We start from the raw sequence: 277,101 nt of genomic DNA, 5'->3' as shown, positions 1-277,101 counted from the left end.
TATTAGCTTTGAGATTTAAAAAAAAAAAAAATTCTAACAATATTTAAATTTGTAGAATTACCAGCTGGCTTCTTCCAGTTTTTTTCTGTCCTCGTGGAAGCACTAACTTGGCTGACCTTCAGCTTTCAGCTTAACTGACCATTTCTCGGGGTACACACCATCCCACCTAAAGAAGCCTCCTGGTAGAACTTAACTCCTCTTTGTCTTTTTGCCTGTCTCCTGCCACTGCAGTCAGCACCATGAAACAGGGACCTTTTTTCTTTCCTTCCAGTGTGTATCCCTAAGAGCTGGAAGACAGACTGACCTGCGAAAGGAGCAAAACTGATGAATCATCTGACCAAAGATGGCTTGCTACCTGACATTCCTTGCTGAACCAGGAAGCAGACAGGTAAGGCCCACGTTTCCCTGGACACACTCGATAGAACCCGTTTGACGATTCTGAGTGGCTGTATTATGGAAAAGAGCTTTCAACACTGCGGGCGCGCAGGTGTTTGCTGTAGCAGAGGGCTCTCCCAGCATTGCCTGCAGCTGAAACATGACCCAGTTTTGTCCAGTGGAACTTTAGAGAAAGTCTGCTGTGGGCATCTGAGAAAGGTTGGAACGTTTTTGGCTAAATAAAGCTCTCCATGAAACCATCCACCCCGGCTCAGGGTGGCTTAGCTCCCCCGGCGCACAGTAAACGTTGAGGCACAGATTCCATGTAAGCGTTTGCTAGGATTGCCTAACAAGGTACCATATACCGTAAACAACAGAAATACATTGTTTCACAGCTCTAGGAGCTCAAAGTCCAAAATCAAGGTGTTGGCAGGGTTGATTCCTCCTGAAGGCTGTGAGGGAAAGATCTGTTCTGGGCCTCTCTCCCTGGCTTGTGACGGCCATCTTCATGTCTTGGGATGGTCCTCTCTGTACATCTATCTCTGCAAAAGGCCCCTTTTCCAAAGACAGTCATCATGTTGGGCTAGGGTCCGTCCTCATTAACTCATTTTAACTTGCATTACCTCTGTAAGAACCTATCTCCTACAGGTTTGCATTCTGAGGAATGGGACTTCAACATATGATTGGGAAGGGGAGAATACAGTTCCAGACACGGCATTGTGTAAACAGGGGAGTCTGTGGGTTTCAGAGGCCCATTCTTCTGTGTTAGAGTGGGGCCCCCTGGTGTGGGGCAGCCAACAGGAGCATATACAGGCCAGAATCAGGAGAAGGTTGGCCTGAGTGTCTACCTCAATCCGCAAAGGACTGACAGTCGGTCAGTTCACTCAGTCGTGTCCTACTCTTTGCAACCCCATGAATCGTAGCACGCTAGGCCTCCCTGTCCATCACCAACTCCTGGAATTTACTCATACCCATGTCCATAGAGTCGGTGGTGCCATCCAGCCATCTCATCCTCTGTCGTCCCCTTCTCCTCCTGCCCTCAATCCCTCCCAGCATCAGGATCTTTTCCAGTGAGTCAACTCTTCACATGAGGTGGCCAAAGTATTGGAGTTTCAGCTTCAGCATCAGTCCTTCCAGTGAACACCCAGGACTGATCTCCTTTAGGATGAACTGGTTGGATCTCCTTGCAGTCCAAGGGACTAACAGTGGAACCTCACAAATCTAGCCTGAAAGTACAATCACTCTATTGTGCAATAATGGAGTTAAGTGTCATGAGGGGACAAGATCTCCTGTTAATGGAATTTTTCAGACTTCAATGGAATTCTGATGGTGGAATATTTGCATGAAGTCTGATGAAGCTTTAAAGGCCAAATTCCCCAGGTCCAACCTTTGCTTAAAGACAGAGACCAGCCATCAAAGAATGCAGCCTCAGCTGATGGACTATAGACCAAGTCCGTGGTCTGGAAATGAAATGGCTCTTTCTGTGTACATTCTAACTTCCTAGACTTTCATTTATTTGATAAGTATTTTTTTTTTGGATACTGGTAAGTGCCATCAGGCACTCTGTTCACAGAACTGGGTTGTCCAGTTCCAGTTCTGGGAAAAAAAAAAAAGTCTGTTAATCTCTATTCAAAATCCCTGGAGTAAGGCCTGTGGCAGGGAGCATAGTAAGCAAAGAGGAAAAGAGGTTGCAAGGTGGGCAGTCACAGAAGGTAGTACCTTGAAGCCATGATGAAGAGGCAGATTGTATTCCAAGAGCAAATGAAAGTTACTGGAGGGTTTTAAGGAAAGAGTGGCATGATCTGATTCATGTTGCTAAGAAGTCTAGCTGTTAAGGTGCAAGAGTAGAAGCAGGACGACTATTAATAGCCTACCACCGTGGGTCAGGCCCCTAAGAAACAGTCCAGGATGGAGAGAGGCCTGTGAAGGATGCATTGAGGAACCCTTCGAGGGGCGTGAAGGCAACAGGACTGGACGGGGAGAAAAGCTAATTTGCCCTGGGTCTGGGATGGCCCTACAGGGTTTTCCCATATTGAGGCAAGGGGACTGGTGGGCCTTTGTATCTCGTTATCTTTATGTTTTCTACCCACACATCCAAATCTGTATTCATTTGTTATCTCCATTACATACTAAGTTCATCTTTTTGTCTTCCAGTGTTACTGACATATGATTTACATACAGCACTGTGTAAGTGTAAGGTGTACAGCATAAGAATATGACTTACATCACAAAATGATTGTCACAATACATTATCACAGTGTCTTATCGTCACAAGTTTAGTGAACATTCAATCATCTCCTATAGATATAAATTGTAAAACTAGAGAATAGTTTTTCTCTTGCGATGAGAACACTTAGGGTTTACTCTCTTAAGAACTTTCATATATAATCTATGGCTGTGTTAATGATATTTATCATGTTGTACATTACATTACTAGTAATTATATGTCATAACTGGAAGCTTTATCTTTTGACCACCTTCATCTAATTCCCCTCCTCTCACCCTCTGCCTCTGGTAATCACAAATCTGATCTCTTTTTCTATGAGTTTGCTTGTTTGTTTTTCAAGTGTAATTGACCTGCAACACTATGGGTGCATATGCTCAGTCGTGTCTGACTCTTTGCTACCCCATGGGCTATAGCCCAGCAGACTCCTCTGTCCATGGAATTCTCCAGGCAAGAATACTAGAGCAGTTTGCTGTTTCCTACTCCAGGGGATGTTCCTGACCCAGGGATTGAAACTGAGTCTCTTGCATCTCCTGTATTGGCAGGTGGATTCTTTACCACTGCAGCACTTGTGAAGCTCCATCTACCAATATGGCACTGGTTTAAACAGATACAGTGTATCCATGGGAAGGACTATTACACAGCTGTTTTAGAAGAGTGAGGGAGAACATGCTGACCTCACTGTTTATTATCTGTATACCACATTGTTCTGATTACTGTAGCTTTCTTTGTAGTATAATTTGAAATCAGAGTGTGATACCTCCAGCTTTGCTCTTCTTTCTTAAAATTGTTTTGATGATTCAGGATCTTTTATGTGTCTGTACAAATTTTAGAATTATTTGTTCTAGTTCTATGAAAAATGCCATTGATATTTATAGGGATTGCATTGAATCTATAGGTTTCCTTGGGGAGTATAGTCAGCTTAACAACATTAATTTTTCCAACCCGTGAGCACAGTATATTTTTCCATGTGTTCGTGTCATCTTCAGTTTCTTTCATCAGTATTTTATAGTTTTTTGTTTACAAACCTTTTACCTCCTTAGGTAGGTTTATTCCTAGGTATCTTATTGTTTATGATGGGACGTTAACTGAAATTGTTTTCTTAACTTTTCTTTCTGATAATTAGTCGCTAGTATATACAAATGCAACAGATTTCTGTATATTAATTTTATATCCTGCAACTTTACCAAATTTGTTGATAAGTTCTAGTAGTTTTTTGATGGTGTCTTTAAGATTTTCGCTGTATGGTATTAATATCATGTCATCTGCAAACAGTGACAGTTTTACTTCTTCCTTTCCAATTTGGATTCCTTTTGTTTCTTTTTCTTCTCTGATTGCCATGGCTAGGACTTTTAATACTGTGTTGAATAAAAGTGGTGACAGTGGGCCATCCTTGGTTTGTTCCTGATCTTAGAAGAAATGTTTCAGCTTTTTACCATAGAGTATGATGTTAGCAGGACAGGGAGGCCTGGCATGCTGCAGTCCATGGGGTCACAAAAAGTCAGACATGGCTGGGCGACTGAACAACAAGAGCAACAAATGATGTTAGCAATGGGCTTGCCATATATGGCCCTTGTCATGTTGAGGTATGCTCCATCTATACCCACTTTCTGGGGGAGTTTTAATCATAAATGGATAATGAATTTTGTCAGAAGCTTTTTCTGTACCTATTGAGATGATACAGTTTTATTCTTCAAATTGTTAGTATGGTGTGTCACATTGATTGATTTACAGATATTGAACTATGCTTGCATCCTTGAGATAAATTCCAATTGATCATGGTGTGTAATCTTCTGAATGTATTGTTGATTTTGGTTTGCTAATACTTTGTCGAGGATTTTTCCATCTCTTCACCTGTATTGGCCTGTGATTTCTTTTGTGTGTGTGTAACATCATTCTCTGGTTTTGGCATCAGGATGATACTGGTCTTATAAGCATGGCCAGCTTCTTATTTGTCCCTGGTCTTCACTATTTCCTTCCTGTAGTCCCACTCTGGCCCTTTAGGTGAGAAAGAACAGTGAAGGGAGAAGTAGAAGGACAAGGAGTCTCTATAAATTGTCTGTCCTGTCAAAAACTAACTCTGCATTCTTTGCATTAAGCCTGATCTGGCTCTTTCTGTTATGACTGTTTTTCTTGGGATTTCAAAAATCTTGCAGTTTTGGTGTCCTTCTCACTGTATTTTGTGCCATCCCTAAACAAGCTTCTTCCCCTGACTTTATTCCTGGGAATCTAGCTTTTCATACATTTACTTTCTGCTGAGGTTTTACAGCTGCCATCCCACCTCCTCCAACCCCTACTATATTTTTCACCCACAGCCAAAATTTGACCCATGGGAAGCACTCATACATTATCTGCTCAACTAACGCTGCAGGTCAGTCCTGTCACAGCTGAAGCTTTCCTCAACTGTACTCTGCATGTCTCTCATCCCCCAGGCTCACCCACTGTCTCCTCCCCCACTCACAACTGCACAGTATGAAGGACACATATTAAGCTCTTTAAGTAGTCTTCTTAAAGTCCCTCTTCTTCCTTCCTTCTAAACTGAGGTTGAGGGGCACGTGAACAGAAAAGAGATGGCCAGCACAGCTCTCTCCAAAAAGCTCTTCCCTGGAAATCCACTCATTTCCCTTCTATAACTTCAATATGGGTGAGGCAGGAAATTGACTTTCCAGTTATAACCTCTACAATTTTACGTCTCAGCCTAGTGCCGTACTCTGGAATAAATTATCTATTGTATCTTGAATCCTAATGTCTTGAATGAGTGAAACAATTTTAACATATTATTTCTTAGGTGTATGTAGAAATCGTGGATGATGTACAGAACAAATCAGTACTATACGTTTCCTCAGAAAGTGGATGGATGGGGAGGAAATATGAATGCTTTTGTTTCTATACCTTCTTATCTGTTGGTGTGTTGCAATGAGCCTGTGTTCCTACAGTAAGTGATGAGGACTGTGTAAGAAACAGCAGTCATAGAAAGCACAAGTAAATTTAAGTTCTTTATACAGATTATTCAAATTTAGGCTGTATACCAATGGTCATTTCGTATGCATCAAACAAATTGATTTTTATTCTAAGGTAATAAAAGTGTAGCATTGCCTTAAACATTTGAAAACACAAAAGTGTTTCCTCTGATCTTTATCTCGCATTTACGCGTTGTGCAATTGATTGGCCTGTAATGAGTGAGAAGATAAAATAAGAGAAGTCTCTAATTGAATGGGAGGAGGGGGGACTAGGGCTAGTATGTTGTATGCTTCATTTCCATATAAGTGAAAAATAAAAAATAAACCCAGAGAGGTGCATTCTCTTATCAGTTTGAGCCACACCTATAATAATGATAAAAACTTGTCTGTAGGATTAATTAAACCTAAATTTCTAATCAAATATGTGCATTGTGCACATCACCCAAACCCACAAAAATGACAGTGAGGAAAGAGAATGGGAGGGAAGATGAAATGGGTGAAACATACCAACAGAACGTGGGTAATAGAAAACAGAAGGGTTGAAATGGCTTAACCGAAAGGAGAAAGCTGAAACCTAAAAGCTTGAAGGGATCAAAGCCAATAAAAATAAAACATTTGCAGAAAAATGGACCCTGGAAAAACTCAGAACTTGGAGGCATCTCTGAAGGTGCAGAGTGGACTGAAAACAGGAAGACAGCTTGAAAACCTTGTTCAAGGAGTAGCTGGACATATAAATTTTTCCCCCAGTCTAAAGGTTTATCACTCAGAGCACCAGAAACAGCTGAAAACACTGTACGGAAATCATGGAACTAAGGAAATATGGGCTCCTGATTACACACACACACACACTCACACACACACACACACTATGGGAATCATGGAACTAAGGAAATATGGGCTCCCGACCACACACACACACACCCTTCCCTGCTGTCTCTTGGCCCCCTTCCTCACACTGGCAACCCAATGTCTATTTTCAGGCAGGCCTGACACTGACCAGCATGGACGCAGAGATCAACAGGAGCTGTCTCTTGAGAGTTCTTCCAATCAAATAGACAAGTGTTGCAAGAGGGAACATGTGTGGGTAGCAGGGGGCAGGAATGGTGCCAACGGAATCATACCCTCTACTTCCAAAGTGAGAAGTCAACAATAATTCCTAAAAAGGAAAACCAAGCCATAGTAGTTTAAGGATGTCATTTAGAAATTTAGAAATATTGAGCAATACCAAAGATGAGTAAGAGTCTTGCCCATCTCTGTGATTTTTATGGAAAACAAAGGATTCAATCAATTTCTCAAGAAGAACCAGGGCCAGCCACCTTGTGGAAAGCTTGTGCTCCATCATCCATCACACAGACTTAGAGACACCCAGACCGGATGAACTCAGACATCAGAAGAGGCGAGGCTTCTGTCACAGGTAACTAGTGCTGTAATACTGCTGCATAACCCAGCACCCCACTCAGTAGTACACATGAATTCATACTTGCACGCACAGACCTGTAGGTCAGGTGCAGTTTCTTGCAGTTTGGCTCATCTAGATGAGGTTGGAGTAAGTACTCTGGTTCAGGCTGTGCTTCCAGGCTTGGTTCCAGGCTGTGAAACCTGTTCCACATCTCATTCTAGAGCTCAGGCAGAGGACCAGTGGCTACGTATGGCATGTACTTGTCATTGTGAGTCACTTTTCATGAACGTTCCAACTGACATCCCATGCATTGTGTCAACTGACATCCCATGGATCCAGAAAATCACATGGTCAAGCCCAAAGCCAGAGGTTGGAGAGCTGTTATTTGCCCACTATGAATTCATGGCCAGGGTGTAGATAATCTGACACCACTTCAGCAGAGTGAAGAAATCACTAGAACTGATAATCCAGTCTACCAGCATGCCTTCTTCAATGTATCATTCAACAAGTGTGTTTTGATATTGGTCTTCATTCCCATTACATCATCAGGGTAGTTCTGTCACCTTATCATATTCTCTGTCCTCTAGCAGGCAAATCTAGGATTGTATACAAATAATTTAAACACATTGTAATCATGTGTTTAAAAAAAAATATCTAGGATGAATAGCCTAGAGAAGTGTTCTGATTTGCCCTTTTATTTTTATGCAGTCATTTTGAGTCTTTAAAAATCTTTTTCTAAATTACTTTGTTCAAAGTCTCTCTTTTTGTTTTAAACTCTCTCTTTTATCTAAATAAGAATACAGAATACCATAAAAAATATACCCCATTTTATGTCAGGTTGCACTTGGTCCCTGTTCCGGATTTTTAAAAAGTAGAAACTCAGAGCAAAATACACTGGAATGCAGGGAAAGTTATTTGATATAGAAAATGTGTAGTCTAGCCAAGAAGTGATTACTCCAGAAATCCTCATGGAGAATAAAGGATTTAATGTGAGACTTGATATTTTGGAAAAACAAACTGAGGATTAATAATATCCGGGTGATGTCTCCCAAAAACACCAAAGGAAACAGTGAAGACGTCTTAAAAGAATGGCTTCCAGATGCCTAGTAAATCATGTGTCTCTACCAAATGAGAACATGGCTAAAGGGGGATATTACTTATTTTGAGAAAAGAAGCATTCTTTGAGTGACTAGTCGTCTTTTGCCCGTCAACTCTGTAATACTATTAAAGATCTAAAAGCCAAGAGTATTATCCTTTTCAAATAATGAAATGATGAATACATTATTTGCAATGAAAATTAGTTTAACTGCACAGTGTGATTTATTTGTAAGAAAATAAGTTAGGGTTTTATGGTGAGATGAATTGTCTCCTTTGGTGACTGGAATACATCTCGGAGTTTTGTGAGGTGGAGGAAGGATGATTGTAAAAAGAGAGGATGGGAAAACCAGGATGGAGCTTAGTGCTTCAGAATATATTTAGGTACATTTCAGAAACAATTTGTAATCTGGAAACTGATTTCCTATAAAGTATCTAGACCCACAGACCCTTTGGCAAGAGTTCATGTGTTCCTAGTTTGGAAGCCACTCCCTTGGTTCATTGATGGAGCGTCTCAGGCCCCATGTTCCTCTGCCTTTTGCGGTCCTAAGTCACACCCTCCAATAGGCTCCAGTATGGATCTGCACCAGTCACATTGTGCCAGAACCCATTAGCTTTCAGAGTTGGGGTCCTGAAGAGCAGTTATTGAAGTCACTGGCATTGGTTTTCCATATTGAAATCTTCCTTTGACTTTCTCAGTGATTCATAGTCTTATCCCTGTAATATTACCTGGCAAGTATTTGGGCTCGAAGCAGTTCTTCTCTGGGTTTTGTCACTGGATTAAAAAACAACAGCAACAGCGGCAGGAATGAAACTAGTCTCTAGGGATGACAAACAGATTGTAATCCAATATCATAGAACAGAAATTAGAATGCGTACATTCTCTCTGAGGGGTATTGCATTTACTCAATTGCATGTCCTATAGAGGATTTTAAACTCAAATGGGCCATTTTGTAATTTCCATGGATATTAAGTTCTTAAGGTAGAGAAAGGGGGGGAAAAGGAAGTCTAAATGAACTAAATTAATCTTCTGTTTCCTTCCTAACTGACAAATCAGCTGAAAGAGGCAGAAGCATGATTAATAAACCATATGCAACACATTGCCAGTTGTCATTTGAGGAAACTGTCTTTTCTCCTGTCTTATTGATTACCTAAGTGTTATAATAACATTACAGGAGCTTTTTGGGATTAGGAAAGCCATGGTGATTTTTCCCCCTCCTCTGCAAAAGTGTCTACTTCCTTAGCTTCTGTAAGCTCACTCCGTATTAGTTAAGATTAGGTTCTGGTGTGAGAAACAGAGACTCCAAAAACTGGCTTACAGAGGACAGAAGTTTGTTACAACAGTAGTCTGCAGCAGCAGTCAACTCTGCAAAGCCCTGGGGGCTTCCGGCTCCTCCTCTGCTGGGCAGGACTCACATGTCCACGGTCTCCCTGCTCTCCAGCATCAGGACCACTTTCCAGCCAACAGGAGGAAGGAAAGCATCAAGAGGGGCAAAGGTCATGCACTGGCTTTCTTTTAAGGAAATTGCCATACCACAGTTCTACTTATATCTCAGTGGCCAAAATTAATCACATGAAACATTTTGGCTTTTTACATTCTGAAGCTATCTTAATAGACACACAGAAATTTGAATGAACCAAATTAAATGTTTGTTTGTTTTTTGGCTGCACTGCACAGAGCAGCATGCGGGATCTTAGTCCCCTAACCAGGGAATGAACCTGCACCCCCTGCTTTTCAAAGCACAGAGTCTTAACCACTGGACTGCCGGGGAAGTTTCCTGTTGTCTTTTCTAAAGATCTGACCCTTTTATCATTAAAAAGTTACCCTGTTTTTCTCCAGTAATGATTTTTGCCTGGAAGTATATTTTATCTGATTTTAATAGAGGTACATCAACTTTCTGTTTGGTGTTTTCCTGGTGTATCTTTTTCTCTCCTTTTACTTTGAATTTTTCTGGAAACTTACATTTTAGATATGTTCATTGTAACAGAATACAGCTGATTTCTTTAAAAATACAGTCTGACAGTGTTTAGAACTGACATGTACATGTTGCTATATTTTAAATGGATAATTAACAAGGACTTATTGTATAGCAAAGGGAATCCTGCTCAGTACTCCATAATAATCTAAATGGGAAAAGAATTTGGAAAAGAATAGATACATGTTTGTATATGACTGACTCCCTTTGTGGCACACCTGAAACTAACACAACATTGTTAATCAATTCTACTTCAATATAAAATAAAAATGTTTTAAATAAAGTAAAAAAACTATAGATATAGTCTGACAACCTTTGTGTTTGATGAAGGCATTTAAGATAGTTACATTATGTGAAATCTTATTTTATGTTTCCATTTGTCCCATCTTTGCTATGATTCTTCTTCTCTCCTCTGTTGCCTTTTGCTTGAATTGATTAATTTTTTCCTAATTTTGTTTTATCTACTACTGTTTGGATGTTGTGCACTCTGATACTGTTCTTTTTGTGGTTACCCCAAAAATAATAGACATAATTAACTTATCAAAGTCTCAGATTAGTGTCTTTGCCCAACTGCTGAGCCCTCATCCATGTTGGAGTTGTGTCCCTTTTGGTACAATATGCTACTGCTGCTTTATGCAGTCATCATTTCATATTGTTTGTTTCTGTGTATATATTTACCAATTTTTCTGCTTTCCTTTTCTTTGGAAAAAAAGAATTATCGAGGTATGACTGGTGTTCAATAAACTACACATGTTAAAAGTGTACAGTTTGGTAAGTCTCAACATATATGAAACAGTCACTACATCCAGGAGAATGAACATGCTGTCACCTCTAAGAGGCTTGTCATGCCCTGTTTCACTACTTCATCCAGCCTCTTTATTCTGTTGGTGGTGGTGGTGCTTCAGGCAGGAGCCTAAATCCAGATCCTGTTACTTTGTCATGGTCATTAGTGGACATTTCTCTCCAATTGTATCTCAGACTTTGAATATGATATCACCTTCCTTCTCTCTCTCTTTTACACTCGTTAGATTTTCCCTTAGTAGAGGTCTGCTGGAGAAGAAAATGGCAACCCATTCCAGTATTCTTGCCTGAGAAATCCCAGGGACAGAGGAGTCTGGAGGGCTACAGTCCATGGGGTCAGTAAGACATGATTTAGCAAGTAAACCACCACCCAAAGATCTGCTAATGGCAAATTCCCCTCAGTTTTTGATGACCTGATAATGTCATCAGCTTCAGGTCAGTTCAGCTCAGTCTCTCAGTCATGTCTGACTCTTTGTGACCCCATGGACTTCGGCATGCCATGCCTCCCTGTCCATCACCAACTCCCGGAGCTTGCTCAAACTCATGTCCATTGAGTCAGTGGTGCCATCCAACCATCTCATCCTCTGTCATCCCCTTCTCCTCCTGCCTTCTATCTTTCTCAGCATCAGGTTCTTTTCCAAAGAGTTGGTTCTTTGCATCAGCTTGGCTTCATGCAGAAAAGATTTTTCCCCCCCTAAGAATAGAGGTCTTGGTTAAAAATAGTTTTCTCTTTGTACATTGTATATATCACTTCACAATCTCCTGACTTCCTTTTTTGCCATCAAGAAATCAGCTGTCGATTTGTTACTCCTCTAAAGGTTGTACATCTCCTTTTAAGATCTCTTTTCATTCTTTCTTTTTGAATAATAAGCATTCATAAAAGGCATAGGGCATAGACATAGAGAAAAAGCTAGTGACTACCAGTAGGGAGAGAAATAGTGAAGGGGCAAGGTAGGAGTAGTGAATTAAGAAGTACAAACGATTATTTGTACAATAAATAAACTATTAATACAAAATGTATTGCACAACATAAGACATATAGCCAATATTTTAAAATAACTGAATGGCGTATAGCCTTTAAAAATTGTGAATCATAATATGCTGTGTAACTGTAACTTACATAATATTGTGCATCAACTATATCTCAAATAAATGTTCAAAATAGCTGAGAATAACAGTAGCATAATAATAACTAAGAGCAAAAAAAAGCATAAGATGTATAAAGATCAAATACAGCTTGCTTCTTTTATAGAATTGAGGATCTCTTTTTCTCTGATGCTCTACAGCTTCACCATGACTTTTCTAGTTGTGAGTTTTCTTCATATTTATCCTGCCTGATTTTTGCTCTGCCCTTGAGTCTGACCAAAGATCCTTTTCAACAACTCTGGAAAATTCTCAGCCATTTTATTCTCACACATTAACTCTGTTCCCTCTCTCTTTTCTTTCTGAAGCTCTGTTCATCCTAAGTTGCTTCAGTCATGTCCAACTCTTTGTAGCCTGCTATGGATTGTAGCCTGCCAGGCTCCTCTGTCCACAGGATTATCCCAGCAAGAATACTAGAATGGGTTGTCATGCCCTTCTCCAGGGGATCTTTCTGAGCCAGGAAGCAAAACCATGTCTCTTATGTCTTCTACTTTGGCAGTAGTGCCAAAGTAGTGCCCCCTGGGAAGCTCCAGTTAGGCACATATCTCCTGTCCACCCATTTTCTTTAATCTATTTTCCCATGTATTGCATGTGATTTCTGTGCCACCTTCTGGATAACGTCCTCATGATTATTTGTCCTTGAGATCACTAATTCTGTCTTCAGCTGTGTCTAAAGTGAAGTCACTCAGTCGTGTCTGACTCTTTGCAACCCCATGGACTGTAGCCTACCAGGCTTCTCTGTCCATGGGATTTTCCACCAAGAGTACCAGAGTAGGTTGCAATTTCCTTCTCCAGGGGATCTTCCTAACCCAGGGATTGAATCCAGGTCTCCTGCACTGCAAGCAGACGCTTTACCCTCTGAGCCACCAGGGAAGCCGTCAGCTGTGTCTAGTCTACTGTGAAACCTATCCATTGAGGGTTTATTTTGTTCATTTCAATAATTACATTTTTCATTTCCAGGTACTCTACTTGCTTCTTGCTCAAATTATGGTCATTTTATATAGTCTATTGTTCTCTGTACAGATTTTCAAACTTTTTCTTTATATATGCTAAGCATAATTATTTTATAACCTGATAATAACAGTATCTAAAGTCTTGTGGTTTTATTTCTAATATCTTTATTCTTGCTGCTTCTTACTCATGGTACCTTGTTTCCCTGTGTGTTGAATGGTATTTTGCTGTGAGCTGCTCATTTTCCTTGAAATTTTTTTTTCAATGAATTCTTTGAGAACTGGGGGAAAAAGTTTCCTGTAGAAAAGATTGGCCTTTGCTTCTGCCAGATTTCTGTATATCTAAGACTGCTTTGAATTCTGGTATCATTTTATATATTTGGTTTGTAATTTTTCATTTAACAATATATCATGAAATGTGTGTTACTCTAGATAAATTCACCTCATTATTTTTAATGTTGCATGGCATTCTATAACAATGTTATAATTTATTTAATCCTTTGACTGTGTGGAACACAACAGACTGTGGAATATTCTTATATGGGAATACCAGACCACATTACCTGCCTCCTGAGAAACCTGTATGCAGGACAAGAAGCAACAGTTAGAACTGGACTTGGAACAATGGACTGGCTCAGAATTGGGAAAGGAGTATCTCAAGGCTGTATTTTGTCACCCTGCTTATTTAACTTATATGCAGAGTTCATCATATGAAATGCTGGCCTGGATGACTCACAAGCTGGAATCAAGATTGCTGGGAGAAATATCAACAATCTCAAATACGCAGATGATGCCACTTTAATGGCAGAAAGTGAAGAGGAACTAAAGAGCCTCTTAATGAAGGTGAAAGAGGAGAGTGAAAAAGCTGCCTTAAAACTCAGCATTCAAAAAATGAAGATCATGGCATCTGGCCCTATCACTTTATGGCAAATAGGGGAAAAAGTGGAAACAGTGTCATTTCATTTCCTTGGTCTCCAGAATCAATAAGGATGGTGACTACAGCTAACAAAATTAAAAGATGCTTGCTCCTTGGAAGAATAGCTGTGGCATACCTAGACAGTGTATTTTAAAAAGCAGAGTTATCACTTTGCCAACAAAGGGTCCGTAAAGTCAAAACTATGGTTTTTCCAGTAGTTATGTATGGTTGTGAGAGTTGAACCATAAAGAAGGCTGAGCTCAAAACAATTGATGTTTTCAGACTGGTGCTGGAGAAGACTCTCGAGAGTCCCTTGGACAGCATAGAGATCAAACCAGTCAATCCTGAAGATAATCAACCCAGAATATTCACTGAATATTTGAAAGGACTGTTGCTGCAGCTGAAGCTTTAATACTTTGGCCACCTGATGCGAAGAACCGACATATTGGAAAAGACCCTGATCCTGGGAAAGATTTAGGGCAAGAGAAGAAGGGGGCCACAGAGGATGAGATGGTTGGATAGCATCACTGACTCGATGGACATGAGTTTGAGAAACTCAGGTAGATGGTGAAGGACAGGGAAGCCTAGTGTGCTGTAGTTAATGGGGTCACAAGGAGCCAGACACGACTTAGCAACTGAACAGACCAACAATTTATCCTTCAACTGTTTACTTTTTAGGAGATATCACTAAAAACTTGTATCTTTATATACATAACTTTACATGCTTGCATAATCATCTCTAATTTTTATATACATATAAAATATATGTACCCTCTAATCATATACATTCATTATTCAATAACATATATTGAATGTATTCATTTACACATTCAAATATATGTAATACATACATTATGATATATACATATATACATCCAGAAAGTTGGACTGCTATGGCCACAGAAAATGTGTACTTCAAAAATGTTTAAAACATGCTACACATGACCTTCTAGAAAGATTCTGTCAATTTGCAGCCCACCAGTGTATACCCATGCCCTTGACAATGGTAGATATTATCAGTCTTTGAATTTTGCTGATCTGCTGAGAATATTATTATTTTAATCTGCTGATATCTCACTACTAATGAGGCTGAACATATTTGCTTACATATTTGACTGCTTTTCTCTTCTATATGATTGCTGTTTATTTTGCCCTATTTATGGTTTTTTCTGAATCAATTCTTATAGATAGTCCTTGAACCTTACAAATTTTAACATCTTTCTTTTAAACATTTGATCCAGAAATAGCTTTTACAATGTAAATATGAACTAGTATGAATTAGGATTGAAATGCTTTCATAATAGATACTGTTCTTGGGACAAAGCTGTGCAGTGAATAATTGTAAATGGTGTATATGGTGATAGTCTGCTCCATCAGCTCTTTGGTAGTCTCCGGTTTTACACCATGAATATTATAGTGCTCTTTGTGACTACTTTTAGAATCTGTATTTTCTCATTTCCTGTTTCTGATCATTACCTAAAGTTGAGTGCTTTACTTGAATAAATGGATATTTGAATTGAGGCAAAAGAACCTACCAGTAGTGATTGTGTATTTTATTGTTGAGAAAATTAAGCCTAATTGTTTCCTGAATCTTTGAAAAAGGTATTAGGCATTCATGTACTAATAGTCATACTTAGAGAGCTATTTCTGGTCAGATTTCTGATGGTTTACTAGAGATAAACTTATTTTCAGACACCTTAATTTTTTTTTAATTTCAAGTGTTTTAACATGTAGCCAGTTTTCACCAGATGTTTCCATCATCATTATTTATCTAAAGCAGTAATATTTATATTTAACAACTATTGTTGGAGGGTGATTAGAGCATTATTGTAATTTGAAGTTTTATTAATGCATATTTTACTGTTTTGGAAAATGTCTAGTATTTCTAATGACTGTTCAAATCTGCATTTCTTATGAAATTCTTGCTTGGTTTCTATAGTGAATTCTTTTGAGCTATGAATTTTTTGTAAAGTTATTGGAAAAGCCATTTTCTGACAATTATAAGGCATTGGCTGTAGCCATTGATGATTTTTATAAGTGTTTCTAGTGTGAGAGAAATTTGACTTTGCATAGTGAAATAAACTGAAAATTATGGAAAGTTTCTTAATTTTTCCATAGGAGTGCATTCCTTAGTCATAGAATCATACAAAATGATATAATGCCAAAGATTTTTTTAAATTTCTTTGATTTCATAGCTTATATAGTTCCTATAACTAGGAGCATTTAGGACATCTTCAACTCAAATTGGATAAGGAATGTGTAAATTGTCTTAAAAATAAAATCTATATTTTAAGAAGTAAAATTGGTTAAGAATCATCAGGGCTTAGAAATTATATTTTTCAGAATTTTCCCAAGAAACTTACAAATAAGCATGCTAAACATACAAACTCATCTGATTCGAGACTGATCCAAAATTTAAAAAGATTACAAAGTCTTAGCAAATTTTGTATTTCACTGAATATCTGATTAAAACAGTTTAAACATTTTTGGCATTTAAATAAAGTCAGATATTCTTTCTTATTTATTATTTTCAGAACATATAATTTAAGGTTATGAAAGTTTAAATTATGTTTTTTTTAAATGTCAGATCCATTTGACCATTTAAAATTATTAAAAGCAGACAGGATAGAAGGCTGATACTGAATTCATGATTCAGTATGAATTTGGCCTGAGATAATGAATGACTACACATAACTGGCTTTCTCAAAAGAAGCTACTGAGAGATAAGAACTATAAACCTTGCACTTCATCAGTTAAGTGAAAGCATTTTTATCTGCTATGTTGTAAGAGATGCTGGTCCTTATAAACACGATAATCAGATTATGTGGAACCTGATGCAGCCAAGTAAAAGTTACCTTGCCAAGTTATCAAGCAACTTCTGAAATTCTCTGGATTTAGGTATCAGCCAGGGCCAAAAGAGATCAAGACCGAAAGGGAGCCAACATAGCAAACAGAAGAAGAATTCAGAAATACTGGGGAAATGAAATCAAGTCAAAAGTAAGAACTTGAGCCTCTAGAGATACACCAGTACAACCAAGTTTACAGAGAAGGTGGGTAGGTAGAACTCAGTGGGTTACAGTTTTAACCCCAGTGTTAAAACCCAGTGGGGTTATACCCCCGCCCACTATCAGAGAGACACTATCACAGAAAAAAAAAAAAGAGTAAAGAAAGACTTACCTTGTAATCTTCCCCAAGGTAAAAACTTAAGCTACCCTAAGGAGTCTTCAAATATGTTCTAGTCTTAGTAAATCTGGAAAGTTAGCTTGTATAACTGACCCTAAACTTTGTAACAATAAATGTGTAAGTCACATTAAGTATTGTGTGTGTCATATGTAACTATTTACTATTATTTCAACAATCAGATAATTTTCTTTTTAAAATCTTTTCATCATCTATGCTAAATATTTATTAGTAGCAACTTCTATGACTATTTACAAACTAAATATTTAACATAATTCGTGTATTACTTGGCAATGTGTAAGCAAAGAATCTAGTCAAAGTTGTATTTTGCTTTGCAGAAGGGTTTAATTAACTTACCTCTGTACTTATATCAGTACATACAAAGTTCAACAAGGCATGAAAATCAGTAAGTAAAACTACATGTGGGGAAAATACTTCCCTGGGGAGAAAATGTTGTAGTCTTCATTTTCAAGCTGGCAGACACCATCGACTTAATTAACTTTCAGCTGTCTATTAAAATTAATTCAATCTCATCAAGAACCAAAATACTAACAAAATGTTTATGTTTGTGAAAGTTTAAGTAGTAGGTGTTTCACTCAATATCATTTTCTATATTTAGAACCAGAAAGTGACATCAACAGCCCTCAACAACTTATTTATTGTCTTATTTTTGGTCTCCAAACACGTCCATACACCATGTGCTCTGAACTTTGAGTCCCAAAAAGAGAATCCCAAACATTCACTATATACATGTGTCTGTGATTACTTCTGACCACAACAAAACTTTCAAATGAGAGTGGAAAATAAGAATGTAGGAGTATATTTCTCCATCTTGCAACTTTGTTATAAGTACACACAAACACATTAATATTAACTTCACCAAGCAGGATACAAAAATTATATGTAAATGATGATTATAACTATGTAAAAACTGTAAATGAAAAAAAGATGGGAATCCACTAAAATTGTAACAGTGGTTATATTAGGGTTACAGAGCCAGGGGTCTCTTGCTTGCCTTTTTGTTGACTTTCCAGATGCCCTGCAGTGTGGGGATACTGCTGTAATGAAGAGTCTGCTGCTCTCTTGTCTTCCTTACTGAACACCCCCAAAAGACTACTCGAAAAATACATAGTGATCAACATACAGTTTATTGGCAATTTGGTAGGAGAGGATTTGCATCAGAATTTGCAAGTCCCTGCACAGGCTGTTGTCCAGCATCCCTTTTGTGCTTTAGTATCAGGAAAGCTCTTTTTCCTTCCCGTTGCCGCCTTCTTGCAGCACCACCTTCTTGCAGCCTTACTGCTCTCGTCTTTAGCCTCCAAAAATGCCATGTGTCTCCCATCAACTTTCTTCCTCTTAAAATTATCTAGGATGGTTTAACTATGCCTTACATTCTTCCTCTAAATTTGCTTATCAAACCCATCCCATAAGGACACAAATGGATTTTGGAGTCACCAGTAGCCACCCTCATTATGTTTCTGAGTGTAAACTGGCCTGATATCCCGAGAAGAAAATACATCAGTCTCTCTCAGAATTTAAAATATACATACATTTTGGCCTAAAATCCCACAGTTAGAAATTCATTCTATGGAATTAGATCACCAAAGATCACCAAAGGAAAATGTACATGGATATTTATTGCAACAGCATTTGTCATAGCAAAAATTGGAAATGTATGAAGTATCCAGCAGTATGTGTGCACGTGGTCAGTCGTGTCAGACTCTTTGCAACCCCATGGACTGTAGCCCACCAGGCTCCTCTGTCCATGGGATGCTCCAGGCAAGAATACTGGACTGGGTTGCCATTCCCTTCTCCAGGGGATGTTCCTGACCCAGGGATCAAACCCGAGTCTCTGCATCTCCTGTATTGACAGGTGGATTCTTTACCATTGCACCACTTGAGAAGCTTCATCCACCAATATAGCACTGGTTTAAACAGTGTATCAGTGGGAAGGACTATTACACAGCTGCTTGAAAAGAGTGAATGAGAACATGCTAATCCAGAATGCGCTTGAGATATGTATATCTATGTATATATAATAAATAAATATCCATGTGTGTATATATATATATTAAAGTCAAGATATTAAACAATCTTTAAGGATTTTTTAGAGGGTGAAATGCAAACTAAACCAGAGGTCCCCAACCTCTGGGATCTAATGCCTGACAATCCAAGGTGGAGCTGATGAAATAATAATCAAAATAAAGTGTACAATAAACATAATACACTTGAATCATCCCCAAACCATCCCCCACCCCACCCCCAGGTCCGTGGAAAAATTGTCTTCCACGAAACCAGTCCCTAGTGCCTAAAAGTGTGGGGACCTCTGCATTAAACCAGACCCTAAAAAGAAAAAGCAAGTCTGTGGAGGAGTACAGTGGGTCCTGCCATGAAGTCGCTGGGCCTTTATCAGCTGCAGACTGCAGTCGGGGAAGTGAGGCTAACCTTTCCCGCCCAACTACTGGGCTGGCCATGTGATCTTTGGGGAGATGCCTTAGCAGTGCAAGTAGCTGATGTGGCCAACACAGCAGGTAGTCACAAAAGATAGGAGATCATTTCTGCACAGCTGCCCTCAGGTGGCCCTATTGTGACCCCCACGGGGCAGCACCGTGGCCAGGACGGGGGCAGGCTGAGACTTGCCACACGGAGAGGGTCTGGTGAGTTCTCCCACGCTGTGCACTTTTCATTGTTTTGGCCTTGTATGTTCCTGTTTCTTGGCGAGAAGCCAGATGGACCTGATTTCTCTGGTGAGTTACCGTCACACATGACCTGTGTTCTTTAGTTTCTTTCATTATATCGCTTTGAGATGCTGAAACATCACCCCTGCCCTTTAACAAATAGCACCTGGATGGTCTCATCTTGTTTCTTTGTGAAGCAATCGCAAAACACTTTAGTAAAAAAAAGATTTATGACAGCTCTTCTATTTTTTTCCATTTTATATGTCTGCTAAATTCCATTTTTTAAAAACATTATAGAGAAAGCCACTGGTGGAATTGCAATGTCTAGAAACGTTAATGTCTCCGTAAAAATAAGGCCACTCGAATCTTGTTAAACTGATATTGTATTCGTTGTGCTTCTTAATGCCCACGTTCATTCCAAAGGACTTATAAAGTGAAATCATCAAAAAGTTCCCAGCTGCACAAGTCTTTTGAAACTTTTCTGTTGTAACAGAGTCTGCGTTACCCATTACAAAAACATGCAAGGGAGCTTAAAGATAGTTTAACAAAAAGACTAGAAACGGAGAATATCCAGGTGGCTTTTTAAGTGTGGAACATAATAAAACAGTGTTTGGAAAGTACGATGCCAAGATATAATCACTAGAAAACAAAAAAGCCCATTTATAAGCTGAAGTGTAACTTTCAATCATAAATAGAAGAAATGTCGAACATGCAAGGAGGGGAAATAACATGAGCACTTAATAAATATGTAACTAAAAGCCTTCAGATGTAGAAGAGCAATAAGACAGTATGTGCTGGGCCCATCCTTCTGAAGCTCTGATCTAAGGCTTTGAGTTACACACTCTATCAGTCAGGGCCTCCTCAAGGAAGAGAAGTCACTTGAATATTTAAAACAGAGGGCCTGATGCAGAAAACTGGTCACCCAGGGGAAAGCAGAGCTGAAATGCCCAATAGCAAGACAGGGAGGCAATCCAGAGGTTAACACACCATCCCTGGGCCAGACTGAAGATGCAAAAGGTGAAGGTAATCTCAGAGGAACCAGAAGTGTCCCACTGTTGATAGGATGTTCCCAGGGACAGAAAGGGAGCAGGAGAAATAGCCTGGCTTCTCCCTCCTTCCTCCCCCTATCTCCTGCTAGTATCTGCCTGGCCACTCCCAGCTTGGGAACTGGTTCGCCGGGCTCACTGCTGCCACAGTACAGAGGAATACATCCCAGGACAGATGGATCCAGGACCAGCACAAATATTGCTGCATTAGCGGATGCACGCCCTTCCCCCAGTATGTTCAGGGGAGAACTTCCCTTGAAGGGACATGTACCACACCAGGATGACCAGGGACTCTGTCCTGCCCATGATACTCCACTCAAAGCAAGTAGATTCACTCTTGACTGCTCCCTGTGTCTTGACAGAGTTGCTTTGCTGCATTACTTAAAGTAATATTTCAGTTTGGTCATACACATTTCTAAAGGGCTCATTTGGCTTGTGGTCTGGATGTCCTGCTGTAATTCATCCACTGGCCTTTGGGTAGAGCACACTTCGTAGCACCAGGGTCAGGTTAAGTGGAAACCCAGCTGGACAGTTATCCATGACACCAACCAACGAGAAATGCTAAGACATCAATGGGACGTTAAAACATCTCTGGAAATGTCACTAGCTGGGGAGAAAAAACAAACAAATCCTTGCATTCCCCCAAATTCCTCCAAAGGAGATAGAACTTACTTTATCTGGTTAAATGTTGGAACCCACTTTCAGACACTGCCTCATCCACACCTTCAGCCTCAAACTGCTCTTGAGAACAATCAGGAAGCCAAATTTAAACAGTAAAGGAAATCTGTTGGCTCATATAATTTTTCAAAAGATGAGTCAAGGTGACCTTCAGGCAAGTCCTGATCTGCAGCCCAATGATATCCCCAGGCCCATGCCTTCCTCATCATTAGCTCATGGTTGTAGGAGGACTCACAGTGGCCTGTCCACGAGGTGAGAAAAGCCCTCTTCTTTCAACACGAGATCTTCAGGGTCACCAACAATTATTTGGCCAGGCTTGGGCTTCTTGGGAAATACAGTTTCCTTAAAAATTAGTGTTTCCTCCTCATTCGTCTGGTCTCTAATGCATAACTTAAGGTGTTTGAAATGAAAACAGGGAGTGAGAGGACTCAGGACTAAGCTTACTCACATTTATGAGAAATTCCCACCTTCCTGCTTTCTCTGGCACCTACCTCAGCTTGTGAAGGAGAATTAGCTTTTCCAGCCTTGAGAGGCTTCAGATGTCTGGGCCCCCAGACACCATGGATGGCCGGTTCGCTTAAGTATCTCTTAGCAAAATCAAACAGTAGAAACCTCTTAAACATAGTGGTAAGGACTGCTTATAGCTCAATTTAAATTCAAAAGGAAACATAAAGAATAAAAATAGATTATAAACCTTTTATTTTCACTCATCCATTCATCAGTGTTTTGGCATGAGGCCAAGGCCTCTTCTTCAAATGTGAGTCTTTTCTCACATTAAACCTTAGATGTAATGCATTGAGGCATAAGATATAGTTTCTTCTATTCTTGTTTTCTTTTAATGTGTAGTGAGAATTTAAAGGAACATGTGATGTGAAGAGAGAGAAATCCTTTTAAATTTTTACAATTTCCCCCATTTTTTATAGTTTGAGAGCAATTTTTAAGCTCTTGACTTTTATCAAGTCTTTCCAAGCATTTAATCTAGCTTTCCTAGGGCGAAAAAAAAAAAAAATTCCCTCTCTTGTCATACTCATGGCTCATTGGTTTCTGTAATTCTTTATTTCTTACTAACTTATAAAATTAAAATAAACATAACTGGCATAAATAAGTTTGGGAGAAGACACAAATAAATTGGGAGCTGTAAAACTCAGTGGTGGAAACAAGTGTGCTTCGTGGGGTAAGGGCAACACCTAAACCCATGAGCATTTGGAGGACTGTGGGCTTATGTTAAGATGTTTTACAGAAGAACAGAACATATTAAATGGCCAAGTATTCAGTTCAGCAGACATTGGTTGAGACAGCAACTACTGCATTATGTTCCCTTTCTGCTTTCAGAAAGACCACCTGCCCCCTAAATTTGTATCACTCACATAAGACCTACCTCAAGGTCACAATACATATTTAAAATCTCCAAAATCCTGATTTTTTATACCAAATGTCAGTGCCACTGCCTTGTTAGAAATGTACTCCGAATCTGAAAACACAATAGGAAATATTTTAACCCACTCTTTGCTGCAATATACAAAGGTGTCCACTTGCCTGTTTGAGATCTGTGGGATCATCCTGTTAGCCTCCAGCCCACCTTGTCAGCTCACACAGTTCCCTGTTTTTTAATCTATTCTTTGTAACACCTCATTCTATGGTAACAAATTCTGCATGAGTTGTGAAAATAATAGAAAACATTTACACTGGCTTAATCAACAAAGGAAATATATTGGCTCATTTAAAAACTTCAGAGGAAGAGCAGGTTTCAGGCAAGGTTCAGAGATCCAGTGTATAGTTGCACAGTCTATGCACTGCTCAAAGGTGCCTGGGCAAGGAAGCAAGTGGGAGCTGGATCCAGCTCACAGTCCACATGCCCGGGCATGGAGCTGGGTCTGCCTGGAGGAAGGGGTGCTGTTTTATTCACACAAACGAGCCTCTGTTAGCAAAGCCTTGCTCCTACTGACGGAGCTTTTCCAATTCATCCACCCAGAAGTCCTTTAAGTCCAAACAGTGGGAACCCTACAAACACAGCAATATCAGCCAAAGGTCCATTTCTTTTCCCCTGTCTTTTCTACATTTTCCTTATGTTAGCAACATCAATAGGTTGATTCTACCCGTGCTCACCAGGTAAAGACCAGCATTAACTCAGTCATCCTTTTTCTTTCCCAGTGGGAGACTGATTCCCTGATTACTGACTAGGCTAACTTTATATTGGGTCAACCTGGGTCCTGTATCCATTGCTAAACCAATCACTGCGGCAGGTGACTGAAATATACTAGTTGGCTAAGGTAGGATTTACGTCTGCCATTTTGCTATTTTTCTTTCATAAGTCTTTTCATTTCTCTGTTTCTCTAGCAGTACCTTCTCTTGTGTTAAACAAACATTCGCTAGTATATCATTTTAATTTCCTTCTTCTTTCTTTGAAAGTATTTTGTTTTTGTCTTTTTAGGGTATTTCTTTTAGTGGAATTATTTGTTTATTCATTCACCTACTGAAAAATATCTGTTGCTTTAATTTCCATTCCCCTAATGACGTATGGTGTTGAGCATCCTTTCATATAATTATTTGCCATCTGTAATCTTCTCTGGTGAGGTGTCCAGGTCTTTTGCCTATTTTTCAATGAGTTGATTCATCCTCTTACTAATTTTAAAGAGTTCTTTACATGTGTTGGATAACAGTCCATTACCAGATGTCTTTTATAAATATTTTCTCTTAGGCTATGGTTTGTATTTTAATTCTCTTGACATTATCTTTTGCAGAGGAGAATTTTTTTAATGAATTCTTCCTAATGAATTGTCTTTTTCATAGATTGTGCCTTTGGTGTTAAAGGTTGGTTTTTTACTGTAGGAGTTTGAAAATTCTTTATATATTCAAGACTACTCTTTTGTCATATATGTGGTTTGCAAATATCTTCTCCCACTTTGTAACTTAAAAAAATCTTAATATGGTCTTATGTAGAGCAAAGACTTTACAAATTTTGATGGAGCTCAGTTTGTCCATTTTTTCTTTCAGAGATCAAGGTTTGGTTTCAAATTTAAGAACTCTTCAGAGATGCAAACGGTCATCTTTTTTTCTAAAAGTATTTGTAGTTCCATATTTTACATTAGAGACTATTTTAGTGATCTATTTTGAATCAGTTTTTGTTTTAGGTGTAAGACTTAGATTGAGATTTTTTTTTTTCTCCTGATCTCTGGATGTCCTATTGCTCAAATAGCAGCTGTTGAAATGCTATCTCTCCTCAATGGAATTGCTTTTGCAACTTCTCCAAAAATCATTTGAGCATATCTTTTTTCTCTTTTTGGAAAGGACAATTCATTTTTTATAAGCTTTGATTTATAGCATTATCTAAGTTTCATGTGTATGATATTATATTTCTACTTCTGTATGCCCTACAATTGGAGAAGGAAATGGCAACCCACTCCAGTACTCTTGCCTGGGAAATCCCATGGATGGAGGAGCCTGGTAGGCTACAATCCATGGGGTCGCAAAGAGTCGGACATGACCGAGCGACTTCACTTCACTCACTTTGTAATTTATCACTGGAGAAGGAAATGGCAACCCACTCCAGTATTCTTGCCTGGAGAATCCCACGGACAGGGCAGCCTGGCGGGCCGTGGTCCGTGGGGTCGCAGAGAGTCGGACATGACTGAAGTGACTGAGCAAGAGAGAGATACCCTACAATACAACATGCTCACCACCAAAAATTTAGTTTCCATCTATATGGAAACTGACCACACAGTTGATCCCCTTTATCTATTTTACTCACCTCTTCATCTACACTGTTCTCTCTATCTACTGTATCTATGTCAAATTTCTTTTAATACATTAAACCCAACTGGTGCCATTGGCAGTATCAAGGGAGCATTTAAAATAATTATTTTGAAATTGCTCAGTTTAGATTGGAATCAGTTGAATCTGATGATAATATGTCATCCAAGAAGAAATGACCTATGTGCAACTGGAATAATGGAATTAGGGCTCATTTGTGAAGTTGAATATCAAGCTTACTAATCTTACCACTTTTTAAAAGAGAATTTGCTTGCTTTCTTTTTGCTCATAGTGTTTTACCTAGATTGAGTGTAGTTTTATTATGGTGAAACAGAAATCAAAATTAATACCTGGCTTACTCCTCTCTAGGTTGTGTGTACAATCATACATAGAAAGGAAAATTAATTTTCTCTGTACAGTTCAGAAAGTCCTTTTTATCCTGCTGTTACTTACTTAGGCTATGAATACAAGGATGGGTTTCAGAGAGAAGCCAAAGCTGAAATACTTTGCTTTTTCATTGAGGTATAGTTGATTTACAATGTTGTGTTGGTTTCAGGTGTCCAGCAGAATGATATACATGTTATTTTTCAGATTCATTTCCATATTACATTAGGTATAATTCCCTGTGCAATACAGTTGGGACTTGCTATTTATCTGTGTTGTATTTAATATCTTATATCTCTTAATCTCATATAGTAAGTCCCCTCCATACAGATGAGTCCATTCTGAGAGTGCGTTCATAAGTCCAATTTATTTCTAAGTCTGACAAAGTTAACCTAGGTACCCAACTAACACAATCAGCTATATGGTAGTATACTGTAATATGTCTATAATATGTTTCACTCGAGTAACACATTAAAAAATATATAACATTTAAAATCTTACAGTACCTTGACAAATACAATGAAAAGTACAATAGTACAGGACAACAGCTGGCATCCAAGGGCTGATATTGAGTGAACAGGCAAGAAGAGTTACTGATCAGAGGAGGGAGAGGAAGTGGGAGATGGTAGAGCTGAAGTATCGAAAGTGGTAGATGGAGGGCGAGCAGCAATTTTGCCCACACCTGATGTTGGTGTCACAGGTTCTGGTTCCTTGCAGCATTCAACTACAGCTGCCCTCTTGAAAAAATGCTCCAGTGATGTCTGGGTTAAGTAGCTTTCTTTTTCTTACCATAGGTGACATGGTAGCCCTGGATTGTATTCCGAACAGCTGCTACAACCTTTTGTACCACTTTACATTTGGGTTCTGTGCCTCAAAATTGAGCAGTGCCTCCTCAAATAAAGACAATCCCTTCGCCATTTCCTGCTCATAGATCTGTTCGGTTCTTTGGTTACTACTTCTTCCTCTTGTCTTTCTCCATCCTTTCTCCGAGTCTCCAGTTCCTTCAGGTCCTCATTAGTAAGTCCTCATGTTGCCCAGCAAGGAGTTCAGTGAAGTTGTCCTCTAGCAGAGCTAGTCCCAGCTTCTTGCTGAGGGTCACTCAGTTGCTGAAGACCTCTTCGGACCCCTCATCCCCCTTCTCAAGTCCACGAAAATTGTGAATGAGCTGCGGGCAAAGATTATTCCAAGCCCCATTTCGTGGTGATGGCGATAACTTCACACCAAGCAAACTCAGTGTTTTTATGGACTTGTAGGTGTTAGAGTCCTTCCAAAATTGTTCCTGATTCATCAGTTGCCTTCACTGCCTGACGAAAAGTGTGACATATATAATATATCTTGAAAGTCTCTGCAGTATAACTCCCTGGTCCATAGGTTGGATGAGCAACATAGTACTTGATGGCAGATGGACTACTTTGACATTGGGATGAAAGTCGTCCCTGAATGGGGGTGGCCTGGATCATTGTCAAGCAGCAAAAGAATGTTAAATAGGATGTTCTACTCCAAGCAATATTTCTCTACCTGCGAGATTAAGTGGTGGAAAAACCAGTCCTGGAAAATGGCCTGTGTCACCCGGGGTGTGGGGTTACTCTTCCACACAACAGGAAGAGAGCCCGTGGCTATATTTTTAAGAGCTCTTGGATTCTCTGAATGATGAACTAAGAGAGGCTTCAACTTCATTTCGCTGGAAGCATTGCCACCAAACAAGAGACTTTGCCTGTCCTTTGCCACTTTATAACCTGGCATCAACTTGTCCTCCTTCCTGATGTACCCTTGGTCTGGCATCCTATTCCAGTACAGTCCTGTCTCATCCACCTTAAAAACCTGCTTGGTTAAATATGCACCTTCATCAGTAATTTCTCAAAGCTTTTCAGGAAATTCTCGGGCAGCTACCACATCTGCACTCACTGGCTCGCCGCTTACTTTTACGTCATGAAGGTTGGCTCCTGCCTTGAACCATCTAAAACCAGCCATGGTTGGGCATTAGAAGATGAGCCCTCTGATTCTTTGCTGTGTTTCATCTTCAAGTCTTCATAAAGGCTTTTAGTTTCCTCTTGAATCAGCATTAAGCTGAGCAGGACTCGACATTGATGGTGATTCTGCCTCTGCACCCTGAGAAGTTTCTCCATCTCCTCCATCACTGTTCCACACTTCTTCAATATAATTGTTGACATCATCAGCATAGCAGACTTCACGTGTTCCATGATCTCGCCCTTGATCGTTAGAATCGTGCTGATGGTTGAACGATCCATATTTTAAAAATGCGTGACTCCTCCCATCTTTTCACCTTGCTCCACTCTCTCATTTTCACTTTTGTTTCCATTGTTACTGCTTTGCTTCAGGATGTGCTGGGCTTGGAAAAAAAGATACTGTACTATTGTACTTTATACGGTCTGTACAATAAAGTACACAAAAGTATAACCACTGTAGAGGACGCACTCACATGACGATGTATGTCAGACACATGAACTGATTTACGTGATTGGACATGGGAACACGCATTCGCATCTTTGAAAGTTTACAACATAAAGATTCAGATGTAGGGGACCACTGTGTTCCTAATGTATCCTTTCCTCCACTTTTCCCTTGGAAAACCATAAGTTTATTTTCCATGTGAGTCTATTTCTGTTTTGTAAATAAGTTCATTAATATCATTGTTTTAGATTCCACATATAAGTGATATTATGTGATATTTGTTTTTCTTTGACTTTACTTAGTGTGATTAGGTCCATCCATGTTGCTGTAAATGACAGTATTTCATTCTTTTTAATGAAAGCAGTATTCCATTGTGCATGTGTATGTGTATATGTATTATGTGTGCATATTTTATGTGCTGTGCTTAGTCGCTGAGTCGTGTCGGGCTTGGACTGTAGCCCGCCACCCCGTGGACTGTAGCCTGCCATGCTTCTCTGTCCATGGGGATTCTCCAGGCAAGAGCACTGGAGTGGGTAACCTATCCCTTTTCAAGGGGCTCTTCCCGACCCAGGAATCGGACCAGGGTCTCCTGCATTGCAGGTGGATTCTTTACCAGCTGAGCTACCAGAGAAGCCCCATATGTGTATGTATGTGTGTATATAGAGAGATATACATGCATAATCTTCTCTATTTATCTGTCACTGTACACTTACACTGTTTCCTTGTCTTGGCCATTGTAAATAGTGCTACTGTGAACTTTGGAGTGCATATCTATTTTTGAATTACAGTTTTTGTATTTTCCAGATATATGCCCAGGAGTTGGATTGCTGGATCATATAATAACACTCTGTAGTTTTTTAAGGAAACTCCATACTGTTCTCCAGAGTGACTGCAACAATTTATGTTCCCACCAACAGTGTAGGAGGATTCCCCTTTCTCCACACCCTCTCTGGCATTTATTATTTGTAGATTTTTTGATGACCATTCTGAGTTGTGTGAGATGATACTTGAGTATAGTTTTGATTTGCATTTCTCTAATAATTAGCAATGTTGAGCATCTTTTCATGTACCTGTTGGCTACCTGTATGTCTTCTTTGGAGAAATGTCTATTTGAGTGTTCTGCCCATTTCTTGATTGAATATTTTGTTTTTCTGACATTGAGTTGTATGAGCTATTTGTATATTTTGGAAATTAAGCCCTTGTCAGTCTCATCATTTGTAAATATTTTCTCCCATTCTGTATGTTGTCTTTTTTTTTGTTTTTGGTTTCCTTGGCTGTGCAAAAGCTTATAAGTTTGATTAGGTCCCATTTGTTTATTTTTGCTTATATTTCTTTTGCCTTGGGAGATTGACCTAAAAAAACATTGCTACAGTTTCCCAGTCAGGGAATATTTTGCCTATGTTCTCATCTAGGAGTTTTATGGTGTCATGTCTTACACATGAGTCTTTAAGCCATTTTGAGTTTATTTTTGTATATAGTGTGAGGGAGTTTTCTGACTTCATTAATTTACATACAGCTGTCCAACTTACCCAGCACCACTTGCTGAAGGGCCTGTCTTTTCTCCATTGTATATTCTTGCCTCCTTTGTTGACTGTAAGTGTGTGGATTTATTTTGGGGCTTTTTGTTCTGTTCCATTGATCCATATGTCTGTTTTTTTTTGTGTCAGTAGCATGACATTTTGATTATTGTAGCTTCATAGTATTTTCTGAAGTCTGGGAAGAGTTATGCCTAAAGCTTTGTTCTTTGCCCCTCAGAATTGCTTCGTCAACTCTGGGTCTTTTGTGGTTCCATATACATTTTAGGAGTATTTCTTTTATTAATAGTTCTGTGAAAAATGTCTTGGATAATTTGATAGGGATCACACTAAATATTTAGACTGCCTTTGGGTAGTATAACCATTTTTAACAATATCAATCCTTCTAAAACAGTGGTATGAGATATCTTTCCATTTCTTTGCATCATCTTCAGTTTCTTTTATCAATATTTTATAGTTCTCAGTGTATTAAGTCTTTTAGCTTCTTGGTCAGGTTTATTTCTTGATATATATATGTTTTTATTTTCAATGCCCTTTTAAAGGGGATTTTTTTTTAACTTTCTCTTTCTGATACTTCATTGTTAGTGTAAAGAAATGCAACTGATTTCTGTATGTTAATCTTGTATCCTGCTACCTTGCTGAGTTTGTTTATCACTTCTAATAGTTTTTGTATGAAGTCTTTCAGGTTTTCTATATATAGTTTCATGTCATCTGCATATAATGAAAATTTTACCTCTTCCCTTCCAATTTGAATACTTTTTATTTTTTTCTTCTCTGATTGCTATGGCTAGGACTTCCAATATTATGTTGGATAGAAGTGGTGAGCATGGGCATCCTTATCTTTTTCCAGATTTTAGGGGAAAAGCTTTCAGCTTTTCACTGTTGAGTATTGTTGACTGTGGGTTTGTCATAAATAGCTTTTATTGTGCTGAGTTATGTTCCCTCTACACTCATTTGGTGAGGTTTTTATCATGAATGAGTGATGAGTGTTGAATTTTATCAAATGATTTTTCTACATCTATTGAGATGATCATGTGGTTTTTTAGTTTTCTTTTGTTGATGTGGTATATCACATTGGTTGATTTGTGTATGTTGAACCATCTTTGTGACCCTGGGGTAAAACCAACTTGATCCTCTTTATGCCTTGTTGGATTTGGTTTACTAATGTTTTATTGAGGGTTTTTGCATCTATATCCATCAAAGATACTGGCCTGTAACTTTTCTCTTTTTTTGGTAGTATATTTGTCTGGTTTTAGTATCAGGGTGATGGTGGCTTCATAGAATGATTTTGGGATCGTTCCTTCCTCTTCAGTCTTTTGGAAGAGTTGAAAAGGATCAGTACAAGTTCTTTGATGTTTGTTTGAATTCCTCCCTGAAGACATCTGGTCCTGGGCTATTGTTTACAAGGTGTTTTTGTTTGTTTGTTTGTTTAGTTACAGAGTCTGTTTCACTTCTAGTGATCAGTCTGTTCAAATTCTATATTTCTTCTCGATTCAGTTTTGGTGGGCTATGTTTCTAGAATCATGTATGTATTCTGTATGCTTCTAGAATCAGTTGTTATTTCTCCTGTTTTATTTCTTCTTTTTTCTTCTTGGTGAGTCTGGCCAGAGGCTTGTTGATTTTATCCTTTTAAAACACGAGCTCTTGGTTTTACTGATTTTTTCCCCCTAATCTCTATTTTACTTATTTCCTTCTTGATCTTTATTATTTCCTTCTTTCTACTGACTTTGGGTTTATAATTCTTTTGGATGGTAGGTTAAGTTGTTTGTTTGAGTTTTTTTCTTGTTTTTTTGAGGAAAGTCTATACTGGTGTGAACTTCCCTTTTAGGACTGCTTTTCTCCATCTCATAGATTTTATATGGTTTTGTCTTCATTGTCGTTTGTCTCAAGGTATTTTTAAATTTCCTCTCTGACTTCATCACTGACCCACTGGTTTTTTTAGTAGCATGTTGTTTAGTCTCCATATAATCTTTTTTTCCCTCTTGTTTCTGTTTGTGTGGCTGATCAGTTAAGCATGTTTTTTGTGAGTCTGTTTCTGAGTTCTTCATTCTGTACCATGGATCTGTGTGTCAACTCTCCATCAGTACTACACAATCGTGATTACTATAGCAATAAAGTAAGTTTTGAAATCAAGTAGAATAATTCCTCGTTCTTCTTTTTAAAAAAAAATAGTCATTTAATTTCCTTGACCTTCAATATAAGTTTTGCAATAATTTTGTCTATACCTAAAAAGTCTTGCTGGGATTTTGAAAGGAATTGCATTAAACCTACATATCAATTTGTGGATAACTGATGTCTTTACTGGGTTGAGTCTTGTAGTCAATGAACACAGTATGTTTCTCCATTTATTGAGGTCATCTTTGATTTCTTTCATCAGTATTGTGCAGTTTTTGGCATACAAGTACTGCACTTGTTTTGACAGATTTACACCTAGTATTTTAAGTGATTGTAACAGCATTAGATTTTAATTTTAGTGTTCATATGTTTATTGCTAGTCTACAGAAATTATATTTAATCTTTCTCTTATAATCTGTGACTTTCTTGAATTTCCTTAATTGTTCTAGTTCTTTTGTAGAATCCTTGCAATTTTCTATGTAGACAATCATTTCATCTGCACATAGGGACAGCTGTATGTCTTCATTTTCTATCTCTATGTCTTTTATTTCCTTTTCTTGCCTTATTGCTCTGAATAGAACTGCCAGCACTATGAGAGTTGTCAGAACAGACATCCTTACCTTGTTCCAGGTCTTAAAAGGAAAGCATATCATTTATCATTAACTAGGTCTTTTATCATTAACTAGGATGTTAACTGTAGTTTTTAATACATATTCTTTATCAAGTTGTGGAAATTTCCCGCTCTTCCTTTTTGTCTGAGAGATATTTTTTTTAATCATGAATAGTTGTGGAATTTTATCAAATACTGTTTCTCTATTAGTTGATATGATCATTTGATTTTTCTACATTAGCCTATTAAAATGCTGGTCCATTGATTGATTTTTGAAGATTCTACCAACCTTGTATCCCTGAAGTAAATCCCACTTGATTTTGTGTATATTCTTTTTAGGTTCCTAATATTTTGTTAAAGGCTTTTGTAACTATGTTTATTTTGTAACTATGTTTAACATACTTTTTGTAACTATGTTTATGTTGTAACTATGAAAGCTGTAGCTTCCAGTAGTCATGTATGGATGTGAGAGTTGGACCATAAAGAAAGCTGAGCACCGAAGAACTGATGCTTTTGAACTGTGGTGTTGGAGAAGACTCTTGAGAGTCCCTTGGACTGCAAGGAGATCCAACCAGTCCATCCTAAAGGAAATCACTCCTGAATATTCATTGGAAGGACTGATGCTGAAGCTGAAACTCCAATACTTTGGCCACCTGATGCGAAGAACTGACACACTGGAAAAGACCCTGATGCTGGGAAAAATTGAAGGTGAGAGAAGAAGGGGGCGAGAGGGGATGAGATGGTTGGATGGTGTCACCGACTCAATGGACATGAGTTTGAGCAAGCTCCAGGAGTTGGTGATGGACAGGGAAGCCTGGAGTGCTGCAGTCCATGGGGTCACAAAGAGTCGGACATGATTGAATGACTGAACTGACAAGAGATATTGGTCTGAAGTTTTTAAAATTGCATTTCTCTGGTTTTGGTGTCAAGGTAATAATAGCTTAATAAAATGAATTGACAGGTACTCTTCTCTCTTCTGTTTTTTGAATGAAATTGTGTAGAACTGGTGTCAGTGTTTTACAGCTTTTTCCAGTGAAATGATCTGAATCTGGAGATTTCTTCTTGCTTGTTTTAAATTTTTGAATTCCATTCTCTGTTATAGGAGGTGTACCAAAAAAGATCTTGCTGTGATTTATGTGAGAGAGTGTTCTGCCTGTGTTTTCCTCTGAGAGTTTTATAATACCTGGTCTTACATGTAAGTCTTTAATCCATCTTTTTGAGTTTTGGTGTTAGAGAATGTTCTAATTTCATTCTTTCACATGTAGCTGTCCAGTTTGAGACTTCTGTTTAATAGATGGTTTATTAGGAAGTATGTTATTTAATTTCAAGTTTTTAAAGATGTTCTTTTTTTAAACATTTTGTTACTGATTTCTAGTTTGATTCTATTGTGGTTAGGGAGCATATTCTTATGATTTCCAATCTTTTAAAATTTGTTGAGGTTTCTTTGATAGCTCAGGATGGCATATGTTGCATGGATGCTTAAGAAGAGTATGTGTTCTAACACTGTTGGGTAGGCAGATCTGTAGATATGGGTTATATCTTGTTGGTTGATAGAGTTTTCAGTTCTAGTCATTCTGTCAGTTTCTGAGGTAGGGATTTTGAAGTCTCCAGCTGTAACAACAGAGTTATCTACTTGTACTTTCAGTTGTCTGTTTTAGTTTCACATAACTGGAATCCTGTTTTTTGGTTCAGGCACATTTTGGATTGCTAGATCTTGGTGGATCAATCCTTTTATCATTATATAATGCCCTCCTTTGTCTCTGGTAATTTTCTTTGCCCTGAGATCTATTTTATCTGTTATTAATTAAGCCATCCTGCTGGTATTTAATTAATATTTACATATCTTTTTTCATGCTTTCAGTTTTACTCTGTCTATATCATTATATTTGCTTCTTGAGCCACAGTCCTTGAAAGCTATGATCCAGTCATGTGATGCTTCTCCCATATTCCTACCCCTGCACCTTCAGCAGCCACCCCTCTGCTCTGGATAACTCTGTTGACTGTCTTCAAGTGTTGGCTAGGATGCCTTCTTCTAAGAACACTTCCCAACTCCACATGTCTAGATTATGTACCTATGTCATGTGCCATATTATTATGCAGGAGTATACCTAGTGAGAAATTGATCTCAGCCCACTCATGGAAGGCACTCTGACCATCATGGACTGGAGGGCTGGCTTATAGTCATTCATCCTCCACTGGTGATAACCCCACTTAAAGATGACCTTAACTTCACTTATATTTGAAGATTAGAAATTAACACTTGTTATTAAGATGGAAGAAAATCTATTTAAATATGAGTAAGAAACCTGGAATTTAAATTTTTATTAATTCACCTGAGGGGTGTGTGTGTGTGTGTGTGTGTGTGTGTGTGTGTGTGTGTGTGTGTGTAGGGGAGGGAGCTTGAAAATACACACAAATAAGACATTAGCTTCTGATATCTTATTTGTCTGTATTCCCCCAATCAGTACATTTTACTTTATACTGTTAAATTAACTTGATGAAAATGTAAGTTTCGGTCAAATTGAGAGAGGGTTTTATTTGCTTTATTTTTTGCCTGCCCTGGGTCTTCATTGTAATGTGAAGGCTTTCTCTATTTGTGGTATGCAAGGGCTTCTCTGTCGTGGTGCATGGGCTTAGTTGCCCTGTGGCATGTGGGATCTTAGTTCCCTGAATAGGGATCAAACCTGCATCCCCTGCATTGGAAGTCGGATTTTTAACCACTGGACCACCAGGAAAGTCCCAAGAGTAGAGGGTATTATTTATAGGAGTGTCAAAATTCTCTATCTAGACAGACTTTTTTTATTTGACTTAAGAGCAGAAATTCACACATCGGGAGTATAACGAAAAAAAAAAAATTTTTTTTCATTGTGCTCCTGGCAACAGCCTGGAATAATTCTGCAAAAACTCCAGCTGTAAAGACAGTCACTCTGACTACGTCACGTCATCTGAGCCCCTGCCACTGCTTTGTGCTTGGGCGTTTTTCACCCACCTGGTTCTGATTGCCTGAGCAGGGCGTCCATTCTATGTTGGAGAAGTGAGGCTTCCCTAGCCTCATTTTACAGGACACACCAGATGTATGGTAGATACAGGCTCTGGAGGGTAGAGAATGGGTGTAGCAAGCCCTTCCTCTTCTTGGGTAACTATAGACCACCGTCCTATATGCAGATCAGTGGTTCTCTCGGTGTGGTCCCTGGACTGGCAGCATCAGCCTCACCCAGGCACGAGTGAGAAATGCAAATTCCCAGGCTCCCCCCCAGACCTCCTGAATCAGACATTCCAGTGCAGGGCCCAGAAATCCATGTTTTAACAGACTCTCTAGGTAATTCTGCTGCTACTACCATGGAGAATGGGGAGCCCCCCTCCTTCCTTAATCCCAGGCACCCCAGATCAGGAGTGGAACACAGGTCCTGTGCTTGCCTAGTTAAAGTAAATGTCAAGACTTCATCCAAGGCTCCCAGAAGACTCCTGTTCTTCCAACTGCCTTGGACTCAGTTCCTTGTACAGCTGGTTTGTAATCCCAAATGGAGAACCTGTCTGAGAATGAAGCCAGTGAGTGGAAGAAAGCCTCGTGAGTTGGGCCAAGCCCTGCGCCTTGGGCAGAGAGAACTAGCTCCTGATAATGCTGCTGGAGCCCGACATCCAGTACACTCAAGCCAGCTCTGCCGTGGGCTATCCAGATAGAAACACAGATTACCTTTTTACTGAAGCCAGTTTGGCCTGCATATCTTGACACTTAAGACTGAAGGAATTCTAAGGAATACAACATGCAAACACTATGCTAAACCAGTCAGTGAAGATAAGTGTTTTTTAAAAAAAAAAAAAACCACTAATGAGAACTCACTCATAGCAGAGAACCTTCTCTCCTGATTTATGGATAAAATTAAGGACACTTGGACACTCTTATCAAATTGGCCCTTTTCCCTTTTCTTCCTCCTTTCCCAGATACGGTGATAACTCCTGGGGAGGGCTTCCTCACCCCCGTACCTATGACCCTCTGCCTTCCTATGCCTCCCAGGGCCTTGCTTCTTAGGTCACTCTTCTCCCTGTTGTGTGCCCACCTCTCCATCTCTGAAGCCTCCTTGCCATAAATATACTCAAAATTCCCCTTCTTGAAGTATGGTCCAGCTTAACCACCACTTCTCACTCAAACCTTACAAGTAAAGTAGCTTCAGTTTACTATTTTCATTGTCTCACTTCCTAATGTACTTTAGTTTGACTTCTCTCACCACCACTTACTTGAAAATGTTTCCATTAGGATTACCAGTGGAATCCTAACTAGTGGATTACCAGTGCCCAACCCATGCTGGATCTAGTGGATAATTTCTTAAGTTCTTGCTTGTGTTTGACATCATTGGTCATTCCTTTCTTGATATCTTCTAATTCTTTGACTTCTATGATACCACTCTTCTAATTCTCTCCACAGTTTTGGCTTTTCCATCACTGCCTCCCTTATTACTCCCTCTTCCATGTACCTGGCGATAGTTTGCATTATCTAGGATTCTGTTTTTAGCACATTATTCCTTTCCTCTTACATGTTCTCCATGGATGCTTTTATCCATTCTTTTCTCTCGACTAGTAATGTGTTCCATGGATTCTAGAATCTGGATACCTATCCCAGACTTCCCCCTAAGCTTCCACCTCTGACAGCTAACTGTCCACTTTTCTCACATTCAACAGGTCCAAAATGGACCCAGTAATACTCCCCCAGCCCCATCAGATCTTCCTTCTATTACACATTTTCTAGTTCAGTTGGCAACACACTACTACCCAGTCACTCAGGTTAGAAACCTGGACCCTCCCTCTTCTTGACCTCGCACTTCTAATCCAGCATGCTTCCTACAGATTTTGCCTACCAAAGACTTCCAGAATGTTACTTACCTCCATCTTCACCACTTCTCCAACTTCACCGTTTCTCCACATCCAAGTCATAGTTTGGATTATTGTCATTTTCCCCATGGAGTAGGTCTTTCTTTTTCTGTTCAAATTAAGCATCTTACAAGCCTCCAGAATGCCTAGTTTGGAAACATACCCAAGCAAAGCTCCACTTCCTCCTAGCCTGTGCAGTTTTCTTCATTGCCTCCTCATTGCCTACGGTGTTTCTCAGATTGTCAACCAGATAGTATCCTCATCAAGCTGACCTGAGCTGCTTGTGACAGTGCTGACTCCTGAACCTTAGAACAGTCCTGCCAAATCATACTTTCCAGCGGCTGCCTAGAAATTTTGAGTTTCCCCACATGTACCTTAGTGATACACACACTATAATGTTGGAACCTTTGGCCCAATGATACACAGGACCCTCCTGATCCTGGCTCTTGCTTCTCCCATCTACTTCTTTCTCACTGTTCACTGACTTTAGCTCCACGTTTTTATGGTCCTAAATGCCCATATTTTGCTACACTGTGTCGCATTTGATGATTTTGTTCATGCCTCTACTGAAACACCCAGATCCTGCCCCTCACTCCACACCCCCCTTGCTTGGTTGTCTCGTATTTAGTCACTGAGATTTTTAGCTCATGTCTCCTTTCTTGCAGCAAGCCTTAATGTCTTATCCTCCCAATCTTCTTCTCTCCCTCAGCTTTTCCCCTTCTGTTCAGCAGGCCAGATCTTTTAAGCTTCCCTGTGTATATCTCCATTATTGCTCTTATGATGGTTCTCAAAATGCCTGATTTGTGTGCCCCTTTCACCCTCTACAATGTGAGCACCTTAAAGACAGGGGCTGTGTGCCATTCAACTCACTAGTCCTCATCCCAAGCACAGGCTGGTAGGCAGCAGGCACTCAAATGTTTCTTCCGTAAACAAAGTGTGCATACTTGTTCTCCCTATCCTTGCTAGCTGTTTCTCTGCTACAGAAATGGGAAATCTGTTAATAGTATAGACAGACAGAGGGGCAGATGGTAAGAGAGCAACGAGGAGGTGGAAGGTGGGAGTAATAGTTACAGTGTTAAGAATGAACCAAAAGGGAAGATGCTCATGGAAAAAGGGACCATTAAGGCCATTGTAATAGTGAAGAAAGGAGATCATGAGCTTCTGAACACAGAAGGTAGCAGAGAAGGTAGAGGTAATTTTCCTCTTTTCCTAGTTTATTGAGAATTTTTGTTATGAAAGGGTGTTGAATTTTATCAGGTACTTTATTTGCATTTATTGATATGTCCATGTGATTTTTATCCTTCATTCTGTACTGTGGTATATCACATTAATTTTCCTATGTTAAACCATCCTTGTATTCCATTGATAAATCCCATGTGATTATGGTGTATGAGCTTCTTCATCTGCTGCTGAATTCATTTTGCTAACATCCTGTTGAGGCTTTTTATATCTATATTCATTAGGGATATTGGTCTGTAATTTTCTTGTAGCATCCTTGTCTGACATTGATATTGGAGTAATTCTGTTCTTATAAAATGAGTTTGGAAGTGTTTCCTCCTCTTCAGTTTTCTGGGAAGAGTTTGAGAAGGATTGGCATTAATTCTGCTCTAAATGTTTGGTGGAATTCACCAAGTGAAACCATCTGGTCTTGGGCTTTTCTCTGTTGGAAGACTTTTGATTATTGATTCAGTCACCTTGCTAGTTATACATCTGTTCACACTTTCTCTTCTTTGGGATTCTGTCTTGGTAGGTTGCATGTTTCTAGGAATATTTGCATTTCTTATAGGTTATGTAGTTTGTTGGTATATGTAAAGGCCATATAAGAGAAATCCATTGCTAATCTAATCAGTGATTAAAAAGGGAAAGTTTTTCCATTAAGATTAGAAACAGGATAAGGATGCCCACTCTCACCACTTATATTAAACCTAGCACTGGAAGTCCTAGCTGGAATATTTAGGCAACAAACAAACAAAAGCAGAAATATAAAGGTGTTAGCCTATTTCAGGCTGCTCTAACAAACTAGCACAGACTGGGGTGATTTATAAACAGCAGAAATGTTTTGCTCATAATTCTAGGGCTGTAAGTCCAAGATCAGGGTGACAGCATGATCAGCTAAGGGCCCTCTCTGGTGCTGTGGACTTCTCATTATTATTCCCACATGATGGAAGAGGCTAGGAAACTGTGGGATTTCTTTTGAAGAGCCCTAATACCACTCATGATTTTCCATCCATACTTAGGACCTAATCACCTCCCAAAGGGCCCACTTTGCGGGTTAGGATTTCATGTGAATTTTGAGGAGACCCAGACATTCAGACCATAGCAAAAAGGCATCCAAATTGAAATAAGTAAAACTGGCCCTGTATGTGGTGACATGATCTTACATATAGAAACCTAAAGACTCCACACAGAAAAACTGGGAGAACTAGTAAATGAATTCAGTTAAGTTTCAGGATATAATATCAATCTACAAAAATCAGCTGAATTTCTGAACACTAATAGCAAACTGAAATGGAAATTAGGAAAACAATTTCATTTACAGTAACATCAAAAAGAATTAAATAGTTAGAAATAAACTTAAGACATTGAAAGACTTGTACGCTGTAAACTATAAAGCACTGATGGAAGAATTAATGACACAAACAAATGGAAAGAGATCTTGTGTTCATGGGCTGAAAGACAATATTGTTAAAATGTTCATACTACACAAAGAAATCTATAGATGAAATGCAATTGCTATTAAAATCCCAATAGTATTTTTTTACATAAAAAATACTAAAATTCACATAGAACTGAAAAAGACCCAAATAGGCAAAATGGTCTTAAAAGAGAAGAACAAAGCTAGAGACATCACAACTCCTGATTTCAAAATGTATTACAAAATTTTAGTAATTAAAACAGCATAAATACTATATATATGTATATATATATACATACACACACACACACATATATATATATCAGTGGAACAGAATAGAGGGCCCAGAAATAAATCCACACACATATCTTGTTAACTGATCTTTAATACATGTGCCCAAAATACACAAAAGGTTAGTCGCTAAGTCATGTCTGACTCTTGCAACCCCACGGACTGTAGCCTTCCAGAGTCCTCTGTCCATGGGATTCTCCAGGCAAGAATACTGGTATGCGTTGCCATTTCCTTCTCCAAAAAATACACAATAGAGAAAGAATAATCCTTTCAACAAATGGTGTTGGGAAAACTGGATATCCACATGTAAAATAGTGATATTGAACCTTTATCTGACACCATAAATAAAAATCAACTCAAAATGGATTAAAGATTTAAGTGTAAAACCTGAAACGATAAAACTCCTAAAACAAAACATAGGGGGAAAGCTTCATGACATTGGTCTTTACAGTGATTTCTTAGATGACACCAAAAGCACAGATAAGTGGAACCACATCAAACTTCAAAGCAGAACAAAGGAAATCCAACAGAGTGAAAAGGCCACCAGTGTAATGGGAGAAAATATTTGCAAATCATATATCTGATAAGGGATTAGGTTCCAAAATATGTAAGGAACTCTTACAATTCAATCTTGATTAAAAAATGGTCTCAGGACTTGCACAGACATTTCACCAAAGATTTACAAATAACCAAAAGTATATGAAAAGATATTCAGTGTCACTAATTATCAGGGAAGTGCGAATCAAAACAAAAGAGATAAGAATTGTGGAGAATCAACTCTTATACTCTGTTGCTGGGAATGCAAATGGTGCAACCACTATGGAAAACAGTATAGAGATTCCTCAAAAAATTAAATATGGAACTACTATGTGACTCAGCAATCCACTTCTAGCTACTTATCCAAAAGAATTGAAATCAGGATCTCAAAGAGATATCTTAATTTCCATGTTCATAGCAGCACTATTCATAATAGCTAAGATGAGAAACAAATGTCCACTGATGGAAGAATGGATTTTTTAAAATGTGATGTATACATAAAAGGCTTCCCTGATGGCTCAGATGGTAAAGAATCTGGCTGCAATGAAGGAGACCTGGGTTCAATCCCTGGGTTGGGAAGATCCCCTGGAGAAGGGAATGGCAACCCACTCCAGTATTCTTGCCTGGAGAAGTCCATGGACAGAAGAGCCAGGTGGGCTACAATCCACGGGGTTGCATAAAACAGCATGTTATTCAGCCTTGAAAAGAAAGAAATCCTGCAATATAAGATAACAAGGATGAACTTTAAGGAAGCTATGCTAAGTTAAATAAGCTAGTCACAGAAGGATATATATTGCATGATTCCAATCCTTTGAGGTATCTAACATAATCAATCTCCTAGAAGCAAAGAATAGAACAGTGGTTGTCAGGGGTTGGGGAGAGGTGGAAATGGGGGATTACTAATCAAAAAGTATATTTTAGTTTTACAAGATGAGTATTAATAATATTGGAGATCTGTTTATAACATTGTGCCTATAGATGACAATAGTGTATTGTAAACTTTAAAATTTGTTCAGTTTAGTTGCAGTTGTGCCTGACTCTTTGCGACTCCATGGACTCCAGGCCTCCCAGTCCATCACCAACTCCTGGAGCTTGCTCAAACTCATGTCCATCGAGTTGGTGATGCCATCCAACCATCTCATCCTCTGTCATCCCTTTCTCCTCCTGCCTTCAATCATTCCAGCATCAGGGTGTTTTCCAATAAGTCAGTTCTTCGCGTCAGATGGCCAAAATATTGAAGCTTCAGCTTTAGCGTCAGTCGGTAGGTTTTAAGTGTTCTTACCACAATAAAATAAGAGAAAAAGAGAGAGAATGTAGGATGGAGTTAAGAGATTGCTGATAGGATTCAATGGCCGAACATCCTAGTTTTCTATTCCTCAGGAACACTACAAACTTAGTAGTTTAAAACAATACTCATTTTGAGCTCACAATTCTGTAGGTCAGAAGTCAACGCAGAGTCGCACAAGTCTAAACTCAAGGCTTCAGCAGGATTCACTACTCATCTCCTTGGAGCTTAGGGTTCATTTCAAGCTCAGTGGGTTGCAGGCAGCATTCAATTCTTAGTTTGAAGCCTGAGGTCCTAGCTTTCTTGCTGTCAGCCAGGGGCTGTTCTCAGGTCTTAGAGACTAATTGCATTTACTGTCTTGTGATTCTTTCCATTGTCAAAACCACTAACAGGGAATCTCCTCAAATCAAATCCTTCTCACACTTCAAATCTTTCTTTGTTGTTCACTAAGAGCCGAGTGAACTTTTTAAGGGCATACTTGATTAGACCAGGGTAAATCCCACCCCCCCTACTTTTTATTCAAAGGCAACTGATTTGAAACCTTAATTGCATCTGCCACATGCCTTTCTAGGAGCGCCTAAATTAGGGTTTGGTTGGACAACTGAAAGTGTAAGTACACCAAAGGGTGGGGGTGCTGGGGGTCAGCTCCACATTTTGCCTAACACAGTGGAGAGGTGAGGGTAACTGGGAGAGTTCTGGCTGGAGACACTGGGGGGAGCCTACCCTAAAAGAAATGTTAAAGGTTCTAATGAACTCTCATAGTTTTTGCTTATCTGAGTTTGTTTTTTTTTTTTTTAAATCTCTCCTATTCTAAATGATTATCTTGTTCAGTAGATAATACTAGGTTGCAGATTTTTCCCTTTCAGCATTTTATGTCTGGCCACTCCCTTTTGGCCTGCAGTTTCTACAGAAAAAGCTAATAGTCTTATGGGGAGTCCCTTGTATGTAACTCATTTTCTCTTGGTAATTTCAGAATCTCTCTGTAACTTTTGCCATTTTAATTATGTCTTGGTGTGAATGAACTTGCATTCACCTTGTTTGGGACCCTCTGTGCTTCCTGTACCTGGATATCTGTTTCCTTCTTCAGTGACGTTTTCAACCTAATTTCATCAAATACATTTTTTACCCCTTTCTCTCCTTCTGGAATCCCTATAATGTGAATGTTGGCATACCTGATAGTGTCCCAGAGGTCCCTTAAATTCTTTTTTTTAATTTGCTTTTCTTTTTGTTCTTCTGACTGGATAGTTTCCAGTCTTCCAGATCACTTACACATTCTTCACTGTCACCTTTTTGTTGCTGTTCAGTTGCTCAGTCCGACTCTTTGCAACCCCATGGACTATAGCATGCCAGGTTTCCACGTCCTTCACCATCTCCTGGAGCTTGCTCAAACTCATGTCTATTGAGTCGGTGATGCCATCCAACCATCCCGTCCTTTATCGTCCCCTTCTCCTCCTGCTTTCAGTCTTTCCCAGCATCAGGGTCTTTTCACCTAGTCTACTGTCTATCAGGATCTCTATCACTTAGTCTATGATTAATTCCTCCTATTGTATTCTTCCTGTATGACTGGTCCTTTTTTCCATTTTCTAGTTCCTTGCTAAAGTTTTCACCGTGTTCATCTATTCTTTTCCTTAATTGAGTTAGCCACCTTATTGCTGATGCTTTGAACTCTGTATCTGGTAAATTATGTATTTGTTTCATTAGGTTTTCCTTACTGTTTCAATTGAAACAAATCCTTCTGTCTTCTCATTTTGCTCATCTTTCTCTGTATGAATTGAAGTGAGATAGTTACCTCTTCCAGCCTTGAAGGGATGTGCCCATAGGGGAGTGTCCCCGTACAGTCCGCACGTGCCCTGTAGCTTTGGTGGGTGAGCTGGAAGAGGTGAGTACCATTCACGCTTCCTCCTGGGTGTGCTGGCACCTGTTACCTTGGTAAGAGGTGGGACTTGACATGGATGGGCCAGAGCCATACTAGCCAGGCATTTGTGCCAGGGCTTCTCCTCTGGTCAGTGACCAACCTTGCCCACTGTGGAGTTGCTTAGGTCCTAAGTTGTTAGAATGGAAGTCCTGAGGGTCTGGTGAGAGATGACTCTGTTCCATCCAAGTGCATATCCTCCTGCCTCCTAGCATCAGCACCTTTGCCCCAGAGGAGTAGTGCTGGAGCAAGCAGGGGCTGGAGTGAGCACTTGGTGTATGGACAGTGCCGGTCCTGGCCCCAGAGTCCTGGGCCTCTCTCTGAACACCAGTAATGGCTGTCCCCACCCCATTCAGATGCAATTCCAGGTGCAAGCCAACTCCATCTGTCCCTTCCCTGAGCACCCCCTCGGCCATGCCAGCCCTCATGCTAGTGTGGAGCCGTGCCTCAGGGCAAATGGGGCCTGAATGGGCGCTTGGCTCAGGCTGGGGCATGCTGCGGGGTGGTTGGGGGAAACTGGCTAGAGTCCTGTGCAGTTGTGGTCTTTCTCCACTTTGTTTCAGGAGTAGGCAAGTCTCTTCACAGGTGGCCTCTCTTCACAGGTGGACTCCAGGTTTCTTACAGCCCTCCTGTTAGTCCCACTGATTTTCAAGCCAGCTGAGGCGATTCATCTTTCCAGTGTCAGACCTCAGGGCTGAGGTGCAGAATATGTGGCTTGAAGCCCTCATTTCAGGGAGACTCTCCACCCACGTAACCCCCATCTTCTGTGTCCCCTCCCAGGAACACAAAGTCTCAAACTGATCACTTCCCTTCCTACCTAATTCCGTGTGGATTTTCTCACAGCCTCGGTTGTACAGGGGTGTTTCTGCCAGTCTCCAGTTAGTTTTCAGTGAGAAATGCTCCACATGTACATGTACTTTGGGGGTGTTCATGGGGGGAGGTGAGTCTGTCCTCCCACTCTACCACCTTGATCTCCTTCTTTTTGGATTTACCTGCCATGTCTCAAGATTTTTCTAAATTTTCATCCTTATGCTGTTAAAATCAGAGAAGGCAATGGCACCCCACTCCAGTACTCTTGCCTGGAAAATCCCGTGGACGGAGGAGCCTGGTAGGCTGCAGTCCATGGGGTCGCTGAGAGTCAGACACGACTGAGAGACTTCACTTTCACTTTTCACTTTTTTGCATTGGAGAAGGAAACGGCACCCCACTCCAGTGCTCTTGCCTGGAAAATCCCATGGACAGAGGAGCCAGGTAGGCTGCAGTCCATGGGGTCGCTAGGAGTCAGACACAACTGAGCGACTTCACTTTCACTTTTCACTTTTTTGCATTGGAGAAGGAAATGGCAACCCACTCCAAGTGTTCTTGCATGGAGAATCCCAGGGATGGGGTCGCATAGAGTCGGACACGACTGAGGCAACTTAACAGTATCAGCAGCAGCTGTTAAAACTGTGTTCTGGGAGAGTCTATGATCTTTTAGTATTTAGGTATGCAATAATGTCTCTTCTCTTAGTTAATTCCATTACCTAGTTTTGGAAAATATTTTAAACTGTAAAGCTATTTTCTTCTGCAGGAGCCTATTCGTAGCAGCAGTATACTCAAGGATACTACTTGATGCTCAAAGTATGTGCGTGTATTTGTCCGTGCGCACTCAGTTGTGTCCGACTGTTTGAGACCCATGGACCATAGCCCTCCGCTATCCATGGGATTCTTCAGGCAAGAGTACTGGAGTGGGTTGCCATTTCCTCCTCCAGGGGATCTTCCTGACCCAGGAGAACCCACGTCTCCCGAGTCTTCTGCACTGCAGGCAGAGTCTTTACCACTGAGCCACCAGGGAAGCCAAGTGCAAATAATAGATACCTTCTAATACTGTAGCCAAATTTCAATGTAGCTTGATGCTCAGTCACATATTAATCATATCAAAACATAATATTTTTAAAACAGCATGAGCTATAAAGCTCAAAGTGTGCAACATAAATGGGATCTATGTGGTCACCTGTCTGAAGCAGCAGTAATCACTCCCTGTCATACTTAGTGTTCCTTGTCTATAAGAGATTTTGTCCCAGGAACTTCCCTGGTAATCCAGTGGTTAAGAATCTCTGCTTCCACTGCAGGGGGCACGGGTTCAACCCCTGGTCAGGGAACTAAGACCCCACATGGCACATGGCACAGTAAAATAAAATAATACAATGGAACCCCATTATAATAAAAGGGAGAAGGAAAAGGAAAGCAATGGAGAATAAAGTAGTTCATACTATGAGATATAAATGCTCAAACAGCAGTCCTCTAAAGACAGCAGTGATCCATGCATAGGGTAGGTTCACACACTGGGTGTGTCCAGACATGCCGTGCAGGAGACTCTGACACCACAAGTGCTATTGCCATTAGTGACATGATGTTCCAAAATAGTGAAGAAAACTTGGTGAAGTTCTGGAAAACTGAAGTACGGTCTTCCTTTGATTTACATGGTAGCGCATTCCTGGAAAAGTCAGTGTATATTATAACCTAGCCAAAATACCACTCATGTTATTCTTTCCTGAGTTGCTTGAGCCAGTGTTTATTTTTTTCCCCTTGAAAAGCTTTTAAGGCAACAAGTTTTCCTGAGCTCATTTTTCAGTCCTAGTCCATAGATTCTGATAGTTATGTTGTTATTCTCTGAATAATCTACAATTTTATTTTTAATTCCTCCATCCTCCAATCATCAGGATATTTTGTTTTCTTGTTTGAGTTTTTCTGAGAGGTCTGTTTTGGTGTCTACTGGTTATTTGCTTTTAGTTCTATTGGACTGTGGTCATTAGATGTGATCTGAAGTACTTAAATATTTTGAAATTTAATGAGGCTTTTCTTGTGGCTTGCTTTAGGATTGGGTTTTGTAAATTCTCAGTGTGGCTCTTGAACCAAAGGTGTAATCTGTTTGCAGGAAACAGCATTCTTTCCGTGGCTATGAGATCAGCTGAGGAGTTGTGATACATGGAATTTTTGCAGGGGACTGCACTGGGTCTTCTTTGTGGCATGTGGGCCTAGTTGCCCTGTAGCATGCGGTATCTTAGTTCCCCAACAGGGATCAAACCCACATCCCCTGCATTGGAAGGTGGATTCTTAACCACTAGGCCACCAGGGAAGTCACTATATGCACCTTCTATAACCACTTCTTTTCGAGGTCTAAGAGAAGTATTTTAAAGATGATCAAATAATGTGGTCTTATTGACTGCACTCCTCAAGGTTGTACTCTATGTCTTTAACGCTCTCCCTTTTTTGGCTTATACCACTGATTACTAAAGAGTGACTTCTGGCCCCAGCTAATAAGCACTGACCTCAATTTTGATATTATTATCATGTCTTCTGCTCTCCTTTTGTTTCCATCTGTCTTGTATTTGCATATTTTTGCCAATCCTCTTACTTTCAATCTTTCTCTTCTTAAAGAATATGGTTGATGTCCATTTTTGATGTAGTTGAAAAATGGTCTCTTACTACATGAGTTTATGCCATTTAAATCTGTAGTAAGAGACCCGTTTGACCTTTTTTTGTCTTCTCATTTAATAGAGTCTCTGATTCCTCTTTGCATTTACTTTCAGTTCCACAAATAATTGCCTTCAAATACCTAAAATATTTTAACTAATATTTAAGCATGTTTGTTTTTGTCCTTCTTTCTTCCATCCTTAGCTGTTTTGGTATCATCTAGGTTCCTAAGAGCAATATATTTTACTCAGTTATTATTTTATGCTATATAGCTTTCATTAGCATGTACAGTAATTATATTGTTTTGTAGCCATTATTATTTAAACATATTTCTATTTTAGGTCTTTTATCTGTTTAAGTGGAGCTGATGATCACAAACAGGTCACCTACTACTAACAAGCAGAGTGCCTGGCACAGGGCAGGGGCATGACAAATGGAACTTTCAGGTATTACTAGTGCCCAGGTCAAATTTAAAAGTCACAGAGATATCCCTTTACCAAAATTGTAGACTCACAACTATGATCAATTTGTTGTTGGCAGAAGCCAACACAACATTATAAAGAAATTATCCTTCAATTAAAAATACATTTTAAAAAAAGAACATTGTTTAGAGAAAGAGGATTTTTCCAACAGCTCAGTGACGTTATGGATTTAGGATCTTTTCTTTTTTCTACTCACTCATCTAAGATTGGCCTTTATCATCCATTGATTTAGGGTTAGGACTCTGGCTGTCATCTTGTTAAGCACCACAATGTAATAGAAGCATCTCAAACAGGAGGAATGGGGGTAGGAGCATAGAGGATTTTCATCTCATGCAGGTGTCTGTTTAAACCAGGGAAACAACTCAACTCACAGCTCTTCTGACAGACATTACCTGGAATCGAGTGGCTGGACCAACTCAGATCAATCCTGGCAGAGATGAGATTATCACAACTGATTAGACAAATCATGCTCCATCATTAAGGACTAGGACTCAGACAAAACAGAAAAATTGCATATTATGCTAACTTTTTTGTATGCTTTTAATAATCGTCATTGTTTGAAGTTCAGTTCAGTTGCCCAGTCATGTCTGACTCTTTGTGACCCCATGAACCGCAGCACACCAGGCTGTTTGAAGATTAGCCCACAAGAGAGGCATAGAGCAATCAAGAGCTATCTGACTAAAGCAACAGTGTTCTGAGAAAACTCTTTGTAAATTGCCTATGCATAAAAAGGATGAATCATCACTCCTAATGACCAAATCTCACCTATTTCCAGAATTGGCTCAAGTTATAGCAACACTAGCAAGCACAGTGCAGTGAAAACATCCTGGTGTTGGAGGAGCTTGACCACAATTGAACTCTGATCCTTACTCATCACCCGTTACCTTGGGCAAGGCACATAAGCCCACACTTCTATATAAGGTACTATATTTCCATATAAGGTACTACTTCCATACAACATAGTTATGAGGATTAAATGAATCTGTATACAAATCCTGCAGATGTCTGATGATTAATACGGCTATTTTATCTGGCAGTGTGTAGCCCATGTAGGTATATGTGAATAAGAGCTGTTACAAAAGTACAATATTCCTTGCCCTCCAGATAACTAAGTGCAAGTGAGCAAGCATCTGGAAAGGAGGTGTGGCAGCCTAGGAAAGGGCATGAATACAGCTAAGGGACACTTCTTTCAGTTGATATCAGTTATATTCCCTATCAGTGGCTGAACATAAAACTTGGTTCACTTTCCTGTTGAGGACCACCTAATTAATTTTGGGTTTATCATTTGAAAGTAATGGAATTAAAAAAACAAGAAAACTGGTCATAGAAATTATTTAGGAAGCTCCCTGTGAATTTACTAATATGAGGAACTATTTGTGGGGTAATTAAGAATATTTACACAGCTACTTTTAATTTGTGTGATATGAGGCTGATCACTGTGTAAACAAGCTCATGATCAGTTAAGTACTCATAGCCCAGGCTTGTTCCAGCACATGGCATGGATCCGTTTGTTCATTTTATGCCCTTAACAGTCCTGTGTCAGTTCAGTCACTCGGTCGTGTCTGATTCTTTGTGACCCCATGGACTGCAGCATCCCAGGGTCAACAGCATTCAACAGGTCTATGAGGTAAGCACTATTATTACCGCTATGATTTTTTGATCAGAAAATGAGTGACTGGTAAGATTAAATGAGACCATAAAACTAATAATAGGCAAAGCCAAACTTAAATCGCTCCAGATCCCATGGTCCTAACAGGTGATGTTCTCAGTGGAAGCAGGGCTGGGCTAATGGGCTCAACCACTGAAGCAAGGCCAAAGTTAATTAATTTGTCTGTAAGAGGTGGCAGTTTGTCTTCAATAGGCTCAGATGATGGTTAAAAAAAAAAAAAAAGTCTGCCTCCAATGTAGGAGACAACCGGCTCAACCCCTGGGTCAGGAAGATCCCTTGCAGGAGGAAATGGCAACCCATTCCAGTATTCTTGCCTGGAGAATCCCATGGACAGAGAAGCCTGGCAGGCTACAGTCCATGGGGTCACAAAAGTTGGACATGACTGAGTGACTAACACTTTCACTTCAACCTCCAACTCAGGCAGAGGACATGGGTAATGAATGCTCCATGGGGTGTTTCCACCGTGGACAGGCTGAGATCAACCATCCCATTTTTTCCTCCACAACTTTGAATGGCTGGACTGGGTAAGATTGAGGCTAGTGGATTTCATCTCTCCAACAACTTTGATGAAGCCAATTAAGGTCTGAAACAAATATGAAATTTTGTTTTTGACAGAGGCAGTTCAAATCACATGGTGTCAGTAAGAAAACTTGTTCTACCATCAGAAACAGTGAAGTATATACCAAGTGCAAGAGCAATCTTCAAGAAAGTATACATATAATTTGAAGATACTTTATTATGCTCAAAAGTTTTCCATTCCTTTTATTTATAAACTCTTACTAGTCAAAAAGAAAATAAATAATAAAAATCTGTATCTTCAGGAAACGTTTAACAACATAGTTTTTCTTTATATGCTTGTCAATTTTAAATTATTACAATTTAGATACATTCAGTCATTACATGATACCAGGAAGGTCAGCCTTAAAGATATCAATAATGTCTATACTGGTAAGTAAAATAATGGTAAAAATGGTATTTCAATTTCACCTAAAAAAAAAAAAAACAAACAGATTCCAGTTTGTTATTGATGGGAATACAGACTTATCTTCTTAATCTTGGATATTAAATATTTGGACTTAAAAAAATAAATATTCCTGTTCTCTCAAATAGTGGCTGACATTGTCGGGAGCAGGCTGCCTAAAGAACCAGTCTCTCCTCCCTCAAGAGGGAGCCAGGGGTACACCAATACAGGATCAAGGGCCCTTTGCAACATTTATCCCCAAGCCCATGGAGCTACTAGCCTTACTAAATTAGAGGGAACTGAATCTCTTTCTAAGCATCAAGGTGGCTATGTGGACGTCACTAGCAAGACCACATATGTGTACTATTGAGGAAAGATTGTTTAAAATTGCTGAATTGCCCCTTTTCCATTATTTTAAAAAATACTGTTCAGCTCTAGTGTAAAAACGGAGAGAGATTGGACAGTTATACTTTTATAACACCTCCATCACCATCCCCACCACCAAAAGGGACTCCATTTTTATCACATGATCTCTACCTCCACAGTAAAGAATTGAGGCAAAAAACAAAAACAAACCATGTTCTATTTCTGAACAAAGAATTCGGCCTACCTAAATTATAATTCATTTCCTAGAAAGTCAACTTACTGGAAATTTCAATCGGTGTTCAAAAAGAATATTACCCAAACCATCCAAGGAAGACTTGTACTTTTCTTAGACCAGCCACACAACCATGACGTATGGCTTCAGTATTAGACTTGGCAACCCCAAACCTCTTTTTAAGCTGAATTGGTTGCTGTTTACTTAATTAACTTAGAATTTGCTGTTTGGATTAGGCTGTCAGGTAACACTGGTTATCTAACTGTTTAGCTGCGAGTGTGTATCAGGCATGAAATCTCACATGTATGAAGAAAGCTGGTGAGCCATGCTATCAGCTGTGCACAGAGCACACATGTGGATCTGAGTACAAACAAAGGTCAAAATATTTACATGGAATGTTGACCCCAATTTAAAAAACTATTTTAAATTAATGACATCTTTACATACAATTTGTTTTATGAATAGCCTCATTTGATAATTAAAAAAATATGCCTTTCAAATATTTCATAAATATATAAAATTTCACTACACTATTTTTCTTTAAACAGGACATCTAAACTCTCTTTAGAAATCAACAAAAATATTTTTTTTTTTTCTGTTTAAAAGTCACAGATACAATGATGCTCTGATGGGCAGGGTCTTACTGCAGGCAAGAATGGGACACATATTCTCTTACACAACTATGCACATTTCTAGTATTTTGAGCTGTATAATTTACTCACTGAAGATCAGTAGTATCAAAGAAAGATGAGAGATCCCATCTATATATTTACAATATGAGAGTCTTTCTTAAACTTCTTTAAAAACAGCAAGATTAGGATGGTATCTGGCCAATGTAAAGAAATATTTTGGTGACAAAGAAATAAGTTAACATTACATGAACAGTTTTCTAAAATACAATTTATAGTGAAATTTAAATATAGTGATCAACTGCACATATTTGAGAAAATGGTCACATTTTCTTTAACTATATCAGTAACATGTAAAACCTACATTTAGAATAGGATTCATTCTTGTAATCTACTGGGAAAATGCAAAGTCAGAAAACTGGCTCCAGAATTTCTGGTGACTCCAGAAAGAAATGTCTGAGAATTTATAAATAAAGTTGTCCTCTGTAATCAGTGCTTTTGGATATGTAATCACCATTCTAACAAGGAAAGGTTTTTAGTTTTATATGTAATAATTTTCAAAGCCTACCTTCCCTTATTAAACATTCATTGAGTCACTGGTATGTACTCACAAAGCCTTCTCAAACTAGAACATGAAGGCCACTGGTTGAGACAGATTTTCAGTAATTCCTCTAAAGAGAGATTCTTGAGAGCGCACACTGTGACTACATGTGTCTATGTAAGAGAAAATGTTGCCTTAAGGCTGTTAACTTAGCATCTTCAATGGCTAACATGCAAATGGCAAAGGCAGTGACCACGTCTGAGACCAGCAGAAGCACTGGACGCCCATGTATATACTCTAGCTAAGACTTTCTATAAAAAGTTCAACCTCCTCTTGGAGGTAGAGCTTTGTATTCAGCCAGACAGCTCAAAGCTCTGCTCAGAATACAGTACTGTGCACATTTTAATTCTGGATCTTATACTCAAACATGTGTTTGAAATAAGACTATAAAAAGATACAAAACCAACATTCAATTTTAACCAAGATTGCACATCTCTAACAGTGATATAGATTAAAAAAAAAAACCCTACCACCAAAATGGTAACTGATTTAATCATGCACTCTACAAAAAAAAGATAAAAACTTCCCATAGTTATGAATGTAACCAGCTCACTGGAACCCAATGAGTATCTGTCTCTAATTTGTCAAAAGTTGTTTTCAGCTCATTGAAGGCCACAGCAAGATCATCATTTACTATAGTTTTGTCAAAAAGATGACCATACTGACTCTCCATTATCTGGGCAGATTTAATCATTTCTTGAAAGTCGTCTTCCTACAAAAGTATTAAACAGAACTGGTTAACCAGGCAGTTTCATCACATCAGTGCAGTTATTACACAATTGGTTTATCTAATGCTGTTCTGTGTTCACTATTTCACCTCAGCCATGAAAGAAAATTACCCTCTTTAATTGTAAATTCTTCAGAAGCCATAATTTCTAATACTCTCTATTTGCTTGTAACTAAAACTGCTCTGACAAGAGTCAAAACTCCCACCTTTCAGGATAGTTAGTCACTTATCATTACAGGGATGTTCCAGTATTAAAGTAGAAGCGTTTATCCTGCTTTGCCTGCATTGTCCACATTTATTCATAGCAAGGAATGTATAAGAAAAACTACTTTTTCAGAGTTGGATACATTTATGAAAGGACAGGTATACCATGTCTTTCTATGTTTCAGTGCAAGTGGATGAGTGTCCTTTATACATTTTTGAAACCAGGAAGAATTTTAGTTGGTTATATAGCAAGACCACATACATATATGTGAATTAAATCTTTGGACGATGTTATCGTTTATTATCTTCATTGAGAAACCTTTACATTGTAAAAGACTGTAATAAATAATACAGTAATTCTTTATACTGTGACATCCTGAAGTCATTTCAGAGTCGATATCTCAAAGTCACAGAAGATTCTCACAACAGAGATTTTAATTTTAGTGTTAATCCAGAGCCCTGAGTAATTAACATCATGTGAACAGTATCTACTTAGTATGGTTGTATACTGTCAGTAGTTTAGAAAAAAAAAGATATTTAAAAAATAAAAAACATCATATGTATTTGATACCCAAAATTAATAGTTTACAGATTAATATGGACTAAGGTTAAAGATGAGTTACTTAAAAGAGGGAGGGAAAAAATGCTTCTGCCATTCTCTTGATCCTAAAGTATAATACACTGTCTTAAGGTTAAAAACAAAACAGAGACCCTGCCAGTCATAATCATTAAACCACCACAGCTGTGATTTCTTTTTTAAACCTTTTATTTTGGAGTATAGCCCATCAACAATGTTGTGCAAGTTTCCGGTGCCATTTCTAACAACAGTCAAAAGGAAATACAGATTGAACAATACGAGTCTATTTGTCCTATACCCCAAATGATGCTTTTTCTTTTATTATGCTATATATGATGTTGGTACAAAAGGCAAATTATTAAATCTTCATCTAGACTATTAATGAGTAATAGTAATCAACCAGTATTTTCCCCTTTAAAAATAAGGCTAGTTGAAAACTCTGTGGTTTTTTTACATGTGCCTTCAGAAATTTTATAAGTATGCATAAAATGCACAAAATAGTCTTTGAGTCAATGTAATATGTGTAAAATGCACAAAATAGTCTTTGAGTCAATGTAATATGAAGATTCATTCACAACATATATGACTTTAATTCCTGCTTATGTATTTTCAGTGAGGCATCCTCATACTCACCGTAAAAGGCTTTGCAGCACCTTGGTCGTCTCTGCTTGAGATAATCTTTGCATTTTTTCTTGTTTCTCTCAAACGCTCTATTGATGGAGGCTTTATAAATATCACAAACGGCTTAAATTCTAGTGTCCTTAAGTGCTTCACTGTCTGCAAGGAAGGAAATACATTTTCTTTCATTTCTTCATTATATCAGGAGTAAGTTTTTTAGTAAAACTGAATTTTCTAAGGAGGAAATTCCTTAAAATTATTTCCTAATTAAGGTTAGCAGGCCTTTCACTATATTATTGTTCAATCATTTGTTGACAATTAAATGTTACTAGATAGATACCTCTGGACAAATGGAGAATGTAACCTGTCTTTAAAATGCTTTGAAATATGCCATCATTAAATCTTGAGGAGAAGCAGCTAAAAATACCAGAAAGCTAGTTCTTAGATCTAATACCCCAAAGACGCTATCAGTTAATTTTCTTTACATGCAAGTCTTCCAGCCGTGCCATCTAAGCCTTTTCCAGCTCTCAGAATGAGGTGTCCCTTCTCTTTCATCCTGCCTTCAAAGTCCCCTTCAAGGGCAAGTCTCCTGCTTTTAAGTCAGCACTGCTCCCGGGTAGTGAGGAGCATGGGGTGGGGGCCGGTGATGGAGGTGGTCTGTGGTGAGACAGGAAAGTAAGCTGCTTCACCCACCGTCTCTCAATCCACCTGTACCGAATCCCCAGGGTGCCAGGTGAGCTCTGCCCGGCAGCCGTACAACTCCTGTGAGCCGCCCATGGCTCTTGCCAGGATTTTACATTTCTAGGCTAATTATAGATCCAAAATCCATGAAAGAGGACCGAGAATCAAAATGTCCATTGCCAACAATTATGAACACTTATAATGCATACAAGAGAATACACTTTACATACAATGTAATATATTTTTATTTATAAAATACATAGAATAAGTAAGTCATTATACTTGGCAAACACTGAATCTAACAGTTACAAACACACATCTCCAGGCTTTTCTTCTAACAACATTGGCTTTTTTTTTTTTTTTTTTCAGCAGAGCCTTCTCAAATTACATTTAAATGCTTTTGTCACCTTAGGAAAGGCACCTAAATGCCAAAAGTGAGTAGATTTCAGATTTACCCCATAATGAAATGCTCAGATGGGCTAGAAGTGTGTTGACTAGGTCACTTCACTTACATGAGGCTGAACATCCAACAAACAAACTTTGTTTTTAGCCAGGACAGACCGAACTGAGTCTATACTTGTGCCATAATAGTTGTTTTTATATTCACCATATTCAATAAACCTGTAGAAATTAGAATCATTTGTGAATTACATGTATATATACACATATATATAGCAGACATAATTCATATATATAAAAGATGTTTTGCTGAACATGTAATTTTCAAACTGTTTTTAATAAAATAACTAGGTCCAAGTACTTCAGAATGTCAGTTTCTAAAACAAATCTTCTATTTTACTTTTTCAAATCAGTAACACTTGCTTGTATTACACTTAAGCAGAAAGAAGTACTTTAGTCCAGCAGTACTCTAATGTTTTCCATCACCTCTTTTTCAGAGCTAATGCAATGCAATAAAACAGTGAATAAACCAAACAATAGAAACTACTGAAATTTCACTACACACGAAAGAATAACCAAGCTCAGCTTTAGCATAAGAGGAGGGACTGGCTGGTGGCTAATGGAACCAGGGCGGCTGATCACGTGCTATAAAAACTCAAAATCACTGTGTTGAACATGAAAAAAGCATTTTGATGTTTCAATAAAATCCCACAATCTTGCATTAATACACACACTGCTCTCTGATAGCCTAAAATATTATCCTTAAGCAAATGGAAAACCTGAGGGTAGGAGACTTAGGGCTTGCTAGAAGATATGGTATAAGCAAGATGATTAACATTATTTTTTATTTAACTTTTGAAAAGCCAGTGAGAGAGGTATGTGGCAAATGCTGGAACTGAGGCAGGAGGTAGATGGGCCCTACCCACACTCCCCATCCCCCCCCCTCCCCCACCATCAGCATAAAGAGATTGGGAGATTCATTCCCTATTGACTGTAACTCCAGGAGGAAAATAGCAGGGCAATTAAGGGAGGAGTCTGGGCCCTGCCCAGATGGCATATTTCTCAAAGTCAGGAGACCTGCCTGACCATACACGTGCAAAAAAGGCTCCTTGGAGGCCAAAGGGGAGTTACGTTAAAGGATGTTCTCTACCCATATGCCTTTGTGTAGGATCCATCTTGGCTAAGACATGCATGTGCACACATGGAAGGATCCTGAGATATACCAAATATGGACTGTGAACCAGGCAAATCTAAATGACTGGTCAAAGGAAACCCAGAAGAAAACCCCATAAAAGTAATTCAGACTGCCACGAGGGTGCAGCTCAGCGACTCACTCTCTCAGGCCACTCGTGTCTGTCCACACATCATACTGTACTCTTTTTCCTCTTAATAAATACTTCAGTTGCTTCACTACTTTCTGTCTTTGTGGAAATTCTTTTCCTCAAAGTCGAAGGGCCAGGGCTCTTGTCACTTGACCATTGGTCTAGTGGCTATAGATCGTATCTAGGGATCTATTACACAGTTACTAGTTTTTAAAATAAAGTTCTATCCAAATTCTACGTTAAGATTCAGTGAGTGGGGTGGGAAGACATGACAGGAATACACTAACAACGTTCCCTTACTCTTCAAAATAATCCCTAGACATTCAACTTAACCAGATACACAACAGCTCTAGGTTATTGAAAAGTTAAAGGCAAAGATTAGTAATAACCACTAATTGAATTATATTTTATCAGTTTCAAATATTATTATAAAAGTGAAAATTCACTTCAAATGGAATTGCTTATAACTGCATATATAGCCACATGCTTAAAAACAGTAGTTTCATGAAAATTCTTAAAAAAACTTCCACATACTTGTTATTTTGTACGTCTGTCTCAAACAAATGCTTGGAAATGAAAATATATTCAACACCATCACTCTCCTGGCTTCTTCTTGGTCTGGTGGTATCTGTGATTTAATTAAAAAGAGTTCAGAAAGTTCTACATCAGCCACCCTAAGAGAAATACTAAAAAAGAAATTATGTATTTGATTAAAGGATTTTTCTTAAATATGATTTAAAACTTAAAAAAGCACATTAGCTAATAAAATATAGGAATCCCATTAATTCCGTTTTTCCACTGATACTAAAGTTATATTGACTTGAAGGTGGATTAAAAATTGAATTGCATTGTGTTTATGCCATTAATCATTCTGAAGGGGCATTAATATGTTAATTAAATAAAATGGTATTTAAACTCAAGGAAAAATTCCCTTTTTGCAAGTAATACACTTATTATCATCTTTTATTGATTCTTTATTCATTGAAGCAAGTTTACTGCTCACTAGGTTGAAAGGTAAACTCTGAAATTATTTTATTTTACACATGATACATGGGGAATGCCATTAATGTTTGCTTTACTAATCAAAGAACTCTATTCATTTCTCCTTTGCAAAATTCTAAACATCTTCTTGAAATACAAGTGAACTTCTAAACTTTTTAGTGATTTTGCCTAATTATTTGCTACTGAATTATAATGGAGCAGAAAATACAGTATTAACTTTAAAAAACAAAAAGTAAAACCCTCAGGAATTGCAGTGCTGAGGTGGCAAGTATAAAACTGACTGCAGTCCATCCCTCCTGATTACAGCTAAAAACTCTGAACCCAAAACATCTACTTTTGTTTCGAACACTTTGAAAACAAATAAAGCAGGCAGACTGTGGAAGAGAGTCAGCCTCAGTAAGGGAGAGTTTAACTTTTATTTCCCTTTAGCTTTGCCCTATGGGGGACTTCCCTGGTGGCTCAGATGGTAAAGCATCTGCACGCAATGAGGGAGACCCGGGTTCGATCCCTGGGTTGGGAAGATCCCCTGGAGAAGGAAATGGCAACCCACTCCACTACTCTTCCCTGGAAAATTCCGTGGACGGAGGACCCTGGCAGGCTACAGTCCACGGGGTTGCAAAGAGTTGGACACGACTGAGCGACTTCACTTTCTTTCCCTTTGCCCTGTGGGTGGGCTCGTCCACAGAGTAGTATGGAGGAATGTGTGTCTGAATTCCAACAGAAGCCCTGACTTTCTGGTGAAAAGAACCGGGAAGAAAACTCCCCTGTGCATTGAAGAGTGTGCAGGGAATCCAGGAAGGGAGAAAGCTAGAGAAGGAAATACTCCAATTTTGTGAAGAAATCAACACTAATCTAAGAATAACCCCTAAGCGGTGCACATGAAGCCCAGACTCCAACCAGCCAAGTTTTAAGACGTGAACTAAGATTAGAATGGCTTCCCAGGGGACTTGGTGATACTGAATCTGCCCACCAACCAGGAGACCCAGGTTCGATCCCTGGTCAGGAAGATCCCCTGGAGGAGGAAATAGCAACTCATTCCAGCATTCTTGCCTGGGAAATCCCATAGACAGAGGGGCCTGGTGGGCTACCGTCCATGCAGTTGCAAAAGTCTGACACGACTTAACAACAAACAACAACAAAGATTAGAATACACAAGCTTCAGCCTAGCCCACAAGTAGTAGAAGCACAGAACATGCCCAAACCAATGTACAGAAGGCATAGAGAGTGGAGCTGAGACCTGCACTATTCACACAAGTTGCAGACTGATCCCTTAGCTGCACAAGACAGGGCAGACTCAAACCAACATAGCAAAGCTTAGAGAACTGAAGTGAGATTTAAACCATAATTTATAGAAAATGAGATAAAACTTATGGTCTAAACATAAACTAGTTGGTTACTTCCTTAATAGAAACATTACCACTTTTCAGAATATTATTGACCTGGAGTCAATACAACATAGCATTCATAATATCCAGAATGCAGTTTTCTATTATTCAACATTCAAGAACTGAAAAAATATGGGCATTTATTTCTCAGAGGGAAAGATAATAGAAGGCAGCCCTAAATGACTGAGAAGTTAGAACTGTCAAAGACTTTAAAGCAACTATTGCAATTATGCTTCATAAGGTAAAGGAAAACACACCTGAAATGAATGAAAACATGAATTCTTAGCAAAGAAATAGAAACTATAAAGAAGAAAACAATGGAAATTTTAGAACTGAAATATATCTTATAAAAACTAACCACTAGATAGGCTCAATAGCAGAATGGAGATGACAGGGAAAATAGCCAGTGAACTTGAAGACAGATCAATAGGAATTATAAAATCTGGGCAATCAAGAGAAAGAAAATTGAAAAAAAAAAATAAATGGAGCCCTAGAGACCTGTATGAAAATGTTGACTGAAATGTCTAACAGATGTGTAGTGGAGATGCCAGAAAGACTGAAAAAGACTGAGGCTTAAAAAAGTATTTGAAGAAATAACAGTCCCAAACTGCTAAAATCTGATTAAAGACATACATTTTACAAATTTCAGAAATCAACAAATCCCAAACAGGAAAAATTCAATGACAATAATGCTTGGACATAGCACATCCAAACCAGTCAAAGTGAAAGAAAAGTAAAGACAAAATCTTGAAAGCATCTAGAAAACAACAACAAAAACAAAATCACAGTACATACACGGGAAATAGATATGTGAGTTCAATGACTACAGATTTCTTATCATATGCATAAAACATCAATGAAATCATATCTTTATGATACTAAAAGAAAAAAACCTTTGGCCAAAATACCTTTCAGGATTAAAGGCAAAACAAAGACTTTCTTGAATGAAGGAAAACTAGTAGAATTCATCAGTAGATCTGTGCTAAAGGAAATATTCAAGGAAGTTTTTCAGACTGAAAGGAAACATTAAGAAGGAAGCATATCTTCAGAAATGAAGAAAGAACAGGAAGAATACATAGTTGAGTAAATACAGAAGTCTACTTTTTTCTGCTTAAGTTCTTTAAAATACATAAAACAGATTTAAAGTGAAAGTTATCTGTTGGAGTTTTCAATGTATGCAAATATAATAGATTTGACAACTACACAAAAAGAAGTGGAGGCATAGGGACTTACATAATTGCAAGGTTTCTGTATTTTACGTGAAATGTCACAAAGTTACTTAAACTGTGAATGGTCAGATATATGCATATTGTAATCCCTAGAGCAACCAGTAAAAAAGCAATGCAAAGAGATATAAGCAGAGAGCCACTAGGTAAATTAAAATGGAAAACTAAAGAACATTCAAATACCACCCTCACAAAGTAGACAAGGAATAAAGAAACAAAAGGAATAAACAGAAAACAATAAAAGTGTGGCTTAAATCATTTCGTCAATTCAAAAAATGTTAATTGTCCATATATTTCTCTTAAAAGGCAGAGAGCCATAGAATGGGTGAAAAAGCAAGATCCCAGTACATACTGTCTACAAGTCTACAGGGAAGACACATTAAATATAAAGACACGGATATGTTGAGAATAAACAGAAGATGATACACCATGTAAACAGTAAGCATAAGAAGGCTGACGTGGCTACTCAGATAAGATACCTCAAGGGAAAAAAGAATATTTTAAAATGATAAAAGATAAATGTATAACAGTTGTAAGTTTGTACATACATAGTAACAAAGCAAAATTGGACTGAGTTAAATGGAGAAGTGGACAATCTCACAATCAGAGTAAGAGATTTCAATGCCCCTCTTGCAACAGTTGATAGGACTAGACAAAATGTCAGCAAGACACAGGTGATCTGAACACCACTACCAACTTCCTGGGTCTGGTTAATGTCTACGTAGCATCACGTTCCCTAACAGCAGAATACACATTCTTTTCACATGTAAAATAGTAAAGAACAGAAATTAACAAAATATTTTTAGAAAACAATAAAGGAAAACAAAATTTAAAAGCTGAGTCACACTGAGGGGAAAAAAAGAGAAAATCACCAATATTAAGGATGAAAAAGGGGTTGTGGGAATGGAGATTATGGAGTTAAAGATCAAACAGAACACTGGTAGTATAATCAAAGCAATTTTTCTCCAAATAATCATAACTCTGCCGAATGAAGTCTTCTATGTGCTGCATGCTAAGTCGCTTCAGTTGTGTCCGACTCTCTGAGACCCCATGGACTGTAGCCCGCAAGGCTCCTTTGTCCATGGGATTCTCCAGGCAAGAATACTGGAGTGGGTTGCCATTTCCTCCTCCAGGGGAGCTTCCCAACCATCAGCTGGCAGATTGTTTAAGTGCCACCAAGAGAGCCCAAACCTATCTAAAATTCTAAAACTGCTCTTAAAAATACCTTAATTAATTAAATCATCCACACTTGATACAATGGCTGTATTTCCCACACATGTCTAATACAGTGAATCACCTGGGATGCTGGCTGTGAACACAGATTTTCAGGAATTCTGTCAGATCTCCAGAACAAGAATCTCTCTGGAACCTCAAGGGATTCTTATTATCAGGCAAGTATGGAAAACATTGTTCTGGGGATCTTTTGACATTAGACCTGTTTAAGAAGGATAATTACTCCTTTAGGGATTTCTTTGGGGAGTCTCATCCCTAGAACATTTCTGGATGACGTTCATTTTTGTAGCAACTTTAGATGTAGATAATAATTTAATAGGTGGATACACTGAGTCCAAGGTGCTGTGACCCAATGAACTGTAGCCCACCAGGCTCCTCTGGCCATGGAATACTGCAGGCAAGAATACTGGAGTGGGTTGCCATTGCCTTCTCCAGGGAATCTTCCCTACCCAGGGATTGAACCTGGGTGTCCTGCATTGCAGGCAGATTATTTACCATCTGAACCACCGGGAAAGTCCAAGGTGTCTTGAATAATACCAAAACTACTGGGGAGGGTTACATTTGACAGACACTCATTATTAAGATTTATCCTCTTCAAAATAAGTTAGTTTTTACTCCAGGTGGTGCTAGTGGTAAAGAACCCACCTGCCGATGCAGGAGACATAAGAAACGTGGGTTCAATCCCCGGGTCAGGAAGATCCCCTGGAGGAGGGCATGGCAACCCATTCTAGTGTTCTTGCCTGGAGAAGCCCATGGACAGAGGAGCTTGGGGGGCTACAGTTCACAGGGTGGCAAACAGTTGGACATGACTGAAGTGACTTAGCACACACACACTCATTGGGCTACAGTAAAGAGGATCTGGAGCTGGAAAGGCTTGTGCAGTGTTATGTGGGAGGAAGAACATGAAACCTGGTTTCAAATCAAGTGCAACTATTGCCTACAGAACTTCTGGGTAAGTCAAAAGTATCCTTTTTATCTGTTTCCTCCTCTGTGAAATGGGGATATTGACCATCTTATACCACTGTTGGGAGGACAAAATAAGACAAAGGCAATGAAGAAACTAGTAAATTATTAAATTTGTTTTTTCCTTTGTAATCTGTTTTCCTCTAGGATTTATCTGTACTCACTCACCTGTAAGCTTATTAATTGCTTTTCAAGATTTTCTAATGACTTGCATATTACAATTCAGCTTTTGTGAGAGTAGTGCATAATTAAAGGGAAAAAAAAAAAAGAAACTGTTTAATTCCATATTTCCATTTTTCCTTTACTTTCATCTCTGTTGGTAGAAATCAGCAACCCTATAACTTATGGCTGAAAATGATTATAAACAATAACTTGGAAAAATGTAGTAATGAGGTAACAGAAAACTATAAAGTCAAACTCGTCCAAAACTGGAGAACACTGCTAAGGGCAATATACAAACAACTTTCTTTTTTAACATTACTAAAAGCCAACATTTCAGTCTAGTCTTTTAGATGGCTCCCTAATATCAACAAATTATTAAGTAATTAAATGACATTTATTCTGAATATCAAAATGCTTCCAGGATCATGTTTCATTTGTAGGCATGCCTTGTGAAAACCAGGTTTATAAAAACAGACCTTATTCTCTATACTGAAAAGAAGCCTACCACATTCAGATTATATGGCCATGAAAAGCTCATTTTACTATTTGTCAATGACTACAATATGAAAAGTAATTAAGAAACACTTATTTACAAGAAGCCTCCTTTAGCTCTCTGTAGTTTGGTCCTTCTGGTGTTAAAGCTTGTTGAAAACTCTGGAAATTAAAGAAGTAGAATATACTTCTATTTAGAAGAAAACTTGTAAGTAAGAATTTAATGTCATACATGTACTAAAATTCACCATAAAAACTCAGTAGGGAAGCGGAAATCAACAAATACCTTGCCTGTGTACTCTGGGGCTTTCCCCTGAACTTTCAGGCCTCAGTTTCCTCCTCTGTAAAATGGGGATAAGGTCACTCTGTCCCCCCCAGGGCTGGGGTGGAGACCAGCTGTGAACACTGGCAGCCAGCCCGCAGCACGCATGCTGTCTGAGTGCTGGGCCAGCACGCGTAGCAGCAAACAGAACAGAACTTACGGGGCACTGTGACGCCATAGTGCTGCGTGTCACTGATCAGCAGCTTTCGTTTCAGTTCATTCAAACCTACTCCAACAGGACCTGAAAGACAGGATAACAGAAATTCATCCCTCAACAAAACACCAGAGAAACATTCCTACAACGGACCTGAATCCATGAGATGGACTGAAAATGTGTATCCAACTTCATATGCATCCCAAGTAGAGAGATTATCTCTAGTCAAGTCGTACATAAGAAAAACCTAGGGAGTTACCTGTACATAAGAAAAAGCTAGGAGTTATCTGGTGGTTTTTTCTACTTTTTATTTTTTAATTATTATTTTTTTGTATTTTGCCTTTCTACTTTTCAAATTTAAATTCCCACCTTGCCATTTAAAAAGATCAGAAATCTTTGTTTTCAGTGAAAAATACTCAAGAGTGTTTGAGTACATTAACAGGTAACAGGATCCAGAAGAGCTTAAAAATAGGTTCACCTTTTGAAAAGTGGAATTACACAGTCTGGATAGGGATCCCTTCAATCCTAAACATTTTTTGATCTTAATAAAAGAAAATCTCTGAACCTTGATTTTAGGTGCAAACCTAGTTATCCATTTTAAATTTGCACCACTCTCAGCACTATGTCAAGACCCCCTGCAACCCTGTATATTCTCAGTTGGTCCTTAAGTCTTTGAAAACTTGCTTAGCCCTTGTGCTGTGTGCTGAGTCGCTCAGTGGTGTCTGACTCTGTGACCCCGTGGACTGTAGCCCACCAAGTGGAGTGGGTTGCCATGCCCTCCTCCAGGGGATCTTCCCAACCCAGGGATCGTACCCAGGTCTCCCGCATTGCGGGTGGATTCTTTACCCTCTGAGCCACCGGGGAAGCATAGACCTTACATGTTCAAATCAGTGAGCACATACTGAACCACCTGCAATGAACAAGGCATATGTAAAAGCTGTGAAGAAGAAGAGATGACGCGTGAAGTCTGCCTTCAAAGGAAAATAACTAGGTTGGGAGAGTGACACGGAATGATTAGGAGACAGCAGCCAGAAAACAAAAAGCAGTTTCAAACACAAGTCTGAAATTGGAAGTCAGAAGGACACAAGCCCTGGACAGGGCTGCCATCCGGGTCTGTTTAGTGATGGTGTCACCCTTGAGCGGTGACACCTGCCTCCACTCTTCCCTTCAGCTGAAGCCCCAGGTGGCTTCCCCAGTGTCTCCGCGGGTGAAGAACTGGCCTGCAATGCAGAAGCCCCAGGTGGTTCTGATGCGTCCTTCAGAGCTCTGCTCAAACAACCCTTTCTCAGGTCCTGCCCCCGTGTCTCATCCTTGAGTCATCAGAGTATCCTGACATCTCCCTCATAATACTGAAAAATCATAACAAACAACTAGAGGATGCCTTGCTTAATGGCCCATCTCTACCACCAAACAGAGGCACCGTGAGAGCAGGAGTCATATTCTGTTGTTTCCCTTCCCCATGAGGTCAGCCCTCCAGATTGTCACTGAATGAACCTAACTTCTAGGGCTCCCATCACCACCTCAGGCTCAGGAGACCTCAGCAACACGGGGAACAGAGATGCCCACACATGCATTCCTCAGAGTCCTCTCCGCAAACACGCACATCTAGATCTGGCCACACACCGCCCCCCCAACAGCCTTCTCTCCAGGCGCATGACCGACGCCTTCTCTTAAGAACATCTCTTCTTGTGTCTTTACTGCTGTTGCTTTCTGTTTCAAGCTCCTTCCCAACAGTACTCAAAAAGCTAATATTATCACATACCTTAGAACAATAAGAATGACCAGGAAAACTCAAAAACACCTCCCCCTAAGCTTGTATTTCCCTCCAAGTCACTGCACACTCCTGTCCCAGCATCTCTAGGCTTTAGTCACTTCCCACCAGCATCACCCATTCCTCCTCCACCGGGAAGAGAGTCAAATGCGAACCCTTTGACAGGTCTGCACAGATCGCATGTTGGAAGCCACGTGTTTCTCCATAACCTTCATTCTCGCCTCTCTCCGCACACTCCAGCTGCATAAGACCCCCCACGTCCTGGAATGTGGCGAATTCTCCTTTGTGCTGCTGGGTCCTCATCACATGCCTCTCACTTTTGCAGAAACAGTCCTGTCCTTCCCTGGCCTGCTAAGTCACACCTGTTGTTCGGGATTCAGCTTAGCTGCGGGGCTTTTCCCTAACACTTTAAATGTGGGTCGAACACCATGTTCTTGTGCACATCAATAGATCACACTCTGTCGCATCTGTCTACTTGTCTTTATCCTCTAACAGACTCAGCGATGTCATCTGTTTGTTCACCAATTGCTTCCTTTGGCAAAATGTAGGCACTCATTGGTTTGCTTTATTTATTTCAGTTACATTCAGTAATTACTGAGCACCTAATGGCTCAGATGGTCAAGAATTTGCCTATTACATAATAGGCATATACAAGGGGTTTTACGATGCTTTGAGGATGATGCAAACTTGATTGTATATGCTCCAAAATAACCTGGGAGACCCAGGTTCGATCCCTGGGTCAGGAAGATCCCCTGGAGAAGGGGGTGACAACCCACTCCAGTATTCTTGCCTGGAGAATTCCATGGACAGTGGAACCTGGTGGGCTGCAGTCCATGGGGTTGCAAAGAGTTGCAAAGAGTTGCAAAGACTGAGCAATTAACCCTTCACTTTAGTCATTATGCTGTGACAGAAGTAAAACTATTTGCCAGATGAACCCAAGGCGTGGGAGTTAAAGGAAGAAGTGTTTGCACCTAGAATGTCTGGATGTGCTGGTTAGATAACGTGCTCAAAGTCTTAACAGAGGTTGGTGGAGCTCACATTTGAGCATGGCTCCTGAATCTTAAGCAGAAGGGAGCGTGATGGATTTGCCTCTGCAACAGTGAGTTTGAGGGACAGAAATCCGTCCCCCTAAGTTCAGGAAAGGAGTACAGTGTGATAGGAGGTGCAGGGTGGGGGTCTCCCTGTGAGGGAAGCAGAAGGGAGAAAAAATGATGAGCACTGATCGATTGTCTCCAAAACCCAGGCACCATGCAGGAGCTGATGCATTTTATCTCCTCTGAAGGGACCAACAACATTTTGAGTAAATGCTCAAACTTCCTCCTTTAAATCAAAACAGAAAACAAACAAGAAAAGCAAGGGGTTTTATGATGCTTTGAAGGTGATGCAAACCTGATTGTATATGCTCCAAAAAAAATAAAAAAGCAGCAAAGAAAACACTAAAACTTAACTAGTGGGTGGGCCCTGGCCTGCCTGCTGCCCACCAAGGCACCAAGAACTAAAGGAGGACATGAATTCACTGCTCCTTCAGCAGGTCTAAGTTCTGGAGTACTTCCCAGAGTGTGAGCTAATTTGCTGAGTGAAAGTCTAGCATTTTTTTCTTTCTTCTACCCATGCCAAAAAACCACAGTGATTTATTTTAACTCTGGAGGAAAAAACTAGGTATGTTTGAATTAGTGGGGGGAAAGTATGCTGCTTTTTAACGTGATACCCTTAAATTTGGACTACTTTCAATTCCAGCCCTTATAACCTAACTCTTACTAGGGACTTTGCTTTATTGCATACCCACAGACCATGCCAAGAATGTGCAGTGGCAAATAATTTAAAAAATTTCCCCTAGATTAGGTTATTTGAAGACATTATCTTCATGGTGGGATACTGTGTGGAATACTCTCACAAAATAACTAAAATAGGGACATAATTTAAATCATTCTTACTACAAAATTGCCTGGCAGACCAATAAACAGCATTCTCCCTGCCATGTCCTTGAATCAATTCTGTTATCCATACTGGTGAAGTTCTAGATGTTTTCCTCCTTTAGACCCTGACCTTAAGATCACATCTTACATCTACACTCTTGTCCTGTTCTTCTGTTGTAGGGCATGTGCTCAGTCACATCCAACTCTTTGTAACCCTTGGACTGCAGCCCACTGGGCTCCTCTGTCCATGGGATGCTCCAGGCAGGAATACTGGAGTGGGCTGTCATTTCCTTCTCCAGGGATCGAAGGGCATACACTCACATTTTTAGCTGACTGGTTTGTATTTAGACTACTTACACCACAGCTGGCTTAGGGATGCACACAGAGTTAGGTTCATTCATACGCCTGTAACGAGACACATTCATCTGCTTTTCCGTGTACAAACTTTTTATCACAATTGGTGAAATGCACTGACACATGTACACAAATAAGTTACTCTATAGAGTTTGTGTCCAGCTGTGGTTGTTCAGGGCTTCTCTTGTGGCTCAGCTGGTAAAGAATCCGCCTGCAATGTGGGAGACCTGGGTTTGATCCCTGGGTTGGGAAGATCTCCTGGAGAAGGGAATGGCTACCCACTCCAGTATTCTGGCCTGGAGAATTTCACAGACTGTATAGCCCATGGGGTTGCAAAGAGTCAGACACGACTGAGCAAGTAGGTGTTCACGCTAAAGAGAAGCAGAGAAGACAGTCTAAATAGTGCATGTTTAAGTCACAGACAGCAGGCTTTGGAAAGGCAAAGATGAGACGATACAGTGTCAGGCTTGTGTCACGTGGTTCACATACACCATGACTAATCTTCAAAACATCCCTGCAAGAAAGGTATTACCCTTGCTTTACAGATGAGAAAACGGAGATGATGAAAGGGCAAGTAATTTTCCCAAGATCGCACATCTGGAGTGTGGCTTAGCTGGTATTCAGAAGCCTGTGTGTCTGCTTGAGAGCTCACATTCTTTCCACTCAATCCATCATCTTATCGAAAGAATGCTGACAGGACACAGGCTCAGGTAACGAGGTGCTCAGCTGTTTGTAGCTGTGACCCATAACTTCACAGAGTCTTTCACCCCATTCCAAGTTGCCTCGCACTTTAAACAGTGATGAAAAGTTATACTTGTGGAATACAAGACTCAGGCTACAAAAAATGGCAGAAGTCAAATCCAGTGAACTCAAAACTTACCCTGTGCAGAACTTCTGAAAATTCTAAACTAAGCTTAATGAAGATGACAAGCATACCGGGTCTGGACAACATACACAGGGCATGTCTATTCAGATTCTTGATTCAGGACTAAGGAAAATCAAACGGACTGATAATATCAAAGGAGAAGCCAAAAAAGCACATTAAAAAATAATTTTGGAGTTCACTAACTTGGAATGCATACGGTAAATGTTATTCATACAGTGGATGGGCTTGCTAGCTTTAAAAACAAAGGAATGACTCTATTCAAAGCAGAAACGTAAATAAGTATCTGGTTTGTTTTTAATCTCATAAGAATTTAGAAAATCATTTTGCATGAAAATTCTAGAAAGAATAAAGCCATGAGTCATCTGTATTAGTTGAAATTCTTGTAAAAAATACATCAAATGGAGAAGTAAGATAATTAGAAAGGTATATAACTTTTTCTTTTTTGGTTGTAGATTATGATTATGTATTTTCACCCAGAATACCACAGCAGTGATAATATGTCTTGTGTTCTTCAGAAAGGCATATTACTTTCAATACTTGAATGCATTTAATTAGTAACTCCTTTCTGAGAGTAGGCGAATGTGTTGTGTGTGGTTTTACATAAAGGCTCATTCATTTCAGCCACAGAAATACAGCCCATTTGGGGGTTAATAAAATCATGCTAGTAAAATTTCTATTTAAAGCTTTACATTTAGGAAAATATGCCCATTTACTAATGTAAAAATGCCTTTATTTTTATCTTATAAAGAAAGATTTTGGAGGGTGGGGTCAAGATGATGGAGTAGGAGGACTGAGCTCACCTCCCACCATGAGCACACCAACATTAACAAATATCTACAGAGCAACTATCAATGAGAACAACCTGAAGATGGGCAGAAAAGATCTCACACAGCTAAAGATATAACAAGTCCACAACAACATGGCTAGGAGCGGTGGAGACAAGGTATAGTCAAGACCCACCCCCAGGTAGGTGACCCACTAACAGGAGGAAATTTACAATTGCAGAGGTTCTCCCCAAAGAGCAATGTATCCGGGTCCCACCATCCAGCTCCCTAGCCTGGGGGTCCTACATAAGTCCCCAGAACTTCTGGCTTTAAAGGCCAGAGAGGCTTACTTTCAGGAGAGCCAGAGAGCTGTGGGGGAATAGAGACTCCACTCTTAAAAGACAACTACAGAACCCTACACACTCTGAATCCCAGCATGGGGCAGAAATTTGAAAGGAAATCTAACGTCTTTCCCATTCTATTGTTTTCCTCTATTTCTTCGCACTGTTCATTTAAGAAGGCCTTCTTTATTGTGTATATTCAGTTGTGTATATCTTTCCCTTTCTCCTTTGCTTTTTGCTTCTCTTCTTTCCTCATCTATTTGTAAAGCCTCCTCAGACAACCACTTTAACTTCTTGCATTTCTTTTTCTCGGGGATAGTTTTGGTCACTGTCTCCTGTACAATGTTACAGATATTTATCCATAGTTCTTCAGGTAGTTTGTCTACCAGATCTAATCCCCTGAATGTATTTGTCACTTCCACTGTTTAAAATCGTAAGGGATTTGATTTAGGTCCTAGCTGAATGGCCTAGTGATTTTCCCCTACTTTCTTCAATTTAAGCCTGAATTTTGCAGGAAGGAGCTGATGATCTGAGCCACAGTCAGCTCCAGGTCTTGTTTTTGCTGACTATATAGAGCTTCTCCATCTTGGGCTGTAAAGAATATAATCAATCTGATTTCAGTGTTGACTATCTGCTAATGTCCATGTGTAGAGTAGTCTCTCGTGTTGTTGGATGAGGGTATTTTTACACTTTATGTAAAAGGCTATGTTCTTACATCAAAAAAATAAAAAAAGCCACGCTGACAGTGTACTTTGAAACTTCAACCATCTACTTATTTATGTTATAGCACAAAGCCTGAGTCACTGAACAGTGAATTATTATTTACTAGAACAATAATGTATTACTATTGTGAAAATCATGTTTACAGAGACCAATGAAACATGGTATTTTTTTTCAAATGACACTCGTGTAGTCCTACAAAGAGTTAGCATAAAGTAATTTCTAATTTGTAAACATCCAGCACAGATTTTAGTTGTAGTTTTTCTTAAGGCTGATGAATTTAATAATGTACATTGGGATGGGTGGTACCTTACACATAAAAGGTCAATATGCTAAAAATCATAGCATTAATCTGTTAGGAAATAAACTTCTCAGAAAGAGATTCAGGTGGGTAGAGATGAGCCCAATTAGTCTTAACATACTGTACACTCATCTAAAAGCCAAATGTATGAAGAAGATAATTTTTATTTACGTCTAACAGTAAATTGCATATTGGAAAGAAATCTGTTGCTCTGACCAAGTACTGTTCACGTCTGTTACTGATCTCTGAACAGGCTGGCACAACATGAAGACGGTATATTATGTGGGAAGCAGCTGACACAGTGCAGCTTTTTCTGTGTGTTTACCTCCAGTGTACCTGTACTGCTCAACATGACAGTCCTTCTGCATTTTCTCCCAGCCGTGTTATGGTATTGGCCAGACTTGTCACTCTTACTGTCTAGTGAAACACCAGAATTACTGAAGACTGCAATAAATATCCAAACTGTTTTTTGTGACCTAAAAAAAGCCACACTTACTCATTTGATTTATTGCAAAACAAATCAAATGAAATCTCTAGGTATCCCTTGGATCAGATCCATGTTATCAAAAGTCTACTTATCATATTGTAGCACTACTATATTCGCTGCTTAAGGCATAAAATGAAAACAATCAAGCTGTTTGACTCACAATCTTACAATGATCACATTAGTGGGTGGCTGGATTTTTGTGTTGGGGAGTGACAGATCTGTTTATAAAACTCAATTTAAAGTTCCCTGGGAATCAAACTATATAGAAAACATAGCAACTTGGCAGTTCATAACGAGCCTTGAGAGAAATTGATTTTCTTTCCTCTGTTGCTTTCATAGTGAGAGAAAAATGCAATTAATGAAGCATCAATTTTTACGTTGCTGTCAGGAGGAGGAGGAGAAGAAAAAGAGAAGGAGAACAAAAAGAAAAAGGAAGTAGGAAGCTTGTTGAAACAGCATTATTTTTTCCAAAGCAGCTATTACACCAGACTTAGATAAGAATGACTTTTAAGTATATTTGTCTCACCCTTGACTCAGGGTTATGATAAGAGTGCAATAAAACTAAAAGGCAAGATAAAACCATCCTTGAGTCTGCCTTAGCTGAGTAGAACAGAGCATGGATAATTTCTTTACTCAACAGTTTGTTTGAAAAATGCAACTTTTTCAATGAGGCTACCATGATCTTTATTTAAAACGGCCAATGTGCAAGTCCCCTGATTCTACTCTGCTTTTATGTTCTACATCATTTATCACCCTCTAAGTACAATATGATTGACTTTATTATTTATTAATAATTTATTATGAATATGTTTTCTGTCTATATGTCCTTCCCAGGGAAACAATGTTTGTGCTCTTCAGTGATGGACTCACACATCTAGAACAGTGCCAGGCACCGTCTGTTCCTACCCACACAAATCCACTGAACGAACATCAGTGTGATTTATGCCCAGAAAGGCTGCCAGAGTATAAACATGTAAGACAGACCAATAGCATAAAAAGCCAACTGTTCTAATAAAGATCATATTTACCTCTTATATACAAGGATTATAATTTTAAATCCATCACCCACTCATAGACTTCAATTATAACTTTGGCGTTTACAGTTGTCCATATAAAACCCTGCAGAGCAGACTCTTAATTCCCACTAACATTCAATCAACCTTCAACAAAAGTTATAGGAATGCTGATAAACATATTAACATTTATAGTTAGTCTTAACTGCTTACTTTCCTCTCTGCTTTATGTGGAAGACTTTTTGTTTTGCCAGTTTTATGGGAAAATGGTGACAGTCCTATAAAGGTCGATTTATTCAAACTACTTCCCCAAGGCAGACTTTAGGCGACATACAAGACTCCGCAGAATGGAGAAGGAATAGTACTTCATGCTCAAGCTAGAAACGTGAAATATAAAGAAAGATTTATCATCAGTTTCCTCCTATGTCTCATAACCAGACAGAACAAGTCACAAATTGTCTGACTATCCGCAAGATGAATTTGTGCTCTTTACTGCCTTAAGCTGTGAAATGTTTTAGTAGCTTTTTAACACCAAAGCTTTCTCCCTGATCCCTTCTCCCTGCAAACACACACTTAGTATTTGGCTTTTTTACTTTACTCTTTAAAAAGTCAGGTTTTGCTAAAGATAACACATATAGAAAATGCACTAAATTTAGTATACTTAGTTTTAACATACTTTTGGAAAATACTTTTAAATGCAGAGGGGAATATAACAGAAACTGTCACAGAGATGTTTTAGTGGCTAAAATGTGGCTTGGAATAGCATCTTTTCAAAATGAAGAGAAAATTAAATACTTCTGATCAAGGTTCAAAGTCCCCTGTCATATTTTTGCCATGTGAACAACTTAGATAATTTTAACTTCCTGAACATTAAGTCCAAGAATTAAAATCACACAATAATATGGTAAAAAAAAAAAAACAATGTAGAGATTCTGAACAGCCTTTTAATGATACTTATCTAACAGTTTCAGGGCAAACACCATTATTCCCAGTGGCTCTGCGAATACTGGGAGAAAACAAATGAGGCTGGAGGAATATGCTTATATTCTTTCCATCTCTGTACATTATGGGCTCCCCAGGTGGCACCAGTGGTAAAGAACCCGCCTGCCAATGCAAGAGACATAAGAGATGTGGGATCGATCACTGGGTCAGGAAGATCCCCTGGAAGAGGGCATGGCAACCCACTCCAGTATTCTTGTCTGGAGAATCCCATGGACAGAGGAACCTGGCTGGCTAGAGTCCATGGAGTCACAAAGAGTTGGACATAACTGAAAACTTAGCACACACACATTACAGCATCCGAGAACTATTTTTTAAATATAATTTTTACAATTAGGAAAGGCAAACAGTTAATGCAGGAATGAGAATTTCCAAAATTTTAATCCACTGCTGGACACTCTTTTAGATGATGATAAATGGCTAAATAATCTAATTTATTAAGTATTTTGAACACTGAGCTTTCAAATTAGCAGAGGCCTATTCATATTTGAACATTTCAATAGTATTTATAGCTAAGATACAAGAACTCCATTTTATTGAAACATTAGTAGGGCCAGGTATTGGTCTAAACCCGTTGTAAATATTTCCTTTAGCTCTCAAACAACCTTAGGAAGCAGGTGATCTTGCTATTTTCATTTTTTAGATGAAGAAACTGCAGCCAGAGGAACTGTGAAATGTGCAGGTGTTGTGTCCCCATATACTGAATTACAGAACTGAACAGGGAACTGTCCTGCTTGTCACCATCCACACTGTCCTGCACTATACCATCATGGGACCTAACAGATGGAGATTTCTCGAGACAATAAATGGATACCTTCAACAGTACCATATGGGACAAGCTGGAAGATTTTCTGAGTGGTGAGCACATAGAAGAAAGTGAACAATGGGAAATTCTTAGAAGCGCAGTCTATAGAGACCACAGCTCAGGAGAAGACAAAAGACACAGCTGAACCACTTCAACACCCCCACCTGTGCAAGCATTCCTGATTTTAAAAGGTTTCCAAACAAACCCTTCCTTTAGTAGAAACAAGAGAAGTAGTCTGTGTGAATTTAGTATTTTAATGTGATTTTCTTTCTCTATTTCACATAGAGATACAGGATATTCTATTTGCCTGGGTATAATATGTACTTTAACATCACAAAAAAATAAGACCAGTATTCTCCATTAAGTCTGTTCTGCTATAATATGGACTTTAAAAGTTCTGCATTATTAAAACTATTTTTTAACCAGCCCTTGTTCCCAAATAGAGAAATGAAGTGTAAGGAGCTAGAGTTTCATATAAACTTATTTTTCCAATAAAAATTTCAGAAGACTAAAAACAATAATAAACCAGTTGCTTTAAATAGATAAATATCACTGAGCAAATTCAGAATATATTAAGACAATAGACTGTCTATTAAGACAAAATCAGTAGTTTTAAAACCATCATTATAAGATATGCATGACAAAGAACAAAATGGAAGTGTGATGCTAAGAAAAGTAGAAAATCAAAATACTGGGTTGGCCAAAAGGTTCGTTTAGGTCTTCTCATAAGATGTTATAGAAAAACGCAAATGAACTTTCTGGTCAACTCAATAAATTGCAGCCTGTTGGCAACAATCAACAAAGAACGCAATGGCAACTGAACCCAACCAAACAGAGCAAGGGGCTTCCCTAGGCTGTACGGGCCAAGCACTTCAGTGTCACAAGGAGCAACAGGTAAAAAGCAAAATGCAGAATCTCTGGCCTCGCCTGGGACTCCCAGATCAGAATTTTAACAAGATTCACAAGTGACTCAAATGCCTTTTGAAGTTTGAGAAGCACTGGAGTCCAGGCTGGCTGAGTCAGGGTTGGTGGCCTCGGGGATAGTGGGGGTCTCTGTCTACACCATCATGACAGGACCAGGGGACTGAAGGCTGTAGACAAAGCAGATGGTAAAAGCAAGCCCAGGAATCCTCCCTGGTGGCCGAGAGGGCGGCGGGGTGGGGGGCTGCCGAATGTGTGAACAGATTGGAGGAGAGAGCAGGCAAACCTGCTAGGATGCTTTAGCGAACTGCTGGCAAACTCAAGGATCAGGAAAGTGGACCAGTCATGCTGTGTGCAATATGGTGCCCCATGTGGCCAGCGCGGGGAAGGCAGACCTGACCAGACCCTGGCCCACCCTGCCTCCAGAGAAAATGTGACAGGCTGGGGATCTGGTGCACAGAGAGGCTCTCAAGAGACTCGGAACTGACCTATCACAGAACGTTAAGGCGTTTTCTGTTAGGAAAATGAATGGAGGGCCCCAAACCAAAGGAAAAAAGAGAAAAGTAGGGTATTCAGGACTGGCACACAGTGTCAACACAGCCCTGATTTTGCAGATCAGAAGCAGTACTCCACAGGGAGATGAGGAACAGGCTCTGGTCTTGAACTGTCTGGGACCGAATGGGCTCCACAGCTTAGAAGCTTGATCCAGGGCCAGTGACCGACTTCTCTCATCTGTGTGCTTGAGTTTCTTCTGTAAAACGGGGACATGAAAAGTATTTACCTAATAGTCACAGTGAGGGCTGATGAAATAATAACAGCATAGCCCTGAGCACAGTGCCTGGACTCAATACAGATCAGCCCCTGCTATGACACAGGGCTCAGGAAGGGCAGGACCTGCCTAAGAAACAAGTTAAAACTGAAAAAACAGTTGGGACAGTTTGAAAGCAGTTGGGAGCAGCAGAGAGTAAGAAAACATTACAGTTAGATCTCAGTTTGTAATAGAGAAACCTAAGTCACAAAAAGGAGTGTTTTAGTTGATGATGAAGAAATGCAAAGAATTATTTACTCAAGGCCTGGAAAACTCCAAAGAGGAAGGACTCGTTTGTGGGGAGAAATGCATAGCAAAGGAAATAAGACTCTTCACTGACTACACCACTTTGAAGCATCAACACTGAACATCCCCAGTGTGGGAGTATCTTGGAGTTAATACCCCTTTGGGGAGATGAAAGGAAAATTTCCCCTGAGAAATCAGGTCTCAGAAACCTAAGGAATTCCAAGAAGGGGACAGTTAAGAGCAGTCACTGCAGGCTGAGTGACGTCAGAGGCTGAACAACTAAAATTAAAGTGAAGAAAGCCCTAGGATCTTGCCTAGAGTATAAACATACAGTGACAAGAGCACACAGTATGTGGTTAGAAACTAAGGCACCTGGCTTACTAGACAGATCCACATTCAACTTAGAGGTCAGGTGCCAGGAAACCAAAGATCAAGGGACAAAGGGGATTTAGGGCAAGATAAGTGCCCACAATTAAATTAGCCTCAGGACTCCCCTCCAACGTGGGGGTTGCAGGTTTGATCCCTGGTCGGGGAACTAAGATCCCACATGCCGCGGAGTAACTACTACTGAGCTCACGTGCTGCACCTAAGACTCAACATAGCCAAATAAATTTTAAAAATAAAATTAACTTCTTCATTAAAGATTTTATCTAGATATATTTTAGTTCAATGGCCGTGGATCTAGACAATCAGTGCTCATGTAAAGCAGCATCCAAACACTGCAGACCACTGTGATTTGGAGCTGATAATGGAATGCTGTGATACAGATTTCTGGGAGCATTAATTTACCTGAAAAGGTAGTTGGGGTGATGCTGTGTTTTTATTCTGTCCCAACGCCCTTTGAAACTGGGTAGGGGAGATGTCAGTGAGGGCTGTGTTGTCCATTTCTGAGAAGGCTGATTGGGAATGCCTGTCTCCACAGAGGCAAGCTGTGTATGATGGGAGTTCCAGCTTCACGCTGGTGGGGGAAGCCTAACACAGTCTGTCTGACCCACTGATTACAATTGAAACCTCTGGACAGCACACAAAAAGCAATGATCTGGGGGTTCTGGAGAAGCAAACAAAAGCAGGCAGAGTGTAAAAGGAAGTCAGGTCCAGACAGAGAGGTGAGCCCCAAGGAGGTGTGGTGGTGGTTTAATCGCAAAGTCGTGTCCAACTCTTGCAACCCCATGGACTGTAGCCTGCCAGGCTCCTCTGTCCATGGAATTCTCCAGGCAAGAATACTGAAGTGGGTTGCCATTTCCTTCTCCAGGGGGATCTTCCCGACCCAGGGATTAAACCCGGGTCTCCTGCATTGCAGGCAAATTCTTAACCAACTAAGCTATGAAAGGAAGCCTCCAAGGGGTGAAGTTTCCCATTTTATTTTTCTTCTCTTTGTTGGCTTTGCCCAGAGGATGAGGCTCTGTCTCAGAGCTGCACCCTGGAGCAGCAGGCTGTGCAGCTGAGATCCCACAAAAGTTGTGATGACTGAGATGAACCCGAAGAAGCACAACAGAGGCTCTGAGAAACAAACTAAGATGTAAACCAATGTCTAAGTCTCTGTTGCCCCAAGGGTCATATGCATGGCACAGACCAAAAGCAGTGAAGAGCCTGGCCTAACCTGGGAGCCTAGCCAGGTTAATAGCCTGCTAAAAACAGCATAATCCAGAGGAATTTAGTAAGACCCAAATTCTATATGAAATAATGTTCAGAACATCCAAGATATGAAACAAATGATTTGACAAACAGAACAAGGTAAAGGTGAACAATTCTCAAGGAGAAATACAATCAACAGATGCCAACCCTAAGATAACCCTGATGCTGGAATCATCTAAGATGAGAGAGTGACTAAGCTTCAGGAGGTAAAAATAAACACACCTGAAATGACTGGAAACATACAGTTCTTACAAAATAAGCAAAAACTATGAAAAAGAACTAGTAATCTCCCAAATGAAGAAAATACCAGAAAGAAAAAAAATTGCTCAGTGGGCTAAACAGCAAAACAGGTAATGAGGAAAAGAGTCAGAGATCTTGAGGAAAAAACAACAACAACAACAACAAGAAATCATCAAATTTGAACAACAGAGAAGCTCTGGGAAAAAAGTTGTAAGAACTTGTGAGACCACCTTAAAGGGTCTAACATATGTGCTACTGGAGTCTCAGTAGAGGGGAAAGAGGTTGGGTCAAAAAAAAAAAAAACTTGGAAAAAAAAAAATGGCCAAAAGTTTGATGAATGTCATAAATTTTCAGATTTTAGAAGTCTGGGAAATGCAGTCAGGTTAAATTCAAAAGACACACAGTAATCAGTGCTAAAAATCAAAGATAAGGAAAAAACTTGAAAACAACTAGAGAATAATTACACATAGAGATAAAGCCAAAAAGTCATCAATATATTAGTATCAAATAAGAAAAAAAATAGTCACATAACCCAAAAGAAGGCAGGAAAGGGGAACAAAGAAAAATTTTGAAAAGTACAAGAAGTCAAACAGAAAACAAGTCATAAAATATCAATAGTAGGCTTAAATCCAACCATATCAATAGTTAAATATAAATTTAATATGAACATATATGTGTGTGCTTAGTCGCTCAGTTGTGTCAGACTCTTTGCGACCCCATGGAATGTAGCCCGCCAGGCTCCTCTGTCCATGGGGATTCTCTAGACAAGAATTCTGGAGTGGATTGCCATGCCCTCATCTAGGGGATCTTCCCAACCTAGGGATCAAACCCAGGTCTCCTACATTGCAGGTGGAGTCTTTACTGTCTGAGCCACCACAGAAGCCCTATATTAAACTTTAAACATATCAGTAAAAGACACTGATTATTAAATTGGATAACTAAAACAAAACCCAATACTATCCTGTCTAAAAGACACAGATGGGTTAAAGTAAAAGAAAGTGATGTACCAGGCAAATAATAAGCAAAAGAAAGCTTGAGTGGCTATGTTATATATCACATAAAGTGACTTCAGGATAATGAATATTACCAGGGATAAAAAAAGAACATTACACAATAAAAGCGACTTCACTAAGAAAACATAATACTCCTAAATGTGTATCCATCCAGCAACAGAGCTTCTAAATCTATTAAGTAAAGGTGGACTAATGTGAAAAGAGAAATAGACATATCTACAGTTAGAGAATTTAACAGTCTTCTCCCGACAATTAACAGAGCAAGTGGACAAATAATTAATAAAAATACAGAAGACCTGAATAATAATATCAACCTACTTGACTTACATAATATGTATAAAATACTCTATTCAACAACAACAGAACACATTCTTTTTAAGTACACACAGAAAATTCAACAACACAGTCTGTATTCTGGGCTAAAAAAAAAAACAAGTTCTGACAAACTTAAAAACATAATTGAAATAATACAAAGCATATTCTCTGACTATAATGGAATTAGACAAGAAATCAATAGCCAAAAGATACCTGGATAATCCCTAAGTATCTGAAAATTAAATAGCACATATGTAAACAACTCACTGATCAAAGAAGTTACAACAGAAATTAGAAAATATTCTGACCTTAATGATATGTTATAAAAACACAATAAATCAAAAGTTGTAGGATGCAGTGCTTAGAGGCAAATTTAAATTTATGCCCAGTTAATACTTAAACATTTTTAAAGGGGTTTTGGTTGTGTGATCAAAAATTCAACTTGATAAAAATGGAAAAAGAAAAAGAAATCCAAAGAAGGCAGAGAAAGGGGCTTCCCAAGTGGCGCTAGTGGTAAAGAACCCACTTGCTGATGCAGGAGACACAAGAGACACAGGTTTGATTGCTGGGTCAGAAAGATTCCCTAGAGGAAGGCATGGCAACCCACTGCAGTATTCTTGCTTGGAGAATCCCATGGACAGAGGAGCCTGGCAGGCTACAGTCCATGGGGTCACAGAGAGTCAGACACGACTGAATTAATTAGTACTAAGTAATTAGTACGTGCACACTGCTACAGAGAGAAGGTCCAGTAAAATGCCAATCCCATGACACAGGTATCTTGAAAGTCTCAATGTCGTAAGTACAAAAAGACTACAAAGATTTCATTTTAGAGGACAAAACGTGTTTGAGATTTTTTTTTTTTCACGTGAAAACTTCCAGCATTGTGCCCTCTGAAGTTAAAGTCTCACTGTCTCACTTCCTCAGCATCACACACACCCATCACTTACCAACCAAGACGACGAGTCTGTACTTCTCGTTCGTCTGCCGTCGGTAGGGTGTGACTTCCTCATACGTGGGCACATCGGCTGTGTCGTACTGGTCACTCCTCTTGCACTCATACATGGATTTATTTGTTTTCTTATCTTTTCTACTAAGACGGAAACTTCTTCTAAAACCAGCTGCAAATACAAAAAAACTATTTTTAGCAGTTAGAACTAAAAAAAGACACCCCCTCTAAAAAAAAAAATTAAGAAAAAAAAGCCCTCAAAGTTGGGCTGGATTTTATTTACCATAATATCATTACCAGTGCACTGAGTAATAAAAGGGAAATAGATCCTCCAAGATTTCATTAAAACAACTGATAAAAGAATCATCTAACATTTAATGATATAGTTATAATATTTTAAGTTTTATTTGCTTCCCAATCATAGAGTTCTTTTCAAAAATCAGGAAACAAAATAAAGAGGTCAGATATCATAAAGAACATTTTTTCACAGACTGATGAACACAACTGTAAGAAAAAGTTAAAAGCACTGCAAAAACCTTTTAAATATAAATGATGAATTCTCCCATTCATAAATACTAGAATCTTTAACACTGTGTTCTAAGCACAGCATAACAACATCCCTGAGGCACAGACAGCATCTATTGTTAAACAGAAAGAAAACTAAAGTTAGGGAGAGCAGTGTCCAAAAGGCCTCTGCATGGGATCAGACAGACAGAACCAGACTATCACTGACATCAAGTTACTTCACTGCTCTGAGACCCCAGTGGGTGGAGTAAATGACCAAGCCTCAGGTTCTTTTCTCCTATAGAAATTCTATGCTAATATTGAAGTGAATAGCCATTCCCTTCTCTGGGGCATCCTCCTAACTCAGGGATCAAACCTGGGCCTCCTGCATTGCAGGCAGATTCCTTACTATCTGAGTCATTAGGGAAGCCCTTTATAATGTGAAGCTGACTGAAATTGGAAAATAAGTTTCCGAGTCACGATTGTATCCTCTTATTAATACTGTGTCATCTTTTACTAAAACACCTTTTCAAGTATGTAAGTAAGTTTCCTGTCTGCTTAAACAGCTCCCTCCAGCACACTGCTGTCATTTGAAATGTTGGCTTAGAAAAGCGAAGGCAAAAGTTCCTTGTCTCAGGCAAACCCTATTTCATTCTGCTTGTTCTTCACATAGTTATATCATTCTGGTTTAATATCTTTTCCTGAAGAGTGGTATTTACCATACACATCATTTAAGGATTCTTGGCCTAACGAACACTCTCAAAATCCAGACTTTAAAGGGAGGCAACAGTCTGCTTATTACAATATGGTAAATATTCTATTATCAGTTCCATAACATAAAACAAATGCAAGCATATTTTTAAATGTATAAAAACAGATTCTCTTTAAAAAGAATACTAATCAAATCTGGTAAACAGGAAAAAATCTTTAATAAAGGTATTTTATAATAAAATGCAATAATGTGAATTTTAGAGAACACAAAGAAAAATAAATATTACTATTGGATTTAAAAATTAATATTCAAAATAAAGGCAATATTAAATAATTAATGAATGTCCATGGAGTTCTATCACTCACCTTATAGAGTCACAGTTTAATAAAAATCAAAATATTAAAAATGGAGTGATAAATGATAATACATTCTGATAATATGTTCCTGGAACCCACTAAGAGTCGGTCTGATCTTGAGATACTTGGTCTTTGAGGGAGAAGATTTACAAAGAATTTGAAACAAGGAAGACAGCTGCTCTAATAATCCTTATTAAAGACAAAAGGAAAAAGCAAACAGAATAAATGATGAAACATATCATCTTACAAAGAAAGGTGAGATTTCAGGGACAAAGAAGAGGAAATGTACCAAACCTGGTCCTAGAATGAAGAAAAGATGGGTGAATTCTAAGAATCTCAGCTGCACAGAGAAGTCAAACTTCTATGGTGAGGGTCAGAGGACAAACTGTAATTATGTTTTGTATTTTTGGGGGAAAGACTCATGAGATGTCCTGTAGGATTAGCAGGTAGAACTAAAAATTCCTTCACAATTATTTCTCATATGGAGGGAGGGGTTTCCTCAAGTCACTACAAACATCTGGCACAGAAATGGATCGAAGACATACACCATGAATCCAAAAATGAAAACTGGAAAAATTCCTAATCGACGAATCCCAGCTAAATCCTGAATTTCAGTGAAAATGCTTACCTAATGGAGTCTTTATGATTAACTGAAGTTTTCACCTTTGTCATAAACAATAAGAAGATAGTGGGGGAAAGAGAAAAGGTAACCAGATTTCTAATGTGAGATCTCCATGGACATGCAGAGTGAGGAGCTGGGGGTGACTTGGGGATGTGAGCTGTAACAGCACTTGGTACAGAAAAGGTACTTAATTAAAGGTAAATCTCTGGTGACTCAGTGGTAAAGAATCTGCCTGCCAACGCAGGAGATGTGGGTTCATTTCCTGGATCAGAAAGATCCCTTGGAGAAGGAAATGGCAACCCACTCCAGTACTCTTGCCTTGGAAATCCCATGGACAGAGGAGCCTGGCAGGCTATATATATAGTCCATGGGGTCGCAAAAGATTCGGACATGACCTAACAACTAAAACCACAACAACAGATTTTCTAAACAGGATTTTAAAAAGGCAACCCCTCAAATTCTACTATCGTTTCCATTTCATTTCCTTAATGTCAATTTCGACAAAGAAAGCCGGACACATTTGGGATTTTCACAAAGATACCCATACAAAGCCGACAAAAAGGACAAAGCACCGCGTCCATGAAGGCTCAAGGCTGGAGCAGCCCCAGAGAGGAGAGCGTCAGGTTGCTGGGACCCCGCCCGGCCAGCGCATCAGGGACACTCCTGCCCTGGCCCACGCACCACGACACGGCCCTGACCTCGCTCACATGTTTTCCATGACCACGCATGCAGAATTCCCACAGGTTCTGAGGCCTGAGTGTCTTGGCCCAGGGCCTCGTTTAGAAAACAAAAGGGAAAAAGTCAGCCAGGTCCACTGGGATCCCATGGGTGCAGGGGCTCCTCGCTGAGTGTTAAAGGCTCAGACCTGGGTCACTGGCTTCCTTACCAACTTCGGTGACTCGCCAGTGTTTTAAAAACTTTCTGAAGCCTCGTTTCTCAGCTTTAAAATGAGGATAATGCTATTGACCTCTCACAGGATATTAAGGATTAAACAATTTATGTGAAGCATTTGCCCAGGACCTGGCGTATGATAAACGCCTTACACAGTTGACAGATAGATACTAGCACTGGTGGGACTGGGTCCCACCTAACCTGAAAGTGTCTCAAAGGCAGGAACACACTGTGTTCCCTGTTATTCACATAGCACACGTCTAGCAGGACCGGGAAAAGCAAATGAAGGGGCTTCGTGTTTGAGTGATGTCATAAAAGACACAAAATATTAAATCCAGATTTAAATATGTTAACTTTTAAAAGTAGCAAGGCATTTTTAAAGAGATAAAGATTCAGTGTATGTTACCTATCCTTTCATTTTTTCTAAGATACTCTTTGTAGGACTGTGCTATCTCTGTTATTACAGTTACATTTAGAGAGCATCTCTCTTTTTTTTTGGTCCTTACTTATGGTCCCTCATTCCCTCAACACACACATGTATACATGTCACATATTTACACCACACAATAAATATATACACTCACATACCCATACATATGGACACACATATACATACATACAAATATATGTTGTTTTGCCGTTTATGTCACTCATTCGTGTCTGACTGTTTGTGACCCCCGCCCATGGACTGTAGCCCTCCAGGCTCTTCTGCCCATGAAATTCTCCAGAGAAGAATACTGGAGTGAGCTGCCATTTCCTCCTCCAGGGGATCTTTCCAATCCAGGGAGCAAACCCACATCTCCTGTGTCTCCCACATTGTAGGCGATTCTTTCCCCACTGAGCCATCGGGAAAGCCACACATGCATAGGCACAAGCACGCGCGCGCGCACACACACACACGCATACACAAAAACAGAGTCAGAAAACAAGAAAAACCCCCAACCCAGAACAACTAATACAACAGCCAAAACAGAGGATATAAAAAAAGGTATGAAATCCAGAGTAGTTACTTGTTTCTCAGATAAGAACAAAGCCAAACCAGGTAACACAGAAGCCTGCCACTCAAGGCAGCACAGAGACCATCATTTTCAAATTCCAGTGACACAGTGCGGGCACGTCAGCACAGCTTGGTTAAGTCTAAGCTTAAAGGAGAGTGAGCTCTACGTCAGGAAAAGGGGTTAATCATTTCTGGCCTTCGGGTCTTAGGTGGTTCTCGTATTAAAAGGAAGCTCAAGAATGTGTACTTAAATTGAAAGCAAGCAGAAGGTTCTTTCCAGCAAATGGGAATAAATCACCTAGAACGTATTTCATTCTAGTTCGTTTTCGGTGCACACGTCTTAGCAAGAGCTGGCTTTTAGACACCAGGAGCGGCAAAGCAGCACTAACAAGGAATTTGGAGTAAGGGAACGGTTTCATGCAAAATATATTTTTCCTTATATTTCACATTTTTGTAATTTATAATTGGCTCAACATTTTTATGGACAAGCTTTTTCCATGGCTCTTACCCACAGCTGCTAGAGATTTGTGTTTTTTTAAGAGAACAGCACGTCAGCTTTATTACAATAGGAAAGTGGCTTCACAGAGAAACCGCAGGTGCGGGTCAGCCCTTCATCACTCGGAGACACTTCTTATCTAATATTTTCCAGCAGGAATAATTTACGATAACTCGCTAACTTACTTAGTTGCGTGGTTCTGCTTAAAGTAAATTTTATTTTTTTATTATAAAAGATGACACAAGTTGCAATAAACATTCCTGTACATTCCTGTTACTCTCTGTCACTGATGACTTCATTAGGGCAAATTACAAGAAGCTTGATGGACTGTCCAAATGCTTCTCAGATGGGTTAATAACAACATACATCTCCACTGGCAGCAAGCATAACTGCCTGTTTTACCATTCTCTCATCAAAGGACTTCTAATCATTTAAAAATCTTTAGTGATCTTACAAGTGAAAAATTATATAACATTTCATTTTAACTGTTAAGTTGAACCTGTTTTTCACATTTTTAACTCATTTGCATTTATTTCTTCTGTGAATTGTTGGTTAATACTTGTTGATCACTTTTTTGGGGGTTTACATAAATAGCATACACATACATGTATCTTTTAAGGTCATAACCCTTGGCCCTATTTATTGCAAAGACGTTAAGATTTTCAGTTTTCCTTTTCAAAGAAATTTTAAAGGTTTATTTATTTGAATCTGTGAATTTCTTTACTTTGTAATTTCTTCCACTATTTTTAGGACTTTCCTACCCGTAAGTCTGATAAACACCCAGATTTTCTTAAATTAAAAAAATAGGTTACATAGCTTTACACTTAATTTTTTAAATCTATCTGGAATTACTCAGGTATGATTATGAGATCAAGTTTGTGAGAGGAGGCTGTAACTTTATAGTTTTCTAAGTAATTAGCCAATGTCCCCAGAAATCCTTACTGAACAACCCTTTTCCAACTTTATGTTAATACACACATTGTACTGAAACACCAGATAGTGGGTTATGATGTTTTGACCAAAAGAAAAAAAAAGGTGATTCTTGGTCTGAGTTTAGATCAGTCCCTTATTATTAATTTCAATATCAAAACAACAGAAGCAGTGGGGGTGGTGGTAGTGGGTGTTTGTTGAGAACTTACAGATGACAGACACCATCTGAAGCACTTATATGGGTCGGTTCATTTAATTCTCACAACAACAAATGGGGCAGGCATAACATTATAACAGGTTTAAGTAACTCTTCTCTTAGTGCCATAAAAAGAAAACAATCCTTGGTTCAAATATTAAACGATGAAAGTCCAGAAGAAAGCTTGAAATGTTATTCTACACACACAGACGCTTAAGAGAAAAACTGGTAAGCCTGCAGTGACTTTTATTACTAAACTTTTTATTTTGTACCTGAGTATGCCTATTAACAATGTTGTGATAGTTTCAGATGGGCAGCAGAGGGACTCAACCATACATATACATGTATCCATTCTCCCCCAAACTCCCCTCCCATCCAGACTGCCACATAACATTGAGCAGAGTTACCTATGATGTACAGTAGGGCCATCAGTAGTTTTGTGAAATAACTTACTAGGAAAAGTTTATCAAAGAGAAGCAGCAGTTTAATTTAGGGAGTAAAAATCATAAGCTCTTTTTCTGTTAGAAGATATTTTCAAATATAATTAAATATATATATATATATTTGATATTCCTCTGTATTTAAGATGATGTGTAAAATAGAAAAATATATGCAACAGTGTCATTGCCCTCAAAGTACTCCTGATCTGCTAGGGCAATAGAGATTATTCCAAATACTTGTAGTTTTAAGTGTTTTCACAACATAGGCTCAGGAGAGAAACTAAAATTTTTTAGCATGTACTTCTAATCTGATTTGACTTGACATTTCTCTTAAGAAGAAAAAAAATTAAACTCAGGCAGTTGTTATTTGGTTATTTTCAAAACTACTTCACTATATTTGATATAATAGTATTTATATAACATCACTGATATAACACCATGGATAGAACACCATTCATCAAAAAGGGTATTAAATTTAATGCTTACATATGTAAATTAAGACTCATTTGGTATTAAAATTAACTTCAAATAATTATAGATAAGTATTATATCTATCCATCCTATAATTTCAGGCTTCCCTGTGGCTCAGCTGGTAAAGAATCTGCCCACAATGCAGGAGACCTGGGTTCGATTCCTGGTTTGGGAAGATCCCCTGGAGAAGAGAAAGGCTACCCACTCCAGTATTCTGGCCTGGAGAATTCCATGGACTGTATAGTGCATGGGGTCGCAAAGAGCTGGACACGACTGAGCAACTTTCACATCCTATAATTTCAAATGTTAGTGATATTTTTAATAGTAAAAAAACAACTTGAAGCATTCAAAATATATAGAAGTATGGGAATTATTAACTATGAAACACCTTTTCAAAGAAAAGGGGCTTAAGACACCGCTATATTTAAAATACATGACCAACAAGGACCTATAGTATATCACAGGAAATGCTGCTCAATATTCTATAATAACCTAAGCGGGAAAAGAACTTGAAAAGGAATAGATACATGTATATATATAACTGGATCACTTTGCTAGACACCTAAAACTAACACAACACTGTTAATCAACTATACTTCAACGTAAAATAAAAATTTAAAAAGAATTATACAACACCATTAAGAAATGCATTTGCTATAGCAATAAATGGAAAAAACTGGACATATATAATAGTCATAATTATACTGAGTTTTACTAATATAAAAAGTGGTATGAATACTTAAAAAAGTATAAAAGCAGACAATATGCTAGGGGAAGAGGGCTATGGGCAACTATTTTTGTCCTATTTTTAAAAGACTTTCCATAATGTTACATAATTTTACAATTTAAAAAATACACAAAAACACCAAACAAATGAAATCCATTATTGGTAGATGTATCTGTGAGGTTACATCAATATATAACAGAAAATACATTTGCCTGTTGTCTCAGAGGCAGGTTCCAGTTTCCTGTATTTTGAAATGATTATGAAAATAGATCAAAGTTTTAATAGCCAATAGATAAAAACACTTAAATACTTAAAAAGCAATGAAAGCAAAAACAATGGCAAAAAATTTTTAATGAGAATATAGTATAAAAACTAAAGATCAAAGATCAAGGCAGGTAAAGAGAGAACCAGCGGACTCACCTAAGAAGTGAAGAGGGTAAAGGAAAAGCAGCCTGGCTGTCGGAAACTTAGAACTAAACTAATAAAGCAGAATGTGATTTTTTAAAATCACAAATTGTTATCAGTTTCTTTGGCTCCCATAAATAAGTAGTTTCAGTGAAGATTTTTACAATGTAAATATTTATCACTTTAATGATCTTACTTTCATAAAATTTTGACATTTATGACATTTTGTTAAAAAAAAAAAATACATGGTCATTTTATGGGCAGTATCTTTAGTAACAAAAAAGGCCTTACCCTCCAACAGAGTCGTGGTAACTCACCACCAACACTAACAGCCTTAAAAATCACATGTGTGAACGAGAGTGTGACCTGCCTCTCTGTTAACCATAAGAGAATACATACTAGTATGTGACCACGTGGACTTTTCAAATGGTACAGGTTCCATCTTTGGTGATATTTCTGTAACCAGTCTGGTAATAACATTAGAAACTATGCATCCTCAGTGTTTCTAAGAATATAAGCTTTAATATATTAAATGTTACAGATGCCTGCAGATTGGGAAAGAAGAGTTTCAGTGAAACCTGCTTGAATTAATAACAGAGCAATATCAGTCATAAGCATCTCAAAAATTAAGAGATTTATAGAAGTTCCTAATTTTTTGAAGAAATACATTTATTTTATGCAAACACAGTGAAGAAAAGGGCTTAGTTTCTTAAAAGAAAATAAAAATAAGCATTTTAATTCTTTCTTCTCACCTTAAACGTACTAAAATGTGCTACTTTTCAACATTGGGAGAACAGCCAAAAACACTGTATGAAAGTTATTTTGTTAAAACAATGAATTAATTTGACCAAGCAAATATTTAATGAGTTCAGTAGGTACCTTAATTACAAGGAAAAGAAAATATTACGATGAATGAACTTTTTAAGACTTTTAAAAAACTCATGTACACATTAATAAAAACTAAGTGGCTGGAAGTGATTATATAATGATAGGCTTCTGACAACAAAATGTTGAAAATTTCCATTAAAATAAACATTTTGAATATAATGTCAATCTTGTTATGATGATATAAATCACAACAGACATGTAAAAACTATGTAGTAACATGATCCTACAACAAAGTTATTGTTGAAGTGATGCTCCCAGAGTATGCCAGCCGTAAAATTATCCCAAAGACAAAGAGGGATAATTAAGAATATCGTAAAACAACAAACAAGTAAAAATCTTGGGACAAAGTTTAAACTGAAAAGCAATGCCAGCACAAAACTGTAAAAGTCACAGAGATCTGGAGATAGACTGAATTAGTCACCTTCTATATCCACCTTATAAAACAGTATCACGGAGGGGGGAAAAAAGAAAAATGAACGTCATCATGGATTATATTAACTGGCCATACAATGCTAATTTTGTATAAAAAGGAAGAAAAGGCTTTTGAACAGGGAAAATTCACTTCTGGAATGTTACAAGTACAAAGTTGCTCTGAGTATAAAAGAAATGTTCAAATGCCACAAATACCCTTGAATTTTTCAGCTCATCTCCAGCTAAAAGTAAAAACAGAAACTCAAAGTATCTAATGAAATCATGGAAGCTAATATAAAATATCAACCTGCAATTTCCAAGAAAAAAAAATCACCTAGGTCTTAAAAAGTTTTCCTGATACCATCAACAATTTTTTTTAAGTATAGCACAGCATTACCATTTAAGAAAAAGAAAAACCATATGAGAATTTAATCTTCTTCCAGCCAGCTAATAAAGAAATGAGTCTTACTTACTCTTTCAAAATTATAAGAAAATACAGTATGCACACATAAAAATGAATATAAAAATATAATTCTGAAAAGGGAAAAATTGGATTTGAAATTTTAATGTTATTTTTTTAAGTTGAGTCTATGCAACCTAAAATTCTCCAAGCAGGAATGGTTTCTGTCAGAGAGAATATTTCCAAGTAGTATTCCAGACATGTTGAGATTATGCAGAGTTCTTTCTTACTCAAGAAAGAACCTGTACCACGTTTGAAAGAATACTTCTAAATGTTCTCTTTGTATAAATTTTATTTTTTGGAAAAATATTAAAGCAGTATATTTTAACACAGCTGTACTTACCTACATAACATTCTTTAATAAAATGACTGAATATTGGAACAAATGGAATCTTATGCTAGATTTATAAAATAGGCAATGTAACTAGAGATTCACTGGTGCTTAAACATGAGACAAATAAGAAACAGGATTAGGAAGAAATACAGGATTAGAGATGGGTAAATAAGTTTTAAAAGAAATAACAAATGAATGGATTTGTTTTTACTGAATTTGATGGTAAACACTTTCGTTAAATAGAAAGAACAGTCTTAACTTACAGAAGTCCCAAAACTGATCTTGTTTTAAAAGAATGCATGAAGTGCTCCAGCAGGAGCAGAAATGGAGAAAAACTGATGATTTTTCAGGAGATCATTTGCAAGAAATTGTGTTGGAAGACAGATGCGTGATAAGCAGTGCTTTGTGAATTGTTTATAACACAATTTCTATAATGAATTAAACAGAGTGAAAACATTCTGTAATTCTTACCAGTTAAAGCAAAGGCCAGTTATTCTTCATAAGAACTATTTTGTATTGTAGTAGGAAAAAGGAGACAGAATCTTTAAAGCTTGCATTTCTACCACTGAGAAGCAATCACCCTTTGGAAGTCAGCATATGCACATGTACACACACACACCAAAGACACACTAACTCTAACACCAACCATCAAAACTAAAGGAAGTTGTTTAGAGTTTATAGGAGGAAGTGAATTATTAATAATTCACATATGTGTACATGTGTGTATACTTTTAAGTATTTATATACACACACATACTTTCAAAGGTGTAATTTTCTACAATTCATGTTTATAGCATACTATCAATTTAACCTCAGTTTATTAATTTTATGCAAACAATGCACAACTTACACTGCCTAGTTAGCTTTTTCCTTCCCTCCATTAATAACAAAACATCTTTTATCGATAAATAGTGACTTTTAAGACATCCAGTGTTACACATCAGTAAGAATCCTACGACCCAGTGTACATTCATATCAGTGATGGCTCACTAAATACGGTTTCAAGATATAATTCTTATACAAAGAGACATTCAATGCTTGGAGCATTACAGTGCTACTGCTTTCAAGAGTCAACTTAGCTCAATTTGACATGGAATGTATTTTTCAAAAATGTAACCAGTCATCAGGGAAAGGGCTACTTATACTGTTTGTGCTTGACTTTATGCACATCAGAGAAAGTGAAAATAATCTAATGTATTCACTAAATGATTATCAGCCTCACTTGGATCAGTAGCGACCCTGGGCATTTCCACTTGGGGTCCAAGAATGTTCTGTCTGCAGGGTAATCACTCCCACTTTCCTTCTGCATCTGTGGACTCAGGAAATAACAGTGTGGAGGCAGATAAGGAGTGAGGGGAAGAAATTCTTCTAAGTAGTCCTTGGAAATGACCTCATGAGAAGGCAGAATTTCTAGGAACTCCCTTGGCCGTGTTCCAGAGGGGTCCTAGAGCTGGAGAAGGTGTCCTGTGCAAAGGCTGCTCTTTAGAACCAGGCATGTCTGAGAAAGCAGCGGTAGTGGCTGAGCTCTGGAGTCAGCAGAGTACTATATGACTTGTAGTAATCGCCTGAAATGTCACAGACCCACTCCATGTTGTTGACTTGGATGGTTTAAATTACTTCTTTTAGTGAGAGAAACATCTGAGGTGCAAGACATATCAACTCTCCAAAGGGTAAATTTTTCCTCACCAGAGTAATTACCATAGATATATTTAACATAGAGTAAGAGAATGGAGAATGTGATGCTTAATCTTACGTGTCAACTTGGCTGGGTCACGGTGCCCAGATGGTCAGACATTATTCTGGATGCCTCTGGTAAAGGTGTTTCTTGGATAAAGGCTAACATTCAGATCAGTAGACTTGGAATAAAGCAGGTTACTTTTTCTTTCTTTTCTTCTGTTTTATTTTTTTATTGGAATATAATTGCTTTACAGTGTTGTGTTAGTTTCTGCTATATAACAATGTAAATCAGCTATAAGTTTACATATATATCCCCTCCCACCATTCCCCATCTCAACCATCTAGGTCTTCACAGAGACCAAGCTGAGCTCCCTGTACTGGATACAGCAGCTTCCCACTAGCTATATTTCACATGTGGTAGTATATATATGTCAGTGCTACTCTCTCAATCCATCTCACCCTCTCAAAGCAGATTACTTTCTATAATGTGGGTGGGCCTCATCCAATCAGTCGAAGATCTTAATGGAAAAGAGACTAACCTCTCCCTGAGCAAGAAGGATTTCCAGCAGCAGACAGCCTTTGGCTCAAACTGCAGCTCTTCCCTGGTCTCCAGTCTGCTACCTAGCCTGTAGATTTTGACTTATTAAGCCTCCACAGTCACATGATCCAATTCCTTAAAATCTCTGAGTGTACGTATATGTATGAGTGAGTAATAGTCACTCAGTCGTGTCCGACTCTTTGCGATGTCATGGACTGTAGCCCACCAGGCTCTTCTGTCCACGGGATTCTCTCCAGGCAGGAATACTGGAGTGGGTTGCCATTCCCTTCTCCAGGGGATCTTGCCAACTCAGGGATCAAACCTGGGTCTCCCGCATTGCAGGCAGATTCTGTACAACTGAGCCACCAGGGCCACCTCTACTAATGACATTTTGGATCCAGCTACAGTCACTTCGTGTTTGGATGACACATAGCTGCCCTCCTCTGCCCTGGCTCTCTTACAGCCCTTTCTCAGCAAATCAGCTAGAGTGACCCTGAAGCGCACAGCCAGGCAGGTCACTCTGCTCCAAACCCCTGCCTGACTTCCCATCCCACACAAGTAAGAGCCAAAGGGGTTGGCTCAGTGTCCCTCACACCAGCATCCTGTCATCCCACCAGCCTCAGAGCCTGTCGCTCTTTCCTTTGCTCACTCTGCTCCGGTCACACTGGTCGCCCTGCTCCGCAGATGCCCCAGGGCCTGTCTCAGGGCCTTTGCACATGATTGCCCCGCTACTCCTTTCCACGAGGCCCCCTCAGGGGTTTTCTCCACCGTGGCCTCAAGGAGGCCTTCAGTGACCACCCTGGGGAAAACTGAAGCTGTGTGTCCTTACCTCTCCCAGTGGCTATTCCAGCTTCACTTTTCTTCGTGGCATGTCTCACCACTGAATGTATTATGTAATTTATTTAGTGCAATTTATTTAGTTATGTCTTCACCCCATTCCCTTACTCTATGAAAGGGGGTCTGCTTTTGATCTCTGGAAATGCTGAGTGTCCAGAACATAACAGGTGCTCAATAAATATCAGGAAACCAATCCAGAAATACCATTACAAGAAAGTTATATTCTTCAAATATCATAAGAATCTGCTAATCAGAGCTAAAGTGGGGTCTTTTGAAGGAGGACATGACACCAAGGAGGAAGAGGGGAAATGGTTCCTGCTTTTGCCTGCAAGAACTTACAATGCCATTTCACTTTTCAAACAATTTACTAAATAGAGTTGTCTGAAACTGCTGACATCCTGATGACTTTTGACCTACAAAAAAAAAAAAAAAAAACCCACAACAATTTCACATGCTTCAACCTAATATACACATTACTTTTAAAAGATATAAGTTAAAAATTTTGGTGTGGGGAATACAAAACTCTGAAAACAGAGGAAAGAATTCATAGATTTGACTATGTAAAAATTAAAATGTCTATATGATATTAAACTTGACATTTAAAAAAAAGGTAAAATGCAACCAAAGGACCAGAAGTAAATGCACACAGCAGAGACAGAACTAATGTGCATGACAAGGAAAGGGCTCATAACATTAACAGGAAACTGACAAAGAACCCTATAGAGGGGAAAAAAAAAAAAGGTAGCGACATGATTATTCAACAGGAGAAAAGAAGAAAAGCTAATAAAACATCACACTATTGCATTAAGTCACCATATTTAAAGTGAAAGTGAAAACTTAATCACTCAGTCATATCCAACTCTTTGTGACCCCATGGACTATATATATAGCCCACTAGGCTCCTCTGTCCATGGGATTCTCCAGGCAAGAATACTGGAGTGGGTAGGCATTCTCTTCTCCAGAGGATCTTCCTGACCCAGGGATCGAACCTGGGTCTCCTACACTGCAGGCAGATTCTTTATAATTAAAGGTGTTTACCAAATAATATTTATACCAAAAAATAGCTTTGCCATAAATGTTAGCCTGCTGCTTATGAGACTGCTTTTAAAAATGTATAAAAATCTGTAGTATTTTGAGGGTTAGGTTTTTGGTGGGAGCCAAAACAGCATGCCACCAAACAGTCCATTTGCTTAGTCTGTTTGTAACAAAGTAACTCTTTAATACTACTAAAACTAACCAGAGAAGTACCATCAAACTTGTGTATCCCGCAAAAAGACACAATTTCCACTCAGCAGTCATTCATTGAAGGGCTTCCTTAAAAGAAAAACCTTCTATCAGAAACACTAATAATTTCTGTATCCTACTATGTCATAGCCTTTATTTAAACACAACATTGTCTTACTGTACACTTCTCAGATACCTGACCCCACCTGCAGCTACATGAACCTCTAGGTGCCTCGAATCTGTGGCTCTCTTGCTGCTATTATATCAGAACAAGCATTTAGACCAGAAAGAAGAAAGATGTCATGACGCACATCTTTGAAAACATGTCGACCTTGCTTTCCTGTTGGCCAGTCAGGTATGGAAAGAAAAGCTCGTCTCCATGACCAGGAGTTGAACGGAGTTGAGAGTTAGGCTCTGTAATCAGCGCTTGCAAAATCCAAAAGCCAACAGAAGCTAGACAGTCAGAAAAATCTTAAATTGCATTCTGTCAACACTAACACGATTTGTACAGTATTCACTCCTCGAAGAACTAGGTGGTCCCATTTTCCCTTAACTGCTCTTTGGTTACTTTTATTTCCCCACGTTTGAGAACTGGGACATAAACAAAGACTTCACTGTTATATAGCACAAGCATCAACACGACTGTTAGAAGAGTGTCGCGGGATCCCGTCTCCCGGCTGGCTCAGCCACAGCACAGCGATGCTGGGCTGAACTGGAGAGCCTGTGTTCATTTAAGGGGCCACTCGTAACTCAGCCTCGGCTAATTCCTAACACTGGAAAATGAAGGCCTACTTTGGTCAAATCTGTTTTGTCAAAGGAGCCAGGAAACATGAAATTTCTCATGTTTGTGGGTCTAATAAAAATGCATCTGTTGCCTAAACACAGCCTGACAACTGTCTGTGAACCCCTTGATACAAGTTACTAAATGACTCATGATATTCCCCTTTCACCTGGATTGTGCCCTATTTTTATCCATAATTAGGGGTGGGGGGGGGCGGGTTGCAAAGCGGGCCTTCCCAGGTGGTGCTAGTGGTAAGGAACCTACCTGCCAATGCAAAAGACATGAGAGACATGGGTTTGATCCCCGGGTTGAGAAGATCCCCTGGAGAGGGGCATGGCACCCACTCCAGTATTCTTGTCTGGAGAATCCCATGGATAGAGGAGCCTGGCGGGCTATAGTCCATAGGGTCACAAAGAGTCGGACACAAGTGAAGCAAGTGGAACAGCCACAGAGTGGTCTCTTGGAAGGACTAAGCCCTCTGCACTTTCTAAAAAATGTTTTCCTGGGACCTGTGGTATCTGCAGACTTCACTTGATCTAAGTGATGAAGATGCTGTGGTCTTAATTTCACCCAATCTCATCTGCTTTGGAATTTTGATCAAGGAACTACTTTCTATCTCAGAATTTAACCATCAATCCTTTTATCTCTGCCTATAGATATGAACCAATTATCCTCTCCCACTAAAATACTCCTATCCTCAGCTACACAAACCACCTTGACCTCAGCTGACCTCTCCCTTCACTGTCCACCCTCACTTGCAAGGCTTTGGCTTCCGGTAAAGTCATTTCTCAGGTGTCAGCAGTGATTCCGAGTTGCCAGATGCAGTGGCATTTTATCAGAACTCATGCCCTTTGAGCTCTTGAAAGCAACCCATTGTGTTGATCACTTTTGCTTTTGAGTTTCAAGTCATATCTACTAAATATTAACTTTATAAAACCCTACATTCTCTCAGAGAGATGTAGAATAAAACCTGTATTTCATTCTTGGGATAGAATTTTATACAAAGAATTACGTGAGTCCAAAAACCAGGCAAAATGCTAAGAAAATGTGTGAGTTACTTGGCCTGCCATTGAAGACCTCACATCATCGAGCACTATGGTAAGTTTTCAGTGCTGCCGTCTACCTGTCACCTGTGCTCTGCAACAGTCACCTCTGTCCACACTGCTGCTCCTGCCCTCATCCTCTGGCACTAACTGTGACCGCCTAAACCACGGAGCCTGTTCCAGTGTCGCCTCTCACGGGACTGAGTCCCTCACTGCCCCAGACTCAGATGATCATCACGTCCTCTGAATTACCGTATTTTATGTGAAGTGAAAGTGTTAGTCACTCAGTCGTGTCCGACTCTTTGTGACCCCACAGACTTGTAGCCCACTAGGCTCCTCTGTCTACAAGATTCTCCAGGCAAGAATACTGGAAAGGTTTGTCAGTCCCTTCTCCAGGGGATCTTCCCCACCCAGGGATGGTACCCAGGTCACCTGCATGGCAGGCAGATTCTTTACCATCTGAGCCACCAGGGAAGCCGACATTCATCCAATAATGCTTTATGCCATAGTTGTTCAGTTCAGTTAGTTCAGTCAGTTCAGTCACTCAGTCATGTTTGACTCTTTGTGACCCCATGGACTGCAGCACACCAGGCTTCCCTGTCCATGACCAACTCCCGTAGCTTACTCAAACTCATGTCCATCAAGTCAGTGATGCCATCCAACCATCTCATTTACTGAGCATGGCCCCGCCCATCAGAACAAGACCCAGTTTTCCCCTCAGTCAGTCTCTCCCATCAGGAAGCTTCCATAAGCTTCTTATCCTTCTCCATCAGAAGGCAGACAGAATGAAAACCACAATCGCAGAAAATTAATCAAACTGATCACATGGACCACACCCTTGTCTAACACAATGAAACTATGAGCCATGCAGTGTAGGGCCACCCAAGATGGATGGGTCATGGTGGAGAGTTCTCACAAAATGTGGTCCACTGGAGAAGCCAATGGCAAACCACTTCAGTATTCTTGCCTTGAGAACCCCTTGCACAGTATGCCACAGTTCTTCACTGGATAGATATACACAGACCAAGGATAGGTGCCCCTCTTTCTAGTTTGGAGACCGGCAGAAGTTTGCAGTCACGGCTTCTCCCTGTCCCCCAGCTTCCAGGGCAGTCCACCCCCCAACCCCCGACAGACTCTGGCATGGCCACAAGACTTGTTCTGGCCAATGGGCCATCAGTGGATGTGATATAAGCAGAGGCTTCATCACACTTACATACCAGAGATGGTTCTCTCTGTGGCTCTGCAGAGCCCTGAGACCTCTACATGGTTAGCTTACTGGAGGGTGAAAAACTATGTGGGATAGTAACAAGTTTGCCCAACTGAACACTCCTGCCCCCCAGACCAGACAGACCCCAGCCAAACAACCAGCCTGCAGCCATCTGCCAGGATGACACAGACCAGAACTGCCCAGTTGACCACAGAATCAGGAGACTAATCAATGCTTCTGGTTTGAAGCCATTAAGGCTTCTAAGATTATGAGAGAGGATCGATTATTATACAGAGTATCTGGCACATTGTATTGTTCTGAATGGAGTGAAGAATTGAGGAAATTTTAACCTCTCTCTGATCATTCAGTTCTCTCTCTGTAAATTATAATTTTCCCAGCATATAAATTAAAATACCCTATGTTCTGCAATTTTTGTTTGTTTTGTAGAATGAAAAGCTAGAGGGCAGCATACTGTAAAAGACACAATAGGTATTATACCTACTTAGCTGTGGATTTGAAACCAGGATGCAACATTTATTGTCACTGGTAAATCCTGTAAGATTTCTGTGTCTCAGTTTCCTTTTTTTTTTTTTAAGTGGATAAAATACCACCAATCTCGCCATATAAGAGATAAGAGTAAAAAAAAAATTTAAAAAGGGAAGTAAGATATATGTTAAATAACAAATACAGTATCTGGCACCATTCTTCAATAACCAAGAGATATTATTATCATGTACATAAATATTGCTAAATATTAATCTGAAAATAAGGAGGCTGAAAGAGTTCTCTCTCAAACTGAGTTTCCATAACCACTACCCATCACTACTGCAAGTGAAGAATTTGTCAGTGTTTCGACACACAGCAGAGTGAGGAAACGTCTGAATTGAGATGAAGATAACTCTGAAGGCTTTAACAACCTCTGGATATCCTGACTTTTGTTTATAACATCCCTTGGCATCTCCAAGCTGGAAAATTTTCCATCCAAAACAGAGAAGCAAGTTAATCATAAACTTTAATCGTACAGGGAGCCGATCAATGGATATTTTGAGGGGGGTTATGGGAATAATAAGTCATTGGAAAATGGAACCAAAGTTATTTAGGAAGATGCAAGTTATTTAGAAGTCTTGAATAATTTACAGCTAGCTAGATAATTTAGAGAAATCCAGATACAACTAATTCAGTAAACTTACTTAGCACAAATAGATGATTTGTCATCCTCTATCAAAAAATTACCATGGTTTTCAAAAATAGAGCATCTGGGAAGCTTCCTGAATAATAAACCAAAGCACATTTTTAATTCCTTTGTGTCCAACCAATTGAGCCAGTTTAAAATAAAGGTTCATGCTACCCCCCGCTGATAACAGAGCATGCTAATGTAAATATGCTAATTTAAGACAAAAACAGTATAATGGCTTTGAAGAAAGCAACAGAAAGAAAGAACTCCTCTTCCATGACTAATTGCTCACCTAGATAGGTTCCACTGCTGATACCACCATATTCAGCATCTTCTGGATGGAGTGTAAGAGCAGACAGAACGAAAGCCAAGAAACAAAGCAGAACAGTTAGAAGCCCAGCCACAGATGCAAAAAAATAAATCACTTCAAACAATCATAAAGCACAGCAAAGAACAGCCCTCACAATGCTACTCTTAAACATAAAACATTCTGTTTTATATTTAAGTTTACGGTAACATTTTGAAACATCATGCAATTCTTTTTTCATGCTGCTTCGGAAGTGCCTTAACTGCAGTTCCAAGAACATTTTAACAGACTTGTCTGATACATTTATATTTTGTCAATCAAGAAAATTATACCACTTGATCCCCAAAGTTAATTTATTTTTGTAAATCAGGCTCTTTGAGAATATGTAAAATATAGCACTTATTTTGGCTCACTGGAGTAGACAGAAAGGTTAAAATGAAGACACAGCCCTTATTTTGGTTTAAAAAAAAAATGAACAAATGAAAACATTTTAAAATAAACAATATGCAATTAATTATTTCCAAGAATTAAACAAATACTGGGTTATGCATATCTTAAATTTTTAATTTAAGTAGTGGGGTCTAATTATTTTAGGCTTCTCATCTTTACACAAATATACTTCTAAAACTAATAGCACAGACTGTGCAGAAATCAAATAGTTAAGAAGACGCTACCCATATCCTTAGGTAATAATGAGTCTGTCAGTAGATATGAATAGCACTGCTTTTTTCATTTATCTTTGAGACTACTGCAGATAAAAGTAATGTACTACATTAGAATACTGTGTATACTGTTGCTTTATGAAGCAAAAAAAAAAAAAAAGAAGTGTACATTTCTTTCTAAAAAAACAAAGTCCAACCATGACTGCGGGTACTATAATGTCAAGATGAAAGATAGGATGTACAATGATCTTTTAAATATAAACTGCTTACTATGATCAATTTAATCCTCTACATATGTGCACTAAACAAAATTACTAGACTATGCAGGGAAACTTGTATACATGTACCTTTAATTTCCTCTGAGAAGCACAAAAAAGAAAAAGAGGAAATGATTAAATGTGCAGAAAATACAATTAAAGTAGGAAGATGCTGCACCCAAGGGAGCAAAAAAAAAAAAAAAAAAAAAAAAATCCACCTACCACTCTCAACTGTCTCCTCATCTTAGAAAAGCCAAAGGGAAAAAACAAATGTATTTTAAATATTTCAAAATAATTAGTCAATGAATAAATAGAATCTGAAAAACTACATTTTAGACTACACTGTAGTTATGGTCTAAAAATAATGTATACACTTAAGCAGTAAAAACACAAAAGTCTCCATATAGTTTATTATAGGTACACAAGGGGAAATAACCAGAAAAAAAATCGGCATTTCTTAAAAATAATACCTTCTATAAGGGGATTATATTAATTTTCATGGCACAGTTCTGTTTCTAAACTATTTAGAACTGAGGATATTTCATGATGAAAATAGTAAAAAGTAAACATTTTAGAAGCAACAAATTTTGCCCTTAAAGTGTCTATATATCCTGTAAATGTAACAATATTCTGACAACTGTCATCAACTTATCATGCATATGAAATGAGTCAGACAGAACCCTTTATTTTTATGCTGTCTATGTTACATGATGAAAGTATTTTAAGAAGTAATCTGAAATAATTCTTAAGTTACTAATAAGAAGGCATTATGAGTTAGGTTTGACCTAGGAGACTCCTCTTCAGTTAATGGAGGAGAGAGAAAACTGGATATTTAACAGAAGAACATTGTAACTACAAGTCAAGGCAGGAGATGTTTTGCTACCTGACCTTACTGAGTGAACAGGACCAATCAGAATAGCTCTCTGCTCACTTCTCTCTTCACAGGACAGCACAGAAGCCAAAGAAAACACTTAGGAGAAAGTGTGCACATCTTATTTTTACTTTTCAAATACCCATGGGCCTTCAAACTGCATTAGTTTTATTGGGACAGTCATTTGCCAAGATGACAAGCAAATTATTACTATTCAGGTTTATAGTATGAGTCACTCAAGTTGTGAGTTTATTTATCCTCATTTCTTAGGAGCTCTGAAATGCCACGTGCATCTAAAACAAATGATTAGAAAACAAACAATGAAGGGATGTGACACAGGAGAGCCAAGCCCAACATCTAAGTAGACATAAAAACAGGTCATGTTAAAGATTGATCAACCTGTGATCTCAGACATTTCTGCTGTAAAGCGTAACAGATTGTTAAACAGAGTGTGCTTTTGTGATAATAACACAATAAGATAGACTGAATATTGCACTCTTGATTAAAGACTCCACATCACATAAATTAGATGATAAAAAGCCACGTCTCTCTCACACACACACACGCACAAATTAAAACACCAAAGTCGATCCACATAAAAATAAAATCTGTAACTTAAAATATATGCAGCATATGTACATTTCATATTCTAATAAGAGGTCCTAAATATGCTGCATAAATTCTCAAAAGAACATTTCCTCCGTGCAGTTCTAAAGTAGGAAGAGATGGTATTTTTAGCATGACACAACATACACATAAATAGCCAATAGCATGTATCATGCTTAATAGAACCCAGTAGAAAAAGCAAAGAGGAAAAATATATAACAGGTGGATCTCAGAAGAGAGCTGGGGTAAGCTGCAGGACTCTTGCTTCAGTTAGGCACTGCTGAATGCACGTCAAACGCATAAAGTTACATAATTTTCCAACAACCCTATGAGGCTGGAAGTATTATCCCCATTTTACAGATGGGAAATCAGACGTAGAGAGGGATAAGGCACTCCTAAGTGGCACAGCTGGGATGTGGACCCACGCAGTCCAGTTCCAGAGTCTGAGTTTTGAATTACCATGCAATCACACCGAAAGTCACTTTTTAAAACCTGGAGCTTCGAATTAGGAAACATAAGTCAAGGGAAAGGTTCCTGGAAATAACAGATTTCTGTCATTTCCTGACTACCTCCCTCCACCCTCCACGGCTACAGCCTCCTGCCCGCCCAGAATCCTCAGCCTCTTAGGTGTTTCCCTGCCAGGGGAGCCAGGGAAGGGTGGTCTCCTCTCCCAGCCGCAGCAAGAGTCCACTCTACATCACTGAGCACCAACATGCAGGATGCAACAATTATAAAAAGCCCAGAGGAGAGACAGACCAAGATCACAATGAGAGAGAGCAACGTTGTCCTCAGAGGAAGGAAAAGCACTGCATCTCCGGCAGGATGGACTTGTTGCTGGAGGTTACCAGAGTGGGACCCATCAGATGCTCCTGACAAGTGGAGAAACTGTGTCTGTATTGGTGGGATATTCTCTGGGGCAGAGTTAGGCCTCCACTCTAGAAACTACTTTCTCAGACCGCTCACCCCTCACTGCAATCTCCCCTAAAGGCTGCAGTGATCCATGACCACAGACCAGACCTCTAACTGCTGGTCAACTCTCTTACCTGTATGAACCAGGGTCCCAGGACGAAAGGCAGGAGATAGTATGGCTGAGAATCTCTCACGTGGAAAAGTTAAACACATACACCCTGACAGTCTTATCTTTATGTGTGTAAGGAGATCACATATTTATTGAGATGAAAACTAAGCAACAACAAGAAAGGTCTTCACCTCAACCATCTCATGATCAGATGTGCAATTTACAACTTAATTCATCTACACCTCTTTCTATACAAACTGATCTTTGATATCTCCCAAAAGGTGTCGGGGCAAAAAGTATTTTACATATTTTTAAAACCTCATATGTTGCTCTTACACACAACCCCACCAATATTCAGAAAATGTGTGGCAAAGTATTAGACACACAAACTTAATTTAAGAACATAATCTATTTGTTAATTTCTGAATTAAATGTATGTGTGAAAACAGTAAATAAACATTATCTAAGATGCCAGGAAGAAGGGGCTTACTCAACTTGGAAAGTACCGTTACAACAACCTGTAGAGTAATGATATATACATATATATCTTATTCTCAAATGTTTGGCCTTCCAGAACACTGGTACCATGTGAATGAATTCACTCTTTTCCTCAATGTTTAAATTTTATTGCTAGTAGACTGTGATCTTCAGTTCACAAAATATTTGTCTTTGAATGAGCCTGGTGACACTCTAAATGGACACCCTTTGACTGCAGTTAAATGTTTTCTTTTTTACCCACATGATAACAATCAAAATTGGTTAAAACAAATTCTAAAATATTTTGTCTCTACCTTCTAATTTTTAAAAAGTCAGTAAGTTGTACAATTTTGTTTTTTTATAACCAGAATTCTATTAGAGCTATTTTGTAAAAGAAAATATTTTCATTAATATTCAATCATCATTATTAGAAATATTCAGGTATTTATATTTTGATAACTAAAAACAGGAAATTAAGCACTGTAAATAAATATCATACTTGAACATTCTGCAGTAAAATAGACTCCATGAGTAAGAGTCTTTTCCGAATCCCACACAGACTCGATTTAAATATAAATTACATCTAATTGAAGTTAAAGTTTATGCTACTAAGAAGCTAATTCCTAACTTATATACTTATGTTTCAATAGAGAGGGAACAAACAATATTTCAAGTAATCAAAGAAATTCATATTTCTTCTTAGAAGTTAGGTGACATCATATGGCTTTACATACGCAACTGAACTATAAACATCAGCTTTGACAGAAGAAACATAGTTCCTTTAAATTATATCGACACAAGTATCACAAGCCTCCAAGTTGTCTGTCAGGGTATCTATCCCTATGTACCACTTGAGACATAAAATGCGCTCGTGCTCAGCCCCAAACACCCTGTGTCCTTCTGGTAACTATCTAAACCCTCATCACAGCAAAGAACACCTGTCAGCTTCCCAGCCCTATTCTCCTGTCTGTGTTATTAACATTCATTATGTGACAGCCTAGCATTAGATGAGCAGGGAAGGCAAGCAGATGAAATTCTGTATGAACGTCTTTGTTGGAAAGACCTACTATACAGCTCAGGGAACTCTGCTCAATGTTATGTGGTGGCCTGGATGGCAGGGGAGTCTGGGGGAAGAATGGATACATGTAGTATATGGATGGCTGAATCCCTTTGCTCTCCACCTGAAACTATCACAACATTGTTAATCAGCTACATTCCAATATAAAATAAAAAGTTAAAAACATGTCTTTGCTGGATAGGAGGAGGAAGAAGAGGAGGAGATGAGTTGCTACATCAAGCTTCTAAGATTCAGGAATGTTTTAGTTTTAAGAGTTCATGTTTTAGTTTTTAAGAATGTGTAAGAAGCAAATTATTTTGTTTGAGGAGCCCATTTTTCTGGATATGTATTAGATATACATGGATTCTTAAGGAGAGGAGCTATAACTAAGCATCAAGATTGAATACCACATACACTCAGAATTTTGCATATAAGAATGGCAGTTGTAAAGCCTGAGGAAGTCTTCCGATTGTATTCAGAATAAAATTGATTTACTTTATTCTGGGTCTAATGGAGCCAGGACCCAGAGTTCTAGCACAAACACAAAGGCAGAGATAACACAGCCCTGGGATGCTCCAACCCTTCTTGACTTCTACATTCACCACTTTATTTAAAATAAAGAGTAAAACACTAGTAATGCAAAAGCAATCACTTTGTGAAAAAGTTAACTGGCAAATTTGACATTTTTAGATTAGTCATTTTTCTAAATTCCATGTCTTACCCATTATCTTCCTAGGTTTTAAGTGCCCTTGTGAAATTTAGTGAAGAAAATTTTTATAAACATGAGTTTTTTCCATAAATTTATAAACACCAAGGTGGATTATTCTTATTTTGGAAATTTTGTTAAATCAGAAACTTTAAAATCTATTATATGTTACTCAATGTAATTAAATAGAATGATTATAAAATATATATTTTTTCAATAAAATGAAATATAAAAATAAAGGACTTTATATTAGCATTCTGCTTTTCTTCATAGTATTATTCTACAATTCAGCAAAGGGCATGAAAACATGAATGTCCTACTCCAACAATCTAAGTACCAAAAGTTAAAGTCCAGGAAGTGTTGAGTCAGACGGCTTTTATAAGATTCAGTTACATTAAAAAAAAAATCATTTTCAAATACACAGGCTACAAAACAAAGTGCTTTTAAATGCTTTAAAAAATGTTCAGATCCAGCGCAATGATTTTTGCATAACTTTTGAGTTCAGGGGTTTATGAGACAACATTCAAAGAAATTTCAAATGGAATTTCAATTCTTTTTGAGAATAAAGACATTGGCTTTCTATTTAATTTTCACAGAAATATAATGCTTCTCTGAACAAGGCTGTATTTACTATATGCTAGTGATTTACTTCAGCTAATATTGACCAGATTTATTTTTATTTAAAAATAAGAAACACCTAAATATGAGAACAATGCATCTATCAGTGAATCAAAATCTAGGTTAAAAAAAAAAAGAGAGAAAAAGAAAAGGAAATAAGGGTGAAAGGACCTCCACATTCCATAAAGACAAGTCCTTGGGCTCAGACTAGAATATTAACAAAGAAAAGAAATTATGCACATTCAAAGACAAAAAGTCTCCATTATAATTAGTGCTTCTATACACACACCCACACACAAACACACACACCCCCTCACATTCACAAACATTTATACTGAAACCAGTGGAGAGAGCTATTAAAAAGACAACCTCTCTACTTTGTACAGTTTAAAAACAAAAATCTATCAAAAATTTTACATAAGTGAACATTCATAATTATAACCAATGGTACATGTCTACATTGTCTAAAACTCAAGCCAATTTGAGTATGCATTCAGATTTGAGTAGAATCACATCTACTTCATTTTCAGGTTACACATATTTTGTCCCACATATATAAGAAGTGTGCAGGCCCTCAAATTCAAAAGTCCCTCAGAGAGCAAGTCGGGTAGGGGCCTCAAAGCCCCTTTCCTCTGGATGTGCTCCCAGTGAAAGTTCATCACATTGAGCAACGCAACACTCTGGTTAAACGTGAAGCCCTCAGTGTCACAGTCCATGTGGCAGTCTACGATAAGGGTTTCTTCCTCCGGCCCAGACTGAACAGAGCAAGAACAAGCAGGCTTTCGCATCAGCGCTCTGCTTGAAGCCTGCTGGTGAGATTTATACGCGACTGCAGTTTGGCTCCCTTCTAATGTGATTCCTGGGCTCTATGCTCCTACTAACTGACAGAAATAACAGGAGATGTGAAAAACGCAGCGATACCAAAAACAGATGTTGGTGTATAATTCCAGGACCGTTTATTTGCTCATTTCACCTTTTAATGTACAATTTCTATGCTGAAAACAAAGGGCTTTTTTAAAACTCTTAAAATACCTAGAACCATGAAACAAAGAAGATAAAGGAGGACATTTAAAGATAAGCTGGGGACTTATAAGAGGTGGGAGGTGGGAAGTCAAGAGTGGCTGAGAGAAGGGTAGGTTGAAAGAAAAACCACACGATTTCTTCCAGCAATCCTACATCCTTGTTTTTCTTACTCTTATTTTCTTTTAATCTAGTCTGGTAATAACTCTGAACAGACAGGGTGAAGGTCAGAGCTACTATGATGTCCAAACAAATAAGGAACAAAATAGAACAAGAACAACTGTTTTAGGCACAATTGCTTTTGTGCCCAAGAAAATGATGGATTTTTTTTTCCCCTCTAATCTTTACCAAGAATCATCTTAACCAAACCTCTTAGCTTTAGAGAAATAAGGGATGCGTTTTATGTTACAATATAAAATACCTCAATTCAAAAAACAAAAAGAGTAGCAATCTTTTTTTTTTCCTTAAAGAGTGAGTCATGGGTTTATTATAAACAACCCCAAAGACCCCTTTCTTCAAAAGATTCACTTTGCCATTCCCACTATGAATTTCTTACTTGTTGGTTCTTATGAAAAGATGATCCAAAAGTTACCACACGTAATAGGACCTCTTATTCTACCACAAACACCTGCTATAATAGTCAAAAATAAACAGCGAGGTTTAGGTTTTCTGCATTCTTATTAACAAACTTACATGATTTCCTACTGGAAACTTTCAGGGGCTGGACTAATATTTCTGGTCGTCTCAGAGCCAGTCTCCTGGGGAAAAGAAGGTCAATATGCCTATCAATTTTCAGGACAGATCCAAGACTAATATATCACTAAAATACTAAAAGTCTTAAGAAAAAATGGAAAGTTGGAGGAAAAAATGAATACAATGCAATCTACTCAAATTAAGAAATAAATCCTCTAACTTCCAAATTTTTATAAATTCTCCTGACTCTGAAATCACTTTTTTTTTCTTCTAGCTTTCACATCAATGCAGTTTCAGATATTAATGTGCTATTTTCCATTTGCTTCATAACAAAAAGTGAATATGACCTGAGACTGTCATGTTATTTTTGGTCATTATTCATACTTCATTAGACAAAACAGAAATCCAAACCTGAGGGATAAAGGCTTCGAAGGCAAGGTTTCAGGGCTTATTTTATCACAACTATGCTGAAATGGTATTTTGCAGGGAACAAAAGGTCAGCTGCAGACAGGCCATGATTCTGCGCCAGGAACTCACCTTTCCTGGAAATGCTTAGAGGGAATCAGTCCTGCTCTGGGGTTGGCATCTCCTTCATGCTTTGCTTGCCACCACGTTGCATCATCTTGGCTCATAATCTGAAGAATATCTCCCTTTTTGAAAGAAAGCCCGGCTTCCTTACATGGAATTGCTTTATCCTCATTAGGGTCATAGTCAAAGAGGGCTTTGATAAACATCTAGAAGAGAGTTCCATTTACGATGAATAAATATAAAGAGTAAATGTGAAATGGCCAGTATTCTTCTAACTCTGATTTATTTAAAAAACAGAATATTAAGGTCAGCTTGCTGAGACAAAGAAGATATGTATTAAATGGAAAAACATTAGTTCCTCCTGGGGGGAAATAAAAAGGATTTTTAAGGAATGATTACCTTGCCTTCCTTGGATGGTGTCTCTTCTTTGATGCTGGGTATAATCTTAAACGTTATTGCACCCTGAGACTGAGCCTATTATCAGAGGAAAGAAAGTGTTATAAGAAAACCTTGGGAACCAAAGAGAAAGGAACTAAAATAGGTAGAAAATGAAATGATTCTGAAAATTTACAAGCTTGGGATTTTCTACTCTTAGATAAAACAAACCAAGGAAACTATTTTTGTAGAAATTCCTGTAACGGGAGAAAGTGCTAAAGTTTGTCAAATAAGTTAAAAAACATTAACCACTAAATCCACTTTTACCTCCTGTGCACTTTAAAAACACCAGTGAATATATTACCATCCATGTTACTTCAAAACAGACACAGAGAATATGCACAGTGCCTTACAGAGACAGGATTAAATGCAAAGAACAGACTGTGTGTGAGACTCAGACCTTCACATACAAGGATCTCATTTTCAGGGACAAAATACCTACAACTGTCAGTAATGTTGTTATAAATACATGACTCAATCAGTTACAGGGTTCATCAGAAAAATAATGAAGAACACTCATCTCTCTAGATTCTCGTTAGTAAGTACCAAATGATGTAGATTAATTAAAAAATGAAAAGATTATCTAATTTAGTGAAAACAAGCAACAATACCCACAATTCTTTGCTGACTACCTCACACAACAGTAGGTAACAAGGACCTACTGTCTAACAAGGGTCTACTGTCAGAGTTGCTACAGGGAACTCTGCTCAATATTCTGTAATAACCTAAACAGAAAAGAATCTGAAAAAGAGTATGTGTGTGTGCTACTGAATCACTTTGCTGTACATCTGTAACTAGCATGGCATTGTAAATCAACTATATTCAGAAAAAAAATTTAAGAGTAGGTCTTCCTTTAACACACTCTTATGCTATTCTTTCTCTTCTTTCAGCATTTGTCATAACCAGATCTATATAATTACTTATACCATTATTTCTTAATGTCTGTTGAAGAAATCACTTCCTATACAATTATTTCTTCATGTCTGTTGAAGAAATCGCTTCCAAGTTTTACTGATCGAACTAGTTCTGTTTCGAGTGAACATGAAAGGTACTGGAAGCGTTAGTCACTCAGTCGTGTCCAACTCTTCGCGACCCCAGGCTCCTCTGTCTATGGAACTCTTCAGGCAAGAATACTGGAGAGAGTTGCCATTCCCTTGTCCAGGGGATCAAACCTGGGTCTCCTGCATTGTAGGTGGATTCTTTACCTTCTGAGTCATCAGGAAAGCCCTAATGTCTGTTACCCCCACTAAATTGTAAGCTCTGTGAAAGCTCTAAATATCTGGTACACATTTAAGAGGAATGAAGGATGGAAGAAAAGAGGAAAAGGTGGAGACAGGAAGGGAGGGAGAGAAGGAGAACGTGAAGCTCACCATCAGCAAGTGCTGTAACCAGGACACCGTTTGGTTAAAAAGGCCCCGACTGCTACTATCTGTCAATTTCCATGGTGTGACCACCATAGCCAATTTTAATGTATCAGCATAAAGTCACTGAAAGCCAAGATGGGAAAAGCTGCATAGAGTCAGCCTTTTTTTACTTTTTAAAATTTTTATTAGAGTATAGGTGATTTACAATATTGTCAGTTTCTGCTGTATGGCAAAGTGAATCAGTTATACATGTACCTGTTCTGTTTTTAGATGCTTTCCCCATATAGGTCATTGCAGAGTATTGAGTAGAGTTTCCCGTGCTCTACAGGAGGCCCTTATTAGTTATCTATTTCATACACAGCAGTGTGTATATATGCCAATCTCAACCTCCCAATTTATCCCTCCCCCATGGCCCCCTGGGAACCATAAATCTGTTTTTCACATCTGTGACTCTGTTTCTGTTTTGTAAAGAAGTTCATTTTTTTAGAGCGTAGAATCAGTTTTTGTCAGCATATGGAAGCAACTCTAGCGCAGCACAGACACTCATGTAAAATGGGAGTTTAACAGCATAAATATCAGAATTTCACAAAGGAGCGATTTCAAAACGATAATATTGTTGCTACTGCTTATGATAAAAGTAACTCACTAATCTTACTAAGAATATTGAAAGAAAGTAGAAAGAAAGCAAGTGTTCTCAATAATCCCTTCCCATTCTTCTCGTTTGTGCATGTGTTTTAATTTATGTAGGGCCCTTCCTACAGTATCACTAAGGGCTAAATCAGTGTAAGCACTCACTAGTACTATTGTTATTACTAAATCACAAGGTCTATAAGCCAGTGTGACCACTTCACAATAATCCATCACTTGGATGAACAATTGTTCAATCAGTGCAACCTTCTTAATAGTTTCTAGATAATTTTAAACTATCTTATTTATACACACTTGCCAAATTATTTCCTTGAGGGTTAATTTGCAACAGTTGAATTTCTTGTAAATACTTTTCTGTTTGTGTGTGTGTTTGTGTGTGAGACCGTGCTGCATGGCATGTGGGATCTTTGTTTCCTGACCATTGAACGCATGCTCCCTGCAGTGGAAGTGCAGGGTCTTAATCACTGAACTGCCAGGGAAGTCAATAGTTGAATTTCTTATTAAAGAGTACACAAATTTAGAGTGGATAGTTTCAGATAGCCATCTCAAAAGATTCTATTAGTTTATCCTACCAACAAAAGCATATAAACATTATTTCTTTATAATCTGGCTAACTCTAGGCATTATCAAGCTTTTAAATAACCACCAGTCCAATATTTTTCAGACATCATGTTTTTTGGTCATTTTTGTCTGCGCATATGCTTTGCTGTTCTATAACTGCTTTTTTCTTAATGATTGTTAAGAACTCTCATATACATTAAAATATGAGCCTTCAATCACATAAATTGAAAATATTTTGCCTATAACTTCATCTGTCTTTTGAATTTTATGTACAGCATCTTTTCCTGTAGAAAAAGTTTTCAGTTCTAGTCATTACATATATTTGAATTTCACATCAAGGTTAGAAATTCTTTCTTGGCCTTTTGGCTAAGATCAAGTGTAGTATGGGGGCTTCTCAGGTGGCAGAGTGGTAAAAAAAAAAAAAAAAAATAGTAAAGAACCTGCCTGCCAATACAGGAAACACAAGATGCAGGTTCAATCCCTGGGTTGGGAAGATTCCCCTGGAGTAGAGGGCAACCTGCTCCAGTATTCTTGCCTGAAAAATTCCATGGACAGAGGAGCCTGGCGGGCTATAGGTCATGGGGTCACAAAGAGTCAGACATGATGGAGCACAATGATTTTTTTAAAAACTTAATTTGGGGGAATTTAGTTTTGTGTGAGTTGTACAATAAGGACTATTTTTCTAACTGAATAATCACTTAATCCAATACCATTTATGAAACAATCTCACTGCTTTCACACTCATTTAAAATGCTATCTTAATCACTTACTAAATTTTCATATATACTAAGGTCCGTTTTGAGATACCAAGACTCTTCACAGGTTAATAATATGTTTTTATATGTAACAGGGACAATCTCTCTTTATTTTGTCCTTATAAATAAACAAATGAATTTGAAAATTTATATTGCCAAGACCTATAGTAGTTTCATTCCATTTTAGACTTAAGACATCTAAGTTAGTTTCACTACTTTATATACCTGGAAGATATAGGCCCCAGAGATAAATGTATCACTGGCAATGTGTATTAAGGACCTAATTTGGGACAGGCCCTGTCAAACTCCTGACCTACAGGAGCTTGTTGAATCTTCGAACGCTCCAGTGAGAGATTTACCACTTCTTATTCTCATTTTGTAGATGAATACAGGGAAGCAATAAAAAGATGAAGGTATTTTCCAAGGACATACAGGAATTAAGTTAATAGAGTCAGGATCCAAATCCTGGATTACCGAATCCAAATCCTGTGTTCATTACCAAGTCTGAAACACAGCGATTCAGTTTCATTTTCATGGCAATTTTAAAATAAATTTTCAGCTTACCAAGATCTGGATTATTTCCTCAGGCCTTTTATCCTCAACCGGTATTCCATTCACTTCCCTAAGTTCATCGCCAACATGAATAAGACCTGAGAAAAAGCAAATTCAGAAAACCAGCAGCATTACCTACAAAAGAAACCATGGTTTGTGACTGTGTCCACACTGAACGCTCCGTGTGGTCCCCCAGTGCCTGTGAGGGCAACATACCTCATGCCTCTCAGGTTTCGGAGGCTGAGCCCCCAGAGAACGACTCCAAGACCACAACCTCACTACACTGCCAAAGGAACAGCAGCAGCATCTCAGTCTTTTTCTAAAAATGCACATTACTTTCATCTTCAAAATAGTATTTATAAAGGCTGCACACTTTTAGCAGTACTTTTGAAATCAGAAACATTGAAGTAAGTCTTATAACCTTGGAAGCCCATATAAGCGAAGACTATAAAGCAATATGAGATTTATCATTTATTTAAATAGGTTCATTTGAACTATGATGCTGGAGAAGACTTTTGAGAGTCCCCTGGACAACAAGGAGGTCAAGCTAGTTAATCCTAAAGGAAATCAACCCTGAATATTCATCAGAAGGACCAATGCTGAAGCTGAAGTTCCAATAATTTGGCCACCAGATGCGAAGAGATGACTCACTGAAAGAGACCCTGACGCTAGGAAAGATTGAAGGCAGGAGGAGAAGGGGGCAACAGAGGATGAGATAGTTGGATGGCATCACTGACTCAATGGACATCAGTTTGAACAAGCTCCAGGAGTTGGTGATGGACAGGGAAGCCTGGATGCTGTAGTCCATGCGGTCGCAAATAATCAAGACATGACTTAGCAACTGAACAATAACCACATTTGAACATAGAGAAAAATACCTTATTACTGTTTTGTTGTACTGTCTAAATCCTGCTATCCTCTCGGTTATATACCGGAAATGTGACACATAAAACCCACATGACTTGTCCACACCTGCCAAACATGTGTACACTCTCACCACTTCTGTCTGCAGCTCCTCCTCTCATGATCCTGGCCACCACGATGGCCCCAGTCTGCTCATCCTTTTTAATAGTGGCTCCCTTTAAAGAAAAAAAAAAAAAGTATTTGTGGGTAAATGCACATACCGGGTGGTAAGAAAGAGGGCAGAAATAAGGACCTTATTAGGAAAATGTAAAAACAGCTACAAAAAAATTAAAAGGAGGCAGAAGGAACAGATATCATGTCAGGCATCTCACAAATACTCATCACTAAACACACAGTCTTCTACAGCATATACCATCTGAGGTTTTCAGCACAGTTCAAAAATTTTTGAATCTTTATTCCCTTCAATACTATGGAGTATACAAATATCTTCTTTCCATTATGAACCTTACATTTGAATACTATTTGTTTTTACACTTTGACAGTATTTCCTCATTTCACTTTATCTTTATCCCAAGCCCCATAAGAAGGTCATGTACATAAAGAAGGTGAAGTGAATAGAAAATAAACTAGAAAACTAAAACCCAGACCACCTGACCTTTAGTTCAGCAACCCTTCTACCACAGTATTACAGTAAACAAACTCAGCGATGATAATAAACAAAGTGGAAAGAAAACAAAAAGATCTGTTACTCCTAGTTTTTATGTACTAGGATTATACTTAGCACAAATGGAACGAACATTCTGGCAGGAGATTAGGAAATAATTTCAAAAAGAATCCAGAAAGTCTTCATTTATGGGTGTTCAGAAGAAAATCAACTGAATACTTTTTGTCAGCATAGCAAGCACAAATAGTTACTTTGAATGCCTCTTCATGACTTTCTTCCAAGAAACTGGCAGTGGTTTAGACAAACCATCTATGTCATATTACACAGCTGGAGAGATGCATATTAGGTGGGGGCAAGGTTCACCCCCCAAAAAGAAGTTTGATAGTGAACACATTTATTTACAGCATTACAAAATAGATAGTATAAAAGGATTCCTAGTTTTTTTTTCATAAGCGTTTTATATATGACATTTTATTTTATATGTGATAGCTATCAAATACATACCTAATAACAGCAAAAAATTAAATAATTCCATGCTAGGATGATTTTGTGGCATTTTTAATCACCTACACATGCCCTCAAGGCTGAAGACTTGAATGAGTACCTCTCCATGGTTATAAACCTTAGGCCCTCCAATTCCTGGTATTTTCTGCAGGTAGCTTATAGCCAAGATGACTGGAAACGTAATATTCTTACTACAACTAACTAGTGTAGTTAGATCAACTTTTACTTTCTTTAAGAATGTGTCTCAAACTGACTAAAGTATGCCCAATGATCAGAAGGGTCTAGTGATCTAAAATTGTTTATTGTTGTTCAGTTGCTAAGTCGTGTATGACTCTTTGCGACCCCATGGGCTGCAGCATGCCAGGCTTCTTCGTCCTCCACCATCTCCCAGAGTTTAAGTTTAATTTAAGACTACTTATCTATCTTTCATAGATGAGAAATTGCATGACAAATGGTTATGACTTGTCTAAGATCAGACAACTAGTATGTAGCAAAGTCAGAACTTATCTAAGGCAAACTGATCAGAATTGCTGTTTCTAACCTTATCATTCAAGACTACTAATCTTCTGAATCCTTCTGTAACCCTGTATTCATAAGGTTATAAATATATTACTTTTGCAGATGCAGATTATCAGTTCTTCCTTCTTTGACTGTGCCTGCCAGGTCCCTACATCAAGGGGTGAATAGATTCCAGGGCATCTAAGGCTGTGGGAAGACTTGCAGCTGGGTCCCTTGAGACACAGTATCTGTGGGATGTCAGATGCTATGCCTTTTGGCTGAGTAACTGGAAAGATGAGACTGTCCACTGGGGAACCACAGGGTGGAACAGATTCGGGGACAAAGATCGGCTGACTTTTGGACATGTGAAGACTGAGATACCTACCAGACATCCAGATGGAGATACTGGGCAGAATGACGGACATACAAACTTAAAGATTAGAAGAAAGATCTGTAAGAGAAATGTGACCTGGGAGTCACCAGCACATAAGTGGTCTTTAAAGTCACAGCTGGAGGGATCACTTCCAGAATGTGCAGAGATCGGAAAGCACTCAACACTTAAAGGACTTGTTAAAGGCCCTGAAATATATTTATACATCAAGATAGATAGGATCCTGGAATGGAAATGCTGGCTATCTGCTGATTCTCCTGATCCTTGGAGGGAAAACATGGACCTGAGAAATGGTGTCTCACTTTCTACATGATACTATTAATAGCACAACACAATCTTTGTTTTGATCCCTACATTCCTGAAGATTTTCTGTTTCCATATTGCTTTCCAAACCCTTATTAGCACACTTCCTTGAAGTATTCTTAGTGCAATGTACTTGCATGAAAATAAGATCAAAACCCAATAAAACAAGAGCACATTCCATGTGACATTGTACAAAAGCACCCCTTGGCTCCTGGTCTCATCACTTAAGCCCTTGCTTCATCATCACATCTCTTTTTGTAACTCTAAACCTTCTGCCTCCCTCTTTCACTTTAATAAGAACCCTTATGTTTACCTTGGTCCCACCTGATAATCCAAGAGATGGTCCCCACGTCAAGATCTTTATCTAATTCCAAAAAGTTCCTTTTGCCTTTTGAGGCTCTGAAGATAGGACTCGACACCACTGGGGGTGGGTGGGAGGCACTGTCCCACTACCACAGGCCCTGGACATGACACAGAGCTGCCTAAATCCCGGTGCTATAACAAATAGCTACATCTACATTTTGAACTATCAGATTCCTGGTTAATTTCTCATCACTTTAAAATCAATCCGCTTTCGAGAAAAGCCATAAGCAATTATTTTCAGTTGCACTTTTTAATCTCAATCAGCTGCAGCTGGTGCATGTCACGTCATCTTTTATAAATGACAACCAGTAACACTTTAAAAATGATTGCCATTTATAACCAAAAGAATGCCAGTTTCTTTGGCTCTGTTTTAATTTTTCTCCATCATCTCCTTTAGATGTGAATGCTCCATTTATTTCTGAGTTTGAAGACACAGAGGAAGCATATTTTAAAGATAGGAATAAATGATATGCACCCATCAGACTGGTCTTTATCATGGTATCCACTCATAGCTGAGCATAAAAGATGGACCAAAACTCACCAGCGGTTCTCTATTTTTGACCAGGCGGATGATTTTCACTGAGTCTTCCTCATCATCAATGTCATCGGGCATAGGAGGCAACACAGGATCATAATTCTTCTGAGCCACAGTGTCATGCACAGAGAGCAAAGCCTGTCAAAGTCAAAGGTGAAAAGTGTTCAGTATAAAACCCTAAACACACCCAACTATGAGGAAAATGAAACCGATGTTCTAATTGTGGCACAGCAACGATAATAATGCAACTACTTGGAAAGGAACCTCTTACAAATTGGGCAAGGGGGTGCAGAACAGCAGAGGCAGCCCTCCATGGTCACTAATGGACAACAAGAATCAGCATAAGGCACCTTCTAAGCTGTGTATTCTCTGGTTCATCCTAGGAAGGTGGCAGCTGGGGGAGTGGGGAGGGGGTGTGTGTGTCGGGGATGGGTGGTTACTTTTGAAGGGAGGGAGAAAATGAGGCTATAGATACATGATCAATGGGCCAGCAGGAGACCGGGGAAACTACACATGCATTTTTTTTTCCTTTCCTTCTATTAGCAGAAAACACAAAAAGAACTGATCATACAACTGAGTTTTCATTCTTCTGTGGTATTCTCACTTTTTCATGTTTAGTGTAATAGGTGACTAATGCATATTAAAAAAAAAAAAAAGTATTTCTAGTCATGACTGTTATGGTGGTAAAAGTTCTTAAAACAACTGCATTGTCACTAGAGACCAAAGATTAGAAAAATGTGACACATCAGTATATTTGGGGTGACTGGGTCTAGACTTTTAACTGATTTGTTTCCTAATCAGTATGATCCATCAGTTATTCCAGCCAGAAGCTTAGAAATCCTTGAAACCTCTCCGCTCAGCTACACTCCCGACATCCAGCCCATATTCTGTTAAATCTGCTTCTAACATGTATGCTAACACTTGTTATCTTCTCTCTAGTCCAGGGCAGAGGTTGGCCGATTATGCCACCTATTTTGTAAATGAAGCTTTGTTGGAACACAGCCACACTCATTCACTGATGTATGGTTTATGTTGGCTGTCATGTTGCAATGGTGAAGCTGAATAGAAGCCACACACGTTTTACAGAAAAAGTTGGCATATCCTTGGTCTCGATCATCGATGCCATCATTTTCATCTGGGGCATTGTTACCTGGAGCCCCAACTGGTCCAGCTGCATTCACCTTTGGCTCATTTTCAAATCCATGACTCACAGTGTAGCCAGAGTGACTGTTTTGAAACAGAGTAAACCATGTAACTGGTCTACTAGTAACTCCTGGAAATCTACACTGGTTTTGGGATGAAGAATGAATGAATGAAAGTCGCTCAGTCGTGTCTGACTCTGTGACCCCATTGACTATACAGTCCATGAATGAAGAGCATGGGATGAAAAGCAAACTCAAACTCTGAAGCACCTTCTAGTCTTGTATTTGTCTCCAACCTCACCTTACCTCCCCTGTCCTCACTCACCTTACATAACTGGCCTCTTTCTCTAGAGAAGTGACTAAAACATCTGATGTAAAAGCAGACCCCCAGGTTACTTGATCTCATAGCACCATCTCCTTTGCTTTAATACATGCTCATAACCTTGAACCACATTTATGTTTTTATGTCGAAGAAGGTGATGGCGCCCCACTCCAGTACTCTTGCCTGGAAAATCCCATGGACGGAGGAGCCTTGGTAGGCTGCAGTCCATGGGGTCACCAAGAGTCGGACACGACTGAGTGTCTTCACTTTCACTTTTCACTTTCATGCATTGGAGGAGGAAATGGCAACCCACTCCAGTGTTCTTGCCTGGAGAATCCCAGGGACGGGGGAGCCTCGTGGGCTGCCACCTATGGGGTCGCACAGAGTCAGACACGACTGAAGCGACTTAGTAGTAGTAGTATGTTTTTATGTATATATTTGCTATCTGCTGAAACAGAAGCTTTTAAGAAGGCAAAGAAGTGGTTTCTTTATTGACTATAAGCTTTCTTATTGACTATAATAATTCATAAGTATACTGTAATGTGAATCTTCAAAAATGTCTATGTCCCTGTAAATATCACCCAAGCAAGAAACACAACATTAACAGAACTCCAGGGGGCCCTAAGTATGCTCCTTCCCAGTCACCATGACCTCTATTTAAATACTGCATAAATGGAATCATAAGCAGATGGTTCTTTTTCCTGCTAGTAAGTGAGATTCATCCATGCTGTTACTGGTAGTCATTCTGTTTTCATTGTTGTGCAGCACTCCAACATGTATATATTTCATAATTTCTTTACCCATTATGTCTCTGAGGGACACTGAGGTTGTTTTCACTTTTGGCTATTAAAGCAATTCTATTATGCACATATCTGTTGATGCATAGATACACAAATTCGGGTTAAGTGCATTTAAGGGTGTAATGTCTGGGTCATTAAACACAAGCAGATAAGACAAACAGGTTGCTCCAGCGACACTCCCACCAGCAGCTATGTGAGTTCTAGCTGTGTCTCGGGATCCAACAGTTTATAGTATTAGTTTAAATCTGACCATTCTAAGTATACAGTGATAAAGTTCATCTTTCTCATAACTCATGATATCTTTTATGAAATGCTTGTTCAAGATCCTTGCACATTTTTCCACTCCATCTATCTTTCTCTTCTTGATTTGTAAGAGTCCTTTATAATATGCTGGATCCAAGGCTTTGTGCCATAAATACATTCTCTCATTCTCCCATTTGGTAACTGGTCCTTTCACTTTCTTATTAGCATTTTTTTATTTAAAAAAAGAGTCCAAATTAATGAGCCAAATAATACTTTTGCCTTTATGGTTTGTGGTACCCAACAAAATTTTCAAAGGGATAGAATGAACAGCATCAAGATGACAAAATATCTGAAGAGATAATAGCTGCAGATTTCTGGCAGTTGATGAGAAACACAATCTGAAGATTCAGGAAGCAGGAAGAGTAAAAATTAACCCATGCTTACATACATCATAGTGAAAAGACAGAATGCCAGAAACAGAAAGTAGTTCTTAAAAATATCAGAGAGACGATAACCCTATATGCAAAACAGAAAAAGAGACACAGAAATACAGAACAGACTTTTGAACTCTGTGGGAGAATGTGAGGGTGGGATATTTCAAAAGAACAGCATGTATACTATCTATGGTGAAACAGATCACCAGCCCAGGTGGGATGCATGAGACAAGTGTTCTGGCCTGGTGCATTGGGAAGACCCAGAGGAATCGGGTGGAGAGGGAGGTGGGAGCGGGGATCGGGATGGGGAATACGTGTAAATCCATGGCTGATTCATATCAATGTACGACAAAACCCACTGGAAAAAAAAAATAAATTAATTAAAAAAAAATATCAGAGAGAAAAACACAGATCATGACAAAGAAAAAAAAAATGAGAACTGAGTGATCAAGCAGCAATATAACTAGAAGATAAAAACACATTAAAAAATTATAGTCAGCTCAGAATTGTGTAGCTAGCAAAAGTACTGTTCAAGAATGAGGATGGAAACCAAGGTGAAGTTACAGGTACCTATTAGAGAAAGTTTTCAGAAAAAGATAATGAAGCAATGATTTTTTAAGACATTGGACATGAAATAAGAGAAGGACAGTGACCACTGAGAGACAGGAAATAACTGTGGGCCCTAAGACTGCCCAGCTTACTGTCTAGAGCAAGGTTCCTGGCTGTGTTGGGGGAGAAGGAACCCAGACGGAATGCAGCAGTCTTCCTTAGTGGAGACAAGAGAGCTGGGAATCAAGGGAGGTCAAGGGGTTAAAGTTCTCAGCGAAAGGATGAGAGCAGAGTGATCGACACAGACACAGAGTTTCTTGAGTCCTTAGCCAAGGTTTGTGTATGGACAGCTGCCAGAAAGGATTAGAAGAGTGGCTGGGAACTGAGGGCTGTCTGGGGACATCTTTGGTTTGTCATGATTCAAGGGATGCCATTGCCATCTGGCTTCCCAGGTGGCTCAGTGGTAAAGAATCTGCCTGCCAATGCAGTGGATGCAAGAGATGTCAGTTTTATCCCGGTCAGGAAGATCCCTTGGAGGAAGAAACAGCAACCCACTTCAGTATTCTTGCTTGGAAAATCCCGTGGACAGAGGAGTCTGGTGGGCTACAGTCCATGGGGATGCAGAGTCAGACACTGAGCACACACGCATACACTGCCCTCTAGTGCACAGAGGCCAGAGATGCTCCCAGGCAACCGATACCGTACTGAACAATCCCCGCCCCCAGATAATATCTAGTCCTCAAACTTAAACAGTTCCAGGGCTGAGAAACCCTGCATGAGAGGAAACGATCCCTGAAGCTTGCACAGGGCAGGAATAGCTCCTGTTCCCACAAGTTAAAAGGAAAATTCTCACGATTTGCAGGGCACTGAGGAGAATTAGTAGAGGGGTACCATCTTCATAGTGGGAAATAATTAGCCCGAGATTACACAGTGCTAAGATCTCACCTAACATAGCTTAAAAGCAAGCCTCTGAACGATCAAAATGTTTCCAGGTTACTTAACTGCATGATGTGAACTCAAGAATATTATCTATAAATATACAAAAATATCCAGCATCAAAGTAAAACTCACAATGACTGTCAGTCAAAAATTACCAGGCATGTAAAGAAAGCAGAAACTACACAATGATGAAAAATATAAAGCTATTAACTAAACCCTGAAAAATTACACAGATGTTAAAATTATACAGAACTAAATCTTGAAATTACAGACAGATCACTGAGAAGAAAATTAACAGTTATAATTGCACTCTAAATATTCAAAAAGCTAGAATGGCTGAACATGAGACTTGGGATATACAAAAACTATTCAAATCAAGCTTCTATAGATTAAAAGGTACAGTGAATGAATGAAAAAAAGTACACTGAATGAGATTAACACTTGTAGGCAAAGCAATAAAACTGTAAAATGAAACACAAAGAAAATATAATGAAAAATCATGAACACATGATTATTGAGCTGGTGGGACTTCAGTGGTATTATATGTACCTAACTGGCATCTCCAAAGACAGGAGAGGTTCTATAAAAAATCTGAAGAAATATGACAGAAAATACTCCAAATTTGATGGAAATAAAAAAGCCCAAATGTTTCAAAGCACAATAAACAGAAAAGAAATAACATCAAATTGCATAAAACTAGTGAAAAAGGAAATCTTAAAATCAGTCAAAGAAAAAAACACATTACATACAAAAGAAAAAAGATTAAAATGTCCCCTCACTTCCCATCAGGAACAATGTGAGCAACATCTTTAAAATACTCAAAGAAAACTACTGTCAACCTAAAATTCTATACCTAGCAAAAACACCTTTTCAAAGCAAGGAATATTGTGAACTTCTTAAAGACACACAGAAGCTGAAGGAATTCATCACCAGCAGACTTGCATTACCAAAAATGTTATGTCTTTCAGACAGGAGGAGTAATCGCAGATGGGAACACAGATCTAATAAGTGCACTAGAATTGTTAACTATCTGTGTACTTATGGTAACTATCTTGCACATAGTAAAAAATAATCGTGAATGCTAATTGAACATATTTTAAAGTAGATATGATGGCTGGGGCTTCTGTGATGGCTCAGACAGTAAAGAATCTGCTGGCAATGCAGGAGACCCAGGCTCGATCCCTGTGTCGGGAAAATCCCCTGGAGAAAGGAATGGCTACCCATTCCAATATTCTTGCCTGGAGAATTCCATGGACAGAGGAGCCTGCTGGGCTACAGTCCATGGGTCACAAAGAGTCAGACACGATGAGCAACTAACAGATTCATGATGGTTGAAAGGCAATGATAAAACACCAGCCATGTATTTTTCCTCCTTAGCACTGTATTTTCATATCTGGATTCCAAAAATAAAAAACTTTTAAGATTTACAGATACCAAGTTCATAATTTTTAACAGCTTTGCTGCATAAGTAGTTTTGGTTAGCAACATTTTTATTTTGGACAAGTAAAAGTAACTTTGTTTTCCACTCTTCTGTTTTAACTAACTTATTCTTTGCTATACAGATTTTCCTTTCAAAAGGCAATACCTAAATGAAATTGTGTTTCCATATGCCATAGCCACCAATCACAACTGATGGGTTTACCTGTTGCTTAGAAGACTCTGCAGGAAATGGAACACTGGGCTTTGTAACTCATCAGGCTTCTGAGCTCTTGCTGCCTTGGACCCCCTGGAGTCAATTCTACCTTCTAAGTATCTGTCAGGTCCTTAGAATTAAGTGTCTAACTCATAAGGATGAGTAACCTTGATTTATTCCTCCAGAAGGAAGCTTAACTTTTCCCTTCAGTATGCTTTAATGAAGTCTCATCCATTCTGCATGCCCGGGCAATGAGTAATTTCTGGTAAGTGAATGTTTTGGAAAGCTAAAAAATTACAACAAATCTTTTTATTTTATTGCCTTTTTAAGAATCTACCAAATTTTCCCTGACTTCCTAAATTATAAAACCATGTTCTAGAGATGATGTCACCTCACTTTTATCAAAAAAGAGCCACTGAAGGACAACTCAAAGAAGCTGATTTGCCTTTAATGTGGCAACATGATGCCTAGGAAGTGCTTTTATTTACTGATGATTCTGCTTTCTCTGGAAACAAAGGCTCCCTCCTTCAGTGCCCCATTTGGGTCCTTGCCCCTCCCCCACTGCAGTATGCTTTAGAGTCTGCTATATCTATGTGGCCTTTTGTGACACTACCATCACTGCTTTCTCACCATGTGGCTTCCTTTATACTTTACTTTTCCTGGGCTTTAAGATTTGGACAATAAGACTGGATTTTGTAGACACTACTGAATAACAATTATTAGTTGTCTTTTGTATATGGCAACTGATCAATTCAAAAATCTAAAGACTGAGTGCAATCCAGTACAGGAAGTAGTACATCCTATTACCCTATTTATAATGTTGGGAAATGTATATGTAATATTTTTGTATACAAAAAGGAATGAAAGGTAACGCAGTCAGTTAAGATGAACTATCACTAAAAGTATATGAACACATGATTTACAGAAGAAATAAAAAGTCATTAAGCATATGAATGGTCTTCACTAGGAAAGCAACAGATAGAGATTTCTATTCTCTAATTTAAATTCAAATGACAATTATGTATTATCCAAAACTGCTTTCTGTTTATTTCTTAAAGTTTTATCAAGTCACTTTGTTAAAGGTAAAACTAAAGTCAAAATAGTAAACTATTGAAAAGACTGTTGCCAATACTTTGGCCACCTGACACAAAGAACCAACTCACTAGAAAAAGACCCTAATGCTGGGAAAGACTGAAGGCAAAAGAAGGGAGCAGCAGAGGATGTGATGGTTAGATAGCATCACCAAATCAATGGACACCAATCTGAGTAAACTCTGGGAGCCAGTGGAGGACAGAGGAGCCTGGCATGCTGCAGTCCATGGGGTCGAAAAGAGTTGGAAATGACTTAGCAACTGAACAACAGCAAATAAACTAGCATATCTTATTAAAGGCAATATCATCAATCATTTATAAAGATGTTATTCCTTCCAACCTCATGTATGAATTTTTTTTAAACTGTGTGTGTGTGTGTGTCCAACTGTCCCTGAAGCTGCAAATGCTCTTCTTCTATCCCATGATTATGGTTCAATTTTTACACTTCCATCTTTAATACATTTGGATATCATTTTAGTAGGCCTCTTTCTTATTTTTCCCAAATAATTAAGCAGCTGTCCCAACACCTCATATTGAAGCTACATCCAATACCACCCATCCCCCACTCCCTTGCCTCCACCCTTCACATTCTTTGTTAGGACCACAATCACGTATCACCCTAATTATTTCTACAGGCTCCCACCTTGGCTTCCTCCATTCGGGACCCATTCCTCTCAGCCTGCCACCACCCCTCCACCCCAGGGAACTGTTGTGCATACTACACTCAAGACTGATGGCGTCACTTATTCAAACCCTTCCAATGACTTTCCACTGCTCCTAGAATGAAATTCAAACTTTTGAATAAGCCCATAATTAGAAACATAGAATATATCATCTAAATAAGGAAACAAGTAAAATTAAAAGGGAGGCTGTTAATAACACTGGAACCAGTCTGGCAAAAACCAGACTGTCCTGGGCAAACCAGGATGTCCAGCCCTGACTCACAGGCACTGCTGTCCAGCTCCTGCCCTTCCCTTTTTTATAAGCTGTTGATCAGCCACACAAAGTCTGCTTTATACCCTCGAACTTGACAAATTATTTTCTTTGTGGGACTTCACATATTAGTCACTGTACTGAAACCTTTCTTTCTTCGCCTCCCACTCCTGACTGATTCCTGCCTCTTCGTCACCTCACACTCAATCTCCGGCTGTCACCTTGTACGGACCACATCCTCTGCAAGGTATTCTTCAACCCTGTCTCCATTCCTATGTGCTCCACACTATTTCTGGGTGTGCCCTCTTTTTACCCACTATTTCTCCTATCACCTTCACTATTCTTCATATGTGTTCATGTATCTTCCTCAAGGTGTATCTATGGGGACTGCACAGAGTAGGCACTGAATTTAGTTAAGAATAAATGAACAAAGATCCAACTCTGCTGACATTTACAAATTACTGAAGAAAGTTTTAACGCTTTTCAAAAATGAATTGGCAGATCTATAGAAATCACGTATTATCATTTTATCGTGGGCTGTATACTTGGTTGTGTATATGAATGCTTGTTTTTAAAAAATCATTATTACCTAGGAGGTGCACTTCAGGTTTCCTTTCAGTATTGTGAATTAAATATTTTAACTGGAAGAGCAATCTTCAAAGAGTAAATAATTAGCTCCCCTGTCTCCCCTAATTAGAGAAGGAAATGGCAACCTATTTCCGTATTCTTACCTGAAGAATTCCATGGACAGAGAAGCCTGGTGGGCTATAGTCCATGGGATCTCAAAGAGTCAGACCCAACTGAGCAACTTTCACTCACTATTCATGTATACATGTTATATTCTACTGCGCCTTGCTTCGCTCTTAGAAAAAAGAAAAAAAGCAAATATTTTCATTTGTTCCCAAGACAAAAAGTATTTGATTGTATTTTGAAATAGCTTAAAACTTATTTGGGAACTATACCTCTTAAAGTAATTACCTTCAAAAGAGAGATTCAGCATGACGGTGGTTAGTAGAAATGATTTCAAGGAAAGTAATGTTAAATGTTAGGGCAAACTGCAAAGAAAAATATTTTCTTCTCAAGACTGGTAAACTAGAAACTGTCACTGTCAACTATACCATCATGGGTCTGCAACACTTCCGGTTTTCTACATGTTATTTTCCTACATGAAAGGTGAATACACACCTTTCATGCTGACTTCTCACCCATTCCTTAGCCACTCTGTTATATAAACGTGAACATAGACAAAATCATTCATCTGAGGTATTTTTGCCATAACAAAGTTTAAGCACTCGATTATAAAGTTTCATCCAATGGTGTTGCATGATACCATCATGAAGGGAAGAAAACCCACATTTCTCTTCCTTCTGGAGTTTGTTTCCTTTCCTCCTATATGCCTCCCTTTCTGCTCACACAAAGCAAAACTCTCATTACCAAATGTGTGTGGGGTTTTCTCGACACCACGCGTTTTCCATGACGCCAACGGGGGTCCTACAATTCAACCCAGTTCTGAGTTCATCTTCTGGGAGAGAGCACCAGGTCACCACTTCAGGTAGCCACCTGTGCTTCTGGGTCAACCCACTGTAGATCCGAGGTTCCAATAACCCCCTCCATGGGTTTGAACAACTTGTTCCGGCAGGTCACAGGATTCAGGGAAGCACTTACATTTATCAGTTTATTAAAGGCTACAATAAAAAGACATAGATGAACAGCCAGATGAAGAGATACACAGGGCAGGGTAGGAGTTTCTGCCCCATGGCATGGGGTGCATCCCCCTCCTGGTACATGGATGTGTCCTGAGCCTGGAAGTTCTCTGGACATTACACTTTGGGGCTTTTGTGGGACTTTCTTATGTAGGCATAATCAATTCGTCTATTACGATGCTTCCATGTTTGTAACATGAAGTCAAACTGGGGAGTGGGATCATCATCACTTAGAACTCATGTGAAAATGAAAGCTTTGTTCCCCCGCCAAATAACCATTCACTTTATAAAACCTTTAATTTCTAAAACATAATTGGTGAGAGAGTAAGGGTGAAAATTCTAAGCTTCTAATCCTGGTGTGGTCTTGCTGGTGACCAGCCTCCAGGTAGGAGCCGACCCAGAGTCACCTCATTAGAACAAGAGATGTTCCTATTGCCCTGATCACTTAGAAAGTTACAAGGTTAAAAAAGAAAGAAAGAAAGTTACAAGGTTTTCAGGAGACCTGTTCCAGGGACTGGGTCAGAGACTTATGTAAGGACAACAGACGCTCCTAGTGCTCTCATCACTCAGGAAACTATCTAGGAACCTGGGGCAGACACTAATACACACACATCTTCTATTACCTCATAATCAACTGAGATCCAACACCCCTCTCTCCAGCCAAATGCCAGTTTCCATCCAGTGAAGTGAAGTGAAGTCACTCAGTTGTGTCTGACTCTTTGCAACCCCATGGACAGTAGCCTGCACCAGGCTCCTACGTTCATGGGATTCTCCAGGCAAGAGTACTGGAGTGGGTTGCCATTTCCTTCTCCAGTTCCATCCAGTATACCCTCCTAATTACTAGTTATTCCATTTCAAACACTCTTGAATGGAATACCAAAAACACATGTTTGTTTGCTGGGGGTCAGAAACATTCCTCTTTAGTTTCTAAAATTCAAACCAAGATAATACTCTCAAAAAGGAGCTTACCAAGCACCTCAAGGCTATTCTCCCTATGTTCTGATTAATATCAACTTTCCATGTACAGAACATGGAAGGGCCCAGTGAAGAACTTTTCAAAGCATTCATGAATCTCCCCTAAGCTCTTCACTTTCTGTGTACTCTGTCTTCAATATCAGGCAACCATTCTACAGTAATAGGATCTTTCTTCTTCTAGAAATAAATGCTTCTCTGCACCAGCCAATTCATCTCACATCACTGATCATAGTTCATTTAACCTTTACAGATATACATTCTTATGCTTTATATTTGCTTATATGGTTGAGAAATCATAGGCCATACATGTTCTCATTTTATGTTTTATTTAATACTTTCTTTGTCTGAATATCAGCTTGAGACCATATATAGCACTGCTGCAAAGGAGACTTTTCAAAAAAGGTAGAAATCATCAGTTTTTGCATTTGGGCGGACATTTTCATTCAACAGTCTAGAAATGCTTAACAGAAATATGAGATACCTGATCACTTTAATTACGTAATTACCTATCTATATGTTATTCTGACCCCTGAACAATATTTCACATACATTAGTTATCAAGTCCAAAATGTATAGGTTATGTTGACCAATCACAGCTGGAGGAAAAATAAGTGATAAACTTGCACAGAAAATGGTGGGGAGAATTAAGATGGATCTACCAATACTTTACTGGAAAACTGCTTTGCTCTGTAAAATAGCAGGATGCATTAAAACACAAATTGGTAGAGGAGGGGGCAGGAAATGGAGAGGAAGCTGGAGGAGGAAGAAGAATGCTGACAAGGTCCCATAGAGAAATAGATATTGTTGTCAAACACACTGGCACACCATTAACTAGCCAAGTAAAACAAACCTACACAAAATCACTTAATAGGTTCTGTATCCTGTACTTTAAACTTCATTTAAAAGAAAAATGACCTTGAAGCTCCATTCTGTTTTCCAAATCATATGAGCCTCCCAATTTAAGTATTTTATAGATTGTCACAACATCATTATCAGAAACTCAACTCTTCTTCCTTAACGGGATTAAAGTGATTAAAATACTGTGCACTATTCAAAAACACATTTACTTGAAAATTGAGGGTTGAAACAAAATTCATCTGAAGTCCCAGAAAGTGGCCCTTTTTGGAGATATTTATTATGGGTGTCACACGTCCTCACCTTCACATTGGGTTTTGACAGTAGCTTCAACAGCTCTCTGATCTCACTGTTTAATGGCTTGTTCTGAAGCTCCTCCGCCAGCTGCATGGGAGATCACATCGACATGAAGAACAGTTAGTGAGAACAGGGTGTGCTCCACCTGTGACAACTGAGAGGCTATCTTGCTACTTTCCAGTGATTAAGCTCAAGTCAGCAAGAAAGAAAGCAGACTATCAATCACTGCTCTTCTTTTGAGGCTGTTAGTAGCCCTGCTTTCAGACCCGGCTCTCGCTGAGTACAACTCAAGAAATCCTATCAGCCAGATCCCTTTCTGATTTATTGCAATGAGGGCAAACCCCAGGACTTCATCTGCAAAATGGTCCTTTGCATGCAGACAAAGGACCACTTGTAAAAAGGACTGGATCAAGCGTTGACACCGTAAAGAGAAAAAAAGGAAAAAAAAAAACAGAGAAAAGAACTTCTGAATGAGGTGGTGAAATCTACAGGGTTTCCAAAAACCCACAGTAGCTTGCTGTTTAGAGCTGGGGTAAAAAGAACGAGAATGCCCCTAAAAGAGCAAATGATCTGAAACTTTTATTATGTTTACCTACACAGTCTGTTACACATAAAATAGGTTAATCATAAAATGACTTATAATAGCTTGACAACTATGCTGGTCCCACAAATCCTGACTGTTCTCTGACCAAGATTATAAATTCCCATTGGCCGCTTCCAGCTAGAGAAAGGAGCAGAGCTTGGACCCTAGCTGGTATTCTTCATTAAGAGGGCCTTTTTAATCAAAATATCTATGCAATCTTAGGCTCTAAGAAGGATCATAACATTTTCATAAGAAGAAAAGCAAGATTCAAATAGGAAAAAAAAAATTCAAAATACGAAAAATGCAGCACAGAATGCAAAATATGTACATATATTTTCATTTAAAAACCCTTCTCAAAACACTGCATCAAATTTCCATTTGTCCCTATAGTTTCCAGCAAGCTAAAACTAATTGTTCTTATCTCTGGAAAGGACTTTCCTCTAAATAAGGGGTGTAATAATAAATTTTACACAGAAAATAAAACCAGATAAAATTGATATATTCACTGAATATATTTCAAAAGGTACTTTTCCTTTCTCAAGGTAATAATTTTACAAACTTTTTAATTTACAAAAAGACACAAAGGGCTTTTTGCACTTTTAAACATTTAAATACACTTCTGAGATGAATTACAAAATGCTAAGATTGTATTTACACAAAAATCTCTATTTTAAAAATAGTGCAATATGTTGTAACATGATTGGGCCTCAATTACATTGTTTTATAATAAATATTTCCCCAAACCCTCAACAGTAAATGTTTTAAAACCGGTTTTCAAGGGTTTTCCCAAGTATCATGTGTTTAGGTTCTGCAACGCAGAGGTAAGCTTCTTCACAAAACATGTATATTGCAACATCTTTGTAATTTGTAATCTTTGTAGCTACAAATGGAAGAAAAAAATGTTTGGGAACTAAACAGAAAATATACAACTTGGAGATTCACTATACAAGCTTTATTTTCTAAACTAGAATACACGGTACTAACAAAGAAAATCAACCTCTGAAGATGGTTAGTTTTTGTTTTTTTAATTATTATACTTATAGCTCTAATCTCTTACTAAACCAAACTATAGTTTGTTTTATCATAGTCACTTAAAACATTAAAAAACAGCAGGCTGAAGGGTGTCACTAAAACCAGCTTCCACACCACATGTGCTTCTTGTCCAGCGTAAGTGTCCCCTCCAGTTTATCCAGGTCTGTGCTCAATTCATCTGAGTCCGAAAGTTAACAGTAAGAAACAGCAAGTTAGTTCCCTGTCCCACATTTAAAATAAAATTATAGCTACAGGAAATTAACTACTCCATCAATGCCAACTGCAGCTCAAATTTATTTTTTGGTTATGAAGGTAATTTGGAAAGGTCTCACATCCATAAATCATTACCATGCTTTATAATCCATTTTAAAAACAACCCTGTCTTTTTATGTATTTCATCCGCCTCATTCCTATGCTAGCATCTGTCGTTTTCAGGACTGTCAGCAATAGAGCCATCTCATTTGTCTCTATTTCTCCAAAGCATTTCTCTTGCCTGGGACGTTCTCAGACAGTGACAGCTGATAGCATCTCTCTCCACAGAGGCACAGCCTAAAATTTCTATTCTGTAGTTACCAAGGCAGGACCAGAGGGCAGCGCCATGCAAAATCTTTAAGATAGGAAAGTGAAGGAAAACCAGCCTCGTGTCAGTGTAAACTCAGTGGTAAACTCAGGCCTTGTAGAGGCATCTGCATCTTCTTTCAGTTTTCAGTTCCAGAGCACACGCATCTGTCTGCACTAGGATGAGTCCTGCCCCAGGGGCCGCGGAGGACCAGTCCCCCTGAGCTGGGAAGGGACACTTACATCATCGGCCAAGGCTGCCGCGCCCTGGAGGATGGGCACGGGGTTCTGCTTCTCGTAGTAGTGAAGTTTCTCATGAATCTGGAAGAAAGGCAAACGAATATAAGCTCACCTGCTAGTGAACCACCTGAGACATTTACACATTCTGATCATTTCAATAGAAACTGGTCTACTGAACATTCGAGACAAACATGTTTCTATAAATCCACAGATGACAATAGGTGTGCATAATTCATCTAGTACGACGCTTCCATGTTTGTAACATGAAGTCAAACTGGGGGGTCAGATCATCGTGACACAGAACTCATGCGAAATGAAATCTTTGTTCCCCCCAAATAATCATTAGTTTTATAAAATCTTTAATTTCTAAAACATAATTGCTTCAATACTTCGAGCAGTGGTCGTAGGTTATATTCCTGCTAAAAACATAAATTATGATAAAAAGCAAAGCAAGAAACTGGCAGCCACATCCTGACAGTTGGTGTGTAATAACGGCCCAGAACGAAGACCCAGGCAACATGCAGACTAAGGGCCAGCCCTCCAGGAGGACATCTCACGCAGCACAATGCTCCTTCACTCCTCATTTTTTTTCCCTGCACCCATTCAAACTTCTACAAAACAAAGGGATTTCTCATAACTAGAGACATCTCTCATAACTATTCAGCTTCAGTTTTTCATTTTGGAAAACCAGTAAAATTCTCTTAAAACAGGATAATTTTATTCTTCATTTCCCATCACCATTACTCCAGGAACACAAAAGAATATATTTTCATGCGTTATAAGACAAACTGAGTTCCTTTAAAAAAAAATCTAGAATGATAGTTAATAAAAAATAAATTAAAAAACACAAGCAGAAAGATGTTAAGAAACGAAAGGTGCTTTGACAAATGTATAACTCTCGGCACCTAAGTGTAATCTATTTCAGATCTTACATGGGTGCCTTTACATTTTTATGCTTGAAAATATACTTTAGCCTCTTTGTATTTACATTTGAGATGATTGCTCCCCCACTTATATATGAAAAACGGTTGTATCTCATGATTTCCTGTTTTTAATAGGTATCAAGTAAAATACTCTCTTAATTATGCTTGAAACTAAGCAAACTCTCGTAAAAAGTCTGGAAGACAGATTTTATTTTGATTAGCCAGATGCTATTGCTAAGAGAGGATTCTCTTACCTTGTTGGCAACCGCAATGTAGAGCATCAGGGAAAGAGTTTTGACACTTATGATATTACCAGAATGATCAAGGTAATGTTCTTATTTAACATCTTGGAAACTTGCAACTTTTATCATATTATGAAAATAAACAAATTTTAGAGAATACAAGCTATGAAACAAGTAACAGTTCATTTGAAGAAACTATTAAAGTATACTTTAAAATAAAAACCAACCATCCTAAAAGTTAAACTGATTTTGCTTAAATAATTATCAAGAATTAGGTCACTTAAACAGATACTATCATAGAATCCTAAATTTCCTTGCTCACAAAACTCATCTAACTGTATTGCAGTTACCTGTTCAAGCATCCTGCCTTCCAGCAACAATAAACCCCCAAGGCTTATCCAAATCAGGCTTTCACCGTATGCCCGTACTACCTCAGACTAGTCGTTAGTACTCTTAATAATACGGGCTTCAATGAGTTTAGATTTTAATTCCATGACCCTCACAAGAACACTGAAAGGTAGACAGCACCGTCTTACAGATAAACAGATACACAGTTAAATGACTGGCTGTGGTCCCACAATAGTAAATGGAGGAGCTGGGATTTAAAACTCAGGCCATCTGGCTCAGCATCAGAGCACTTAATCACTCCACTAGTCTGTCTCAGACTAACATCTCATCTACATTCTCCACTGACCTCATTCACAGCTGAGTGAATATGACAGAAAGGAGGCTGGATAGAGAGGTGACAAATCACAATGGCTATTGCCAATGACAACAGGATGACTGACAGTTCCCATCCACCCCTCCCCCTTGGTTTTTCCTTTCTTCTGGTTGCTCATTTTTCTAAATTTATCAAACTACTATAACTATAACCTAAAATTACATGCCCCAAATAAATGCTTTATTTCTCCATTTAATTTGCTTCTTCTGAGTGTCTTTAAAAACAGCTTCCTCTTCTCATGTCATCCTCTCTAGATCCTCACCCAAGGGTGTAAGAGTCCATCCTTCCCTGCCCATCCCTGGACTCTGTACTATACCAACAATATTTTAAATGTCCTCCTAGAATTTCCAGATACTGGAAACTCTCTGTTCAAAGGTATGCTACTTCAATACATAATTTTAAAAATTAAGTTGGTTAGCAAAGTAAAAATTACTCTAAATAATTTTGAACTGTTCACTGTCTCCAAACATATTGAAATTCTGTTTTTTTTTACTAGTATTTATAATTGCTGTTATTCAGTAGCTCAGTCGTGGTCACTCTTTGCAACCCCATGGATTGAAGCCTGCCAGGCTTCTCTGTCCATGGGATTTCCCAAATAAGAATACTGGAGTGGGTTGCCATTTTCTTCTCCAGGGGATCTTCCTGACCCAGGGATCAAACCAACATCTCCTCCGTTGCAGGCAGATTCTTTACCATTGAGCCACTAGGGAAGCCCAGTATACTAGGAACAAAACTTTAAAACCAAACTGATGTAAAAACTCTAATACACAAACAGGTGATACGCACAGACGTGACCCCAAGGTTCACAAGGAAACATTCTGAGGCTGGACCTGCCCTGCCTGACCAGTAGCTGAGTCACTAGCCATGGGGCTCCCGGACTGAGCACGGCCCGTGGACCCGAGGAACTGAACTTTCAATTTTCATTTAAAAATTCCTGTGACCAGTGGCTTTTATATTAGATAACATAGCATCACTTTATATTATTCACTCTGTAATGCCCCAGAAAAAGTTCACGCTGATATATAGTTTGGCACGTTCCCCTGAGGGGTAACATTCTGGAATCCAAAAGACAGATAAATAATCCAAGATGTCTTTTAGCAATAAGACGAACAGCATCCCTTACTAAATACAACAGGTCACCAAATCTGCAAAATCTCATTTATTTTAATTAAACATTTCCTTTTGCAGATTCAACTGCATAATAAAAGTGTACTTCGTTTTTCTCCCTTGAAGAATAAGAGAGCAAAAATGGAGGAAACTGAAGATAGAAAGAAGCTAGGGGTTAAAAAAAACTGTCTGGAGAGAAGAGGAAACTCTGGTTCCATTAATTTCATACAATAAAAATATATGCAATTATTTTTTAAAAAATCCTAGAAAGGAGTGGCATGTGTTAAAATGTTTACAATACACTATTAAGAAAAAAGGACAATTCAAAACATATATACATTTATGCTCCATTAAATAGTGCTCATAAGGGCTTGTTTTCTATAATTATGTTTCTAAACAGAAGAGAAGTCATTTAAAATAAAAATCATTTCTAGATGTAACTAAGTCTTATAGGAAAGCTCTAAGTACCTTTATTTACATTCACATCTTGAAAATAAATGTTCAACGTTTATAAGGAAATCTGGTGCCAATATTCTCACTTTGGTACATGTACAGTAGAAACTTCCTTAAATAAGCTTCAGTAAATAAAGCCTGACTAGTCTCGATGCAATCATTTGTTTTAAATAACGTCTCAATGACATGTAGAGGTAAACTGCCATACACAACCGAGGTTATCTGAATGACAGTAAATAAATCAAAGCTGTAAAATCCTTTCCTTGCCTTCTATTATGAGTATTAAAAAGCACCGAAAAGAACTACACGGTAGTTTGAATCTGCTGTGTTCAATCATAGTACTCATCCGAAAGTGGCACGTGTTTGCACACAGACACTACATGCATGCACGTGTGTGCACACACACCCCTATCCCCCTCCTTTATTCAAAACACAGAGAGGAGGGAATTCGGTATTAAAAGAAGACCCACTGGTCACAATGACAGCCAAGAATTACACATAATATTGTGCAAACATTTTTTAAAATGAAAGTATGCTAATGGCTGAGACCCTCTTTTAAAACTAATAATTTAATCTTTCTCCAAAAGGAAAAAAAAAAAACTTTAGCTCAAGAGAAAAAAAGGGATGAGGAAGAGAAGTTGTGAATTTAAAACTAAGAAAACAAGAAAACAACAAAGAGCAGAGGCGGTGCTAACTGCACGTCCTCCTCTGAATCTCACATGCCTCGTCTCCCTCTTAGGGCTGATTTTCTTGGCTGACACCTCCAGATTAAAAAAAAAAAATGTTATAAAACTGATGAGAGTTGAATGCTTGTTTTATTCTTGCTTTTAAGGTGATAAACTTTGGCTTTCCAGCTCCATAGACACTATCTTGTGAAATCAATATCTACACGCTCTACATTTTTAAGAGTGTTTTTAGAGAATGAATGCTCAAATCCACAAAATGTTTTATACTATATACATACTGTTTTTCCTATCTGACCAATTAATCTGCATTCTCATTAGAGGCTTCCAAACACCAACCCATCCCTGTATTCCCACCATGAACTTCATGTGTAACAACATATTGTTCTTTCAATCAGTGGAGAATTCCACTGACCAATACTTTATTTAGAATTTCTGCACCAATATTCATAACTAATACTGGTACTTCTGTTGGTCCCTACTGGGTCTTTGATATCAATGCTACACTTTTTTGATTATTTTGAAACTATGGAAGCTTTCTCCCTTTATGTGCTCTGGAAACATCTAAATACCAGCGGAGTGATATCTTTCTTAAATATTTGATGGTGCTCCCCTGAGAAACCAGCTGACTCTGGTATTTTGATATGTTATTTCCTCTGCTTTGTTAATCATTAATATTTCTCCAATTAGATGTTTCTATGTGTCCTAGTAGGTGCAGAAAATACTATTCCCTAGAAAGTTACCCATTTTTGTCTGGCTTTAAAAAAAATTATCTGAAGTCACTCACACAAAATAGTCTCTTAGAAGTCTTTGAATTTACTCCATAGTTTTACTCTTGTTACCATTTCTTATTTGGTGTTTGTACTTTTGATCCACACTCTCAATATTTAGTAAGACCAAACTTCTTAGCCCTTTATTCTTATACAAAGCTTTTTGGAGCCTATAATCAAAGAAGAACCAAGTAGGTATGTCTTAATTTCATTCTCTCTCTGCATCCTGGGAGTTTTCCTGTGATCTAACTTCCCTTTTACTTTGCTCCCTTAAGCCTTGTCTAATCTCTGATGAACCTAGACACAGAGTTTTTTGGGTGATTTTTTTTTTAATGACTATACTTTTTATTTCCATAGTTCAAAGAATTTGACAGATCTTTCTGTTCTCTTTTCCTACCACAAGTTATTATGATCGAGGCCTTCTTTTGTGACTAATATCACTTTAAATGTCCTTATTTTATAGGCTATATGACATTGATTATATAGAGTGCTTAGGTTTTAATCTTGCTGTTGGTGGTGTCTGCTGACTAGATGCTGAAGATAAACTGTATTCTCAAATGCTCTGTAACTGAGGGTTGTTAGAAGTCTTCAGTTGGGTGTTATACAAAAAAGCCCTAGGTAAAAGGTATACCTTTACAGAAATATTTTTTATTTGCTTCCGATAGGTGATGTAGAACCATCACTAGCCCCTCTGCTTAACTTCACAGTCCAGGGCTCTTGGATTTTGTAGGTAAAAAACTCAAACCTCAAGCCATGGACCAACCAACTCATGGTTATAATTCTTAAACTAGACTTTCTTCTGTTCCTACCTAATCCCAAGAAGAGTCAGATCAGATTCCTCACCCTCTCCCTAGAAAGGGACTCAGAATTTTCCTCCCCTGCCCATTCACTAACAGAGTAACCATTTTCTCTGTTTCTCAGTATTTCCTGCAGCCCGAACGTCAAGACAGTGGCCCCCGACCCCACCTCTGGCCATTCCCCTCATCACAGACACAACAGAAGCTCAACAGCCAGTTACCTGTAGAGCATTCAGTTTCCACCTCATTTCTAAAACAAGTGATTTTCTTTTCTTTCTTACAAGCTCAGTAATGTATTTTTCAAAAGCTTGCAATTCTTACCCAGAACTTCGAAGAACTTCTTGTAAGAATTACAAGACTGGGTCAGTAATATAAATTAATTCTGGCATCTAATAAGGTAGCATCCGGTTCCCCTGTGCAATATTATTAGAAAAGTGAGGGGGAAAAAAATCACTTTTTGCTTCCAGGAGGAGATTCTAGGTACCTTTATATTTGAACTTTCATGAGTAATTAGGTTCATTTGGCCAGTGAGATCCATTTTGGTCAGTGTTTCTACCTGATCTTAATGGTTTGGTTTTTTTTTTTTTAAGTTGAAAAGAATAGTTCATTTAATTTGAATTAACTTTTTGATGGTTGAAGAAGAGATCCTTATGTTTGTCTTCAGACTGTTGTTCTCTGTGACATGAGTTTATGAGTATGCTTGTGCTTACAAGCACAGCTAAAAAGCAGAACTTTAAGCCTGTAACCATTCCTGGGACACAGACAGAAGAGGGAGAGGGGAGCCCCTGCTACTTTGCCTGCAATTCAGGCCAGGATGCTGGCAACATTGCTACAAAGATTCTTATAAGGGACATGGGATAAAGTGGTTGTAAATACCAAAAAAAGTTTTTAGGCTTAAGATAAATTATAAAAAGCAACAAACTTGATTTTGGTTGACTATGTAGTGCTTCTATTTGAAATTACTTCCCAGAACTTTCTCGGCAGATCGGATTCCTTTAGTTCCCAGAACAATATTCTACAGGGAGTAGCCAGGGCATTAAAGTGTCTTTGGAATGTGTTAGTGATTCAACAAAAACTGAACTTGAGTTATTCATTCCAGAAGTATATAAACCATCCAATATTTGTACATACCTCGTTCATTCTTCCCCTCATAGTGAAATGATCAGATTTGCCATTAAAAAAAGATCTGTTATTTCAATAATAATTGAAAAGCCAGGAACTGCTAAATGTTCATCAGAGAGATGGAAGATGGTATCGCAAATGGCAGATGGGGTAATGTAAGGTCATGGAACTGGGATAGGTCTCAGTGTACAAGTAGCAATAATTATGTTCTAGGCTTACTTGGAGTTTACATGTTAACATGAAAGCACTGTCATTACAGCTCTACAAGAAAGTCTTCATGTTTCATATGTTGCCACTTATTCCCCTAATGTAATGTTACCAGGAGGTTGGCCTATAGGGGGTGATCAGGTCAGCAGAACAGAGGTCCCCTGAAACTGGTTAGTGCCCTAATAAAAGAGACCCCAGAAGGTCCCTCCCTCTCCTTCCCCAGTCCACAGGGGAGGACACAGAACAAAATGAGGGATGTTTACGATCCAGGAAGCAGGCCCTCACCAAGACCTCAAATCTGCTGCAGCATTGATCCTGGACTTCCAGCCTTCAGAACAGCATAATAATAGTACCTGTAGCACCTACTATTGTTGTTGTTTAGTGGCAAAGTTGTGTCCAACTCTTTGTGACCCCACGGACTGCAGCCCACCAGGCTCCTCTGTCCATGGGATTTCCCCAGGCAAGAAAACTGGAGTGGCTTGCCATTTCCTTCTCCAGGGGATCTTCCCAGTCCAGTGATCAAACCTGGGTTTCCTGCATTGCAGGTGGATTAGTTACCGCTGAGCAACTTGGGAAGCCCTAAAACCTATGACATAGGGGTATTGTGAAAAGTAAAATAACCATTAAAAGAGCTTCATGCTGTCTCTAGAAAATAGGAAATACCCCCCAAAATGATAGTGTATGTCCTGATTTTCCCTCAGACCCTCCACTAACATTCCAAGGAGAGGACACACTAGTTTCTCCTTGACAATATCACATCGCACACACATAAGATACAGTTAATGCTTAAAGATAAAACATCAAAGCAAAATTACCACCTCGGTGCAAGTAGAAAATACATGTTTCTGATTAAATGCCATCCCCCATCCCAACATGTCTTCAAAAACAAAGTAAAAGAATAAATGGACTTGAATGAAGGCAGTGGCCACAGGGTTAAGAAAGCCTGGGTGAACACAGAAAAGGCAGACGTTAAATTTGACCACAGCAAGTAGCAAATGGTGGAGGGAGCACAAGAGCCATGGGATTTCCTGGCAGAATGTGGTCTGGGATGAAAAATGTAGATAGGCACACTTGTCCCCATGTGAAAAAAGGACCCGTGTAAAGCAAGCATCACCCTAGATGCCCTGTTCCCAAAAGAGAAAATCCTATCTTTGGGGAGAAGAAAGGACAAACTCTTCACACAGAAAAGAGTTTAACTGCTAGATGGAAGGGTTCTTGGAAGAGGACAGTCGCCACCAGAATTACTTCAGAGACCACACCAAACTAGCCATCATGATTGACTCTCATCTCCCTATGGGAGTTTAAAGACCCTTTGCCCACAACCCCAAGTTCTGTTGAAGTTGATGAGGAAACACATAGTTTTGAGATGAGCTAGGATCTGGTAAAGAGAGTGCAGTACATTCCAACGTGACTATATGGAAAGCGAGTGTTAGAATCCAGACTTCACTCACAGTAGAAACACCCAGCAATCATAAATTAGTTGTCACTTCCTTACCCAGATCTGGCTATGCTTTGACACTGCACTTGAGATTAAGTGTAGGCTGCCAATGCACCTTGAAATTCAAGGTAGCTGGGCTCCTGCATGGTCCAGCCCCTACCTGCTTCCAGCTGGAGCTGTGCCCTCAACAAGTGCCAACCACAGGGACTTAAGCCAGTTCCTCACCCCCTGGGCCTCCTCCTCCATCAGGGCATTCACTCTGCCAGCTATGCTGCTGAGCTATGTGGGTGCCCACACACAGCTTTGGGTCTCAGTTCAAATCTCACTTACACAAAAACACAGTCCCTGACGGTCTCACCCACTCAAGTTAGCACCCCCCATTATCTGTCCTGATAGTCCCCCCTTTTTTGATCATCACCCTTACCAGATTTCAGATTCGCTGACAATTTCTCTATCAGCTTGCACCTGTCCCCATGAGATAATGAAATCCATAAACTAAGGGCAATGTCCCTAGAGTTCCTACTATATCCTTCGCTCCTAGTCCAATACCTCTCATAAAACAGAAGCTCTAAAGTTATTATTCATGATAAAGGGATCTATGAATCTTGAAATCCCAGCTAGCCAGTAACATTCTAAGATCACAGTTTAAAGGGATGATGTGACTTTTTTTCCTTCTTGCCTCCAAACTGATGTCTAGTGCCCAGAGCTGAAGAAAAAGTGTTAAGTCCACGTGCATGCTGTCACTTCAGTCATGTCCGACTCTTTGCAATCTTATGGACTGTAGCCTGACAGGCTTCTCTGTCCATGAGATTCTCCAGGCAAGAATACTGGAGTGAGTTGCCATGCCCTTCTCCAGGGGATCTTCCCAACCCAGGGATCAAACCCCCATCTCTTATGTCTCCTGCAATGGCAGGCGTGTCCTTTACCACTAACTGTTGGAAGCCACCTGGGAAGCCAGTTAACTCCACAGTCTAAGAAAATATCCAACGATTAGAAATGTATCTGTCGAGAGCTGTAGAGGTGGCTGAAATATAAGTATCGACCACGGCTACTGTCCCATCTGTCCCTTCCCTGTGTGTGCATGTAGAGAGTATGTGTGTGTATGTAATTCTATACAAAAGAAGACAAAAGAAGGAAAAATCATCTTATCAAGACAGGAAAAGAGAAGGAACTAGGAATAAGGAGTCTTCAGCCTAGCGAAGCAATCTTCTAAGAGAATTCCTCACGGAGAATGAAGTACAGATAACAAAAGATACTGGAAAGATACCCTCCACCTCAGGTGGCCAACTAGTTGGTTTAGTCTTTGTGTCGATCTAACCAGAGGATGGAGAGCAATGAGAAGAGGTGGCAGAATAAATCTAGAGAGTGGTGGGCGCACTCTCGCTTGGTCTGCAATGACATTTGGATTTCCTGGGTGGGTAAGGGGCCCCCATTGAAGGTAGTAGCTTGAGCTGCCTTACTGGGAACCCAGCCAACTGCACAGCAAAGGCCACCATCACACCAACTGTGCCCCAGAAGAGATGTAACTTCTGTGCACTTAACACAAAGAGATACACATACCAGGGAGTGTGTCAGTCTGAAAAGCAGCCACAATGTGGACAATTAAGCAAAACATAGTGTCCCACCCCCACCTCTTTTTTTTAACTCCCAAACTTGATCTCCTCCCAAGAGTAAACCAGGCCATCTCCCAAGGGGAGACAGAGAGAGAGAGACAGATGAGGGTGGTGGGGCAGAAGAGGGAGGGGAGTTGTGTGTGTGTGTGTGTGCATGTGTGTGTGTGTGTGCATGTGTGCGCGCGCGCATGCATAAAGGGGTGAGGGGATAAAACAACATACTGCCCACCCCACCCCACCAGCTTGGCTACCCCTGGCTGGCCCTAGGGAAGGAAGGAGGAGAGATATAAATCTGATATGACAAGGGAGCCTTAAACTGGTCCTTTAATAGCCGAAAAGGTCTTGGAAGTTATAGACTTTGAAAGAAATTGTGTTTGAGAGATAGGAAAGCTAGTCTCAATGTGACACGGCTTGGTACAAGGACTGGAGAAAAATTAAAGCTGCCTTTTGTTTGCACTGAGCTGTTCAGTGTGCTGCTTACAGTGGTTCCAACCAACTGCCATCTTACACTTTCCGTATCAGATCCCCTTCGTCCTCTTAAAATTCACTGAGGGCCTCAAAGAGTTCTTTCAAGTGAAAGTGAATGTGTTACTTGCTCAGTCATGTCCCAACTCTTTGAGATCCCATGAGCTGTAGCCTGCCAGGCTCCTTTGTCCACAGAATGCTCCAGGCAAGAATACTAGAGTGGGTTGCATACCCTCCTCCAGGGGATCTTCCCCACCCAGGGATCAAACCCGGGTCTCCTGCATCGCAGGCAGATTCTTTACCATCAGATTCTTATATGAAGCAGACTCTTATGTGGGTCTTTTTCATTGATATTTGCAGCAGTGAAATTAAAACTAAGAATTTTAAAATTTTTAGTTATTTAGAATAACCACTATGTTAACATTTTTCATGAAATGCAAACATTTTCAGAGTAAAAATTTTAGAAAGAAGTTATACTATTTTATAAATTTATCAATATCTTTCCACTCTGGCTGAAGCAGCTGAATTCTCCAGTGTGCCTCTGCATTCAGTGTGTTGGGACAGGTCACTTTGGTTGAAATACAAGAAGAGTATCAGGCCTCACACAAGCTGGGAGGAGGAAGTCATATTATTTCCACTGATTGTGGAGAGTCTTAGGACTCAATGCCAGAGAGATGGTTACAGGTGGTAGGGGTTTAGGGGTGAGCTGCAACATGAACTCTGAGGCCATATCCATGAGCCTCCCAGATTCCATCACAATTATGGACCTCCTCTGCCCTCCACATGGCCCTCTGTCCACGTATAATTTTGTGATTTCAGGCATTGTTCATGTGGAAAACAGTGCTTCAATGAGTTACGCAAGTTTTCCAAATGTTTACACATTTCATGGCACAACAACAGAATCATATTCACTAATATAACCACCAATCTCATGGTGTTGGCCAACACAGGTCTTCAGAATTCTAGCAACTGCTTGAAAGCTTGAATTTTATCATTGGCAACACTATGGTAAATTGCTGTCCCTGAAGTGATAGGCTGACTTCAATTATTTGAGAAAATGTTTTCCAAACACCGCCTCATCTGAATAAATGTAGTTTCTGTATTGGTCATTCTGAGAGGTGCAAATGGTATCCTATGAAAAAGGTAGCTGGCTTAGTTCTCAATCCTACAACTGCTCTGATCCAAAGGTCTTCTGAGTACATCTCCTATCTTTCGTGTTACAAGAACTTGAGGGTAGAAAGACACATCCTCCATAGTTGTAATTTAACGCAATTAATCTTTTTTTTGCTTGACCAAGCGCATTCTTAATTAAAACTGACATTTGTTTCTTACTGTGTGTGTGCAGTAGTAAGAACGTGATGACGACCAGTTGGCACCACGTGGGACCACTGCCCTGACTTCTGGGACACACCGGTACTCTTACCCACCAATGCAAATGTCAACCCAGTGACAAAAAGTAAATAACATCATAATATTATTACAAAAACAACTTTGACCCTGCAGACCCCTGAAAGTCTCTAGGACCCTCAGGGTTCCGCAGACCACACTTTGAGACTCAAATCGCCACTATATAAAATTCTGCGTGCCTCTAGTAAATGAAAGCAGAAGCTAACATTTCTTTGTGGCTGTCCCACCCACAGTGAACTGTTCGACTCTAGAAAAAGAATGTTAATATTTTCTACCTCCCTCACACTTTCTTTGAGATCCAGCATTTGACCCGAAACCACAGGTCCGGGGTTCCTGATACCTATTACTCTCAGAACGAGGTGGTGCACGCGTGCATTCAAAGTCACTTCAGTCATGTCTGACTCTTCGTGACCCCAGGAGCCTAGCCCACCAGGCTTCTCTGTCCATGGGGATTCTCCAGGCAAGAATACTGGAGTGGGAGGTCATGCCCTTCTCCAGGGGATTGTCTCAATCTAGGACTGAATACGTGTCTCCAGCACCTCCTGCACTGTCAGGCGAGTTGGTTCCTAATACCTATTACTCTCAGAATCAGGTGGTACTTTTCTATAAAGCCATGTGTTCCAAGTCTGAAAAGCGGCGATGAGAAGCTTTAAGTGAAAGACTGGTGGTGGTTTAGTTGCTAAGTCGTGTCTGACTCTTGCGACCCCACGGACGGTAGCCCGCCAGGCTCCTCTGTCCATGGGATTTCCCAGACAAGATTACTGGAGCGAGTTGCCATTCCCTTCTCCAGGGCACCTTCCTGACCCAGGGAATGACCCGGCATCTCCTGCATTGCCAGTGGATTCTTTACCAATTGAGTCACCAGGGAAACCAAGTAAAAGACTAAGTATACTTTAAAGAGTTAAGCAGAGAGACACAACAGGTTTCAGCATTCCATGAAATTTAAATTTGCTCCATCCCTTAATGTCTCATTATTCACATTTTTGTCAGAGTCCTGACTTTTGATGTCTTTCACTCTGGCCTGTTGCTGCAAATGTTAGTACATTTAAACCTAGGCAATTTATAACAGTGTCCCAGACCAAGTGCCTCTGGCATCAGCCCAAGACTGCTCTTATCTTCTTCTTTTATTTATTGCACTGTTTCAAAACTGTTCTTTCTCTCACACATAAGTTTTTCAATTTATATTTTTTCTTTTTACACATTTTTCTGTTCTAAAATGCTCTTCTATTTTTCTGCTTTCTTTAATAACATAAAAAGCCATTAGCTTGTTCTACTACCATCATAGCCAGAATATTTTAATGCCCTTAAATAATTATATTTGCAATTGTAGCAAATCGATAGCAAGTGTACCACATCTACAAAAAAAGGCATTATTTTCTTCCTCCTCTAAGTTTTATATAAAACACAGCTAACCACTCCTCTCTTATTCTTGGCAGAGTTAACTAAAATGTTTGTCTTTCTATGAAAAAGCATTTTTAAACAGAAAACACAAAGCTGCTAATATACATGAGGCTTTGCAGGCATGAATAATCAAATATACCTCTTGGTCAATAAGAAACAAAAACTTAAAATGACTTTGCTTATAGGGAGACGGTCTCTGGGTGTGCTGGAGAAATTCAGACCAAAATTACCATTTTAATCTTGTTCCAAAACAAAATTTTCCAACCACCTCAAAGCTAAATGTCCTAGACTTTTAAAGTGTAAGTTTAAGTATCTGTAATTTATTTCTAATAAAAAAAAAGAACCCTCAATTTTCTAAGATTATTTTTCCAAATTTTCACCCTATTAAGTCCTTAGAACTGAAAGGGTATATATGAAAACATCTTTATAGAAATGAAGCTATAAACCTTTTATGCCTTTCTACTAGCTTTAAAACTATCTCAGATACCAAAAGGTATATAAATATAAAATCTAATTATTTTTAAACAGTAGAGGTTAAAATAGAATTACTGGTTTAGTTTAGGCCTCCAAATTCCAAGTCACAATTCAAAATACAATCCAATTCAATCTTCAGAGCTGAATCTGTCAAATCTTACCTCTGAACTTTAAAAGATGGAGCTGAGCTTCCCCTCAAATCAATTAAAAGAAAGCATTGTTTAATACTGAAACCTGAATGAAGCAAGATCTCAAGAGAGGCAAAGGTAACTCTTTGCAAAAGCAAAAGAATCATTTTCCCATCAACTTAATATTTCACATGGAAACATCAACAATCCCAACTCCAGGACAGAAGAGCTTCCATTTTAGAGATGGTGAATTGTGTCCACTAATTCATCACCCCTCTTACTCAAGATCCCACTGAAATGCCCAAACAAGCCACAGGGAAGCCCTAAGTTACAGATACTGAAACAGAACATTAACCTGGATCATTCACGTGGGCCCAGGGTAATCACAGGGTCCATACAATTGGGATGCAGAAATGTTAGACAGAAGGCCATGTGATGATGGAAGCAAAGAGGAAAAAAGCCATGTGATACACGCCCCAGGGAAGAGGACGGCACCTAAAAGCTGGAAAAGGTGATGGATTCTCTCCTCGAGGGTCCAGAAGAAACCACCCCGTGGACACCTTAATCTTAGCTCAGTGAGGCTTCTGGCCTCCAGACTGTGAAAGAATAAATTTGTGTTCCTTTAAGCCCATGAGATTGTTGTAATTTGTTGCAGCAGCAATAAGAAACTAATACAGGGTACAGGTTTAGGAGGCTTAGGAACTGCATCAGTGCAGTGGACCGCAGCATTTGCTCAGAATATTTACTTAGTACAGACAACAAAGCATCCTGGGTCTTAAAAAAATCCCCCAGTACCAAAAGTTGGGAGATCTCTTCAGGCCCATTCATCCTCTGAAGCCAGTAACCACCACACTTAGAAGGGGAACTTGGCCAAACCAACCATCTCCACTTGTCAGACTGGACTCGCATATTTATAAAGGAAGACACACCAAATTCATGATGAAAATCACAGAAGGGCAGTCACTGAAGACATGGTTCCAGTGGGTTACACTAAACATGAGCCCTGTCCGACAGTATAAGGACAGGATGACTGCGGTCACCAAGATTTTAAAGGCAGCCAAAGTGCATCACCTCAAAAGCAAAAGAAGCTGGGCATGATATCTTCCAAACATCATCCTGCTAAGCACTGACCCTGTGACAGACCAATCAAAATAAATCAGAACTGGAATGCAGTTTCCCACATGGTCCTGAAGATCCTTATCAACAAACCAGCAAAATTTTCTCTCTTAAATAAACAAAAAAACTCCTTGTAAGTTGTATGCGAATGTTTCACCAATACAGTGTTCATGTTCAGTTTTGCTTGTTTGTGAACTTCACAAAATAATATCAGATTATAAGTAGTTTTCTGGGACTTTCCATCCACACCCAACATTGTGTTTTGAAAATTCACCCATTTTGTTGTACATCTAGATTTTTTTTGCTGCTGCTGCATAATACTTCATTGTACAAAGAAAGCCAAAATTATTATCCATTTTCTTTTAATGGGTTTTTGAGTTATTTCAAGTTCTGCTGCTGCTAAGAATGCTACAAACATTTCCTGGTACACAGCACTGCTGGGTCACAGAGTATAATTATTTTTAACTTGATGAGTTTATGTCAAATTGCTTTCTAAAATGGTGGTATTTAGTTACACCCCCACTAGCAAAATGTTCATCCACATATTCAATCAATACTTCCTTTTAACAGACGTCTTTTTTTGCCAGTCTCATGGGGTAAACAAACAGCTACCTCACTGTTCTATTAATCTGCAAGCCATGCTTACTGATAATTACATTTACTATGTCTCCTGGTCCAATGGATTTCTGTTGCTTTTACCATTTTCTACTGAATTGTTTTTATTTCTCTTACAGGTAGTTCTTTAGATTTTTAGGAAGTGAAACCTTTGCCAATTTTAAGTATTATATACCTATGGCTGATTCATGTTGATATATGGCAGAAACCAACACAGTTCTGTAAAGCAATTATCCTCCAATCAAAAGTAAATACATTTTTTTTAAAGTATTATAACTCAATTTATGGCTTGTCTTTTCACTTATTCATGGGCTACTCTGACAAACCGAATTTTTTAGTTTTAATGTAGTCAAAATTTTCACATTATTTTTATGACAAATAGAATGATACTCTCCCATATTCCCCAAATTGTCAAGTTTTACTTCTCACTTTTGGATCTATAATCCACTGAACACTGGTTTTCATTATGAAGTGAGTTAGAGACCCAAATCCACTCTTTTTTAATGTGGATAAACCAGGGTGACCCTGCACTTGAAGGTCTGTACCAGGAACTCCTGTGTCCTTGGTTCTACCCTATGCCTGTACCAAGACCAGGCCATTTTCACAATGGAGATTTCATTATAAACCTTGATCCCTGGTAGAAAAAGTACCATCACCCCACCACTCCCCGCCCTTATCTGCATCAGGAGATGCTGGCTCTCGTTGGCACTTTGCTGGTCTATATAAACTAAAGCTATAAGATCCTGGGGAGACAAATGGCAACTTGACAATTGTGAGTCTTCCCACAGGAACGGGGCATCACTCTCTACCTGCTGTATCTTCTCTAAAATGGTTCAGTATAGGTTCATAATTTCTTGTAAGTCCAGCATTTCTGTTGCATTTCTTCTTTGGTAACATGGCTTTTGCTGCAATTGTCAACAGGGTAAAAAAAAAAAAACACAACCTCTTTCATTTTCAGTTGGTTGCTGGAGACTATAACCAGCTGATTTTTGTGTGCACCTTGCAGTCAGACCCCAGCACTACCCTCTCTACTAACAGTCTGTAGAGGAGTTGGCTCTGTGGGGACAATCACATCCTTGTGAAGGATGACAGCTTTTATCTTTTCCCTACTCCTTCATCCCCTTCTCTTATAACTTTGATTAGGATCTCCATTACAGAAGTAATTTAAGTGATCATAGAAAATACTTTTCATTTATTTCTGATTTTAAAAGGAATAGTTCTAATTTTTCTCCTGAAGAATATGAATTTCTTATAAACTTTGGTAGATATTTACAAGAAAAAGTTTCCTCCCGTTCCTCCATACAATCATTCCTCAGTATGGGGATTGAATACAGTTCCAGACACTGAAGATAACAAAATCTTCAGATGCTCAAGTCTTTAAGATAAAATGGCAGAGTATTTGCATATAACTGACACACCTCCTCCCATATACTTTAAATCATCTCTAGCTGACTTACAGCTTCCCTGGAGGCTCAGTGGTAAAGAATCTGCCTGCCAATTCAGGAGATGTGGGTTTGATCACTAGGTTGAGACAATCTGCTAGAGGAGGAAATGGCAACACGCTCCAGTAATTCTTGCCTGGAAAATCCCATGGACAGAGGAGGCTGACAGGCTATATTCCAAGGGGTCGCAAAGAGTCAGACATGACTTAGCAACTAACACTTACTCACATATGATCAATTTATATTATGCATCCTATGTGTTGAAATCCTACTGTAATGAACCTGTTGAATTATCTCTCCTTAATAAATTTTTGCTTATTCATTTTGAGGCAGTTTTGTTGCACGTACACAAGTTTCAAAGTGATAATGACCTTCTCCATCTCTAATACTATAATGGCATTTATTTCAATGTCTACTTTGCTTGACAGTATAATAACTTTCTCCACTTTGGTTCAGAATTTGCCCTAGTAACCATTTTCCACCTTTTTACTTTAAACTTTATGTTTTAGGCATGTTTCCTACAAATAGTATATGACTAAGTTATATTGTTAACAGTCTGTGGGTTTTTCTAACTACTTTTCTTTTTCTTGCATTTACTTTTGTATCTACTGCCTCATTTTCTTGTGTTGCTCTTTTTTTTTTCCCCTTGTTTTTCTTCTTTTTCCTCCCTCTCTGAATGGTTGGAAACTTATGATCTCTATTATGTGTAGGGTCACCTTACATTTTTCCATGCACACTTAACATAAAGGGAAACACCGTCTTAATTACCATCAGAACCCTACGTGGACTTTTAAAACCCTTTAAATTCTATCATTTCCCTCCCAACTCAAATACTACTGGACCCAAACACGAGGATCACAGTACTCTAGCTTTGTCTTTATTTTAGACAACCAGTCTGACCTTTCAGAAGTCATTTTACATAAACAATGTAGTTTAGAGGGACACATATGATGGCATTTTTATTTGATCATCACACCTTGCATCATCTCAAGTCATCCACTTCCATCTAGAATTCCATCTCCCCCTAAATCCATCCCTTAGCTGTTCCTTCAGTGTAAGACTCAGGTCAGCAAGCTCACTCAGTGTCCCTTATACTGGTGACCCTTGAAAAACGAAGGAGTTAATCCAAATATAACTTAAACTGTGCCCTCAGCATCCTTGGAGCCAACCAACCGTGGACCTTGTAGGACTGCAGCATTTATTACTGAAAAATAATAAATATAAGTGGACCCAGGCAGTTCAAACTCACACTGTTCAGGTGTCAACTGTACAGCATTTTTATTCACTTCAGTTCTAGAAAATAATTCTGCAGCAGTATGTCTAGGTTAACAATACTTTTCTTTCAGCACTCGGAAGGTTATTACTATCTTCTGGCTTATATTTTTTGATTTTGAGAAGTCTGCTAATGCTTGAATTGTCATTCTTAGTCCTTTCTCTGTGAATCCTTTTACATTCTTCCTTTCTTGCTCTGTGGTTTCACAACAATGAACCTAGATGTGGAGATACTTTAAAATGTCTTATATATATGTATATATTTTGAATACACTGTGCTCCCTGAAGCTGTGAAATCATGGTTTCCTTCAGTTCTGGAAAACTTAGAGCCACTCACTCTCAAGTCTCTCCTCATTCTTCAGATCTGCTTTAAAGTTCACTAATTCTCTAGTTGTATCTAATTCACAATCTAAGCTATTAATTCAAGCCACTTAGGCTTTTAATTCAACAGTTACATTTTTAGAAGTTTCATTTTCTACCCAAGTCTGCTTGTTAACCATTAATCTCTCACTGTAGCTCATTTCTGGGACAGCATCCTTTATATCTTTGTTTTCTCCCTTTTAGTTTCCCGCTCAGGTAATAGGCTGAGAAAGGTGTTCTCTGACATAACTGCTGTTGTTGTTCAGCCACTAAGTCATGTCCAACTCTTTGCAACCCCATGGACCGTAGCACACCAGGTTTCCCTGTCCTCCACTATCTCCCAGAGTTTGCTCAAGTTCATGTCCATTGAGTCGGTGATGCTGTCTAACCATCTTATCTACTGCCACCCTCTTCTCCTTTTGTCTCCAATCTTTCCCAGCATCAGGGTCTTTTCCAGTGAATCAGCTCTTCGCATCGGGTGGCAAAGTATTGGAGCTTTAGCTTTAGCATCAGTCCTTCCAATGAGTATTCAGAGTTGATTTCCTTTAGGATTGATTGGCTTGATCTGACATCATTATGTATCAGTTATGTAATAAAGCCTAATCACTCTGAACTGATTTAAACAACTTCAGCATTCCACAATGGTTGCAAAAGATAAACTGTTTATAAAAATTCTAAGAATGTCACATTATATGCAACAATACAAATAAATAAGTGTCTACTAGGTGTCAAGTAATGTGGGCTTCCCTAGTGGTTCAGATGGTAAAGAATCTGCCTGCAATGCATGAGACCTGGGTTTGACCCCTGGGTGGGGAAGATTCCCTGGAGGAGGGCATGGCAACCCACTCCAGTATTCTTGCCCGGAGAATCCCCGTGGACGGAGAAGCCTGGTGAGCTACAGACCACGGGGTACAAAGAGTCGGACATGACTGAATGACTAAGCACAACGGGACACATCAGGACCAAGGATATTCAGGGATAAAAGATAAACATAATTCTTCCTTGAAATTTACAGTACACCAGCTGAAGGGAATGACAAGCCACTCACTACCTACAATTAATTACAGTTGCTTTAAATTGCTTTTCAATCAATTTTCTCCAAAAAGAAAACGAACAGATGTGAACAAAAGAAAACAGAAATTGATGAAAACCAAAAGCAGGAAAGTCAGGGAAATTTTTGTGCCTGCTACCTCTAACTTGTCTTCTTTTTAACTTCAGAATCCTAAGCTGCGGGAAAAGTCTATTTTCCTTATGGTTTTATATTTTAATAGCTGAAGAAAAACAAGTTCTGGGTAGGCTTGGTGGCAATAAGCGAAGGAAGCCAAACTTTGGAGTCAAGAACACTTCAGATGAGGCCAGAGATTTTTAAAAGTACAAAATATGCCCTCTCAATGGAAAGAGCAACTAAAATGTAGCTGGGTCTTCCCTACACATATGAAGTTTTCGAACAGGTTGTGGTTAAAAGAGTATGCTTAGGACCAAACTTTTTCAGCGTACCATATTTTCAACTTGGCAGGTGAAGTAAGAATTTTATAGAACCCTCAGACAAACAATGGAGAAGGAAATGGCAACCCACTCCAGTATTCTTGCCTGGAGAATCCCATGGACAGAGGAGCCTGGCGGGCTACAGTCCATGAGGTTGCAAAGAGTCAGACACGACTGAGCGACTAAGCACACAGACAAACAACTCATCAGTAATGCTTGCACATGGTCTATGGAAGTCTCAATTATGATATCCTACACTTGCACTACATTTCTACACTTTTGTTCAGGCTTTCTCCAGAGCACACTTTCGGTAGTTTTGTAATGTCTTTCCTTTCTGGCCCATCTTATGTCTTGCTCATGTCCTGTTCCAGAGAGGGTCTCATGAGAAACGAGAGGGAGAGCAGCTGGCCTCCCCATCTCATGCAGTTCGTCAAGCACCAAACTCCTTTCCAGCCCAGTGGCTCCACCATCCCCGAGATCATTGCAGTCCTTCCCTGGACACGCTCAGTAGCTTTGCCAAGGCCAAGTCATCACTGTCCGGCAGCACGGGGGAGCATGTGCTAACATCTCTGCAGACTCCACAGACTGCCAGACCCAGATGATGCAATGGACTTTCACTGGCCTACAGAGAGAATGATGTCACAGACCTTGGCAGCATAGCTTCCCTAAGTTGCAAGATACCAAATCAAACTGTCCTAATGAATTTCAAGAGCATATTTTAGCAAAATGTAAGTTAGGGACTTCAACACACCATGGATAATTTTAATATAGTAGAAATAAATGTATCACCAGGTAAAATGTGTGATTTTGAAATGCTCAAAAAAAAAAAAAAAGGAATACTCTTGGAACTGTATGAAAAACTGTAAAAAAAAAAAAAAAAAAAAAAAAGCTAGACATTATTCAATCCTCTCCCACTTCTGATTTATATAGGAAGATTAAAAACCTTTGGATAGCGCATGTACAAATCTTATTTCATTCTAGACTCCTGCTCTGTTTTCTACTTCTGCCAAAGCAGCTACTGTTCAGGTATCAAGAGTCTGTGATACCAACTCAGATAATGTGGGTATAACAAAATACTTGCCAACGAGAGGTAGCAGAGAATTGCTTTTCCAGCTGAGATGAAATAATGGTTTTCATCAGGTTCCAAGCGAGAAAAATAAACCTAATAAAATATTAAGGAATGCAATATTCCCCCAAAAAGGGCTTTCTGAGTTATAGAAATTATACCAATTATACTGATTGCTCCTTGTATATCTAATAACACATGTTCGCCAAAAAATGAGTCAGACTGGTAATAAACTAGTCCTATTCTCTATATTTTTCTTTGAATCACTACCAACTTTAACACTGTATTCAAGTAGTTATTTACTTTGTTGAATGTATGAATATGGGCATTTACTAATTATTACTAATAACTGTAAGACCAACCAACACTGCGTGCTTACTGCAACCTGGTACTGTTGTTGACAACTCATGGGGATCGGTTCCTCTAATGTTTTCAATAATCATATCAGCATTATGATTTCTCACATTATAGACTGTCTGTATGTCACTGGATTTGGTTGAAAGGACATAAAATTTTTCAATGATTTTTAAAAAAAATAAATATAAGCCAAGTGGAGGCAAGATGGCAGCACAAGTTCCCTCGCAAAAAGAGACCGTGAGACAGAGATGCGGGAAACAAAAGCAGTGTAAGCAAGACAGAAGCCTGGAGGAACAGGGCAGAGAGCTGAGTCAGGGCAGGAGGGACCAGAGAGGGCAGATTCTACAAGGAATAAAATGGGACCTGCACGGAGAGAAACCTTTTTGATCATTATTCACATTTCACAGCAACAGACAAAGCAGCAACAGGAGGCACGAATTTAGAAAAATTACTCTCAAATTATCACCCCTCACACAGCTGACCTCTCTCCACCCTCCAAAGGTACAAAGAGACTCATTTCACTCAAACATGGAGAGAGATGAGAAAGACAGAAAGAATGAATAACATACCGAGACACAACGCAGGCATGGCAGAAAAATATGACCAAAAAGCAAATGAAAATCCTAGCCTAACATTTCAAACTGAGTTAATGGAAATGAAGAAGACTGGAAGCTATTAGAAAATAGCATGATCAGAATTAGAAAGGGCTCAGAAAAGAGATGATTAGAAAACAGGATGATATGAAGCGAACTGGAACATGGGAGATGCATATTTTTCAGTCATGAAGACTAAATGAGAAGCAACCCAAGAGACATGGAAAATTACAGTTAAGGGAAATAATACAAAGAAGAAACAAAATTTAGATCAAGTAGTAATGAAGAAAGGTGGAAAAGAGAGTTCATGGGGAAAGACTCATTATTATAATGTCCACTTAACAACGCTACAAGAGGTCCTGGAATGAAAAGCATGAGGTAAATACACAGAAAAATAAATGACTGATAGATGGAGAGATAATATACGGATGATAATGGAAAAAGTAAAACTGCCACTATTAACAACAAAACTACAGTAAATTAATCAAATTTCTAAGTGAATTAAGCAAATTGCAAGGTACAAGGACACTATACTGCATCAATACACTTCTATGTACCAGCAGCAAACAATTAAAAATAGTATTTTAAATACCTAGAAAAAAACTAATGATGGATAGTGAAGTAAAGTTGCTTTAGTCGTGTCTGACTCTTTGCAACCCCATGGACTGTAGCCTGCCAGGCTCCTCCATCCATGGGATTTTTCAAGCAAGAATACTACAGCGGGTTGCCATTTCCTTCTCCAAATGAAGGATATGCAAGATGTAAATTAAAATTATACAGTGCTACTGAGAGAAATTAAAAACCTAAATAAATGAAAAGATAGACCATATGTGTGAATTATAAGATCCAGTACTGTAAAAGTATCTATTCTACCCAAATTGAACTAGGAATCCAATGCAAGAACAGTCAAAACCCTAACATGTTTTCCTGCACTTAAGACAGCATGACACGGACATAGGACAGACAGACAGAAAAGAGATAGCCCAGGAACAGACCACACCTGTCTATCTGGACACAAGATTCATGGCGGAAGTTAGTGCTGCAGAGCTGTGGGGAGAGGCGAGCCTTTCCTCAAATGGATTCCTGTCTCACCCCACACCCCAAAACCAACTCAAGAGAAATGGCAGATCTAAATGTGGAAGGGAAGATAATAAAGCATCTACAAGTGATGCAGGAAGTATCTCCAGGATCTTCAAGTACCCATGGCTTTCCTAAGTAGGATCCAAAAAGCACTAACCACCGAGGGAAAGATGAATAAACTCTGCTATGTTACACCTGGGAGACTTCAGTCCACCAAGACCCTATTTAGAAGAAAAACCACAGAGGGTAGGAGGTATTTGTAACACACAAAACCAGAGAAAACTGGGCAGAAGACCTAACGATCTTAACTGATCCTAACTTCATCAGAAAGGATGCCCACATGGCCAACAAACCCCTGAAAAAATCGCTGGGAATCCAAATTTAAAACTCATTGAAATACCACTGGTAGTTTAAAAACGAAATAAAACAAAACAGAACCCTTCCGACGCCAATGGCTGGTCAAGATGTGTGTGGAGCAGCAGTAACTGCCCTGCATGTGGTCAGAACAGGAACAAACACTTTGAACAAGACCCTTTTGCCTGTTGCCACCGTTATTAAACATATACACCCAAGAAGTGTGTGTGTGTATGCCTCACTACACACACCCAACACATCCAGGAGTAAACCAAAGTAAAATCAGAAACAGTCAAAATGTCCATCAACAGCTTCATAAACTGCAATGTACTTACAGAACAGAATATCCTTCAGCAACAAAAGCAAATGAACCATCTACTCATAACATAAGTGAACCACATAAACATCATTCGAGTAAAAGACAGTCAGGCACAGAGGTACAATTACATACCGTGCAGCCCCATTAAGGCTTCTAAGAACAGTCAAGTGTGTGCGTGCTCAGTCGTGTTCAATTCTTTGTAAACCCATGGACTGTAGCCTGCCAGGCTCCTCTGTCCATGGGTTTTCCCAGGCAAGACTCCTGGAGTGGGTTGCCATGCCTTCCTCCAGAGAATCTTCCCGGCCCAGGGATTGAACCCATGTCTCCTGTGTCCCCTGCACTACGGGCAGATTCTTTACCACTTGAGCCATTGGCATATATTCTGGTTTCTCTTCAGATTGTATAAATCTTTCGCCTTTCACTTGAGCCATAGGGGAAGCCCAAAATGAACACTAAAGTTTAAAGTCAGAACAGTATTTTGCCTTTAGGAAGTAGAGATGAGAAGGGGTGTATTTTGGGGGGATGAAAAAACTACCATGAAATAAAAGCATGTGATAAAAAGGGCAAGTGACTATTTGGGAAAACTAACAGCCAACACTGAGAACGATTCTTTAAGAATTTAAAAATAAAAAGGAAAATATCCTTTAATCATCAAGACAAAAACAGATATAAAGGAAAGAAGTTATGTTGGCATCAGATTCAGGCAGGAACACTGTATGCCAGGAGTTGAAGAGGGAACATACTTAAGATACCCAAGATTTCCATTTCAGACAAACTGACCCTCAAATATTAATACAAAGACCACAAGCACTTTTAGGAAAACTGTTCCCATGAGCCCTGCCCACGAGAAAGCTACTAGGGAATGAATTGCTAAAAAAAAATTACAGAAGCTTCAGGATAAAGACTGTTGGTCACCAAAGAATCCAATGCTAGACTAATGGTGGGTCTAAGGGTGAAAAAGCAGATCTGGAATGTGGGTCAAATACAAGCACCAAAAACTAGAAAGAGATGGGAGAGAACACATGGAAAATAAATAAACTCACTGATCACCTAATAGGCATTAAAGGAAATAAGTGTTAGCTGCTCAGTGGCGTCCGACTCGTTGAGATCCCATGGACTGTGGTCTGTCAGACTCTTCTGTCCATGGGATTCTCCAGGCAGGATACTGGAGTGGGGTGCCATTCCCTTCTCCAGGGATCTTCCTGACTCAGGGATCGAACCCGGGTCTCCCTCATTGCAGGCAGATTCTTTAGCATCTGAGTCACCAGGGAAGCCAATAGGCATTAACTGGAAGTAAAAAATAGAATAAAGCAAATGAGAAGCTGCGAACAGCAGCGTAAAGGAGTTTCTATTGGTCACTGTTAGGAACTGACAGTATCTGAAAAAGACGACGTCCCATTTCTGGGAATCTCCCTTAAAATACACAGGGCAAAAAAATGTGTCTTTTAAGCCTGAGACACCCTCTCAGGCTGAAAAACAAGGAAGCACAGTCCAACGATGCTCCAAAAACCACAAGAGCCAAACTGAAGGGGTTCCCATGGGCCAAAGATGGGGTGACTGGGGCTTCAAAAGGAATGACTACAATGAATTGACACCTACCAAATATTTTTTTTAAAATCCTTAAGTTCATAATGAAACTTAAAAAAAAAAAAAAAAAGATTACTGACTAATGTTAGCGAATGTTAAGGTACCAAAACAATATTCTGAATTTTTTTTTTAATTTTTTAAAGGTTTTTTTGATGTGGACCTTTTTTTTTAAGTCTTCATTAAATCTGTTACAATACTGTTTCTGTTTGTTATGTTTTGGTTTTTTGGCCACGATGCATGTGGGATCTTAACTCCCCAAGCAGGGATCAAACCCACACCGCCTGCACTGGAAGACGAAGTCTAACCACTGGACCGCCAGGGAAGTAATTTTTAAGATAAAGGAAAGACTCTAGCACATGGCCCCAATATAAGCTGCATTTCGAAGTAACCTAGGACTTGATAAGAAAAACTTCTAAGAAAATGAATAAATTTTGGTATAAGTAGCTGATGGATTGCAGTATTAATAATAAGGTCTGTGACATTTATGGTTACTAAGTTTAGTGATTTACACCAGACAGGAATTTCTTCTCCAACCTCAGATGCACTAAAATGATGTTTTTAAGAAAAAAAAAATGAAAAATAGTGGTTATGTGGCAGTCAGAAGACTAGACAATGAATTTCTATTAATAGAAAAGGGAAGCCACAACACAGAATCAGAACAGACCGGGAGCAGTACAGGAAGAAGCCAATCTGGTCCAGGGATACTGTGATGCTCAGAGTCACCAGGCGTGGGGGGTGACGAAAGCCAGACCCTGATGGGGGTCTTCTCCCTTCCCCTCCCTAGAGTGCCACGCAGCCAGCCACACTGAGTCCCAGGCAGCAGACCTCAGGTTTCCATGATGAGAGCACTGGAAACAGGAGGGAGAAAGGCCTCTACATTATGCAGTATGCAACCTTCCACAACCAACAGCAGCGAATTTTTCTTCCCTTCACTCCAAAGCTGGGTTTCTCCACCTTGACACTGCTCATATGTTAGGCTGGACATGATACTTTGTGATGGGAGCCTGTCCTGGGCATCTTAGCAGCACCCCTGGCCTCTATCCACTAATGCCTGCAGCACTCTCCCTTCAAGCCCTGATGATCAAAAATGTCTTCAAATATTGCAAAATCTCCCCTTCTCCTCGGTTCTCTCCAACTCCCCTCCCAATCTGAAAAACCACTGTTCCAAGTCCACCAGTTCCAGACCAAGAGCCTCTTAACACCTCACTATTAAATACAGGCAAATAACCAAGAATGAACAGACATCTGACAGAAGCCTTCAACAGGACAAACACCACGCAGACCAACAGAAATAAAGTCCCAGAGTAAAGAAGGATCTATTAACAAAACAATAGAGAATTGAAAATAAAATCAAAACCATTCCACTGAGTATCTATAAACCAGCAGAATAGCTTGATTTTTTTAAAATTGAACTATAGTTGATTTATAATACTGTGTTAGTTTCAGGCGTACAGCAAAGTGATTCAGTTTTATGTGTGTGTGTGTATTCTTTAAGATTATTTTCCATTATAGGTTATTATAAAATATTGAATATAGTTCCCTGTGCTATACAGAAGGTCCTTGTTATTTACTTAACTTTATATATAGTAGTGTGTCTCTGTTAACTTCAAACACTATATTTATTCCTCCCCTAGCCACTTACCCTGTTTGTTTTTTATGTTTCTGAGTCTGTTTCTGATGTGTAAACAAGTTCATTTGTGTCATATTTTAGATTCCACATATAAGTGATATCACATGTTATTTGTCTTTCTCTTTCTGACTTACTGTACTTACAATAATCTTGAGGTCCATTCATGTTACTGCAAATGGCAATGTTTTATTTTTTTTTAAGGCTCAATAATATTCTACATCTTCTGTCCATTTATCTGTCAATGGACATTCAGGCTGCTTCCACGTCTAGGCTCCTGTAAATAGTGCAGCTATGAACAAATGGTGCACAAATATCTTCTCATATTAGAGTTTTTGTCTTTTTCAGATATATGTTCAGCAGTGGGATTGCTGGATCATAGGGTACCTCTATTTTTCGTTTTTAAAGGAACCTCCATACTATTCTGCCTAGTAGCAGCAGAACTTTACATTACCACCAACAGTGTAGAAGGGTTTCACTTTCTCCAAACCCTCTCCAGCATTTACTATCTGTAGACTTTTTGAAGATGGCCATTCTGACTAGTGTGAGGTGATACTTCGTGGTTTCAGTTTGCATTTCTCCAATAATTAGTGATATTGAGCATCTCTGCATGTGTAATTGGCCATCTATATGTCTTCTTTGGAGAAATGTCTATTTAAGTCTGCAGAATAGCTAGACGTTAAATTCACAGAACCAACCCGGGTTCCAGACCAGACCCACCACTTAACTGCTTGTGTAACCTCAGTCAAAGCAGTATATTGTTCTAATCTTTACAATAGGGATAAAGACTAGTCAGGACACATCTCTCAGAGTTACTCGAAGAACTAAACAAGGTATGTAAAACTTTGAAAAGCATGTGGCACATAATAAGCTATCAATACATAAGAGGTGGGGTGTTTTGTTTTAATTATTCTTAATTCTACAGTGCACCCATGGTTTAAGATTAGGATGTTATGAAAAAGGAACAGCTACACAGACACACACACAAACATATTTGGAATTACAATTTTAACAGCATATTTTTTACAAATTAAACAGAAAGATGGAAAGTAAAAGTTGATATCTTTCAGAAAGCAAGAGCAGAAGGGGAAAAAATCAGACTGCTAATCGAGAAAGACCAGTACATAGCTAAAATTACTTCCAGAAAGATGCAAAAGAACTGAGGAAAGGAAATTATTAAAGGCATGAGAACTGAAGAACAAAGTCTCCAAACTGAAAAGGCCTATTGGATCCAATCTCTACAACACTGGGGTTCAGACAGAGAACCCCCAACACAGTGATGCTCCTCGTGAAATTCCTGCCTCAATCCACTCTTACCCGGTTAGTTCTTAAGCATCCCTTAGACATCATTAACTAGCTCAATAATCACTTCTCCAGCAAAACCTTCCCAAACATGAGCAAACACTCCTACCACCCCCATTACACACTCTAAGTACCAAAAACCTCTCTGTACATGGCTATAAAATTTACCCTTATTTAGGTGATTATTTGAGTATTTATTTCAAGAGTCACATAGAATACAGACCACCATGTTTATTTTTTGCCATCATATCCCAACCACCTAACACCACGTATGAGAAACGTTTAAGTACTTTTTATACGAAGTACCTATATAATAAAATCACTGATTCCTTGGAAGTATATTACTAATAATAACGACCTCTATCACAAAGTTTTATGGCTCTTTACAAGACATAAGGAAATTTCACAAGTTTTTCATACTGCTTTGGCCTGCATTTGCTTCTTTTTATTCATAATCCTTCATTAACATAACCGGCAAGTTCCTTGAACGCTCGGGTTTTCCTAAAGGAGCAAGCGCCACCTAGTGGAACAACAGAAGATCAAACAGCACAGCGAAGCAATGATCTGAATCTTGATAGGCACACAATAGTGACCACACGAATGTTTACTCAAATTGGAAACCAAAGATGGAAGTCAACTTTATCACGTAGTGAAAATCAAATTTTTATCACCTGCATAATCTAAAACATACCAACTTAGACAAATGAAATTTATAAATACAGTGTATTTTTAAAGTTGACAATTAACACTGTTCCATTTGGCTTCTAACTGAACTAAACACATAAATGAAAAGAAGGAAAAAAAGCACTTATAGCTGCTATTCTACCAAGGTATAAAAGAAAAGGAAGGCATTATTGAAACACTAATTGCATGCAAAATACATGACTGGATATATTAAAGGCCATTTTTTAATTAGGCAAGGTCTTTATCAGAAGGTATGTATGTACACACACATTTTATATTTTGATCTTGAAAGTCCTCTTGTTAACATTAAAACAACCTCATGCAATTTAGTAAGGAAAAAAGGAACTGTGAGAATAACATAGATGTAGTTGTCATGATGAGAAAGAATATGAACTTAGAGATGGATGACCCAGGCCAGCATACCCTGCTGCACTGGAAACCTCACAAAAAACCAGTGAGACTGTACAATGTCTCCTTTCCTCAAGCCTTGCCATAGCAGTTAGGAGCAAGATGCATGCATATCAAGAAAGAAAATATTACTACGTTTTGACAAGAAAAAAAAAAAACTCTAACTTTTTTATGCATCTTCTTTACTGTAATAAAACACACATAATATTTACCCTTTTAACCATTTTCTCTTTGCATTTCCATATAAAAATTTTTATTGGAGTACAATCGCTTTACAATGTTGTGTTAGTTTCCACTGTACAACAAAGTGAATCAGCTATACATATTTATATATCCCCCTCCCTCCCGAGCCTCCCTCCCACCGACCTATCCCCCCCCCACCCCCCGATTATCACAGAGCACCGGGCCGAGCCCCCTGTGCTATATAGCAGCTTTCCACTAGCTGTTTTCCATATGGTAGTGTATATACATGTCATTGCCAATCTCCCAATTCATCCCACCATGCCCCACGTCCACACATCTGTTCTCTATGTCTGTGTCTCTATCTCTGCCCTGCAAACACTAACTTTTTTATAGTGCGACTGTCAGATCAATAGCAACCACTTAACGGAACAAGCTTCAAGCAAAGCCTGCACTGTGAACGTGCATTTATCTTCACCGCTACATCACCCAGCTGAACGTGAAAAATAGAGAACCACCACACAGCAAAGGCCCCTGTTGGGTCTGAGTGGGGTAACCTGTGGTGATAACCACCCCCTGAGTCTTAGCAGCTTCTAACAGTGAGGCCTGTGGTCCCGTTGACACTGCAAGTCCTGGGGACTCTGGTCACATGCCCACCTGCCAGGCCAGGTGGAGGGCGCCCCAGTATCTCATACCCCTAATAATGGCCAGAGATGAGGCAACCATGGCCCGGCTCCTCGGGGCTCCTGCCTGCAGTCACATTTCACATCCACTCACATTTTATTGACTCCACAAGTCTTTCGCCCACATCAAGGACACAGCCAACGTGACCTCACATGTGCCTGCAAATAGTATTAACCAGCGGAGAGATGGCAGGATGGATGTTTCTGTGACTCAGTGTAAAATCATTTAAAATTAATTCATTGCATTTTATATACACAAAAGCCTATGATTTCACTTTGAGGGTTTTTTAAATAATAAAATTGCATTAAAGTCTTGGTTTTAAAAATTCCAATAGAGCATTTTAAATAACATTTTGAAACCTTTGAAAGTACTTCATTTGCAAATGTTAAAGATTTTCTAAATATTTTATGTGAAGATGGAAACAAAAATAAAATCATCCATACACAATACCCAAATCATGACCCCCAAAGAACACCTCTCATTCCTACTATCTGTACTGACATATAAAAAACATTAACAGTATCTTTCATTTTAAAACAGGTGGATTAAAATCTTTACTGTCATCTACCTGTAATAAAGATGACACAACTTATACAATTTGAATTCTAATTGAAAGTGCTTTAAAAAACAAACTACATTATCAGTTATTTATGAAGGACCATAGTATTGCAATAAACAAACTCAATGGGGTGTGAGCAAAAGTCACTATGCCCTTAGCAGGCACTCAAGTATTTGTAAAATAAATGGAAACCAAACTGGGCAAGATGAAGCCTGGAAGGGAAGGTGTCCAGTCCCTCTCAACAGCAACCCCCCCCCCCCACCCCCGCAACCAACATCTACATCACCTGTAAACCATGTGGAATAAGAAAGGATGGATTATACACAGCTCCTGCCAGAAAGGACTGGCTTCAAAGAACACCATACCCATTACTACAGTAGGTGCCAAAATATGTCACATAGATGCTTACAATGTTAGATCAGTGCAAAAAGCCACAGAATCAGCATTTTAAAATATCTTAGACCTCAGTCTTGGGCGAAGGTTACATATACCTCACACCCCACTACATGTTCTCTTAAGACCCACAAGCTAAGGGTTTTGTACTGGATGGTGGGTCTGTCCAAGATGCTTCTGTCTTCTGCGTTTAAGACAAATAGAATCTGTACAAATGTATGCTCTGATGCAATAAACTATCATAAAAAGTGAACGGAACACAGACCAGAAGATACAACACATACAAACAGAGATCCAATATCAGATATATAGAGTAGTACCCACAAATCAACCAGATGAAGACACATAACAAAAGATAAACAGCAGGCAAAAGATATATAAAGGCATAAAAAGGAAACTGGAATAGCTCAGTCTCTAGTATTCAGATAAGTAGAAACTAATATAAGCAGACAATATTTCAAATTGACCCTGTTGGCAAAAATTAATTCCAAGCGTTAACACAGACATAAAGCAATGGAGACTCTCCTTCTGCTGGTGCGAGTTAACAGGAAACAAGCTTAGAAGAGTAACCTGGTGATACCTAAAAAAGTGTGAGATGCCCCCCCACCCCCAGAGCAGCAGCTCATGTGTGCACCAGAGGACTGTCTGTTGTTCAGTCGCCCACTCGTGTCCGGCTCTTTGCAACCCCATGGACTGCAGCAGGCCAGGCCTTCCTGTCCCTCACCCTCTCCTGCCGTTTGCCCAAGTTCACTGTTTGCTCAGAGGGACATGGTGATAACACTGGTTTCCAAGTGAAGGCATCTTGAATGTGAAGGACACCTTTCAATGTGAACAGCCATCACCAGGAGAATAAACAATTTGTAATTAAGTCAAAGAATGCCATACAGCCATGGAAATTACTGAATCAGAGTTATCTGTATCACCATAAATACATCTCAAAATATATAGCAAAATGTTAAAAAAAAAATACAGAAAGTTGTTGAATATCATTCTAATTATAACACGTTTTCAAACATACAAAGTAATATTTCGTATTTTTCTGGAACAGAAATTCAAGATAAGGTGACCTCTGGCAGGCAAGGGAAAAAACAGAAATAAGAAGGGACACTCAGGCTTCAACCAAATCTGCAGTGTTTTCTTTCTTAAGCTGTGTGGTGAATATGTGGGTATTCAAGCTGTGGTTCTGCCTTTTCTCATGCCCCAAATATTCTATGACATTTTTTAAGTGAAGGAAAAGTTAGAAAACACATTTAGCTAACTCAAGAACTTTTTCAAGAATCTCAAATCATAGACTATATTAATTTCCACTGCAATTTCACAGTGAGAGCAAGGAAGTAAAAAGGCAGGAACAAAAGTTTATTAAGGCAAGAAAACATCATCATGAAAAAAGCAGAACTGTAGCCAAAGGGATGATGAAAAGAAAATAGTGTAAATTCTGGGATAAGCACTGAACATAGCAAAGAGAGAAATGCAGGAGGTTTAAGATAACAACCACAGCGACTTCGGTACCAGACCATTTAAAGCATGTTTTATATATTCATTCATTCAGTCCTCATAACTACTACTGTCTCCACTTAATACATAAGGAAAAGGAGACACTGAAGTAAAACACTATGACTGTTACTGTCATCTTACTGTTGGGACATGTTCTTGGCACAGCCAGGATCTGAGACCCAGCAATGCGGCTCCAGGGTCCCAGTTCTGAGCCACTACTGCAGATGTGTGTCCACACGAAGGCCAAGAGTGGACATGGAACACTCCTCAGTATCCCCAAAAGTCCATGATTCATGCGCTGCTTGCAAGGCAGCGAGACAAACACAAGGAGAACGAAATGACTGCAAGAGTGAGAGAAAAAAGAAAAAAGAGGCAGACAAAAGTCCAAAGGTAATCTGAATAATCAAAGTTGTCCCAGAGCTTCCAAGAGTCCTCCCTCTAGCAATTACCTGTTCAGCCACATAGGGAACCCACTCATTCACTTAATGATTATGAGCTGAGTACCTGATGCACCAAACTAAACTCCAGGGAATATTATTCAATCCCTCCCTCCAGATCAAATGGAGTTTACACCAAAAGTTTACTTCTGCTTCTAACTTTTTTTTTTTAAGATTTGGAAAAAAATAAAAATTTAAAAAATTTTAAAAAAAAAAGATTTGGGAGACACATGCTAGAAACTACAAAAATCTAGGACTCATTGGAAAAGTCCCTGATGCTTGGAAAGATTGATGACAGAAGGAAAAGAGGGCGTCAGAGGATGAGATGGCTGGATAGCATCACTGGTGCAATGGATATGAACTTGGGCAAACTTCGGGAGACGGTGACGGACAGAGAGGCTTGTGTGCTGAAGTCCATGGGGTCGCAAAGACAATTCTAGAAACACTGTTTAAAATGGCAGCTAGGTCTCCAAGCCCGCCCACAAAAGCATGTTTAAATCTGTTATGTGAAATTCCAGCTCAACCTTGAGTCTTCTGCAAACAGCATGTGTATTCCTGCCCACCTCCCAACACAGCCCAGAGAGGCGGGAACCCAGCTCTACAGGACCCCGCCACCTCATAGTCCATCGGGGCCCCGAGGAACGGCCCCTCTCTTTTCCCCTCTGGGTCCACAACCATCTACAGTCAATGTACCTTGAGAACCAATTCAGATCATGAAGACCACACTCATGGCCCAACAGCACCCTAGTAACAGGACACACACAACTGCCTGCCCTCGCTTTAAGGTGAAGCCTCCAAAAACACCACAGTCCAGGGATTGGGATGAAAACGAGAGATGATCCAGGCACCAGAACTGCAAACATACAACTCCTTGAGCCAATCATTCCCTTACCAGATATGTCCAACCACACCTACAGAACTCAGCAGAACCTAAAGAAGGGGGATGCACAACTTTGCCCAGAGACCCCACTGCTAGGTATAAAATCCAGAGAAGTTCCATGTTTTCCTACTGAAATTCCAGTTCTCTGGAATTGGAGAATAGCAGGAGTCACCTCCACAAGGGAAGTGAGAGGATTACTGGTTTCCTGCCTCTACCCATTCTAAGGAATACATTGTTCTTTTCTTTTTACTATTTTATTGGAATAGAATTGCTTTACACAGTTATGCTAGTTTCTGAGTTTCTGCTGTATAGCAAAGTGAATCAACTGTATGTGTGTGTGTGTCACATATATATGTGTATATATATATATATATATATATATATATATATATATATCTCCTCCCTCTTAAGCCTCCCTCCCACGCCCTCTCAATCATACCCCTCTAGGTCATCACAGAGCATCCAGCTGAGTCCCCTGTGTTATATAGCAGCTTCCCAGTGGCTATCTATTTTACACAATGTATGTATTTCAATGCTACTCTCTCAATTCATCCCACCCTCTCCTTCCCCCGCTATGTCCATAAGTTCGTTCTCTATGTCTGTGTCTCTATGTCTGCCCTGCAAATAAGTTCATCAGTACCATTTTTCTAGATTCCATATGTATGTGTTAACATACAATATTTATTTTTCTCTTTGTGACTTACTTCACCCTGTATGAGTCTCTAAGTTCATCTAGATCTCTACAAATGACCCAATTTCATTCCATTCTATGGCTGAGTAATAGGGAATGAACTGCTCTTTAAATCAGGTAGGATACCCCACACGTGTGTGTGGAGTGAACAGACTCCCCGTTAGTCAATTATGAATATATGCAAATTAAGATGACTGCTCTAAAGCGAAGCATATTCAAATGAATATCTCAATCTCACAGCAACTTTCAAACGGTGCTGTTCCATGATGTGAAACACACACCCGGCAGGAGGACGCAACCCCATCAAGTACCCACAGTCCTGGCCCCCTAGTCCCCCCATCCCCAGTCCCGAGCAAATCTCTAAGAAGGGTTACATATGGCCTCTGTTTTGAGAGTGTGAATTACAAAGGCAACAATTTACTCAGGGTCTCAGGAATTCATATCTTCAGCAGACTTTACATGTTTCTGTGCCTGAAAAAATGTAAACTATAACGTAAGAAATAACTTCGTCTGGCTCCTTCAACAGAGCTGGCCAAACAATTACCTTTGATTGGCCGAGGAGCATTACCAGCTGCTGACACCCAGCTCTCCCCTCCGTCAGCCCAGGTGGCCGGGGATCATTCGCAATGTCTGACTGCCTTTTTCTTTTCCTCCCACCAAGGCAAATGGGATTGCAGAGGCAAGTAACATAACCTCCCCAGCGGGCTTTCTCTCTGAACCTCACACCCCCCCTCCCCTCCAAAACAGCGCAATTTGTTTCTAGAGAGTTGGGACCAGCAAGCTTCTTGTAAAATAGGCTTTCAGCCTTGAAGCTGATTTACTACCGTGTAAATATCACCTTCCCCCACCCCCTATACGATGCTTTCCATTGCTTCTAGATGAAAAGAAGAGAAGAACGTGGAGTGCCTGCATGATTATAAAACCACTACCCAATAAAATTATCTGTCTCTCTCCTTTATGGCTTGACTATATCAATTATCCTGGAAATAACTACTTTCCAGGCAAGTCTCATGGTGCTAATGATTAAGAAAACTGGAATTATTGGAAGATTAAGATCAAGCATTACCTTCAAGCTGGTTTTTCATTTCCTGAAGTTTCCAGGTTGGAGATATAAATTTTAAAGTACATTCTCATTCACAGGTTGCTTTCTGAGCATCTGCTCAAGACTTATTTTCAGACTCAAGAGTAAGGTTTTCACTTTTAAAATCCTACCTAACTTGACAAGCATTAAAGACTTCAAGAATTCACATTCATACGGAGATGGAAAATAAACCGCTGCTAAGTTATCCCTCATATCTTGCTTCCACGTGTCAACTAACCTGCCCATGACATCACGTGTTTCATTAAAAATAAAACTGCGGGACATCTTTAAGAAGAGAACTTAAATATTTTCAATTATAATTTGTTAAGAAGCAATTATCCAAAATAAAGAACTCCTGCAAATCAATAATAAAATCACAGCCAAATTAAAAAGAGGGCAAGGGAAGATGGCTGGTTTCAGCTCAGACATGTGAAGAGAAAGGAACTTACAGGATAAACTGTCACCTGAAATCGGGAGGGAAAATCGTGACTGAAATCAGCTTAGCAGGGGTAGAAACTGCTGGAGCCAGAAACTTGCAGAAACCCTTAACTGGTCATTTTGACAAATTAATGCTGGGCAAAGGTAACTAGTCTGAGGGACTCAGTCTTGGAGGAGAAACGTGCACTTTCCTCAAAGAGCTCTACCCCACCCCACCCCACCTCCCCAAAAAAAAAAAGCCCTACCAAGTTCTCATGGTGAAAACAGGAGAAAAATCCCCTAGTGTTTCAAGCAGGGGAAGGAGAAAAGTAACCATCTTGCAATACAAAGTCCAAGAGCTCTCTCCCCTCCAGGCATGCATACATGCTAAGTCGCTTCAGTCGCTTTGCGACCCTATGGACTGTAACCACCATGCTCCTCTGTCCACAGGATTCTCCAGGCAAGAATACTGGAGTGGGTTGCTATGCTCTCCTCCAGGGGATATTCCCGACCCAGGAATTGAACCTGTGTCTCTTCATCTCCTGCACTGGCCGGTGGGTTCTTTACCTCTAGCACCACCTGGGAAGCCCCTTCCCTCCGAGTGAAAGTGAAAGTCGCCCAGCCGTGTCCGACTCTGCAACCCCATGGACTGCACAGTCCATGGAATTCTCCAGGCCAGAACACTGGAGTGGGTAGCCCTTCCCTTCTCCATGGGATCTTCCCAACCCAGGGATTGAACCAGGGTCTCCTGCATTGCAGGCGGATTCTTTACCAACTGAGCTATCCCTCCAAGAGGGTGGCTTTATTTATCAGAGCTGTATTTGACCAGGGAAAAGGGCAGTAAGATAACTTAACCACATCCCCACCTCCCGGCCTTCCTATCTCAGATAAGGGGAAAAAGGAAAGAAAACAAAGAGGCTAAGAAATGCTTTTGAAGGTCCTCATATCCCAGGGACTGACATTTAACCAGAATATTATATAACAATTCCTCTCTCCAAGAACTCACCACCATCAACAGGGCTCCAGTAAAATAACAGTGGGTTATAACTGAGACAGCCAAAGTCACAGGCTCCAAGAGCATTCTTAAGGAAAGACTAAGCGAATAGGGGAGGGGGAGACACTAAGGAAACTGGAGTCTCGGGTACTGAGAGCTTCAGCAAACATTAAACACAGCCAGGTCAATGCCAAAACTCACAAGCAAAGCCTAATCACCTCAGTACCTATTACCCAATACATCATGTCCAACTTTCAATAGAAAATCACAAAGCATAATAAAAGGCAATAAAAGCACGGTCTGAAGAGATAAAGCAAGGATCCGAAAAAGACTCAACTCTGACACAGAAGTTGGAACTATGAAATAGGGAATTTAAAATACACATGATTAATAGGCTAATAGCTCTAATGGAAAAAGTGGACAACATGCAAGAACAGATGGAAAATGTAAGCAGAGAGATGGAAACTAAGACAGAATCAAAATGAATGCTAGAAACAAGGAACACCATAACAGAAATGAAGAATGCTTTTGATGTGCTCATCAGTAGACTGGACACGGCCAAGGAAAGAATCAGTAAGATTGAAAATATGTTAATGGAAATTCCCCAAACTGAAACACAAAGAGAAATGGGATGAAATTTTTTAAAAGGAACAGCATATCCAAGAACTATGGGACATGTTCCATACATCTTTTGTAACAAAGAGAGAAAGAAGAAATACTCAAAGTAATAATAATTGAGGATTCTCCAAAATTAATGACAAAACACCAAACCACAGATCCAGGAAGCTCAGAAAATATCCAACAGAATGCCCAATAATCTACCCTTTGGTACACCATATTCAAATTGCAAGATCCAAAAATAAAGAGAAAATATTGAGATAATTCCAAGTGAAAAAACACCTTCCCTATAGAAGACAAAGACAAGAATAACATCAGACACCTCATCAGAAACTATGTAAGCAAGGAGAAATGGAGTGAAATATTTCAAGTATTGAAAGGAAAAAACATCACTCTAGAATTATGTATCCAATGAAACTGTACTTTGAAAGTAAAAGAGAAATACACACACAAACTTTGAAAGAAATCTGCTGTCAGTAGACCTGCCTTGGAACAAGTGTTAAAAGAAATTCTTTAAGAGACAAGGAAAGTGTAGGTCAGGCGCTAGAAATACATCAAGAAAGGAAGAGCATCTGAGAAGGAGTAAATAAATGTAAAACAAAATCTTGTATTTTTCCTACTCTTAATTGATCTGACAACTCTTTGTTCAAATAATAACAGCAATGCACTGGGTGACGATAGTATATGGATAAGTGACATGAATGACAGCAATGCTATAAAGGATATAGAAAAAGGAATTAAGAATATTCTTTATAAGATACCTGCAACTATCTGTGACAAGGTACAGTGTTACTTCAGAATAGACCTAGATGAGTTGTCAATGTATGTAGCAAACTAAATGGCAAGCACTAAAAAAACTTTGATACGTTAGGAAGGAATCGATGGAATCATAAAAAATGTTCACCTAAAAGCAGAGTAGGAAGAGAGAGGGTGATAAAAATTTAAGAAAGAACAAGTGCTATGAACAGAAATCAGTGGCAGACATGGCAAATACAACCAGTTATATCAACAAACACTCTAAATATGAATGGTCTAAATATACCAATTGAAAGACAAAGACTATGAGAGTAGATTGAAAAAGGAAGAAACTATTGTCTATAATAACCCAGCTCTCCTGGGTGTGACAAATATATCTATAAATATAGATTGATTAAAAGAAAGAAATGGAGAAAGATAGACCATGCTAACACTAACCAAAAGAAAGCTGAAGTACCCACATCAGTTTCAGACAAAGTGGACAGCAGAACAAGGAAGACTGTAAGGGATAAAGGAGGGTATTATGTGGTGAAAAGTGTCGACCCTCTGAAAAAAACGTAATAATCCTCAATGTGTATGCATCTAACAAGACAGTGTCAAAACACATGACACAAAACTGGTAAGATTGCAAGGAGAAATGAAGAAAGCCACTTTTGTACTAGAAAACTTCAACACTCTTTTCTCAGTGATTGACAGATCCAGCAGGCAGAAACAGCATTTTGCACCATCAACCAACTCAATCACCCAACAGCAGGATACACGTTCTCCTCAAGCTCACACAGAACAAGACAGACCACATTCTGAACCCAAATACACCTTAACAAAACGGAAATCATATAGCATATGCTCTCAGGTCACATGGAGTTAAAATAGAAATCAATAACAGAAAGACAGCAGTGAAATCTCCACATGTTTGGGAACTAACCAACAATTCTAAAGTATACATGGGCCAAGGGAGAAGTTTCAAGATAAATTTTTTTAAACATTTTGCAATAAATGAAAATATGGTTTGACAAAATTTGTGGAATGATGCAAAAGTAGAGGTTAGAGGGAAAGCATGGCATTGAAGGTAAAAAAAAAAAAAAACTAACTAAAATCAATTTTCTAAGCTTCTACCTTAGGAAACTAGAGGAAAAAGAGCAAGGAGGAAAAAAAAAAAAAGAAAGAATTAAATACAAGCAAAAAGCAACAGAATTGAAACAGGAAACAGGAAAGCAGGAAAAAAAAGAAAAATCAATGAAACCAAAAGCTGGTTCTTTGAAAAGATTAACTGATGAAACTATAGCCAGGCTAACAAAGAAGAAAATAAGGCACAAACTCCTAATAATATAAAAAAATGAAAGAACAGTCATCCTTATGGATCCCACGGACATAAAAAGATAATAAAAGATTATAAACAATTCCATGCCCTCAAATATGATAACTTACAGGATTCCACCAATTCCTTGAAAGACAAATGACAAAAACTCTCACAAAAAATTAAACAGAGATCTAAATAGGCTTATATCTACTAAAGAAATCAATAGTTAACAACCTTCCCAAACAGCTAGCACTAGGCCCAGATGGTTTCAATGGTGAATTTATGGGAAAAATCCTACCAATATTCCACAAACTCTTCCAGAAAAAAATAGAAGCAGAGAGTGCACTTCCTAACTATATGCCAAGCATTACCCTACTACCAAAGCCAGATAAAGACATTACAAGAAAGGAAAACTACAGACTAGTATCTCTTATGAACAGAGATGTAAAAATCCTCAACCAAACATTAGCAAGTCAAATCCAACCAAGTATAACATGAACTATATACCAAAATCAAGTGGGATTTTTCCCAGGAATGCAAAGTCTGGTTCAATAGTCAGAAGGGATAAAGTAATCCATCATAGCAACAGGATAAAGAAAAGTCTATATGATCAAAATAGTAGATGTGAAAGAATCATTTGAAAAAAAAAAAATCCAACATCCATTTATGATTAAAAAAAAAAAAAAAAAACACCCAACAACCTCAGAATAGAGAAGATCTCTTCAACATGCAGTTTTAGCTCAAAATACGAGTTCCTCTCCAGCCCCTCTCTTTGGCCAGCATTGAGGGATGCACCGTCTGCATATCAAAAAGAGCTGAGACCTTGGGCCATCGTCAATATTGTAACTGCTCATCACCATGTCTACTGGCCCTCTCGGGGGTTGAAGACCCTATAAAACAAGGGGCTAAACCTGCTCTATTGGAAAGCTTATCCCTGGTATCCTACATAGTCTCTGGCACAGAGAGAGACCTCAACAAAGACAGCACGAACAAAACAGTCAAGCATCAGAAATTAAAACTACGTAACTAAATGTTATCAGGGTCTGGTCGAGTTTTTATCACGACTCCTTTAAGACTGAAATCACACAAATACACACAACAATGCAATCATAACAGGAAATTTTCCTTGGAAATAACAGTTGTGTTCTGTTGAAATACATCAGAATCTCCAAAAGAATAAAATTCAGATTGCTACCTTTTTTTCTCCTGCCCCATACAAATATGCAACTATTTGAAAAGGCAGGGGAAAAAAACATAGGCAGCTATTTAAAAGGTACTAAAAGTTTTATATTCTTATCCTAGAAATCCAACACAATTGTGAAATAAGAACAAAATTTTCTTGAAGAAAGAGAACTACCAACCTTCTTTAAAATTAATAGTTAAGTAAGTCTTTAAGCCACATCTTGTTGGCTTAAAATGAACTTAATCAAGATTATAAAAATACACACAATGTAACTGAATAAAATAAAATTTAAAGTAAGTAAAGGAATTTCAAAAGGAAAAAAACACCAGGATAGGAGATAAGATTTGGAAATGAGATTTGAGCACAAACGCCATGCTTCATGGGTCTATAAATGTGCAAAAACCTGGATCCAAAATGTGGCTCTGTGCATACATCACCCTCACTAGATAATGTGGAAACTGATGTCCTTGTCTGGTCTCACATTAGATGGGATATTTCTATTCTTACATATAATATTTCCAAGGTCTTCAATAGGTACCATCTTTCTTCTTTATTTATTTTTTATTTTTTGGCCACACCACGCAGAATGTTGGATCTCAGGTCCCTGACCAGGGATTGAACCCGTGCCCCTGGCATTGAAAACACAGAGTCTAAACCACTGGACTGCCAGGGAAGTCCCAATATCAACTTTCTTCTGATTTAACCTTAACCCTTTTTTTGGAATCTCATATTCATGGTTTTTATTATTCAACTTCTCTATTTAGAAATTTTTCTTTTAAAAAAACCTTCAGTTACAGTACAGGATCATCATGGTTCTTTTCCAATGACGACTCACAACCTACAGTATTCCCCTCAGAGTGGAGCTCAAAATCTTAAGGTGGTATGCCATACCTGCTGCAGACCCCAGCACCAAACCTGCCTCCTCTTAAGTATACTTTACATCAGATCAGCAAGTTGTCTGTATTTAAAACTGCGAGGCAATTTAGCAATCACTTTCTTTTTTTTACCCAAAAGATAAGAACTGTGAAGATTGGGGGCTAGAATAAAATCAAGTTTTCCGTTCACCCAGCTCTAAATCATGTACCAACAGCGTCAACTGCAGGCAAAAGAGCGTAACATCAAAGCACACAAAATGAATCTTTTCAAACAAATTCCTTTTGCTCTACTGAGATTTATGTACAGAAGCCGGAGCCTTCTCTCCTTCACCCTGCAGTAGAGGCTCTTGGAAGACGGGTAAGTAGATTGTTCCAGCTGTTTAAACTACACTCCTGATCCCATGAGACCTGCCTTCTGGAGGCGTCCTAGGTTTTCCTAGTTGAAAACTAACATAATGGGTCAGTCAAAGGACACCTTGAGTCTGTGCATGAGAAAAGGTGGGGGGGCGGGACACACGTCTAGTAAGAAACTGAGAACATACAAGAATTACATAATAAAACTAATTTTTAAAATACATTTTTAGCAATTACTGAAAAACATTTGGAATAGAGCACATATTATGCTATTTAAAATACTAGCAACATCCATTTATTTGCTACACTGTTTTTATAAACCAGATATTAGTAACAGTATGCTTCCTAGCCTCTTAATTATGGACACATACTTTGAATAACAACTTGTGCTGAAAACTCAACAGCTAGTGTAACTAAGAATTTTTTATGCTTTAGTTTTATTCTTTTAATATTAAAAATAACAACCATCTCTGCCAATTCTTTTTGGTCCTTCACATGCTATGATAATTAAAGTTCTTCTTAATAATTTATTCACCTAACCTATATAACTACCAAAAGAACTAAGATCTTCACTATTTTATTTGAAACTCTGTCAACAAACAACCTTGTCAAACAGATACAGACTCATAGACTTTGAGAACAAAGTTACGGTTGCAGGGGGCAGGAGGATGAGGGAAAGGGATAGTTAAGGAGTTTGGGATGGACATGTACACACTGCTATATTTTAAATGGATAATCAACAAGGTCCTACTGTGTAGCAGACGGAACTCTGTCAATATCATACGGCAGCCTGGCGGGAGGGGAGTTTGGGGGAGAAGGGATACATGCATATATATGGCTGGGTCCCTTTGCTGTCCACCTGAAACTATCAAAACATTGTTAATCAGCTATTCTCCAACACAAACTAAAAAGTTTAATTAAAAAAATCTTGTCAATAGGTAAAAAATGGCAAGGAAACTGAGATAGTAGCCACAGTATAAATAAATACAAACATACACATCCATTGTTTGGGGGGAATATTTGTTTACTGATTAAGAAGTGATGGTGCCATTTGAAATGTATTTTATTCCTTCTATCAAGAGATCAAATCAGTCTAAACAATCCATAACTATCCAACTTTCAAACATTTAATACAGGGGTATTTTCATGATTGCTTCACTAAGTCATAAACTTCATCAATTATTAGCCCAAGACCATTTCTAATACATCCCAAGAGAGCAACTAAACTACCTAAAATTATTTAGAATACAAAGATATCTTGGCAATAATACAAAAACTAAAAAAAAAAAAGAAAAAGTTAAAAAAAACAACACACACAATAAAGCACTCTTCAAATGAAAAGCTAGAAAAATGCCACAGATCAGCATTTTAATTTCTTGAGAACTGCTACTGCCTAAAGCACACAAAGTTCAGCAAATTTGACAAAAAAAAAAAACAAGCAGTAAGAATTGTCCTGTCCGGTGAAACAATGGTGCTTCGTTTCCAAATACTATACATCAGTCAAAAAGCCTCTTATCACAACAGACAACCGTAACAGATGGAGCTGAATTAAGTATAGGATCAGATACTGTTGAAGCCTAAGTTTCTATCTCCTGCAGACTCTGTAAGACTTTAAATTCCTTTCAGCTTGAGTTAAATGGGAGAAAATGCAATTCATATTTCCAGAAGCAAAAGTGGCATATTTTCCAGTAAGTTCCTTGTTCTCGTTTTACTATTTTAAGACTTCTGATCACTCCCAGCACTGCTGTGTGGCAAGATCTGATTTCTGGTGGTTGATCATTTCCAGGGTATGACGCTTGGCGAAACCGGTCTCCAAACACTGTTTTTTATTCCTATTTAGCGTCAGTGTATTTATACACAAAATACCATGTCAGTGGCGCTGGGCCAAGAAGAGAAACAGCTTGCTAGAATTTCATTTGACTTTGTTAGAGGAAATTATTTTAAATTAATGTGGCTACTGAACAGCTGCCATCCTTAACCTCAGAAAATATATTCCTTCTAATTTTTGCTGCGAACATTTATTTATTTAAGTTAAACTCCAGCTCATGAATGTTGACCATGAGGAGTCTAAACCTTCTTGCGACTATTTTGCATTCTTTTTCTAAACAAGGGCAGGCGCAGGCTTGCTCCATTAGTATGCACAGCCAGGTCGCCACCATTAAGTGAAATCATCTATGTATTTTTGGTAGAATCTTTTTTAACAACTTCCATGCCTGTCAGTGAAATGGAACAAGGCTGTTTTGTTTTTGGAGGGCAATAATTTGATCTCTGGTTTACTGGATGGCGCTCAAAATATTTTTCCATATGTTTTTCCGCAAAGAAAAATCTGACATCAGCATGGTTTACCTTGACTAGTGAATGCAGGCTTTTTTCACCAAACACATCCCAGAGGAAGGTCAGGTCTTCCTGGCTGTCCACATGTGGCTGCAGCTGGGCTGGCAGAGCCACCAACAGCTCATACAGACCTATAAAATGAAAATAAAACACAAAGTGTAATCTCAGAGTGATCTCATTAATTTCGCTTAAGGTGTGTGTAATTGACGGCTGGAACATGTCGTTTTTACTGGATCTATGTTCTGGGCCATCAAGCAAAACTCTTCTCCAAAGAAACAAAGGAAGCTTTTGGCTTTTTAAATTCTAAAGATGTATATATAGAAGGCCTGTTTTTACCTTCTGCGGGGGTCAACATTTTACAGTCCTCCAAGTTTACATAACCCGAAACAAAAAAATATGTACAAGCTTTCAAAAAAAAAAAAAAAAAGAAGAAGAAGAAAACGCATACATTCCTTCCCTTAATCGTTATTACATTTCCCTCGATGTTAGCCAAAGAGTGAAGTGAGTCATGAATAGGAAAAACTTCTTTAGAAGAGCAGAAAATTGATAGCGTGGTCCATTAAAAAGGTTTTGTGGTTTCCAAACAGTTCCTAATAATATATAGCTTCAAAAACATTTGCATTATCGAACGTCCAAAGTCAAGTTCTAAAAAGTAAGCCAGAAGAAACCGTACTTGGTGTGGCATTCTTTGTAGTCACCCTCCTTTTAACAACAACAAACTCTGCAGCACTTCGCCTAAATGCAACTCTGATTTGAGGGTATGTGATGCCCTTGGGAATAGTCAAGGCAACAGATGCAGGTCACGCATCTTCTCGCTGGAAGCTCCCTCGAGCAGACAGTAGCACAGTGTCCCAGGCGTGGGCTGTGCAGACCATCCATCGCATTCAGGGGCCGGCAGACTCCTGTCCAAGAAATGTTGCAACAGTGCTTGCCCGGACTCTTCAGGGAGGTGACCTGGCAGAAGTCAGTATCAACTCAGAGCACATGTTTCATTTTCCAGCAGGATTACATGAGGTAAAAAGGACAAAATTCCTTTTATTTCTGTCTGCTGTCTACAAAAACACCGAGACCTCCTGGGATTTACTAGCGCATGGGACTGCTGTTATTTCTGGTCTGAATAAGTGCTGCTGTTCATCAGAGAGACAGCTTTACAAGATATTCCACTAGCAAAGACTTGTAAATTATGGCCTTCTGATCAGTGTAGCTGTTATCTTCCTAAAGCGTTATAATATTCTGATAACATGATTAACTCACAACCAAATGCATTCAGTACCACTTTGGAAGTGAGAGATGTAACTTGAGATTCGATTAAACTGAAACATTCCTGGGGCTGTATTTGGCCACAAAGATCTAAAATACTCTAGGGAAAAGTAAATAAATAAAACCTTCTCCCAATTACATTCTTAAGTATTGGTGGTTTATATTTGTTCCCATAAAAACCTGGCACCCTTCCTAAACTAGCACTTATTTACAATTCAGTAAAAATATTTTTAAGGTATCTCAACCTAAGTCGATGTACAGGTCTCACTTTATACAAATACATACGCACACACACAACCACCAAGATCAGAGGTTAAGGTCAGAGGTTCAAACTATGAAATTATGTAAAAATAAGGTAGAATTTCACCATTCTATTACCGATTTCAGGAGTAGTAAAAATGATTACCTATTCCTTAGTAATATGATTAGAGCTGAATGATACAAATTCAACTGTGATATAATTTATATGGTACAGTTCTTGGGGGGATTAAATGAGTTCATACACTTTAACAGTCCTGGCACGTGGTAAATACTTGATGTTTCATATGTAATGCAAGTTTCAGCCATTGTATTACTGATTACAACTGTTATCCATCATTATTATTACTGAAAAAGCAAAAATCTGGATCGAACAGTCCTAGATGCAAACCCCAGGTCTCCACTTCAAGCATTTCACATAACTTATATGAGCCTTGTTTCCCTCACTTGTTGAAAAAGAAATGATAATCTACACATGTGGTAAAACTGCATAGAACTAAATAAAAACACACATGCATAAGCACATGTAAAACCAGGGAAATCTGACAAAGGTCAGCTACTGGTGTGGATGATGCTCTCCCAGCTGTGACACATTACCACAGTCAGGAATGACATTACCACAGGGGAACCGGTGAAAGTATACAGGATTTCTTTGTGTTAGTTCCTGCAACATGTGACTCTATAATTATCTCAAAATAAAGCTGAAACAAAAGAAAAAATTGTGGTAAATACAGTTGCTGTAAGGATTCAGCAAACAATTCCCAATTGGCAGGCACTGATTAAAGATAACACTATCCATCTTTCCTCCGTTTGTCTCCTAACAAGGAACATCTCAGTGCAACGCTTCTAAGTAGACTCCCAGCTTAGCAATAGGTGCCAACCGGACACACCACCATACTCAGAAATGAAACCACTCTGGGCTTCTATGTATGGAAATTGTTCACCTTACCTACATACTCCTTAGCTTTTTGTGGGAATAATCCATGTTAGGCTCAATTTTTAAAATAATAACTTCTTTGCTATTCAAAGCACAGGAGCCTCTGTGCCTCTCTAGCTCTATGCAATCCTAACTTGCATGGTCCACTAGAGTGCAACAACACTCACTCCTCTTCACCTCCCCTATCTTCTGTGCTGTGCTGAGTCACTCAGCCATGTCTGACTCCTTGCAACCCTATGGACTGTAGCCCAACAGGCACCTCTGTCCATGGGGATTCTCCAGGCAAGAACACTAGAGTGGGTTCCTGTGCCCTCCTCCAGGGGATCTTCCCAACCCAGGGATCGAACCCAGGTCTCCCACACTGCAAGCAGATTCTTTACTATCTGAGCCATCAGGGAAGCCCAAGAATACTGGAGTAAGTATCCTACCCCTTCTCCAGGGGATCTTCCCGACCCAGGGATCGAACCAGGGTCTCCTGAATTGCAGATGGACTATTTACCAGCTGAGCTACCAGGGAAGCCCCTGGTACCCATACCTTGTACCACAGACCAAAGCCAGAGAGACAGGACCATGCCAATCAGAAATTCAAAAGATGGTAAAAAGAGCTGCTAGGTGCAAAGAACATTGCTAGCTGCATGCAGTGTCAATGCAGGCAACAAGGACAAGCACTTCCACTCAAATCAGTGACCTAGCCCCAGCAAACACCTCAAGTCCATGTCTAAAACTCGGCCTGTGTACTTACATGTGCTTTAAAGGAGTCCTATACTCAGTTCCTTGAGTCCCAATCAAGAAGAATACCATGAAATACAAATTGTTTTGGTCCTTGAAATTCAGAGAGCCAGAACAAGAGTTGAGAAAGCAATGTGTGTCTTTAAAACTTTTTCCTAAATCCACCTATTCCCTGAACAAGCACTGGGGTCATGAAAGAACCTGTGCTCCTCTGTAGTCATCCAAGTTCATTTCCATAAACATCTAGGCACCCGTGAACCCAGAGCATCCACAGCTCTGAAGGTCTAAGACAAATTGGACGTGATTTCTGTCCACAGGCGTCTACAACAAAGTTATGTGCAGGATCGGGTTAGACTGTGGGACAGAGGCAGGGTAAGTGGTCAGTTCCTCCATGGGGAGGAAGACAACATCAAGAAACCTTTTGGCGGGAAGAACACCTGAGTTGGAGCCATGAAGGCTCCATTCCCAAGAATCAGCATGTTATGAGCTCTCAGAGTCAGAGCCCCGGGCACAGAACTAAGTACATAATGTAATGTTATTTCTCCCCAGAGGTCTCACAATCTTGGATGACACAGAATACAGTCCATATATGAGCAAACATCTTTCAATCCTAAATATAATGATCTCCTATTTGGGCAAGTTAAGATCTGAAACATTTTTTCTTCTAAGCAAAATAAATAAACGTTCAGGCAGCTGATGACACAAACAAATGTCAGTGATGTTACTAAGATGTTCATGATTGTCTCTAACATTTAAATTGCAATTTAGTTAGAAACACTTACTGTGAATTACCTATGAAGTAAAATACCTTAATGTAGATAGTGTTTTTGCCCCATTTGCACATTTCACACCACCATTTGAATTCTTCAGAGTGAGATTCTTCCTCATCACAAGTGCCACCACTTGAGAATTAGAATAGATTGTTTTCACTTCCAGGTCAGTTGAGATGCAGAATTGTTTTGAATATATGAGATGCAATCACTGAGAATCTGGGTAAAATGGTTTTTCGTCAACAAACCTACTTACCTACTCTCTAAAATTCTACCAATTGCAAATGTGAGGTTTTTAACCCTTCTCCAAGGAATAATTAAATCTAGTCTAAACTTTGTCTCCTTAAAAAAAAAAATTCTGTCAAAGGAACTCTCGATAATTCCTAAAATTATGAATTTCATTATATGTGAATACTTTGTTTCCCCATTCCACACACTTTTGTGCACATGAATAAACAGAGAAAGTTCTCTGTAAGAGATTTTGTACGGACCTGACTATAAGCCAGCTCTCTCTTCTCTAAGAGATCGTTTTATGGAGGGAAAAAACTCACCTTATATTTGGGCATATACAAAATAAGACACTGTCCAGGATATCTGTGAAGGGTTTCAATAAACTTATTTCACAAAAATGTTCCAACAGAAAAAAGATACTTTAAAATTAGTGCATTTTATATGCTGAGAAAAAGAAATCAATGAGAGCAAAACTAAAATAGGTTGAGGGTCACCTGATTAATATATATATAATAATTATTACAGCAATTTTAAGCAGAGAGCCATCAGTGGGGTCAGAATGAAGCTGGCAGACCATGCGCTGGGACCTGAAAGGAAGAAAGGCCCAGGAGGGTGAGTCTAACTGAGGGGGTAAGGAAGGTGTTCACAGTAATAGGAGCCAATTGCAGAGAGACACAAAGATGCTTGCAAGATCTCTGAGTTGGTACTGAAGCCTGCTATCTACGAACTCAGTAGTAACCTCTTCTCCCCTTTCCAGAGGAAGGTGAGATAACAAATGCTGGCCATCTGACGTCATGAAGAATAACATCCTATGGAGAATGCTTTCCGTACAGTATAAACTGCCCATTCCACCAGGCAGTTCATAAGCCAGCACACGTGTGGACCACCACGTTACTAACTTAGGTACCTGATTGGAGCTACATGTGCTGACTTCTCTGAGCTTTGCTGCACTGCAGGCTGAAATACTTGTTATTTTCTTTAAAGATGAATAAAAAAAAAAAAACAAAATATAGTCATCCGTTGGTATCCAGGGGACCCACAGAAGATCAAGCACCACAGCTGCCCTTTACATCTGCCGTCCACAAGAGCAGATTCAACCTCATGCTGACTGCGCAGTACTGTATTTCTTGAAAAACTTTGCATATAAGTGGACCTGCACGGTTCAGGTCCATGTTGTTCAAGGGTCAACTGTACAAGCTTGTTCTCTCTCAACTATCTATGCTCAGAGTATGATCTTGACACTTTCTGAAGCCTGGTAAAACAAATGACAGAGGGTCAGCAGTAGTGTTTTTGTGGCCCCGTGAACTGTAGCCTGTTGTGCTCCTCTGCCCATCGAATTTTCCAGGCAACAATACTGCAGTGGGGTGTCATTTCCTACTCCAGGGCATCTTCCCAACCCAGGGATCAAACCCATGTCACTTGCATTTTTTGCATCAGCAGGCAAATTCTTTGCCACTAGCACCATCTGGAAAGGCCCACTATTTTACATACAGATATAAAAACTTTGGATTCTTAACCACTGGTTTCTCAGGTGGCACAGTGGTAAAGAATCTGCCTGCCAATGCAGGAGACACAAGAGACAGGAGTCTGATCCCTGGGTCAGGAAGATGCCCCAGAGGAGCAAATGGCAATCCACTCCAGCACTGTTGCCTGGAAAACACCATGGATAGAGGAGCCTGGTAGGTTACAGTCCATGGAGTCGCAAAGAGTTGGATAGAACTGAGCACTCAGGCATAAATACTTTGGTGCTTTATCAACTTCAAGTGAGTTGTCTTTCAATCTTTTTTTTTTGCAATATTTAGATAAGAGTAGTACTGTAAAGCTTCTATCAGGATCTTGTATGTAAGTCAGAAGCAGGAGATTTGATCAAGGATTGTGGAAGGCAGATAAAACTGACCCAATCATGCTGAATAAACAATTCACCGGAAGTTATAATACATTAACCAGAAGAAAATTATAAAGTGTCATCCTTACATTAAAATTTCATTACTTTGTAAGATTTACCAATTTATTAAAATATATGATAGTAATTCTAACTGTGCATAAAGTTTGCTATAATCATAGTCAGACCCTGAGTGATTCTCACCCTGCCTAAAACTGTGCTATGCTGTGCTTAGTCATGTCTGACTCTTTGCAACCCCATGGACTGTAGCCCACCAGGCTCCTCTGTTCATGGGGATTCTCCAGGCAAGAATACTGGAGTGGGTTGCCATGCCCTCTGCCAGAGGATCTTCCCACGCAGGGATTGAACCCAGGTCTCCTACATTGCAGGCCAATTCTTTACCAGCTGAGCCATGTGGGAAGCCCACCCAATAAAATTAGCTGCTAAAAATTACATCTATTTTTTTTGTCTCCCCCTCCTTAATCAATCCTTCCTACCACCAATCCCTAAAGCTTCCCAAAATAATACTTAGTAAAAATTATTACCAGAAGCAGTTCCTAGTGATATTAACCATACCTAAGACGGTGGTATGAGCTATGGTGAAGTGCTTTACAGGTCACCTCACTTAACGCTCTCCATCAGCAGGTCCTATTCCTGTCTCCATTTTACAGGAGGGCGTACACTTAGCCAGTAAGTGGCAGTCAGGACTTAAACTATGTCTCCTAGAATAACCCATCACGTAAACCTTCTACTCAAAAGCCTTCAAGAGATCCCTCAAAAGAAAAGTTAAATGTCTAACTGGACACCCAAATTACAAATGGATCAAATATTTCAAATATAAACTAGAGGACAATCTCAAAGAGTATTTTTATCATCTTGGAGTTAAATGTTTGTCTTAGAAAATAAAGAACGTAGAAATCACAAAACAATTACAGTAGCATTTGTGACAAAATTTTCATGCATCAAAAAAACCAAGGAAGTTTACAGAGAAACGGCCAAAAATTATCTCCAACAAGCAGGTGATTGATGTTAAGAATAATAAAAGATGAGTAAAAGAGAAAGCAAAAGAAAAAATGGGCAACAGCACATGAACAGTCAAATGGTGGCAGAAGAAATAGATGCCCTCCCCCCAAAATCAGCATATAAAGTAATGTTCAATCTAGGAAATAATATAAAATGATTCTTATAAGTCAAAGCAGGATTTCACTGGTAGTCCATTGGTTAAGAATCCACCTGCCAATGCAGGGGACACGGGTTTAATCCCTGGTCTGGGAGGTTTCCACATGTCGTGGAGTAACTAAGCCAATGTCCCACAACTACTGAAGCTTGTGTACCTAAAGCCTGTGCTCTGCAACGAGAGAAGCCACGTGCAGTGAGAGGCCCCCACTTGCTGCAACTAGAGAAAAGCCTACACGCAGCAATGAAGACCCAGTACAGCCAATACACAAATTTTTTTAAGTTAAAGCATATCATTTTTCTTTTAGCAATTTAGGAGATAATTAAGTTCGCAAATATCCATTCTTAGGGCATGAGAGTGGCTTACCTGGGGGCTCAGACAGTCAAGAATCCACCTGCAATGCTGGAGACCTGGATTCCATCCCTGGGTTGGGAGGATCTCCTAGAGGAGGGCAGGGCAACCCACTCCAGTGTTCTTGCCTGGAGAATCCCATGGACAGAGGTGCCTAGTGGACTACGGTCCATGGGGTCAGAGAGTCAGACATGACTGAGTGACTAACCACAGGGCATGAGCAGATGCCCAGCAGTCACTTGGTGGGATGTACACTCGTTCATTCAATCAGCATTCACTGACCACTGTACATTCTCCATGCTAGATGCTATTCAAGGTGTCTGGGCAGACCAGCAAAGAACCCTAGATAACATTTTGTGTGTGTGATAGTCACTCAGTCGTGTCCAACTCTTTGCGACCCCATGAACTGTAGCACCCCAGGCTCCTCTGTCCATGGAATTCTCCAGGCAAGGATACTGGAGAGGGTTGCCATTTCCCACTCCAGGAGAACCTCCCGACCCAGGGATCGAACTGGCATCTCTTGAGTCTCCTGCACTGGCAGGCGGATTCTTTACCACTGTGCCACCTGGGAAGCCCAGATAACATTCTAGGGGGAAGACAAATAATAAACAAAAGTAAGTAAATTATACAGTATGTAAGAAGGGAACAGATATTGATAGAAAGAGAGAAACCTGAGCTGCGTACGCAGATTCAGGGCCGGGCTACTTGCATGGACAGGGACAGAGGAGGTGGCCAGGGAACACCCTCTGCTGGTCGGAGACAGGAAGAAGATGACAGAGTTGGTGGGCATCTGAGGGACAAGCACTCAGGGAGAGGGACCAGACGACACAGAAAACCCAGCCTCTAAGCCTGGAGCATCTGAGGAGAGCAAGGCGCCCAGTGTGACAGGCAGAGGGAGAGAAGGGGGAGACAGCTGATGTCAGAGAGGAAATGGGACCAGGTCACGTAGGGCCTTGTAGGACAGACACTGCAAAGAACTTAACTTTAATTTCATAGAGACACTGCCATTGCTGGGTTTTTGAGCAAAGGAGTAACATGATTTGAGTGACATTTTAAGAGCATTGCTCCAGCTGCTACATTGAGAAGAGGGGGCAGGGGAGCGAGCACAGAGGCCGAGAACGAGTCAGAGGGTCAGAGAGTGACCCAGACGAAAGCGAACCGGCACCCAGGCAGTAGCCAGAGGGAGGTATGAGGAGCATTGAGATTCTGGACAGATTCTGAAGCAAGAGCCAACGAGGAATTTCTGACTGACTGAAGGCGGGCCATGAGGAGAAAAAAACACAAACGTGATTGCCAACACTGAAGCTGCTGCCAAGGGAGACGAGAAGCTCAGTTTCAGACCCAGTGAGCTGAAGACGTGGACTGGGTGTCCTGGGGGAGATGCAGTGGGCGGCTGGAGGGAGAGGCCTGAGCTGAAGACATACACGTAGGAGTCCTGGGCAGGGGGTTGGTATTTAAACTCAAGGGCCTGGATGAGACCCCGAGGGTGTGAGTGTGGACACAGAAGAAAGAGGAGCCAAGGACTGAGCCCTGGGGTCTCCACTGTCTGACCTCAGAGTTTCACAGACAGGTTTAAAATAACACACTTGACATGAGGAGGAGGAACACAGACATGTGCTGTTCTGGTGGCCCAGTGTGGCGGGGAAGGATGACCGACCTGAGGCAGGAGAGGCCACAGTCAAGGCAGGGAGAACAAGGCCCGAGAACCGCCCGTGAGGTCCAGCCGTGTGGGCTGGCGATGACTGAAGAGCATTAACAATAACAGGTGACACAGTGGAAAGAGCAAATATTGACTACTCGTAGGAGGAGGGTTGGTACAAAAGAGAATCAATGTCTGCTAAGGGTGGGGAGATAAAGATTTTTTAAGATAAAAAAAAAAAAATAGACCATATGTGCACTAAGGGCTTTGATCTACTACAGGGGAAATGCTGACGACAGGGACATTGCTGGTGGCCCCCTCTCAAGAGGTGAGAGGAACAGGGTTAGTGCACATGTGGACAGGGTACCCAGGGCTCCCAGGAGGGAGGCAGATATTGGGGCAGGGTGGAGCAGGGGGCTGGGGGGGGGACCTGGAATGACTCCCTCAGGATGGATCATGGCAGTATTTTCAGTAAACTATGAAATGCGGTTGCCCATGGGGAGTGAGGACACAGAATCAAAAGTCTGCACGAGAAAGAAAAGGTTGGAAAGAGTCACCTGGGAGAAGGGAAAGATGAATAAAGCAGGGAAATCATAAATTGGTGGTTTACTGGCAATACGAGGATTTTAAGCCTACGTGCATTCCCTTTGATCCGGCTCGTTCATTCCCTCATTCATCCCACTTCCAGGGAGCCTAAATCTATATCCAACTCTACCAGCATTTAATCCAGGAAGAGAAACTAAAAGGAACAGGAAATAATTACTTTCATTTTACTATATGTGTGTATATTTCATATTTGCTGTGCATATATATACACACACACACATATTTTTGCATTGTATGATTTTTTGATAAAACAGACATTATTTTTACAATTTTAAAAGTTTCATGCCTCACCCCCCAATTCTGTTCCAGCCACAGTGGACTGCTACTGGCTATCCCCTGAAAGTGTAACTGTTTCCAGATATCTTACACCAACTCACTAAATAATTAACTTCCTGGAGATCGCAACTGCTGTCATAGTCCCCTCCCGCAGGACCCGAGATTATCTGGAAGACAAAACAAGCATGGTAACTGTCTGACCTCAGAGTTTCAGGAACAGGCTTAACATAACAAATGGACAACGTCTTGAATGTGTGAAGGGAGCTGGCAAACTCCTGAATCCCTCTGTATTTCAGAATTCCTCCAGGTCCTTTCCAGCCTTCATTCTGCAAATACGGAGTGCTCACCATGGACCAGAGTGTTTAGGGCTGGGGATACAGGGGGAGGGAGAGAAAGGGAAGAAAAGACAGTCAAGCCGCAGTGGGCATCAAACATTGTGAATACACACGTGAAGCTATTACTGTGAACTGCTACAAGGGAGGGGTTGTAGACCATGACAGTGTAAGAGTGGGACGTGAACAAGCTCAGGGAAATGAAGCTTGTGCTGAGATGGTCAAAGAATAGACATCAACTGGGGATGATGAAGTAGGAGGCAGAAAAACCCTATAGGGAAAAGAAAAGCACAAAGGCCCTGGGGTAGATGCTTAGACTCTGCAGCCAAGCAACATAAATACAAGTCCCAACACTGCAGCTGTTAATTGGTTCACATCTCTGTGCATCCAGTTTTTAAACTGTGTAAAGGTACAGTTATATTAGCCTGACTAGGGTCGTAATAATGATTAAATGAGCTATTCATAAAGCTCAGATTGATGCCTCATTTCACTGTATAGCCTCATAAGCATGTTTAAAATAAATTCCAAATTAAACGTTAAAATGTATGTATATGCCAAGGCATCACAGAGACAGAGGAGAAAATGTGAGTTTATACTGCTGGACAGCTTTCCACAACAGGCAATAAAGACAGGCAGTGATGGACCCCACATACTGGGTGAAGTGTGAACTAGAGAGAAGAGAAATGAAAAAAGCGATCTGATCCCCGACTTGGGTCAGTCTAGACACTTATACAGTAAGGAAAGTGAAGAAGAAAAATGCCAAACAGTCCAAGCTTTAAAATAGCTTAAAACTTTCACACTAAGCATCATGCAACAATCACTTGCAAGAAGTGGCAATAACTATAATTTTGATTATATCAATGTCATGTAATCACTGACAAAGTTCTCATGACAATGGCTTATGTATGTATGTCAACTTACAGGCTTAATTCAAAATCCAGACTGAAGCTCCTGGGAGCCCATCATTCATCATTCACCCTAAACAGGCTGAATAATTGGACTCATCTTAACATGCTTCATGTGATTACAGAAGAATACTAGTAATCCCTTCACTGAGATAATTATATATACTCCTTGCTTTGTCCACCCTGCCAAGGTCAGACATAACAAGGAAACATTCTGGAGATGAAGAGCTGCACCACGCCGGAGTGGCCTCACAAAAATAAATGACTCAGAGCAGACCTGACAACAGATGTTCATTCAAATTATTCAATCACTCTGGATCTTGGGGTCGTTGCCTCTTGAGAGGACAGTGGAAAATGGCTCATCAGATACTGGATCAGCTTTGTCATAAAATCACTCATATCTTCCTCCTTTTGGCGAAACGAAGCCTCAGGGAACCCGGCTGCATGCAGAGATAGAGGCAAAACCAGCCAGCAACATAATCCATCTCAAGAGGTAGTAGTTGGTCTTTTTTAAAAAAAACAGATCTTGTCTTTGAGTCTTTTAACAATGGGTCTCTCAGAAATTTTCCCATGAGTTCTTGATATAATTAACATTTTCATAAGAAAAAAGCCAAGAACATAGCAGAAACTAATACAACATTATGAAGCAATTATACTCCAATCAAAAAACAAGAGGGAAAAAAAGCCAAGAATTCCTCTTTTAGGATTCCTGTTTACAGTTTAAGTGCTGAAACATCTCTGACTTCTGTCTTCCATCCCAAAATGACACAGTTCTGTCAAAATACAAAAGATTCTGGAATTTGAAACAACACAGACGCCCATCTTCAGAAGTCAAGAAAACTGCATCAAAAAAGTCAGAGACTTCACCATTTGGTACAAACCACTTCACAAAACTGATCTTTCTTGTGAAAATTTTCTTCTGAATCATTAAAACAGGGTGGTGGATGGGGAACAGGAATATGTTTATTTCCGGCACAGATGAGAAAAAGGCCTAACGCTTTGTAGCAGAGGAAAGTGACCAGAGTTATCACGTTTGTCAACCAACAGAGAAGTGTCTTTTATCAGGGAGACTGTGAAGTGTTAGAAGCACCATCTGGACCACATCAAAAGTAATCCAAGGGCAAAGCAAAAAACAGAAGCCCCTAACCTACCCTAGTGCAGGGGTTCAGAAAGTCTGAAGAGAAGTGGGCAAAGGGGAGGGGGCTATGATTTTACTACTCATTAGAGGGAAGATGGTTCATGGCTGCTGTTGCAGACTTGACGTCTAAATGAAAATAACAAATCCTACCCCAACTTAAAGTCCCTCGGGGGCCAGATCAAAGTGATGAGTAGATAACCATTCAAAGCAGCAACAAGGACTAACCTCACAGCAGTGGCGACGGGATGTCCACAGTCTGATGGCAAAGTGGCTGCGGGTCCCCTGAGGCAGTGATGGAGTGGGAGCATTGCCAAGCAGCAGGAAGGGCGGGCAGAATATTGAGCATCGTGATTTAGTGGAGGAAGAAGGAATCTTCAGAGTCAAGTACAGATAAGACACTAAGACTATTATTTACCCACCCAGAAACCGATGCTCCCAGACACTTGAGTCACAGAACGGTGTGTGGCAGCAAGGACCCCACCGGCCTCGTGTTCCATCTGAGCTGATGATGGACAGCAGGTGAGGCAGATGCCCACAGGCTAAACACCACTAAACTGCAAAGCAGAAGAACATCTTATCTAAGTGAACAAACTACTGAGCTGTATACCCACAGTAGGCATCCACAATGCATGAAGACACCAGTAAGACCTAATAGGAAGCAGTCCTATCAAAGATGCTGGCTGGCTCAGGTCTTAGGCAATGACACCTACCTGCCCTGCCGTAACAATCAAGCCCAGCTTTAGCAACGCTACATCCAAACACAAGGACAATAAAGTATCAAGACTCAGGACAGTCTCATTCAGAGTCATAAACTTACTAAACAGGGTAAAAGGTTTTACTGACTTTAAACACATACTTACATAGATACACACACACACGAATTTAAAAAAGAAAACAGAAGGAGAAATTTCTACCAACTTAAACTTATTGTAAATGCCCAGCATGATCCAGGGCTAATCAGAAACTTGACTCCCAATTTGAGAAAGGTTTTCACCAAAACTTAACAGAGAATTTCGAACATTCCTTCCTTCCCTCTCCAGAGCAAACATTTTAAGAATTACATCTATGCCATAATATAGGTAGAAAGTATCACAATACATATTGTAGATATTCTGAAAATTGAAGAAAATAGATGACAAAGTATAGATCATAGATTTACCTGTATAAACCAGAAAGAAATCTTTGTTTAAGACAGTTTATTTTCTATTGCTTTTTCAAAACTATATTTGGACAAATATAAATGATTAATTAATGTAAATATAAAAATAAATTAATAATATAAACTAAATCAATGGAAATTAATGACAAGATGTGACACTAATTCTCAAAATAACATCTCAAAAATACAGAATACATGAAGAAGTGAAGATATTTCCCCAGTTCCAGAAAAGTGCCTCTGTAAAAATATAATATTCTGTACAGGACAGTAGTTCCTAAGAGAATAAATGGCTCAGAATTTGATGACAGTCTTCCCGCCGTGAACAATTCACTCTTCTCACAGATTCCAGATGCTCAAGATTCCTGCCATCAGGATGGAAAAATTTACTGTGAGTCTAGAGAAATTTAAAACCACCATTCTTGTCATTTCCCTCATAGCTTCATTATTAGAACAAGTCTGGGGAAGCTATTAACCTACGTTAAATGATAAAAAAGATGTTCTCTGTGTCCAATCATATTAGATGCCATACACAACCAAAATATTTAGAAATCATATAGAAAAAGACTTGGGGAAGAGAAAGATAGAGATTCAATTTTTTCCCTTCATTTTAATATTTGCATTCTGTACAGAATAGCCAGGCATAGAACTAAAACGTTTTACTATAACCATGGGCTAATAAACACTAAAGAACATATATCGACGCCCAGAACAACACTATAAAACTTTATTATATTAATAAAATGGGATACACCAAGCTTTAAATTTTCCACTTTGTCAAAGGTAAAATAATCAGCACTGCTCGGTGCCATTCATAACAGACCTCAATTTTTCTCATTTAAACTAGGTTTTATTTCCAAAAGTACCTATACTACTAAAATATTTTAATTCAACCCTGAACAGAGGCATTCTCTTTTTCACACACTCTCTACCTCTCAACTGCAAATAATTTATTAAAGGATTCAGCAGGCTGGGTTTTTAACTATGCAAAATATTAATAATTTAAATAATTATAAAGTGGCAGATTGCTTAGTAACAGCTTATAGGATTACAAGCCTACCTCGGAGACACTACACTTCGATTCCAGACCACCATAAGACAGCAAATATCGCTATTAAGTGAGTCACACAGATTTTTTTGGTTTCACAGTGCATATAAGAATTATGATTCACTATACTGTGGGACACGACTGAGCGACTGAACTGAAGTGAACTGATACTGTGGCCTATCAAGTATACAACAGCATTATGTCCAAAAGCCCAATGTGCATGCCTTAACTGACAAATACTTTATTGTTAAAAAATGCTAACCATCATCTGACAATGCAAGGTTACCACAAACCTTTAATTTGTAAAATCAGTATCTAAGAAGTGCAATAAAACAAGGTATCCTGTACCAGAAAGTCTAGCAATCAGGGTGAATTAGCAGAGGTAAGTGCACACACTTGTACATAGCTTCCATTTTTACACACCATCTCTAAGTTCAGGTCGAGTCCAATTTGTAACTAACTATGCACTGGCAGCCCATGGTCTTGTACCAGTGTCCTCCACCCTGGCCAATGTGACAGAACTTTGATTCCAAAAAATGAAGATGAAGCCACAGCAAAAGGAAAATTATTTGTAAAACTCTTATAAAGTACAGCCTAAAGCTGTTTTCTAGAAAACTGGATGCATTTATACTGTATTTAACCAGTTACAGGGCATCCTGGCCTAGAACTGTTGGCCATAAAAGCTAAAGCACTGTATTGTAGTTAACAGTACAATAGGATTTATTTCCATTTATTTCACTATTTGTAATATATTTAAAATTTAGCAATAACATGTAGTGAGACCAAGTCAAACAGCATATCTGGATTTTAACTTACACTGCAGGACAGCAACCTAATCTTAACTCTAATCTTACTCCTGTAGCTTCAGTGTATTAAATGGTAAATAATGAACAGACCAGAAGGTACCAGCGTTCATCAGGAAGAGAAACCAAGTAAGCAGAAGGTTGTTCACTGATTGCACAGAAAGACAGGTAAGCATTTCTCCCAGGACAACTGCAAGAATTGCAGAGATAAAGAAAGAGCTCGGCACCTAACTTACACCTCCCTGTCTACAATGGAATGAAAGAAAGAAATACACCTGGACCACCCTTAGTAGCTAAACAGGTAACTGCCACCAACCTTTTTATCATTTCCTCTCAGCAGTGTGTTAGCTGAATTAATAAGCAATTAAGGAAAGCCCCAAACCGAGTTCAAGAGACATAATCATCTTCAATGGCTTTCTTTCCAAGGATTCTTCTGCAAAACCCTTCACAACATCCCCAAGAACAATCTGCTTCGCAATCATGCAATAGCTGTACTTCAAAAAAAACCTAGGTTAGCAAAAACATTTAAAAACTCTCTTTCCATGGGGAAAAGATGTGGTAGGTTAGACAGTTTCTAAATGAGGACAAAGCACTTCCGAAAATGAATTTTAGTAATAAATGGAATGATCTATAGTGTAACTACATTTTATTTTAAGCTGAAAATAAACTGGTGGTTTGAAACTGATAACCACTGACCTAAACCCTTCCCGCCCTTCCAGTCTACACAAATTTCTTTAAACTGGTTGAAATTTTGTCTGCAACAGAAATCATATTCTCCAGGGGTAAACTCCACCCTCAAAACTCCAAGAGGGGCCAGTTAAAGCTGCTGAAATGTAAGAGAACATCCGGAAAGAGACCTAGTGCACAAAAAGAATTGAGTATAAGATAAAGACAGCCTTGCAAACCAGGTGAGTAGTGAGAAATCATTCTGAGTGCTACATCACTGAATTACCTTTCCAGGAAAAAATGAAATCAAACACTACACTAGATCCCTATATAATGAAGGCAATCCTAAATAACATCTTTGCATTCAAACTATGTCATAAAAAGTCAAAGAAATATCGGCTATCACAAAAATCCTTTCACAATATTTACAAGAGTGGTTTTTCCCCCACAGTCCTCACTTGTCAAAAAGCAGCTAAATATATAGCCTTGAATTAGTCTATCCTGTATCTTAAAACATGTTCACCTATACTTACTGAAGAGTATTTAAAATTTTAGGAGGTTCAAGTATACTATATCAGAAAGAGAAGTTTAACATATAATGTGAGTTTGGGCAAATAAAATGTTTTTAAAATTGTACTGATTTCAATAGCCTTATAATTACTGTTCAATCACATCTTAACAGCATAAAACCATCTTCCTGGTTTTGTTACCAAGGTGGTTGTCCCAGAATCATACTCCTGCTCCTCCTAGAAGGGACACCAATTGCTCTTATCTAAGCCTCAGGATGAAGCCACAAACAGAAAAACAAGAAGTGGGTGGAACCAGCTAAACCCAAAATGGTGGAAGATTTGCCTTCCAGTGACCTTGGGCCTCATGCCACAGTTACTCTAATGCATTAGCTAAATGACACACCCATCAGCCCAAGACAGTTGACAGTTGCCATGACAATGACCAGAAAAGCCAGTACAAGGATTGAAAAGGAGTCCAAACCACACCCTGTACTCGAGTAATTCATGAATATTCCTCCCTCTCTTCCCAAGTCCCTCCCTTTTACCTCAAGCCCCTGCCCCCATATATGTGGTGTCTTAATTTCATTTGGCTTGAGAAATTGATATTCAAACTAGGTTCCCATTTCTCTATCCTTTGACCGTTTAATAAAGCTATTAAATGGCAGCAGTATCAGCTTTGGTATCAGTATTGGTTTCATTATTGGCTGCACGAATCCAATCAGGAAAAGAGCTTCCCTGGCTAGGACAGGGCATTAACCAATTTGGTGACAGTTTGGTTTTGTAACTGCTCACTGTGTGTCCCTCAAGTTTTCTTCTAAAAGGAAAAACCAGTCACAACTCTTGCATGCCAAGTTCCCAGGGCAATATAAACCCACTAAATAAAGTTCCAACTAACAAAGAGAAAAGAATATTTTATAATGAACCATTTCATGCAACAGGGATTTAAAATCTACCAAGGTCACTCAAACTGCCAATAACCCCCTTTTAAAACTAAACCCTAAGATTATATTAAGAGTATCTTTTTAGGCAAAATTTCTTTTGTGATAAGGAAAAATATTGCAAAACAAAGTCTAGCGATTTGGCTAATTTTAGTTAGCACATATTTGTTATCATTGTTTAGGTGCTAAGCAGTATCTGACTCTTTTGTGACCCACGGATTGTAGCCCGCCAGGTTCCTTGGTCTGTGGGATTCTCCAGGCAAGAATACTGGAGTGGGTTGCCATTTCCTTCTCCAGGGGATCTTCCTGATCCAGGGATCGAACCCATGTCTCCTGCATTGACAGGTGGATTATTTACCGTCTGAGCCACCAGGGAAGCCCTAGCACATACATGCCATACACACAAGTATATACGAAATTTGGGCTGTAAAAAGAGACTCGTGATATAACTATTCTCATCTATTTCATAGAAAGAACACTAAAAAAATGCCCTCTTTAATTTAAATGTCACTTAGCACAGTATGTTCTACCAATCAAGAGATTGCTGGGGGAGCAAGGAAGGCACTTTTCCAAGTTTGGAACTGGGTTTAAAGTCTCTCACGAAATAATACAAGAGAGCGGATTAATCCTATTTATTATTATTACTGAAATAAAATTGATACAACATATGTAACACAGCATTAGTTTTAGGTGTACAGCATAATGAAAGAGCAGATCAATTCTTTCTTAAGGTGCCTCCTACTGAACATTACAGGGTCCAATGGTCACTTAGTCTGCAGGCATTTTTCCCACTGGGAATTTAGCACTGTCCAAGGGGAAAAAAAAAAAATCAAAATTTTGTTTACCCGTGTTCAAATTTTCAACAAAGTGATGCTTTTTTTTTTTTGCAGAAATTTAGTGCTATCATTGTTACAAAAGCCGTACAGGTGATGCAGAGGTTATGCCAGTCAGAACTCTTGTTCCTTCTCATCAACTTCCATGGTATCTCCTTATCACTACTTGTGTTTGGAAAATTAACACTTTACACAACGACAATTATATCAAGTCAGATGTTCAGACTCACTCACAGAAGCATAAAACAGTGATGGAAAATCGTAATACAAACATAGAGGTTCCTGATCTTCTGAGTATTTATGATCTGAGTACCAAATGTTCAAGGTCACAAAGGCAAGCAAACATAATATTCACTAATAAACGTAGAGCCTACAATATTAACCCTCATTCAATGTCCTTTCCTACCAAATACAAGCCTGCTACACTAACATTATTGGTTTTTATCTTTGATGACACAGTTAAAGGTGAAAACGACAAGAAATGAAGGTGATGTATGAGCTCCTGAAAGAGGTCTTTCCTAACAAGCAAGGAAGAAAAAACAGGCCTGACACTGCATCACACTTCAAGAGGGAACAATCTGAATGCCAAACTTTAAAAAAAAAAAAAAAAAAAATCACTTCAGTAGAAACTGAAGACTCCAAATATTTTTGTTAAAGTGCCCTTTTTATAATCCTTCTGGAAAAGTTAAAGTGTCATTATAAAGTGCTGTCAGCCATATCATGCCAACAAAAAATTTCAGGATGCTCCATTCTTTGTTCATGCTAAGACTAGCACAGAGTTGCAATTATACCCTAGAACACTGTTAATTAAATTAAAATGTGGTCACAGCGGGGCTCGTACCCATGAGACCCACTGGACTGTGGGAAACTGAGAAACAGCCCTTAAAGGGCCCCCACACAGATTCGCCCACCTCAGGACCAGCACAGAAGGAGCCTTGGAAAAATCACCCAGACTTTAAGTGAAAAAGATTTGCTAACTTTAAAGTGTTGGTCTGGGGGACAGGGGGCTCCTAGGAGTCTCTCCAAGGACAGAAGCTGGTGGGGACCATCTCTCTACTCTCCTTCTGCCTCGTGTGGACAAAGTCCTCCATGAATATCAGTAAACAAAGAATGACGCAGCCATCAAGCCATCAGCCACAGCAGCTGTTCCCCACCCCCGGCAAACTCCACCCTGAGGGAGATTCAGAATGGAGAAAGCAGGATAGATGGCCCTAGATAGTTAAGGTTCATATCAAAGGAATGATTTCAGTGAGTCCAAATCTTCACATCCTCCCATACAGAAAACCAGAAAACTGGTAATTTCATTAACATGAGATGTCTGGTTTTCTTTAATTATCAGTAATCTTTTGATGTTCCCACTACCTGATTTTTGTTCCAAACTCCTATATATCCTGGCTCCTCCCTTACCTCTTCAGAACAGTCTTTCAAAGTGGTCTGAGAGGCTGCCTCTTGGGCTTAAGTGCTCAGAAAGTTTGCCAAATAGGATATAATTCTCAACTTTCAGGCTGTGCACTTTTTTCAGTAGACACTTGCTAAAGCCAGCAGGTGCTTTTTTTTCTTTCCTTTCTGGTGGGTGTCATCTTCCATACTCTCCCTCTGCCTTGCTAAGACCAGGGAGCACCATTTTATTTTTCTCACTTTTTTTTTTCTTTTTTCAGTAGATGCCAACTATGTCCACCTCCTCTCATTACAGCCAGTGTGCAACATCTTCATGCTCTCCAGGGCACCAGCATCTCCAAGAGGGAAGCTTTTACACACATCTAATGACCCAGTTTTTGTGGCTACCAGCCAGGGGACACCTCCAGCTCATCTGGTCTGTAGACAGCAGGGCTTACACTCACAAGATGTGATATATAGCTGCATTCTTTAAAAGCTACTGCTTGAGGGTCTGGCCTCCAATCAGACCCTGAACCTAGGTGCTGACCAAGATCCTCCCCATTGGGACAATGCCTAGTCTTGGCACACCCTCAACTGGAAGCTCCTAAAAATAAAATAGGATGGTTGGAAAATCACAAAGGTTTCAGAGACAACAGCTAGGGCAGGGTTGAAAAATAAGATTCATCTCCTACACAAGGCCAATCCTTCATGACTTGGAAAGGGAGCTATTTCCCCTAATACATAGAAACCAACAGAGTCAAGGAAATGAAGATACAGAGAAATACATCCCAAGTGAAAGAATAAGGTAAAAACCTAAGGAAAAAACCTTAATGAACAGTGATATGTCACTTACCTCATAAGAAGGAAAATATAATGGTGATAAAGACACTCCCTTGACTCAGGAGGAGAATGGATAAACACAGTGAAAAGTACAACTAAGGAACAGAAAATATATAAAGTACCAAAGAGAAGTAACAGAACTGAAAAATAAAATAATGGAACTAAAACTACATTAAAGGAGTTCAACAATAGACTACATGAATGAGAAAAAGAGGATCAGTGACGTCAAAGACACAGAAGAGGAAATTAAGAGGAGAAGGAAATTTTTTAAAAGGTGGGGGAGGAGTAAAAAGACAGCCAAGGAACTCATGGGACAACATTAAGCAAACTAACATTCAAAATATAGGGGTCCCAGAAGAAGAGAGAGAAAAATGGCAGAAAACTTATTTGAAGAAATACTAACTAAAAACTTCCCTAACCTGGGAAAGGAAACAACACTCAGATCCCGGAAGCCCAGAGAACTCCAAATACAATGAACTCAAAAAGAACCACACCAAGACACATTACAATTAAAACATCAAAAGTTAAAGACAAGGAGAGAATCTTATAAGCAGCAAAAGACAAACAACTTCTTGAGTAAAAGAGAGCCCCCATAATATTATGAGTAGGTTCTCAACAGAAACTCCAGCCCACTGAAAAAAGAAGAAAAAAAAAAAAAAAAAGAAACTGCAGCCCAGAGGAAGTGGCATGATATAGCCAAACTGCTAAAGAATAAAATTTTCAACCATGAATATTCTACCAGGCAAAATTACCACTCAGAATTAAGAAAAGAGTTTTTCCAGACAAGTAAGAGCAAAAGTAGTTCATCACCACTAAACAGGCCTTAAATGTTAAAGGGACTTTTTTAAGCTGAAAAGAAATGATGCTCCTTAATAATAGGAAAATCTGTAAAAGTAGCAATCTCATTGGTAAAGGTAAATACATAGAAAAGGTAGTGGATAAATGACTTAAAAAGTCAATGTGAAGTTTAAAAGGCAAAAGCTGTAAGCATGACTATAACCACAGTAACTAGATAAGGGATACAAGATAAAAAGATGTAAAACGTAACACCAAAATATGTGGACATTAAATAATATGCTACTGAACAACTAATGGGTCAACTTAGAAATCAAAAGAGAATTCAAAAAATACCTTTAAACAAATAAAAATGGAAATACAACATACCAAAACTTAGGTAATGCAGCAAAAGCAGAGGGAACTTCATAGATATGAATACCCACCTCAAGAAACAAGAAAAATCTCAAATAAACAAACTTTACAACTCAAGGACCATAAAAAGAACAAAGAAAAAAAAAAACGATCAATAAAACCAAGAGCTGGTTCTTTGAAAAGAAACAAAACTGACTAACTTACCAAGAAAGAAAAAAAGGACTCAAATAAATAAATCAAGAATGAAAGAGTAGCTGTTACAACTGATACTACAAAAACAAAAGGATCATTAACAGACTACTACAAACAATATACACCAACAAATTGGACAACCTAGAAGAAATGGGTAAATTCCTTAGAAACATACAATCTACAAAGAGTGGATCATAAACAGAAAATGTGAACAGACGTTACTAGTAAGGAGATTGAATTAGTAATCAAAAACCTCTCAACAAGCAAAAGTCCAGGACCAGATGGCTGCACCAGTGAATTATACCAAACATTCAAAGAATCAACACCAATCCTTCTCAAACTCTTCCAAAAAATAGAAGGACCACTTCCAAACTCATTTTACAAGGCCTGCATTACCCTAATAGCAAAACCAGGCAAGGACAAAACAAGAAAAGAAAATCACAAGCCAATATCCCTGATGAACATAGCTGTAAAAATCCTCGACAAAATATTAGCAAACCAAATTCAACATTACATTAAAAAGTTGATGCACCATAAGAAAGTGGGATTTATTCCAGGTATGCAAGGATGGTTCAGCATCTGCAAATCAATTTGTGATATACAACATTAACAGAATGAATAATAAAAATCATATGATCATCTCAATAGACGCAGAAAAAGCATGTGACTAGATTCAACACACCTTCATGATAAAAAATCTCAACAAAGTGGGTACGGTGGGAACACATCTCAATAAAATAAAGGCCATCTATGACAAACATACAGCTAATACATAGTCAGAGGTGAAAAGCTGAAAGCATTTCTTCTAAGATGAGGAGCAGAACAAGGATGCTCCCTCTCACCACTTTTATTCACAAAGTATTACAAGTCCTAGTCAGACAAGGAAGGCAATCAGACAAGGAAGAAAAATCAAAAAGGAAGAAGTAAAACTGTAACTCTTTACAGATGACAAGATATTATATACAGAAAACCCTAACAACTCCACCAAGGAAAGTTAGAATAAATAAATGAATTCACAAAAGTTGCAGGACACAAAACCATGGACAGAAATCTACTGTGCTTCCATAAACTATCAGAAAGAGAAATTAAGAAAGCAATCCTATTTATAATTGCATCAAAAAGAATAAAATACTTAGAATTAATTTTTCCAACAAAGTGAAAGACTGTTCACTGAAAACTATGTCACTGATGAAGGAAACTGAGGAACACAAATAAATGGAAATATATTCCACATTTAAGGATTGGAACAATTAATATTGTTCAAATGTCCCTACTACCCAAAGAAATCTACAAATTCAGTGTAATCCCTATGAAAATTTCAATGGCATTTTTCACAGAAATAGAACAAACCATCATAAAATTTGTATGGAAGCATAAAAGACCCCAATAGCTAAGGGAAGCTTAAGGAAGAAGAAGGTGGAGGCATAATGCTCCCTGATTTCAAACTATATCACAAAGCTATAGTAAGCAAAACAGTATGGTAAGATGATAAAAAAGACACATAGTTCAACTGAACAGAATAGAGAGCGCAGAAACAGGCATCTACGGTCATTCAATTTATGACAAAGGAGCTAAGAATATATAAAGGAGAGTCTCTTCAGTAACTGGTGTTGGACAGCTAAGACGGAAAAAAAAAAAAAAAACCATGAAACTAGATCATTATCTTACACCTTACACAAAAGATTAACTCAAAATGGATTAAAGATGTGACTATAAGATCTGAAAGCATTAAACTTCTAGAAGAAAACACAGGCTGGAAGCCTCTTTGACACTGGTCTTAGCAATGATTATTGGGATTTAAGACTAGAAACAAAAGAAGCAAAAGCAAAAACAAACATGAAGACTATGTAAAGTTAAAAAGCTTTTGCACGGCAAAGGAAACTGTCAACAAAATCAAAAGGCAACCTGCAAAATAATAATATTTGCAATTCATATATCTCATAAGGGGTTAAAAAGAAGGCAGATTATCCAAATAGACATTTTCCCAAAGAAGACATACAGTGGGCCAACAGGTACACGAAAAGATGTTCAACACTGCTAATTATAAGAGAAATGCAAATCAAAACCACAGTGAGAATACACCTCACACCTATTAGAATGGTTAGTATTAAAAAGGTAAGAAATAAGTTCTGATAAGGATGTGGGAAAAAGGGAATCCTAGTACACTGTTGGGGGATTGTAAATTGGTGCAGCCACTATGGAGAACAGTATGGAGTTCTTCAAAAAAAATTTAAAAGTAGACCTACCATGTGATCCAGCATATCCATTTCTGGGTATTTACCCAAGGCAAATAAAAACACTAACGCAAAAAGATATATGTTCCTTACAGTGTTACTTACCATAGCCAAGATATGGAAATAACCTAAATGTTCACTGATGGATACAGAAAATATTTCACACACACACACACACACACACACACACACACACACACACACAGAGGCATATTATTCAGCCTTTAAAAAAGCAAATGAAAAAAAAAAAAGCAAATGAAAAAAAAAAAAGCAAATGAAAGCTTGCCATCTGTAACAACATGGCTGGACCTTGAAAGTATTATGCTAAGTGAAATAAGATAGCAAAAGACAAATACCATATGATCTCACTTATATGTGGAATCTAAAAACAACAAACAAGCAGCTCACAGATAATAAGAACAGACTGGTGACCGCCAAAGGCAAGGGTGGGAGTTGGACAAAATGAGTGAAAGGAGTAAAAGGGTACAAAATTCCAGTTATAACAAAAATAAGACATGGGGAATGTAATGTACAAAAGCATACAATGTAGGAAAAACTGACCTGTGTCATTCAAGGGTCAGCTGTACAAACGGCCAACAACCACACGAAACAAAGCTCGAAATCATTAGTCACTTGTTGGTTAGTCGCTAAATCGTGTCCAACTCTTTGCGACTCCATGAACTGCAGTATGCCAGGCTTGCCCGTCTTTCATCGTCTCTCAGAGCTTGCTCAAACTCAAGTCCATTGAGTTACTGATGCCATCCAACCATTTCATCCTCTTTTGTACCCTTCTTCTCCTGTCTTCAATCTTTACCAGCATTAGTCATTAGGAAAATGCAAACAAAAACCACAATGAGCTATCACTTCACACCTACTAGGATGACTGTAACTCTTAACATACATAAAATAACAAGTATGGATGAGGATATAAGCTCTCATACTTTGCTGGTGGAAATATAAAATGGTGCAGACTGCAGAAAACAGTCTGGTGTTTCCTCAGAAAGCTAAATTCAGAATCTGACCAGGAAATTCTGTCCTGAGGTACATACCTAAAAAAACTGAAATCAGAGATTTAAACAGATACTTGAACTGCAATGTACATTACAGCATCACAACAGTCAAAAAACACAAAAATCTCGTGTCCATCAACAGAAAAATGGATAAACAAAATTCTGCATACAGAAGAATACATATATATACACATACAGAAGAATATTCTTTAACCATAAAAGTGAATGAAGTTCTGATACACAGATCATAATGTGTATATATCTTGTAAAAATTTTATTAAGTGGTATAAGTCAGTCACAAAAGGACAAATATTATATAACTCCAATTACAGGAAATATCTAAAACAGGCAAAACAGAAAGTAGAATGGTGACTGCCAAGACACTAGTGGTGGGGGGCAAGTGGAGTTATTGTGAAGCGGATACAAAGTTTCTGTTTGGAGTGATGAAAATGTTTTGGAAATAGTGGTGATGTTTGTACAACATTTTGAATATAATGAATGCTACTAAATTGTACACTTAAAATGGTTAATGTATCAAATTTTATATACATTTTACAATTTTTAAAAACTTAAAAGTAAAAAAAAAAATCTACACAGACATCACTAAATACTGCACTCCTTATAGCTAAGTAAGGAGTATAGTTAAAACAGGTCACACTACAGCCATAAAGATTGCAGAAATAAGCCTCAGAATGAAAGACAAATATTATGCAATGAATGGAAATTACTGGCAAAATTATTGCTTGAGATGGCTCTGCTGGACTCCACAATAGTGAAGGTATGCATGATGAAGAGTAATTGCTATCACCCAGCCATGCTGGCAGATGCTGACCATACCTTTGCGAGAAACTATGGGCAGGACAGAAGCCGAGACCCAGACTCCACTTGTGAGCCACTGGGAGAAAATGCCACATGGTGATTTTTCTATTTTCCACTGAAAAACCCACACTGCTTGGAAAGAACTTCTTCATTTAGCTCATAAACACTGTGTGAGCAGAGACAAGGATGAAAATAAGTGCACTGCTTCAGTTTAAAAGGAGCACAAGCACTATGTAGACTATTACCAAAAAAAAACACTAGACCCAAACGTGGTTTGCACGCTGCTTTCTGTTCACAGAGAACAGCTACCAGCTAACCACATGTCAAATGAGCTCGACTTGCTACGGAAAGGAACTGTGAACACATAGAGCCTAACAACTCATTTCTAGACAGCAACTTTTAAGAGATCATGTGTTCACCTTCTGGCTCTTAGTGCACTGAAAAAATAACAACACTAACCTAAAATTCTAAGCTTTGTAAGAATACCTTTCAAAATGAAGGCAATGAAAGCGTGTCAGACATGATCACACAGAGGCTTGGACATCAGTAGACCTTCACTGATCAATAGATAAATGAAGTAGACCCTCAATGGTGGAAGTTCTAAAGATTTTTACATTAGAAAAGTTAGTCTGGATTAAAATACCAAATTGTAAGAGGCTCTAAAGATGAAATAAAAGACTCTTCATTGCTTGGGTTTTTGTAACAGAGAATTAAAATACAGGACACAACAGCATGTAAGTTCGGAGGGAAGTACAAAGGTAAAGTGTTCTAAGGTTGGGACAGTCCACGTGCACTTAGTCACTCAGTCATGTCCAACTCTTTGAGACCTTATGGATTGTAGCCCACCCATGGGATTTTTCTAGGCAAGAATATAGGATAACAATAAAGGCACAGATTAAGAGGAGATTTTATAATAAAGGGTGCATGTTGTAATTTCTAAGATAGCTACTAAAAAAAAAGAGAGAAAGAGAAAGTATAACTTCAAAATAATTAGCAGGGAAATGTAAAATGATAAAAGGATTCAAATGAACCCCCTCCCCCTAAAAAAGAAACAGAAGAGAATGGTAGTAAAGATTCCTTCTAACACACTGCACAACTGTGAAAATCTGAGATAATAAGAAAGGAAAATTATAGGCTAAACTCACTCACAAACATAGATATTAAAGTTGGACATAAAATGTGAGCAAATCAAATTCAGCAGGCTATATGAAAAGGATGATAAATTGTGAGCAAATTGGATTTATCCCTAAAATGCCAGTTGGTTTGACATTCAAAACACAGTAAGATTAGTCAGTTTGTTCAACAAATGGTGCTGGGAAAACTGGACAACATGTTAAAAAAAAAAGAAAAGAAAAGAATGAAATTAGACCATTCTTTAACACCAAATACATAAATAAGCTCAAAATGGATTAAAGACCTAATGTGAGACTGGACACTACCAAACTCCTAATAGCCAGAATACTCTGACATAAATCACAACAGTATCTTTTTCAATCCATCTCCCAGGAAAATGGAAATTAAAAACAAAAACAAATGGGACCGACTCAAAAGCTTTTGCACAGCAAACAATAAACTAAATGAAAAGACAACCCACAGGTTGGGAGATCGCATTTGTAAAGGATGTGACCAACAAGGGATTAGTCTTCAAAATTTACAAACAGCTCATGGCACCCCACTCCAGTACTCTTGCCTGGAAAATCCCATGGACAGAGGAGCCTGGTAGGCTGCAGTCCATGGGGTCGCTAAGAGTCAGACACGACTGAAGGACTTCACTTTCACTTTTCACTTTCATGCATTGTAAGAGGAAATGGCAACCCACTCCAGTGTTCTTGCCTGGAGAATCCCAGGGACGGGGGAGCCTGGTGGGCTGCCGTCTATGGGGTCACACAGAGTCAGACACAACTGAAGTGACTTAGCAGCAGCAGCAGCATGATACGTAACAGAATTAAAACAAGCAATCCACTCAAAAAATAGGCAGGAGACCCAAATAGACATTTCTCCAAAGAGGACATACAGATGGCCAAGAAACACATGAAAAGAGGTTCAACATCACTAATTATTCGAGAAATGCAAATCAAAACTACAATAAGATATTACCTAACATCAGTCAGATTGGTTATCATCAAAAAATCCACAAATATAAATGCTGGCGAGGGTATGGAGAGAAGCAAAGCCTCCTACACTGTTGATGGGAATGTAAATTGATGCAGCCACTGTGAAGAACAGTAGGGAGGCTCCTTAAAAAAAAAAAAAAAAAAAAAAAAACTAAAAATAGAACCACCACATGACCCTGCAATCCCACTCTTGGGATAGATCTAGAGAAAAACATGATCCAAAAGGATACCAGCACCCCAGTGTTTGCTGCAGCACTGTTTACAATAGCCAAGACGTGGAAGCAACCTAAATGTCCATTGAGAGAGGACTGGATAAAGAAGATGTGGTATGTATATACAATGGAATATTACTCGGCCATTAAAAAAGAATGAAATAATGCCATTTGCAGCAACATGGTTGGACCCAGAGATCGTCATACTGAGTGAAGTCAGACAGAAAGAGGAGGAGAATTATCATATGACATCCCTTATACATAAACTCTAAAAAGAAATGATGCAAATGAACTTACAAAACAGAAAGAGACTCACAGACTGGGGGAGGAATGGGAGGATAGAGAGTTTGGGATGGACATGCACACACTACTATACTTAGATGGAAAACCAACCAGGACCATTGTATAGCATATGGAACTCTGCTCAATGTTATGTGGCAGCCTGGATGTGAGGGGAGTTTGGGGGAGAATGGATACATGTATGTGTATGGCTGGGTTCCTTGGCTATTCACCTGAAAGTAACATAACACTGCTAATCAGCTATACCCCAATAAAAAAAATAAAGTTTCTTTTTGAATCAGTGAGATTTGTTATATTGAGATTTACATGTAACAAATCATAGGATTACAATGAATAAATAGAAAGTATTTGACAAAATTCAATGGTTAATCATTAAAAAAAAGTGTTCTGCAAACTAAGAATAAAAGGAAACTTCCTTAATCTAATAAAAGGTATACATGAACAAAACCTTGAGCAAATATGACAAAGAAGAAAGAAGAAACATTGAAGTAATTCCTTTTGAGACCTAGAACTAAAAATGAGGATGGTACAAGTCACACTGACATCAACACTGTAATCAGGGTACCAGCGGGCAGCTGTGTGAGCAGGGGAGAGAAGGTGGCCTTCACAGCCTCACGGTGGGACAACTGGACATCCTGGAGCCCAACTCACACCTTATATGAAAATCTGTTCTGGAACATTAAAATCAAAATGTGAAAGAAAAAAGGAGCAACTTCCTGACTGTAAACTAAGGAAATATTTCATGAATAAAATACAGACATCACCAACCATAAAGTCCATGATAATGAGCTACACTGAAATGTGTACCTTCCACATGTGGACCAGGGAAGGAAGCATGAAGGAGAAGATAGCCCCAGGTCGAGAAAGGACAGTATCACACAGGTAACCAGCAAACTTTATGAAGCACAGAATCCATAACATAAAAAACATGTCCTACACAGAAGACCAGGCACTTGAAAAATGAGCAGAAGATTTAAATTGGTACTTCAGAAAAGGGGAAATCTAAGTCACCAATGTGAACATGTGTCCAACCTCATCAATAATCAAGAAATGAAAATTAAAACTATTCAATACCATGAGCTATCACTACACATGGACTACAGTGAGCAACAGATACAAGAGATGAAGAGACAGGATCACTCCCACATTCTGGAGGAGAAGGAAAAGGACTGAAGGAGGAGTTAATCATGGGTCATGCTTACATGGTGAAGCCACCATAAAAACCCCAGTACTCTGGGTCCAGCAAGTTTCTACACACCAGGAGGTTGATGTGTCAACCTCCTGTGTGTGAGCTGTTCACAACTCCCTGGGATAGAATCTGCTGATCTCTGGACCCTTCCATACCTCACCCTAGGTATCTCCACACCTGCATCCTTCACCATGTCCTTTATTATGTAGTAACCTGACAAAGAGCTCCCCTGGTGGTTCAGATGGTAAAGATTCCACCTGCCAATGCAGGAGATGCCAGTTCAATCCCTGGGTTGGGAAGATTCCCTGAAGGAGAAAAGAGCAACCCACTCCAGTATTCTTGCCTGAGGAATCCTATGGACAGAGGAGCCTGGTAGGCTACAGTCCATGGGGGTCTCATAAGAGTCAGACACGACTTAGCAACTAAACAACAACCTGACAAAGAAAAGTTAAATGCTTCCCTTAGTTCTTTGAGCTGTTCTAGCACATGACTGAATGCAAGGATGCAGTTATGGGAACCTCTGATTTGCAGCCGAGCTAAATAGAAACTGGGGTAACCTGAGGACCTATTGCTTGTAATCAGTATCCGAAATGGTGGGAAGTCTCAGGGAGCTGCACCCATAACCTATGAGGTGGGCGCAACCTCCAATGTGTGTCAGAACTGAACTATAAGTCACCCGGCTGGAGTCGCAGAGAAAAAAACCACAGAACGGGTGTCAGAACCACTGTATGTCAGAAGTACTGTCTACACAAGTAACCTGAGCTTCCCCTTTACAGACTAGATGGTCTTAAAGTCAATATTACAAGATGATTGTCACAGGCAGAGATAATCAAAAAGTAGGTAGTCAAAAAATAAAGAAGAAAAACAAGTACAGAGGTATGTCAAGTAGTTAAAATATTTTGCTTTTCCTCTGGATCTTGTAATATTTATTTTATGTAACCACTTTAAAATTTTTATAATTTGTTATTTTTTTTCCACATTCTACATAGTCAACTAAAAAAAAAAAAATTCATACACTGTTAATTCCATTTATAAAGCTCAACGACAGGCAAAATTAAACCAAAGTGCCTAGGGATGTTTAAAACATATCTTTTGTGCACAGTGTGAGGTAGGAATCTTTTCCTTTTCTGTCCATCTCTAAAGAAGTTGTGTGTGTGTGTGAGTTGTTCAGTCATGTCCAACTCTTTGCGACCCCATGGACTATAGCCCACCAGGCTCCTCTGTCCGTGGAAATTTCCCAGGCAAGGATCCTGCATTGGGTTGCCATTTCTTTCTCCAAGGGATCTTCCTGACCCAGGGATTGAACCTGGGTCTTCTGTGTTGCAAGCAGATTCTTCACAGTCTGAGCCACCAGGAAAGAGGAGGTGCTGAATGGGAAGAAGTGCTTGGATTGCTCTCAGAGTGTTCAATTTCTTTACTCAGGTGGTGGTCACTTGGATGTTGGCCTTATAATCACTTTTAAAACTGTATTATAAAAAGTTTTATATGCATTTCTGTATATATATTACATTTCACATTACATGATATTTGTAAAATTCAGACCTAATGAATTTATAAAACTGAAACTAACATTTAAGCACTATGCAGGGAAAGAATGATCCCATAAAATTCAGAACAGAATGGTACTATCACAGGAACAAAACAAGATCAGCTCTCTGGTTGATAAAAGCTGTTTTTCAAAGAGGAACAGGTAACAATTCAGACACTACTACACACGTACACTGTGTAAATAAATAATTAGGTAGCTGGATGGTGGATATATGGCAGCCAATGGGATTTACAGACAAGAGAAGGAGGCTAAAACGACTTATTTCCTATGGATTAGAGCTGGAGACATCAGTAAGTACTCACAAAAACCATTAATGTCATCAAACACAAGGAAAGTCTAAGGAAACCTCCGGGCCATGCTCATATTTAGTTTAATATACTTACAGATGATTGCATGTAGAAATGTTCATATATGTACAACAACAGTATGCAAAGCTATGATCCCAATCTTGGCTTCTACTCCATTCCCTGATAACAACAACCAGCGGTCCTTCGAAAAATGGCTGATTCTAAATGGGGCATGGCAAGATCAACCCAGAGCACCTCATCATGCCCAAAGTAAGGAAGCATTGAAAACAAACCCTCCATGGATGGGGATATGTCAAAGAAATGAACTGAAAAAGCCCCTGTGCCCAAAGCTGGGGCAATCTGAACAACCAAATAAGTGAAGCAGAACTGGGTGATGTCCCAAAGTATAAACAAACGTCCAAGATTCCACACTGACACAGACTGAATAAGCTGATGGGAGAGAAGAGACAAATTATTTCACATAACTTACATGGAAACTTCACCCAGGGAAAGGGGGCAGGACACACTCTCCTCCAGGGTAGGCGGCACACAGAGACTGCCGGTTCTTCAACAGGGAAATATGTTAAGATTTGATTAGACCCCTGTCTCCTTCCATGTGCGAACTAGCGGGACTGAAATTCCAAGTAATGTAAATACAATTTTTTAAATTATTAAAATAAAATTTTGAAATCCTCCTGGAAAGGTCTTCTTAAGTAGAAGGAAAAAAGCATTCACCATTCAGAATATACCTGCCCATATGAACATTTTCAACTTCCATTTAACAATCGTACTATTTAAGGAAGAAAAAAAGGGCAAATGACTGGTGAGAAAAAATGGTGTTCAACCTAAAATGACCCAGAGGATTAATATCCAAAATACAAATAAAAAGATACTGCAAATAAATAAGAAAGTGATAAACCAATAGAATGATGGGAAAGGGATATGAACAAACAAACCAGAGGAATAAATGACCATTAAACAAGTGAAAATGTGCTTGATGTCAGGAGTGATGCACACTTCACACTTTAAGACACCCTGTTTTCCCCCATCGGATAAGTAAAAATTATAAGAACATAATACTGAATATTGGCAGGAATGCAGGGGAAATGATTTTGAATGCAATGTCCACATACTGTTAAGTGGTCCAACCCCTCTGCAGAACAATCTGGCAACATCTATTAAATGCATACATCTTTTCCCCTAAAATACAAAAGTAACAAAACCAAGGCTTTCATTAAGAGTAGTCTGGTTCATTAAACTGTGACACAATAGAAAACTATGCATTCACTTAAAAGAAATTGGAGGCTATACATATATCTATATATACAGCATATACATACACACACACCTCATAGAAATACCTCTTTGAGACATATTGGTGTATTCTTCTACTTGGTGTAGAAGAAAAACTATGGAACAATCCATAGAGTATGATAAAATCTGTGATTAAAACATAAAGAAAAAAGACAAAACAATGTTATTTATATACATATGTACACTTTTATGTACATATGCGTGTGTTTAATGTATAGAAAATTACATATGCATGCACTTTTTGTACATATGCACTTTTATGTACACTTTTATGTACATATGCATGTGTTTAATGTATAGAAAATTACATATGCATGCATGTGTTTAATGTACAGAAAATTCTTGCAGGACACTCATCAAACAGAAAGGAAAGGAGATGGAGGGTGAGGGAGAAAAGTGGTTGAAAAGATTTCTTTCCTTTTTTATCTATGTATCTTTGATGGCAGGAATGTTCTTCTGCATTACTTGTATAACTAACTGTTTGCTGTTAGAGAAAGACGAAGTGGTAGAAGTGTACACAAGAAGTATTTCCCCACATGCGCACTGGGGTCGCTGTGAGTCGTCCCCTCTTCTTGTATGAGGTCTGCCTTCAGCTTTGCTAACTCTGTTCCCTGGAAGACTGAGAGAACAGCAACCTCCTTGCTAAGCAATCTGCTAACAGTCACAAGGACCCCTGCCTGGCCAAGGGTATGGGGCCTACACGAAGGACAGGGAACCTGAGCACCTCACAGGTGCCCACACCCTGGGGCTCCCCTGACCGCAGTGACCCTTGGAACAGTCTCCTTTGCCCAACTTCAACCTTGTTGGGACATGCTGGGCAAAAAAATACTGCAAAGCCACGTGAGTCACAGCAGCATTTCAGGTTTGCACCAAGCAGGCCTGGGAGTATCCTTTCTCCATTCTAAACAGCCTACGGTATTTTTTACGATTGACACCTAAACTATAAATACTCCATTTTAATCATTCCCCATGTTAGGTGTAATCAACAAAAATATTTTGCATTCAATTAAACTAAGGCATTATTTTTGGTGAACGGCAAAGCATAAAACTTATTCATTACATAAACTGTAGTAAATTTATGGTTCAAATAAATTTTATCTATAATTTCCCAAACCACTATGGAAACTTAAATCATTCATTTTATATAGTCGAACACAATGTGGGACTATATAAAAATGGAAAAGAAAAAAAAAAAATTTTTTTTTCCAAAGGAGCTGCTTTCAAGTTCATGTCTTGAGAAAAAAAGATTTTCATGCAATTTAAAAATCAAAATCACTTCCTAAGTAAAACGAATGCTCAGCATAAATCACAGTAGAAAAACATCACTCTTGATGGATAAAGAGACAACATTTGCCAAAGTGAATAAGTGTGTCTCGGTTTGAAATAGCAAAGAATGACCTGGGCACACAGTGCAAATGAGAAGGCCAGGGTAACAACACAAAATCACATCTGTGATTCTGCTCTTTTGAAACTATGGTGCCCGGACCCGTCCAGGATGAGACAGGTCTCAGCGGGTTGCAGAAGGCTGTTGGGACCAATTCAGCATGGTCAGTGCCACAAAGAACATCCCTCCTCATCACATTCTATGCCACCCCTGCTTTTGAGTGGCCTTAAAAACACAAGCTGGACTTCCCTGGTGGTGCAATGGACAACAATCCGCTTGCCAACGCAGAGAACAATGCATTCGATCCCTGATCCAGGAGGAGACCACATTCCAGGAAGCAAGTAAGTAAGCCACAACTACTGAGTCTGTGCTCTGCCCCGAGAGAAGCCCCCACATCGAGAAGCCCACGTTCTGCAACAGAGAGCAGCCCCCACTTACTCTCAATAATAACAGACAACTTAAAAAAAAAAATGCAAGTGACAGCTCCCCAACCCCAGCTACATTCTGTTTTAATAATTCTGAGGAGGGTCCAGGAATCCATATTTTTTTTAAAGTGCTAACTCTGGGGAATTCCAGAAAAGGGGCACTGACCACCCGCACCCCACCTCCTGAATCAGAGCAGAAAGAGGGCATTTCACACACACCTGCATGCGTGAGGTTTTTTCCTTTCTTGGAAATCTTTATTCTAAGTTTCACTAATTCTTACAACTGATAACGAGGTGAAGTGTTTAACTGAGTCCTTTAATGACATATATCAACTGCGGAACAGTTTTTATCTCTGGATAGGAAGAAAGAAAATGGAAAAAAAGGGGAGGAGGGGGCAGGGGGATGGGGGAAAAAGTGAGAGGTCTGGGCAAATATGACCCAAGAAATTCATAGTTATGAATGATTAAATTGGAGTGGAGGGTAATATGAGTAGCATGAAACTGTCCACACTTCTGTATCTTTAAAGAACTCAATTTAAAAAAAAAAAAGTCAATGTACGACATTATTCCAAAATGCAGGAGAGGACAAGAGCATCGGCAGGAGCCGTCACTACCCAGAGAAAGCCACTTCAGCCCACGCCCTGAGGTCACGTTCATCCTGGAAAGCCAAGGTGATGGCCCTGGCGTTGGTTACAGAACAAGCATGACCTGTCTGCACTGGCTTAAAGCAATGCCGGTTTTCAGCGTGAAAAGGAAGTTTGTGAGGATGGGAGGGAAAGCGCCCCCATGGGCTCTGTACCTGTGTCGCTCCCCGAGCCTGTGGACAGCGCGGGCATGATGCTGAGGCCGGCCCGGTGCTGCCAACTCACTCCCCTGGAAGGCGGCCGAGATGCCAACCCCTGCGGCCACTCCCAGGCCGACTACCGAGATCTGTGTGTCCCCGTGCAGGCCGTTTCTACAAAGAAAAGGAACACATTAAAAAATAGAAGAGGCAGGATGACTACATTGCAACTTGCTGTAACTAATTCAAAATGCTGATCCCAACACATTATGGGTGAGATCACAAGCTTCACCATTTCGTCTAGAGAGCACAGGCAAATAGGAAGTGGCAGAGTTTTTGATTTTGACGTGGGACTTCTAATTAAAAGCACAAAAGTTCTTCATGCATGTGTCAAGCCTTCTGTAAAGATTTTTCCAGTTGCTTTGAGAATCGCTGACGGCACAGATGGAGGACTTAAGGAAGCTTTTGTAAGCCAGTGTCATTCTACAACTCTTCCCCTTCATTAGAATTCTAAACTGTATTTCTAAATGTAGAAAAGAGTCTGTAAGTTGTCAACAACTTATAACTAATTTAAGTAGATCATCCTAATACGACAACTGCAAATTCGCTAACTGAAGATCACAAACGACCTTGAAGGAATACTAGGATTAAAGCAAGATGTCATTTTAGATTTACAGAACTGCTGATAATCTAAACTAAACCTAACAATCCAAGCTAATATATGAAAATAAATTGGTGTAGTAAAAACTAAGCTTTGCTGGATCTTGAAAAATATTGATTCTTTAAATAACTGTTTTCAGTAATGTTTATCCCCAAATAAGCAGTAAAGGCTCTATTGTGTAATAACTAAAAGCAAGGGCTCTCGTGTTTGGCTCAGTCTCTAATCCTGCTAGCCCTGTGATCTAGTTGTTTAACCTCATTAAGCCTTAATTTCCTTATGTGCAAATGAAGATAATAGCAATTAAGAACTGCTCGACCTTCCAATAAGCCAGGATACAAAACAGCATCCTGCAAACAATGACTATGATGACTGGGTTTTTTAAATTCAGGTAATGAGATTATAAAATGAAAACATAAAAGTAGCAAGATTAAAATTTACATTGGCCTGACACCTAGAAGGAGGCCATGTGGTTTAAATTTGGACCACAGCTGCCTAATAACGGAAAATATACCGCATTTACATTTTTCAGAAATCAGAAGAACCACAAAATGTGTTTAAACTCACTTTTTGAGCATTTCCCCCCTACCCCGTTCTCTATAAAGCAAGATCAGTGATTTAAAAGCATATTTTAACATATATTAACATGAAAAACAGATACTGTAAACATTTGAAACACTGGCTCACTTCAATTCTTAAAAGCGTTTAAATTGCTGATTCACATTACAGAATAAAGAAAATGAGCTTGCCAAATTCTTCGTGAAGAAACCCAGGCTATAAAATTCTATTAAAGCTTTCTAAATTAGCTTTTTAATTATCAAAGTAAATATTAGTATAAAAATATTCACCATCAAAAAGACTATCTTGGACCAAGTAATGGGGTGCAGTGTCTTAAATTCTGTTTTATGTTACAAAGATTGACGGTGAAAATATGCATACAAATCCATACAGAGATCCTCTCTGTGTTAATTAAAAATGCGATGGCAGTTATTTTAAATACCAAGTGAAAATACAAATCACTAAGCTAAAAATAAGACTTTTAAAAAGGGAAAATCAAGGTTTCATTAACACACATCTCTGAAGCTATTTTCCCTAATAACTTTAAAAGGTAACACTGCTTTGTTTTCATAAGCTATCCTAACAATCCAGATTCAGATTCAACTACATAAAAGTTTTCCTTGATTCAAACACAAAGAAAATAAAAAACAGACCATACATAATTTAAAAAATGCATTCAATTAGTAAACTTTTGTTCTGCTGCTGAGAAAAAAAGGAAAAATGGTTATAATTTGTAAAGTGTATGCACACATATTTCTACCATTAGGACAAAACGTATGTATGCAGGTATTTATTATAGTGTGTATGTATGTAATTTAAGTTCTTTATGCCATAAATCACAATTTGTATGGTACAGATTACCTAACTAAAGAAATACACATACTACATAATCTATACCATGCAAACTATAACTTTCTTCAAGCCTTAAAGAATTTACAATGTTTCAATTTCATAAACCACATACAGCATATAATAAACCGATTTATGCTTATAACAAACATCCTATTAAAACTAAAAACCACCTTACATTTCACATCAAAACATCCTTCTGAGTTGATGCTGCAGCCTTCCACGTATGCCATAGATAGAAGATTTTATCGTAGCATTTCTCACCTTTTATTTCACAGTAAACACTCAAGGTAATTTTTTCCAAAAATATATTATTTAAGAAATATATGCTACAAGGTAATTATCTTCTCAGAACATATACAAGTATATCAATAAAAAAAAACTGGCTTGATAAAATCTCAACGGGGAAAATGGTTAATATTCTGTGGAACGAAGTGGAGTTGCTGGGTTTAACTTTCAAACTGAGTTAAATTTCTGTAGTAATCATGATATTTTCTTTGGCTAAACTTACTGAAAATGCTTTGGAATTTGTCAGAACCCAGTTGTGATTATTACTGACTGTTGTATGGAATCGATTTACTACAACACAAAAATACCAGCTGTTACAGTATGTCCTGAGAGGGATTACCGAATATTCTTAAATTGAAGTTCAATCCATCTTTCCATAAAAATAAGGAGAGAGAGACCCGAATGCCAGGAACGAAACTGCGGTGTCAAGTGCACCTGAAACATTTACAATCCCCAACAGAACTATTACAACCCTCCTTTAAAAGGGCTTATTTTTGAAATTTCATTATTCCAGTCATACCTTGCTTCTATATATCACACTGTATCAGGTTCTGCTGGCATCAATCGTGTGGAAACAGTGAAATATATGACGGTCTAGAGCCTACGATGTTCAATTTCTACCCGCCCTGGGCAACCCTTTGGGGCTCCCGGGGCTCTTGTGACATCTAGTGGTCAAACGCAGAAGTGCAAGTATCTGTAGCAGAAAACTTTCTGAGATTTCCATTGAAAAAAAAAAAAAGTCTTAATTGCATCCAGTGAAATAATTATCTGAAAAATTTTTGTTAATGTGCACACACACTCCTGTGTGTCTCCTCTACTGTCAACACTTCACTACAACACTACTTCACTTCTGACACCACGTGTGGTTTTCTACACATCAAGCAATCCTGTGACCCAGCTGGGTGTCCCTCCGTCTAACTCAGTTCTGACACCATCTATCTGGAGACAGCGTCAGACCCCACAGGGTGAGGGCTCAGTCCTAGAAGATGAGCCCCCTTCTGATGTCGATATCAAATCCAGGTTGTCACCCGTGCTTCTGACAAATCAGAGGTTCCCACAACCCCCTCAGGTTCCGAACTCAGGGAAACGTTTGCTTATTAGATTGAGGGTGGGTGCTAGTCATGTCCGACTCTTTGTAGCCCTATGAACTGTAGCCCGCCAGGCACCTCTGTCCGTGAGATTCTCCAGGCAAGAATACTGAAGCGGGTTGCCATGCCGTCCTCCAGGGAATCTTGCCAACCCAGGGTTCGAGCCCTAGTCTCTTGTGTCTCCTGCATTAGCAGGCGGGTTCTTTACCACTTAACGCCACCTGGGAAGCCCACTTATTACATTACTGGTTAGTTATAAAAGGAAAGAATAAGGAACAGAGAGAGGAGACACACAGGGTAAGGTGTGTGGGGCAGGGAGCGGAGTTCCCACGCCCTCCCCGGGAGCAACGTCCTTCCCAGATCTCCACGCGTGTCCCAACCTGGAAGCTCTCCAGACCCTACACTTTTGGGGTGTTATGGAGGCTTCATTACACAGGCATGGTTGATTTAATCCCTGGCCTTTGGTGACTGAACTCACTCTCCAGCCCCTCTCTATTCCCAGGAGGTCATCTGGTGGGACTGAAAGTTGCAACTCTCCAATCAAGGCTGGTTCCCCAGCAACCAGCTCCATCCACAAGGGCTTCCCAAAAGTCACCCCATTAACACAAAGGTATGACTGAAAGTAGTTAGTAAAAACAAAAGGCACTTTTATCACTCTTATCACTTAGGAAATCTCAAGGGTTTCAGAAGCAGAAAGGGTTACATAGACACAGGTTTATTATAAATCACAATATTTCACACACACACAGTTATTAACACAGATGAACAGGAAATCCAGTGCCAGACCTAATTTTCCAAACTCATGTCCTCTCCATTTGGAGGAGTATTAAAGAACATGAAAATGTTTAATTAACTGTCATCATAAATAAACTAATAATCATAACAATATCTCATAGTTTCAAGAGACAATGATTGTGCCCGGTAATCCATCTGTAAATTACTTCATGATCACAAGTACTTTCAAGTTACACTTTCAAAACCTAATAACAGGGAAAAAAGAGTAAACTTCCTTTTTCTTTAACAAATCTGACATTAAAAAAAAAATTCTACCTGAAAGATGTATGAGTTGCATTAGCCAATGCAAGTGGCACACTGGTATCTGTTACATGATTCAAACTTTCATAAATTATAATTGTTAGAAAATAAAGGAAGCAATGCAGATAAGTGGCATTAATCTGCTTACAGAAAATGGCATTCAAACCTTTTATGCCATCAGTTCTCACAGTGTGGTCTGCAGACCCCAGTGGTCTCTCAGACCCTTTCAGAGGCGTTCTTTGAAATCAAACTACACTCATAAAAATATCAAGATGTTATTTGCCTTTTACACTGTATGGACATTTGCACAAATGATGAAAAGCACTGGTGGATAAAACCACTGGTACTTCAGCACAAACCAAGATAACAGTACCAAACAGAAACTATTCATCCTAGTTATTAAGAGTATTCTTCCCTGCCAAGCACTTTCATTACAAAAAAAAAAAGAAGCGAACAAAAAGGCTGACTTTAGAATGCCCTTCATGAAATAGTAAAAGTAATAACTGACCCTTACTACTGCTAAGTCACTTCAGTAGTGTCCGACTCTGTGCGACCCCATCCCTGGGATTCTCCAGGCAAGAACACTGGAGTGGGTTGCCATTTCCTTCTCCAATGCATAAAAGTGAAAAGTGAAAGTGAAGTCGCTCAGTCATGTCTGACTCTTCGAGACCCCATGGACTGCAGCCTACCAGGCTCCTCTGTCCATGGGATTTTCCAGGCAAGAGTACTGGAGTGGGGTGCCATTGCCTTCTCTGAACTGACCCTTGAGGCATTGCTAATGATAAAGTACAAACATTCAAGCATAAAAATACTGGGTTGGCCAAAATGTTCAATTTTTTCCGTAAGATGTTATAGAAAAACCCAAATGAACAATTTGGCCAACTCAGTAGAATTTTATAAAACTTGTGTCCACTATAGGTTGTCATCGCCTTGCAAGGCACTGTGTTAACCAAAATCCTGGAACTTGTTCCTATTCTGTACATCAGTATCTGCAAACCTCCAGGCTCTTCTGAGAAGATCAGTGGAGATAAGAGCGAAAGTGATTTTTTTTTTTTTTTGTATTGTGTTTCAACATTTGGATAGTGAACCAGTGTATTTTTAAAATTTTCAATGCATAATATTTTTTAAATGTGTGAATAAAAGATCCATTCAGGGACTTCCCTGGTGGTAAAGTGGTTAAGAATACACCTTGTGAAGGAAATGAAGTAATTAAACTTGAATTTTAAAAAGTTAATCTGTTTCTCTAAAAAGATACTCTACTTAAACTATTCTAAGACATTTTGATAAAAGCAAGATGAAGTATTAAAAAAAAAAAAAAAATCCACCTTGCAAGGCAGGGGAGACAAGTTCAGTTCCTGGTTCAGGAACTTAGATTCCACATGCTGCGGGGCAACTACACCTTCATACTGCAACTACTGAGCCCTCAGAGGCAACTAGAGAGTCTGTGAACTGCAGTGAAAGATCTGACATGCCGCAACTTAGACCCGACACAGCCAAATAAATAAATTTTATTTTATTTTTTTTTTTTATTTTATATTTTTTTTATTAGTTGGAGGCTAATTACTTCACAACATTTCAGTGGGTTTTGTCATTCAGTTCAGTCACTCAGTCGTGTCCGACTCTTTGCAACCCCATGGATTGCAGCATGTCCATCACCAACTCCCAGAGTTCACTCAAACTCATGTCCATCGAGTCGGTGATGCCAGCCAACCATCTCATCCTCTGTCATCCCCTTCTCCTCCTGCTCCCAATCCCTCCCAGCATCAAAGTCTTTTCAAATGAGTCAGGGCTTCACATGAGGTGGCCAAAGTATTGGAGTTTCAGCTTCAACATCAGTCCTTCCAGTGAACACCCAGGACTGATCTCCTTTAGGATGGACTGCTTGGATCTCCTTGCAGTCCAAGGGACTCTCAAGAGTCTTCTCCAACACCACAGTTCAAAAGCATCAGTTCTTCAGTGCTCAGCGTTCTTTATAGTCCAACTCTCACATCCATACATGACCGCTGGAAAAACCATAGCCTTGACTAGACGGACCTTTGTTGGCAAAGTAGTGTCTCTGCTTTTTAATATGCTGTCTAGGTTGGTCATAACTTTCCTTCCAAGGAGTAAGCATCTTTTAATTTCATGGCTGCAATCACCATCTGCAGTGATTTTGGAGCCCAGAAAAATAAAGTCAGCCACTGTTATATTATTTAATATAATTAAAATAATTATATTGTTTAAAAAAAAAAGGATCCATTCAAAATGCAGGATATACCATCAGATTGGAAAATCCCAGTAGAATACATCTGTTTATATATTTTCAGATTCCATACTGCAACACTGAAACTACCACAAGTCAAGCTGTGATGCACAGTTCACCTTGAACAACGAGGGGTTTGATCTGCACGGTGCCACTGGCACAGATTTAAAAGGACCACAGGATCTACAGTTGGTTGAATCCATGGAGACAGAAGGCCAACTACAAGTTATAAGTGGATTTTCAACTTCATGGATTGCTATCGTCCCTAAACCTCACACTGCTCAAGGATCAACTGTAGTAACAAAGAATAGCTAAATTAACTGAACAGCTTATTAAAATACACAAATCTATGGCTGGGAAAGGGAGGAGAAAGGTTGGTTTGTCTTCATCCTTCAACCAAAACAAAGAGCAAAAATGGAAAGTAGATGCAGATCTAAGAACGTAACTGTCTCCAGTTAGGCCATGCACTAGAAGAATCTTCAATTCACTCATGTTTCGTTTTTGGAAAAATAGTTATTTTTTATAAAAACATAACTTATGTTAACATGCGGCAAGTTTAATATTGTTCTTTTTAAGTGAATTGAAACCATGTTTTTAAATTTGTTTTAATTTCCAATATGGTAAATATCAATATACTAGACATAAACAAAATTCCTTGGGGTCTTCAATAATTTTTAAGAGTGTAAAAAAGGTCCAGAGACCCCAAAGTTTGCGAACTGCTCCACATGGCCCAGGCAGGCAAAAATGTTCCACAAAAGGCAGACAGTAAACAAACACTTTAGACTCTGTGGTCTCGGGCTCAACACAGACAATATGCAAATGATGGGTGGGACCCTGCTCCCAAGTATAAATTTATTTCCAAGAGAGCAGAGGGTCAGATTTGCTGGCAGTATCCTACACATTACACCCTATGTGTCAGTGACTTTAGGGGCCAAGAGTAGCATGATTTCTGGCAACAATATTATTGGTTTATTCTTTAGGTATTCAAAGAAAGTCAGTTCAAATTTTTGTCAATTTTTTACTACGCAGAAATGTATCCAAAATAAAAGATACGAAATTTTAGACTACACAGTTCCTAATCAGAAACCCAAATCACATTTCAATTTTGTCTATTCCAAGAATCTTAGATTTTGTCAGTACACATAGACAATAAAAAAAATATGCTTACCACTGACAATGCATTTGGTGCCATATGTATGAAACTATGCTCTATATAACCAAAAGCAGAAAGCAAAAAATAGGGGGAACACTTAAAAAAAATTAAAACATCCTCACATTTTACCAAGTCACCAGGGTTCAATCAGCATGCAATGCAAAACTTAACATATCACAAATGGAAAGGAAAATGCAAAAGCCACAGAAAAGAGGGCTTCCATTGAAAGCATCCTATAAACCTCTGTAGGCAAAGGTTTGGTTTGACTATACGGACCTTTGGAAGCTAGGGTTTTTCCAGTAGTCATCTACGGATGTGAGAGCCGGACAATAATAAAAGCTGAGCACCAAAGAATTGATGCCTTCAAACTGTGGTGCTGGGAAAGACTGAAGGCAGGAGGAGAAGGGGATGACAGAGGATGAGATGGTTGGATGGCATCACTGATTCAATGGACATGAGTTTGGGCAAACTCCAGGAGATTGTCAAAGACAGGGAAGCCTGGCGTGCTGCAGTCCATAGGGTCACAAAGAGTCGGACACGAATGAGCAACTGAACAACAACATAAACCTTTGACAACTCAGAAGAGGAAATGTAAGAAACACTGCTTTCTAACCCCTAAGTGAGGACACCCAGGTTTCAAGGCTGTCAGGAAAATCACAGAAGCCCCAGGTCACCTGCTGGAAGGGGCATCATGGGAGGGCTCTCATGGGAGGCATTGCCTATCACTCACCCATCTGCCCCAGGTATAAGGAATGAACTGCGCTCACCAGTGGTGACCTCACTCCAGATGACCCAAACCATCCACCATAACCAGTGCCCCATGACCTGTGTTTATTCTCAGATGGTCCTCAAGGAAAACCAGCAGCCTTTCTAGCTATGCACGGTCCCAGCCCCACGGTAAAACCTCTCTTTTGATGATGACCTTTTTTCATTATATTTATCTTCTACCACCCTGACTCAGATGGTAAAGAATCTGCCTGCAAGACAGGAGACCTGGGTTCGAGCCCTGGGTCAGAGAATGGCTACCCACTACAGTATTCTTGCCTGGAGCATTCTATAGACAGAGAACCCTGGCGGACTACAGTCCATGGGGTCACAAAAGGGTGGGACATGACTGAGCGACTACTACACACACACACACAACTAAAAAGTCTTGGACAGTCTTCAAGATTACATCATCAACCAAGAACAAACCACTTTTGTTGCATACTGGTGGGGGCAGGAAAGAATTGATAATTTCTGACTTGCATTTTCCTTGCATGTGTGTGCATGTGTGCTTAGTCGCTTAATCGTGTCCAACTCTTTGTGACCATTTTCCTTGACTAATTCTCAATTCCAGACCCTTCCCAAAATTCCACCAGCATTCCCTGAAGTCCTCTCTACTGGAGAAACCAGCCATTTTGGACCATTAAGACACATCAGTTGGGCTTATGTCCCCCACTAGACTTCTTTGAGGCTGGAGCCTGTATCACCATACCTCCCTCAGAACTGCAAATAGCCCCCATCAGAAGTGCTTCTCTGTGTGACCAGCTCCAACCTGCTAAGGGCTCAAGAGCTTCCAGAACTCTGACCTGATGCTTCAAGGTCAGTGTAATTTCATGATTTTACGTACAGGGAGACGGCACAGACTAAAGATGAGGGGGCAGATTGGACACAAGACAGACCTCAGATCAGAGTCCAGCCCTGCCTTCCAGGTGGACTCCAAAATCTTGGCCAGGCTACTTAATGAAATGAGATTAAATGCAATGACAGAAGTAGAACACCTAACCATAGGAGCCAATCAACACATGACAGCTTTTATGTATACTTTTCAACCACACTTTCATCACTCTCTACTTTTCATTTCCTCTAATCTAGCCAATATTTAAGGCCCTATAGTGAAAAGAAGACAGACTTTTGTGGGAGACAGTCCAGTCCCCTGATTCTACCCGTTCCTACATGCACAACTTACAAGGTATGAGACCTTGGGAAATCAAATAAAACCAAAGGAAAAAATTCACACACACACACACACACATATATAAATGTGAGTGACAGACACCATTCAATGTACTCAATTTCTCAAACATTAGGTTAAATGCTCAACATGTCTCATTTAATTTTCACAATAATTTCATAACATGCACTGTTATTGGTATCTTACAGATGAAATGATTCTAAGCCACTTGCTCTAAGCCACAGCTTGAGGGGATTCTAACGTCAGTGTGTGAGACTCCAAAGGGCAGGTTGGTAACCACACTACACAAGCCATCTCTTCACTCTTAGTTAATCCAGTCCATTCAGTCCCCTCAAGTGGCAGAGAGAAATCATTTCTAGGACTCATTATGTCTTGTGATGACTAAATAAACATATCTGAAGCACTGGGAACATAGCAGATGCTCAAATATTAGCTTCTCCACTCCCTCAGTCTTCCCCTTGATATCCCTTTATTTTATCCTCTTTATTACAAGTAAGAAAGCTGTCCTTCTCAGATCCACACCCTCACTTGCTCTTGAGTCACCTGACGACATGACTTCTCGGACGGACCCTGACGCCTTGACCTGTAGTAACATGGAGGCAACAGGCTGGTTACTTCCAGGAAAATGCATATTAAGAGCCTCCATGAGATTTGACACCTCATCTTTCACAAGCTTTCAACGTTCCAGACACCAGCATCTCCATCAGCCCACTTGCCTAGCAGAGGACAGCACAGAACAGCACCCCCACCAACACATGATGGACGGATATCAGAAGCAAGAGATGGACATGCTACTGGACTGTTTGCTACTGAAGCACAACCGAGCCACTCCTGATGGATAAACTCATCATGTGCAGAAATCAATGGCATAAATTCTAAATAACATAAATCATGTAAGTACTTACACTGCTATTTACGAGGTACTAATTAATATTTTGTGGTTCAAAACAATAGTGCCTTAAAATGTAGTCTGCTAAGAACATCTGAAATGAATCTGGACATTTATAAACATGATTTCATAGGTTTATTGATAACAGAAATCATGCAGATTGTATACTGCTATCAGTTTCTCAGGCCTGCAACAGAGACATCAAAAAAATAAACTTTCCAAAAGTCAATCCTTATGTGCAAGATATTAATTATGTCATAACAGCAATGCTAACTGTAATTGTCTAAGTAAGGACAGGACCAAAGAGTTAAACTAAACACACAAGGGTTAATGTACAGCTATATGTGCATTTTTAAAGCCACGATAGTGATAAAATAAAACATCTAACTCAAAAACCCTCTTCATTTATAACACAAACAACTTTGTGCTAAATTTTCCTCCACACTCTTAAAAGAAACCCTCACGTTATTGCACATGAGCTTTCGTTCACGTTCCTTTTAGCATTCTCATCTACTTTGCTGTTGTTCAGTCACTCCACTGTGTCCAACTTTTTGTGACCCCATGAACTGCAGCACACCAGGCCTCCCTGTCCCTTACCATCTCCTGAAGTTTGCCTATGTTCATGTCCATTGCATCAGTAATGCCATCCAGCCATCTTATCCTCTGATGCCCTCTCTCCTTCTGCCCTCAATCTTTTTCAGCATCAGTGACTTTTCCAATAAGTCAGTTGTTCACATCAGATGACCAAATTACTGGAGCATCAACATCAGTCCTTCCAAGCAGTATTCAGGGTTGATCTCCCTCATGGGATTGACCGGTTTGATCTCCTTGCAGTCCAAGGGGCTTTCTGGAGCCCTCTCCAGCACCACAGTTCAAAGGCATCAATTCTTTGGCACTCTTGCCTTCTTTACGGTCCAGCTCTCACAATCATACATGACCACTGGGAAGACCACAGCCTTGAATATATGGACCTTGACTATCCAGACCTCATCTACTTTAATGATACACAAAAAGCTGAAAACAAAGAGAACAACCCCCTTAAGAATAAGTCAAAACCCTAATGTTATATTGTACAGAAAAAGTGAAACCTACTATTGATGAAAAGAGTACCTGTTCTGGACTGGCCCTTCAAGTATTAAAGAGCAGAGAATCTCACACCTGGAGTCAGTGATACCTCAGGGTAATGAACTGAGCATTTCTTTGTTCACATACCATTTAACGTTATTTTCTTCAACTACTTCAACATTTAAACCATTAATATTAGTTGCAGGAATCTACTGACTATATTTTGTAAATTTTTAATCTGCATATCACAACTCTGAAAAGAACTATTTTCCTTTCCAGAGTGAAATGAATGAATAGAAAAGGGGGGGAAAGCTAACATTTCCAAAGTTTCATGTGAGGATGGAACAAAAATTAAGTTGCTAAGGGAAGTAACATGACAGTCATTGTTCAAAAACCGCGGTTTACACAAAAGAACATTCCAGAGAGCTCTGCAAAGCCTTTGAGTGGACTTGCAGACACACTGTCTTATACTAACACACTCTGGAAGATACAATGTGATAAGGAGAAACTCACTTTATGATTCATTTATGTCAGGAAATCTTAGGGTTAGAGGGTGAATATGACTGGAAAAAAAAAAAAAAAAACAGCCCATGCAGAGATAGAAAAAAAATTTTAAAGGCCACGGGGAGGCCGGCTGTAAGACACTTCCTACATGTGCGTTTCTCAGGGGAGATAGGTCCAGGTAGGAACAGCAAATGACACAGACTCTGACCACAAGGGCACAGCTATTGGGCTGCGTGGGTCTCTCCCCAAGGGTATCTCAGTGGACTCCCTCGGCCACTCTTTTCAGAATCTCCACGCATACACCTCCCCTCACTTAATGTTTCTTCTCTGTGCTCATCACCATGTAATCACAGTATTTATCTAGTCTACTGTCTTTCCCACTAGAATATCAGCTACAAGAATTCCCAGTTGGAGAAGGAAATGGCAACCCACTCCAGTATTCTTGCCTGGGAAATACCATGGACAGAGGAGCCTGGCGGGCTATAGTCCATGGGGTTGCAAAAGAGTTGGACACAACTTAGCGACGAAACAACAAGAAGAGACAGAGGTAGAACTTGATCCCAATTAAAGTTCTATGTCTTTTTTATCACAAAAAAAAAAAAAAAAAAAGAATTCCCAGCGTCTTAGAATAGTGTTTGCCAGTATACAATAATAGGTGGCTCCCTAATGTTTGTTGAATGAAAGAATGAATGAGTCAAGAGTGGATCCACTGTCAATTCCTGCTACGATGATATTTTGTTTTGCTTTTTATTTTTAGTCTATTTTGTTTTCTTATTGGAGTATAGCTGATTTACAATGTTGTGTTAGTTTCAGGTACAGCAAAGTGATTCAGCTACACACAGATAAATATTCACTCTCTTTTTATATTCTTTTCCCTCTGGGCCATTACAGAATATTGAGTAGACTTCTCTGTGCTGTATAGCAGGTCCTTATTAATGATCTATTTTATAGATAGCAGGGTGGATATCATATGCCTCTGCCCACCCGCTTCCTAGTTTTCCTGCCCAAAGGGAGAGTTGCTAGTCCCACTGATCATGATGTGAAGGTTAGTAGACCAGAGTCGGCCAATTTCCTGTCTTCAAAGGTCAGCACTGATGCCCAGTGTCCACTGGCACTTCCGGCTCCCCACGCTACAGCACTCCGATGCAGGCAGACGGTGCAGGTGCCGGGGCCTGGTGTGCGCGCTGCCCCGTCACGGGTGGGTCAGATGACACTCGCACCAGCGGCACGTCGCCTTCTCACGCCAACTTCCACCCATCTGGGCCTTCAGCACCATCCAAGGGCCTGGCCCTTCTTCCTCCTCGAGGGGAAGGCTGGCCCCCTCCTCTGCAATGACCTCTCTCTCCCTCCCTGGGAGAAGTGGCCTGGGCCATGGCCTCAGCCAAGAACACTGGCCTCTTCAACCACTGAGCATGCTTGACATTTTTTCTGATAAGAAAAAAAAAAAAAAACCTTTTGACAGTTTCTATTTAAAATGTTAAGTGTTCACCATATATTCATCTCCCAGTGTCTCAAAAGGAAAAGCAGAAAATGCCAGGGAACCACAAATTAACCATTAAACCAAGCCTTTGGGCCCTCCTGCCACCTCTTACAGGATATAACAGAACCTGTCGTCTTTACCCCCAAATCCTAAACTTTCCAGATTTCATCTCCCTTGACATCTCTCCCCTGAAGTCATGCTGGAGAGATGCTTGCTGATGTCTTATACTGGACGTTCTTAGTACATCTGCAACTTACTCCCAAATACTCCAGGAGAGAGAAAGAGGGGAAGTGAAAGGAGAGAGAGAACGAGGACCACATAAGGCAGACATATGGGTATTCACTGGACTGTTCTTTCTATCTTCCTGTATGCTTGCAGTTTTGTGATGAAGTTTCTTTATAAACAAACAAACCAAGTACGTTACTCAGCTCCTCAGAACTTGCTCTGTCCATCTGTCCATCTGTCTGTCTGTCTCTCTCTCTGGGACCCTATTTAGCAAATGCCTGACCCTCCAACTGCTCTATCCCCACCTCCACCCCTCCTGCCCGCTGCTGCCAGCATCTTCTTTCTACTGCTGGGGGGGGGGGGGGGGGGGGGGAAGAACTATCCAAGGACTCAACTCCATGTTCATGATAAAGTTTAAATTCCAAAAAGGATACCAGCCCTCTGTTCTTACCAATTTCTTTCATTGCAAAGCACCACACAGACACACTCTAATTTTCTGCACACCCCATTATTTCCTGCCTCTGTGGACTTGCTCACTCCAGATCTTCTGCCCACTTCAAACTATGGGTTTAATACATACAATGGAACATTACTCAGCCATTAAAAAGAATGAAATAATGCCATTTGTAGCAACACAGGTGTAAAGATTGTCATACTGAGTGAAGTCAGAGAAAGAGAAATATCATGACACCCCTTCTATGTGGAATCTAAAAAGAAATGATACAAATGAACTTATTTACAAAACAGACTCACAGACTTAGAGCACAAACTTACAGCTGCCATTGGGGAAGAACGGTGGGAAGGGATAAGTAGGGAGTTTGAGAGGGACATGTACACACTGCTATATTTAAAATGGATAACCACCAAGGACCTACTGTGTATCACAGGGAACTCTGCTCAATGTTATGTGGCAGCCTGGATAGGAAGGGAGTTTGGGGGAGAATGGATACATGCGTACGTACAGCTGAGTCTCTTTCCTGTTCTCCTGAAACTATCACAAAATTGTTAATTGGCTATGCTCCAATATAAAACAAAAGTTTAAACAATAAATTTTTTAAAATGCTCCTAACAGTCAAAAAAATATGGGTTTAATCAAATATCCATCATCACACTGCCTAATAATGACCAGTAACAAAAGGGACAAGAAAGTCTAAAGTGCACATTTATTCATTTTCTTAACCAAACCTGCATATTACCATTCAGCAGTTCCTTTCAAATTCAGCAGAGGGTGCCATAATTTCACTTTTTTAAAGGAGAATTTAAGTCATATTAACAAAAGCAGCTTTCATAACTTCAGCTCTGTAGCAAGCCCTAAAAATTATATTTCTAACAAATTAGAAATTTGAAAATGAAAATAAACATCCAATATTTATGTAATGTGAACAAATGCCTTTTTTTCCCCCATTTAAGAAAGAAACCACATGATAATATACCAAAATTCTAAATGGGTCTATACCTTCTGAACCAACAACTTATTTGTAGGAATTTATCTGAGGGAATAAACAAGTAGGCAACAATGGATCAATCAATTTACACTGAAGTACGCTGGGGAAAAGGTCCGAGTTTTCAAGGACAGTATCTTCACTGCAGTTACTACTCCACTCACAGCATCACCGTGGACCAGACTTAACACACGGTGTCCTGACCTGACTCCAGTGTATTTGCATCAACACAGGCAGCCCCTGCTCCCCTCTACCTCTTCATTCAAACCTTAGCAGTTTGTTTCGCTTTGGGTCTTCTGGTCTATAGATTCCTAAACCAGTTAGTTCCTAATCCATTCTCAGTTCTGGTTTTGCAATTCCAGAATTTTTCCAACAGTTACACAAAGCAGGCCAAGCGATTGTGCCCACACAACTGTTTGAGACATTACTTCCCAGCTGCTAAAAAGAGAGACTTGTGCTATGTCCAGCCCCGTGTCTGGGTTGTCTTCAACTGCACTGTGATCTCTTTGGATGAAGAAACTGTGACAATGTCTCTGAAAGATTCTTTTTACTCTGCCCTCAACCACTTGAGAATGTTTCTAAAACCATTAATTTCACAAAGGAGCCAAGATTTCTAACAGAAAAATTAGAGGTGTACAGATTCTGAAAATCTTGCTAAACGTGTCTGGCGGATCAAGGCAAGGGCTGTCTTTCTTGCTCGTCTTGTGGTTCAAGGGCTGTGTTTCTTTGCCCTAATCTCTGAGGATTAAATTGCTACAGACAGGAAAGAGGGAAAGAACAGGCCCAATAAAATAAAAAGTGACCATTTGGAAAGGAGGAGAAGGGGACACCAGAGGATGAGATGGTTGGATGGCATCACCAACCCCATGGACATGAATTTGAGCAAGCTCTGGGAGTTGGTCATGGACAGGGAAGCCTGGTGTGCTGCAGTCCACGGGGTCACAAAGGGTCAGACACAACTGAGCGACTGAACTGCTCTGGAAAGCAATGACATAGTTGTAAAAGATGTCTCAGGGAGGGAGGGATTACCTAAAAGCATTGGGCAAATGTCCTTAAGTACTAATTTTGCAAAGCTATTCCCAGGTGGCGCTAGTGGTAAAGAACCTGACTGCCAACACAGGAGATATAAGAGATGTGGGTTCAGTCCCTGGGTCTGTAAGATCCCCTGGAGGAGGGCAGGGCAGCCCACTCCAGTATCCTTGCCTTGAGAATCCCATGGACAGAGGAACCTGGCGGGCTATAGACCACAGGGTGGCACAGAGTCAGACATGACTGAAGTGACTTGGGACTCATGCACAGCGAACACAACTAATACATACATCAGTGTGAATTATCCTGAGTGAATATCTGATCTTATCCTTTTAAATATTAAGGGTTCCTAGATTATATCTGAACTAGCAAATAAAAAGTGAGACTAGAGATAATTACTTAAAACCTACTCAATGGAATTATCCTGGGTGGAGATAATGTGTATTATGCAAAGAACCACAAAAAAGATTTATCTCAGACTGAAATCTGGGGCGGAATGCATCTGACTGAGTCATTCTGCTGCCTCTTCCTTCACTGGGTCTCCAGCCACAAGCACAGGAATGCCAAGGAAAAGCAAGGTCAAACTTGCTGTCTTACTCATCGACGGTGCGTTTAGGCTGGGGACCCATGTCCCACCCCAGCACATGCACTCAGCCCAGGGAGACCTCAGGGAGCCAGCCCATGGAGTGTGTACACAAAAGTCAGGGGTCCACACTCAAAGCCTCCACAAATCGCTATGTACCACGGGTTTGAAAACCACTGAAAAAGGGCAGGAGACCTGGGGTGGGGTCGCGGGGGAGAGGGGAGGATTCCAGCAGGAATCTGCAACCAAACAACAAACATGAACTTGTTGCAACATGGAAACCGAAGAATCTTGAATTTTCAGCACTCCCCCCTTTTATCTGCAAATTATGGGGCTCATTCAAACTCAGTGCAGAGATTGTGGGGGAAAAAGTGTATAGGAAAGAGGCAGGAACTCACTTTTCCTTAATTCTACAAATGTGTTGTTGAAATGCTCGTTTCTGGTGGATTTTAACCAGCTAACAAAATTCTGCTCCCAGAGCATCCAAACCCAGAGAGATAATACCAGCATGCTGTCATATCTGTGGGTTAAACAACCAGAAACGTTTCTGGGGATAACTAAGAAGTATCCCAGAAAATCTATAGAGAAGCACTGAGAGGAGGAGAGGAGAGGGAACAGACAGTAAACAGGATGTTCCTGCCCAGGAATGTCACTTCTTCTGGGATGAGCGAAACGTCACTCTGTACATAATTTGGCACTGATGGAAGACCACAGCCATCAGAACTGAGCCTGACCAAGGTCCATGGGGTATGAGGACTGGGAACAGCGTGGGGAAAAGTGAGCGACTGAACGACAATGTCTAGACAAGGGACAAGAGGGCAGGGGTGGCTCCCGGGGCAGGAGGAGGTGGCAAGGGTCCGAGGGGGCAGCTGAAGATGAACTGGGGACAGACATGGACAACCCAAGGACAACCTGCAACTCCTACAGACCTCTGCAGTACTGTGGTCCTCCAGACGATGTCTACAACTAACATGCCCACAGAGTCCTGAGTTCTTAGTTACCTTTTAAAGTCTACTAATTCTAAGGATTCTAAGTACTTATTCAACCAGTCCATCCTAAAGGAAATCAGTCCTAAATATTCAAAGGAAGGACTGATGCTGAAGCTGAAACTCCAATACTTTGGCCACCTGATGCAAAGAACTAACTGATTTGAAAAGACCCTGATTCTGGGAAAGATTGAAGGCAGGAGAAGGGGACAACAGAGGATGAGATGGTTGGATGGCATCACCAACTCAATGGACATGTATTTGAGTAAACTCTGGGAGTTGGCAATGGACAAGGAGGCCTGGCGTGCTGCAGTCCATGGGGTCACAAAGAGTCCGACACAACTGAGCAACTGAACTAAAGTACTTATTCAATTCTTATATAAGTAAAAACAAAAGGTTTAACACTACAGCCATCTTTCAAAACTTCACAATTTCATCATCAGTTTCAAGGCCTATTTAATCAATCATTTAACACATTTATGTAAGTATCTGATTTTCCTCTCCAAGAAATCAAAGATTTCTTAAGAAATATAAATTCTATTCCACAATGCCTGGCACAGAGAAACTCATTAAATGTATGCTGATGGCTAAGACTCCATGCTTCCAATGTAGGGGACCTGGGTTTGATCCCTGGTCAGGGAACTAGATCCCTCATGGCGCAACTGAAGATCCCACGTGCTGCAACGAACATCAAAGGTCAAAGATCGACCTGAGTGCTGTAACTAAGACCCGGTACAGCCAAATAAATAAATATTTTTTTTAATATATGCTGAATGAATAAATGAGCAAGTGCACACATGCCCAAAGGTTTCCGGGTGACCACACCTGGTTAAGGTGAGGACTGGAGGTTTTCTGAGGCATGTCAGCCTGACCAACTGCAAGGATACAGATGGTTCTCAAGAAACTGTATACATTTCAAAATGCTCCACAATCCCATAGAAGGTTCTAGGCTCCATAGATGGACTCTAGCCCAAGAACACCCACAGCAGAGTAAGAACTAAGTGACTCCCCTGGAAGTCACCTCCACAGTGTTAAAAAAGCAGCAAATGCAGTTCAATGTTTCATGTCACAGCACAGATGGGAAATATTTTTCTGGGGCCCGGATGCCTGCTTTTGGGGAAACAAATCAACTATGCTTTCCTTATATCCTATAATTATGATCAGGAAACTGAAATACAAAGTATTAGGGAAGATATTACATAAAGAATTTATACAAAACACCCAAAGAAAATCTGCTCAGATTTTTTAATAAGCTTGTTTCTGTAGACAAACTTTCTTACACTGGGTTCTGAGCTTGTTGATGAAGCACAGATGAGTTCTTCCTATTTCGGATACAGCCCCAACAATAATAAACTTTGTTCACACAAGGTAATAAAACATTTAAAATCAAATCCACAAAGTGAGAACCATTTACACACAGAAAAATTAATTCTTCTTAAACTCTTGACAAAACCTTTCTTTGGGTCTACTGACACTGACGTATGAAACAGTGAAATTGGCATACTGATTCCATTTCTTTATATAAAGACAAGAAAAGGGGATGGGGAAAGATGGAGGGCCAGAATTAAACTTTAAGAGAGCTAGAATGTTGTTAGATTCACTATTTTTAACAATATCACTTAATAAAGAATTCAGATTTATAGAAAACTTTTATATAAAAGCTTCTCTGTGGATAAAAAAATAACTTGACTCAAAGTTTTTTTTAAAAACAACTTTATACTTTTGATCAATGCCACTATACTATCAGCGAACAAACTTGTGAATGTTTCTACAGCATCTTATATGCTTTGACTTCTTCACTGATCACTAAGAATATTTCAAGCCCTGCAGTGTGCTGGTAGTATGTACAAATAATGTTCTTTCAACCGTGTGTCTCCAAGAGTTCTATGGAGTTCTACTAGTAAATCTTCATTCACAACTTGTGTTGATTCACCTTGAAATTTCTTGTGATTTCATACTCTTCTATATAAATGTTGTCTCCATAAGTCTACTAAAAATATTACCCAGAAGTAAAATGTTTTACATTTTCTTTTCTTCCCTAGTTCCTGGCACAGTGTTCAAAGTTTCCTTGACATGCTAGCAAATTAAGCAATTCAGAGTTCTATAATAATAATAATGGATTTCAGTCTCCGTAACTAATTGTGTAATTAGCTTCATAATTCAACCTAAGGGTTATACTGAGCTCAAAAAAGAATTCTGCTTATTTTGCCTTTCCAAATGTTTGAAAAATTACTAATCTAGGAAGCATAGGATAGACGCTGTGTTTTAAGGTACCAGAGCAGTCTGCCTAGTACCACTGCTTCATGCAATAACCTTCCATACAAAGAGGTATTTAGGTTGAGAAAGAGAAGGATTACCAAGGTATGCATGCAAGGTCAAATGTGAGATGATCTTTTATTATGGTATTTAATTAATGCCAAAGTTTTAATTTTAGCTTTCTATATTTATCTTGTTTATTTCAGGCATTAATTCAAAAGTTTTTCATAAGGATGGGAAAACAAATATCCTAAATATAAATCATTTACAATATGAGTACTTACAGAGATTTTCAGTATTTACAGTTTCCAAATGTCAATTTTTCAAAGTATTTTTAGCTTATCTTCAATCTAAGAATTTTAAAATAGTCTCACAGTAAGCAAAATACAAAGAGATAAAATTTTTATTAAAATTCTCAGAAAGCAGTAAATTATAAAATTACATTCATATGTAAACAAGACTGAGAAAATTACTTTCATAAAGCTTGAAAGCTAAGGGTCCCTTTAATGAAATTCAATTAGGTTCAATTATCTGTTTTGAGAAATAAACATTTTCTTTCTTTTAAAAAAAAAAAGTCATAAAATTCCATCAAAATCAGTCTTTGGCTAATTGTCAACTTCAAAAGTCAAGCACAAATGTAACAATTACAAAAACTAACAAAAACCAGTTTATGCTCTACCTAACAACTAAGTCTAAACAATGATAACAAGAAAAAAACCTAGAAAACATAGGTAAGCATTTTTTTAATCTATCTGAAAGCTAAAAAGAAAACAAACACACCTTGCAAAGTGCGAAGTCCCACTTTGGCCAAGATCCTGGAGAAAAAGGATCTTGAGATGTACCCTTAAAGAGTACATAAACTGAGATATACCCAACACTGCTTTCTCCCAATTCGTTAAGGAGTGGAGATAAAGAGGTTAAGAACATAAGGAGAAGATAATTGGATTAAAAAAAAAAAGAATTAGGACTTCCTTGGCGGTCCAGTGGTTAAGACTCTGTACTTTCAATGCAGAGGGTGCAGGTTTGATCCCTGGTCAGGACTAAGATCCCACAGGCTGCATAGGGCTTAAAAAGTAAGTTAAAAAAGTAAAAACAACCTATTAAAAAAAAACAAACAAAAAAACAGAGTTAAAAAGAGCCTCAGTCAGTATGACTGGGCTGGGAAGACAAAAACTGAACTTCAAGAACCAGTAGGGCAACTAGAACTTGAGGGGCCAGAATTCCAGTGAGAAGAAAAGCACCAAGAAATGAATCCAGCAGTCTGAGCTGCCCTTCTTCGCAAAGCACTCACTGGTTCATTAGCAAACGAAGCCACAGGGATGAGAAGTTAATAGAATTCAGCAACTGAGGAACTGAGAAGCTGAGCAGAAACAGTATCTCATCTGGCTGGAAAGATAAAAACTGGAGTTTGGGGCCCCGCCAGGCAGAGGAGAATTACTAAATACCACCAGCTTTCAGCTGGGACCCAAAAAGACCACAACACTGCAATTTTCTATGATGTCCAATATTCAACCAAAAATAACCAGACATATCAAGAGACAGGGCCAACAGAAAAAAAACAGAAATAAATTAATTGATAATTCAGACATCAGAGAACATTATTAATCACAGACATGAACATTATAATCACGGTTTATACTGAAGAAAATGTAAGCCATGAAACAGAATTTCACCAGCACCAATAAGGTTCCCCAGTGAATCAGCAGTACAGCCAGGGCAAACAATCACTGGGCTTTTGAGTCATTCAAACTGGACTCAAATCCAAGCTCTGCCACCTACCAGCATTCTTTTCCCCCTAAACAGAAATAACATCTTCCTCAAAGTGTGAAATGTAACTAAATGCCATTCACAGTACCTGACATATAATAGTCAGCAAACATTAAGTCATGTATCATGCTCAATAAATGGTCCATCAGAATTACCTGTAAGCTCCAAGTAGGCTTCTTGAACACTTGCCTCTCAAGGTCACAGAAAATAGGACACCACTATCAACTCCTAACAAAAGTATCTTTCAAAGATGAAAAGAATTATGTTTTATTTTTGTTTTGTTTTAAATCACCAATAAGATATTCTAGAACTACCAATGTTCTTCAGGAAAAAAAAAATATATATATATATATATATACACACACACACACACACATATATATATATATATATAAACAGTTAAAAGAAGTATTTATGAATTCATACTGACTCTTTCCCCCCAAAGATCTGAGGTACCTTACAGAGATGCAATAAACAGGCAGGCAGGCTTTTGTTTGCAGATAGGGGCTTTGTTTTTATTTTTCAATGAGAAAAGGGTAGACGGGTTATGTTGGGGGGAGGGGTGGATACAAAAGTCTCCAGGTAAGGCACTTATAATCATGTGCTGACACTTACGGAGCCGGGTTCAGGTGGCTCCCATGTAAAGAATCCACCTGCCAATGCAGGAGACACAGGTTCAATCCCTCGGTCAGCAAGATCCCCTGGAGGAGAAAATGCCAACGCACTCCAGTATCCTTGCCTGGAAGAATCCCATGGACAAAGGAGCCTGGTGGGCTACAGTTCATGGCGTTCATTCCAGTTCCTGAATATTCATTGGAAGGACTGATGCTGAAGCTGAAACTTCTATACTTTGGCCACCGGATGGGAAGAACTGACTCACTGGCAAAGACGCTGATGCTGGGAAGGACTGAAGGCAGGAGGGGAGGGGGATGGCAGAGGATGAGATGGCTGGATGGCATCAGTGACTAGATGGACATGAGTCTGAGCAAGCTCTAGGAGTTGCTGATGGACAGGGAGGCCTGGCGTGCTGTAGTCCATGAGGTCGCAAAAAGTCAGACACAACTAAACGACTGAACTGAACTGGACACGACTGAGCACACACTTAGACTTAGGCTGACAGAGTAGGAAATAAAAACACACTCCTGCAGATCCTAGCAATGCTGAATACACAGCTGTGATTTCATGTGACCCACAGCCCTCTGAGGCAGGTTACACCTCACTTCACCCTTCCTGTCCCAGATCCACACAACAGGATGCGGACAGACCCCGGTCTAGAACTTCGTGTTCCTTCCACTCTATCAGGCAAGCAGAGCCAGAGACAGTGATGGTGTATAGTCCCCACTCTGAGGGCAGGCTGTGTATTAGGGGAGAGAGTTCTATGTGAAGCAGAAAAATGAAACAGAGGCTGTGGAAATACCAGGTTACTGCTGCAATGAACAGCTAAGCGGGGGTAAGAAAGGGCCTACATCAGACAAAGAAAATGCTCAGGGCTCAACCCTGCAGGGGAAACTGCTCCTCAAACGGAACACCCTGTCCTAGCCTCCAGTTTACTCTTACTCTTTAAAATATATCAACTCAAAAGTGTTCAATTCCACTGAACTCTGTTCTTTAACACCAGGAACCAGTGAAAAGTCACAGTCCTCATTCAAGGTCAACACCACCTCCATCCTTCCTCTGACCTCCCTCCTCCACAGCACAGCTTTCCCCAGCAGGTGACCCTTGAGCGTGAGCCATGGGCCTAAGAAGCCAGTGACTGACATGGAACATCTTCCAACTGGCGAGGTGGTAACACCTGCTCATGTGATAACCACAAGCTGCCAGATTCCTACAGACTAGTTCTCTCTCTCTCTCTCTATATATATATATATACACACACACACACATATTTATAATTTTCGACTGAACTAGTGAATTAGGGTGAAACAGCACAGCTCAATAAAAGGCACAATGCAATACACTAGGTGTCCACCATCACAAGTCCTAAATTAGGCACATTTAAAAACTGCCACCCATGTTTTATGTTACCATTTCAGTTCCATAAATAATACTGAGTACAATGGCCTTTGGCATTTCAGAATCCAATGATATTTTTGGATCTGGTGAAAACCACCGACCTTCACAGAAAGCTGCACCTAATCCAGGCAGATCGTGGAGCCAGAAGACTCTGTCCATGTACCCAGGTCAAGAACTCCTGCTCCAGAAGCTTGACAAGCCTAACACACCCCAGTCTCACACATGAGAAGAAGTGCCTTCAGGCTGCTGCTCATCTGTGTGTCTAAGTACCTGATCACATTCCAGCCGGATGCAATTTATAATATAAAACACTGTTAAGGAAAACTGAAATTCCTTAGTGGTGGCGTAATCAAATCGCCTTGTACCTAAACACACTGAAAAGGCCACCAGGGGCTCTCGAAATTTAAGGAATTAGAGATTTGATGTGATGGCAGGACGGGGGGTTACAGGTACTGAGGCTGTGCTTTGCATAGCTCTCCAAGTAAATATTAAGAAAACAGCAATTGTTCATATCAAACAATGGCGGCGGCGGGGTGTGACAGCACACTTCACCACTGTCAGCGGGATCTTGAAGTACTCCGATGCTACGGTTTTCCATCAATGTTTATGACTATGAAAAGCTGCATTAGCTCATGAGACACACACAGAAGGCCTTTAAAATCAACACTGCGGTATTTCTGAAGCAGGACGCTGGTAGTCAGGAGAGGGATCCTGGAGCTGACCCTGCTGCAGGCAAGAGGGGAGTGGGCAACAGGGAGAGAAGGCAGAGAGAGAAGACCACCAGCTTAGACTTCCAGGAGCTGCAGCTGAGAGCATAACGAAGCTCCTGTCATTGACCAAGCACCCTCAGGATCCCCTGAAATCCTTCACAATCCAGGCTTGACTCTAGGGCTTCCCGCATCGCCCAATTTCAGCAAGAATCCTTTTCAGCCAGTTGAACCAGAACCTCCCACCCTCGGTATCCGGTCAAGCCCAGCTCCCTCCACCCCCCAGGTAAGGCCCATCACCCTGGCCTGCCTTCAGCAGGAATCCTCTTAGGTCGGTTTGGACAGAATCCTCAGATAGTCCCTCCCCTGGCTCTCCCCTTTCAGTAAATCTCCACGCAAGGATGTCCAGCCTGACCTTTGACTTTGGCTATAAACTCCTCCTCACTCAAGCTGTCTGTGTACTCGAGTCCAATCTCCCCACCCCACCTCAGGGGTCCCTCCACTCATCGCAATGGCCTCTACTGAATAAAGGCAGCCTTACTGTCACAGGTGTCATAAGTAATTTTTCAACAGTTCAAACAGGAGCAAGGTAAAATATCTAATGAATGTGGGAAACTTCATCATGACTCAGGGGCTGGAATTATCAGGAGAGTGTAGGTATGTGACACTAACCTACCTAGGTATGTGACTTATAATTAACATATATTTGATCTTCCTCCCCTACCTGGCACAGAGCTCCTAAAACCTCTGATATTTCTTAACTGATAAGAGCAATAATAGTGTTTTTGTTACTGACAACAAACTCCTTTCAGCCACACCTGAGCTTGTGTGAATAAGGTGACTTTGGGGAAGCCCATGGACAGAGGAGCCTGGTGGGCTACAGTCTCTGGGTCACAAAGAGTGACACAACGAAGCGATTAACACATACACACATAAGGATGGGGTGGTGGCCAAGCGACCAACCTCGATTGGAGGGTTGGAACATTGGGTCCCACCCTGACCTCCAGGCTTTTCCTGGTGGCTCAACTGGTAAAGAATCCACCTGCAAATGTGGGAGACCTAGATTTGATCCCTGGGTTAGAAAGGCCCCCTGGAGAGGGAACAGCTACCCACTCCAGTATTCTGACCTGGAGAATTCCATGGACTATATAGTCCATGGGGTCACAAAGATCAGACACAAATTAGTGGCTTTCACTTTCTTCCTTTGACCCTCAGAGAAGGGGGAGGGGCTGGAGACTGAGTTCCAACACCAATGGCCAGTGAAATTAATCAACCATGTCTGTAACAAGGCCTCTATAGAACTCCAGAAGGACTGAGTTCAGAGGGCTTCTCTGGTAGCTCAGATAATAAAGAATCTGCTTGCAATGCAAGAGACCTGGGTTCGATCCCTGAGATCCCCTGGAGAAGGAATGGCAACCCACTTCAGTATTCTTGCCTGGAGAATTCCATGGATAGAGGAGCCTAGCAGGCTACAGTCCACGGGGTCGCAAAGAGTCGGACATGACTGAACTACTCACACACACACACTGAGTTCAGAGAACTAGTGGGCTGCTGAACGGGTGTTGGTGCGGGGCACACGGCACCTGGAGAAGGAATGCAAGCTCTGCCCATTCCCCCATGCCCTCCCGCTGCATCTCTCCCACCTGGCTAGTCCCAGACTGCATCTTTTTCTAATAAACAGGTGATCTAGTGAGCCACTCTAGCAAAGTAACTGAACCCAAGAAGGGGGTCGTGGGACCCTCCAATGTACTGCTGGGGAGTCAGAAGCACAGGTTCAGCCTGGATTTGTGGTTGGCGTGGGGGAAAAGGGGGACAGTCTTGCGAGATTGATCTGGCACTGCCTCCGGAAGACAGTGTCCAAAGTTAATTAAAACACCAGACACCCAGCTGGCGCTACAGAACAGACCATATTATCGGGTGACGTGGTAGGAGGACAGACAACAGGCAGCGGCTCTTCCTCTGCCAGGTAACTGTCCCCAGTCCCGCGGGTGTTCTAACGCACCTGGGCATCAGGTGGGGAGGCGTGTGGTTTGCCCTCCAGGAAGGCAGTTCCACGGAGCCCCGAGCCCCACACTCTCTCCACTCCAGAGGCTTCCATCCCCAGAAAAGGAGGATTGAGTGAAGAAGCCCCAGCCTGACAGAGACCGGGACTCAGAGCAACAACTGAGCCGGAGGACCCCAGATCCCAGTCTGGTCAGTAACAAAGTACATCCATGCAGGAAACCTCCGCTCAGCCCTGAAACCAACCACCAGAGCCTAAGGATGGCCCCAAGGGCAGAGGAGCAGCTCAGCATTTAATTCCACCTTCCCGGTGTCTGCCTGGACCACCAAGTTAGAGTGGAGGCAAGCGAGACAGACACCAATCCTGGCCTCCGAGAATTTCTGAGTATTACAGAAATGCCAGCAGAGTCTGCGGAGCCCTGGCACGAATCCCCATGGGCTCTGACAGCTTGAGCAAACATATGGGAGTGGGAAGCAGGAGACACGCTAAGGAAACTGTTTATTACAGTTGGGAGAAAATACAAGGTAAGTGTTGGAATGGAAGTGGGAGCTACGATCAGCAAAGAAGGATCCTGAATGCCAGTCCAAGGAGTTTATGGGGGGGAATTTATGGGGGGAGGGGGTAAAGGATGGCAAGGATGTGCTCAGAGCTGAGTCTAAAGGGCGAACTCACTGGCACCATCGCAGATGCAAAGGGGAGGGAGTTTCAGGAAGAAGGCATCAATCATCTCCAAAGGCTATCCATACTCAGAGAAAGAAAAACACTGCTTAGAAGACACCCGCCATCATCCCAGTTTTATTAGACGGAGGGTGGAGGTAGGAAGGCAGGTTTCAAGGGCAGAACCCGGCAAAGATACATCTGCAAATAGTGATGCTCAGAAAGGAAGAAATGAGTACCGTCTGTGCACCATGAACACGCCCTGAGGAAACAGCAGTGCTCAACACACACAGCCCTTTGAGAAGTCAGGTGTGAAGAGGAGAGTCCCCCAAGTTCCCACAGAGGCACTGGGTCTCTACACAGGCAGACCTGCGCCAAGAGATTCAAGATGCAAGAAGTAACCCTGGGTAAGTGATAAAACATGGGAGAGCCAAAAAGGACAGGAGTGCAAGCCCAATTCACATCAAGATGCCTTTACACCTAAAAAGATTAACTCTACTTCTAATATTTTTCTAATAGTTTCACAGTGTAAAATTCCTCTAAGTTTCTCAGTGTGTTGAGAAACTTGTTTCTCAACCTATTCCACTGTTCAACCACCAAGAAATAGATTCCATAGCTTTAACCTGATCAAGTCAATTAATACATTTTAACACAAATTGTGCTTTTTTTTTAATGAAAGGTTATGAGCATAGTAAGTGAAGTAGGAAGGAGACATGGGTTTTCAAATTTTCCAGACCTATGTTTCCAATGTATTTTTAGCCTTCAACATAAGTACCTCATGGCCTGAAAATTTCCAAGTATGAGTGCTTCTGTGTTAACTGATTTGCAAGGCACATCTGATCTTCACAACAAGCCTCTGAGTTTTACGGGTCAACAACTGGCCCAGGTTGAAAGGAAGAGGTTGGGCAGGACCTGAATCTGAGTCTGACTCTAAGATAACCCTTCATTAACCCAAACCACAAGGCCCATCTCTGTCCCCTGATCCCCTGAGCTTCAGTCCTTGTAATATCTTCTCCAAAGTTTTGCTCTGAAGCAAAGCAGGTGCCCCACGGACAGCGCTCAGCACACACATCCAGCCCATCATCCCACAGCTCTGACATTCCCGAGACCCACACGTGTCCCCCTCACAGCCCTGAGGACTGCCTGGGTCACTGTGTCTCACATGTCTGCTTCTCCTAGTCAGGAAGCCAGTCTCTGTGTCCTAGTTTCTAGGGTGTCCAGCACACAGCCAGAGCTCAAGAAATGGTTCTTGTTTCAGTTAATTCTGACCAACATGCAACCCAAGTGCTCTCTGCGCTCAGGCTGCCTTCTGGGTGAAAGATGCATCAGAGGGAACCTAACCAGATATGCTATCACGCTACACCATCTGTAGGAGCCAGCAGACTACAGCAAGCTGGCCACTTCTACACATCAAGGTTCACTGGTACAGAATCCCCTTCATTCACCCAGTGTCCACCCCATGCAGGGGTTAAGACGGCAGAGCTGAGAAGTTGTCAGTAGAGTCACAGAGCCTGCAAAGCATCAAACAATTACTAGCTGGCCCTCCAGGAAATCTTTGCTGAGCTCTGCATGGGCTCAATCACTCAGTGAGTCAACTAATGTGAGGAGATTTCCTACAAGGCAGTCCCTGCCTTTCAGGGCTGAGTATACAGTGGGGCATGGAAGACGTGGCCCGTGTATTCATGGAGCTGCTAGTCTGAGGCAGGAGACAGCTGGGCTCTGGGTTAGACATGTACAACTGGCCTCCTGTTTCCATTTCCTGAGACAAGAGATAGGTGGGCTCCAGGGAAGGGATTTGCAATCAGCCTCCTGTTTGTCCTCCAGAAACGGAAGTACAACAGAAACGGGGTAAAGAGCCAGGCCTTGTCTCTTGTGAACACCTTTGGATAATAGTCATGGCAGAAACAGAGAGGGGCAAAACCCTATTTGAGCAAAGGATTAAGGGATCTCTGCCCACCCCCCTTCATGGGACGAGAGACACTACACACACAAAAAGGCTCCTCGGGGATCAAAAGTCCAGGGGCAACACCAGGCCAGGGGAGTCTTGCTCCTCCCAGAAGCCTTCACTTTGAGATCCATCTTGGCTGAGGGGTGCATGAGCACCCAGAGGAGGGTCCTGAGACAAATTAGCCGGGGAGGGGGAGGGCAAAGCAATATGACTGGCCTGCTGCTGCTACTGCTAAGTCACTTCAGTCGTGTCCGACTCTGTGCGACCCCATAGACGGCAGCCCACCAGGCTCCCCTGTCCCTGGGATTCTCCAGGCAAGAACACTGGAGTGGGTTGCCATTTCCTTCTCCAACACATGAAAGTGAAAAATGAAAGTCGCTCAGTCGTGTCCGACTTTTAGCGACCCCATGGACTGCAGCCTACCAGGATCCTCTGTCCATGGGATTTTCCAGGCAAGAGTACTGGAGTGGGGTGCCATTGCCTTCTCCGATGACTGGCCTAAGAGATGACAAAGACCCAGAAAACAGCCACCTTATAAAGGATTTAAACTCCCAAAGATGCAACTCTCAGTTCCGCTGTACTTTTCAATAAACTTTTTTTTACTATTCTCTTTACCTTCTGCCTGCTCAACGGAATTCCTTCTGTAAAAGCAGGCAAGGACTAGGGGCCCAGGACCCAGCCGCTGGCCTCTGAGGTCCAGTGGTTAAGACTTCCGGTCTGGGAACTAAGGTCTTGCTCCCCGATACTGTTCACCGAAAGCTGCCACTCACTGCTCGTGCATCCAAAATCAAGTCTAGCAAGCAAAAAGGACAAACCACACAAAAGGAGCCAAATATACACATGAGCAATAAATAAACTACTCAGTGCAGGTCAAAACTCAGTTTCCAGGGCTCTGCACAACATGAATATCCTCCAGCCTATTTTTTTTTTTTAAGATTTAATTTTTTCTTAATATTGGGGGGGGGCTATAGTTGCTTTACAATCTTGTGTTCGTTTCTACTGTACAGCAAAGTGAATCAGCTATACATATATCCCCTCTTTTTTGGACTTCCTTCCCATTTAGGTTACCACAGAGCACTGAGTAAAGTTCCCTGCGTTATCTATTTTATATCTAGTATCAGTGGCGTATATATGTCAATCCCAATCTTCCAATTCATCCCACCACCACCTCCCCGCGTCCTATTTTCTTACCTGTTCAGTAGGAAATGAAAGTTTATTGTAAAAGATGTATGCAAGTACCAAATGATCACAAGTTAAGCACGGCTCTGAGGAAGCAGCTGGAGTGGAATTTATTCGATGCGAGCAGCTGTACTGCTTGGGCTGCTGGTTTTGAGGAGGAGAGAGCTGTTTTGAAGATGAAAGTTCTTTGAAATAAGCAGGTGTTACTTTTCCTTGAATGACACAAACAAACAGCAAAGATGGGACCGCCTCCAACCACCTGCTTTTGGATGTTTCAGTACAACAGCAAGCAAAACAGCTGGCAGGCTCCAAAGAAGCAGATTCACAATAATTAAAGGTAGAATTGCTCTGCTTTGTCATGGATGGCAACTGGGGTGCTTTAATTAAAATATTAATCAATAGCCAATATTTTGTAATAACTGTAAATGAAAAGTAGCCTTTAAGCATTATGTAAGATTTGTTTTCATTTTTAAAAACATTACATTGAGCAGAAGCAGCCAGTCTCAAAAAGACTATATATTGTATTGTATTATCTACATGAAACTAGAAAAGATACATCTAGTATAAAGAGACAGAAAGCAGTTGAGTAGCTGCCAGAGCTGGGGTTGGGGGAACTCACTGGGAAAGGGCTTTGTAGAGTGATGAAATGTCCTATGTCTTGACTGGTAGTATAAATTTGTCAGAATTCACACAGAGATTCACTTGAAATCTGCATTTTATGATAGGTAAATAACAGAAATAAAAAATTGTATCTCAATGAAGTTGATTTAGGAAAAAAAGCTCCTGTTGAGGGGGGAAGTGATGAACACTCATTATAAACAGTGTAAACAATAAGGAAAAGTACAAAAGGAGAAAAATAACATCATCCTAAATACAGGATGCTACTGGGCTTCCCTGGTGGTCCAGTCGCCAAGACTGCGTTCTCAACACAGGGGGCCCTGGTTTGATCTCTGGTCAGGGAACTAGACCCCATGTGCCACAACTGAGTGTTAGCATGCCACAGCCTAAAAGATGCCACATGCCACAATGAAGATTGAGGATCCCATGTGCTGCAACTAAGACCCAGTGCAATCAAATAAATATATAAAAATAAATATTAAAAAATAACAATGTTGCAAAAATTAAAGAAGGATGCCATTAATGCACAAATAAAAACATGAAACACTAGAAAAAAAAATTCAGAGAAGGAAATGGCAATCCATTCCAGTATTCTTGCCTGGAAAATCCCATGGACAGAGGAGCCTGGCAGGCTACATACAGTCCATGGGGTAGCAAAGAATGGGACATGACTGAGCACACTAAAAAAACTATATTAATCAAAATGTTTCACAAAAAAGGATTATAAACCTCAATGTAAAATGCAAAATTTGACAACTCCTAAAAGATAACAGAGAAGAAAACTGAGATGATCTTGGGCGTAGCAACAACCTTTAGATACAACACCAAAGGCACAGTCCAAGAAAGAAATAATTGACAAGCTGCACTTCACTAAAAACTTATGTTGTACAAAAGACCACATCAAGAGAATGAGAAGACAAGCTGCAGACAAACCAAAGAGACACATCATGTGTCATCAAGGAAATACAATTAACAACAAGCCACCACTACACACTTCTCAGAAGGTCCAAAACCTGGAGGAGCAGGGGGTACAGAGGAAATTTCTGTACTTTCCCTCAGTTTTACTGTAAAACTAAAAGTGATCTTAAAAAATTCAGTTTGAGGAACAAAACTAATTTTTTTTCATATACCTAATTCAGAAAGCTGGGCTTCCCTGGTGGCTCAGTAGCAAAAGAATCCACCTGCCCATGCAGGAGACATGAGTCCAATCCCTGGGTCAGAAGATCCCCAGGAAAAGGAAATGGCAACCCACTCCAGTATTCTTGCCTGGGAAATCCACTGGACAGAGGAGCCTGGTGGGCTGCAGTCCACGGGGTTGCAAAAGAGTCAGACGCAACTTAGCGACTAAACAATTCAGAAAGGCACAAAAGTGCTCACATTTCTAAGCAGGGTGGATTCAAGCAGAGCTGCCAGGTGCTCTCTGTCCTGCTGGGAAGAGCAGAGACAGCTGGGGACAGACGGTGGTCACAGACTCTGAAACCCATCTGCTTTGTCTGAGAAGGGAAACTAATTTCGGGCTTCCCTGGTATCTCAGCTGGTAAAGAACCCACCTGCAATGCAGGACACCCCAGTTCTATTCCATGGTCGGAAAGATTCCCTGGAGAAGGGATACGCTACCCACTCCAGTATTCTTGGGTTTACCTGGTGGCTCAGACAGTAAAGAATCCACCTGCAATGCGGGAGACCTGGGTTCAATCCCTGGGTTGGGAAGAACCCCTGCAGGTGGGCATGGCAACCCACTCCAGTATTCTTGCGTGGAGAATCCCCACAGACAAAGGAGCTTAGCAGGCTACAGTCCATGGGGTCGCAAAGAGTTGGACAAGACTGAGCGACTAAGCACAGCATAAACTAATTTCCTGACAACACTCATCAACATCACAACAACTAACAGTTCAGTAAAATTCAGTCTGTCCATAAAACTTGATATAACAATGCGTGCTCATGCTATTGGCTTGATCCAGGAGTGTACTTTAAAATAGCTAGTATAATGTGTGTGTGTATACACACACACACACACACATGCATATATATACATACACACACACACACACACACATGTGTATATACATACATGAGTTTAAATACTGCTTCATTCAAACAAGTATTTTACAAGACTTTTGTGAGACATACACAAATCCATCTTCCTTGACAGAAGTCTAAGGGCAGGGCTGAAATCCTCCCATAAAGCTTGGGAGCAATAATGATGCACTTGGGCAGCTGAAAGAGGCCAGGCTAAGAATCACCTCTGACACTGAGACTACTGTATGATCAAGACTCTAGCCTACGTAACTTGACCTTTAGCATTTAAGTCAGAAAGATACCCAAGATGTGAACAATCAGACATCTTCAGCCAAACTACAAGGTACCTCTAGATTCATGCCTTAGATCAACGTTTCTTCCTGTTACATGAACCTAAGGTAATTACTTGTAAAGTATGCAAATACATCTGCTATTTACACAGGTGTGTCCAACTTGTAAAAAAATCCATCATGTTATACTGTGACATGGGTACTTTATGTACTTGTAAAAGTTTTATTTATATCTGTACATGTATTAAATACATATGATATAAATTCACATACATCAATGTGTACATATATAAAATAATTAACAGAGGTAATGTCAGGTATTGATAGAGACTCAAATAATGAAAAGCGGTGACATTCTGTGGAATTGCTATTTGCAACCACATAACAGCAGCAACAGCTGAAAACAGTTCTACAAAATAATTTCATTCCAGTAGCAACTGCTGATGAATCATCAAATACAGCTAAAGGCCTCCCTCAACTAGATTCATTAACTGAATACTCATAAAAATCTGCTGGGATTTTAATGTTGTACATTACTTTCACTTTTAAAAACACATAAAAAGGAAGGAAGAAAAAGAACTGGAAGGTGTAAGGCTATCCAGAAACTGATGGCTGGAGCTGTTGGAGCAGTTTCCGGTGTTTCATACACTAGTTATTAAACCTTACTACTTCTTACCACCTCCCACGAAAAATAATGACTTCATCACCAACCAAGTGAAACCACCCACAATATCATTTTATGATCAAAACTACCTGATGTAAAGGGTCAAATGTTACCTGGAGCAGACTGAGACTGGTATGTCAGTGAATCTGAATTAACCAGAAGTCTTTTCTGTATCATTTGGCACAATCACAAAAGACTTCTATCAAGAGAAAGATCAGCCTAAAAAAGAGTAAAAGCGCTTGGATCAATGTATTTGTCCAGATTTCTTAGGTGATCTCTTTACTGGCACAGTTACCAGGTAACTGGAAATATCTGTAAGCAGTTGTTCAGCACAGTAGGAAGAGTAACCTGAGTGAAATATGAAAATGCACCCACACCCACCTTAACACCTAAGGGATCATCATTAAGAACTTAGGAAAGCAAAGAGTCTAAAAGTCTTCTGTCTACTTTAAAGCAAATGGCCTCAAGAAGGCCATCACAAGATGCAAGTGCCTCTCTCCCAGTAGTCACTCTTTACATTAACAGCTCAAAGCTCTGCATTTGTTAGACTCCCCACCCCGAGACAAATAGAGTGAAGCCTGGGTGGTACTAGTGGTACAGAACCCACTGCCAATGTAGGAGACCTGGGTTCGATCCCTGGGTCGGGAAGATCCCCTGGAGGAGGCATGGCAACCCACTCCAGTTTTCTTGCCTGGAGAATCCCAGGGACAGAGGAGCCTGGTGGACTACAGTCAATAGGGCCGCAAAGAGTCGGACACTATTGAAGCAACTTAGTATGCATGTATGCATAGAGATACAGATCTCAGAATGTTGACTAGAAAGTACTACATTTAGAGTCACTAAGGCTCTCTAAACTGTGCCCCATATTCTTCAACCATCAATAGTATTTCACACAACATTAACACCATGGAAACAAGATAATACAGGTTCATAAAATATGCTTAATTTCTCATAGCTTTTTAATAGACTAGAACTCTGACTCCCTATAACCAGTAGTAAAACCCATCTACAGAACAATCATAGCCATGCACCCAATGCTCATGCTGGGCCCACACCACACAGACTCGAGTGTCGCCCTGCTCAGACCACAGATCCTGGAGGCTGCCTGGACAACCTCCTCCCTGCTTCCTGCCCCTGAAAGGGAAAGAAACCTAACTCCCTCCCTCCCCATGCCCTCGTGGGTTTCTGCATGCTTTTAAAGTCTGCCCCATAAATAATCAGCAAACAGCGACCATCGTTGTTTACCTTTCTAATCATGTTTCATTCTGCTTTGTTCAATGTTTAGGTAGTTTATCTTTAAATGCTAAGGTCCCAAGAGGAAAACTAGATAATATCCCTCTTTGTGTCTGCCCAGAGCCTAACACTGTGCCTTTTAAATAACAGTAATGGACAGACTTTGGGGAACAGTCAGCTAAAATTGTTATGTTCCATACCTGAAAGGTACTGTTGAACCTGAAAATGTTGCTACTAAAGAATAGCGAATGTAGCTACAAACATCACCTGTAAGCAGAAGCTGTAGTTCTACTCCTTCCCCCCGCAAGATCCAGCCTGTGACCAACAGCATGCTCACTCCATGTGCAGACACCCCTCAGATGCAACACGTTTAAAAATGAAGGTCTTCCTGCTACTTCCCAGACCTGCCCCCGGACGCCCACATCAGAACTCTCAGGGTCCCTGTGGAGGCCGATCCCTCCTTTCCTCCTACATTCAACCATTCACCATGTCCTGTCGTCCTCTTCATGTTCCTGAAATTAGCCCACTTCCCCCCTCTGCACGCCACCTCTCACCTCACCAGCCTCTCAATCATCCTTACTATGGACTTACAACTGTCTGCCTCCACATGACTAAAGAGCAATTGTTAAAGTTGTGTGTGTGTGTGTATACATTCACGCATGTCTATCTTGTATTAGCTCACTTCCTAATGTACTAGCTGACCTAATATATTAGCTCACTTCCAATCTGAAAACTTGCTCTTAGAATCTAATCTAAAAATCTAGAATATGGCTTAAGAAGACCTTAGACAATATAACCCCTCCTCCCCTCACCAGTTCATCTGGGATCACATTCCCCTTCACATTCAGAGCCCCAGTCTCAGATAAACAACAAGGTCCCATTGTACAACTCGGGGAATTACATTCAATACTGTGAAAACCATAGGGGAAAAGAATATTTAATAAATCACTTGGATGTACAGCAGAAATTAACACAACATTGTAAATCAATTATACTTCAATTAAAAATGTATAAAGAAAAAAACCCAGAGAGCTCCAGTCTTAACTACTTGCGGTCTACACCACAACAAGCTTTGCCTCAGCTCCCAGTTTCCATGGACCCTGTTCCCTCGGCCTGGGAACACTGTTGCAGGCCCCGTGCTGTCGGCCATGCTCAGGTTCTGTTTAACCACCGCTTCCTCAGGGTGAGCCTGGACTAGATGGGCTCCCTCTGCTCCAGGTCAGACCTGTGCCTCCCATGCCCTACTGGGCACACTCTCCTCCCAGCTTTGACAGCAGCCTTCCCTTCAAACACAAGCGGAAATCCTGTCCATCTTACACCCACCATCAAATTCCTGCTGTACCAGCTCTTGCTGAGTCCACAAGTACCAATATTCATTCAGGTGTAATGTAGTCCTGGCCAAAAAGACTTTAACCCCAGAGCATGAATGTTACCAAGTAGCAAGCTTCTGTCAAGATGTTAAGTACTTGGCATTGGCCAGGCTAGAACAGTAGTTGAAAACAGGAGTCCAATCCAGAAGGGACTTACAAGTGAGATAAGGAAATAGCTTCCACATAAAGGTACTAAACTGGGACTTCCCTGGTGGTCCAGTGGTTAAGATTCTGCCTTCAGCATGACAGCCCTTATATGCAGAATCTAAAAACAAATGATACATATGAACTTATCTACAAAACAGAAACAGACTCAGACAGAACAACTTATGGTTACCAGTGCAGAACAACAGGGGGAAAGGGCAGTCAGGGAATGTGGAATGGGCATGTACACATTGCTATAATTAAAACAGATAACCAAAAAGGACCTGCTGTATGGCATAGGAACTCTGCTCAATGTTATGTGACAGTCTGGATGGGAGGGGAGTTTGAGGAGGATGGACATGTTTACATGCATGACTGAGTCCCTTTGCTGTCCACTGAAACTATCACAACATTGTTAACTGGCTATACTCCAATATAAAATAAAAAAATTTTAAGAAAGACTCTGCCTTACAATGCAGGGGGCACAAGCTTGAGGCCTGATCAGGGAACTAAGGTCCCATTTGCCTCTAGGTATGGCCCAAAATGTTTAAAAAATTAAAGTACTAAACAACAAGGTATTATTTAAAGGTCAACAAAATAATCCATGGTTGTATAGTGTTGAAAGAGCACAAGAGAAAAGACGATCTTTGAGTGGGATCGTTAAAGGATGGGCAGAATGTAAATATAAAGGAAGATACCACAGGGAGAAAATGCTGAAGCAGCCAGTCCTGCAGGTGTACATATTTCCAGGAGTCCAGGTTTACATACAAGCAAAGGTCTGATTGGAAGGGAAGGGGATAAAAGGTCAATGGGACTGAATTGATTACAGATCAAGTTTATAGTTTTTAAAGGTTAAAGCTGAATACTTAGAGAGTAGCACAATATGAAAAACAATGGAAGCTGGGTGAAGGGAGAAAGACTCCATCTGATTAGGACTAACAGCCTGAACAGTGGACCATGCCAGCGAGTGTACTTCAAGTGTGTTCTCTGACTTCAAGCCCTTGACAGCCCTACAACCTGAAAGCTATTATTAGTGCTCAGTTAACACATGAGAAAACCGAGTCTCAGATTATTTACAACCTGTTGTTGTTGTTTAGTCACTCAGTTGTGTCCGTCTCTTTGCGACCCCATGGACTGCAGCACATCAGTCTTCCCTGTCCTTCACCATCTCCCGGAGCTTGCTCAAACTCATGTCCGTTGAGTTTGTGATGCCATCCAACCATCTCATCCTGCATCGTCCCCTTCTCCTACCTTCAATCTTTCCCAGCATCAGGGTCTTTTCCAATGAGTCTTGGAGCTTCAGCAATCTACAACATATTCAAGGTTAATATAGTTGGTAAGTCTAAAACTGGGGCTTGATTACAGCAACTTCAGAGCCCTTAAGGGTCCACAGGGGAGAAGTCCTCTTTGAAAATAGTGCAAAGCAAGCAGTGTTTTTAAACCTAACAGGGAAGAGCCAACTCATTGGAAGGACACAAAAGCAGCATATTCAGTGAAGCAGCAGCTAGAGCAGCAGCAGCGAGGTCAGAGGTTGAGCAAACTCAGACCAAGACAGAAATGCCGTTACCAAGAAATCAGTGCAATAGGCTGTCAAGGGGAGAAAGCAGATCTAAAAATGAAAAACAGATGTTCGAATTCAAAGATGACTCCACAGCTGCTAATCTCAGATAGGAAACAAGATAGTCATGCCATAAACAGGAATTGGGGACATATAAAAGTGGACCTGTTTTTCCGCATTAGGTCCTTGCATGAGGTCAACACGAGCAATCCAGTTGCAATGTCCACCAGACAGTGTGGACAATGATAATGGAAGCTTGCAGAGAACAGGTGAGATTAATATTATCAGTACTAATGTTATGCTTAAGAAAGGTATACTTCTTAAACCAAAGGAGACATTGTTTTAATAATAATTTTTTAAAAAACTAATAAATGTTAGCCAAGAAAAGGAGGAAAAACATCTAATAACACTCCCCCACAATCCCATCTTCCCTAAGCAGTCCTAGCAACAGCGCTTCTGCATATGTCAGCTTAAGACAGAAACTCCCAGCCACCCACCCACTCGTCCCCTGCAAACGATTCCACACCCATTGCAATATCTTTGCGGCATCTTTTTGGAGCAGAAAATATTGAGACTAGCCTGCAGAAGTACATGTAGAAATCTCAGCCACAAACTAGGCTTTCATCCTACAGTAGCAATTTTTAAACTTCTAACCAGTTTAAGGCATTACAAACAAAAAGATTTCTATTAAATGTCAGGAAACCAACGATGGATTTCCATTAGCAACAAGGTACAAAAAGACATCTGCAGACAATATAAAAAATTACAATTGAAAATGTCATCTGATCTCCTTATCTCCATGACTAGCCTATCAAAACAATTTTTCAAAAGCAAGTAACAGAACAAAGCATGCAATGTATCTTTTCTGCTGCTGATCATTTTAACACCGTATATGCCCTTAGGATTACAGAAACATCCATATGTTAAAGAGCATTTAGAAAAAGATGGAAGGATGCAAATTCCTATCCACAATTGCTTATGAGGAAGAAAAGGCAAGAGAACTGGGAGGGGCGACAAATTATGCTTCAACTACCATGTTTCCTTTCTTTCATTAAAAAAAAAATCTGAAATAAACAGGCCAAAATGTTAACATATGTTAATCTGGAGTGAAGGTCATAAGATGTTTACTCTGGTCTCTTTGTCATTCAAATGTTTCTGAAATTTTACCCCAACTATTCAAGAGGAAAAAACGAGCCAAGGCTCTCAACCTAATGAAAATATCACCCAGAATATATCTGATCCATCTTGCTGCCTGAATGACCCCAGCTCCACTGGGTGAAGCTCTTGTCTTTGCCATGCAGCCAACTTCTATTCTGGATGTATTCCAGAAGAACCTAATTAGCAGATCTGAACTGATATTCCCCTATGGGGTGGGCCTTAATTATGGGTCAGTCCTCAGTGGCAACAACTAGGAAAGCATCCATGTCTCTCAGGGGAGCTGAAAGATTCCAGAAGGAAGAAGCTGCTACATAAACCCATCACCTCCCTCCCATCTCCATCCCCTCCTGGTTCCCTGTCCTCCCCCCGGCATCTCCCAGGGCCAGTCCTCCATGGGGAAGCCCAAAGGCTCCTCTCCACCAGGAGAAACCCAGCACCAGTCTCCCGGGCTCCTCCTTGGCTCACCATGGAGACACACGACAGCTTCTAGAAGAAGCCAGTTACTCTCTTAACCATCCCTGAAAACAGATGGGCAGGAGGACATAAGCATAAGGGCAATGCCCCCTCCAAGGACACGTCTGTTCATCTATTCACGCTGCCTCCTCTGTTTCTTTAAGTGTCCCTAACACCAAACCCGGGGAAATCAAATCTTAACTCTAGCTAAATGGTCTTGTAGGATTATTATGACACAGGATGACCATGGGTGCCCAGGAAAGAACGTTCAATGGAGGTCAGGCCTTTTGAATGGGACAAAGGCCTAGGCACCTGGGGCTTCACCACTGTACCCAGAGAATAACAGGGGACCCGACACAGCTGCACCCAGGGCTTCCAGAGGACAAGGAACACATGAGCTCTTGCATCTTGTATCCTCCTCACTTTTTTTTAAATCAACAAGGGATTCATTTTAGCAACTGCCAAGATCCTTTAAACTAAGAGGACAAAAGCACATAAAAGGCAACACTACTGCGCATGCACTCAGCACTTTCAAGTTTTAGGAAGAGTAAGATATAAAGAAGCAACACAAAGATCTGCAGTTCACACCACCGGTAACAAAACACCGTTGAACAGGGTTTCGGCATAAAAAAGACAGTGCAATTTCTAGTGCTCTAGACTCCAGTTTAATAATAGAGCAATGAAACTTCTTAGACTCCAGACCTCTAACATAAGGCCAGGGCCCAGCCAAGAGAGGGTATGAGGAACGAGGCTTGAGCATCTCCAACCCAGGAACCTCCATACAACAAGATCTCCACACAACTGTCCAGGGTCAGAAGGTGGGCACATGCCTGTGACTCAGCCCAGGATGTTGGCTCAGACCACATGGAAGGCGATGCATGCCCCAGAATACATTCAACTTATGACCGGAGTAGAAGGTCGGTAAGAAAGAGTAATGGAAAAGAACCACAAGTGGGCCTAAATAGGACAGGCTTTGAAAGTCACAGGGTTAGAGCTGGAGGGCCAAAGCGTTGATGATCGCTTCCAAAAAGGATGACCACATCTGCACTGCCACAAGGTCAAGAAGGGATGGTAAAGGGCAGGGACGCGCTGGCCAAGCCGCCTGGACAAGAGGCAAGCAGACGTGGTGTCCGAGGAACAGCAGCCACGAAGCAGCACAAAGGAAGACACAAGAGCATCTGCTCACTGACAACCGCAAACACGAGGACATCAGCCTCCAAGCCCTCTGTGCTGCGCTGAGGCACTCAGTCGTGTCTGGCTCTTTGGGACGCCATGGACTGTAGCCCGCCAGGCTCCTCGGTCCATGGGATTCTCCGGGCAAGGATACAGGAGTGGGTTGCCATACCCTTCAGGGGACCCTCCCGACTCAGGGATCGAACCCAGGTATTCTGCCCTGTAGGCAGATTCTCCACCACCTGAGACAGGGCAGGAAGAAAACTCTTGGAGGTGATGAATAGGCTCCTGACAGAGTGTAGTGATGGTTTCCAGACATACATGAATCTCGAAACCAAATAAATCGCAGACATCAAATACCTTCAGCCTTTTGTATGTCAATCATACCCCAATCAGGGGGTTTGCAAAAATATTTTTTGTCTTACAGTTTACACTCATTTTTTTTTTTCATGTAGAGTTTTATTTATTTATTTATTTTCCATTTATTTTTATTAGTTGGAGGCTAATTACTCTACAATATTGTAATAGTTTTTGCCATACATTGACATGAATCAGCCATGGATCTACATGTACAGTTTACATTCTTAACCATTAAGATATAAGGCCTTATGCTTTTCAGTGACCAGGGCAATAAACATCAATTAAACTAGGAAGCAAGCTGAAGAAACAGTCTCTAGGACATAGGAGACTGGAGGTGGAGTCACCGTTCAGAACTCAGCCTGGGCACCCCACGGGGTGGGAGGGAGATGGGTTAGCTGCAAAGCTCAGAGGACCTGCTGTCCATGCACATTGCCTTAAAGGAAGCACGTGGACCATTCCTGCAGACCTCCTAGGAACACAACACAAGCCCTGACGTTCTCACAGGTAGGTGCCCAGGGAACCACGGGCCAGAGAAAGGGATCCACACTCCAGGAGCCCTGTCCCTTCGGCTGATAAGACAGGGATCTGAGTGGGATGCATGGTGGACTCCCAGATGTTCTCTGCCAGCCCAACCACAGTCGGCGTAAAGAGGTCACCGTTGGTTTTAGACAAAAGAGCAGTTGAAATCCATGCTAATTCTGAGACACTCCAACATCCAGGTGATGCCACAAAGCGAGTGCACACCTGCTTCCACAAATGAGGCTCAGGTGGGCTCAGTGGACCGGAGCTCGCTGGCACTGCGGCAGTTCAGAGTCACTCACACAGAAAGGACGGCCAGAACTGAGATAACAGGCAGTGGCACGCAGTGGGTAGGACGCCTGAAGATGGGCCAGGGACATCCATACACACATCCATGGAGCCACTCCCACAACTGCGGCACAGGAGCAAGGAGAAAAGCCAGGGGCAGAAACAGCCGAGCAGAAGCTACGCCGTCTGAGAAGTAGGAGAACGAAGCTCCCCAATCTGGCATGAAATCCATTCCATCATTCAGCCCAAATCCGCATCCGACCCACCCCTGCCACAGCGCCCCCACCAAGTCACCCCCTTGCCAGTGTCCCTCTGCCCTCCTTCCCCATCTGACCCCTGCTACTCCAACAGGGTGAATTATCTAAACCCCACCTGTGACCAGGACATCACCGCAAAGTCCGACAAATTTGTTTCTCCAACTGAGGTCTCTTGTGGAGGATGAAGGGTGGGCGTGAAAACTACACATCATTCTGGAATGTTGGGGCTTCCCTGCTGGCTCAGTAGGTAAAGAATCTGCCTGCAAAGCTGGAGACCTGGGTTTGATCCCTGGGTTGGGAAGATCCCTGGAGAAGGGAATGGCAACCCACTTCAGTATTCTTGCCTGGAGAATTCCATGGACAGAGGAGCCTGGCGGGTTACAGTCCATGGGGTCACAAAGAGTCGGACATGACTGAGGGACTAACACTTTTACACTTTTTCACTTTTCTGGAATGTCAATGTTACACAATGGCAAATGATGTTGAATCTGTCGAATCAAACAAAAACTTCAGAACAACCTTATGCTCGCAGTGGGCTACTCTTTGAAGAGCCTCAGCCTTCTCCTAGGCAAATCTCTGTTATCGAGGGGTGCACTGTGGTGAAAAATTTTAGTACACTGGCCAAAGTCAGTCAGACTCGTGTTTCTCCAGATTAAGATAAGAAACCAAAGAAAAAAAGGCTGAAGACGTATAAAAGAGAAAAAGTCCAATATGAATTTAAATCATATGGTAGTCTCTTACTTTCTGGACTCTAATGTTTTAGAAGAACAGGTGACCTGGCTTTGAGTCCAAGCTTTATCACTTCCTAGTTATATGACTCAGGGCAAATTATTTAACTTTTCCGTGACTTGTTTTTTTTTTTTCCATCTGTAAAACAAAAATGACAATAACTCAAAGGGTTGCTCTAAGAATTAAGCACAAATATCTAAAGAGAGCTAGCTTAGCACAGGGCTTGGTTGACAGCAGGAGACTGGCTATTATTTGTAAATTCCAAGTCTGCCCCAGTCTGTTAAAGTGTTCTGAGGCTTTTGCAAGTCCACAATTAGGCTCAGACAGGAAAATGTCTATTCTGATAAGCAGTCCCGCCATACCAGTCAGTCTGCCCCTGAGGGATATTTTAGGCTCCATACACAACAGAGTATGTTGTCAAGAGTCCTCTGGAGATGGAGAACACCAGAAGCCAATCCAACGTCACTCTTTGTCATTTACAAAGTTCAAGACACTGAGCCAAAAACAAGTTAACAAAGCTCAGTGCTTGAACTATGTACACTTTTCCAAGGACACCAACCTGAAATACACAGAAGAGGAAGGTGTGAAGAATCCCACTGCTGACAGCTCTTACTAATCAGTGGCCACGCGGGGTTTCACAAATGTACACAAATATTGATATCATCTTTTGTCAACTAGGTACTAAGTAAGTATCGCTCAAGTGATGAGATGGAATGTGGGGAGGGAGGGGTAGCTCAAAACCAGCCTGACCTGAAGCCGAAGGACCTGCTCCACTCATGGCTGGCACCAGCAGGAAGCAGGGTGAAAGTCTGCCCTGAGAGACTGGAAGCACCGCCCTCTTTTTCTCTCACCCGAATTCCAATAGACTGTCTGGTTCCATCTGACTTGTAGCCCAGATAATGTGTCACCTACAGCTTTCGGTTTCTCCTAAGAAACTCTTTATTTCCTAGCATCTGTTTCTCAATATTATAAATTTTTAAGAGGGGGAAATACTGTAATAAATAAAACCCACAGAGCCCAAGCACTGCAACTAGAGAGTAGCCCCGACTTGCCACATCTATAAAAGAGCCCGAGCAGCAAAGAAGACCTGATGCAGCCAAAACTAGTCATAAATAAATAGATAAATAATTTTTTAAAGGTCAACTTTTCACCTATTTTATTGCACTATCAACACTTTCAAGGCAGGATGCCTTTTACACTTTCAAATCTGTTCTCGGAACACAACGTAAGATACATGAACGGATAGTCACATGTAATAAATACATCACTGTAGAGGCAAGAAAAGTCTTGGTTTAACTCAAAAAAAAATATCCAGTTCCCTTAACAGCACCAAGAAGTGTCTACCATTATTTTTTTTAATTCAAATAAGTTAAGCTACTTTAAGAATACAACAAAAGGACTTTTCTATTCATAGTTTGCTTTGGATTTACTTCTGCAAACCAACACAATTTAGCTTGCTGTTTCAAAGAAAAATGATGAACCCATTTCTTCATCCTGAACCTGCCTGTCTTATAATCTTATAATGTTGAAAACTAATTTTTTTAAACCGAATATGTAACCTGCCTTTCTATACTAACCATATCTCAAATAATTCCTCTTTATAAAGAAATCTAATAAATTAGAAAGGGAGACAGAATTTAAATATTGCCATTTTGCAAACCCCTAATAAAAAAGGGGGGTTTCCCAGGCAGAGCAGTGATAAAGAAGGCAGGGGATGCAAGAGACACGAGTTTGATCCCTGGATCAGAAAGATCCCCTGAGAAGGAAATGGCAATCTGCTCCAGTACTCTTGCCCGGAAAATTCCATGGACAGGGGAGCCTGGAGCGCTACAGTCCATGGAGTCACAAAAAGTTGGACACAACTCAGTGACTGAGAAATAAAATAATAGATCTAGAGAATGATTATTAATGACCGTGAATACTACAAAGAGGCAACCAACATTATCTGAATCCAGCTACAAGTACACACACCACACCATTGTGAAGCAATATTGTCCCAAAAAATAGACACTGAGTCAAATCAAGATCAGGTTACCATTTACATGAAATAAAAGAACAGAAGAACAGGTTAAACCACACATTAAATTGAAAGCATCACAACAGGTTACTACCTGTTAGAACTCTTCTTAATTATGATGATGTCACCAAGCAAATATTTTTTGATACACACACACAGGACATTTCTTGCAGGTTTCTTTGTGATTATCTCCACCTTAAAAGAAGAGGAAAATCAGCCAAGTAATAGCGTGCTTACAGATGCACTTACAGTGTTAAGAGAGAAAAATGGGCCCCTTCGTACAGGTCTGGAATTGCCAATCTCAGAAATATTTGCTTTCCTAGTGTTACTAAGCTTTCTATCGCTGGGAAAAAATACAGCCCTGCTGAGCCAAGATGTAGCAAGTCCCTGCTTCTAAAAAGATCACTTTGGGAGGAAGAGAAGAGGCTGGATCTGGTTCAGCACCCCAAGGAGACAGAGTAGAATGAGGGGCTGGCACTCAGCTATGCTGTAGGTATCAGGAGCCAGCTCTTTGCTCTCAAGATCCAGGAACTCTGGGGCGCCTCAAGAACCTTTCAGGACATCCATGACATTAAAAATATGTGACAACGTTAAGAGGCTGTGCCATTAAATACAATAAATAAAATTTCCTGTTTGAAATTGCAAACCAGTAAATACTACTAGATACAACCCATGCAAACAAAAACATCCTTAGTAATTTTTAAGAGTGTGAAGCATACTGTGACCAAAGGTCTGAAAACTGCAGCTACGAGAACTGAAGCTGAGGTCAAGGCCATGCATCTTCAAAGGAGCTCTCAGAGGTGACTTTGCTTTCTCCTTCAAATGAAGCACCAAAAGTTGGCAGCCCAGCAGGAGCAAGGGGACAGAGCACTTTTAACTCCATGTGGTTATAAGTCAAAATAGTGAAAATGAGCAGGAGACTGGCATCCAGGGTTCCGGTAATGTTCTGTGTCTTCACCCAAGGGCTGGTTACACAGTGTGTCTGCTTTGTGAAAATTCAGTGAGCTGCACACTTAGGACAGTCGCATTATATATTTCTAGGTATCAGGTGTATGCATTTCTCTAGGTATATCTTATACTTGAATAAGTTTTTTAAAATTCACAGTTTAAGATGCAGAACAACTTCCGGTTTGTACTAAGAGGAGTCATTATATACAACTTACTTTGGAAGAGCCTGATGAAACTAATCAAATAATTAACTTTAAAAATTTAATTTTAATTTAAAAGCCTCAATACAGACAACCGTAACTTTTATGGATTAAGAGCTACATAGCATCTAGGTTGGCTTCCTTGCCAAGATCAGGAAGAGAAATCTGGGCTTACCTCTCACGTTTTTTAAACCGCAACAATGAAGTCACAATTTCTTAATGAAATCAAATACAACTGTAAAAAACAAAATCTCCCAATTAAAGGCAAAACTAAGGCCGGATTCCCTCTAGGGTATTAAAGCAATCAAGTGGCCTCTATCTCTGCTAATCTTCACTCATCACCACAAATCTAGACAAATGCAGTGAGGAGACCAAACACAGAGAGCGAGGTGGTGAGAAGTGGAAGGAAAAGACACACAGCCATTATGTAAAGATGAAATAATCACCTTCATAGAACACCCGAAAGAAAAAGTAGCCATTAAAATACAACAGACTCAGCACAATCGCTACCCCCACAATAAAGGTTAGATATAGACAGGTTAGCTAACTGACTTACATCAATATATATAGACATATCTGTATCAATAGGATTCCCTCCACTAGGGAGAAAAACAGGGAGAACAGGAGTAAAAAGTCTCTTTCACACAGAAACAAAAACTGAAATACCTGGGAATTAATCCAACAAAGAAGACATAGAACCATGGAGAAACTAAAACTGTATTGAAAAACCATAAATATATTTTCCTTTTTTCTCTTTAATTGGAGTACAGCTGCTTTACAATGTGGTGGTTTCTGCTGTACAACGTGAATCAGCCATAAGTACACATGTGTACCCTCCTTGCTGAGCCTCCTTCCACCCCATCCCACCCGTCTAGGTTGTCACAGAGCACCAGGCTGAGCTCCCTGTTTTACGCAACAGTTTCCCACTAGCCACCTAATTTACACATGTAGTGTACATATGTCAATGCTACTCTCTCGATTCCATTCTCCATGTGTCTCTATTACCACACTGCAAATAGGTATCTTTGATGCATGGCTTCAACCGTGGCTCTATGTCAGTATCACCAGAGGCCCTTTTTAAAAATTCAACTGCGCGCTCCACTCCCTAGAGAGTCAGTAGATCTGGGGTAAACAGGCATGTCTTTTTTAAAAAAACTATCCAGTTAATTCTAACATAAAGCCAGAGTTGAAAACCACCGGCTTAAATAATTTTGAAGACGCACAGATGGGACTCGCTTCCACATAGCAAAATATGTAAATAAGTTGCAGCAACCAAAATAAAAACAAAAACCAGTGTGGAACTGGAACAAACTAGAAACCCACCTTTGTTAACTAAGAATGGGGAAATATTTCCTAAACAAGACCTGGAAGGTGGAATAAATGGATGAATCAAATTATAATAAAAATTAAAAGATTCTGTTCAATAAAAAATCTTGACACGCAAAAAAATAACCTAAGAAAATATTTGCATTGTTTAAAATCTACTAAGAGATTAACATCGAGAATATACAAAAAAAAAACCTTCTGTAAATTAAGGCTGAAACATGCAAAGATTAAGAAACCCAACAGAACAAGAGGCAAAGAACACGTCAATGCCAATTTGCAAAAGGCGAAACCCACACACCTAAGAAGCATCTGACAGGATACTTAACTGTACTAGTAAACAGAATTGCCAATAAGAACAGTAACATATGTGCCCAAGATTGCTCCATCTGTGGCATCAGATTGGAAAAAATTATAAGGTCAGAAATGATCAAATGCTAGCAAGAACACGGGGAGTAGGAGCAAGCCACAGCCAGCCCAGGTAATAACGTGGCAGAACTCAATGAAATTACATTTATTCCCAAGAGAGAGGGCTGATGTGGGGAGGAAGGAAAACACAATAAAATAACATGAGTGGCTCTGCCTGGACCGGTATTGATAGAGGGCCAGTTAACTCCTGTCTGCACCCTGAGCTGGGGAGGGTCCCAGTTCCGACCACCTCATACACCCCATCACAGTATGTAGCAAATCCCCACACACTAGCCACTGCGCCCCACGCTGAGGACACAGCAGTGAAGACCAGGTCCCTACCCTCAGAGCTGACATCCAATGAAGGAAACGTAAAGAGGAAACAGATAAAATTACAGTAAGCTTGTGACAACTGTTACAACGGAAATAAATGGGTGACTGTGCCAGGAAGTGATGGTATGTGGGGCTGGGGGGCGGCAGCAGGGTGGGGGAACATCTGCCAGAGAGAAGTGGGCTCTTGGGGATGGGGTGGTGGGGGAGGGAACCAGGTGTCCAATAGCTGGGGTGGGACCTCCAGGAATGTCTCCAGGGCATCAAGGGCAGTCACCCCTCCCCAGGGGAGCCTGCAGGTATTCAAAAGATGACTTCCCTCCTGCAATGAACGCCCAAGAGCCACCTTTAAGACTCCTGCTCTATTAAGTGTGGACTACGATGACTGTAGCTAAACTCCAGTATATTTTGATCAAAGAGTTCAATCTTTTAAGGCGAGGGAAAAAGACATACTACCAATGTGAATATTCTACGTCCCTAAAAAAGGTTTCTTGAAACTTACTAAGATCCACAAACATCTCCTTCATTCATTAAACAGAAGTCAAGCACTCATATCTCTCCCACAGCACACTGCAGGGAAATGAGGATAAATGTAAATGTTTCTGTCCTTAAGGAACATACTTCAACTTTACAAGATTCAGGATCCTATGTATTTCATTCGCTAATAGATTTGTATGACTAAAAGCCAGCAATTACAGCATGCTTATAACCCTCCAGGCACTGTCCTATGAGTTTTTACATACATTCAAGGTCATGTGATACTCCCAACATCATAATACTACATTATTTCCATTTTAGAAACGAAAACCAGAGGTCAGAAATTTGCCTGTTGTCAAAGAAAGTACTAAGTAGCAGAGCAGGGATTCAAAGCCAGATCTTTCAAACGTCAAAGTCTGGGTTCTTCACCACTACATTTATATTCCCCCTGGAATCATGTCAGTGGATTCCGAAGTGTGGTCCTGGACCAGAGGCCTCACCAGCCATCACCCTGGAAGTTATTAGCGATGCGTATTCACAGGGCCTATTCCCAGACCTAAGAACTTAGAAACTGTGAGAATGAAGTAGCCGCTGGAATTTTAACAATCCCTTCCCACGGTGATTCTGAGACATGGTAAAGTTTGAAAATCTCAACTTAAAAGTTTTTATACTCAACTTTGTATATGTTAAAGATGAAATGATATCGTTTTGAAAATTCCAAAATAAGAAATTTTGATCCTATTTAAAAAGACTCTAAACAGATCAAAATGATATTAATTCCTCTCCTCACTGCCCACAGCCCAGCATCTCCTCCCCCTAAACATTATACCCTGATGAAATCGTCTGAAAAACAGTCAACTCTGATGGGCCTTACTGGGAACTAAATTCAAAACATGGAAAGAGCACAGAGGTCGAAAAAGAATCTTTTCAAGTCAAATCACAAGCCATATTAGGAAGAGGCAAAAAAATGGTTTCTATATCAGCTGTAGAAACTTCCTAAGTCTTGGTCCATGGCTCCATAAACGATTTTATCTTTGGCTCAACTCCAAATTTTTACAACATCATTTCCACACACTTCCAAGTGCCAGAAAAAGAAGTTACAACCCTCAGACGTATTTGATTCTCAAGATTCAAACTGCTTTAAGTACACATACAGAGGCACTGTCTTGCAAACAGCAAGTCTTTAATCCTGAGTAAAGCTGATCATAGGCTTTTGCCATATGTACACATACACGTGTACCTGCTCAGTCGTATTTGACTCTTTGTGACCCTATGGACTGCAGCCCACCAAGCTCTTCTCTCCATGGAATTTTCCAGGCAAGAATACTGGAGCAGGTTGCCATTTCCTCCTCCAGGGGCTCTTCCTGACCCAGGGATCAAACCTGCATCTCCTGTGTCTCCTTCATTGGCAGGCAACTCTTTGCCACTAAGCCACCTGGGAAGCCCCTTTTCCCGTATACACATACAAACTACAGCAAAAGTGCTATGCTGCTGCTGCTAAGTCACTTCAGTTGTGTCTGACTCTGTGCGACTCCATTAGACGGCAGCCCACCAGGCTCCACCGTCCCTGGGATTCTCCAGGCAAGAACACTAGAGTGGGTTGCCATTTCCTTCTCCAATGCATGAAAGTGAAAAGTGAAAGTGAAGTTGCTCAGTCATGTCCAACTCTTAGTGACCTCATAGACTGCAACCTACCAGGCTCCTCCATCCATGGGATTTTCCAGGCAAGAGTACTGGAGTGGGGTGCCATTGCCTTCTCCATATTCAAGGCTACCTATTTCTAATAAAGCCTGTTTCCAGAGGGAGTAGAAGAACAGGATCAAAAGTAAGTATATTGAAGGAGGGAAGAGAAGGGGACAACAGAGGATGAGATGGTTGGATGGCATCACCGACTCAATGGACACAAGTATGAGTAAACTCCAGGAACTGAGGATGGACAGGAAGGCCTGGTGTGCTGCAGTCCATGGGGTCGCACAGAGTCAGACACAACTGAGCAACTGAACTGAACCATTATTTTAGAACCTAACATATGCCAAATAACTCTTTTAAGCTGTTCACTTGCATACAAAAGTCATTCACTTTAGCAACTTCAGGATTCTGCTTATTTTACATAAATTTGAAGACGGAAGCATTAAGTGGCCCAAGCCTGGCCCTGGGACCGCTATAAACATGACTGAGAATGCTCACTGACTTGATTCTCTGGGCTCAGGTGCAGAGAACTCCAGGAAGCCCACACTCGGGCAGCTCTCTCGTCTCCCCGGTTGCTTACAACCACCCACCCTCCGTGCCCCAGCCCACACTCTCCCAAGAGCTGGCAGCTCTGCCAGGAGCTTCCCTCCTAGAAGGAGTGTCACCAACTTATTTCCCCTTCCCAAAGTGCCATCAAATCCCCCGAGGATCAGAACTACTTCCAAGAAATTATACCAAATTACCAAAGCTCTCCTGCCCACGCAAAGTCAGTGGAACTGAATTATACAGACACACACCACCCACCAAAGACCTTCCCACTGGAGTGCTCATCTTGCCTTTTAAAAGTCCAGTGTTTTCTGCAACACCTCACAAAATGCAATCACCCTAACTAGTCCTTCTTCTCCACTGCCATTTCTACACTTGGTGCGGCATTATCAAAGCAGCATCTGTGTTTTCTCATCTCCCTCCTGTAACAATTAGTGAGCAGCAATTAACCAGTAACTAGCAAGCCAACAGCTCCTGCCTTCCAGGGGAGAAAGCTCCTCTCTCTTTCCTACTTGAAGCTGATAATCATGCTTTTCTAAAATAATAGAAAGATTTATTACAAGAGAATTCAAGGAAAAAGCACAAAAACAGTTTTACACGCCTGGAAAAAAACTGTTTACGTGTTTGTTCATAGAAGGCATAAAACCACACTCAAATAGCTCCTCATGGTTCACATAAGATTTAAACAAAACACAAACCATTAAAAACAAACAGGTTCAAGTGTACAGAAATAAAAACCAATAAAATGACACTGTTCCAGGTACCTGTCTACAGCAAGAACCAGTTTTCTCACAGGTTATTTCTAAAATTACTAACAGCTTCCTTTACTTAAAATTCAGCTGCCAAGTCCTTCCAATTAATCTTATTTAATAAAGCTGACTTAAATCACTCATTGCAATTCTGTCTGAACTTCAATGATGACAGCTGGTGTATGTTTGTATCTTTGTCAGTGAAATGCTTATTAAAAAAAAAAAAAAACCTGAAATCTGCACTAAACAGCACCCGGTGCACCATCTAGTGGAAGTACTGTAATGTTGTAATTAAATCTTTTTTGAAGGGTAGAAACCCTTAACATCACAGGGGGGCTATGACCCCTAGGTAAGAATACAGGTAAATACTCTCTCTACAAGGCTTCCCTGGTGGCTTGGCAGTAAAGAATCCACCTGCAATGCAGGACAGCTGGGTTCAATCCCTGGGTTGGGAAGATTCCCCGGAGAAGGAAATGGCAACCCAACCCAGTATTCTTGAATGGAAAATCCCATGGACGGAGGAACCTGGCAGGCTACAGTTCATGGGATCACAAAGAGTCAGACACGACTTAGCGACTAAACCACCACCGCTCTGCAAACAGAATAAATCTTTCCAACTTCCCACATCACAATGCAAGAGATGCTCATCAAAAGAAAGCTCACTTTCTGTACAAATCAGCAGATGATAAAGGTTTCTTTAGGAAATGTTCTGCTTGGGTGCTAGAAATTTTAATTTGACCAGAAGAGTAAAAATTAAGTAAAGACATTGAGTGCATAAAAACACAAATGAGTAAAGAGAATCAGAACTGGACTGTCAAGGCCTGTGTGAGGATACTTTACTTAACAAATACGTTATTTCAAAATGTACATGTTCCACCCAGGAGAGCACCTGCCATGAAAACAAGGGATAACTTTATGATCAAATAGTTCCATTCAGTAATAAATAAGGCATTTTCATGTTCCTGATGACTAATAAATTTAACATAACCTAACAACTCCCTAGGAGTCCCCACACCTTGGCATTATTCAAGGAGTCCCTCCCATCCATCCAACTAAACCTACTTGCCATTAATCCTCGAACTCCCTGAACTCCCCTGCGTTACTCTCATCAAAGGATGGAGGATTTTACATGTTTGACACTTCTAAATTTATAGCAAAAACTCCCTGCAAAAAAAAAAAAAAAATCATAACCAATGTATTACCCTTCTTTTTTTAATTTATTTTATTCTTTTATCATTATTTTTTATTTGCCTTATGAATATTAACTAATTCAACTGAATTCAGAAAACACTACTCAAGCCCAATGCTAAGCCAGAGATGCAAACAAAGAAAAGACTTTCTAATGTGGAAAACGTCCCAAAACTTAAAATAGAGATTTTTCACTAGGTTAAAAGAGAGATGGCACCACTAGGTTTTCTTGCCTGTGTGAAAAATGACCTTTCTGGTGAAATTCAAACTATCTTAGCAACCTAGGAGAAAAAAAAGCCTAAGAGAATATTTCATTTGGAAATAACCATCTCCACCCCTGACTGGTGAGCATATGAATCAAATCGGCAGGCAGAAGCTTGACTGACAGCAGGAATCTTCCTGGATCCTGCATTAAACCCCTTAACAGGTGTATAAGAGCAGAAGTCAAGTGACTTGGGGCAGAATTCCCTTCATCTCTAGGGCCTTGAGTTTATGTACCTGCAAAATGGGCGTGGGCCGCACTACCTGCTTCTAGAGAGTTAAGAGGATGCTAATATTGATGGAGTGCGGTGAGCTGCTCAATTAAAAGACCTAAATGCAGTGCACCTGGAAAGGAGGACCTCTGCGAGAGTCCTCACTGTGCCATTTCTATTCAAACTCGTGACCTTCATTTCACTTGTGAACAAATGGAAAGTGAGAAAAGGCTTTTAAGCACGTCAGAGGAAAGGTAACATCAATCAAGGTGCTTCATCAGAGGTGAATCATCATTCAGTCATTGCAATCAACTGCCTAGGATTTGTCTGCAGAGTACTACTGCCTAGGTAGCAGGTGCAGCCCCCTAAAATCTAAAGCCCAGAGTCTATGTTTAGAAAAGCTTTATTATTATTATTATTCGAATGCTAACGTTTAAACAAATAAGAATAGCAATTCTACACCCACCCAAGGAGAGAGGCAGAAACAAAATCCCACCCCCACCATCTTCCACAACAGCTCGGCATCCTCGCCTCACCCCAACCGCCCGGCCCCCACTGCAGCCCAGACAAAGGTGAGTCACACTGCTGGGTCTGCTTGTCACGGAAGAAAAAGTCCCAAGTAAGTTCACGATAGAGGCTGCTTTGAAATTCAAAATAATAAATAAGAAGTAAATCGTGTGCCTGGGTAAACGCAGTGTGCAAAGCGCCGTTTCCAGGAATGCGTAACTCACACCACCTAAGTGCAGATACCTCTCTCGCTTAAAAAATAAAAAGCCGCCGGGCTGCTCACCGCTTATCAGCAGGTCCTTCTCCTCGGAGCCCGGCTGGCTCAACTCCGCGTTTCCCTCCACCTGCACATCCCCCGCCCCGCCGGCCCGGCCGCCGCCCCGAGTCCCGCCGCGTCCGGGACTCCGGGGGTCCCGCCCCCACCGCCTGCCAGGTGCAGCCGCCGCGGATCCCGGCGGAGGCGCCCGGGGCGGGCGGGAGGCTTCGGGAGACGCGGCCCGACCGGCCGGTGGCTGCGGCGGGAGAGCAGGGAGCTGGCCCGCCGCCCGCCCCGCGCTCGGGCTCGGACACGCGCTGCAGCCCTGGCGCCCCTTACCTGCTCCGGGCGGCCGTGGCCGCGGGAGGAGCGCTCTCTCAGGCGTCGGCAGCCCGGGGCCGAAGTACGGAGCCTGCGGCCGTGGCCGCGGCTAAGGACAATTAGCAGCCTGCGGGTTTCGGCACCGCCGCGGCAGGCGCAGGACTCACGAGCGGAGAACCCGGTCCCCCCCAACCCCGGGCTCCAGCCGCGAGTCACCGCCTTGGCCCCCGCCCGCGGAGGGGCGGAGCCTCGGCCGGAGGGGCGGGGCGGGAAAGCTCCGCCCACGGGGCGAGAGCACGGCGAGTGCCGTATAAGAGGCGCCTGGTGACTGGTCGCGGTAGGAGTGGGTGTCTCCGATTTGGAGACAGGCTCACCAGCAGCGCTTCTCTCATTGGTCAGCACAGGAAAACAAAGCCGAGTCCTGATTGGTGGCAACCCTGTAACTCCTCTCCCTCTATGCCAATCATGGAAGCTCCGCCTCCTCCAGCTCGGCTCCGCTCGGCTCCCAGGTGGCTGCGGAACTCGCGGTCTTCTGGAAGAGGTGCCTCCTTGAAGGGAACCCGGGGTACCCAGGTTCCTTTGCTGGAAGCGAGCTTCCTTGTTCCACCGAGAGTCTTTGATTTCCGTATGAACTTGGTGAATAACAGCTAATCTTCAGCATCGCCTGAATTTAGAGCGATCTCTTGGGTACTTTTTCTTAATGCTGCATAAGATTTAGAAGGAAATTGACATGCAAAGAAACGGCGTGCAGTGTTTTCACCCTTGGCAAGATTATGCTGGAGTGTTTTTTTAATTACCTTTTCCTGTTCCATATTAACGTGTAATTACTTTTATAATTAGAAAAAATCAATAGAAAATGAATAAGGTGCAGAGAATGGTGAAGGCAAACTTTGACGGCATCCGGGGGCTAATACTTCCACAACAGAAGAAAATAAACGCAACACCTGATGGCCATCAAAAATGTATAATACGATCTGGTATCGGCCCCCTTCAGTTGTCTTATAGAACTTTATAAATACCCTTTCCATATAACTACTATTTACCCAACACACAGTGTACAATGAAATACACTGTAAACAGATTTAGAGCAAGAACTGAGAATTCAGAGTACAAAATAAAGCTTTAATCCAAAAAAGTAGGCTACAGAAAGAAATTTAGAAGATAAATTGGAAAAGTCAGCTAATGGAGGGAATTTAAGAAAGAGAGGAATGACAGCTCTCAGAGATGAGAGAACTTTGAAGATTGAAGGCAGAGGGCAGTGGAGGGAGTGGAGATGAAGACCAGTGACCTGAAATTAGAGTCATCTGAGCCCTCAGACCGCATCAGCCCCTGTAAAAAGGCGGTGAAGCGGATCTCACTGGACACCACAACTGCTTCACACTCTAGCCACTTTCCTTTTCTGTTCTTTTTGTCATTCCCACGAGGTTCTGAAATAGGCTATTTGAAGTAAAGCACTTCATCCAAAGGGCTTCCCAGGTAACTCAGTGGTAAAGAATCTGCCTGCCGATGCAGGAGACATGAGATGGATAGGTAATGGCAAGCCACTCCATTATTCTTGCCTGGGAAATCCCATGGACAGAGGAGCATGGCCCGCTACAGTCCATAGGGTCGTAAAGAGGGGGACACCACTGAGCACACACCCACACTTCATCCAACAACTCTGTGAATTTTATAGTGTTGAGAAGAAATGGAGTCCGACAACAGTCAAACATAAGGAAGAAATGTTAGGATAAACATGAACTGGGACAGGAGTCCTAATACAAAGAATGAGACCAACCTGTTTTGCTGTCATTTCTAGAGAATAAAGCTCTTTGGAGGACACAGTAACCTCATTACCCACAAAGATGTTTCTTTACAAAACTCTTGTAATAAAAGGAATTCTAAATGATAGTCTGAAAATGTGTCCCAGAGTATTCTGAGAAACTAACTTACTGTTGAGATCTAGTTATGTTTAAAAGAAGAAGGAGGGTGGACAGAGAAGAAGGGCTTAGCATTGCTTGGTATGAACAAATTGGGAGGAAAACTTTCCAAAAAGTGTATTCTACAATGACACCTAAGATTCTGTCACTAAAATTCTTTCTTTGGGATTAAATAATTTATATAAAAGATTATTCTTGTATTCACTAACTCACCAAACATGTAATCAATATGAATTACCAAGTATTAGTTCCTGCCATGGACTGGCACTCTGCTTAGTCTTGAACAAGACAGTATGGAAGCTATTCATCAGCTAGGGAAAACAGACAATGAACCACTGAACAGATGAAGTTACAGAAAGGGATCAGAGCAAAGAAGAAAACAGAGACTTGAGAGGTGAAGGAGTGACTTTAATTTGGGAAAGGAGAGAGAAATGCTCTAAGGAGAAATGCTCTACAAGAAATGCTAACATTTGTGTTGCCACCTAAATAAGAAACCCCATCTCTGCAAAGTTCTAAGACTATGGCCTTCCTGGTGGGGGAAACAGCAGAGCAGAGGCCCTAAGCGAGGAAGAGAAGTGACATGCTGGAGGAACAGAAAGAAGGCCAGGGGGCTAGGCTGGTGCAGGAAGGGTGGGGGTACCCGGCAGGGCAGAGAGGGCAGCATGGTCTGAGAGGCAATGATTAGAAGTCTTTATTCTGTTGCATGGATTCCTGATATTTTTTTCTTTCTCTCTCTCTTTTTTTTTTTTTTGTCATTGTTTTTGTTTTTTTGGATTCCTGATATTTGGATCAATACTTCAAGCATTCATTGAAAGGTAGGCCTTCTCTCCACTTCCCCAGGTGGGCCATGTTCTTTCAGAGAGGGGCAAAGGAGACTTCTTTCTATTTAGTTGCTAATGTTGGAATAAAATCATTAAGTGTTTAAATGGGCATTCATTCACTAAATTAGTCTATCAGATTTATGAAGAACATACTGTTTTGCCAAGACAGGCTGGGCATAAGATAAAGACCCTGGTGGACCCATCAGCAAACAAGTTCTGTACCAGTGATAAGGAGACCAAGGGAGCTGTGGGAACAGAATCCTGAAGGTTCTGAGCACATGGTCATGAAGGAAATGAAGAGTCACTGAATCAGGAGCCATCCCAGTGAAGAGGGACGAGGTTCTAGATCCAGGGAACAACAGTCAGGAAGAAGGGACTCTAATGTGAAGACTTAGAGACCGTTGTGTAAAAAATCAGCTCTCTGCACATCACAAGTTGGCCTTGCATGGATGGCCCCAGAGGTAGAAAGAAAAGTCCAGTGAGTAAAAAGCTTCAGAAGGCAAGGGAGCTGACAGGGTATGAGAATTAATAGACTGATCACTGTTTCACGTCATCTCCTTCATTTCTTCAACAAAATTCATTAAAGATAGTGGACACCCACTTGTCACTCTGATGTTCTTTTTTGGGATAGTAATGGGTTAAGAGTGCTAATCCTATTTGACCAGAATTAGGATGGAGCTGAAGCCCTTGGGGTAGAGATCTGTGCTTCTAGTTGCAGCCATTCCCTGAGCTGGTTGGCATGCTTTCTCCTTATCAGTTCAAGTTACAGTTAGCAGATATCCATAAAGGAAGAGACCCAGCCCATGCCACAGGGAGCCAGTGAGAGGAAAGGCTGGGGAATGGTGTAGACTCTCAGTACCACTGGCTGATGGTGCAACAAAAGATGAAGTAACTAAGAAATAAAAAATGCAGTCTTTACAATGTCTAACACAGTGCTTCAAAGTCACTGAAAAAGTAATCCCTGTACCCTAATAATAGAGTTCAAAATTAATTATAAAGATAGGAGGTGTGCCTTATACAATCCAAATATAAGCAAAAATAATCCAGTCTCCAAGAGCCTGGGGGCTTCCCAGCTGGCACTAGGGATAAAGAACATGCCTGCTAATGCAGGAGACATAAGAGACACAGGTTTGATCCCTGGGTTGGGAATATCCCCTAGAAGAGGGCATGGCAACCCTCTCCAGTATTCTTGCTTGAACAATCCCATGGACAGAGGAGCCTGGTGGCTACAGAAAGAGTCAGATACGACTGAAGGAACTTAGCACGCAAGCATGCCGAGAGCCCGGGATCCAGAAACTAAAAAGTCATGAGGAAGTCACCTGAAGTTCTCTGTCCTCAGACCTGCCTCTGTCTACGTTTCTGCTCTGTTCTTCTGGAAAAATTGTCTTCCGCAAAACCAGTCCCTGGTGCCAAAAAAAGTTGGGGTCTGCTGGTAATATCTTCTTAGGAAGAGGGGTGAAAAATGTCATCATGATATGTGGGTGAAGGAACCTTGATTACCAATGACCCCCTGAACACCTCTGTACAAACCTGTATGTGGGCCTCAGCATGGTATGTCACCATTGTTACAGTTAAGGACCTCTGGGATGATGAGACCTGTTAATTGCTTAAATGTTAGTGTGTTCACTTAAGAAGCCTCAGACTTTATGTGGTCTCAGATGTGCCTGTAATACACGTCTGTCTGACTGACATACACATACACACACACTTAACATTTCTCATACCCAATCAAATATGCCTCTATCCTCCCAAGTTTACTCTTCAATCCATGGCATTTGAAGCTAGGATAAGAAAATCATTCTTTAATTTCATTTGGCATTTTTGAGAAAGACCAGAGTTCTTTCTGCCATGATTATAAAGCGAGAACAATGATAAAATACCCCCAAATGAGTCTTCTTACTATTTAGCCATAGTCACTGTGCAAGAACAGCCCCAAGGAACAGTGATTACCTTCATTTTGTAATATTTGCTTATGACTGGAGTAAGCGTTTACATTGAGAAAGGAAACCATTGATAGAAAAGTTGAAAAAAGTAGAGAGTGAAGTGAGTTACTCAGAAGTTATATTTAATTATCAGTCATCTCTGTACTTACCTCGCTGAGTTCACAAGGGAAAATCACCTGCTGAATCACTGTTGCTCTACTTAACATCCCCTGGAGACTACGATCCACCATCCTTCGTGCTGATCTGGAAAGCAGATGCTTCCTTATAAAGCCACTTGGAAACTGACTCCTTCTTATATATAGAAGATTAAGAAATATGTAAGGAGAAGCCATAGCAGAATTGTTATTTAGTCGTTAACTCTTAAGGACCCCATGGACCGTACGTAGCCCAACAGGCTCCTCTGTCCATGGTTTCCCAAGCAAGAATGCTGGAGTGGGTTGCCACTTCCTTCTCCAGGGCATCTTCCCGACCCAGGGATTGAACCTGTGTCTCCTGCACTGGCAGGAGCCACCAGGGAAGCCCCCACAGCAGAATAGAAAGCCATGAAAGCTGCCGGAGAAGAAACAACTTGCGACTGTGCACACACACACACAGGGTTCGCCCAGGACTCGAGAGCACCGCCCACAAAGATGGTGCCTTAGGGGATTCTCCTAAACTTAGGATTCTTGCTTCACTGCCTCTGTTTTCTTAACTCACGCAGTTTTCTAATGACTATTCCTTTATCCCTGAATTTCCTCTCCCTGGTACAGAGCAGGCCACAAAGGAACTTAATAGATAAGTCTCTGATGTGTAAGCTTAAATTCTAAGGTTAAAAAAAGAAACCATGTAGGCAAAAGAGTTTATAAAGACACCCTAAGTAATAATAAATTTGGGATGACAGACCTGACTGATAGCATCTTAGCCAGGTGATCAAGGCCAATATCAACAGTGATAAGTCATGTTGACAGTGTGTGTGGTCTTTCTTCCCAGAACCCTGAATCCCAGTCTGATCAAGGGAAAAATATCAGACAAATCCCAGCATGGGACATTCCACAAAATAGTTAACTAGTGTAATCCTCAAAACTGTCAAGATCATGAAAAATAAGGCAAGTCTGAGACAGTCACAGCCAAGAGAAGGTTAATGAGACATAACAAGTAGATGTCATATGGTAGATGTCAAATGGACTCCTGGAAGAGAAAAAGGACACCATGTAAAACAAAGGAGATCTGAATAAAATACAGATTTTGGTTAATCACAATGTATCAATATTAGTTCATTAATTGTGATAAATGTGCTATATTCCTAAAAGGGAAAACTAGGTACAGGGTATATACGGGAACTCTCTGTACCATCTGTGGAATTTTTTAATATGGCTAAAACTGCTTTAAAAATGTTTACTGATGAGGACCCACTATAGAGCACAAGGAACTCTACTCATTGCTCTGTGGTGACCCAAAATGGGAAGGAAATCCAAAAAAGAGGGGATATGGTTGATTCTCTTTGCTGTACTGCAGAAACAAATACAACCATTGTAAAGCAACTATACTCCAATAAAAATTAATTTTAAAAAGCAAAGTTTTATTTTTGAGAGATTATATTTATGTATATGTGCATGCTCAGTTGTGTCTGACTCTGCAACCCCATGGACTGTGGCCCACCAGGTTCCTCTGTCCATGGGATTCTCCAGGCAAGAATATTGGAGTTGGTTGCCATTTCCTCCTCCGGGGATATTCCCATCCCAGAGATTGAACCTGTGTCTCCTGTGTCTCCTGTATTGGCAGGATGATTCTTTACCACTGACCCACCTGAGAAGCCAATACATGTATATATATTCTGTATATTAGCTGATAAAGTCAATATCCTAAAACTTCAAGGCTAGACATTCCAAAACAAAGCAGCAGCATCCTTGCTGTTTGCATTTGCCATTTGACATGCTAGCAAAACTCTTCTGTTGATTACAAAACTTTATGAAATCAAGATTCATAAAAACTGACTTCTGAAAAAAAATATGTTGTCCCCCAGCACTCAAGACTTCTAAATACAATTCCTTAACTTAAAAAAAAAAAACTATTTTAAGAAAGCCTACAAGGGCTCATGGTGATGGAAACCATGGAAGTGTTGCCACATTGATACAGAGGCAGGGAGATCAGGGTGATGCAGACCCCCAAGGAGAGGCTTGGGATCATCAACGATTGAAGGAAGGAAGAGCTGTCATGCCTGCCTCCGCCAACCCATTGGCACCTTGGTAGAGATTAGGAAAAGACATCCCTCCTTGAGATCCTTCATTTCCATTTGCTGGAAATTTGCTGCAATATGCTGCTTTTGGTAGGACAAGACACTTCAGTGCCACCTGCCAAAAATAACAAAAGTTACAAATGTGTTATACCCACATTTGCTTGTGTGCTGCCCAAGCCACACGACCATAGGCTGTCACTCTGAGTGCCTCTATTATGACAATGTGTCATCTACTTAGAGCCGTGGCAAGCTTGCATTCACCTTCATGCCTCCTTGTATATAATTCTCCCAACGGAGTGGGCATTCTGTCACAGGTAATCGTCATTTTGTTTACCTTGGATTGAAATAAAGAATCCAACTCTTGCACTGAGCCTATAATTGCAATGCCTTTAACCATAACAATGGGGATAACAACATTCGTGGTGCCGAGGTATTAGGATCTTTAAGTGGGAAAACACATCAAAGCACTGTGTGCGGGACCTCACTGATCTTGAGTCTCTCCCGGGATACCCAGTTCCTTCTTCCCTACATGGCTCACCTACCAAGCTGGGATTCTCTATTGAAAGGTCACAGGATGTTCACGTGAAGGTGCTTTTAGATACAAAATCCTTGGACTTCCCTGGTGGTCCAGTGGTTGGGAATCTGCCTTCCGGTACAGGGGACATGGGTTCAGCAGGAAGATTCCACATGCCCCAGAGTAACTAGGCCCGTGAGCTGCAGCTGCTGAGCAGGCATTCCCTAGAGCCCATGCTCTGCAACGAGAGAAGCCCCCACAGTGAGAAGTCTGTGCACCGCAACTAGAGAGTAGCCCCTGCTAGACGCATTGCACACAGCATCGAAGACCCAGCACAGCCACAATAAAAATGAAATAATAAATAAAATTTTTTAAAGATACACAGTCCTCCATCTCTGTGTGCAGGGACATGAGACAGTGTCTTTTTCTCAAGTTTCTTTTTTTCACTTCCCTGCTTAAGTGACACCAAATCCAGATAAACACCATCTGTAGACAATGTGTTTTTAAAACTGTATTTCATGAAGCAGGTTATGACTTATAAATTTATAAATAAATAGATAAATTTATTTATAAAATTAATTAATTAAAATAAATTTACTTAAAAGTTTATTTTAAAAGTTATAAACTTATAACTAAAGAACCAGTTTCTAAATATAACATGATGAAGCTTTAGAAATCCCTTTCGAAGACATTTTACCTTGAAAAAGTTTTGCTGACTTTATTTACTCAGAATGAGATTGTGTGTTCTAAATTAGCTGCATCATGAATTATATTTGGTTACACGGAAGTAACCTGGTGGCTCAGTTGGTAAAGAATCCGCCTGCAATACGGAAGACCTGGGTTAGATCCATGGGTTGGGAAGATCCCCTGCAGAAGGGAAAGGCTACTCACTCCAGTATTCTGGCCTGGAGAATTCCATGGACTGTATAATCCATGGGGTGGCAAAGAGTCGGACACAACTGAGCAACTTGCAGTCACTTCACTCACACGGAAGTAATTAAGGACCTGAATTCAGAGAGGGTATTTAAATATCTGAAAATTGAAGACGCCATTCATAAAACTTCACATTTATCCACCCAAATTAACCTCATGGTGCCCTTCTTTGCCTCAGGAAAGGACAATGCTCTGTTGAAGGTTCTATGGGGATCCAGTGTTTGCTTCTTCCAGTCACACCTGGGACAGGTCTACTAAGAAGTCACTTAGAGTCTCTGGAGGAGAAAAGTGTGAGAGATCAGCACACATTGGAGGAAAAGAAATTAATTAAGGGAGAGGTGGGCGGAGGGGCTTGGAGGAGGGACTTCCTTTAGAATTTCCCATGGTAAAGGTATTCAAGGCAGGAGTACGAATGTAAGTTTGGAGAAAAATGAGGATTCCAGCTGGAGCAGAAAATTTTGGTCTGGAAGAGTTGGACAACCATGGAATAACCCAGATTGCCAGGCTGAGAAATTTGGATCAGTTTTGAAAGCCAAAAGAAATTGCTAAAGCTTTTTCGCATCTGAGGAAAATGGTATTTTAGGAAAATTAATCTGGTAGAGGAAAAAAGACTATTTCAAAGTAAAATCATTGAAATTACTTTTATTTTTTACAAGACTAGTAAGAAAGAGGAACCTTACAATAAGCCTACTTAAAAAATGAATACAACTATTGAAGTTACCAATTGCTTACAGATAGAGGAGCTGGTCATGTTGAAATTATTGCAAATTCATCTCATACCCTTTTCCCCTTACGTGCTCTTAGTATTCAGGGTGGGGTCCAAGTCTTTGCTTCACAGTTGTGGATGTATAGATGTATTTTATTCAGTAATTGAAAATAATTATTTAATTTCCATTAACTTCTATTTCAGATCATCTGTTTCCACATGTTTAAATTCTAATGTGTCTTTTGGGGTGTGTGTGTGTGTGTTTATGTTCTACAGTGGTTCCTTTCAAAGGAAGGACCTGGGAATGGCCCTAAGTACAGCTCATTCCCTTCCCTGTAACCGGATGTGATCCTGGGAACAGAGAGCTCCCTGAGCATCCTGCATCCCAGAAGGGAGAGGCTGGCCCTGGGATCCCCTCAGAGCCAGTGCCCATCCTGAAACACTCTGCTCAGAGAAGCTTCCTTCCCACGGAGGACCCAGGAAGTTCACCACTCTCAGACCTATACCCATCCTGAACTTGAATCTGGAAGGTTTCAAACCATAATGATGCTGATCAAAGTCAGAAAAAAAGAGCTGATGTTTCAAATATGTAAGCAATTTTCTATCCCACAAAAGAGACAGACCAGAATATATCTTTGGGGCAGACTGTTTTGGAAAACCAGTAAAAGGTTAATTACAGGTCTGAGAATAGATACCAAATGAGAAAGATCTTTTCATGCTAGTGCTTTGTACATCTAAATTGCTCCATGTTAAATAAAAGTAACAGTGAATACCTTTTAAATACCTTACCTAGATTCTGGCATTCAGTCCTCACAGTAAACACATGGGATATATATTATTGTCTCTATTTTTTAGATGAGAAAACAGAGGCTAGTTTGATTATGTTAATTACCCCCATTATTATTATTATTATTTTGGCCACACCACATGGCTTGTGGAATCTTAGTTCCCTGACCAAGGACTTAACCCACACCCTCGGCAGTGAAAGCTCGGAGTCCTAACCACTGGACCGCCTGGGAATTCTCAATTGCCCAAATTTAGATAATTGATAATTGGCACAGCTGGCAACTAAACCTGTCTGCCATGTATCAAAGTCAAAACCCTCAACTGTCACTCTTAACCTTCAGATTAAGTTTTCTCTATAAAATTGTTTTTTAAAGAATTTGTTTAGACTGCACTATGTCTGCAAGCCATGACTAGCAAAACTGGGATCTGGACGTTTGTTAAACAGATACCTGTTGACTATCTACTATGTGCCAGACACCCGTTAGGTTCTGGGGATACACAATGAACAAAACAGAAAGACAATCCCTGCCTTCATAAGCATATGTTCCAGCAGATGATAATGGCCATATTTACCTCTTAGCGGTTATTTTGAGGATTAAATGAGATAATAATATTGAACAAATATATCATGATTATTATGTGCCAGGAATGACTGTAAGTACTCAGCACATGTATTAATTCAAGGAGTCTTTGCTTTTTCTTGGCCGTCTAGTGGAGCCTATCAGGGATGGGACCCAAGAGAAACAGAATCTGCCTGCCAATGCAGGGGACACAGGTTTGATCCCTGATCTGGGAAGATCCCACATGCCTCGCAGCAGCTAAGCCCGTGAGCCACAACCACTGAAGCCTGAGTGTCCTACAGCCCGTGCTCCACAACAAGAGAAGCCACCGCAATGAGAAGCCCATGCCCCACACCTAAAGGGTCCTCCTGCCCCCACAACTGGGGAAAAGCCTGAGTAGCAATGAAAACCCAGCACAGCCAAAAATAAATAATTTTTTAAAAGAGAGAAAATATACTGAGACTGTTGCTGACACAGTAAAAATTACATGATAATCAAAGTGGTTTTTTCTTCTTAACACATTAAATAATAAGATCCAGTGACATGCTTAATGATACCAAAATTTTGAAAAACTAATGGGCCAGATGTAACTAATTACCCCATTCAAGTTCACAGGCATTCACTGGTTTATAGACCCCAGGATTAATTTAACCCTCATCATAACCCTGTGAAGTAGGTATTATCATTTTGATTCCTTCTTATAGATGAGAGAGTTGAGGCTCAGGGAGGTTACATGACTTGTCCACGGCTCCTAAGTGATGGAGCTGACATCACAGCCTGTGTTCTTAACAACCACATAGAGTGGTTTTAGGTGAAGGTTTGCCTCATGGACAGGGTCAATACCATTGGCTGGTAGTTGAAAGAAGTCATTGAATAAGTGGTAGAAGCAATTAGCAAGAAAATATGACCAGGGGGTGAGGAATAGTTTGGACCAATATTAAGAAAATCCTTAAAGGGAAAAATCCGCTGTGTAGCGATGAAGTCCACATAGGACACAGCCGACTTAGACCCTCTAAGTCTCGGAGGCTTGTCCTAACCCAGTGCTGTCTGGCTGTGAGCATCCATTCTAGAGCTGGACACCAAAGACTTTGGGGGGATGTGATGATGCAGAAAAATGTTCTTGGGTCGGTGAAAATCTATTATTTTCATTTGTATAATCCCATATTAATTACTGGGATTTTTTTCTGCACTTCTAGTAGGTACTGTCACCAAAACACCCTAGGACCTAAAGCAATCTGGCAGAATGAAAAGAACTCTGTTTATCTTGCAGAGAAGGGGGGCGGCTTTCCTCTGTGCTGGTGCTGTCGTCTGGAAACGTGAGAGGTCAGAGGTGCAGAGACTGGGTAGGTCCTCCAGGCACCTTATAAATAGTCATTGAATTGAAAGGTGTTGAAAGGTAAAGAAACT

At 40.0% G+C, this 277,101-nt stretch overlaps 1 protein-coding gene across 2 annotated transcripts; it reads right to left on the bottom strand.

Moving 5' to 3' along the window:
- Positions 1–50,084: 50,084 nt before the first annotated feature.
- On the bottom strand, positions 50,085–265,518 carry MPP7 (MAGUK p55 scaffold protein 7). 2 transcript variants are annotated; one of them, XM_061126383.1, is made up of 17 exons: positions 265,316–265,518; positions 210,491–210,646; positions 174,865–174,983; positions 130,008–130,085; positions 127,598–127,678; positions 115,682–115,813; positions 112,551–112,632; positions 111,566–111,651; positions 107,638–107,712; positions 107,248–107,444; positions 106,711–106,775; positions 80,099–80,269; positions 63,623–63,703; positions 57,212–57,305; positions 55,469–55,577; positions 54,291–54,434; positions 50,085–52,861 (listed from the first exon to the last, which is right to left on the bottom strand). In XM_061126383.1, exons 2-17 carry the CDS (start codon positions 210,525–210,527, stop codon positions 52,682–52,684), a joined length of 1,731 nt encoding a protein of 576 aa, XP_060982366.1. In that variant the 5' UTR covers positions 210,528–210,646; positions 265,316–265,518; the 3' UTR covers positions 50,085–52,681. The 2 variants fall into 2 exon arrangements, with proteins under 2 accessions (XP_060982366.1, XP_060982368.1); XM_061126385.1 differs by lacking the exon at positions 63,623–63,703.
- Positions 265,519–277,101: the final 11,583 nt, after the last annotated feature.

This window comes from Dama dama, chromosome 23 (assembly GCF_033118175.1).
Source record: "Dama dama isolate Ldn47 chromosome 23, ASM3311817v1, whole genome shotgun sequence".
Classification (NCBI taxonomy): Eukaryota; Metazoa; Chordata; class Mammalia; order Artiodactyla; family Cervidae; genus Dama; species Dama dama.
Note: the sequence above shows the minus strand (reverse complement) of the source record. Positions and strands in the feature narration are given on the sequence as shown.

Bases quoted from the DNA above. Each gene is read 5' to 3' on its own strand.
- MPP7 (XM_061126383.1), bottom strand. From the start codon at position 210,527: ATGCCCGCGCTGTCCACAGGCTCGGGGAGCGACACAG. The intron at 174,984-210,490 runs GTACAGAGCCCA...TTCATTTTATAG, and splicing joins AGGCTCGGGGAGCGACACAG to GTCTGTATGAGCTGTTGGTG. The intron at 107,713-111,565 runs GTAAGCTGAAAA...CTCTGATAATAG, and splicing joins AGGAAATAATCCAGATCTTG to GCTCAGTCTCAGGGTGCAAT.